Below are 244,974 nucleotides of genomic sequence, written 5' to 3'. Positions count from 1 at the left end.
ATTTGTAATCAAGGGGCGTCTGCCCTGAGCGGCAGCCTGTAGAGTCCAGACACTAGTGGTGGTGGTGGCTGATAGAATGATGAGTTGATGACGCAGATGAATCTGCAAAGATGGGGAGGTGGAGGGGTGCGTAACAGCAGCACGAACGTACTGAAGGAAGAGAGACATTATATTTGAAAAGAGACGGCAGCAAGATGATAGGCGAACAAGGTTTTTTTGTTTGTTTTGTTGTGCTGTACGATAGAGGAGACCTGCTGAGCTAAACAGCTGATATCATGATTGACAGCCCTGAGCAATGACAGCAATGAAATTATGAGTGAGTGAGCATGTGTGAGGAGTGATTGGCAGATGAGAAATAAACTACGGGCTTAGGCATGCAAGAGTGTAGTCTTCCTGACTGAACCTATGCTAGAGCCTCATTTAGCGAAGTGTTTTGCTTCAGATGTAAAATGATTACTATTGACAGATTGTCAATATGGATTTCAAAGATTAACTTGTTTGGCTTTTAACATCTAACAATTCTCTGTCTGAAAATATATTTTGTGTGTACGATTGGAGGTTGGTTAACCTCAGATGTGAATATTTTTTCCATTTATATATTGTCAGACAGGGCATTAACCTATCACTCTCTCTAGCCACAACAATTTGACCGTGTTCTCAATCACCAGGTTCAATCTCTTGTAAATCTGAGTCCAATCTGTTTCTCCCTGTTCGTGTCCTATAGGTCAAATACGGTGCTTGGGATGGCAGGAAATTTACCGAATCAGCTCAATGAAGATGACTCAAATGCTTTAACGGGATTAGGACGAGGCCACTCCCTCGGCCAATGGTTTCCCTGAAATCACCTTATTGCTCTAATCTACTGCCCACAAGCTGGCGAGCTAATTGACCTCTTCTACGATCATCTGCTCTGGTATTGGTCTGGACACTGAACTGTGCTCAACTCGACTGTGCCTTACCTGTAATGACTTACTCTGTAAATTAGGCCTACATCACAAAAACATGACACGCTCTGTTCAGATGACAATTCATGGATTTCCTATCTCGAGTAAGCGCTAAGTCTATTTTCACAGTGCAATCAATGGAAAGGAAAAAGAAAACCAGTGGGAGCATGTAAGACGGAAAAACATATTTCTCTACTCAAACTCAACGCCAACGGAGCAAAATGTCAAAATAAATTGAAAGAACATAACATAATAAGACCTGTAAGACTGGCAAGGTCCTTTGAAGAAATCGTGTGATGTATTCTGCAAAAACTATTTCAGGTTGGGCTGTTTTATTTTGATGGGTAACAATTATTTCCACAGTTTGATTCTAAAAAGCACAAAAAGGGTTCGCACAGTTGCACACTTCCCTCGCAGTGAGGGAAGGTTTTCAGTGAGGCAGATCTGCGGATGCCTCTGACTGCAGGTAAGCACTTGGTGCACATGTTGGTAATAAGTTGATAATAGTCAAAGGACTATTTTACACTAGAAGGCAACCGAAAGAAGCTGAAGGGGATACATTTTGACTGACGAACTGAACACTTTTGTTCTTTAACTTTGGTTACCCACGTCTCATTTGCTTGTTTGTCCTTCTACACAGTTTGAGTCTACACGCTAGATCTTGAGGGATGAAACAACATTCCTCCACAAGGTATTTGTTCATTTGGTGTTTTGTTGATGGTGGTTGAGAACATGTTGGTCCAAAACCTCCGACAGGTGATCAACTGGGTTGAGATCTGGTGACTGTTATTCACATCAGATGTTACATCTGTAAGCAAGCAACTCCATGTGTTATGTTTCTCCAGTGATTTATTGAGAATTTGTGTTATTCCATTTGTTGGAATGAAGCAATCTGTTTTATTTGTCATACCATTATCTAAAAATGTCACATGAACCACAATAACACCATATAAAGTTGGCATTGATGTTCCAAAGGAAAAAAAAAACATTGCCGCAAATCACATACTAAACGGGGTTCCTGAACAGAAGAACATAAAGTAAAACATGTTTTACACAGAAACACCACAGACTAGAAACACAATAAACAACAACAAACAACACACAAACGTTTTTCTTAATGACCAGGTACTGTCCAGAAGGTATCTGGACTAATAAAGTGTTATCAGCGCAACAGGTCCTCTTCCTGGGATTCATAGGAAAAAAATACTGTCACAATAATGAAAATGATTATGTAAAGAAATCTCTTAAGCTGTTTTTTAAAAAGTAATCTCCTTCAGAAATTTTGTTGATGATTAATGTTAATGATTAGTTTAAAAGATAATTTGTTCATTGCCACTTGTATGAAACAAATGAAACAAAGCCTTCCTGCAGTAAGTGTGCCAGGTGCTCCAGGATGAATTTCAGGAGTCAAACAACTCTTTTAACCTCTAGACAAGCATGCAATCCTTTGAGCTTGAGCATGTAAGTCCCCATTATTCATCTCAGCTTCACCGGCAACAAGATTTCACTCTTTATCTGGTGGTTTCGGTGGTTGGTCTGAGCTATTTAATGTCATTATCGGAGTTTGTGAGAGCACAACACGGATGTGATCGGCCATTTGATTGAGGTCAAATCTCTTTGGTGCGTCTCCGTGCCAATTGCACCCCCATCCTCCTGACGTCTCCACGGGCTGACTGGTGTCAGAAAAATCAGGAGAGCGGTGTCAGGTCAGCGTAGCACAGACCAGAGAACAGAGAGATATAGAGACGAGGAGGAGATGAGAGGGGATATGGAGTGGTTGTGGCAGGTGAGCTAATGGCTTTGAGAAAGAGAGGGTAAGGGGATGAAGCCGCAGGCTGTGATCTCTTAATACAGCTTACAGAGGGACAACTTATTCAAATGAGGAACGGATGCAAAGAGTAAATGAGTTGACCTAAAACCCCTAGGTCACTGCCCCTCCCTTCTTGTGGTGTGTGCGCGTGTGTGTGTGTGTGTGTGTGTGTGTATGAGATTGCGTCCACCCCCCACACTGATTGACAGCCTCTGTCGTTGTCTAATAATGGTTTGAGTATTTTTCCCAGGCACTGAAAAACTCCCCTATCTACAGGCTTGAATGCTGGCTGTTACATGTGGGGTTTTAAAATGTGTCCAGAGATGTAGAGCTTTAAAGTTGCCAGATGAGAGCGTCACAGCCTCTATACCGTCCGAAAATAAATGACGATTTAAATACCTAATCAGTCCGTTCTCATGCGCTTTGTTTGCCTTTCTTATCTCACTTGTTCTTTGGTGCACTTTAACAAAACTGTATTTCAATGCATATTTCATCACACGCATACAACTACAATCATTTTATCAGGCAGGATTACAGGAGACCTTTCATGCTTTCATGGTGTGTCAATGTCAAAACAAGGTTTTAGTTATTCAACATAGAAATGTTAAGGTATGTTTGAATGACATTTATTTAAAACCTCCAGCAGTTCAATGAGTTCCAGTGGGAGAATGTCACATACACTCAAATTCAAATACTGTATTGAAGTACAACGTTTTACATAGTTTACCTTCAGTATTTCATTTTGATTCATATACTCCACTACATGTCTGAGAGAAATACACTAGTAGGCCACTGGCAGCCATATATATATTTCAATTGAACTGTATTTTTTTTTTTTTTTAAATCAAGAGAATGAGAAGTATTCATACATGACAACAGTCCTGAGGCTGTAATACTGAGATAGATGCTCAAGTACAATTGCTAGTACTTTAAAATGTTGAGGTACTTATTCATTGCTGGACTATTTTTAAGCTATGCTACTTTGTACTTCTACTCTGCTACATTTCAGAGGCAAATATTGTACATTTCACTCCATTTATTTGACATATATTAACCAGTAAAGTTACTGGTTACTTTGCATATTGTGATTTTACATTTAGGAAACCATACGATGAACTTATAAAACACAATACACTGGTATAAATTAACTACTACAACAATATATAAAGTGGTCAAGTTGAGCTCCAGCATGATTTACCAAATTTATATTCTAGTATAGCGTATGAATCAGTCGCCAGAGACATTTTATTGCAGAACGAGTACTTTTACTTTGATAATTTAAGTACATTCTCTGGCAATATCTGTTCTTTTACTTACCGTAAGTAAGATTCTGAATGCAGGACTTGTAATGCGGTACTTCGACATTGTTCGACTGTTTGGCATAATGTGGCCTCTTTGATACAAGAGTCACCCAAAGGTTACAACAATCATGTCTTCTAAAAAACCTTTGATGAACTCAGAAGCTTAACATAGATCTTAGAGAGACGGAACACAAAATGGAACGATAATTGTATCATCTGCTCTAATGGCAGCTATTACAACAATAAAGATGGTGTCCTGGAGGTATGGGGGGATGCAGCAAGGACCTCTGCTCGGGAAAGGGCAAGCTCAGTCAAGAGTCAGGGCGTCAGGGGCTCGCCACCTCGTCTGGCACTCTGAACCCTCCATTCACGGTCTAACGCAACAGCGCTGCATCGCTGTGACCCTGTGGGCGTGACACTCAACCTTTGCCTTAACCTCCTGACCGCCGGTCACAGCTGCAGCTGACTGGCTTGGGTAGGTCCGGGTAGGGGGGGGGGGGTCGGCTGGAGGGGGGGGGGGAGAGAGGATGGAGATGATTGAGAGATGAGTGAGGAAAGAAGACGGAGGGAGAGGAAATGGAGGTATGAGTGAGGTAAAGAGGGAAGGGTTGGTATAACAAGATGGCCACAGTTAGCTGGGTTTTTGAAGAGGTGGTTCACCCAAATTTAATTTTGTTTCTCAATTATTGTCAGTTGTGTCTGTTAGTTTATTTGTACAGATTTTGAAATATCGGTCTTTTGCATTGGCAACTACGGTAATAGGCTACAATGAAATAACCAAAACCAAAAATGTGTTAATGGAGTGAACGACTCATTTAGCTCTCAAAAAAACCAACTAATTTAAGCAATTGCTCTATTCCAAGAGGATCAGTTTTACACCAATGTCTCGTCATAGCCTCTTTTTTTTTCAAGCTACGAGCAAACCATTGAGGAGAAGGGGTAATAGTGAAAGGCAGAGAGAACTATGAAAGTGCTAAGAAGACAAATGGGCTGGCCGTACATTTTGTGTGCAACATCAGCCATTGTCCTGGCCCCCATCCCCCTTCTCTGAGCTCTGTGACGACAGCATGGCCGGGTGGGATGGGAAAAAGAACATGTGCACTCTCGAGGTCAGTCTCGAGCTCCTCAGATGGCTCAGTCCTTGAATCAGCCTAAAACATTCATGACTGCATGACAGCTGTTTCTCTGAAATAGGGAATGTGTCTTGTGATGTGTGAGTCCTGTTAGAGAAGTTAAGCTCTGGATTCCTTTTTCTGTTCATTGGTGACTCTCACAAGGAGTGAAAAGGTGGAACTTAAACTGCTTTCCATGTTCTGCTGCCCTACTTACGCTATATTTACCTCTCTCAGCCAATGAATGCATGAACAAACTGCTGTAGATGTCCTTGATGGGTTGACAGATACACAGATAAAAAGGTACATATATCTTATACAAGCAAACTAAGTAACAATATAACATCCTAATAAGAACAAGAAGAGTCTACATCATGCTAGCAGCTCTGTGAGGCTGTAGGCACAGCTTTGAGTGAAATGCTAACGTGCTCACAATGTCAATAACTCCACAAATTATAAATCAAATACATATAAGCGACTTAAATTAACGATGCATTTGACTACTGCAGTACAGCTGATTCCCTGACTGGAGAATCATAGGATCACAGAACCGTCTCTTCCTTCCTCCACTCCAAGGCGTCCGCTGCAGCTTTCGGTGCTCCACTCTGGAGATGGTGACTCTCCATCACGGCCGCCACTTTCTGCTCCAGCCTCCACACCTGCTCCCGATATTTCCGGCGAATCTGCCGGTACGAACTCAAGGCTTTACTGGAACGGAAGAAACCCACCAAGCGAGATACAATTTCATACACTCACATAAACAATGACACTACAAAACAGTTTTTTTAGCTTAAGTTGTACAAGCAGAAAGATGATGATGAACGAGGACAAAAACATGCAGTCTAAATACCTGTCTTGAGACGCTTACCTGTGAGCTTGTGTAAGTCGGGCAATCTGCTCTCCATTGTCCCTCCTGTGCGAGGTGGTGTCTGACAGAGCTGTGTTTAGTGAGTCTTGAACTAAAGCCAGTCTCTTCTTCAGGGCTTGTTCCCTGAGAACAGGAATAAGATGAAACACAAGGGAGAACATCATGTAAGTCTGTTCATTTGACTTAAGGCACTAAAGATGCTAACACAAACCATTTATAAACCCGATGTGAACTATCATAAATGTCTTTGTGACGAGTCTTAGGGAATGTGATGTACAGTGCTAGCAGCTGAGCTTTGTTGAGAAGTATTCACTACTCGAGCTCAGAAGAAGAATGGGAAGCTCTCTGAAGCATCTGATGCAGAGAACAAGAAGCCCTTTATGTCCAAAGTCTGCATTTCTGCGGACAGTGTTCCTAAGCAACAGATAAAACCAGGCAACAGATGTCTGAATGATTCATTTTCTACACTGACGACATTCATCGGGTACCGTTTTCATTAACAATGAATACCCAGATTTTTCCAGGAGACATTACACTCAATTATGTAGTAGGTTTCCTTGTCAACACACTCTAATCGGGTAACATTTAAATATATTATAATATGTGCCTTTACCAATCGTATGTTGTAGTAAAGTATTTAATTCGAGCTCTAAATATTAGACTGCAGTGCACAGAGAAATGACCACGTCTCACCTTTGCAGGACGGCCTGCAGCTCTTTCAGAATGGGTCTGGTTCGAGGATCAGTGATGTCCCCATCACTACCCAGTTTAGCTGCATCTTCACAGAGCCTCTGAAACATAACATTCAATTGCGATTATCTTTCAAGCTCAAAAGCCATTCCCCATTCAATTCTGCATACTAATGAACACGGCATACAGTTATCTGAAATAGTGTTAGTGTTGTGAGCATTTAACCAAAGAAGGATTTCTGCTTTATTTGAATGGGCTTTAGAGGCCTGAAGCAGTAAACGTGTCCAGTATGTTTGAATAAAAACGATTCGAGAAAAGTTAGAAAAAATATACTTTATTAGAGCAGAAATATTTGTTTATTCTTGTTTTTCCTCCTCAGACTTTTAAAGGGACCGAATCCTAGGCTGGGAACCACTGCTCTAAAGACAGGACAGAGTAACATTCATTATCCTGCAACCAGAAGCCATTTTGGTCAAAATAGTGAAATAGCTAACTGCATAAAGTCTGTAAGATCAGTTATTGAGGCTGACCATGTGCATCCAGATAAAACCGTTGTTCTTCTAAACCACTAAACATATTGGGGAAGAAAATAAACCAGTTTTAGAGGGACATTTTAACCCTTGAGGCACAAAGTCTGCGCAGCCCTTGTTTCTGAGGCCCTGTGTCTGCAGTGATAGGCCGAATGCTGTGTTAACTTAAAGTAGCTGTTCAGCGCTTTCTCGTTTGACAATGACAGAGGTGTGTGATGAATCTGTGCTGCCGCGACAGGACAGCCCAGCAGAAGACCGTGTGGAACTAAAATATCCCTCTCGGCCTGGAGGGATTCTGCTTTGGTAGATGTGTGATTTCCCATGTGGGACACCCAGATTTGAATCGGGTCTGCCACAGTAGACCAACGTCCTGCTCCCTCTTGCTCATTTCACCTTGACTTTGTATTATTTGATTAATTGAAAAAAAGGTCTCTGTTGCTGCTGTAAGCGTCTGACCTACCTGTTGTTCGGTCTTACAATCCTCCCTCTCCTCTCGCAGGCTTTCTGGTTCGAAGGCTCCAGCTGCTTCCTGGGCCTTCTGGGCCATTAAACCCCACTCCAGACACCTCAACTCTTTGTCCTTGAGGCGGATTAGAGCTCGCAGATCTGACATCTCCTCCTGAAAAAGTTAAACCATAAACCACAGTAGAGTTGAACATAGATACAAAGTACGGAGAGCTGTGTATGTGTATGTAGTAGTGGCAGAAGCACAAGATGTAGATATTTTATCACAATCAGCAGGTTTTACCTCCACTTCTTCTGAGCCCCAATATGTAGAATTTGTATATGATTTTTGTATTGGTCCTTTGTTGGTATTGGCCCAATATAGTTTTTAAAATTCATGGTTATTCTTATCCCAGGTCCCCAGCTGAAATACAACTGTGGAAGGTGGGATTATATGTGCCTTAACAATTTGACTACCAAAATGCAAACACCTCAAATTTTGAACAATTTGAACAAATGAGATGCAACTTCTTAATTTGTGTGTTTTAGAGGTGCTGGTAGGTAGATTATGTTACCTTTTAACACAGCCAGTCTAGTTGTTTTCCTGTTTCTGCTCTTTGTGTTCAAAATGTCAACCTTTCCACCAGTTTCAGGCCTCTCAATGCTCCCTGATCTCACTGAGATCAGATGGACAACTGCCAGCAGTGTCTTGTACTGTGTGTACACTCCAAACACTGTGTTCTGGATTCGTAAGTGTGTTAAGTAATACAATATAGACAAAACAACTATGACATTAGGACAAAGGCCACTTTTATGTGCATGGATGGTTTTGACTGCTTTTTAACAGTTTTATATCTTGATTTCGAAATCATATAACAGGACACACCGCTCCTACCCTGACAGAGATGAGTTCACAGAAGAGGGAGGCCTTCTCTTTCTTGGAATCAGGAGGTTTGGCGTTATCTTTAGTCACATGTCCCCCTCTTGATCCAGTTTCGGGGCTCATTTTGCCCTCAACTCCTGCGCTCGGCTTAGGTCGACAAATGGCTGCCCGGTCTCTCTTCAGGCGCTCAATTTGCTGACGGAGAACCGCCTCTCGCTCAGCTGTCCTGTGGGGTTACAGGTAGTGAGTGACCTGGCAAAAACGTGGTCCAAGAAATGGCCATTTTTTTCAATTCAAAAGTTCTTTATTATTGTTACACGTCATTGAGTCATGATGCTTTTAAAACATTTAGTTCATAGCATGTAGATCTTTGGTGCTGGGACAGAATGATATATGGATACATGCAATATTCGTAAAAGGTTTATATCCTTCTATTTGCAATTTCAGGCTAGCAATAATGAGAGACAGACATTTTCCTTTCTACTCATTGCTGTGCTTGAATGTACAAGGAGCACTTTAAAACGTCACCTCTGCCCTGTGTGACTCTGTGTTTCCGTCTCCTCTGTGACTCCTGCTGTTGAGAAAGAGGTGGACAGCTCTTCAGGTCCCATGAGCTGAGCTGATGGACTGTCGGGCTGCAGCCTGTCACCAACTGCCTCTGATGAGAGGAGAAACTGTGAGCCTTACTGTGTGTGTAGGTGTGGGGGGGGGTTGACATGCATACATAGTCGTTTGTAGTATTCAAACACCTGCTGAGTCTGTCTGCAGAGGAATGCTTCGCTGCTTCTTGGCGTCATAGAGTGACAGCAGCTCACTGTAGGCCTCTTCACACTCCTCACTGTCAATCACGACCACAAAGACAAAATACGACGTCACTACATGAGAAGAACCTACATTGATCCTGTTAGATTGCAGACATGTGCACACTCATTATATTGAACATCCTTGAACGCCCTCTGTATTTGTGTGTCAGATGTTTGTACCAGTATCTGAGAGCCATCTGCAGGGCAGAGCAGTTAGCCTCAAGTCTGTTTAGCGCAAGACTGATCTGTTCTGATTCTCCCTTCCTTCGCTCCAGAGCTGCAGTCAGACGTTCATTTCTGGCCCTCAGTCTCTCAATGCACCTGAAATAATGAGGGAGAGGATGAGAGAGTTGAGAGCAAAAGCGGGAGGGAACACCGATGTGTCATAAAGAGTTTTAATTACAGAAATAATGAAGCTTCTATGTAGGAAGAAACAGTTTAACCATATTTAACACAAACAACTCATTCATTAAGGCCTATGCTCAGCCAGAAGACCTGTTGGCAAAAACGCTGTATCTATTGTAGCTATTCATGAAGTGTAATGTCACCAGTGTGCTCAGGCAGATTTTTGTTACTGTGACACATCCGGAGCAGATCCTCCTAAGGACTCACCTGTTCAGTCGTTCTGTCTCAGACTCCAGGCTGATGGGACTGGGGCAGGGACTGCATGAGGTAACAGAGCCCACTGGAGAACCATCGCCACCCACAGACAGAGGTGTTACAGCTCTGGCTGTTCTTCTGTAGAGTAAAGGTGAACCCGGGAAGGGAGGAGAGGCCCAGTCAGGACTGAGAGCCCCTGCAGAGGGCCAGTAGGAAGGAGAGTGACCGCCTGGCCTCCAGGACTTATGAAGACCAACCAGCTGACAGACAAAAGAAGGGGCGCTCCATTCATTTTTTTAACTCATGAATTGTGCTGAATTATTGAATTCGTATAGTATTTATTTTCTCACAATTGTTATATTTTGCCTTACCCCTGTTACAAACAAAAGCCTCTCATCTACCTTGTTCTTGTCCTCTTCCATCTGGCTGAAGGTGCTTTGTGCTCTCTCCAGCTCCTCCTGGTGACTTTGCAAGGTGCTTCTGGGAGCAGAGTCTTGCTTCTCCGGATCCAGGATGTCCTCCTGATATCGGTCCTTTGGCAGCCCTGATGGGCATGAAATCCCAAACTCTATTTCCATCTCCTCTAATATCTGAAACCAGTGAGTCAAAATGACTAAAGGGGCTGGTGGGATTCTAAAGATAGCCTGCACAATGACATATTTTATTCCTAAATTGATCCATTAACATTCAATAGCAATGATTAGTTATGAGTAGTGATGAGTAGTTTTCATTGTGTAAATCAAGTCGGTTAAGCAAAATTTGTCAGTAAATTTTATCCAACATCATTTTTTTATCTGCAGCTTTAATAATAGAAATTCAAAAATGTCAAGGAAGAGTTTTGATACCTGAGTGGCCTTAACCCAGCTCTCCTGGGCTGCCTGCAGATGCTCTCTGTGCTTGTCTTGGTCAGAAGCTGTGATGGGGGCGGCCCAGGACCTTTTACAGCTGATGGAGTCCTCCACTGACGATAAAACCTCCTGTAGTTTAGTCCACACTACACCACCGCCACCTTGTGGATGTAAAGTAGAGGTGCAGTTAATCATGTTAAAATAATTGAGTGGCAGTTTTACATCTGAACTAGGTACACAATAGTTTCTTTTAAACTTTTAAAGCAAACTTTGTTTGTGTTGTCTGCTTTCCTCCAACATAACTTGCTATTTTTTACGGACTACAGAGTACATGTTTAAAACAATGCATTCGTTTTCCGGCCTGGTTGGAGGAAAGATCTTATAAAGTGCAGGTGGAAAGCATCCAAAAGATGCATTCTACTGATTAAAAACAGAGTCATGTTGTTTCAGTGCCAACCTCGGTCAGTCAGTGGAGGTATAGATGTGGCAGCAGAGGCAGCGCTCCTCTCTGGGCTGCTTCTGGCCAGCCTATGGGACAGGAGGTCTGGAACCAGAGGTCTGGATGGTCTTTGTGGTCTCAGGTCCCGTGGTTCACTGCAGAAGACCAGCAGCATTAACATTTATGATTGTAAATACCACTTTGTTTATTTTGAGACAAGCTAAGCAGACCAATTTATTGATGGGAAATATGTAACAACAAACCACCAAAATATGTATTTGGAGTAAACCCAAATGCGTTCATTCAGATTAATTGTATGGCTCGTATCAGTGCCACAGTTTCATTCATCCACACCCGATTACTCTCTTCACTAATGTTACCTTGGTGCCTTTAATGACCCCATCTTCTTGTTCAGTTCAGCAATGATGCTGAGCAGCGTCCCCACTTCAGCCTCACACTGAGCCAGTTCTGCTGGCGAAGGCTCCAGGTTTGCTGTGGGGTCAGAGCCCTCAGGGTCAAGGGTCATATGGTCAATTGGGGTCATCACATCCCTGTCACACCCTGAACCAGCATCCAGGCTGTCACATCGGACCAGGCAGGAATCCTGCAGATGCATAAAGTGGTATTTGGATTGTAAGAAAAATAATTTGCCGTAATTATTTTACTGTATATTAAAGCAAATGTCTTTTTTTACCTTCAGTTGTACTCCTATGTTTGCATATAATGTGTATGTTCTTGCTGCCTTTTAATAATCTTCCGCCATTGAATAGCTGCTCATAATAATCAACCAAATGATACGTAATGATCCGTGTTAACCAGACATTGTTGCTGCACTAATTAGCAGCTTTTGTTTTGAACAGCGGAAAAGGAGGAAACGAAAACATCCTGAGATCCAACTTCCTGTTGAGCAAATATTTGTGGACCAAATCTTCTTTTGTTGTGCACAAAGAATGTTTAATAAAATAAAATTTGAATAAATTGTTTCTATTTTACTCCATTCTCTATCATAAGAAATATATGTGATGCCATGTGAGCAAAAAAGAAGAAACATTGTGGATAGGTCGCAAGCTAAACACTCACATTCCTAATTTTACATTTACTGTATATGTATAAAACATGGCACTCAGTCATCAATATTACTAAACATTGCGCTCCCATCTGGTCTGATCTGGTTTCAGGACAAAGTGGATCATCTTTCAGTAGCAGGCAGATGACAGTTTTGAAGTAGTCTGCTGTCTTGTATCAGATTTACCCAGTAAACATGTAATATTTCTAGTCATGCAACCCCAGCTATGATAAGTGACATATTTCAAAGACAAACACTGAAACACTACATCATAACTTACCTCCATACTTCTTGATCCTGATGTGTGCGGCAGTGATCTACTTCCTGTTGTTTATGTTCACTGACAATTAAACATTTTATAAAATGAGAGGATGTTTCCCTCAGTCTTGCTGTTTCTGTGTTATTATATTTTCCAATAGTTAGTCAGTCACTGCTGCAGTCTGCTCTCTGCACGCCTGCCCAACAGTGTTCAGTGTGATGAGTGAAGTAAGTGGAAAACACTCACTCATCCCCACCCATTCCCTGTGACTGTGTGTCCTTTCCTGTTTTGTCCACATTAGCTCCCATGCCTTTTTCTTGTCCACGAGCCTTAACTCTGGATATACACTGTAGACAGAAATACATAAATACATACTACGATGTTGTGTTCAATGTAGGGATGTGTTTTGAATCTACTGATACACCACACCATATTTTTTCAGCCGGGTGTCTTTTTGCATCTCGTAATGCAGACTGCATTTTGCAGTGGAAGATGTTACAGAAAGCAAAACATATTTTGGCCACAGCATAACTATGTGACGATATAAATAAACTATATAAATAGATATGCATTCATGGAGGACTTTGTTTTGTTTGTTTCCCAATCTCCACAAGGGAACGAAAAAGAGAAATCGGGTAGAAAATGTAACTTTTCTTTAAACTACATTACCCACAATTCTATGACATTGATGCTCTTCCGGCTTCGATCATTTCCGGTAAGGAAGTAGTCCGATCAAAACAAATGCTAGCTCGTCGTTGAAATATTTGTGCAACTTTCAATGAGTTTACCGTTTGTTGAATCCTAGACGTTTCGCGGTTGCTTATCACGTGAGTCTACCTGCAGGTTTTAACATTAAACATTTTAAAACGTACATAACGGCTCACATTGCTCGTGCGCGCTCATCAACATCACCTGTGTTAGCTTCATGGACTCACTGTCGGGCTCTCTGGACGCATTGATTGATGCATTTCTGACAAAACTATATATTCTGTGAAGTTTAAACATCTCCGTGTTTGTTTTTCCACCGCACATCGCAGCTGTACTGTGTTATTGTTCCTGGCATGACTTTGAAAGTAGAAATATGATTCTACAGTAAGTAGAGACGGTGGTGGTGATCCTGAGATCCATGCAGCTGTCTTGTGTCCAGTGTACGATCTGTGGTGAAAGTAGCTCTTTTCTTTTCTTTTGTACTTGCAATTGTTGCTGGTAGAGTGGCAGGTACAAATACATGGTGTATTTGTGTTGTACTTGTATTTTAATATCAGTAGATGCAAACCACAGGAATGTGTATTCAGGTAAATTCTGGTTACAAATAATGATTATAGATTCTCTTCATGGCCACAGAGCCAAACTCATCATCTCCACTTCCTCAGCAACTTGTGAGTCCATGGAGACACCAGAGCCGGGCCCAGCGGATGGAGAGGAGCATCTGGTGGAGCTGCGACCTCGCACACGCTCCAACCCTGAAGGTGCTGAGGACCGTCGCAGCAGCACGGGCAGCCTCGGAGGAAACAGCAACCCTAACATAGCTCAGCCCGCTGTGGGGAGTCGTGTTGAGGGTGAGGGTGAGGCTTCCACCAGCGACAGTCCTCCCAGTTCCACTACCACAACCCTTTCAGTAGCTGCAGCTCAGAATGTAGCCCCTGTTGCAGCAGCAGTAGTAGTAGTAGCGGCGGTTGCGGCTGCAGCAGCCAGTGCCACGGTGCCACTATCCACTGCTGCCCCTGCGGCCAAAGAGAGGCCGAAGCCCACACAGCAGCAGCAGCAGCAGCCCACATTGACAACCCCCATCCCCCCACCAGCAGAGTACCAGCTCAGAGTTCCCCGTGTCAACTGTCCAGAGAAAGTGGTAGGCCCACATAGCAGTTCTGATTTAGGTTTCACATGAAAATGAAGCCTTATTCTCACCTTGAGGCTTATTCTATCTGGTTTACTTCATTTCAGATCATCTGCTTAGACCTTTCCGAAGAGATGTCTTTGCCGAAGTTGGAGTCTTTTAACGGGTAAGCTACAGCAAAGTTAACCTTCATTCCTCAGTGCTCGTATTTTATCCGTCATCACTGCCTAATTTGACCGTCTTTCCAAATAGGTCAACAACAAATGCCCTGAACATATCCCAGAAGATGATCGAGATGTTTGTCAGAACTAAACACAAGATTGACAAACGGCATGAGTTTGCCCTGGTAGTAGTCAATGATGACGCTCTGTGGGTGAGTAAAGCAATGTCTTCATCTGAACGTTTATGCAATGTAACATGTTTTTCTTTATTATTGCCATCTTCTTCCTCCTCTTGTGTACGATCCTCAGTTGTCAGGCTTCACCTCTGACCCCAGGGAGCTGTGCAGCTGTCTCTACGACCTCGATACCAATGTGTGCGAGTCCTTCAGTATCCTTGTATTCAAAACGAACTCCTGAACAATGATGAAAACGTATTCCAATGAAGCGGTACATAGAGTTGGACATTTTCAAGAGATTTTAGCCTTAACTGTCCCTGTGTAGACCTTGAAGATCTTCTTAATGTAATGTAAGTACTGTCTGATTATAAACCTTTTTTTGTTCTGTTAAAATACATGAAACCGGACATAGAAGTGTTTACTGAAGGTCCTCATTTATTTTTTCATCTTCAAAGTCGTCAGAAGATTGAGCTGCCGTCGATGGACAATGTTCAGACCGTCCCTCCTCCATATGTGGTGCGGACTGTGCTCGTCTACAGCCGTCATGCAGGACGGCTTCAGTTTAGCCCTTCAGAGGCTGTTAGTGTAAGGATGACGACTGTCTTCCACTCTGTTTCAGTTGTTTCTTTTTAATGTGAATGTGATTTTTCTCTCTCTCTCTCTTAGTATGTTGTTGGCTGCTTTGAACAGTGCATTCACTTTGCATTGAAGTCAAAGTCTCGCTTGTTGTGTCTTGCCACAGAAAATGCTGCAGTCTCCGTATTTCTTCTTCGATGTGGTCTACCTGCACAACGGGGTGGAGGAGCAGGGGGATGAGGCCAGCTGGAGGGTGAGTGAATCCGCTGATGATCGATTTGATTGTGTGCCGGGATGTCTGCTGTAGTTTGCCTCAAGTTTGTTTGGTGTGGTGTATCATTTGTGTATTTTAGTAGCAAAGAAAAACGTAACAGTTGCACATCTGGTGCCGGTAATAATTTGAGAGACCTTCCTACGGAGCTTCTGAGAGGTCACAGCAGGATTTCTTTATGGCTTAATGATGCTTTCTTGGCTCATGTTGATATAGTGTAATAAAGAGTAGTCACATGACAGCTGCCGTAGCCATAGCATTGCAGATACAGAAACAAATGCAGCTATAGTCCAAGCAACAACTATATCCAGAGCCACAGCTTCAACCAAAACACAGTCAGCAGTCGTTGTTAACCAGTGACTGTAAACTGCTGGAGCGTGGTCTGAAGAGAGGAGGAATGATGATGCATGAAGTAGAGCAGGGCTGGGCGACATGGCTAAACTGTCACCATGTAGGTCATTTCATATCTTGATAACGATATATATCACGATGCAGCATGTTTTCTTGCAGTTCAATAAATAAACAGTCTGTATGAAATAACCACATGGTAGCAGCTATTTGTTTATATTCAGAATGTTAAACTTTGTATCATTGCCCAGACCGTCTGAACGTTTCTCTATGCTGTCAGTGTGCTATAACTGGACTGGACCACCACACTGACTTCTCATGGATCCGGGGGTTAGTTTTTGTGAGGGAATGCAAACGTAGTTCAGAAAGTACAAAAAATTCCCACCCTGACATTTTGGGGTCTCTACGCCTTCCTGTATTTGCAGCAAATTCATTTCAGTATTTCTGTCCATCTCAGAAAGTCTGAAACGAGGAAAGTGATGAAAAAACACTGATGTTCTCTAGATATTGCCCTGGTGCTGCATTTCATCCAGGTTTTTATGTTTTCTTCCTCCAGGAGAACTACACCTCTTTCTGCAACCTGGACTCAAAGGGCATGTGCTATCGCTTCGAGGTTTCCCTGAGTGGACCCGCCATCGAGCTGCACAACTGCATGGCCAAACTTCTGGCTCACCCTTTACAAAGACCTTTCCAGAGCCACGCGTCTTACAGCCTGCTGGAGGGGGAAGACGTCCAGGACATTGAGGCAACAGTGTAGAACATGGCACACTCGTGAAGCCCCGTTTCTCTGTGAAATGCACACACTGTGGTTTACTAGAATAGGAGCTGGGGGTTTTCTAAGTGCACCTTATTACTGACGAGAAATCATTTGTAAGAATATTTGTGACAACAAGCTGTAGTTCTAATGAAATGTTTTAGCAGGTTACTTAACTCTTTTTTGTTGTGTTTACATGAAATAGAGAGTCATGATTGTTCTGCGCCACGGAAGTAATAAATGATCTGTCTTTTTTTGGCTGTAAAACTGCTGGAGGTTTTTGAAGAATGAGGTGATAAAGTGGATGTCAGAGTCCAGGAACCGGACACAAGGAGAAGATAAAGGAAGATGGTGAAAGCATCAGGCTTTGTTAAACTTACTCCCTTACCATTACATCTTTATTTCAAATCATCACCACACTGATGTGTCCGAGAGTCTTAAAGGGTGCAAGCATTTGTCTCAAACGGGCCAGCTATCAGAAACTCTCAAACTGTAATATGAACTTCTGTGATATTGCCTTCCCATTTAGTTCGTCATTTTCACCTTTTGTTGCCTGTTTTAATGTGTTTTCTGTTTTATAATGGGTTGTTTTTTAATTTTAAGTTCATATGTCAGCCTTGTGTGTTACTCAGATAATGAAAGACTGTAGCAGCGGCCCCTCTTTCGACAATGATCTCTGTGACATTGTGAAAAAGGCCCCACGTACTGCCAGTCTAGCAGCACATGAAACGCATTGTACGGATGGGCTTGTTGAAGCCGTTTCTGGATATAAAAAAAAGGCACGTCGATTCAGATTTTTCATTTTGACATGTGCTTACTATGTTTTTGTCAGGAGATGGCAGCAGAGTCTCTAGAGGGCTGCACTGAATCCAAAGGCCTGAAAGGTTCTGTGGTCCATGAGGATAGAGTGTTCTGATTTTCTATGTGTCCGTTTTCATTTGTTTTGCTTTGATCAGTGTTCATCTGTCTTTTAGGTTTTACTAAACCTTTCTGCCTTAAATCTCTTACATCTTCACTGTCAAGCTTCATCGGTGTCACTTTATATATTACAGCATGATTAAGCAGTTGTCGCAGCTTTTGTTTATCCGTTATCCACCAATAACATCAGTATTACTTCAATGGTCACGATATATTTTCCTCTGACCCTAAATGTGTCTGCTCAGTTATCTTAAGAGGTGTTTTTATCTCAGCCTTCAACCGTTTGGTTTCCTGTTGATCCGATGTCTGTCCCGACTCCTGTTAGTCGCTCATTTTCTGTCACTCTTAACATACCTTCATAAATTAGTTTTTCTTCCGGTGAGACAGGTTCTCAGGGAGACAATGGCGAGCAGGAAAACCCCCGCCTCAGAGGACCTTTCCCCTTCTACACACTTCCCCAGAAGAGCTGGCTGTTCCTCACGTCATCGCTGCAGATAACGGCGCGGGGGGATCCAGTGTGTCTGTCCTGCAGGGAGAATTTGTTATTCCCTCATCCCTGAAGAATGACAGGTCTCTATTGTTTTCATTCTTTCACTCCTCCACTGCCATGACTCCTTTCTGTGCTCGCTGGAACAGGATATGGTTGATTTTTTTGTTTGGTATTTTCTGCTTTGACTCCTCACATGGCTTACATTGTATGATCAGGAATTCAGTAGCCGCTGTATTTAAATGTAGCACCGATGGGTGATCTTTTCTGGTTTCTTCATATATCACATGCAGTGATATACAGTAGTGGAAAATAACTGCGTGTATTCAAGGTACTTGAGTATTTGCATTTGATGCTACTTTATACTTATATTTCAGACCGTAATATTGTACATTTTACTCCACTACAATTATCTGTCACTTATACTAGTTACTTTGGAGGTCAAATATTTTAAATACAAAACATATAATTGTCAAAATATATATATATATATATATATATATATATATATATATATATATATATATATATATATATATATATATATATATATATATATATATATATATATATATATATATATATATATATATATTTTAGGCTAAAATACCCAACAGTTTGCCTGGATTAACCTGTAAAGGTTCCTGTATTGATTTTTTTTTAACATGTGGAGCACATTAAAAGATTTGTTCACATTTGTTCAAGTCTATCTTAAAACAGTCACATGTCCACTTTTGGATTGAAAGTTTTTGGTCGCTGTAATCTTTATTCCTGTTTATATTGGTTGTAAAGAGTATTCTTCTGATTTCAATGTAAATTAAGGGACAAAAGCTTCACCCTGTGTAAAAATGACCTCTGAAGTTTAGCTGAAGACAGTAACTATTTTCCAAAGTTACTGTCTTGTTAGTGTGAAATTCACTCCCATTGTTGCTATCTCTCCAAAACAGTCCAGCAGAAACACAAAGAGGAGATTTCAGGCTAAAAGGACAGTGACTTGATTTTTTTTTCTTTTTGTTTTAAATGAAGGAGAGAGTAGATGTAAGATTAAGTTTATCAGACTTATGGTGGAAAGATCATATCGGACCCAAATTAGTAGTTGAAGCAGAATATTTCTACATGTCTGAAGGGGATCCTTAGTTTATCTTCCTGCCCCAATAATCTCCTTTTGTCTCACCCACCAGAAAAATGTGTGATAATTTGGGAGGTGTTGCAGCTGTAACTGTGACGGAGGTCAATGGGGGAGGAGAGGAGAGGGGGGGGCTGGGCCAGGATGGACTCCTGCCTCCAGCAGCATGTATAAACATGGCCCCTTCACACACCTACGGGTCACTGTTTACATCCATCATACATGCCATTTCTGCATGTGTCCCCCTGACAGCTAGGCCGAGCTGTAGAAGACAGAGACACATGTCTCACCACAGTTTTTTTTGATTCTATTCCTGCTCGACTGTGTTCACCTTGAAGCAGCTGCTCTGCAGAGAAGATCACATCTGAACGGGAAGCCTTGTGGATTTTAGCAAAAATAATTCCTGTTTAGTTCTTGCGAAACCAGCTGCCATCATTTCGCCTCCACCAGTCATGTATAGCTCCAGCTACTCCCGGGCCAAGTTTGGCCTGGAGACAAGGGAGCCCCTGCACAAGCCCAAAGGGAAGAGCTGCGGCTACTACATGAGGATCGTCTTCTTTTTTTCCTCTCTGATCCAGTCTCTGATCATCGTCAGCCTGGTGCTCTTCCTCATCTATGGACAGCCAGAGAAGTCTGCAGAGGAGAAGAGGGTCCAGGTCAGTGACTTCTTCTCGTATAATCTTCATTTAATAGTTTGTTTTGTCAGATATTAAAGGTCACTCTCAAAACCTTTTTTTAAGATGTTATACGGGGGTTAAATGGTCATTTGTGTCTGATATGGTGTATATCAGACACCCATCGGACACTGCCCAAGTGTATCAATCAGCAGAACATTTTTTTAGTGAAAGCGGGACTTTAAGAAACTTAATGAGGCTTTGTTAAGAATCAGATGGAATAATTTCTGCCACATGCTTTTGATCGAACTTAGTGTTTGTGCAGCATCAATCATCACTCGCCTGTTGTGTTTCTGTCACACAGTATAATATGTATAATATCTATGTATGTATACAATATGTTCAGTGCTGTAAAATACAGTGATGATGATGCTGAGATCTCTGATTCTTATCCTGAAGGAGCTCGAGCTGAACTTCAACAGGCTGAGTGAGAACAACATCCAGCTGAGAAAGGAGAAAGGCGAGGTGGGAGCTCAGCTGGCAGCTCGCACAGCTGAGAGAGCTGCTCTGGAGACAGAGCTGGCGAAGCTGAAGACTGATGCTAACAAATCAGACCTTGTGCAAAAGGAGAAGTTAGTAAGTAGATGACTTGATGAATATAAAGCTAAGAGAAGCAGGTCATTTTGTGCAAGTAGTTTTAACACGTCTTGATATTCTTTCAGAAATTCTCTACAAGTACAAATTAAGGTTAAAGTAATTCTACAACATGAATATTTCTTTAGGCGTTGTTCTAGTTTTCCTATTGGTGACCAGTGGTGGAACAAGAATCTAGATCCTTTACTGAAGGTATATACCACTCTGTAAAAATACTCCATTACAAGTAAAAGCCATGCATTGAAAATGTCACGTAAATAAAATGATTTATCTTTAATTTGGAAAATATAGCTAAAGTCTTAAAAGTACTCAATGCAAAAAAATGGCCCATGTGACTATATATTATATCAGTATTTATGGGTTAATGTAAAAGCAGGATTTTCACTTGTTGGTTGAGGTGCGACCAATGATTTTGTATCATTGATTCATCTTCAGAATATTTTCCCAATTAATCGATTGATTGATTGTTTGGTTTGTAAAACTTGAAATGAAAATCAAAATGACCCAGAACCCACAGTGACACCTCCACACTGATCGTTTTGACCAACTAGAAAATTACTCGAATTTATTAAAATAATCACAAAGAAAAAGCAGCAAATACTCACATTAGTGATGCTGGAACCATGAAACGTTTTTCATTTTTCCAAGAAAAATTACTTAAATGATTATCAGAGTAATTTCTTGATTGATTTTCCGTCAATCAACTCATCGAAATATCAAACATTTTCAGCTCTTATTGTATAAACTGCTGGATAGTTTAATTTGTAACAAACATACGCTCTTCATATTTTTTGTATGTCATTTTGTTAATTTGTAAATCAACTAAAGCTGTCAGATAATTGTAATAGAGTAAAAATGTTATTATTTTACCCTAAAATATATTAAGAAGCATAAAACTCAAGTAAAGTACAAGTACCTCCGATTTGTTCTTAAGTACATTAGTTGAGTAAATGTATTGAGTTAAGTTCCACCACTATTAGTCGCTATCTTAATAAAATAAAAACAAAAAATTAATCATCCTGTACATAAATAAATAAAAATATAATACATTTTAGTTTTACATTTTCTTTATTTCGATGTACAGGCCAGCTGTGAGAGAATGAGTGCACACTTCAGCATGATGGTGCGTCGTCCCACCCCTCCCATCCACCTTCCTCCTAGCGGTATGCACTCCAATTCTATACTGTTGGGAGATTTCATTGAATGCTATGATACCGTTTAAATATTTTTAAAAATGACTCTGTTGATGTACAGTAAAATTAAAGTCCATGTGGTTCAGAAAAGACAAGATGTTGGCAAGTAAAGCAACTTGTTTTTGGATGCATTTAAGTAAAAATAATATTGGTACTATTTCCTAATAAGGCACCATTTATACAGGGTGTCTACGTTTTAATTAATGGCTTTATTTATGGTTAATAAATAGTTTACTTATGATTTATAGCTCAGTTACAAGACAGTTATAAGAGCAACGTTTGGGTGAACATCCTGGGAATCCAAAAGTTATCCTGACTAATGTCTAATAACTTTGTAAAGGGTGACTTATTAGAAAAAGGAACCAGAATATTATGTCAGAAAAATGTCGGTGTTACTAAAAGTAAGTGTCTATTTCAAAGTTCCTGTGATAATACTGCTTTCCACTGAACTCTCCAGGTGAAATGAAGACTTTGCAGACCTTCAACGCTCAGCAGAAAGCGATGATAAACCTCATTGAGGCAAACTTCACCCAGACGGTTCAGTACCTAAGCCAGCAGAGAGACAACGCCCTCAAAGACAGAGACACACACCACCAGGATGCCATCACCCTGCGCAGGGAGAACACCATGCTGAAGGAGCAGCTCACCACCTACACCAGGTACTGTTTCTCCACATGCTCTGTGTTTGTATCTGAAAATATTAAGATTAAACACATTCAAGTTTTTTGTTTAATGTTGTTATTCAACCAGGAAGTGCAAAGAGGACTTTGCTCACTCTTTGGACGGGATCAAAATCGTGACTAGCGATTTCCTGACCAAGATCAACAACCTGTTTCCCCACCAGCTGACCTTTCACCTCACCTGTGACAGCCAGAAGGAGCAGATGGAGAAGATCAGAAACAGCTGCACAAACCTGTCCAGAGACGTAGAGAACAAGTTCCAGCTGTATTTAGACAATGTGGGCAACACGGTATGTGCAAGATATTAAGTGATTCTACATATGTGTTGATTTGATGTTATATTTAAAATTAGAGGGAGTAGGCAGTGACATAACTTAGTTTTTACATTAATAGGAACTAGAATTTACCCATACATCAACTTATATGCAGTGGTGGACGACATACTCAGATCCTCAAGTAAAAATCCTACATTCAAAATCCTGTTTTGATAAAAGTACAAAACTAGTAGAGAGAGATTTATATGTATTATCCCAGAGGGAAAAATGATTCCACAGCTACTACAACACATAAAGATACACACACATATATATATATATATATATATACCATCACATTATCAGCAAAAGTTACTTCAATTATCAAAAGTAAAACTACTTGTTCTGCAGAACAATGGCAACTACGGGTCTGGTCCATCATAATGATCATGAGATGATTAATGAGGTAGAACAAACAAAAAGAAGTTCTGCTTCACACAATTGTATTTTCAGACTTTTATCTAATCGTTGCTTTTAGTGGGAAAATCTCGTGTAAAAAGATTATATAATCCAAAATACGTTGCATTTTATTAACCCATCCTTTCTTTCTTATGTAAAGTCTTGATTGGAAAAGTAAATAGTGACTTATGTCAATTAAATGTAATGCAGTAAAAAGTACCGTAAAAACAATTCTCTCAATGTTGTGGAGTAGAAGTATAAAGTTGCATAAAATGGAATTACTCAATTCAATTATCTAAAAATCATAGTTTTCCGAATTTGTACTCTTTTACACTCCGTAACTCTGATGGAATATTCCAAGTAAAAAATTGAACGGGAAACCAGTTTCTCAAGGGAGGAAGTGAATCATTCACATTAAAACTACAGCTGAAGAGACAGACGTCCTCTATATGAGGCGACCTCGGAGTCAAAGTAAAAAAGTGAAAGCGTTTGTCTCTGCTGATACAGCAGCACAGTGCAGCAAAACTACATACCGTAAGCTTATCCTTTTGTAGGGATACGTTTATAACACACCAGAGCATCTATCCTACACCAGCTTGCAGAGCTCATCCCTACATTGGCCTTCATACACAAAACTCAAGAAGAAACACAAACAATGACACAGTAAAATTACTATACAATTTAATGACAATGGCAACAACAAATTCATAGCTACATGACCAATTTGTCTTTAAAAAATGTGTCAACTCTAAATATTATTTTCATTACCAATGAATCTGCCAAATTTGTTCTTGATTTCTTGATGGTTGGTCTTTAGAAGGTCAGAAGATGACATAAAAGATGCCCATCACATTTACCAAGAGTTCTTGTGACAGTCTTTTAATGTCTTGTTTTGTCTGACCAACAGCCAAAAACCCAAATATACTCAGTATACACGCATTACAGGCATTTATGGTTGAGTTTAATATTATCAAATTTTATGAAAGGATCAAAACTTGCTTCCTAGGGTGGTGGGAAAAACATTCTGAACACCTCTCAGTATAATGTAGTCCAGTTTAACATCACTGGAAAAAAGTTACTAGTATGAAGGAAAAATGGAATATAAAAAGCCATGTTTTGGTATATCAAAAGTTATTGTTATAGTATGCCAATTGAACTAGAATGAATTCAGAAGAACCTTCCTATTCAAATGAACATAGGATGATCAGAGTGGATGTCATTTGCATACGTAATGTACTACTGCCATTGCATAGAACTGTGACCGTTCTCGTGGGCTAACTCGTTCCTGTTTATGGTCAATGCACGGTGCTAATTGCCATATTCTTCTGAACTCGTCAAATGACCACAGCAAACAGTTCAATGTTCATTCTACTCATTCTATTTCTATGGATGGAACATCATTTGCATTCACGGGCATCTAAATAGCAAAGTCCCTCAGGGAGACATTCTGTGTAAATTTCATGAATGTACTGTGACGTTGAGGAAAATGTACATTAAGAAACACTCAGTGATAGATAGAAATAGACACATGGACAAAAACAATTGCAATTATGTAAAGGCACCATCTGGAAACATTTGGTGGCGTCAAGTATGACACATTTTTCAACCACAGCCCATTATGAGAGTGACTTTCAGCCTATCAAAGTATTACATTTATAAGGAAAAAACATGGCAGCAGAAGATTATATCACATTCATTTAGAAAAAAAATGATTTTCTTCTTTCAGGTGGCCGAGATCCAAGTAAAGTCCAGTCGTCTGGAGGTGCAAAACTCACATTTGACTTCTGAACAGCAGCAGTGTGAACGCAAACGCAGCGAGACGGTCGCGGAGGCAGCCAAGCAGCTGCAGCTCATGCAAAAGACTCATGACGACCAGGTAGATAGTGTGTGTGTGTGTGTGTGTGTGTGTGTGTGAGCAAGAGAGCGTGAAATGGAAACCCAGCGGGATCCATGGAACAAGCTGATCCCCTCAGTTCTTGGTTATAAAAATGTGACTGCCATTGTAAAATTTATACTCTTCCCGTTTTAACAGGAACTTGAAAGACATAATGGTATATATGTTTTATTTTATTTTTTTACATTGTTTCCATTTGAAATAAAACATGCATATTTTGTGAAGGTGGAGAAATTACTGATTGAGCAGAATCGTCTGAGAGCACAGAAGCGGCAGGAAGACAGTTTGGCCCTGAGAGACAGCGAGCTTCAGACCCTCCAGCGAATGCTCTCTGCTCAGCCCAATGTCAAGGTAAAATAAAAACAATGACCAGCTATTTACTCCGTCCAGACATATGAAAGGAAAAGAGGGAAGGCAGCGCCCACAAGTGATTTCAAACCTCCATTCATTTATTTACGATAGTCATTTTTCGGTTTATGTGAAGCATAATCTAAGCTGCTCTCAAAAGACAATCTGGCTAAATAACTTGTATTTGGAGTGTATGCACCCCCCGTGCGTTTTGATAAGATGTACTTCACTGATCACATGGACAGCAGTGCAGAGGTAAGGTGTGGACTCAGCAGAAAAGAGGAATCTGAGGGCAGAAGCAGGAAGGATGGACAGGCAAGATAACGGAAAACATTTTTAAGCAGTCATAAGTTCACAAAATGCCCCATTTCAAACCCCACAGCAATGAGTGTGCAGCGAAGGTGTCCTTGCACCCTCAGAAAAAGTAAAATATATGTTGTATGTGTGTTTGTTAAACACTGAAATAATCTCATTTATCTTCCAGTCCGGTGTTCCTAAAGCTGCCAGCCTACAGGCCTCTATTGGAGCACCTGGCATCAGTAAAACTCCAACGGTAAATCTTACATGTGAATAAAACACAATTAATAGATCATATAATATTCATATGAAGTGTAAACACTGTACAGTAAGTGCAGTATTTTGGCGACTGTACAACGCATGTGATTACATTTAGGCCTAAAACGAAGATGAATCAAAGTTTGATCTTTCATCATTCTGGTTCTTTGGTGGTCTTCATGTGAAACTGTGCTGAAACAAGACCTCATTGCTGTCATTGATATTTGATTATACTTATCAATGTTTGGTCTTTTCAGGTGAGATGAAATGAACCGGAAGGCACACAACAGGCGCCACAGTGATCAACATATTGCCTTGTATATGTATATATTCCTGATTCAACACAACTTGTAAATACTTTAAGTTTATATTAATTACATATTACTGTTGGTCTGTGCATGCTTTTTCTTAGCTCTGTGTGGAATAGCTGATTCATTTGTATTTTACATTTACTGTTTGATAGTTACAATTGCTGTGAATAGCCTTGGTAGCTCCCAAGGTAAATGTACAAATCTCCATGACGCTGGTGTAAATATTTTCTATTGTGTGTCACTCTTTGTGCTTTCTGCTGTTAGGACATTCAAAACCAAATTAAACGGACTCACTCCTGAACTGTATTGTCCTCAGTCTTGTTCCTCTCAGTCATTAAAAGTACAACAACTCAGACAGGACTTTCGGCAGCAGCTGCTCACTGGTCTGCTATAAACAGAATACTCTTAAAATATCAACATTTGTTTCCTGGTGGTTCACAAATTGAATTTCTCCTGCAGCCGTATTGACAATACATAGACGACCAAGTCATGAACACATCTCCAGTCGTTAGAAGTCCTAAAAATTGTTCAGTAGGAAAACATTTGGCACGGATTAGACTGGAAGTACTAGATCCTTTACGAGTTCAGTGCAGTAGCTGTTAAATGAACTGTTCTCAGGCTTCACTATTTCCTTTTCATAAGCACAAGTCGATGAGCGTATGCAGGGCTGCAGCTGGAAACAGCTGTTTTCTTTTAACTGTTTTATTATATTATTAAAAAGTACACACACACACACACACACTTCTTACAGACTGTTCTGTTCCCTATCAATTCATTTCAATGTTAACTTAACTGGAGTAGTAAATTAAACAGTTCATTAAACTGCATAAATCAGCGTTCATGAATCAGAATCTAAATTTTCAAGCTTGCATCGCACATGGAAATATTAGCATTTAGACAGAACAAATAAATAGTCCTGCATGTTGTATAATACGTCCCATGAGGATAAACTCCCAGGCTGACCGCACTGATGGATGTGAGTGTTACAGGTAAGACAGTCTGCCTCCTGTCCTCAGGAAATCCTTTGTTTAACATGAAGTGTTTTCAACCCCATGTATAGACCGAAACACACCCCGACTTCTAATCAAATGGCTACAGGGTGGTACTGGACCTGCCTACGTCAAACTTGCATCTCAGGACGGCCATGAATCACAACTACAGGAAACTGACGGACAGAAAGCTGAAAGTATAAATATATATAGACTGAGATGTATCCATAGCACCAAGTAACAAGAACTGTCACTGGGAAAAGCTTTGCATCCGGCATAGAATATCTGGTTGAGTTTGTAATCAGCATTCAGTTTTGAACGCATTTCACACATCACAGTTGAGATAAACATATCACACACAGACACTACTTCAAAGATGAACCAAGCTCCAGAATCTTTTGCCACTAATTTGTACGACAGCAAGTCCCGCTTTCAGCTTAAACTCCGCCTGTGTGGTAATTAATCAGGGTGAACATGAACGAGGACAAAAAAAGGCTGACGGGGCAGTGCGGAAAGAGGAAAGGTCAGGTAGCAGAGACAAAGTGGAGAGAGAGACAACAAGGCAGTGAGACGGGGAGTTATGATGCGTACAGCAGGGCAACTGTCGTCAGAGACTGGGCGAGAAGAAACCAACTGGGGAAGAAGGGTGAGGAGTTCAACAAGGAAACATAAATATTTGAGCAAGGCAAGATTGACAAGGGAACAAAGGGCACTGCCTCCAAAAACTGTCCCTTTCCCACAGAGCAGGAGCTGGGAAACTCTGGTTCTCTCTTCATACTATACTGTATGTATGTTACCTGCTTTATGGCCAGAGATGGGTTTTCATTGCTATAAATCAGAGCATATTCATACTTGTACTCAATGTGACAACAGCTACAGTGTAGCAGGAAATTAGACCTCATCAATTCAATCTTTGTAAGTAGAGTACACTTCTTTCACGTGATGAAGGTGTTAGGAACACATGAAGCGCATAATGTGGTATGGTACATCATGAAAGTGCATGCAATGATGAAATAATACAATTTCTCACACACACACACACACACACACACACACACACACACACACACACACACACACACACACACACACACACACACACACACACACACACACACACACACACACACACACACACACACACAAAAAGAATCGTCATTGTCCTGCAGTTCAAGTAGACATCCGAGACCATGCAGAGGTCTGTAGCTGGCTGTTATGTTGCGACCCAAGAGCCCAATGTTCAGCTATCAAAAAGGCTTTCCGAAGCTGTATTTAAATTATGACTCAAGACTTGCAAAACTCTTGTCCAGCACATGGGGCCTCCGAAGCACCTGTCCTCTTGTGAAAACAATTTCAGTCTTCTGAAGAGCATCAACAGAACACAAATAGTTATGAGTCTTGGGAGTAGAGTGACCCTGCAGCAAAGAACACACATTTTTATTCTCTTCACTCTTGTGGGGCCTCGAAACCAGGCATAATGACGGGCGGTGCCCTTTCTTTACCGATACAAGAATGCAGCCTTTCCTTTCTGAGCAGGCGAGCATACCAATATTATTATTTCATGTTTTTCTGATACTCAACTGACTATTTTCCAATGCAAAAGTCTTTGAAGATGATATCCAGGATCTCCTCTGCCCCAACACGTCCAGTGATCCGGCCTAGACTCGTGAGAGCCAACCGGACACCCTCAGCTGCCAGAGCGAGGTCAATGTCACGATAGCGCTGGTACTGAGCCAGGGCCGCAAAACACTGCTGCAGCTGGGCCCTGTGGCGGGCCTGGGTCAGGGTGGGGGCACAACACAGAGGGTCGCCACACCTAGAGAGGAAGTTAAATAACAAAATGATTGAAATAGAGTTGTTATTTTGTCCTTTGTCTTTTAAAGTTAGTTCTATCCTTTCCACTGTGGAACTATGACATTGTATTATGACATTTTTGATTACATTTTATGACATACTATACGTTCCCTTTTTATGACATACTACACAATTACCTTTTCATGTCTTTTTTGAGATATGCAGTCTTTGTTTTGGAACAAGAAAACATTAGTAACTGTAGAAACTCACAGAATCTTGACACTGCTGTGCAGCACTGCAAGGAAGTCCTGCAGTCCCTCATTAGTGTAGCAAGAAATCTGACAAACAGGAGGGAGTCCAGAGACCCGTCTCAGCTCCCCGTCCAGCTTCAGCCTCTGCTCCTCGGGCAACAGGTCAGTTTTATTTAGCACCAAAAGAAACCTGTCTGCAGGAAATACTGTGGTAATAAAGGAATGAAGAAAAAGTTGATCAATTACCAATGATTCAACGATTACTCTTTCAGGCACTGAAATTTCTACTTCAATGGTCTCAATGACTATAAACTCTCTTTCAAGCCAGTACACTCTCTAGAATCCTGCTTCATTTCCACCTGCAGTCATCCAAAGTAAGTAGACGTCGAATTACTCTCTGGCACCATTTAATAATGCATGATAAGCTGAAGCTATACGTGAACAACTGGTGTCACAATAAATGTAATACTTGTGCTTAAAAGCAAAGAACGGAGGTTGTTTGATGGAGAAAAATGTAACTTTGCCAGAGTCTGTAACTATACCATGCATATCTACTTCACTGTGCTTGAAGTGACAGTCCAGGTGAAGCAGGTGAGGCCAAGATATCATACCTGGCTCAGGCTGCCCCTGAGTGGGCAGGACACTGCCGAGGTGCCCCTGAAGGAAGGTTACAGCTTGCTTTGCATCAGAAGGTAGATGAGCACAATCCACAACCACCAGGGTCAGATCTGCCTGTTCCACTCTGGAATAAAGGAAATAGCCTCAACTTTTGATCTGGAATTATTCATATGACCACAACAGCATTTTGTCATATAGTTTTTGTTTTTTGTACTCTTAAATTCACATGGTTAGCAAACCGTGAGCTTCTATGTTGTTTTGTTTCAGAAACAATACGTTGTGGCCCACAAATACTGTGAATAATGGCAGCAATATTTATAATGAATCCATCCAAATGGGATTCACTTTAAGTACTCCTGCATCTTAGTCCCACTGTGCCGTTAGCAACACCAGCGGATGCTTGTACTGACCACATCCTTCCTATAGTGACCCAGGTCACAAGCCTCTGACCTGCTCCCTGCACAAAAAGTTCCCCGTAGAATACAAACCGCCCACCCTTCCTACAGGGCGCCCAAATAACTTAAACAAACAGCAAAGGAATTACAGAACGTTTGTTTTGAAAATAGTATTTTTGCAGTCACATCTTCATCTGTATTTTCACTGAAGTGCTTTGGTGACACATTTCCTGCGGCATAAGTCAGCTTTAGATTGTCATTTTGTGAATACATTTACTTCATGAAATACACTTTCAACAGAACTCTCTCAGAGTGAAAAGGTGTCCCCTTAAAGTCCCCTTAAATGTCTAACAAATTAAATTGATATTAGTCCCATGTAGTGGCCATCTAATAGATGTGTCAGATGCTTTATCCCCCTGCCAAGAACACAAGTACTTGTGGAAACATTGGTCCCATGTATTTATAACTATGGCTGAGCAATAATATAAACTCTGGAGGCTACAGCCACACTACAAAAATATAGCACGATGTACAGGGGGAAAGCAATGACTTATTTCTTCCTTTCTTTGTTTTCAAGGACATATTCCATTGGTCCCATGGCTAATTTGTTTTGTGTTATATTAGACACAAGTGACACATTTTCGTAAAATGTAGTGGTACATGTGTAAAATGATTTTACACATGTACCACTACACATGATGTTCTCTATGTGCGTCACTATACTGTGGTTAAAACATTCTTAATACTATAATAATATACTTTGGTCTGCCTCATCACAATTTTAAACTCAGGAAAACTGAGCAAAATTCCTTATTTTTTTAAATATTAATATTAAAAGGGTTTCCTCCCCCTACCTTTCCCGAGCACGGCGGACCCCCTCTCTCTCCACCGGGTCCGGGCTCTCTCTGAGGCCGGCTGTGTCACTCAACAGGACAGGGAATCCACCGATGTCCAGTGCCGTCTCTACTATGTCCCTGGTGGTGCCAGCAATGGGAGACACAATGGCTGCAGGTCTCTGGCCTGGAGATAAAAAGGTTAAGGGATAAGGTTGGTATTATTGTTTATTTTCTTTTTGTCTACAAATCCCATTAAAAGACCAAAACGAACAATATTAGGCTGACTTTCAACACCTTCTGACTTCCTTACTCTGTCTGTGTCAGCCCCAAGCCTAATGTCATACTTGATAAAATGATAGGACAGGCTTACTACAGTCCTGCAACAATTACCAGGTTTTTTTTCAGAGCATTTGATTTATTAATTGCTGTCCTGCTGGGATATAATACGAATTTGCACAAATATAATTAGAATTGTTGAAGAACATTTCCAACCCTTTAAGATTGTAATACCCGACAGTGTAGCTGTGGCGTCTGCAATCCAGGACGAACTATTTAAACATTTCATTATTTGTAAATGTTTTTTCTACATCACACTGGATTTTCAGTAATCAAATACAAATATGTATCAACAGTCGCATTATTTATCGGCTTCAATCCAAGTTCTGCATTACGCAAAGAAAACCGAAGATATTTTGTCATAGTTTCTGTATTATCTTTTCAAGTACTTGGCAGACATGTATCCCATGTGAAATAACACTGCCAACTCATGAAGAGTTGTCTATGCTGACTGGGTGTGTGTGTGTGTGTGTGTGTGTGTGTGTGTGGGGGGGGGGGGGGGGGGGGCACAGGGGAGACTAATCACAAGAGGAAATGATAACAGGATTTTATCTGAAGTTTGATGAACATGTCTATTCTTCTGATAGGAAGCTGTGAGGAGACCCTGCCAAGCCCCCTCTTTAGATAGTTTATACAGAGTGATTGTAAATGATTAAGGATACCATATCCTAAACAAACATAATCTTAGACCATAAACAAGGGATTCATTCGGTTGCCACCAAGTGTGGGAAAACAAGGGAAGAACTAATTTAGAGGGAAAAACTTGAAAAGCAACACATTTACTGTTTACCTTTATAGATATTTCTTTATTAATCGTCTGGAAGCAATTAAATCTGTATCTGGAAAAGTCGGACTGTTGTAATTCATGTGTGCCAGGAGCAGGAGCTATTGTTCACAGATTGTGTATTGTGCTGATTATGAGATTACATTCCTGCACTAAGAAGAGACTGTTGTTCAAACTTTTGCGAGATCGTGGAAAAACAAGCATGACGTGACGAAAATAATTTATGAACGTTTGTTATTTGAAACTCAACCCTGGTTGTTGGAGTTAATGGCTTTTTTATAACGCCAACCCCAAAATCTACTTTCATGCTGCTTTATTTCAGTCAGAATGCACAAAATCCCATCTTGTCAGGGAAAATGATTCTTCTCACTTTCTGTGCATGGAACACAGAATATGCGTTTATATGAATGAAACACATTTCTCAAAACGTTGCGCGTCCATGCTGCTTATAGGATGACAGATGTTGCCTTCTTTCCCTCCCAAACCATGGCTGACAGCGGTATGATCGAACAGTAAGGTCTGTATGTAGATGATAGTTAGTCATACTTTGTGTTAATCCCTTCACGCTGTGTGTATGTGCTGGTTTTCTTACAGAGTTTGTTCAGGAGGCTACTTTTCCCTGCATTGGTGGCTCCTGCGATGACCACCTGGACTCCGCTGCGTAGCCGCTCACCCCTCCTCTCATCCTGTAGGTGGCGCTCCATCTCTGCTTGCAGGTCACACACCCATTCATCCACTGTGGGAGTTGAGAAGATAAAGACAGAGTAAGGAACGGGACCTCACGAAGGTTTCGTAAACAACTTCACTTTCATGGCCTTGTGAAGGGAATTTCTGTCCGTTGAAGGACAAAGGCCTGTCTGGTGTCTGACACCATTCGCCTGGACGAGAAATGGGTCATGGACATGTCTCTTTCCGCATGTGTCTTAAGTGGAGAAATGGTTTTGACAATCCAAAGCAATACCTACAGTACCTACATATAATTCAAACAATTTTGATTGACTCAAGCACATTAAATCATCCAACTTGGGATGACTTGAGAAAAAACAGAAAAGAACTTCAGATATAAAGCATTTAATTTGCTGTATGTCTTCAGATGGTAAAGTACTTATGTCAGGTTTTCTATTGTTGGTAATTAGTCTATTATTATTTGCCACTCTGAGGCGCAAGTCCACATTCCGTGCCACCAAAACAAACAACGGTTCCCAGGCCTTATTGTGTCAGAACTTCTCAACATCCGAGGCTTTGCCAGTGCCAGATAGCAGGAGACACACTAAGGGGGGGGCATCCCTTGAACACACACACACACACACACGGACTGTAAATTGCTGCTGACAGCACTATTCCTGTGAGATTGGCTTGTCAGGTTGGCTTTGAAGGTAAGACAAATGCCTCTACTGTCCCTCTGGACTTATCTCCACACTTCCTAAAAGGAAATTGTCTTTTAAGCAGTTTGAGGTCTATGCTTCTCCCTACAGTGCAGAAACACACCTGATGGCCAGTTGGCGATCCAAACAGGAAATCCAGCCGGACCTCTCTCTCTTCAGACAGAAACAGACCCCTCTGAAAGCCCAAGGGGTGACTGTTCTGTCATTTTTCTCCTGTAAAGCGCAGGACAAAGTGTAGACATACCTTGGTTTAAGACCCCATCCTCAATGAGCTCATCCTCACTGAAGTCTATGAAGGCCTCGACATGAGCCAGACACTGCGACGCACAAAGCAGAGAGGAGAGAAGGGAAGAGGCTGAAATCACTGTGTGAAATGAACACGTTGATACCCTGAAAACATCAAAATCAGCAGTTGGGGGGGGGCCTCAAAAGTTGAGCTAATTTTTTTCCATTCATAATGTAATGATTATTTGCATGTTGAAGTTTTAAAAGTTGGGCAGGGAACACAGAGAACGTGAGTGACGGTAAACGGGGAGCTGCAGCTGCTTACATGAATATATTATATTATTATTGTGCAATATGCTATTTTCATCCAAAGGAGAGAATCTAAACAATTCTTACATACCTAAACAAATACATTAAAACACTCTCCACATATTTAAAACGTTTTCAGTGACATTGGTAATTTCTCTCATGGCATATTTCATTAGTGTGGCGTTGTAGTATAGCTAAGTTGATTTAGGGAAACAATTTTAATTTAACAGTTTAATTATTTTGTGTGAAAATGTGAAAAAGAAAATCACATTTTCCCAGAGCCCAAGGTGACAACAGATGCAACAAATGCAAAGATTTTTGTCACAGTGTTCAACCATACATTGATACATCAAACATTAGACACCGACATTAACAATGTAAATGGCCTCCTCTCTCTTTTTCCAGGACTAGTCTTACATCAGGTGCAGTAAGTCATGTTGCTACTTCACATCATCGCCACAAATTTGAAATGTATTTGAAACTACGTAGAATACAGAGGGGGGGGGGGGGGGGGGGAGCTTCAGCGTTTCCACAACAGCGCCGCTCTGTATCTTGACTGACAGGCGGAACATTAACACAATAGTAGTACAGCTGCAGAAAAACAGGAAGCGTCAGATTCCCATACTTTAATGCAATCACAAAAGTGGGAAGAAAAACTGCATTGTTTTAGTGTCAAATAAGGGTTGGACCCCTTGCATCATACAGATGGTATACGTCTGATTAACAGGATTCCCAGAAATCTGACTCCAAACTGGAGGCTCGTTTGAAATGATTCTAAGAACTGTCGACAAGCAGCTGAACAGAGTTACTCAAGGGAGATCACCTGGTTGGTCAGATCTGGTGCCAAAGTATTGGAAGATCCCTCGTCTATATTCTTCGAAACAATTCACAGTAGAGGAGGGTTTGGCCTGCATCCATTAAGCTGAAGTGTTCATCTGCAATCAATGACCTGCTGCTCTCACCCGTATCATCATTCAGTCAGGAACACTGTCGTCATATATTTAACCATTTATTGCAACAAATGGAAATGCAGTAATGCTGGGCGCTGATGGCTCTGCTCTGAAGATACTCCCTGGATTAGCAAGGCAGCTTGCTAAGCCAAAACAGGGAGCCCAATGCAGAACCAAAGACTCATTTATATGTGTACTGGTACATGTGTCCTGGTGAAATATGACACAAGCTATACGCAGCATTCAACATCAGCAAGGTCACTATCCCCTGTTTTTACAGTTGCATTCACTCTTCCTCCGCTACTCTACCCTTATCTGTATGATTTGGTGCACAGTTCAGAATAATGTTTAGATAAGAAAAACAATACTGCTGCCCAGAATAAATCCATGTCTCCATTGTGTGCCTGTCTTAATACATACAGCAGCTGTGCGTGGGATAATTCATCTTTAATCCATCCAAAACAATACAAAGCCAGATGTGCCGGGATGGGAAAACATTAAAAAAAGCACTGCTTTTCAAAAACTTCTTGTTCTTAGAAAGTCAATAATCAAAAATAGAGATGGGCCTTTGAACGCCACTCGTGGTGTAGTACGAATTAACAGCTCTACGAGGTCGCTCAGCGGTACCGACTCAGTTCTGGTGGCAAACAGTGATGGATTAGATCTGTAGTTCTGAGAATCAAATTGTATGGTTGTTGAAAAACTCTCTCTTATCTGCTGGGAAATATACTATTACTAAGGTTTCCTGGAAGGATTATATAATATTATTCATTATATGATCAATTACATTCCCAACTAATTTAAATTATTAGGTTAAGTGAATAGAGTATTGTACTTCACACCGGATCATATTTTGATATTGTGATGTTTCTGCATTGGGGGCGGTCGTATTACGACTGTAATAAAAAAAATGTTTTTTTTAATTTTCGGTTTATCAGATTTTTATACACAAATATCATCAGTTATCCCTGTGAAACTATTAATTTATTTACCTGCATCAATAATTTAGCAATGTGGGTTTACCTTCCATGAAGTCAAAGGAAACACAATCTACTCAACTAATTATTTTGCAAGTTCTGTTTTTTTTCTATTCCTGTTTACAATAAAAAATACATTTATACATGTACCATACAGATAGTATTTTGATTCTCGGTATTGTGCCACAGCGACATGAAAACAGGAAGTCTCAGATTCCCATTAATCCATCAATGGTGTGTTGAAAAAGCAGCTGTGGTGATACAAATAAAGAAAGCTTTGTTCGGGTGTGAAACTATTGAGGCCTGACCTGCAGCACAGTACAGACAGATTTTTTCCAAAACACTGTTTTCAGAGAAATGTCAGGCATGAACATGCACAATGTCTCTCCAGGGAAGACCTCCAGGAGCTCGGCTTGTTTTTGCTGCCATGCTTACTCAGAATTAGACGGAACAAGAGACTTCCTAAATGCCCCCTGTTCACCTGTCACTTTAAATACTAGGTCTGGTTGGGTTGGTCGAGGTCCACAGGTGGTTGAGATCAAGTCAAGTTGAAAAGCCCAGCAAATAAAAAGTCTGATTGCACTATTCCAACATCCAAACTGATCTTTGTGTATGAACGAGAGGGTCATTACACAAACAGGTTTTTATAGTACAGAATAATTCAGTTCATTTTTAATCTATTATTAGGAGAAAGGAGGAGGAGCAGGAAAAACTCAACTTCACACCTCGTAGCATCGGACACTAAGATGAATCCAATAAGTAAGAAAAGTGTTCAAGACTGATTTGAGACCAGACTACACTTTCTGTTTCTGCCCCACATACTAAACAGACACATTTAAGCCCTGGGCTCTAGTCCTGATGGAAACATCCGTTTGTCATCCTGCTTATTTTGGAAAGCATACCAGTGAGTGACCTACCCGTTTCAGTTTGTGGCTCCAGTCCTGATAAAGGCGTCCCAGCTCTCCTGACATCTGCCTGAGAGCCTGTCTCCTCTGAGCCTCCGTCTCAGCATGGATCAGATCCCCGAGCCCCTCCACCTGCAGGGAGCATTATAAAGTTATGATTGCCGCACACGTTTTATTTACCCATTTCTTGCACCAATGTTTTCATTCTGTTAACACTATGTATCAGACATGTTTCCCCATGATGCGATGCTGTGTGTAAGATGCACAGTATACTGCCACAGTACCCTGCTACTGTTAAAGACAGCGTTCGCATTATGTTGTGGCGCTGCAGCTGTGACGTCCAAATTCTTCTCAGGGACATCTTATCTCGTTATCACACTACGATGAGATTGTTTTGACCAAAGGAAGTCTGTTTTTTCCTTGATGGGACTTTAAGAGGCATTTTCATAATTTCCAAGATAAATATTACCAAATTGTGAAAAAAAACATTTGCATTGCCAATTATTCAATAAATATTTTTACTTTTACTGTATGCTGATGAAATTTACTCAATCATAATCGACTAAACAGAATATCCAGAAGAGCCCCTTTCAATATTGGAAGGCTGCATATTTGGCAGCTTTTTGAAGAAAATCACCATCTACAGAAGCCCAGTAGCTTCACCCGTACACAAGAAAGATGTGTTTAAAGGGCAATATATGCAAAGACTTTCTTCACTGTTGACATTTCATGAACTTGTAATCCCTGTTCATTTCTGACCCCGTTTATTCCACATTTACCCTGTAAATTGCTCTGAAATGCTCTTTGTATGTAAATCTGCACATATCTGTCTCAGTGTTTTTACATTCTCGTCTTGACCTACCTCCGTTAAACCCAGCTTCCCTGCTTGAAAGGCCCTCCGTGTGAACTCTCCAGCTTCAGCAGGCCTCATGCCAGGCACGCTGCCTGAGAAACGCAAACACACACACACACACACAGCATACAAACATGAAGAAATTAATGAGGCACGAGTTGGGCATGAATCATGCACACAACTCACACACACACAAAGAGAGGGGGATCAAACGCAAGGTCAATGTGTCACTCAGGGTTCACTTGGAATGACAACAGGCACAAGAGGGAAGGTTAAAGAGGTGACATTTTCAATCTCATCATCAGGAGACATTGATTATAAATAATTTTGCAAATGTAGGTCATGATCTGGAAAATATTGTTTTAAATTCTTTTTTCTTTACACTGTTACTATCTTTCCTGTTCTTTAAATAGGCAACATCATGTACAACACTAATACTTTCCTCTTACTATTCCTGATCAATGATAATCTTACATAATTGGTGACGAGCTTTCATCAACATCTTTAATGTATACAATACTGCCCCCTAGTAGAACAGTAAGAGAACTGCAAGTACTATTGTAATATTACGTGTCAGTCCCAGAGGGAATGTGCCTTGCCACGCTTGCCAAGGCACATTTTATAAGTATCTTAGAAATAAGAATATTTTCCCTTTTAAGTCACAGTGATGGGCAGTCACATGACTCAACTAGTTACTGTGTTGCAGGCTTACAGCTTTGAAAGTCAAAGCCGTGGAGACACACATACCAAACATCCTGCAAAGTGACGGTGCACCACATGCCACTGTATGTGTGGGTGTGTGTATACTGCATTATATGAAGTTGTATGATATTGATACTCAGAAGGATATCTGTATTTTACCTAGAGCGTGTAAGACAGCAGTAATGACAGCAGGACCGCCGTGGATGTGGAACTCCACACTGTCCTCTCCTGTGAAACTGTGTGGAGCTAAGGACATGAACACAAGAGACAACAGCTCAACATCAGTTAGTCAATTAATATGCACCGGACCAATATGTCAAGGAACACTTCACTAAACGTGGGCTAGTACAAGTGGCTGATTCTGATAGAACTTCAGATATTCATAAGACTAAATACTGTGATGAGCTGCTCTGCTCTAGCTTGTCGGTAAATGACTCCAAATGCAAGCAAGAGAAAATAGTTTAAAGTTTTGGCGCTCACACATCGGCCCTTGAGCACCATGTGTGAACTGCCCAAAGATGCGAGCCGAGTCTCGTTGGTGCCTCGCAGAAGTACTCCAGATACCTGGCATGCTAAATATCTGGACCTGTTGGGGAGTCTTTCAGGGAGCAACAGCCAATGAGAGTGCAAGACACGGGTTAGGGGGGAAACCTTGGAAGGGGTCGCCTCGCCTGTAACCTACCTGGGTGTGCTTTGTGTTACATTTGCAGTTGTTGTTGCTTCTCCTAGTGTGTTGGATGTTTGTATGAATAAACATAACACAGTGACTGAAATACATAGGGGAAAGAGTAAGGACGTGTGGAGAGAGGCTATTGTGTTAAAACGTCATCAACAAGCATGACTACACCCATGTCACTTCTCACATGTGTTTTTGTGATAAAACCTAGTTTGGTGACCTCATTGGATCATCCAGATGAAGAATGTTGGAGTGTGCGACCCCTCGTCTCTGGTCAGTCGTGTAGTGGGAAACGACAACCTGATTACAAGACAGCAAGTTGTGTAGTATGAACAGTAAAGCAATCTGACAAGTTTGAATGTCTTGGAGTGAACGTTTTTGGTCCCCCCTCCTCCAGCCGGCTCACTGACAGCACGTCGGCGGACCACGGTTGCCTTAACACAGCCCAGTGTACGACCTGCAGCATCACACAAGGCAGCAAAAGTGAGAGCCAACCCCAGATTAACTTTTGTTACTTGTTTGTCCTCTCGGCGTTTGCTTCAATAAATTTCTTTCAGCGCCGCGTCCCCCATTTTTCCGTAGCGTCTTCTTGGATGCGTGCTTGTCCATGCGTGTGGGCTACACACCCAGTCCCCAAAGGGTGACACCCAGAAATATCCCAAACACAGCAAAATGAAAAGAAAAGAGAAGACACAGGCAGAGGGCAGTGTCTCTGTAGATAAAAGACACCGTCACACACTTCTAGGGAAGTCCCTTTTGCAGTCGCTTATCTCTGTTGGGGAATCCATCCACCCTGAAAGACACAATTCCCTCCATCCATTCTGAATGGGTCCAGACCTCTAGTATGTTGGCAAGGAGACTGCTTGACCAACAATCGAAGTCAGCTCATGCACTATCAATCACCGACTGGCATAATCTGCTTGCCAGGGTGGCTCAATATGAACAGGTATCTTTCTCTCCGATGGGCAGTATAGAAAGGTATTGTTTGTAATGGCTCTCTTCACTACATTAATGGCCCTTAAAGACAAACCCGTGGCTTAGGTCCCTTCCATGTAGACAACTACAAGACAGCCGCAATTAATGTCTTAGTCCTCTATTTTAAGTTATGTATATAATGTCCTTTAATCCTTGCTTTATTTGTGTATATTCCTAGGTCTTTCAAAAATTCAATAAAATGTCAATGAAAAAATAAATAAAAATCTAGCAACCAAGCCGGTTTGTCATCACTTTACATCAAAAGATACAAAATTGAAGACATGACAGAAAAAAGACTGCAGAGATTTGACTGAAACAGGCGCCCATCAGTGCTGTTAGTGGGATTGGGTTTGTATTTTGCACTTTCTGGGGGAATTCATTCCCTCTCTTGCAGACAGAATTTTTCAAGTTTTAGCCCATTTACTAATAATCAAAGATGCTTTATATTACTGTTACATTAAGAGTGGTATACAACTTGCAGACACTTTAACATTAATGTTTCCCTTAACACATAAATATCTGATGCAAGACTAATTCTAATATTTGACATGTATTTTTGCCCTCTGTATTAGCATTTTCTTTCCTTCTACTATATCATATTGTCATTTGTTGATACAACCTTTGACAGCTCAGTGTGTAAAAAAGACTACATCCACATTACAAATCACAGAAACTCAAAGATGTGTGTGTGTGCATGCGTTCAAAGGGAACAGACCTGGGAACCAGAGGACAAGTCCGTGGTCCAGCACTTCTTTGGATTGGGGGTCTGTGATGCTGCGTAACAGGGCCTTGCGTGGAGGGGGCCGGCTGTGTGTGAGCCCGGTCATACACCTCAGAGCTGTGGCCGAGGCTGGACCACTGGCTCGTACCACAGCCACTCCACACCTGCCGTGGCCCGATGATAATGCAAAGATGGTCTCAGCATCAGCCAGTCCAACTGGGACGCCATCACAGGTGGACACTAATCTGCAAGCTGGAGTTCCTCTGCAGGAGATAAGTGAATTGTAAGACACCCGTATCATCTGACTTTAGTAGACTAATGAAGTCTAATAATCTAATAAACTATTTAATTTTCTCCGAACAGACATGCTGTATATTCTTTTACATCAAGACAAACTTATAGCCTACATTCTGGAGCACCAAAACTGACAAAAAGGTAATACAAGGTCATTACACAAGTGCAGTAAACTGAAATTGTCAGTAAATAACACTTAATTAAAGGAAAAGAGAATACTTTATACTTGCATGGGGAAAGGGAAGAAATACATTTGTAAACGTGTGCCATGGCAAAGAAAAATTAAAGTCCAGGGAGTCAAAATTAGCTAATAAAATATAGACGGGAGAAAAATGAATTAGGTTTTCATGTATTTAATTAAGTGGTAAAGGAAAAATACAAATAGTTTCGCTTTTTTTAACCAACTGATTGAAGGTTAAAGGAAAGGTATAACGCTTTATATTCATTAGAATATATGCATGTGTTCAGTTACATTTTAGCCTCATCTGAAAATCTTTTATTGTCTTTTTTGTCTTTTGTTAGTTTCACAACATGTATTGTAACATACAATAAATAAATAAATCCCTTTTTCAATAATTTACATAGCAAGATTCAAGGAAAAGACGCAGGTTACAGAGTGGCAGATTCTGCCTAAATGAGCGGCCAAAATACAGAAAACGAGGTTGAACTTTGTTAACAAACCTTATCCTAAGATTGAGGACAGCAGCTCTTGTCCCACGAATCATTGATGGCAGCATGGTCACATTATCCTGACAACAAACATTTCATGTGCTGTTTCTGGTGTGGCTGATTTTAGAGACTGACTTGCAAAACATGCTCTATCTTTGACGAACTCATCGTGTTTACCTTATTCCACTGTTAGCTAATGTCGGAGAGACCTGTGAATGTAACGTTAACTGGCAAATGCACACATTTCATGGACAGTAACTGCTTTCAACTAAAGCTACATTAACAGGATTCTACTGCTACTACGTTTACATTTACCACGATGTATGTCGCTCCCTTTGTAGATTGTGATTGGACGACGTTTTCCACAGCGTCGACAGTTCTAAAATCTCATTTGTTCAAGACCTGTCAATCTGCAGTAAGACCCGCCTACTGTGCGCCATTTAATTCGGTCCGTGTAGCTACCATTGCCCTCTACGGGTGCTCTTCACCGCTGACTATCTATCTATCTATCTATCTATCTGTCTATCTGTCTGTCTGTCTGTCTGTCTGTCTGTCTGTCTGTCTGTCTATCTATCTATCTATCTATCTATCTATCTATCTATCTATCTATCTATCTATCTATCTGAATATACATAAACATAAAGCAACTTCCCTTCATATCTTTACTGATGCAAACATGTATTTAAATTACAAACAAGAAATAGTTCCTTAACATAGTTGGAGATCTGTTCAGTTTGTTGTTAAATCATTAACAAATGAAAAATGGGAAAAATCATGTGACAGATCATAACTCTCAACTGATTCTCCGGGGAAACAGTGATGATAGTTGTGGCGCTTTCTGAAACTGACAAATAACAGGCAAATCCATTTGGATTAAGGATTAGTATTTTAGGTGGAAAAAGGCACAAGCATGGGAAAAAATATGTTTCTTCAAATACAAAATTGATCATCTCTACACAGCAACATGTTTGTTTCATAAAATGGTTACTTTGTAGTTTGATTTATTTCTGTTATTGAAGCCCATCTTCAGTAAATACAACTGGTAAGTGTTTCTGACTGCATAACATAAAGAAAGGTAGGTTATTTTAAGGTTTACTATATCATAATATGCGTTATCCGTGAGCAGATACACAACACAGCGCAGTCAATGCCTGGCCAATCGGCTGTCTTCAGTTACCAAAACATAGACCACGGCCAATCAGATTCTTTACCGGCTTCTGTAATCCCGCCCCTGAAACATACTTTAGCCAATCAGCGTCATATGTAGGCGGGACTTCGTTCTGCTCACGCCTGCCGGTGCAAACAGTGGGGAAATGAAGAGTCAATGACAAGCTACCGGCCGTATGGTGTTTCCCAAACACTGAAAAGAGCTTTTATCACCCGTTTTACAGAAAGGTAATGATGACCAACAATTTAACGAGTCTTCAGAGCACATTAGGTTTTGTGTATTTTTATCGAAAATGTCATTTTCAACCATCACTGTGTAACATGATAGAAGCTATAACCGAATGTAACGTTAGCTAACCTTAGTGTTTTCCTCTTTAATCTTTGCTGACGTTAGATTAATTATGTTATTTAGCTACTAGGTATAGACGAGCCAAATGGTAAATTACATTTAAAAATTACATTTCAATTTTACATTTAGTTTGAATCAGTATGGTCTCAATTGAAATACGGAAATGCCTAGTGTCGTGTTTGTAGAAGTAGTTGGTGTACTAGTGCCGTTAACGTTAGTTAAATTCATTTTAACCCATATTACGTGCGAGTTTTAACATGTTACGTTTACTTTACATCAGCTTGTTGTGTCAGCTGAGTGACAAATATATTACATAACAATAATAACCAATGTTTCTATAAAGCTTTGAAAAGGGAAATGGAGTAAGAAAAATGTCAATACAATACAGTACCTGTATCCTGTACTGACATTGTAAACAGATTAATTAAAAGAGAAAAAAATGACTAAAAGGTTACACAATGTCTTTTGTAGATGCAAAAGAAATGAGCCTAGTCATATCTTTCTAACCTGGCACAAATCATGATCCAAAGCTTCAGATTATTCACTAACTGCAGCACAAACACGAGGAAGAGACCACATTCTGGAGGCGCTCACAGAGCAAAAGTAAATGTGAAAGTCTCTGAGTGAAACAGGTAAGCTGTTCGGATCAGGAGGCTTTTGAGATAAAGCAGAGGATTGTCCATCTTTAGCAGATCACAGCCGGCACACAAAACAACCTTCACTTAACAAATATAAAGAACAACCTGATGGATCCATCGCACACAGAACGTTCCACCTTTCTTCACCACATATGTCTAAAACATGAAATATAAACATTAAAAGTGGTTTCATGTTGAGGAATGAACTGAAGGGGGAAAGGTCGGCTACAGTTTGTTTCCATAATCCTCACTAATGACGAGCTTATCCGCCGTAAACATCAGAAGTCAAACTAACACATTTTAAAGAACAGCTGCAAAAGCCAATAGGTCTTTTATTAACACTTTAATCGTTCACTTTAAATGTAAAGAGAAATAGTGCCTAAAACAATAGCTGTTAACAACCTGCAGAGATATTTATGTTGGTCTGTGAATAAATACACAAACAATTTGGGAGTAAAGAAAAAAAAGATTTCAGAGAACTAACTCAAGAAAATGTCACAAAAGTCGAATTTGTTGTATCTCGTCAGTTACTGTCTGTATAATGGCACTGACGGAGATGAGATAGCATTTGTTTCAGTCGCGGCTGAATGACAAAGCTGTTCATGTGTTACGGGACTTTCCTCTTGTTGCAATGGGAGCCGCCCATGAGCAAAGTTGCCATTTGGTGGACATGTTTGTCCAAAGGGACGTGCAGAGACTATATATATTCAGTATATATCTGAGTACTAGACCCTGATCCAAACCTTTCTTCTATGATTTGTTTTTGATGTTCATTAGAGAGAGACCAGACAGGAAACAGTGAGACTGAGAAGACAATGATATGCGATAACTGTCCCCAGCTGTAGATGAAGTGGGGACACAGCAGACACATTTACGTGTCCGCCAACAACTTAAAAACTAGGACGACCTGCTGAACTTGTCTTTTTCCCAACACAGTTTGTGTTTTCCAGCTGGCCAGGTCGCCGGTCAGAGCCATGGAATTTTTCCGTCAGCTTTGCCTCCTGCTGTGGAAGAACATCACATACCGCAGGAGGAACAAGGTGGCCACATTTTCATTGAACACAAAGTAGTTTGTTGATTGTGAAATGTCTGTCGATTGTGAAGTTTAACTGTCTCTCTGTGTCGGCCACACAAAAGGGCTGGGAGGTAGTCCTGATAGTCTCTCACAGAGATTTCTATAAAGGTCATTGATTATTTATAACTGCTCCTATGTTTTCCTCGAATGCAGATCCAGCTGATCATCGAGCTGCTATGGCCGCTCTTCTTCTTCGTCATCCTCATCTCTGTTCGTCATTCACACCCTCCCTACAAACAGAGCCAATGTGAGTGATCTTATATAAAGTGTCTTTTCAGACACACACACACACACACACACACACACACACACACACACACACACACACACACACACACATGCTTACAGTTCAGAAAATGGCCTCATACCAACCAGCTCAGGAGGATTAACTAACTCAGAGGGATTCTTGTTTTCTTAACCGGTTGTGTTCTTGACCTTCTTTGAGAAGTCTGCAATTAGCATAACATGACATGGTAACATAATTAAACGTGACACTACATGACACAATACAGGCCAGCCAGTTACATTTTGTATAACTCCTAAAAGCTACGTCATCTCTTAATTTTTCAACTTTCCAACAATAAATAAACAAAACAAAGCCTTGCAGATGACTAACTTTAATGATTCAGTGTTGATACGAGGGGTTTGAATTTCCTGCACATGTTTTAACTTAATACTTTAATGTTTTCCAAGTAAATAAGTGGGCGCTCAGCATTGAGAACAGTACTTTCTTGTGAAACATACACTTCATTTTGCTTGTGAGCAGCAATTTGCAACCTGTGCATGTTTTCTGTTCATTTGTACTTTCCGAGACATTTACATAAAGGAGATGTTAGAAAATGCTTTTTCATTTAAGATGTGTCACATCAGGCTGAAGATGATAACATTATCATTTTTTTGTACAACCGATACAAAATGATAATGTTATCATCAGCCTGATGTGACACATCTTGAAAGAAAAAGCATTTTCTAACATCGCCTTTATGTAAATGTCTCGGAAAGTACAAATGAACAGAAAACATGCACAGGTTGCAAATTGCTGCTCACAAGCAAAATGAAGATTTGGTCACAGGGTTATACTAGGATTATTGTTGGGTCGGTTGCCTGTAGATTGGGTTTCAGGTCACTACCACAGTATTTTCATTGTTTCGTATTTTGGGCTCATCTCCCGGTACTGAACTGCTTGTCTTTCTTTTTCCTTTTCTTCGCTTGTAGGTCACTTTCCAAACAAAGCCTTGCCATCGGCGGGCACCTTGCCCTGGATTCAGGGAATTATCTGCAACATCAACAACCCATGCTTCCACGGCCCGACACCAGGGGAGTCGCTGGGCCAAGTAGGCAACTTTGACAACTCCATGTAGGTAAACTGGAGGTAAAAGATGGACACCTGTCTGCAGTGCTGGAGTTTACCAGGCGACCATTGCAGAATAAAACAGCCCAAAAGATAAACGGAGAAACTGCAGTCAGTCAAAATGTATGTTAGGATAAAAAATCACCGTTATTTACCGTCGTTGGTTCTAACTCACCACCAACAATTGATTTACTTTGCATGACCTGGCATTAGCATACCTCAAATTAACAGTTTGACAATACACATACTGGTATTCGTGCTCTTAGAGCAGATCAGAAGAGCGATACCACTCCCATGTCTGTACGCTAAATATGAAGCTGCAGCTTAGCATGAAGACTGGACACGGGAAACTAAATCTGCCCACCAGCACCTCTAAAGTTCACTTATAACATGGTATATCTCTGTTTCATCCTCACAAAAACTAAAGTGTAAAAATACTAAATTGTGGTTTTGTGGGGGGGTTATGTGTCGGACTATTTGTTGTTTCTACTTTCCAGGCAGCAGTTTGTTTCATTTAATGCCACTGGTGTGTAAATCACCTTGTTTTTCAGGGAATCCATCACATTCAACATTTAGTCGACTTTTTGTTTAATCCATTCATTTTTTGTTTTTCGTTTGTGTAAATGCTAAATATCTGCATTCATGTGGCGCTTTGAACAGCTTTACAAGTTGCTACTCGCACACTGATGGCAGTGAGCTATGCAAGGCTGCGGGCCTGACCATCAACATCAATTTGGGGTTCAGTGTCTTAATAAGACGTCCGAGGAGGCGTTTTGCACACTTTGGTGACATCACATCAGATTTTTCATACAAAAAACAACCAAATTTACAATTCTTCAATTCACCCAGAAGTTAAATTCTGGGTCCGCCGGACACTTCATTGAACACAGTTGGTATTGTTTACAGATGTGAAGTTGGTGTTTACTGGTAAACTAAAAAGTTATCTCCCCTAGACTGTCCCGTCTCTTCGTGGACGCCCAGACTGTTCTGTCCTACAGTGGAAACCGGAGATTCTCCGGCTTTCAGGACCTGATGGAGAGTGTCCGAAGGCTGGGAGAGAGACCTGGAGCCTGGCCAGGTACACCACAGCTAGTTTGAGTCTCCTTTAGCACCGAGTTGAAGGGATTTCTTGACATTGTGACAGTTAAACACATTGGTTGTTTACAAACCCTGGGCGGGCACTACTTGCCATGATGTCAAATAGATATAATTATATAAACCAGTAATGACTGAGTTAAAAAATGTTGGCAGGCAAAACACACAAAAGGTGGATACGCGTATAAAATGTCAAATTATATCTTCACGGTTGCTCTCCAAGAATCATGAATGAATTATGTATATGGAGAAACCTAATAGAGCCTTGGCTTTTGTCAGTGAAGTTGTAGTGTGGTTTAAAGTTTAAACAAGGTCAGTGTGTGGTAAAGTCCAAGAAGACAACATTGAATCAGTGAACCAACCAAATTAACTCTTCAAGTCAAATGTCAGTACGAATGAAAAAGCTGTCTAGTTTTTGAATAACTTAACAAACGTCTTTCTTTATTAAACAGAAAACTAACAGGCATTCAAAGAAATAAATGTAATTGATAGCAGGATGAAGTCCCTGCAAGCCATCGAAACAATAAAAGCATTGAATTACTTTAGAATTATTTGTTTCGAGGCAGCTCTGTTCCCAGAGTGAGAGCTGCCAGTAGCTGATCTGAATGAATGGCTTTAAACAGGCGTCGAGTTACCGGATGAATGTGTCCATTTGCTGCTGTTGTGAAGCAGCACAGAGTGGCCGTTTTGCCTCTCTGCTGTGGGCAGATCAAGTTACATGACTACCCCAGACAAAGAACTGGATGAATGAATGAAAGCAGGTTCTTCAGTGGGTTAGTCCCACACTACCACCTACTAGACGCCCACAATCCTCACCCACTGATACTGTAAAGAACGTGTTATAAAGCAAATCTTTTTTTTTATCCTCTGAATTGATTTCTCAGGGTTACATCTTTTCAGGAGACAGAAACAATTAAAATGGTAAAGTTAAACCTGGTTGACCTTCCAAGTCCAATACAACTGTAGAATATTTCTGTCTCCAGAGCTGAGGGCCATTTCCTCTGATGAATTATTACATTAGTGGCACAGGAACATTTTTAATAATGATGGTTTGGTACCTGCCTGATAAAACAGACTAAAGCCAGCCAACCACAGGCAAACATTGTATTTTAGGTTTCAGGCAGAGATTTTAAATATGAAATGAGCAGAATAAGTACGAATTTAATTATTGGATGCCACTCGTGAACTGCAAAACAACAAATGAGTCATAATCCCACAAAGCATGAACTAACCGGCAAACTGTTTTGTTTTAATGATCTATTCACATAGATCTGGTTATTTTGGAGTGACCTTTTATTTGTAATACAGTGTGTTTTATTTGTTTTACTGGAAAGCACCTAATGTTTGTGTTTCTGCGCCGTAGATATCCCAGTAGGAGAATACCTGAGAGCCAATGAGACGTTCTCCAGCTTCCTCCTGACCAATGGCAACCTGTCGTCTGTGACTGTGGACCAGCTGCTGAAGGCTCGTCTCAATTTTCAGGTGAGGTATCTGCCGAATATCCTCGGGTAACAGACAGTTCGTGAAAAGAAGAAGGACCCTCTTTAGCCCTCAGCATTTGGATTTTGTTAAATTGGTTAATCTGTTCTGCCCGGCTGGACCGAATAGTTCGAAGCGTCATTCATACATTCAATACTTGCATGGTAGCCCCTGCCATCGGTGTATGAATGGGTGTGAAAAGAAACGAAAATAGGTGGAATCTATTATAATAAAAGGGACAACAAATAAGACTTTTACAGTCCAAGTTCATAATTAAAATAGCAATTATAAATTGTTGAACTGATTGGCCGAGTTAAATATACGTAAATAAAGAATTGAATAACTTTAAACTTGAGACCTTACATGTGAAAGGTAAATTGTACTGAATACGTATCACAGAAAAGTTGCTTTCAGCACTGATGATAATTACAGGTAAAGACGTTTTATGTATTATATGTTTGAGCCTATCTATCAATTTTATCCACCCAGGTTTCCGTGGCTGGTGATCAGATGCAGCTGAAGGACTTGGTGTGTAATGCGAGCATGTTGGGACAGTTTCTGAAGGTGGACGACGGAGAAGCCGCCATGAATGATCTTCACACTCAGCTGTGTAACCTGCCAGCTGACGTTCTGCAGGAAGCCGAACGCCTTTTTCTCTCTCAGCTCGACTTTAGCAAGTTCTTCACGGTAGGAATCGGCTACCTTTTTGCAAAATACTGTGCTCACCAGTGCAAAAATCAATGAATCCAAATACAGTCTCCTGGCTGTTTGCTGTGATACTGATCTTCTTCTATATCTGCTGAACGCTCTGCTGTAAGTAGCATCAGTGAACCTGTCTGTCTGTCCTTCCTGTCAGAGAGACCGTCTGATGGCTAACGCTGGAGACCTCAGGGTCATCAGTCAGGCCGTCACCGCAGTCTCCCAAGAGCTGGCTGTCTTCATCGATGATGTAAGAACACACAACGTTTGATTTACTATGAATGAAGTCAAAGTAAACAAATCAGACCATCATTAAATGGATTTTTCTTTTGTAGTTATTTTGTGACTTTCATATTATGGGGTGACATTTTTGATTTAGATTTTTTTTTTAAATACTTTTTTATCACTTATTTTTCATTTAGCGTAGTCTGTTTTCATATAATATTTTCCTCATTTTCTGACTGAATGAAATGCACAAAAATGTCTTCCAGCAATACAAAAAATCTCATCTTTTCATATCTATGTTCTCCTCTATTTTATCTTGCGTCCTTACGTCTCTGTCTTCCTTCAGTGCTCCTCTCTGTCCAGCTTTGCGGACATGAGCACGGCTCTTCGTCTTCTGTCTCCAGAAAATCGCTCAGCGTTGCCCAGGGAAAGTTTTCGTGCTTTTTCGAGGATCATGTGCGGTCACTCTGAGGTTGGTGGTGAGCGCATCCCATCACTGAACTGGTATGAGGACAATGACATCAAGTCCTTCTTAGGAAATAATGGCACTGAAGACACAGACCCGGACCGTGACAACAACACCAGTAAGAGGCTTCGATATGATTAGAAACGTGTTCTGACGTGTTCTGCTTCCTTTAGTTTATTGTTTTCTTTTTACCCTAGCAAGTGCTCCTCTTTTCAGTTGATTTGCATATTGCAATGTATCATAAATATATAGAAAACCAGGTTTCTCATGGTCTGATCCATTTGTGATCTTTAAGATCCTTAGCGACACCAAAAATGAACAGCACAAAAGTGTTCTGAGTTCAACAAGTTGTTTTGGTCTGACGTCTTATTTGTGCTTTCCCCCATGCAGCTCCTTTCTGTAAAAGTTTGATCCGCGGTCTTGAGTCCAACCCTCTGTCTCGCATTGTGTGGAGAGGAATAAAACCTCTGTTTATTGGAAAACTGCTGTACACACCAGACACTCCTGCAGTACAACAAGTCATGAAAGAGGTACAGCGAGTCAAACATCAGAGAGTCCACCCAAGGATTGTAAAACATATAACTGATGGCTGTTTGTCTGCTAAACTGGTTGATATCACCAACAAGTCCTTTAGGTGTTTGCTGAAAAGTGTTATATTTTTACCATTGACAGAATCAACTTAAGTGGAAGACATGTTTTTGTTCTGTCACTTTATGTAACGAAAATATGCCTTATTGGCATTTAAAGCATTTCTTGCTAAAAGCAATGAATATCTCGAGTTATGCGCACGCGCATTAGGCTACTGAGCCTTACAACATTTAAAATGCCCTTGTTCTGAGATATCCAGGTGGCTCAGCCAGACGCGTAACTGTTGTAAGCTACCTATAGGTGAAGCAAATCTAACCATCAAAGCTAACTGCTATTTGTGTCTGCTGAAGGTGAACAAGACTTTCGAGGACATGCAGATCCTCCAGGAGCTGAATGCAGCCTGGATGGAGGTGGGACCACGAATCAAGAATTACATGGAGAGCAGTGTGGAGATTCAGCTGCTGCAGGTCTGATTTACCAACCGCTATCTCTCTTCAGAGTGTGTTATGATGCTAAAAATATATTTTTCATATAATGTGTGTGTGTGTGCGTGTGTGACAGGATTTGCTGAAGCGGCCAGAGGTGGCAGTACTGGTCAACCTGCGCCTGGAGAACACATCGTTGACGGCCTCGCGAATCGCACGTTTTCTGTCCACACCCTCGCCAGATGCCCCAAGGAATGCCATAGCAGCGGCTACCTGGCTGGACATCTACAACGACCTCGGCCACACCATCACCACGCTCGCACAAGTCACTGAGGTTCTCATCCTTTGGCATTCTTGTTTTCTCTTCCAGCCTCAATCTGAGAATATAGACGGAAGAGATAAATCGTGTTTGATGGAATATGGAGCAGGAAATAGAACTTTATGATACACTCATTTAACTACACTTATACCTTCTAATAAACTATAGTATGCTGATTAGAGAGCTAACGCGGCCAAATATTGTCCGTACATTTCATCGTGACCAGGATCTCACACCTCTTCAGACAGGGACAACACTTTTGGGCTTTTTTATATTCTTAAAAAAATGGTTAGATGGGAAAATAGTAAAGTAGTAAATTCTGAATCCTGTAAATAGTGCAAGGTTTAAGTAAAGTTTAACTTCAGCTTCTCTTTCGTGTTGTTTATCATTCATATATTTTGTGTTTCCTATTATTCTCTGCAGTGTTTCTCTCTAAACAAGCTGGAGGGGGTGGAGACCGAGGGTCAGATGATTGACCGGGCTTTGGAGCTGCTGGAGGACAGGCAGTTTTGGGCGGGTGTGGTTTTCCTGCTTCCTAACGCCTCGTCCCCTGACCTGCCGCCCCACGTCACCTACAAAATCCGAATGGACATTGATGATGTGACCCGGACCAACAAAATCAAGGACAGGTACTGAGGAAGAACCAAAACATCATTCGTTTATCGTGCTGTTCTTTAACATTACTTCTATAGAACTTTTTCATTGGAAGTAATGTGACTATACCTTTTCCATAACATGCTAGTCCATTGCTTAAATCATATATATTTGACTCTAAATTGCACCCATGTCAACAGGTTAGGTTTGAAAAAAAACTGCATCTTTTGGTTGTTTTTCTCTTCAGATTTTGGGATCCTGGTCCAGTAGCCAACCCCTTTAATGATATGCGCTACATCTGGGGCGGCTTTGTGTACGTTCAGGACCTGGTTGAGAGAGCTGTGAGCCGCATGCTGACCGGAGTTCAACAAACAACCGGCATCTACATCCAGCAGATGCCCTACCCCTGCTTTGTGGATGATGTGTGAGTCGCATGCTGTTGTAAACTAATGTTTTAAGAAACTGTGCTTCACGCTGGGAACAGACCAGCACAGCCGTAATCTGAGCAGCTTGTCTGGAGCAGCAGACGGTTTCAGTGCCTTGCTTACCTTGATGGTAGCTGTTAAAGGGAGAGAGTCACTATTTGAAAGCCCCCATTCCCCAATTTTCTCCATTTGTGGAATCATAACAGGAATCAAGGAGTCCCTATGAGTGTTGTGAGTTCACTAAACCTTTAAAAGAACAGGAAAACATGTCAGAAGTATTTTAACTGTTAACATTTGAACAGTTTCCTCCGAGTGCTGAACCGCTCTCTGCCGCTCTTCATGACACTGGCCTGGATCTACTCGGTGGCTATGATCATCAAAGGCGTGGTGTATGAGAAGGAGGCGAGGCTGAAGGAAACCATGAGGATTATGGGTCTGGGAACGGGAACGCTGTGGCTCAGCTGGTTCATCAGCAGCATCGTTCCTTTCCTGTTCTCTGCAGGACTCCTTCTTGCTCTGCTCAAGGCAAGATGAGCCACTCACTAACTTATATATATATATATATTATATATAAATACAAAATAGCTGGTTATACATGATCAGGAAATAACTTTTAAAGCTGTAAATATACATTATTGATATTCTAGATGTAATGAGAGGACTGATGGTAAAGTGGAAAATAATCAGGTGTCCAGTAGTTTTATTGCATATTGTGATGTTCAATGTCAGGCTTTCCTTTATTTGAAACCTTTGTTTCCATAATCACTGTTTCACACGTATGTCGAATAGGATAAAAGGATTGGTGGTCGGTTGGTGGAGGCATACAACATTCTAGTTTGTCTTGTTTCCAGTGGGGGGACATCCTGCCGTACAGCGACCCGACTGTCGTGTTTTTCTTCCTGACGGCGTTTGCCACCGCCACCATCATGCAGTGTTTTCTCATCAGTACATTCTTCTCTAAAGCCAACCTGGCTGCTGCATGTGGAGGGCTGATCTACTTCGGGCTTTACCTGCCATACGTACTGTGTGTAGCTTGGAGAGACCGCCTCACCACCACCTACAGAGTCCTCGCTGTGAGTGAAATAGTAATTGGTCCAATCAGAAAGTTTCTCTCCACAATTCTAGAAAAATGAGTTCTAGGTGTGCAAGAATGTATGATTACATATAATAGTTTTTTTTAAGCAGAAGTAGCAAGACTTAATGTACGGATTGAATTGGAATATTAACCATTACATTCAATGTATCAAATTCATTAAATGTACCGGTAACTGAGCTTCAACACCCAAACGTATCGCAGCATTTGGTCAAGTGTCCTTGTTCCTCTTTTCTTCAGAGTTTCCTGTCTCCTGTGGCCTTTGGCTTTGGCTGTGAGTATTTCTCTCAGTACGAAGAGCAAGGCGTGGGCATCCAGTGGAACAACGCCCACTCCAGTCCTGTGGAAGGAGACGCATACAGCTTCACTACCTCTATCGTCATGCTTTATGTGGACGCCTTCATCTATGCTACCGCAGCCTGGTACATCGAAGCAGTGTTTCCTGGTACGATGATTGGGACTATATCTGCATAGAAACAATTTGGCATTATAGCGTGTAATTAGTTTTGTGTTGAGTAAATGGGTTAGGATTAATAGCTGTTGTGAATGTAGGCTGACCACATCCTTCCGTCTCTGACAAAAGAGCAAATTACAAACTTTTAAAATTGTGTTAGACTTGTGTTTTAGTTTTCGACAGGACTAGAGATCCTAGTTTGAAGACATAATTTAATTTAGAGAAAAAGCTTAAAAGCTACTTAAGTGACTCTGGTTTAACTGATTCTTTCATCAAAACTCAGTTATGAAGTTGTAATCCTGAATTTGTTAATATGTATGTGTTTTACACCAGGGGAATATGGGATCCCCAGGCCCTGGTACTTCATCTTCCAGATCAACTACTGGGGTGGAGTTCCTCTGGAGGCAGGCATGCCGATCCCCCCCGCACCTACTGAACAGAATGATGGTACAAAGCTCTCGAAGCTGCTGCACATCAGCAGCTGTTTCTGTTTTTCTGTCACAGTCATCTAAAAGTAAAATGATGGCTACGTTTGGCTTTCTTTGTCTGAACCACATTGGAATAGTATTTTTACAAGCCATCAGTGTGTAAATAGAAGTCATATCACTAAGCGGTATGTTGCTTATTGGACAGAGTTCTAGTAGTCTGTCATTTTGAAAGTTGTCTGCAGTCGTCTCCTCTGGTCTTAATACAAGTTCAAAGTCTATGCTGGTTGTTTTGTGTTATGTTTAAGCCAATACACTCAAAGTCAAGTTAATGACAATAAGCCCATGAACTACAAGGGATAAGAGACTGAAGCTGAGGATGATCATCAGTCCAGACTTCAAATTGTTTCTGTTATCTGTGTAGCTGCATCTGGCCTGTGTTGTCTGTAGTGAAGTGAGAGGAGTTATGTTCTCGGCTTGTAAAAATATATTGTGACCCTTTGGCTGATGACTTCTGCTCACACACTACACTTTTATTATCAATTATAAATCACTGTAAGAGTAGAATTAACGCTAGATAATTAGCCATTGTAACTCCCCCACATTTATATGTATTTAATGGTGCACTGTCCCTTATAAATACATACAATTCTTTTCTGTCATTAGATCTCATTGAACCAGAACCCACTGACCTGATCCTGGGTGTGAATATCAGAAACCTGGTGAAAATATACAAGACGGGAGCCAAACTGGCCGTGAATCACCTCAACCTGAAGTTCTACGAGGGGCAGATCACCTCTTTCCTCGGCCACAACGGAGCCGGCAAAACCACCACCATGTAAGAAACAGGCCTGATGGATAACGGTCGATCACAGTCAGCACTAATGCGTTCTATCATTATGTGTCTGAGGGCTGTTTAGAATTACATTTTTACAAGGATTTGATGCAGAATTAATCACTTTGGTTGAGTAAAATTTCTGGGGATGTGATGTCTTGATGTTTGCCTTTTGTAATTTATTGTAATGTTTTTGGCTCGTAAAGGATAATAACAGTGAAAAGATCGAGTTACTACGCCAGCATCAGCACACATATGGTCACAGGAAAAGTCTGTAAAAGATAAGAGATTTGTATCTGATTTAAAGTGGAAGATGTGCTTCAACAAAGTATTTATTCTAATGTGTCTGATGTTTGTCAGATCTGTCCTGACTGGCCTGTTTCCACCGACCTCGGGCACTGTGTACATTAAGGGGCTGGACATCCGTCATGACATGGACATCATCCGGAGGACACTGGGAGTTTGTCCACAACACAACGTCCTGTTTGACATGTAAGGCTTGTCTTTCTAACGTCACTAAAAACTAGTAACAAGCTGTCGTTGTTTTTGACTTAATATGGTTAGGTTTGATAGATTACAGAAATCCCACCGAAATATTTCATACACCAAGCCTCTTTTGAGTGTCTTCATGATTGATTTTATTATTAGTGATTACCAATTTTATGAAATCAGTTTCTAGCAAATAAATGATTGTTCTGAAAACGTTCGATTATCTGTTAGGCCTAGAATTCACCAGAAATGACAGTTCATATTTCCTCTCTGTGTCTATCTCTCTCACAGACTAACAGTGGAGGAGCATGTGTGGTTCTATGGGTGTCTGAAGGGTTTGTCTGAAGCAGAGGTGAAAGCTGAGCTTGACACTCTGCTGGAAGATGTCGGCCTGCTGGACAAACGACATGAACAGACCAAAAACCTCTCTGGTAAACTTGCTTGTTTGATTTCCGTATTAAAACATGACTTGTGTATGTTTTGTAGAAGGGGATGTCAACTTTGTCTTTTCCCTCTGTTTCTCTGTCAGGTGGCATGCAGAGAAAGCTGTCTGTGGCAATAGCGTTTGTTGGAGGCTCTAAGGTGGTTGTTCTGGATGAACCCACAGCCGGGGTTGATCCATACTCGCGCAGAGGGATCTGGGATCTACTGCTCAAATATCGCAAAGGTGAAAATTAAACCCCACCTAAACCTGAAAAAAAGACCAACATGAGAGACCTGTAAAAGATAAAGATGACAAGTGAAAGAAATAGTCAATATGTGTCTGTTTTGTCTTTCTCCATCAGACCGGACCATCATCCTGTCCACCCACTACATGGACGAGGCAGAGCTGCTAGGTGACCGGATCGCCATCATCTCCCAGGGGAAGCTGTGCTGCTATGGCTCTCCGCTCTTCCTGAAGTCCCGCCTTGGATCTGGCTACTACCTCACTGTGGTAAAGAGGGAGGGACTGGACACCAGCACTCCCAGCAGCACCAGTATCTGCACGAGCACCAGCATCAGCACCAACAAGCTGCCTGCTCTCAAGGTCTATTGTTTTTTTTCAACTTTAATTATCCTGGAAAATGTATGTATGCATGCTTTACACGTCCTCCAAATGTCCATTCTTAAAATCAAAAATGATGATGAAAAAAATATTAGTTTATTGTTGATCTCTGTCTTGGAAATATGAAGTTCAGTAACTTAGATGGGGTTATAACAACAGGGCAGGAGTGAAACAAAGATGAAAGTAAACTCATCTTTGTGTTTCAGGACAGTGAGTCATCCATGAGTGAAGACACCGGCCTGGGAAGTGATGAGAGTAGCTCACGTGAGTGTTTCACTGCTGTATGGCCTCTACAGTCCACTGAGGTGGTTCAATGTTAGTTGAGTGCAGTGCTACGGTCTTACTAATTGCATGATCTTTTTTCTCTCATCATTGTTTTCACTGCAGACATTGCGGCGTTGCTCTTCCTGGCACAGCACCACATCCCGGGTGCGAGGCTGGTGGAGGAGTCGGGGCACGAGGCGGTGTTCAACTTGCCGCAGACTGCAGCCAAGGACAACAGCCTGGGCGTCTTCCTGTCCGAACTGGATCAGAGGCTGACCGAGCTGGGCATCAGCAGCTACGGCCTATCTGACAGCACACTGGAAGAGGTGAGACATTTACATTGTTTTTGATGGATAAATAAATAAGCTACTTGATCCACTTCTACTAACCTCGCTATGCATGTAGCTCCACAGATATGGAGCCAGCTAAACACACAAATAAAGGTTGAAGACAGCAGTTGGCTGTGAAAGTTTCCCTGGAAGCATTTGTGAAACTGTGAAAAGGATGCGAATCAAGCTAGTCACTAAGTGCTGTCTGAGGCGAAGGTGTTGCTAACACAGCAGTTGAATTAAGTTTAGTATCTGTTGGTCTAATTGCTGTGCATCTTATTTACTCAGTTTACTTTTACTCAAAGGGAAAATGTAATTAAATTACCATTTAGTCTAGATTTTTGTGAATCAATTTTTCTTGTTAGTCTATCAATACCCTTTGACTATAGATAGCTATAGTTTATCATGTTTTTCTGATTTATAATCACTATTATTGAATTAGTTATGTGTTATCCAGCAGTAAACCGATCACATACAAACTACATTAACATGTCAGATCAGTTGGAAGGTCTTGAGTCAAAGTTAAACATCAAACACACAACAATCAGCCTGCATTGCCCAGACACACTTGACTACTAACCTACTACTTTTATGTGTGTAAGTGTGTGTGCGTGTGCATGCAGAAGATTAACCATGCTTTATCTGAAGGGTGGGATATTTGTGGAGCAGCCATGGTCTTAATGGGTTTACTGTTAGCATGAGATTAGCAGATTAGCACTGATAGCGGAGTCTGATAGGTTTACTCGGTCTCAGGCACTCACCCTCTGCACCGCTGACCTGTGTTACTTTCACTTGATGCTTTTTTACTGACACCTACTGCATTACTGCAGCTTCAGCTGTAAGGGCCCGACGATCATTTTCAAAGCAGTTCTTCATTGAAAAAGTGAACATCTTTTGTTTTCATACCTAAGAAAACTACTAGCAGCTTAATCAAGTTCAAATGAATGTCTCAGTTATCTTAAAGCTGCATCAGGTGAGAGTTGTCACAGCCATCTTGGCCTGCAACAGATAGAATGTGTCCATCAAGACCTTTTAGATTTACCCTGTGGTCACAACTAAAGTTATCCACCCACTAGAAGAGCACCTTGTTGCGTTTGTGAGCAGGAGTTTCATTTTTTTTCATGGTCATTCTGTTCACTTTCAGATCTTTTTGCGAGTGGCAGAGGAAACTGGTGTGGATGCTGAACCAGAGCTGCAGGCCGGATCTCCCAGCAGGCAGCAGCCATCAGCTGGGCAGAGGGTTGAGAGACAAGATGTTGAAGAACCAGAGACAGGTAAGCACGAACACTTGCCGACACATGGCTTTGTGTACATACCACGCAGTGTTTCCATGTACAGTCAGTCTGCTGTTTCATCTCCAACTGTGATTGTTTGTTGCCATAATGCTGCCAGGAAGGAAAAGGCTTCGAAAGCAAGGTACCTTTAGATCATCCTGTACTGAAATATAGAGATATATAGACAAATATTTTTCCCCAATATCGAATACCGGTACACTGAATTTTTCTCACTCTCTACCTTTAACTGGGCTGACAAATAAGAGAGATTTAACTGTTTGTGGGTTCATGAAAGCTGACATGCTCGCCAACATTTTTGCACTGAATTTGCTTGTTTCCAATAACTTTAAATTCGAATGAAAAATTTGTTGTTGTCATGTTTCTACTGTAGTTTTCTGTGGCTCTGATCTGACAAGAGTCTCAAAGGTCAACAGCACTGACAGAAGTCTATGTATTTATCAGCCCAATATATTGGTGTGCTCTCACACTGTGCTTTTCCTGCTTGCAGAACCTCAGGAGACAGACCTGCTGAGTGGAGATGGCCGAGGCGGGGTACCCCTGACTGGCTGGTGGCTGACCTGGCAGCAGCTGAGGGCTCTCTTCATCAAACGCTGGCTTTATGCTCGAAGGAGCCGCAGGGGCTTCGTCGCTCAGGTGATGAAAACTTTTGACAGCAGCTGTTTGAGAGCACACAAAACAAACGCTGCCCCCTCTCTGGGAGTTAGTTGATTGATTAGTTGTTCGAGGCTTTGTAAAAAATATAGTCAACGGTTTATTTCATGGTGTTAATGGCTGTAAGTCATTTTTTTGAATCAGACAATCAGTAAGTTGATCTTAAGAAGTTGTTCAACTGAAGGTTGATTTGTGCTTCAGATTGTCCTGCCTGCTATGTTTGTGCTGGTCGCTCTGCTCTTCAGCCTCATCGTACCTCCGTTTGGGAAGTATCCCGCCCTGCAGCTGCAGCCCTGGATGTACGGAGAACAGTACACGTTCTTCAGGTAGGCCTCCACCCAAACATTCACCATTACCTAAGTCAAGTACACGTTCTTCAGGTAGGCCTCCACCCAAACATTCACCATTATCTAAGTCAAGTACACGTTCTTCAGGTAGGCCTCCACCCAAACATTCACCATTACCTAAGTCACCGCAAAAAAGATTTTTAATCGGTTTCTTCAGCCGTGAATTGGTCAATTGGTTTGGTCTTCTCCTGGTCATAAACTGGTCTTGCTTTTCACATGATGACTTGTTGTTGTTAGTTTTGACAAGCTGTTTATTTTATTTACAGCAATGACGCACCTGGGAACCCGGCCATGGAGAACCTGCTGAAAGCTCTGCTGGACCAGCCAGGTTTTGGTACCAAGTGCATGGAGAAAGAGGAGGAAGACAACAGCACGTAAGACAAGCCCTGTGAATACAACAATGTGTCTCAGCAGTATCAGAAGAAACTTAATGAAACAGTAATGAAGGTAGTGGGAGAAATGGTCCTGAGACATCAAGATCTTACACATTGTACGAAGAAAACGTGATAAACTGCAAAAAAAATCAGTTTTCTACAAATGGGAGATAAAATAGACATCACATACCTTCCTTACATAAAGATTACTGTGTAGGGTTAAAGTAAAAGTGATGCACCTGGAAGTTTGGTGTTTTGATTGGGTGTATTCAGCAATCTATGGCGTCTACTGGCACTCAATACAAATTGCAACATCAGTTGTAAGCTCTATCTCTGGAAACACAAATTACTGGCTTTGGGGAAATCTGTTTACCCTTTTAATTTGTTGTGATTGTTTGATGTACTTTATTTTGAACACTATTCATTCAGGCAACATTTCAATGCTTAAACCACAAACCTCGACTCCATGTTCATTCCCTGTTCTCCCTGCAGGAGTCCTCAGTGTGAAGGCGTGTGGGGTGGCCGGTTCATGCGACCACAGGTCTCCGCCTCCACCTGGCAATTGTTCAGCAGAGGCAACTGGAGCAGAGACGCACCGTCTCCTGACTGTCAGTGTAGCACAGAGGACGTACGCCGGATGCTCCCCAACTGCCCGAATGGTGCCGGTGGACTGCCGCCTCCACAGGTCAGTGTGGTGTCAGGGCAAGACCGACTTATTAGCATAATCCAGTCTTGATTGATTCGACTTTGATCTCTGTTCATTTAAAATGTTCTTTAATTATCTTTTAGATTAAGAGGGTGACTGGAGACGTCCTCCAAAATCTGTCAAGTTATAACATCTCTGATTACCTGGTGAAAACCTACTCTCAGATTCTCAAGAAAAGGTACTTCATGAAACACAATAACACATTACTATTTGGTATTTCATTTCATTTTGTTACACCATTGCTTTTCCTTCTCGGTGGTGTTTGGAACTTTAGGTTTGAAAAAACTGTAGCATCCATATTTGATGTCAGTGATTTGGTCAATTGTATTTATTAGTTCTACCCTAATAACTAAAGGCCTCAGAATAATCAAAAATACCTTTATCCCTCTATCTGTTCCTTTTATTGTTTATTTATTTGTAGCCTACATACCCTATGACTCTGAACCTTATTGTTGTATATTGAAGCTGTCAATAGCTGATTTCTTTTTTAGGAGACAACATGCAATATAAAGAGGATTCAGACCATCATGTGATACACATATTGTCCCCAAAACTAGCCTGATGATTGAGAATGAGATATAAGAACAGATATACCGTACATGAATGCTTCTAAAAACAAAAGTGTCATTTTAGAGTGAATGGCAACATATTTTGGATATGGAAAGACTCTGTTGTTCGAACACTGATTTCCCTGTTTGTGTTTCCTTTGAAGAATATCCTTCACACACTAACTCTTTTCCCTCTGTGTTATAAACAGCCTAAAAACCAAGAAGTGGGTGAATGAATTCAGGTAACTGGTTTGAAACTTCATTTTGAAGGCACAATATCTGCAGTACCTATAGCCATAGAATGGTTATAGACTTGCTTAGACATAATTCATCTGAAGGACTGACAAAAAACAAACTCTTATACTAACAGATACGGAGGTTTCTCTCTCGGGGGCAGCGCCACTCAGACGTTGTCTCAGGTCCACCGTGTGCAAGACTCCATCGTGGCCATCAGGACTCATTATCGAGTTCAGCAGGTATAAACGAGGTTCCAAGCATGTTTAACTGAAACTGCTGTTTTCCTGAATGTTCTTCATGTTTTCTGATGTTCTTTGATTCATCACAGAACAGTTCGCTGGATCATCTGCTAAACAGACTGCCGGATTTTCTAGGAGGACTGAACAGTCAAAACAATGTCAAGGTAAATGTGTGTCGGTTTATCCGTCTTCTCTCCTCTTCTGTGGCCTGTCTTCCAAGGAATAATCAAGCACTCAAAAGCATTTCTCTCGTTGCTGTACTCAGGTGTGGTACAACAACAAAGGCTGGCATGCCATGGTGTCATTTGTCAACGTGATGAACAACGGCCTGCTGAGAGCGAGTCTGCCACCAGGTCCAGAGAGGAAAAGACACGGCATCACTGCCTACAACCACCCGCTCAACCTCACCAAGGAGCAACTCACAGAAATGGCCATGTTAGTTCACTGCTGTAGAGTTGTAAGGGTTGATGTTGGTGGAGTTGGTTTCTTGTGCTTGTTATATTACCACAATTTGTCTCAAGAGTTCAATTCAGCTCAGTCGGTAGTAAGACAGGAAGTGTGAGTTGTACAACATCAATGTGTGTGTTGATATGTGTTTTTCTGGTTCCTCTGTCAGGATGACCACATCAGTAGATGTTCTGGTTTCCATCTGCGTGATCTTTGCCATGTCCTTTGTGCCGGCCAGCTTCGTCCTTTTTCTGATTGAGGAGCGAGTCAGCAAAGCCAAACACCTTCAGTTTGTCAGCGGCGTAAAACCGATCCTTTACTGGCTGGCCAACTTCACCTGGGACATGGTCAGTGCTCAAGAGGAAGGAGACATTTCACTAGCACCAGAGGAGAGGGCAACACTTAGTGGAATAGATGAATTGTGTCAGTGATGTTGTCATTTCTACAGTTTGCAAGTTGAGGTTGACAAGAGCTAAAGAGTTGCTTCTTCAACAGAAATAAATCTTTCCACTACATAATATTGTATTCAGGTTAGATCATTTTACTCTCAAAATAAAAGCAATAAAAATCTCGAAAAGTAATGTAATATAACCTATATACTTACATGAGATCATTTAATTCAAAAATTCTGCTTTGTACCTTATCAACCTTGTACAAAAGCTAAAGCTGTGTTCAGATACACAACAGCACTGCATGAACAAATGCAGCCACCTCATTCATTTCAATGATGGCACTGTATTTCTACAGCACAAATGCCAATGCAGAAGGCTCAACTTTAGTTGCAGTGAAATTCAACATCTTGCCCCATTGCATCTTCCCCTGCATTTTTGGAGCTTAAAATCTGAACCTAGACTCTGTAAGGACTGTCATGCACCAATGGTGGAATTCTCGTTACTTCTCCAGTCAATAAGCTGCATTAGATGATTCTCAATAGAAATATATTATTCACTGGATAAAAGAAAGACTTCCTCTTCTTCTAAAATGTCATTTTGTCGTCTTGTCAGTTGAACTACACCGTCCCAGCCACCGTGGTGGTGCTGATCTTCATCAGCTTCCAGCAGCAGTCGTACGTCTCAGAGACCAACCTGCCTGCTCTCGTCCTGCTCCTCCTCCTCTACGGGTACGTTCAGACTCCACTGACTTCTGTCCTCGTTGCTACACTACTAAAATCCTGCATCATCAAATCTGACTGGACTGACTGATCAGAGTGACTCGTGTCTGTTTCCGTGCTTTCTTACCAGCATGTTGAACTTTATTGGTATCGAGAACATCCTGCATACTTCAGACAACATGAGCCTGAATCTTAACTGTGACTCTTTTCCTTTATTCAACTTTTTACTCCATACGTAACTACAAAGGTAAACACGTTTAGAGCAGTGATCTTTAAATTGTATCATTACTCACAGTATGATTTCTAATATGGAATTAAATAGACCCCGATGCCAAAGTCTCTATTTCCCTAGTTGGATCATAGTCTGTAACAAAAGTAATGACTCATCATTCTTTTTAGGTGGTCCATCACCCCTCTGATGTACCCAGCATCCTTTCTGTTCACCGTCCCAAGCACAGCCTATGTAGTCCTGACCTCCATCAACCTCTTCATCGGAATCAACGGCAGCATCGCCACCTTTGTCCTGGAGCTGTTTGTTGACGAGGTACAAAGCGCAGCAGTCTGCAAGGGCAATGTGACAAATAAAACAATTTAGTGCTCTTTTAACCACGATTTATGGGATTTTTTCAGCATCTGAACGAGGTGAACAGGATCCTGAAGAAGGTGTTTCTCATCTTCCCTCATTTCTGCTTGGGACGAGGACTCATCGACATGGCCAAAAACCAGGCCATGGCAGACGCTTTCCAGAGACTGGGTACCGATATGTCCACCTTTAAATATCTAAACGTCTATTCAGTATCTCAAAGCTGAAAATGACTTTAACCCAAGACACTTTAGACTCTTCTGCTTTTGATGCTTTTTGGTCATTGTTGTTGATTGTGCACTGTAGTTTGAATATACAGTAAATTGTGTATTATTGTTTTGCTAGACCCTTTTATGTATACGTGGAAGACTTTTGTTTCCATCCTATGGGGCATTATTCCCTGCATACTTTTAACTTGGACTGCAGCAAACACACAGGATGTATGATCTATAAAGATAAATGTATGTAAAGATTGTCTTTGCCAATACAATTTGTTCTCCTCCTCCAGGCACAAAGCAGACACTGAACCCTCTTCAGTGGGACTCTGTAGGGAAGAACCTGTTTGCGATGGCAGCTGAAGGTGTTATCTTCTTCATCTTCACCATACTGCTACAGTACAAGTTCTTCATTCGCCTCAGGTACGTTTAAAACAACCCTTCAATATTTTAGTAAAATGCAGACAGATCTTTTGTTTGGAAACCGATCTGCAGCATCTGTACCAAAATGATACAGGGTGATCTTGTTCCTCCCCGTTCAGGTCGTGGTGGGCCGAGCCCGAGATGCCTCCGCTTGGTCCAGAGGATGAGGACGTCAGCAGGGAGAGAGAGAGGGTCAAAAGTGGCAAAGCCCAATCAGACATCCTCTCCATGATAGACCTGAGCAAGGTACAGCCAGCATTCAGCCTAACAAGTAAAACTTAAACTGTTTACATTGTTAACACTCCTGTGGCTGAATCACAGCAAATGTCTGCACTCAGCTGTCATCAAGCATAACAACAAAAAAAAAGCAAAACATTCAAACTACTGTTTCAAGTTGTTATTAGAATTGCAGTCTGCCATCATGCAGCATTTGTTCATCCTACACTGGCAAGTGCTGAGACGGAATTGTTGTGGATTTCTAGTTGATAGTAAAACAAAGGACTTTTTGTTTTGCAGGTTTATAAATCAGGCAAGAAGCCGGCGGTGGATCGTCTCTGCCTTGGGATTCCTCGTGGAGAGGTGAGAGATATGCACACCAAAAGAAGCACTAATTACATCATAGTACAATGAAAACACACACACACGTTGTCTGACTTTAAGTCTAATCAGCTCATTGTTTAATAAGTTCACATAGTCTCAAGGGAATGGTCCCAGCTGCATACAGATATATTTGTAACTTGTGTTTGTGTCTTCAAGTGTTTTGGACTGCTGGGGGTGAACGGAGCAGGGAAGACCTCCACCTTTCGCATGTTGACCGGAGACACGGCCATCACCTGCGGAGATGCTTTCCTTAATGACCATAGGTACAAACCCTCTGCACCAACTTTTACCAAAGCTTTGTCCTGCTAAGTGAATGTGTCCTGGATATAAGACAGGAATATGTATGTGAGGCTGAATTAACCCGTATGAAACGTTGTGGAAACACTTTGCAAGAGTGCCAGTTGTAGAGGTACTATTAGCAGCACTAGTAGAAGTACTAGTAATTGTAGTAGTTATTGTTGCATATATAGTAGTGGCAGAAGCAGTAGTAAAAGTAACACTGGTATTATAGTATATACTAGTATGTTGCTGCAGTAGAAGATGCAGCAGTAATTGTAGTAGTAGTAGTAGTAATGGTGGTGGTGGTCATAGTAGAATAACCAGAAATCCTCGGAGTGACCGTAGATAAAGTACTAGTAATAGGCCGTCATTGCAGGTGTACCATTTACATAGTCATATTAGTACTTCATTCATACTACCAAGTAACATTATCAGTAGAAGTATGGTTAGCTATAGTAGTAGTCCCAGCACAATAAATATAGTAGCAGCAGTAGTCCTAGGAGTAATAGCAGCAGTTGTGGCAGGAGTACTACTAATCGCAGCAGCATTAGTATCGGTAGTACAGTGAAAGTGTCTGTGGTTCTCAGTGTGCTGACAGAGATGGAGCAAGTCCACCAGCTGATGGGTTACTGTCCACAATTTGACGCCATCAGCGACCTGCTGACGGGTCGGGAACATCTGGAGCTGTATGCCCGCCTGCGGGGAGTGCCAGAGGAGTCTGTCACCAAGGTACCGTAAAGGAAACTGAAATTAAGACATTGAGTCATGCGATTTCTGAAGTTGTGAGACACAGTGACGGACTTGATGTGGAGTGACAAGGTATGTTTAGCTGCACTGTGCAGGATCATACTCTGATGTACCTTCTCTGATGTCCTGTAGGTGGCGCAGTGGGGTGTGAAGAAGCTGGGACTGACCCAGTACTCTGAGCGGGAGGCTGGAGGCTACAGCGGAGGCAACAAAAGGAAACTCTCCACTGCCATCTCCCTCATCGGGTTCCCTCCTGTTATATTCCTGGTGAGAAACAAACTTGTTCACCAACCGCTAAGATCAACACAGAGTATGAAACTTAATATCACCTGTTAAAACACGGGAAACATGTTTGAATGAATACCATCCTAAACATTAAAAACACATATTCTACATATTGCAACCCTTACATCACAAACATACATGCATGTTTTGTCCTAGATGATGTGGTTCAGTAACTTAATTGTTGGTGCCACAACCAATCTTTTTTTAAATGTGTTGCTAAAATGTATCAGTATTCTGCCTGTTGTTTCCATGATGCATTGATTTATTTAACTCTTGTTAGGATGAGCCCACCACTGGCATGGACCCGAAAGCCAAAAGGTTTCTGTGGAACTGCATCCTCAGCGTCACCAAAGAAGGAAGAGCTGTAGTTCTCACCTCCCACAGGTAAATAGTCAAGACACATTGCCAGGATGGCCCACAACTTCCTGTTCCTTCAATGAAGCACTCAGTAAACACAAAACCCTGTTCTGCTACTGTTCCATCAATTCTGTATTTATATCTAAGAGTTTCCTCATGATGTGCATTATTGTATAGTGTATAATATGTGCTGATGGATTTTATCATGTGTCTGTTCGGTCAGTATGGAGGAATGTGAGGCGCTCTGCACCAGAATGGCCATCATGGTGAACGGCAGATTCCAGTGTCTCGGATCTGTACAACACCTGAAGAACAGGTAAGCACACTATATTCTGTCTGATACAAGTCAAACTCCAAACTCAATGTATCAATCAGTGAATGAATATCTGTAAATATCTCTGCAGGAAATCTTTTAGTTATAATCTTGTAGACCCTTGTGAGATTAACTTTTGTGTTTCCATATTCTTGTTTTTAAAGCGGCTCCAAATCAAATTCCATTAAACTGTAACGGTACATACAAAGTCTTGACTTTTGTTTCGTCCTTCATCTTCCAGGTTTGGTGACGGCTACACGATCATCCTCCGCCTGATGGACACTAAATCCAACCTGGACCCATGCCCCATCAGCACTCGCATGAAGAGCTCATTTCCCAGCATCGAGCTGAAGGAGCGCCACCAGAGCGTGCTGCAGTTCCAGCTGCCCTCACACGACTGCTGCCTGGCTCGTGTCTTCGATGTGCTGGCCAACAACTACGAAGAGCTGGGCGTCATCGACTTCTCTGTTTCACAGACCACCCTGGACCAGGTGAGGATGAATAAAGGATGCAACTGGCATGAGAGCCATTCAAACTTCTCATATCTTTACCAGAGGGTGGTGTAGAGGTCCTGATCTGGGAACTTCTGTAAATTGAATTAAATAGAGCATTGTATCAAATACCCTTAATTGGGGCAACATATGCTGTTTCCCATCAGGCTTTGCTCTCTAGCTGTTGTTAGAGGGAAGGAGGAAAATGCATGAATTTTAATGTTTAACAAGCATTTGTAAAGTTAACAACGAATCAAAAAGGAGAAAAGGGCCATGCATAGTTTTCAAGTTGCAAGTTTAGGATCTGAAATTAGCACCCAATGCCAGTTAAATGCAGATACATTTTTAGCAGTGGCGGATAAAATTGTCAGGCCATTCGCCACTTTGGTGGACAGGAAAAACACACAATAGAGAGACACCTTTAGAAAGGGTGTTGACAGCTGTTGATGACAGTGGCAGAGGGGGAAATCACAAGATGTCATTTGGTATTAGTTATTAGTTTGTCCATGAATGAACTCACTATATTAATCAAAATGTATTCTGTAATTAGAACACTGGTATTTTTCATGCACGTAGCCGAATGTTTTTTGTGTAAATACATTAAACATTGAAAGACATTCTTTACATTAAATGGTCTGTAAATGATCTAAATGTTATTCTTTATTTAGTGCACAGATAACATTTCTGAGGGGCAGAAACAATAAAACGTACCTAATTTCAGACCCGGTGCATGGTACTTAATTAATGAGGATTTGCCAAATTCTATCCACTTGAAAAAGATAAGTAAGATGTTAATGAAGTGATCCAGACACGTTTTAATGGATGTGGCAGCAATTTCTCAGCAGCAGTAGTCTCAACTCTTGCAGAAGATACATTGGTTAGCATGCATGCTCATAGGCATTAACAAAAATAATGTGATGGATAGCTGACCGTCATTAGCTTGATAGCTAACCAAGCACATTTAAATCAATTAAAGAATGATTTAATGTGACACTAAAGCGGATTTATTTTTGAAGGTATTTGTCAACTTTGCCAAAGAGCAGACGGACGACGACGTCTTCACAGATGTGGTCGTCGGCAACAGAACAGTACAGACCAACCTCACTACACTGCACTCCAGGATTAACTCTCCCAAAATCCAAACACAGCCGCCAATCACACCCCCTCAGCCAAGCAAGACTTCCCAGCAACATGACAAATCATGTGACAGTAAACCAAAAGAGGGTAAATCAAAAAAGCCAAAAGCTGGCACAGTCAAATCGAAAGAAGGCAAAGCTAACGGAGAGCAAAGCAACAGCACGGCAATGACCAGAATGCCTCAGCGAGAGGAGACGGTTCAGAGAGGCAGCAGTGGATCAGACAGCAGTAACGCTGGGGTTCAGGGAGACTCCAGTGGCTCCAAACACAGAGCTCCAGTAGAAATCCTTCTGCACTCTTTATAGTCGACAGCAACACACAGGACAGTGCACTATGAAGTGGACTGGTGCAGATGATGCGGGTTCAAAGGACCCACTACAATCAAGAGCTTTTTATTACTTGCTGTATGTTCATGTTCGTGTTTTACAATGCTGGCAGCGACCTCAATATGCAACATGGAGCGGCAAAGCTTGATGCAGTTAGAAGTGGAAAAGATGGACTTTGAGAGGTACATTTATCCCCTTGGCCTCCTCTGAAGAATGAAAGGTGAGTACTTTCTAAAATGGCTTTGGTGCCTTGTTCACCCGTTAACATATCTGCAGCTCTATACCCTTTATTTGGGTTCATCAATCTTACACTGTGTCTTCTCTCGCTGTATCAATCTCATCAGTCCAAAGATGTGTTAGTTATAAACATGTTATGCAAGGCTCAATGTAAAAACTAGGGGTGGCGTTCCTCAGGGCTCAATCATTGGACCTCTTACAATCTTGTCTTTATTTTGCTGAAAGCACTTTAAAAAACAGAAAATGTTGCAAACAGTAACTGAAGTACATCTGTTACATGTAAAAAATCTGATGATCTTATGTTTCAGAAAGCATTGTTTCTCTGATGTGGACAGAGTTCTTACTGTAAGTTCATTGTGTTTTTAAACTATTTCTTTTTTTTTTTATCAAAGAAATGACACAGCTGACTGAATGTTCGAAGCAGGTTGTTACTGCACTGTAATGCACTGTTACATATTTAATATATACTTACTATAATAAAACTGTCTATACGTATTATTTATATCACATGCAGACAGTAGTGGTAAATAACTGTGTGTATTCAAGGTACTTGAGTATTTGCATTTGATGCTACTTTATACTTCGAATCCACTATATTTCAGACCGTAATATTGTACATTTTACTCCACTAAAATTATCTGTCACTTATACTCGTTACTTTGGAGGTCAATATTTTAAACACAAAACATATAATTGTCTAAAAAAAAAAAAATTTGATAGATAGATAGATCTATATAGCTATATAGATCTATATAGCTATATATATAGCTATATATAGATATATATATAGCTATATACATATATATAGCTATATACATATATATAGCTATATATATATATATATAGCTATATACATATATATAGCTATATACATATATATAGCTATATATATATATATATATAGCTATATATATATATATATATATAGCTATATATAGCTACACTGAATAAATAAATCCCTTTTTCAATAATTGACATAGCAAGATTCAAGGTAAAGACGCAGGTTACAGAGTGGCAGTTTCTGCCTAAATGAGCGGCCAAAATACAGAAAACGAGGTTGAACTTTGTTAACAAACCTTATCCTAAGATTGAGGACAGCAGCTCTCCATGTCCCACGAATCATTGATGGCAGCATGGTCACATTATCCTGACAACAAACATTTCATGTGCTGTTTCTGGTGTGGCTGATTTTAGAGACTGACGTTGCAAAACATGCTCTATCTTTGACGAACTCATCGTGTTTACCTTATTCCACTGTTAGCTAATGTCGGAGAGACCTGTGAATGTAACGTTAACTGGCAAATGCACACATTTCATGGACAGTAACTGCTTTCAACTAAAGCTACATTAACAGGATTCTACTGCTACTACGTTTACATTTACCACGATGTATGTCGCTCCCTTTGTAGATTGTGATTGGACGACGTTTTCCACAGCGTCGACAGTTCTAAAATCTCATTTGTTCAAGACCTGTCAATCTGCAGTAAGTCCCGCCTACTGTGCGCCATTTAATTCGGTCCGTGTAGCTACCATTGCCCTCTACGGGTGCTCTTCACCGCTGACTATCTATCTATCTGAATAGACATAAACATAAAGCAACTTCCCTTCATATCTTTACTGATGCAAACATGTATTTAAATTACAAACAAGAAATAGTTCCTTAACATAGTTGGAGATCTGTTCAGTTTGTTGTCAAATCATTAACAAATGAAAAATGGGAAAAATCCTGTGACAGATCATAACTCTCAACTGACTCTCCGGGGAAACAGTGATGATAGTTGTGGCGCTTTCTGAAACTGACAAATAACAGGCAAATCCATTTGGATTAAGGATTAGTATTTTAGGTGGAAAAAGGCACAAGCATGGGAAAAAATATGTTTCTTCAAATACAAAATGTATCATCTCTACACAGCAACATGTTTGTTTCATAAAATGGTTACTTTGTAGTTTGATTTATTTCTGTTATTGAAGCCCATCTTCAGTAACTACAACTGGTAGGTGTTTCTGACTGCATAACATAAAGAAAGGTAGGTTATTTTAAGGTTCACGACATAGAGAATATTAGAAAACACCTCTGAACAATTCAACAGCACCACAGTCTCTGAAATGACCTAGAGTTGAACCAGCACCTCTCTTAAACCTAAACTAAAACTGAGCATTAATTGTAACCTCAAAGCAGATAGGAATAGGAGTTATTGCAGGGCTGTTGTAAAAGGTTGCATTAGTTCTGGCTGGATGTAACTAATAAACTGTACAGTGTAACTCATATTCTCTGTCATCGTGATCATTTTCACATGGTTGAATTACCACATTTTTCTGTATTTGGTAAGAAGGATTTTTTGTGTCTTATATAAAAAAAATATTAGTCGTGTGGTCTAGTCCTTCATCGTCCATATCAAAAAATATAAACACAGAGTAAAGGCTGTGTGTGTGTGTGTGTGTTCCACTGCAGCTCCTTGCAGCTGTCAGCCCAGAGGGTGGTGAGTAAGCAGAATTTATGCTCGAAGACGAGGTACTTCTGAGCTGTGAGCCGTACAAGGGGGAAGGCTGCCTGCCTGCCGTCTGCACAGTGAAACATGGTATCCAGGAGGGCTGGCCAAGGAAGTAGATTGTGTACATGCTGAAGAGACATGGCCTGAGGCCCCGTCTTTCATCTTTCACCTGAGAACGCAATCATTTATACGCTGCTCTGTGTGCACAAGGCGTGACAACTGCCTTACAGCTGTTGTGCACCATCAATGGACAAACATCTTTGTCTCTTCTGAACAAAAGGAGAACTTTTCTGGGGAACATATTTCCTCTCCTGACACGCGGTTTAATAACTCTTCCACTGGTTGTAAAACTGCACATGACCGTTTATGATAGAAACATACTGTATATTTTACCAGTACAGAGGATCCACCAACTGAGTCTGCGCCATCAGTTTGTTTTGAAGGATGTGTTTGGGCGTAGGCTCGCTTTGACAAAGGGTGCAACACATGAGGCAAATGTGAGCACACATGACAACACTATTTGCTTTGTAAAGTAAACTTACAGTTTGTTTATGTGAATGGTGTAGAGATTAAATGATGACTTTTACAGCTGCTGATAGAGAATATCCAGTGGATTAAAGTGAAGAGACATACTTGTCCCAACCTGAGTGTCACTAAAAATTTAATCTATGAAGATATTTTTTGCATTCATGAATAAATCATCGTCTATCAAATCTTCCAGGACAGGGTATAGTGCATTCTCACAAGACAGCAACCTGCTGGACAGCAGGAACCACCTGCTGATAGACCTGCTGCTGAGAGGATTGTTGTATTGAAATGAAAGGTGGCAGGTACAATTTCTTAAAGAGCATGACAACTCAACAGCATTTTGGATTTCACATAAACGTTATCAATATAAGCCATGCATTTTGTTTGTCTGGGTTTTGCCTTAATGGACCAAGCAGATTATATTTCTCGCCCCAATTTCAGGCCGCTGGAAGACAGAGGTCACTGTAGGCCAATAACTATACATTTATCCTGGAGAACGGCGAGACTGCAAGGACATATGAAATAAAACATTATGTTATAATAAGTTATGTTCTTAAAATATTTCTGTGGGATTTTAAAGTCTTAAAGTGAGCTGTGCATGAAGTGAATTTGTAATAATATCCAGATAGCTTAACCCTGACTTTATATTGGAATTTCTCATGACGAAATTTCTTTAAATTTGCCTGCTGAGACAATCTGGGACATTACTCATATAATCATCAGGGTGCGATGGTGAATTGTTGTAAATTGTGTGTGCATGTGTCTGTGTCGCCCAGGCCCCCCTCCCCTCCCCTCCGCCCTCCCTCTCTTTGTCCCTCCTCCATAGTCGTCGGAGGAGAGCTCTCCATCTAGCCGCGCATCCTGCTCCAGAGTACCCCCGCCGCTGCACCGACAACCTTCACTTCACTTTCGCACTCATTTAACCCCTTCACTCGGACACCCGCCGGTCGCTGCGCTACACCCATGCGTTGCCCTCCTCCTGAGATGCGATACTATTGTACAATTTCCCGGAGAATATCTTCATCTTCCGTTGCTCCTCGCTGATAGAGAGCATGCCCGGCACGGGGTCGGCAGCGACAGGCGCTGCAGCCGCGGCGGCCGTCGGTGGTGCGACCGCCGCCGGCGACGGCACCGAGAGCTCCCGACACCGACACCGAGCACAGCAGGGAGAAGCGGAGAGGCCGGAGCCGGGCGCTGCCCCGTCACAAGGCTCCTCTGGTGTGCTGGGTGAGTCGAGTATTGCTTATTTCGCTTTTGGACGATGCGGTTTAGGAAAGCGCATAAAGGAAGAGAGGACAGGTGGACGTGATGGGGAACGAGACGAGTACCGCACCATCATACCTCGCGGAACCGTTCTTTTGTCTCCACGAGGGCGTCCCAAAAGTACCACTTTATTAGACTACAGGCCTGTAAATAATGGTTTTGACTTGTATTGCATGTCTGTATGGAAGTGGCTTTTTTAAATTAGCCAATGATATTATATCCTCTCTCCAGGAAAATGGCTACATTTTGTCACATCCTCGTGTCTGGTTTTGACCTTATTCTCGGTTACCTCCTGTCGTGACGTGCCTATTCCCACAGGATATCGGTAGCCTAGGCTACTTGTAGTTATTTCTGCTATATTTCTTTCCCACTGCACCTTTATTGGCTGCTTGCAGGCTACCATTGGCTGCTAGTTTTCATTTATGTGGTGTATGCGTCTGCCGTTTAGTTCTGTATTATGAGATCTGCCAGGTAACCAAATGTTGTTGAACTTCATGATGTCATCCAGTGATTTCTAAACTACTGTAGCCTGACTAGACGGTCGCTGTCTAGTTCCCCGTTATTGCCTCACTGTCAGTTGCCATGCTATTGGATGGGGCAGGTGCATGTTTTGTCATTTGGGGGTTGAGCCATGAAGGCTCTCACAATGATATTGTCATAACTTGGTGCCGTTGTATGTGTGGTTTATACCCCAGTGTCATTCCTGTATTTTTCTTTAGGGAGTTCTAAAATTGTAGTATTATCTACCTTTTAACAGTGTAAGCATAACAAACATGCTTTCTGTGTACTCTGACCCTGATAGTGTGTCAGAATAGAACAAATCATAGTTGTCTAGTTGCGAGAATTGCAAGTGAGGCTATATTTGTAACATAACACAGTATTAGCCGGTGTAGAGAGAGCCTCAGCTGCCGAGCCAGTGTTGTTTCGTGTGTGGGGTGCAGACTACCTCAGCTCCCTGCGTGTAGCCTACTGCTGCAGAGTGATGCAGTGGAGCAGTGGGCTGTCAGCCGATGAGCGCCCCTTTCCACACTTGGTCAAGGTAACTTGAGCTGCCGACTGGAAGAGCAGCCTGATGCGCCCAGCGGTGCCTCCTCGGGTCCCGAATGGGTTTCAGGAGGGTCAGCAAAGTGAAAACGTGTTCAATTTTACAGCTATTTCATCAGCTCGTGGCAATACTGGAGGTAAAGAGGAGGACTGGGAGTCTAAACCTGTAAGGGTAGAGGCAGATAGCAAACATCTACTCTCACGTAAGGTTCCAAACCCTTAATAAATGGGGGACAGTGGTCTACAATGTGTAGGGCTTCGTATCAAAATTTGATACGTTATTGATAGTGACCAAAATGTATCTGTAGCATCAAAACTGTCAAGTACTGAAAGCTGCATCGAACGCTAATCTTGTTTCCTTAATCTTTGATCAGATAGTTTCTGATCCGAAATCAAAACTTTGTCAATTGTACTGAGACAATGGTCCGCGCGTGTTTAGACATTTGAATACACCTATTCTGTTTAAGGAGGCAAAGGGTGAATAAAAAAGAGACTTATTTAAATGTCTAAGTAGAGTATCAGTCAGATATTGTTTGGGTATCAGTTCCGAAAAGTCAGGGATTGTTTCATTGTAGAATTTCAAATGATAGCTTAGTCAGCCCTACATGCACGTTTCTTCTTGGGTTTATTTGACCCAAGTCACCCATGTGAGAATTTATTATCATAATCATTCAATGAATGAATGAATGAACACTGTCACCAAGATGACAGTAAAGAACGCATTTAGGTATCCTTAAAAGGGTACTTAATTAATACAAGTAAGAGAACCCCAACCAAAAAGCACAATTTGTATAAAAATGGGTACATAATAAAGAAAACAAAAACAAGTCTTGCAGCCACTATATTTCCTTTTTTTGTGGACATAATTTGCCTCCCCATGCACCAGGACCACCTGCTTTGTGTTAAATTGCTGTCAAAGCCTGCCTGTTTTTGCTTTTGTTTGGTGAGAATATTATGTCTGACAGTGAATGCATGAACAACAGCCTTAGGGAAAAAAGTCTCAGACAAAATGCATCTCAGACAATAAAAAAAATACCTTACAGTCATGAAAAGTATCAACGGTTGGACTGGAGGGTTTTGCCCTCTTGGAACCTCCTGCCCCCACTTGCATGTATATTTCCTCGCATTGGTCATGAGGCAGAAGGATTGGGTTTGGGGACTTCAGTGGGATTACCGTGATATCACATCACCGCCCTCACACGTGTCAGTGTCAGTCAGCACTCAGCGAGCACAGCCGCAAGTCAGGATGATTTCTCCAGTTGAGATTTTGGTTCCAGCCTGAAGGGATTTTCCTCGCTGGAGGCTTGGATGCTCGATTGTCTCCATGCCTCCACCACATTTTCCTAATCCCCCCCCCCCCTCCCTCAGTAGACTGGAATGACTTTGATCCTCCCAGCCATCTTCCTTTGTAACTCCCAACACTCACCAGCCAGCGTTTCAAAGATTAATCAAGCGCCCATCATTGGAAAACGCGACGTAAAAGTCGCACCAATTAGTTTGTGTTCCCTTTGAGGCCAGTGTTGATAAGATGCTGTGTTATGGAAATCAGGTCATGTAATTTGCGCTTGCCAAATCAGCCAGCGCAGTGCTTTAGGATTTAGGACATTTGTTAGGATATAAGGTGAGATTCTCGATATGGAAATATTCAGTGTCTCTGCATATGTTCCCAAAAAAAGCTTTGTGATTTTAACTCTCTCTATTGTACTATAAATTACATTTTTACTTGAATTCTGTTTTTAATCGGGTTTAAGTTTTTTGCTGTGGGCTGCTGAAACTTGGGGCTTAATGAGATGGTGTGGAGATGACAACTAAGTAGTTTCTCTCATCAGGACGGTGTCTAAAATACTTCAGTAATTAATGTATTGTAGCCACATGCATGGACATTCACATTTTGGTCTCATTATTGCAGTCTGCATCATGTTCTAATTGTATATCTAAGCTATGCCACGACTTCTAAACTATATATCCGATAGTGAAGGTCTTTTCTGAGGCAGTCGGGGGATCTGACGGGCTGAATGTTGGCTCGTTTAACTCCATCCTTGATGCTTGGCACGATTTATGTGCACTTTACAGTCTGCAAGATGCTTGAGAAGAATGTATTAAGCAGGGATCTGCCCTCGCGTATAGACCTTTAGCCAGGGCTCTGCTCTCTCGCCCTCACTGCCTCGTACGTCGGTAGAATACCTCAGCTTTGCTTCAGACAGATTAGGCAGGTTCGGGGTCACACAGCAGTTAAATACAGCAGTGTTGGGGAGGAAAACGCGTCACACTGAACTCCTCGAAAGAAGAGCTGTTATTCACAGCAGCAGACAGACTGAGCCATCGGTTTTGTGCCCTCCCACAGCTTCATTAGTGATGAATGTAATGCAGCATGATATAATGACAGCAGTGTGGTGTGCCTAATGACCCTAAACGTAATGCCTATATCGCTGCATCTCTTTGCCCGTCTCACTCGTGCTCATTGCATGCTCCACAGAAATATCTTCTCCTCTCCCACGATAGAATAAGTACTGAGCTGCACATTAGCTGCATCAGCGAGAGGAAAATCGCCTCTATGTGGGGTGACCTTGCTGCTTGCAATGCTGGAGCTTTATTAACCTTACCTGATCGGTCAAACACACCACTGACAGATTACTCTGGTGAAGCAGCTCTTTTGGGGAAGACATTTTATGATCGAACGAAGCAGACCATCAGGCTAACTATAAAACTAAGTGGCTGGCTCCTAACTGCGATAACACTTCATATTGACTATGGGCTTGCCTTAGAAAGATCATTGCAGTGAAGTAGCTGCTGGTCAGATGAAGGTAAACATCTGTCATTTAGATAATAGATGTTAGTTTGTGTGACTGGTAAATTCGTTTCATGGTCTATTTCAAAGCATAGTGGCTGCTTCTGCTCAAGCAAACGACCCAAACTCATCTTTCTGCTGCAGTGAAAGTCCATCACTTCTTGTTTCTGTGAAGATTAAGGATGCATCAATCCAATACTGACCTTATTAAGCAGGTCATGAATGTGACCGATCCATATTAAATACAGTTTCTTCATCAATGTCAAAATTCTGTGATTCCGCCATCAGTTGCAGTAATTCAGTCATGGTGGGCAGTTGACTCCGTTTTTTTGTTGTCACAGGAATCCCTGCCTTCATATTACAAATTAGTTCCCCACTTTGTGATATTCAGATAAAATTTTTTGGAAAAGACGGCATAGTGTTCTCTGCTGGTACCCTGAGTCGAGGCATCGAAATCGGTATCTGGAGAAAAACAATTTGTATTTTTTTTCCAGAAAGGCCGTCTTGAAAAGCCAGTTGGTTGATCTTTTTGTGTCCGTCTGTTTTTTCACTGAGGAGGGTATGTTTGTTGCACAGGGCCATGTGCTTATTAGCCAGTTTTGGAGATGATCAATATGCTTCAGAGATGCCATTATGCGTTTAAAGAGTGTTTCTTGCATCAAATAAATTCTTAAACAAACTGAGAGCAGCACGATCCGGTGATTTCCATCCGTTGAGTGACAGATCAATGTGGCCAGAGCCATAGGTATGTTTCAGGAAGTCCCTGTCCCAGAGTTGTGATAAAGACTCAGTATTGCCAGTGGTGATTCACTTGCCCTAGATTCCCAGGTTTTCAATGGCTTAATCATATCAGCCATAATGCATCTCTGCCTCTAGCCAACCAACTTCTAAATCCCCATCCATGCTCTCTGAAAATTTACACTTTTTCCATTTATAGCCGTGAAGATTATCAAACTGTAAGCAGAAAATGATAATGCACACTCCAGAGCTTAATGCACTCCAAGCTCAGAGAGAGAGAGAGAGAGAGAGAGAGAGAGAGGGGAAGGGAGAGAGTGGTGCTGGTGTCTCCTGTCTCCTGCCTATGTGGCTGCAGTGACATGTCTCAGAGACCTTATCGGGGAGTTTAGGCTCCATTCTCTGGGATCAAAGCAGAGTCAATAACCAGCCTCCTCCTGAGAGTAACTGATATTGCATTCCTGAAGGGAAAAATAGTGCCTTTGGTCACCCTGTCCTTTATCCTCTCTGACTATACTGACAAGGACTGGATTTGATTTTTTTTTCTTCGAAGCAAAGTTATGAGAAATACAATGACCATGGTGAAGAATGCTGATTTTAGCCTCAGTCGTAGTAATTGCTCCACATTAGCCACTTTGCAGCCTCTAGAGAATGCTAAAGGGCCATGAAAGTGCAACATACAACACACGGGGGAGAAAAGCTCTTTCTCCTGCATTCCACGTTCAGGTCAGAGCCAGTCAATGAGAAGCAAGGGAATCTTTAAGCACGCTCAGTCTGTATTGCAGCTCTTCATCATCTCTATCGTTCTTGTTTATCTCTTAACTCTCTCCTGGGACTTGTTTTATTTACCAGCTATATTTCTACATTGGTTTACCTTTTTTCCTGTGGCTCTGTATGTTTACCTTGTTCAGTAAAGGGTGAGGGGCAGGAAGGGAGCTGAGGACCAAAATCAGTGCTCATCAGCCTCTACCGTTAATCTGCGACTGAAGTGTTCAGAGAGAGTAACTCATGCGCTGCTCTGCAATGGCGGAAACAACACATTCAGCTCATACATTAGCATAGAGCCCACAGCTGTAGATGACAGATAAGAGCTTAGCAGAGGGTTCTCACCTCAATATTGTCCTTTTTCTGTCCTTCCTTTTAATCAGTGTTCCTTGTTGATGTGGAAGATATATTTAAGATAATCATTTCATTTGTATTCTTGCCAGAGGCAACATCTGTCACAGAGGCACTGCATTGAGCCAGGGACCAAGCATCCTATAGTTTGAACAATTACATCAAGTAACAATGTCAAATAAAGCCCATGTATATCTTCTGTATATCATTCGGTTTCTTCTCTTTTAGCTCTGTTTTGGTCTCTACCAACTATTCAGATGCTAAATGTTTCAAGAGCCGTTAGAGTACAGTGAGCTTTTTCAGCAATGACAGTGAACCAAAACCACAGATTTAGGTGACAGTTCTCTGTAAGTTCATCACTATGAGCGACCCCTGGCACATTGTCAAGTTGTTTTCACAATGTCATTTGATTGTTGAATGAAAATATCTGTTGTTTAAAACACACATTTTAAACCTACATTAATAAGTGATGTTGCTAAATGATGAAATGAGTCAGTTAGATTTAGGATTATCCCTAAACTACAGCTTTTACTTGAATAATAACAATACACTAATACATTTTATTTATATAGCGCTTTTCAAAATTCTCAAAGACACTTTACAAACATTAAAATCATCATAAAAAAGCTAAACATTAACTTTCAGGTTTCAACAGTATGACATATATATTCTGTATCAGCTCTTCATACAAGCCATTTAAACACAAGACTCCATGTTTTAATGACGCGGAGATTGGAAATATTCTCCAAGTCTTGTGCATCATTTTATGTTTCACATTATTCACCCTGACATCTTTGGGAGCTTTGAGGTTGTCACTAGAATTTAATGAATAAAGTTCTGTCGGTTCAAACAAAGCTTTCCTGCTCAGATTGAGTTTGCACTGACTGGTCCAATGACGTGTCAGTGGGGTAGAAGAAGTTGGAGTGTGTGATTATTAGTACGGAGGTAGTTTTCACTCTTCTTCTTTTTGTTTCGTATAAATTTGCATCTTTTGTTCCTCATCTGAAAAGTCCAGTCAGATTTTGGCCCCTGCCTTTAATAAGAATTTGAATGTGGTGAAAGTCTTTTCACAACCAACATGCTGTTCCTGCTCAGATGTTTGCACACTGTCAATGTTGACCGATGAAAGCCTTCAACAGTAAAGTACAGACTTTCATTTAGCTTCCCTCTGCCTTTACCACTCCTTTCCTCCTTCCTCCTTATCTTTTTGTTTCCTGCTCAGTCCACACCGTATAAAGTAACATATACTTTATGTGGCGGCTGCAGCAACACGGCTGTTTTGTTGGCTACATACCTCGTGTGCTTGCTGCAGCTTTTACTCCTGTCATTTCACTGAGAGAATTGCTATGAGAAGGCTGAGATTGTGCAGTGTTGATGAAGAAATTGGTTGTCAAGGAACATAGACAGCATTGCCACATCCTTATTTGCATTTGAGAGCGTAATATCTCTAGTTTTTCACTTTTCTCCAGTATATTTATGGAAGCATACGAGTCAACAGCTCGTCGTTTGTTTGTTGTTTGTATGAAGGTTTCTGAGTATAACTGTCTCCATTCACATAGAGAAGAGTAATTCATTTGCCTCTCTTTAAAGAAAAGCTGGGCCGGCTTAAAGATGTAGCGAATTTGAAAAACTGTAAAATGAGTTGAATGTGCTCAATCCCGCACCAGTTTTTGATGAACCAGTTATTGTAGATTTTAATAAAACAACCATGTTACACTTCCTATGCTGCTCCTTCAACAGCACTACTCGTATTACATTCCTCCAGCGCTAAATAAATTAGAATGAAATGCTGCCTCAATCTTTCTCAAGCTCTTTTTTTGAAAGGCACAAGAAGTCAAAGCATCATTCAAGATGTCTTCCTCTGCTTGTCATTGAGTGGGAAAGGAAATGGGAGGAATGGTTTAATGTACAATAATCACTCGTTCCTCTAGGTATTGATTGGACTCGGAGCCTCCCTCCCATCTTTCCTGTCCAGGAATAGAATATCGCACCATCATAAAGATCAGTTAATCCACAGCCATCCGACTGACTGACTCACTCCGACAGTATCTTTTCTCTAAATTCACTCGTCATTAGCATCATTCCTGGCATGAATAGAAAGACTTAGTTTGCCTGAAGCTTATTGGATTGTGTCACCACACTAGAGTGGCTGATTATCTAATTTGTTTGTAATTATGAATGACCTCCTGAAAACTAGATCCCCTCAATTTTAAAGAAAGCAATCTAATTTATTTATTTATTTCCCATAATTCAATTAACTTTCACAAGATAGACGTACTACAACTTTCCTAGACAACAGGTTGCTAGGTTTGAGTCCGCTACAGTCAGTCAGATGCACAGTAACAGGGCTACATCAGACGCTAATACCCATTGTTAAAGCTCCTGAAAAATGTATGAGTCTGTTTTCTCTAAACGCCTCAGTTGTTGGGTCCTCCACATGACTGTGTGTGCTCTGAATAAAAAAAATGTTGCACCATAGTGATTCAATTTGCTATTGTCTATTATGTATTTGCTTTCTTGCTCAGAGTTACATGAAAATATCCATACTACTCTCATGTCTATTCCAAATGAAGCCGCAGCCGGTTAGCTTAGCATAGCATAACGCCTGGTAAAGGGGAAACAGCTAGCATAGTCTCGCATAGCCAGACCTTTGTGCACAGAGCTGTGTCAGCACTAAAGAAAGGGCTCCGCACGTTATCATTCTGGTATGGGGTGAAAAACACTTTGGCTTGTTTGTATTTCTTTAAACCAATCACAATCGTCTCGGGTGGCGCTAAGCACAGGATGCAGCAACGTAGAAAACAGAAACCAGAAGTCAAACTACTGCTGTCGGATGGTAACAAAGCCGCCTTCCAACCCCTCTACAGCTAAATTATTATCCCGTTATTTGTTGTTTGTTAAATATGCAAACACACACACACACACACACACACATAAACACAAAGCTCGCTGCTTCACCCTGTTTCCCATCTTTATCTTAAGCTAAGCTAACCAGCTGATGGCTCCAGCTCGATATTGAACCCACAGATATGAGAGCAGTATTGATCTTCACATCTGACTCTGCAAGAAAACAACAATTTATTAAGGACTACAATATCAATTCCATCTTAATTGTATTTTTTTCCAGGTATTTGGCCATGTTGTTGTGCTGCAGGATCCTTAACCCGCTCCACACAACACAGAAATGACCACTAGGACATGTTTGCATTGCTGCTGTGTGTAATCCTCGTCCCTTCGTTCTGTGTGTTAATCAGAAAACCCTTCCTTCACTTTGGCAGTTGTCCACCACTCAACAAGGAGGTATTTTTGCCCCATAAAGGCTGCTATTCACCCCAACTATATTCATCATCACCACTCGCTTCTTCATAATTTGTAATCCCCCCCTTGACAATGCTCAATTCAGCCAGTTAGATAACCAGCCTGTGGTTGTCTGAGGGAGAAGTCTGCATCAACTGGGCAGTGTTGAATCCCTATTCAACACTGGCTTCTGTTCATGATTGTTACCTGACTGAATAGTAGACTTCATCAATTTGCTCATTTAACACTATCTTCACAGCAGATATGACAGCTCGTTCCCTGCTTCTTCACTGAGGTGCTGTAACTCACCCAAATTAACCAGCTAACCCAGAAAGACCCACCACAGAGAGTAGGAAATGAAGGCCGCAAATTAAGAGAAAGAGAGAAAGAAGATGGGATGGGGGAAAAGTGATACTTCAACTATTCTGCTGTGTGAGCACTGTGGCTCTTCTCTTGTCCTTCTCTTGGCCTGCAGCCACGGGCGGCTCCAGTATCACATGTAATCATTGTTATTTTGAGGCCAAGGACGAGTCCCTATTATCCTCCATGCGCCTGTTAATGAGGAAACCAGAGTTCTGACATCCACCAGCATTGACATCTTCAACCCATTTGTCACAAAGGTGGAACAGACGCCTCCTATCGCCCTCTGAAGAAAGACGGCCCTAATCTCAATTACATCACATACAAGTTATTTTGTCTACGAGCAGGTTTCTCTGGTGATGGTAGCAGCGTGGTTCTGGGAATGACTGAAATGATCTTACCATTGAATGGATTGCCATTCATGAGGCCTACTGATCCCCTAACCTTTTGTCTTTTCGTAAACCACGAGGTTAACATTTTAGTTTTTTAGTGAAATGTCTCGACAACTATTATTTGACAAAGACATTTAAGTTCTCAGGATGAATTGTAATAATTTGATGATCCCTTTGACTTTTCATCTAATGCCAAAATGACTTTTAATTTCTCCAATACTTTGGTTTATTACCAAATACCTGCAAAACTATGGACATTCCCATCAACCTCAGCTGTAATTTGTGTTTATGCATCTGAGCATCCGAGTGGTAAAAAATCATGACACCATCCTCCGTCTTGTCTTTCTGAGTCGGAACTACAGAATCATTAATAAATCACTGGCAACATGGCTACAAAGCCCCCATAGTCATTATATCTAATAAGATCATTCAGCTAATAAGAGCTAAACACCGTTTTGTATTTGGTTTCACAAAATACCACAAATTTATAACAAATCTCAAAGCTAATAAATTTGGTATGACTACAAGTGCTAACATGCTAAACTAAGAGGACAAACATAGTAAATCATAACACCTGCTAAACATCAGCATGTTAGTATTGTCATTTTGAGGATGTTAGTCTTCTTTTGTTTACTATTCTAAATTTTAAAATAATGTTCAGTTTCCTTTGGAATACTACAGTAAAGCTGTCCTGTCTCTGATTAATTGGAATAAATGAGTTGCTAAGACTATGCCAGCAGTGGTTATAAATGGCTGGAGAAAGAAGTATGTTAATTAGAGTTGACCTGATTTGATATATATTGAAGGAAAGCAGTTTTGATTTAATGCTTTTTCAAAAATGCATACTACAGCTGATATTGTGACTAGCTGACTGTCATTTGTCTTTGACAGGAAGCATTATCTTTTTCTGTACCTCCAGTCCTTTGATTGTCAGTATTTACTGAGTGGTGAGAGATGCTCTTTTATAATGCTTATGGAAGAAATGAAGCTTTTGTTGAAAACACTGTTGTGTTAGTGCATCTGCACTTCGTTAACTCAGGTTTATTTCTATCACCATCAAGCATTTCCCCTCTTCTTTCCCTCTGCCCAGTTTGAAGGCATCATCCATAGAAGCTACATGTCCACAATGATGACAAATACCTCTTGAGACAGCCTGGGTGAGAGGAAAGGCAGGAGAGCTGAGAGAGCGATAAAAAGAAAGCATGGAGAGAAGGAGGGACTGAGAGATTCTGCCCAGTGGGGCTAAGCAAGAGGATTTGGATGAGAGAAAGAGGCAGGGATGATAGCAACAAAAAGATATAGAGAGTAGGGAGAGAGAGTGAGAGGTCCACGGTGTGGAAGAGGGGAGCAGACTTAGGTGAAAGAAAGCAAGAAAAGACATGTGGAGTGCTCTGCTGCAAAGGGAAGAGGGGGCTTTCATATATTCTAAGACACATCTGTGTGTGCAGCTGCCACTGAAAATGAGAGATGCAATGTGGAATTGGGAGTGTTTGTCTATTTGGTGCCAGAATGTATGCAGACTGTGTACCTTGCATTGGGAGGGTGCAGGTGGCCGTTGCGACAAGCTAGAGAGCGATTCAGTGTTTGGAAGTTGGAGAAAGCAGGAGGGAGGGAAAAGTGGGAGAAGGAGACAGGGACAGATACAAGGAAAGGTGGGTTATGGTTTGCTTTTTTTCTCTCAAGACTGCAGAATCCACAGCTTGATTCACATAATATTCACAGGTGGAACGGTCTGATTTGATATTTATTTCACACATTTTAGCTGCATGATTTGATGACTCAGTATGCACGTCGTCGTTGAACCTTTATATGTACAGTGATGTAATATTTTCTGTTTGTTTTTCATGTGTGTGTGTGTGTGTTTTACCGTCTGTATTTTCCTCTTTGTGTGCTGTGTGTGTGTGTTTTGGGAGTTAGGAACCGGTTTAAAAGGGCACTGTCTGTCGTCTGTCGGTGGCTGTATGACTGGGTGTGGACTCTGTACAGGATGGCGATATACAAAGTCAAGGCTGGAAATGATTCTAATTAGGGAAATTGTTGGGTGATTGAACTTGATTAGGCTCTCTGTCCCACTTACTGATGTAATCGTTCTAATAGGGTCATTTGTTGCATTCACACACTCAGTAGTTGTGATAATGGAAATGTTTTCTTACCGACTTGTTTTTTTACAGCTACACTCCCTCCTTGTCTCTGCGGAGTTCAGTCAGTATGTCTGGCTTTTATTACATTACGTCTGTTTGCGTCTCTCTATCTGCCTCTCTGTTAGACAGGCTCGATAAGAGTCCAAATGACTCGCTGCTGAAAAGATAGAAATCCTGTTATAGTCTTCCAGGAAAGACACACTGTTGCCAGGCATATTTAGAAAAGGCATTTATTTCTAGAGGTGCATTTGAAAGTACAAATCCTCAGCATCACGTCAGTGCGGTACATTTACACTGCAGGCCTCAGAAACTGAGAAAGGGGGAACATTTTGTCTCTTAAATGATTCCAGCTGTTTGTATGCATTAAGATGCCACTGTTAACAGCTGGTCCATGATAGGCAGCAAAGGAAAAGTATGTTAGTTCATTTTTACATGTCAACCCAAATTAAAGTACAAATCTATTCCACATACTGCTTTTGTGTTCTCTTTTTTTGTTTCACGTTAATGCTATGTGTACAATTACTAAGAAAGGGTTTTCTCAGGTAAAGTCATCACCTGATTACTCCTGTAATTATACACCATCGGTGGTGACTCAGCAAATATCTTGCATACTTGGTTAAACAAACAAGCGACCTTTATGCCCACTCTAAATCCAGACAGTGATAATAGGGTGCATGGCTCTCAAGTATAATATTTCATGAAGAACTAGATGCATATAATACATTCCAATATCTTACTGTTATTATCCTATTACTGCTAATACCATGTGTGGTTCCCGGAGGAAAGAAAATCCTCTAATCTGTTGAAAGTCATGTGTTTTACATCTACAACAGCAGCGTGTTAGGAACAAATGTACAGTATGAAGAAGCTGCACTAAGTGTCAATGAGTGGCCCCTATGCAAAACACTAAAGCAATTACTGCTGATCGCTGAAGTGATTTTCAGAAAAAACAAGAAGCTTGCAGGTCCATATGTCTGCTGCCCCTCCCAGAGCATCACTGCTTTTTCTATATGAAGTGGGAAGTTTTATATAGAATATTTATATGATCATGTTTACAAATAAATGCATCATCTACTTCAGACCTTTATCAAAAAGTCAAATGAAATGATCTTTTGATGGAACAGTTGTTATTTTTTTCAAATTTATTTTGATATTCAAGTTATTGCTCAAACACCTGATGCTTTATATATATCCCCACAGTCAAGGCCACATACAGTTCACCATTTTATTTAAGCTAATACAGGGGGACAAAGCATGTTGACTGAAATTATCTCATAAATAATCTATCTCATAAACTATAACATTCTTTTGACCCCTGCTTAAAGATTGAGCCCCTAACTTAACCCCCACTGAGTGAGTAAAATCTTCTATGTTAACCTCATTGCACAAAACACCTTAAATTAAGATTTTCCTTAAAGTCTGAGTTTCCTTGATTTTAAATCGTTGAACAAAACACCCTTAAGGTTTCGCCTTAAGATTCCCTTAAAATGTTTAATTGAGGTAATTAATGTCTTATACTTAAGGTTAGTTAAATTGTTGCACAAAAAACCTTAGAAACCAAAATAAGACAAACAAATCTTAAGGTAGGCCTATATCTGAATATCTAAACGAAATATGGTTCATGGTGATACATGAAAAAACATGAACGCATCCCAAGAAGAGTGTTTCACGGCCGGTACAACCCAAACGATACGCTTAACAATGTTGACTTCACACCACAGATTTGACTGACAGTTAATTCAGGGTTTTTTCGTCCGTCTTGGATCACTCAGCTATTCCACAGCTGTGCTCTTCCTGCCAGTTTGCAATTACTGATTGCTCTACTATGGTTCTATGCTAGGGCGTCTTTCCAGTCAGTAGGCTGGTATTTCATGTCAACGGTGTGCCGCGTCATTCACCTTGTTGCAAACGCCCGCAACCGTCTGCTGAACAACAGCTTCCATCAAAACAAGAGGAGGATGTGATATCGGCCCCACATTTGATGTTTTCTGTTTATTTGTGGATCAAACTAACTCTTTGATATATGCTTTCATTTATTGTATTCTTCCAGAAGGATCATATTTCCCTAATCTGCCCAATTTGGTTTTCTTGTTTTCTTTTCTCATGCCATTTTTTTAAAACTATCTATAGTAAAACGGTCTCCATGGAAACTGTTGACTATTATCGCTATAAAATCTCAATGCAGTGAATTCATTAACTAAGGAAATCTTTTAAGGGGTTCTGTGCAACACCCTTAAGTAAGAACTTAAGCCTTTAGCGTCATATTTATGGATAAAACATAAGGTGTTTTGTGCTACCAGCTGCTGAGAGTTATCAGAAAAGTCACAAAAGCAGCGAGGACAGAGTATGCATCATAAACTCTCTCCTTTAGTGTCTGTGACCATCACTTCTTAGTGCTTCACCTGGGTTTCTAATAATCTAGCACTTTATATCTCCGGCTCACACACATGCAAATAGACAAATACCCGTGTGCACACACTGACAGATAAACACCCCACAGCAATGCTTCAGAGAGCAACGCAGACCACAGAAAGATACCCTGCTTGTTATTACTGCCTGGCTGCTGTCTGATAAGTGCCAGCCCCGAAACAGTCGTCGCGCTGTGAAGGTTGTGAGTAATACAAGCTTTATATGTATCACTGCTCGTTCTGGGCTCAACTGGGTAACAGCCATCAATGCCAATTGATTACCTGCGTTAAATCAATGGTATAAGGGGGCGATGGGGATAATGAGAAGCAAATGAGTTGCAAAAAAACCGATTGTTAATAATGGGATGTGACTTAAAATCAAGACGGTGAGGATCTTTTGTGTCTTCAGTGAACTGCATGTAGTTAAATCAATATTTTATTGTCAACAATGTATCACATCACTATATTTATGTGAAAGGGGTCTCTCGCAGTTACTAACTACATATTATCACCTGACTGCAGTTTCCCTCAGCTCTACTAAGCTACCGCTATATAGCTTCTTTCAGCTCATTTTTTGGTTTCCGGGCCCACAGTTGACATTACTGTTTTGGTTCAGTCCTTCTATTCTCATCAGCATCATTTTCAGCTTCCTGCTCAGAACCAAACTGACCAAAAACAGCTAAAAAGCAGAGTGAATATCTCACTTTTATTAATCAGGTGGCCACAAACACCACAATCATTGATTGCCAATATTTTACTTAACAGTGACCCTGAAAACCCTTTCTGATCTTGCTAACAAACAGCCTAATGCTCTGCTCAACTGGCCATCGTTTTATGTGTGACAACAACCTTTTCCATGGCAGCTGAGGGGTGGTTTGTTTGCGTGGTGCAAAAACACACTTTTACACAGACTGGCCTGGACTGAGCAGTGAAGCCTTGGTGGCTGTGTAAGAATACATGTCTATCTTCAACCAAATACAAACACACAAATGCATGCAAACGATCTGAACACATGCTCAGTATTGGGGCTTGTAAACTGAAGCATTGTTGAAGTGGTGAAAACCACTCTGGTGGTTTTTCTGGTGTGTGTGTGTGTGTGTGTGTGTGTCTGCTGTGTGCGTTGCCCTCAGCGATGAATACAGGACTCGATTAGAATTGCTGTCATGTCGCACCACTGCCTGCAGCATTTCATCTGAAGCACAGCGGAGCGGGCAGTCAGATTTCAGTATCTAGGAGTACCACTCGAGATTAAATAGTCAGAAATACCTTGCGCCGTTTCCTTTTCAGCCCGTTGCGATGTTTGAAAATGTTCTTCAGAGGGGAAGAGCGTTGTGGAACCAGATTAAGTTGTCACAACCTCTTTGTAAGTACTGAAGAAGGATCCTTTAAATAGTAATGCTGTCTCTAAGTCGAGGTCTAACGTGTTTTGATTTATCTAGACAGAAAATATCATTTTCTGCCAAATGTGTTTTTCATGGCATCCTCTCTGTACCTCTAATGACCTTAATTTCTTTTTTACTTTATTTTATGGCAAATAAAACATTTTCAGTGCCAACCAAGGTGCTTTATGAGAAGACATGGCGAAGAAAAAGAGCGTCAAGATGAGGCGATAGGACAGTTAGAAGAGTATTATAGCTAAGCCATGATACTGGGCTAATAAATCAAATCTGAGTTAAAGCTACAATTGTCAAAATTCATTCCCATTAAGTATGGAGGAACGTAACATCTACATATTATCACATAATACAATAGTTTTTGTGAATGTGTTAGCAAACAGTTGACTATCAGCATTTCTCTCCTTTTACTGTAGTTCTGGTTTGGTCTCCACAAACCCCTGAGGGAAATGTATTACTCCTAAGCTGCTAAATCCTTCATTTTATTCACCAGCTAGTTGCTAAATGTGTGTGTCTGTGGTTTGTAATAGATAGGTATCTTACAGTGGGTTTATTCCAGCTTTTTACCTGATAACAGCTGCGTGCATTGGCTGGAAATGAGGTGGAGATTACGGGCCAGAACACCGAATCATTGATCTGAAATGGATTAAAGGCTCTGCTGGAATGAAGGCTACTGCAGAGTTGCGTGATAATTGGTTTTTCGATACTAGTAGTGACCCCTTTCAATTAATTATACTTAGTAAGTTGCAAAAAGAATTGATAGGGACGATGCAATTAGACCGCATGTTGGTGCAGTGCTTATGTGCATCCAGTACAGCAAACAGGGAGAGAGTATATTCCCTGGATAAGGCTGGTTTCTGGGAAGCTCCATGTGTCCCTCTCTGATCCAGGAAGCAGAGGGACACACTGAGCCACAGCGCAATGATGTTTTTATGTGACAGGTGTTTATGTGTGTGTGATTTACGGCATCATGCTAGCAGCGGCGATATCATGTATTTACAGCCTGCCATGACCCCGACCTTTGTGAGGGTGCATGTCTTTGCATTCACTTTTGTAACCATGTAAGCATAACGTGAAGCAGTTCTAGGATGTACATTGACTTCGTGGTAAAGTAAGATGATGTGTGGATTTTCTATTTTGGTCTCTTTTTACTGCTTTCAAATACATAAGAATAAACAAACAGTATATTATTGGATGAATTATGTGATACTTAATATGTTTGTGTGTGATCTCTGGAAAGCTCTTCTGTTGCTCCATGCCTCAGTGATCACAGTGCTGTTGTGGGACCGGCATTCTCTCCAGGCTGCTGTCGTTATTATTCAGGACCCGGGAAATGGTTTCCACAAACTGTCCTCTGCCAGCTGAGCAGGGTCTGGTGTTAAACTGGTTACAGAATCTCTTGGCGCTATTTTCATTGAGACTGCTGCATATAATAATGTGACACTGCTGGGTGGCGACAGTGGAGCAGTTTTTGGTGTACTGTTGACCACAGGAATAGAGACAAGGTAATTCCACACAGGAGGCTCCATATTCATCGTCAACCCTTCTACGTATTGTGTTCTTTTACTATTCAGGGCTTATATCTGGGCATCCCTGAGACTCACAACATATGACAACACTGAGAATTAGCTTCACTTGCATGTGTTGAGTTGAGTGTCTGTGTGCGGATGTGACAATTCAGAGAGTGTGGACAATGTGTGGCCTCTGGTCTTGGCAGGGCAGAATTAGCTCGGTCAGTCTCATGTTGTGAGGCGAAGGGGCGTGACATCTAAATCTGTCCCGTCGATTTTGTGTGCGTCTGTGTGTTTCTTTCTGTGTGTGTGTCTTTCTGTGTGTCTCGGGGCAGCATGGGTAAGAGTTTTGGAGGAGGGGTTGCAGAAAACGTAAGAAATGTTATTGCTCCTTACACTAAAAAGGTGACTCTCTCTCTCTCTTTCTCTCCCCCTCTGTCTTTCTCTCTGTCTGTCTCTCTGTCTCCCTCTTCCTCAGATAAGTTGTTTGGAAAGCGGCTGCTGCAGGCCGGGAGACACATCATGTCTCATAAGTCTTGGATGAAGACGGTGCCCACGGAGAACTGTGATCTCCTCATGACATTTGCAGGTCAAGCACTTACACACACTCGCATGTTTGTATTTCTATACTTGTGAGGACTCTCGTTGACATCATGCAACCCTTACCTAAACCTTAACTACCACAAAAGATGTCTACGGTCAACCCTTACCCTCACCTAAACCTATGTGCTATTAACGTATATATTTTCATTGTTTCCCTGAGCCCAAAGTACAATATTCAACACAGAGTCTTAAACCTAAAACGGCCCTTTGAAAAAGTGAGGACCGGCCTTAATGTCCTAACTTTCCAGTGGCTTCGCTCTTTCGGCTAAATATTGGTCAGCACAAATACAGAAGTAAAACACAAGCAGACACATTTGCATTATGCATACAGTTATACACTGTTAATAACGACATTGATCACTTGACTTCACTAAGCCATAGCCTGAAGGTCAGAGAAGCCATTGTATGACTGGTTTGAATCTCTGAACCAGCTAAGAAAGCAGAGAAGAAGAGTCATTCTCCAGTGTTTGTCAGTACGACTCTTAACCTCCAGCTGCTGCTCAGGAATAAATAGCACAAGACTGTGGGAGTACTCCCGGCAGCTCCCGTGTACAGTAATGCGTGGGTATAGTTGAAAATTTATTTTTGTTTTTCATTTCCTGTCACAGACACTACAGATGACCACACGTTGCTATGGCTACTGAACCACATCCGGCTGGGAATCCCAGAGCTCATCATCCAAATACGACACCACAAGTACACGCGGGTCTACGCTTTCTTCGTCACCGCTACATATGAAAAGTAAGGCCTCGCTCCAAAGGTTGCAAACACATTGTGTATTTAGTCATTCATTTATATATTTGCTTGTTATTGAATGTACGGCTTCAACTGAGTCGTAATTTCATTGTTGATGAATCTGTCAAGTATAGTTTTTTTGATTTGTCAAGTATTTGTTTTTGTCAATTGAATGTCAGAACAATAGAGAAAGTGTTCATAACAGTGACATCTTTAGATATCTGGTTTTGTCTGATCAACAGTTCAAAACCCAAAGATGTTCAATTAACAATTACATAAAACAGAGAAAAGCAACAAATCCTCACATTGGGAAAGTTAGAACGAGTAAATGTTTTATCGATAAATGACTCCAAACAATGATGAATAAATCAAAACATTTCCCAGTTAATTTTCTGTCGACTGATTAATCAATAAATGATTTGACTTCAGGGTAGGTAGACATGTACTTACAGTTATTTATTGTTTAGTTATATATGGTTTTATCATTAGATAGATAAAGTAGATGTAGTTGTTCTCAATGATTTAACATCCTCAAAGGAACAGTTTGACATTTTGGAAGTGTGATTAATCTCTTTCTTGCAGAGAGTTAGGTAAGAAAATTGATACCACGCTAATGTTTGTAATCTGAAGATACAGTCAGTAGACAGTTCGCGTAGCTTAGCTTAGCATAAAGGCTGGAAACAGAGGGATGCAGCTAGCCTGACTCTGTCTGCAGGTAACATACTCAGCCTACCAGAACCTTCAAAGTTAAGTCGCTTTTTGTATTCTACACAAAAACTTCGAGTTTAGCTTCCAGTTTATGCTTTATGCCAAACTATCTGTCTCCTGGCTCTACCTTCATATCTAGCTTACAGATTTAAAGTGGTACGTTAGTCCTCTCATCTAACTCTTGGCAAGAAAGTAAATAAATGTCAAAGTATTCCTTCAAACTGATTGCAATATTTCCAGATTTGTAAACACTTTCTTTTGATAGCCCAACACTGTTAGCATTAGCTGAACAATGTTTCATCCTTGCTTACACAACCTGCTACATGTGCACACAGTAGTGTTACTACTGTTTGAACTGTAGCTATGCCAATTAATCACCTTGTCACCCTAGAGACAATACAGGGGAAAAAAGCTAAAGCAGCAACTTTTATGAACAGAGACAGAAATGGCAAATGAATAATATGGTGTACATCACTGCTTCCTGGAGTAGTTTGAGGTTTAGTTATTTTTAAATGTTCTGTCTGTTCTTTGCTGGTGTAAAATTGTACCTTTGTTTATTGTGGTATTATATTTAACTGCAGCTATAGGAGGCACAGTAGCTCGTACACAGTGAATCGGTAGTGAGGCTGCCGTGATGCCTGGTTTACTGTATCAGCACCGCGGCTCTGGCTCTGGCTGCAGGTTATTTAAAGTTTTGCAAAAGGTTCGAGTCGGGCCAAACAGTATGGATTGCGTTTGCTCTGATTACACTGCCCAGACACGGTCTCTTGTTTTGAAAACATCTCCAGGGAAATCGGAGATGAGCCCAGGGTCATTTTAATCTAAGCATTGACTTTGATGTATAAATACTGAGATGTACAATCCAGGGGATCCGGGTGGCACGTGCTGTTCCATACTGCATTTCACCTCTTGACAAATGTAGAGTCAATCTGTTGACTGTGCATGTAATAACGGGCCTCTTGAAAAACCCTGAGCGTCTCAACCAAACCTTTTACCAATGAATGGAATCGAAATAGACAGATGGCTCGAAGGAACGAGGAAAGAGAGCCAGATAGAAACAGATGCAAAGAGAGAAAGAGAAGGAGGGAAGCAGAAAGACAAAGAGAAGACAACAGGGAGGGTAACGTGGTAGGAGGATGGAGAGAGTGCTTTCTGAAAGTGTGCCAGTGGGTCTTAGATGAAATGCTCAAGTAAAATGATTGCTGTGTGACTAGAAGACCCCTCTCCTCTCTCTCTCTACGCACACAAACCTGCTGTCAGATAGGTTGACCTACATTTCATGTGATAGAAGAGATAACCCAGAAAGTATTTCATCCTCCCAAACTCACCTTGAATAGCCATACCCTTTGCATACTGAAGCGGTGAGAATTCTCTATTCAAGCCTTCCTGCGTGAGAATACCAGCGGAGGACTCTAGGCTTGTTTTTAATCTTATCAACTGACATGACTTTGCTTTTTCTCCCAGTGTTTATTTTGAAAGAGAGATCAGTGTAGATGATCTTGGTATGAGATCAAAACAGCTGGGGTCACAGATTCAGTGCTGTTATGTGTGTTAGTTTCCAGTTATTGCTTTGAAAACAACTATTAGCAGACAGTCCAATTGTAGCAATTAACATACTCAAGTGTGTTATAGAGTTAATGTCCTTCTCTTTTCATAGCTCACATACCATCCGCTACTCATTTCTCAGCTCTGACTAGGCAATTGACAGCATGCCGTCCTGTTCTGCTGAATTTCCATATTACATCTGTTGCTAAATTAGCATAAACCTTACGTGCAGTGCTTTCCCTCGGCACTGCTCTTTGACAAGGTTAGCTTTGTCCACACATTCCCTTTGACTGTGTCTCCAAAATAAGACTCCTTTTATTTGGGGCCAGAAAGTGTAAAAGGCGACAAAGTTTTAGATTAAATAAGAAAGGGGAAATGTTATCCAAATTCATGGCAGCAGCAGAAGCTGCGCACCTCTCAAAGCCCTCGCAGTTATTGGCTTAGATTACTAAGCAGTTTGGGTGAAATAGATAGTTTTTTTTCTCAGACAAGGACCTTTGTTGTGATGGTGCTGCGCACTAAGCAGTATTCAGTGGCGATACAGAAGCTTACACCTCACATTTCTGTTGTAATCCATCATGGTGCTGATCGTACTTCACTCTGCTGCTCCTCCAAGTGCCCGGAGCTGCATGATGGATGGATGTTACAGGCCCACCTTGGCTGCAATCCTGCATGTGTGTGCATAAACTTTATATCGATTATGTATATGTACATGTATGTACATACAGAGAGAGGTGAGCTGACCGCCTGGAGGGTACAGCGGGTGTGGTGTTGCATTATTACTGCGATTTCAGCACAAAGCCGCTGGGAAGGACAGAAGGGGAGGAGGGGACGATGGGATAAAGGAGGAGGAGGAGGAGGAGGAGGAGGGGGAGGGGGAGAAGGAGACAAAGGAGAGGGCCGTGCATGGGAGATAGAAAAGGATGAAGAGAGGAAGGTGGATTGAAAGAGGTGGGGAGAGTAGACAGGGTTGCTGTAGAAAGGAGGAGGGAGGATGAGAGGAGACATGGAGGAGGGGCTGATGGGAAATGAGATGATGAGAGAGACTGATGAGGTGAAAGCATTAGAGGAGAGATCGGGTGACTTTAACACTATGACAATCCTTCTCTGCTAATGTCATTGTTTGCTGCATTGATTTTCATAGACGTTTGTCCAGCTATCCACTGGATTGCAACTGTTCTCCTTGTTATTAATAAGCTGATGTTTTGTTTTTAAACAAATTTATTAGTCGTTAATGTGGAAAAAATATCAATTGTCAACAATTTTCAAGAGCAGAAAGTGAAATTTTCAAACTGTATCATCCAACCAACAGTCCAAAGGCCAAAATGATAACATTTACAATGATATAAAACAGAGAAAAGCAGATCCTCATATTTGCGTAGTTGTAATGAGAAAACGTTTGATATTTCTGCTTAATAAATTACTTAATAAATTATCAAAATTCTTATGCCAACATTAAACAGGAAATGAGTCAGAGTCAAAGACCATTTTTCACAAGTGTTCAACAATCGCACTGGGAGAAGACATCTGACGCTCGATAACACGATCACTCTCGCTTTGTTGTCAACCAGTTTGTTGCGAGGTGCTGAGGAGATGGGATTGAGGAAAGCGGTGAAGCACGAGTTTGGCGGAGGAACGCGAAACTTCTCCTGTGAGGAGGATTACATCTACGAGAACATCGAGAGCGAGCTGTGTTTCTTTACTTCACAGGTCAGTGTCAAAACACGCAAACTCACACACGCATATGCAAGTAAATATGCTGTCAAGGCATTGCCTGAATTTACTCTCCCGTCCTCTCGCTCGCTGCAGGAGAGGCAGATCATCATTAAATACTGGCTTGACAATCTACGGGCCAAACATGGGGAGGTGCTTCATAATATCAACTTCCTGGAGGGCCAGCCAATTAGTAAGTTGCATCCTTTTACAGTACACTATGTGATAGTTGTCTTAAACTGATGGAACTTCTTTGGCAGCTTTTGGTAATAATCCCTCAGTTGGTTTGGTATTAAAACTATTAGAAGCATAATTATCATGGATTTGATGGTTTACCGTATCCGATAGTTTTATCTTTAGATATCTAATCTTCTTCTGTAAATGGCAAATAGACTGTATTTATATACCGCTTTTGTAGACTTAGAGACAACTCAAAGCTTTACAGCATAAGCCAGCATTCACCCATTCATGCACTGGTGGCAGAGGCTAACCATACAAGGTGTCCCCCTGCTCATCAGGAGTGATAAACATTCACACGCACACTTAGAAGCATTTTCGGGTTTAGTGTCTTTTTAACTGACTTGATGCTGTGCTTTATTCTTCTCTGCAGTCCCGGAGCTGAGTGCACGAGGTGTGATCCAGCAGGTATTTCCTCTCCATGAGCAGAGGATCCTCAGTCAGCTGATGAAGTCCTGGGTCCAGGCTGTTTGTGAGAAACAGCCTTTAGGTCAGCAGAACAAAATACTCACGAACACGAACATACTGTACAGTATACATAACACTCTAGTAAAACCACAAGACAGAAGAAAGTACTTTTGGCGAACTGTGAATTACCTTTGCCGCTCATGGTTCCTTACTCTATCCTTTAACTATTATAATAACTGTCATATCATCCTTTTGATTGGTCATACTGGTGTTTACAGATGATATCTGTGACTACTTTGGTGTGAAGATTGCCATGTATTTTGCCTGGCTGGGATTTTACACCACTTCTATGTTATATCCTGCTGTGATCGGCTTCGTGCTGTGGATGCTCACTGAGTCAGATCAGGTGAGGAGAGACGCTATCGTAGCATAAAGCAACTGAAATCCCCTACTGAAAAATGATCACCATCCTAGTCCAAGTCTGCGTGTTTGTGTTGTTTCAGACGAGCCGTGACATCTGCTGTGTGGTGTTTGCACTGTTCAACGTGGTGTGGGCCACTCTGTTTCTGGAGCGGTGGAAGAGGAGGGGGGCTGAGCTGGCATTCAAGTGGGGAACACTGGATACGCCATCCGAATCCCTGGAGGAACCACGGCCTCAGTTCCGGGTGAGAGAAACTACAACTCTGACTCCTATCTCCACATCTTCTCTTCTCTTTCAGGCCCTTTCATACTTTCTCTCTCTCTCTCGGTAGGGAGTGAAGCGCTGCAGTCCCATAACAGGTTGTGAGGAATTCCACTATCCTCCGTGGCGGCGGCGTGTATTCAGGTGGCTGGTCAGCCTGCCCATCTGCATCCTCTGTCTCTGCTTTGTCTTCCTGGTCATGCTCATCTGCTTTGAGCTGCAGGTCAGTCAGCTGTCAACATCGGTTTTCTACGTGCCCTGCTTGTATAACTGCAGCAATAATAGATTCAATGGTAAAAAAATCTTCTAACCCTGCATCTGGCCTTCTTTAGTTTCATCAAATTTATTTTAAGGGTGGATGTACTGATACAGCAAGGCTGTTAAACATCAACGTTTTACATGCGATGGGTAGAGCTTGATATGAATAAAGCAGGAAAAAACACACAAGTGCTTTAAATGCCCTTTGGTGTTTTTTTTCTCTGAGGTGACAAGTACAAACCTGTGATTGTCTCTGCAGGAGTTTGTGATGGGGATCAAGGAAATGCCTCGGCTGGCTCGCTTCATCCCAAAAATCATGCTAGCTATCACTGTGACTGCATGTGACGAGGTGTACAGGAAAATCGCCTGCTGGCTCAACGACATGGGTGAGAGTCAAGCTTCCAGATTCAGATCCACATAAATAAGATAATAAAAATAATCTTAATAAGATTGGTTTCATCAGAGATCTTCAGTAATCTCTTGTAAACACTAATCGGTGATTAGTTCACCGTGTATTACATTTATGAGTGGTAAGGGATGATTTATTTTGTTTTTCCACAGAAAACTATAGACTCCAGAGTGCCTATGAGAAAAATCTCATCATCAAAATGGTTCTTGTGAGTAGCTTTCCTGCATAATATCTTAAGTACCCATGTGATTTGGAAACGTTTTAAAACAGTCCCTTTCAGACACCTTTCTTCTTAATGACACCTGCCGTTTCTTTCTTTCACAGTTTCAGTTTGTAAATTCTTATCTCAGCCTTTTTTACATTGGATTCTACCTCAAAGACATGGAGCGTCTGAAAGAGGTAAGAAACATTCCAGTTTTAATGTTCCTCTGTCACACATTAGCTTCAGTAATTCATTTGGCCTCCAACATCTGTCGTTGTCCCATCCTTAAATGCTTTGCTCTCTCTGCTTTCATGCACTGATTTCCATAACCATCTATCCGCACATCTCATCCATTTGTCCATCCGTGGAAGATGCTGCTGGTGTTGTCTCTGTTAAGAAGTCTGCAGCGGCAGGTCCGGGTCAATGTGCTGCCTTACCTCTTCCTCAAGATCCAGATGCATGTGGTCTCTGTTCCCTGGTTCTTCAGGGCTTTACTCAGGTCCAAAGTATGCTCCCCGTGCATGACCCGTGCATGACCGGCTGGGCGAGAGGTCTAAGGTTAATTTCTGACCACCTCATTCTTAACCTCATGACATGAACTTGAACTACCAACCTACCTTGTTTAAAATGATTGTGTGTGTTTTGATCGTATTTGTCTAGTGAAAACCTTACAACCTGAAAATGATTCAAAACCAAATTGATCATTTCAAAATGTCATCAGGACAAATATATTTAGTTTTTTCTTGCTTTGAAAATAAATTTGAATAGCTCAACAGCAATCTATTTCCAGAAATCATGACCCGGTTACTGAAGATAATCCACGGACCTTGTTGCCAAGCAGGTGGCAGTTTCATGTCGGAACTATAGTTCAACTATAGAACTATAGTTCTGACATGAAACTGCCACCAAAACAATCTAGATTGAATAATGGTACTGCAAGTAAGAGGATGAATATGTATTTTTGATTTTGGGGTGGACTGCCCCTTTAAAATGCCATATTTTAGAGACGTGTGGCTTTCACCAGACAGATGATAGAGGAGTGGTTTACGGCGGTAGAGAATTTAAAATGTAGCTGTCCAAAGATGATGTCTGATTGTTTAAATGATTGCGTTTTATTTCTGACTGATCGAGTCACAAATTGCCTCCTCACGCAAATTTATGAGCAACATTACTCGATTTTGTCATTTTTTTTCCTCTGACATGGAGATGTGGTGTCAATGTGGAATTTTTTTATTGGCATTTTCCTTCCGTGCAGTTTGTGTGAATTGTTTTCCTGTTACAACTCTCACCACTCATACCTCAATTCTCACTCTGTCTGTCAGTTTCTGTTACACCCTCAGCCAGAGTGCCGCCTCATCGAGCTTGTCATATTCTGTTAACATCGCCTGACTTCCATGTCTGATTCCCAACCAGTACAGCCCAGCTTCACCAAATATTTGTCCCAGTGTATTTACTTTTCTGCTTAACAATCATTCCACTTAAGACTGCATTACAACACAAGAGTGAAATAACATTTCTAATATAAGCAGACAGAATTTTTCTTACTTGATTTTCATTCTGAAGTTAAATGAATAGAAACCAATAGCTGCCTCAAAGGTAAGGAAAACCTGGCAAACCATGCTCGGAACATAAACACTGGTGTAGTCCTTTAAGTGTCTGAAATGAAAACCATCTGGTGTTGTCAGCTTGAGTGTGCCAATGTCCGACTCTGTGCCGACTGTTCCAGTAGGTAACAGTGGGGTCTCCTTTTCTCTGAGGTCTCCCATCATTGACTGAAAGTAACTTTCTGTCTGTTTGGGTTACAATAATTATACCAATTTGTTTCTAAATAAAGTAAGTTTTGCCATCCTGGGGGTTTGTTTAAGACCTGTATGAAGGGCTGACTGCTTAGGTTACTTCTCTTGTCAGACTTCTCTTTTGTGATGTCGCTTTGATCTCATATCTCTGCAATTAACTTGTTGAATACACTGTTAGTATACTGTACATTGTAATGAAATATACTCAAGTTGTAAAGAACCTGAATTATCCTTGAGGTTAACCTTATTTGTACTTCCTGTTGTGTGTGATTTGGATTTGTTCAGCAAGCGATGAGTATTACTGAAAGGCCCTGAGTGTCCATGTTCATCAGTGATATGGCTCAACACATCATCAGCCATTGAAATGTTGTTTCAGTGGTGTGAAACGGCACCTCCACAGTGAATCACATTGTCCAGAAAACTGCGGCTGCACTGCTCCCTTTTGGTTCTTTCAAACATATGACACTTCTGGGCCCCAATTAGTGACAGATGACATTTCTAATTTAAAGGGAACCGTCTAGCAGCAGTTTTCTGCCTTATATGATTTTTTTGTGGATTGAGTCTGCATACAAAATTGTGTTTAGATTGATTTGTCGAATTTGTTCCATGTTTATCCTCCTGCTTTATCAGCCGGTTATCATGTCCTCTCTTCTGTCCTCATGTTCTCTAACCACCCATGTCCTAACCCCTGCATCCTACGCGTCTCTTTTAAAATGCTCTGATTAGTTCGACAGTATGTTCACTTTGTGTAGCAGCTACTTGTGTCAGAATGTTTCTCTCTCTGTCCATGTCAGATGCTGGCCACTCTACTCATTATACGCCAGTTCCTTCAAAATGTGAAGGAGGTGCTGCAGCCTTACCTGTATGAGCGTCACAAGCTGGGCGAGCTCACACTGAGAGCTGTGTGGGAACTCCTGGTCTCAGTGCTGCTGAAATACGGCCGGCTGGCTGCTGGAAAAGCCCAGGCCTCTCCCACCGATCAGGCCATGCCAGGACCTGGACTGAGGGGGACCAGGCCTGGACTGGGGCAGCTAGATAGAAGGTCAAAAGCTCATTATTTTAACTCTCATTCAATTGTTATATGCAGTAAACATACACTTCAATACAATGTACAATGTAGGGTTTTCACATTTTGGGAACAGATGTGAAAAAGGCAACATTCAAATATAGAGCCACTTTATCTGCACTTGACGTTGTCTGCACGCTGTGTGCAGTTATGATTAATGCCAGTCGCTGTGAGCGGTTAACACACATGCACACGTTGTCTGATGTCTATCTGTTCTTTCAACTCCTCTCAGGGAAAAGAAGTGCTTGAACGGAGGATGCGGGGTGCCTGATGAGGAGGAGGGAGGTGAGAAGGACGAGGCTGACAGCGGGAGGTTCAGTGAAGGAGAGACGGAGGAGGAAAGCCTGATTGACTGCGGTTTGAAGCTGAGGAAAGTCAGCTTCATAGAGAAGGTATAAGCTGTGTGGTAACATACATTTATGAAGTGTTACTATGCTTGTGCTGTGGCACTTTCACGTTTAATGCAAATATAGTAACAACAGTTTGTATTTGCATTCATAGTGTTGTTTGGTGTTGCTAATCTGTTGTTGTTGTTCAGGTGGACAGAAGACCAGTCTGCAGTGGGCCCCACATGGACACCACTTTCCTGGAGGAAGGGAGCCCCACTATGGTGGAAAAAGGAATGGACCCTGCCTCTGTATTTGAGATGTGTGATGACGACGACGATAATGGCATCCATGATGTGAAGGAGTCAGGTGGGGGAGCAACAGGTGTGGCTGAGGGAATTAATGCTGCTGCTGCCAGCGCTGCACCGCTGCCTTCTGGGTCTGAGAACAGCACATCACTGCGCCACAGAAGAAGAGGCAAGAGCACAGAGAGACTTGAGCCGAAGACAAAAAGGGAATCGTGGATTGACCCCCCTGAAGTGAGAGAGAACAACACGCTCGCTCAGGCTGAGATGGAGAGCTGCATGCAGACTTATGCTGTAAGAAGGGCTATATACTGAATATATATACTATATACTATATACTTATTCTATAAACTCTGCACAGAGTTTTAAAGGATGACAATTTGTATCCTTTGAAATATTTAAAGGCACATTTTAGAATGTATCACTCTGGGTGTTATTATTCTCATATTGTGACCAAAAACGTTACAAGTTAAACCAAAATCCTGTTCCTGAATAGTAGCAGTACAGTGGCAGCAGGCAAAGGAACCTGCATGTGGACCATGTCATTTTAATTCAGCAATTCACAAACTACTACCGCTCTTATGTGCACAAAAGCTACACTGAAAGTGAGCAACAACCTTGCACTGCTGTAAGAACAACTGGTGCTTGTGCATGAAGCTCACAGTAACAGCTGGAGGGATTTCCAGGGGACTACTTACTGTGATTGATGATGGTTGGATTCAAAAACGTATTTGAGATGATTTCTGTGATGTGGAAAGCTGCAGGTGACTCATGCTCCTTCCCCCGACTGATACAGTTATTGCAGGAATACTTTATTCCCGAAATCTCTACAATGGTTGAGGAGAAGGTTATCGTTACAATGAGAATAACAAACTTATTTTCATGGTTTTCCATGAAACCATGGAACTAAGATTTCCTCCATGGAATCTGCCGCATAACATAACCTGATAGCGCTCCTACACTATCATCATTTATGACCTTATGACTATATGACAGCGAAACAAAGCAAACAATGTCTTTTTATATTTGGTACCATGGCGCACTGGTTTAGTCTACTGTCGAGGTGTCGAGTTGCATTGAGAGTGTACGTACTTGGTGGAGTTGTGGTCTAATCGTCCACTCTGCCCCTCTCAGGACACCTTCCAGGACTACCAAGAGATGTTTGTCCAGTTTGGCTACGTGGTGCTCTTTTCCTCGGCCTTCCCTCTGGCTGCCATGTGCGCTCTCATCAACAACATCATTGAGATCCGCAGTGACGCCTTTAAGCTCTGCACCGGCCTGCAGAGGCCCTTTGGAATGAGAGTGGAGAGCATCGGCCAGTGGCAGGTCAGAAAGACACTGTGAACGTTGACAAAGGCTCAAGAGAGTTTTCTGCCATTGTTGTAAATTGAGTCAATTCACTTTCACCATTTCATACGTGACAAACACTGGCTCTGTTTTGAAAGCCATGCAAGTGCAACTGTGTAGCATTCACATTAAATTGATTGAATTGTACAGCACAAATGATCTGCCATGTTAAGCTTCCTCCTTTTTCCCCTTCACAGACTGCGATGGAAGCCATGGGCTTGATTGCCATCATAGTGAATTGTTACCTGATTGGTCAGTGTGGTCAGCTACAGCGTCTCTTCCCGTGGCTCAGCCCCGAGATGGCCATCATCTCCATCGTCATCCTCGAGGTACCGCAGCTCCTTCCTGCGAGTCTGCCTGAAAGTGCTTAGAGCAGTGCTTTTTCTAACTTCTTCTCAGGGTGCCAGCATTTTGTGACCCAGAACTAAATGTTTGGTCGTCAGAAAATGTGCCAGGTATTTAGGCTACAAACAAGTTTACAACCGTGTGTGTATTGTTCTACCTGCGGAGACTTGTGACCCAGGGTGGGAAAATAATTTAGAGGAAGATGTGGTGTTGTCATGTGCATATATCATAAATCACATGCTGCGTCATCTCTTTGTTCGACCTTGTATACTCACAAAAAGATGTCTAGCAACAACTATCTCCTATTCTATCCAAGTGACTGACAGAAGCACAACATTAACGCTTTTTACACTGATGAATGATAATGTATGAAATGGGTTTCCAGCGTGCCGATCTTTACGAAAAGCACAAATAGATGAATTGGAGCTCTCGTCATGTTTCCCCTCTTACTTGTAACATATTCAGATACAGGTTTTTGTTAGCGCTGCACTCTGTGCCTGCCTATAATTGGGAAATGGGTAAACAGCCTGCAGCTCTGTTTTGGCCTGATAAAGAAGTTGGCCTATCAGGAGGAGGATTTTACGTCCAAGAATTAGTTCAAGTAACATACGCTGAAAGAGTATTTTGAAGCATTGTGCATCTGATCGGCATTGTTCTTTCAATTAATCCTTTTTTTTTTGTTTCATCCCAAACTTTCCATTTCTACCTGCACGTATATATATCTGCAGCACTTTGCCGTCCTCCTGAAGTACGTCATCCATGTGGCCATCCCTGACATTCCTACATGGGTTCGAGAGGAGATAGCTAAACTGGATTATCAGCGCAGGGAGGCCTTTAAGGTAAATAAAGGACAGCAAGAGAAAAACACATTTATATTTGCCTGGGATACATTTTAAGAGTGGGATGAAGTTCAACAATTATTCAGGTGGTTCGAACAAGCCTTCAAAAGACAACCTCATTGTGTGCAGAGTTCTGCACTGTTAGAAAGATCTATAGTAGTAGCTATCAGAGGTGCCAAACTTTCTGCTGCAAACAAGCTGTACTGCGACACTGCAGCTTTCTGTTTGGAACTAAATTGCTTATTTTAAACTTGTGGTGATATTTTAGTGATGTTGCTTTTGAGAAAGACAATTGGTAGAAGGTAGAAAAAAGACTGGGCTGTTGTAGTGGCCCCTGCAGTGGTAATGCGGGATTCTTGGCGAGGGATTTGTTCGATGGGCAGCACTGCAGTATTATAATGGTTAGCTGGGTTGCTGATTCTAGTAAATACATTGTGGGAATGTTTCTCTTCCTCTGCAGAAGCATGAGCGGCAGGCGCAGCAGCATTACCAGCAGCTGCAGAGGAGGAAGAGGGAGGAGGAGGAGAGGCAGAGGCAGGCGGAGCATATGGCCCGCAGGGAAAGGGAGCGGGACGACAGCAAGGGCGACTCCTCTGGGGATCACCACCATGACAAAAGTCACAGCAGCAAATCACGTGCTGGGGGTGGAGGAGGAGGAGGCAGCGGGTCGGACAAACCCAAGAGGCCCAGCTCTCTGTTGGCCAGCAATAACGTGATGAAGCTGAAACAGATCATCCCGATGCAGAGTAAGTTCTCCTCGAGTGGCGCCCGCTCCCCTCAGTCTCCCACTGGAAATGAGCCCAAGCTGCCCGGGTTCCTGAGCTTCAAATTCCTCAAGTCACCTGAGAATAAGAAGGAGGGTGCTGCGGCTTCTGCGGCTGCCACCACAGCCGCTAACTCCACAGCTACAGCATCATCATCATCAGGTAGCAGCTCGCAGGAGCGTTCTCAGTCACCCAGCAAAGCCTTCAACCCTGGGAAACTATTCAACTTTGGGAAATCTGAGGGCGGGACGTGTGTAAACGGGGCTGCGCTGCCCAGACCCGGGGAAGGATCATCATCACAGACGTCAGACAGACAACCATCCAGGTCTGACTTGAACGGTGTTCCAGACGAGATCCCCTCGCCTGGAGGGGAAGGCTCAGAGAACGGACACGCAACAGACTTGGACCCGGCCGGCTCTAAAGTCTAGTAGCTCCATAAAGAACAAACTTGCCGTTGGTTACATCTCAACAGAGGAAGTGATGTGTTTACTGTGAGGAGAGGCATGACCTACCTTCTGTGCTATCACAGGCTATGTGTAGAAGTACTTGAAGAAGAGAGAGGAGAAGATGAAACTGATGAGAGGTGACTGTTGTTTTGGTTAGCTTTTTGGATGAGAGACAAAAAAAAAACAGGCTCCATAAGAAAGACGTAAGCCCTCTTATCATGACCGAATGAACACACACACGCACACACAAATCCTTCCTTGTCTGCAATACATAAAGAAATGCATGAGCTGCGTTTCGAATATTTTCAAGCCTTTAAAGCAGAGAGCTGTTTCTTGATTTCTTCTAGTCATAAATTGGGTTAAAAAGCTTAAGATTAAAAAGCTTAAACAGTATGAAAGGATCACAGATTGTACATCAAATACCTTCGGAGAATGTTTTTAGCCATCACAACACAAGCGATCAATAGATGTTGTCAAATTTTAACTGTGAGGAATTCTTGGGCCCTCCACTTACATATTGAAGTGGAAAAAAATGGAAAACATGGATTTGTCATCAATCAGTTTGAATTATTCTCATCAATCATCACACAAACCCTCCCTCAATAAGCATCCCTGATGTATCACCGGCTTTATTTTCAAAGCAGAGGTGATGTCTGAGCTTTGATCCCTTCTTGCCATCCTGTGAAAGTAGCAGATTTGCTCGAAAAGGAAGTAAAGAGCTTAGTAAGTTGAGCTTTCATGTACCAGTATTTTTTCCAAGAGTTTGAGGGGAAGACAGACAAAAACAAAAAAGCAAAAAAATAAATAAATAAGCAGAAGTCGATGAAGGTGATTTTGAGCATGGAAGGCTGCTGTCCTCCATCCAAGCCTGTAGAGCGCCTTGTAAACACAGATGGTGCTTCATTTCACAAACTCTCACCAGACTTGGCAAGCGAGCGCAGAGTTAAAGAAGTAACATTTGCACTACACCCTTACGCCCTGCATAGAAACCCATCTCGCTCTGCAGGAGAGAGGACCGACACCAGCCTGCCTCATGCCATTATGCAAACGCTGGGTTGTTTTAGCTTTTCTCCTTTCACACAGTACATGCTATCTCCTCACCTGCCCCTGCTCTCAGCAACTATGGCATTCCCTAAATATTGAGATGGTTTTTTTTGTCATTTTACAATACTTGCTCTTATCTGTGTTGCGCTCCATATCTTTTGTATACGCACCATTTGCTGCACTGCTTTATCACAGTGCTGCTGATGGGGAATTTACTTTTTTAACCAGAGCGGTATTTTTTGGATTATACTGTTCATCCAAGATGTACGTGTACCGGTACTCTATGTTCTGTTGATCATGTACATCAACTCTGTTTATGGTATGCATTACGCAACTCTAGTAAGCAAACCCACCATCGAACATGAACAGGTATTTCATTTCTGCAGGGTCTCCAGAAGGTGGCGCCAGAGTATATTTGCAGAGCAAAATGTGTCGGTGAACAGCTTGTTGGTGAATCGATGTTGACCCATCGCACCAGTGTCCAGTCATCAGTGTGCAGCAGGGACCGCAACAGTAGGGCGTCAGGCTGCAGTGTGAGAACACTTTGAAGGGAAAATGTATTATGGTGACATTAGATGAGGCCGTCACACTGTAGGTTGAGAGTCAGAAACATTAACTATGCATTTCCATCACCTTTGGCAAGGATTTTGGCAATAACACTGAGTTGTTGTAGACTTACATGTATTGCTATATACTGTAAGTACACCACTCGCAGCACACGTCCTACTCCATTATCCCCACGATGCATCTTTTCTTTCTGTCCCTTCAATTTCCGGTGTCAGCTCTCTGAGCTCCCACCTGTCTCATGTTTAATGTGAGGAATCCCCTCCTGACTCACAATTGATATAACAATTATCTCATCCATCTACCGCTTTGTGTTTACAGAATCTGTCTAATCGAGGAGTGACGATGGCATTGAACTTCAAACTGCTTTTTAAATTGTGTTGCTGCTTTCATGCGTCTGTAACAACTTCATAACAAGTAAAGTCCCGTCACATGCCTGAAGAAAACACAAAAATGTACTTCCGCTGACAGGCTAAAAGATCTGAGTGACATTAAATGCAATAAGGAAATAGACAGGACATCAATTTGTATGGTCACAGTATCATTTTACTGTCAATCTAAACTATGTTCTTTTTTTATATTTGGAACACATTGTCCATTACAGAAGTACAAGGCTGAGCGAAATGTAATACCTTCAGTGTCTTTGTGTATCGCAGGCTGGTCGTTGGTAAAGGGACACTTGATAGAGAACAGGATGGTAAGCGTAGCTGAGCATCGTCTCATCAAATCCTTTATTCCTGCAGCAATCGGATTTGAGGGATGAGTAACACCATGATGCAACAGGTATTAATAATTTGAAAGTTTGCGTAAAAAAATCTGAAGGCAGTGTCAAAGTAGAGGGTCAAACCTTCATGTACGTAGTTCCTTCTTATTCAGGGACAACTTACACTTCAACTTTGTAGGATAGAAACGGATAGCATTAGCCAACTTATCCCTTCTTTCATCCTTGCACTCTTGGCACCAACGTCTGCATGTTGTTAATATGAAGGTCTTTAAAGACGTAATGGTTGAAGTAAATGACCAGATCTTGGGCATCACTGAAAGCTTCAAGAGATGAGACAGCACCGGGCCATGCACAGGCGTCCCTCGCTAAAGGACAGCAGCTCAGACAGCCGAGACCCATCAGCCGTCTGTAATTCACTGTCAAAGCAACAGCAGTTCTTTAACAGATTTGGGCTAATCTAGACAGTACTAGAAAGGACGGAATTTAGTCCATTTTCTTCTGGATGTTAACAGTTGAGGTTCCCACCACAGCTACATTCAAACCTGACCCGAACCTCAACAGTTTAAGATAAGACATCTTAATGGAAGCCTCACTGACTGAACATCATATGCTCTTCCAATGTACAGCCGTACAAAATACTGGGAAATGGGATTATTTATTTATTTTAATTTATTTTGTCATATTTTTGTAAGACCTGAAAAATAGTTAATAAAACTATTTCAAATGCATTTCATGTGTTGTGACCAACTTGCTCCCTGACTGCACATTTCTTTCTTGACTCTCAAATGCTGATTTCAATATAAGAATGAAGTACGTAAAATGATCTATTAGAAGTACCACATGACAAAACCCCAGTTTCAATCCAGTTTTATTTCAGCAAAGCTAAAAAGAACACGTCTGATCTAACACACGAGATGGGGCAAGGCTTAGGGTGTTATAGAACAGTCTATCTGAGCAGAAGCATAATGTGGTTTTACACTTCAGACACAGACAGCATTTACACTGTAAGTAGGAAGATGACTGACCACAATGTCAACCGACATTACAGCATCCACTGAAAAAAAGGACAGGAAGAACAGGAGGCTTTGATGCGACTCTGCTGGGCAGTGATATTATTTAAAAAACAAAAAAAACAAGCTTTATTCAGTATTGTACAGTATATGACACCAATACAAACTGAAGCTCAGGAACAAGGCAGGATGGCGACTGCACTTTGCTGTGCATGCTTATTTTGTGCATTCTATGGCTGAAAATATAACACCTCTTTCAACCGCCCTGTGTACATCGAAGCCAGCTCTCAGACAAAAACCATCCGGGGCTGTCACAGGGACAGGACCAACTGCACAGCTATCCCGGGCCCTGAGCTGGGGGAGCGAAAAGGTCCGAACCATGATGACAGGTTGTAAGGCCTCTAGGCTGATACCTTCCACAGTCACACAAGAGAACGCCACAACCTCAACACCCCTCGAGTTGTATTACTGTATTACAGAAGTACAATACCCAGCGGTGAAAACATCAACATGCAAGGGAAGGTAACTTCCACTGGGCACCGGGGCTCTTTTCTTCCTTTCTATTGTATCCATAAGCATGTATTATTTTACAACAACAAAAAAAGGCAGACACAAAGATACTCAATTTGATAAACTAATTCTGGTCCTGGAAATTATTTACACACATCATAATGTATTCTTTCCTTTTCCAGACATTTGAGACATTTTTTTTCTCTCCAGTATCTTTGCTGTTACTGTGTTGCACAACTGAAAATCCAATGTCACAAATCCATATGTGAGCTCTACTTTTTCCTTCAAATCTTTTGATGAAAGAACAGCTAAAACTCACAGAAAATCCCATTCTTACTAGCCTCAATTAGCCAGAAGGTGGTGCTGGGTGTAAAACATTTCTCAGAAACACCAACACGACATTTATCCTACGAGCACAAGTCCCAGACTAGAATGAAGATATGCATATTCACCATAAACACACATCTACGGGGGATTCTGGAAGAGTTGCTTCTACTTTGTGCTGTTCTGTTCACAGTGCAGTCTTGGTTCTGTTGATTCAAACTGTGTGAAGAAATGTCGAATTGCCCCCGTGTGGCCGCAGAGCGGGCAGTGAAACCGAGAGGGTGGGCACTGTGGCTGGCAGGAAGCTCATTGCCATACATAAACAATAATAAAATTAAAACTGTAACAAAAAGTTATCTTTGCACAAATCAGGACAGACTCTCCAGGTGACAGATGGCTACAAGTCATGTGCCAGTAATGAGACTGTTTTTAAGGATAGTGTCTGACTCCTGTCAAGTCCCTCTCTGATCTTAAAATCTACTCTGACATTTGTTTCAACTGTTCATTCACACACATACAGTACAATACACACTCACAGCTCAGCATGCATACAAACATGTGCTACTACACAGAGAATAGCCAGCAAAGATTTAAACAAAAAAAACATCAGTATAAAGTTCCCTCCCTAACAGCGGCACTGTTCTGTCAGTGACTTTCAGATCTTTTCTGGTTCCATTATTTTCACTCACACTCTTTACACTATGAATGGCTGCTTTGTTAATTTAATACCAGAAAAGGCATCCTGCCATAGTGCAGAATGGCCAGAAATATTTACACTGGTGGGATTATCCTTTGTTATCGTTAGTTTGGACTGGCTACACTCTGCATGCATGCATACATACACACACACACACACACACACACACACACACACACACACACTTATGAGTCCTCGTTCATCTCTTGGCTATCTGTCCTGGCGATCTTCCTTGGGGGTGCCGGACTGTCACCCTCACCTTGCTCCTGTTCCCTTTTCTTTGCTGCATTCTGTGAGACACAAATGATTAAATCACACAGTTTATAATTAACAATCCAACTACCAAAGATGAATCAATAAGAGAAGCCAGATTAATAAAACTATCTCCAAAGGAATGCACATGCTCACCTTTTTGTCCCACTGCTGATGGAGGTAACGCAGGAGGATGTTGGTTTTCTCTGTTACAATAACTGTAGAACAAACACAGTCAGCACATTACTGGAAACAATATGTTGAAAATCTATTACAAACAAAACAAAACTATGCTCTTAGTGAAACCAAATCATTGACTAACTACTGTACAAAAAGCTTCTGTTCATACAGCCTTACTTCAAAGAAGTAATAGTTTAAAGTATTTTCCTCCCGTTTTCCTATGAGTTTAGTACTTACTCTGTTCAGAGGGGTAATCTCGTGTTGGAAGGTACACAGAGGGCCTCCGATTCTGAAAAACAGGACAGAAAAAGGTTACAAATGACAGATTATATGCGGTTTTGTGTGTAATTAAGCTTCTTGATTGTTTCTAATTGATTTATCTTGAGAATGAGCAAATATTGTAGACAATAGTCAAGCATTTCATCCACAGCAAATATTCCTTCGGATTAAAAATGACAGTCTGGTGATATAAATATGATCAGAGGCTACTTACAGATGCTTTACAAACAGAGTCTGCATGAAATCTGCTGAAGTTGCTCTTATTGTAGACAGGAAGTCCTTTCAAGAAATCCGCCTGTAGGGAGGGGGGGGGGGGGGATTAATATACAACCCAGCGCTTGTTTCTTTCATTTAGCATTTAATCTGACCCTAAAAACTACAAATCCCATCCCAAATCATCAGTCGATCTGCTCTACACAAATAGTATACTACTTCAGCAAACATGCTAATTCTCCTGTGGTATTTTATAACAGCAGTCCAAATTATCGCTTGGCATCCGGATCAATAGTTTTCTACTACAGCTCATGTTAGATGAAGACACAGTTGAGGACTCCATGCAAATGCCTAACGTTACAGACAATAACATACCAGTCACTGAGTCAGTGCTGGGCGTTCCCTCTTCTAGCAGCCCATGCACGCTACCGGGCCTGCTACTCTCCCTGTAACGTCCCCAGTAACCGCCCAACTGGACATGATATCAGATACAGTGTACACAACGTGGTTTCAGAATCAGGAAGTCAAAGCTGAGCAGCTCAGAGCACAAACCGATGCCCTGGCTTGGCCTCGGTGAGTGAATGCCGACAGGAGAAGCAGGTGTGGCTAGCAGCTATCTGTTACCCACAGTCGGCTAGCTCAGTATTACCATATGCCCTCGGGGTACTGTGGGATTAAGCTAACGGTACACGCCTGGTGTATGTGGACTACTACCTTCTCCATGATGATGGTAGAAATGCCCAACGTCGCAACTCCCCGACTTGGCTTGGTGTCCGATGTGCTGGTCGTGATGGCAGGCAATATGTTACGGTTAGCCGCGCTAGCTTACAAGCTAGTTAACCGAAACAACTGTCCGATCGGACCCTCTTGTCAAAGAAAACAAGGATCTTCACACACGAGTAGCTGTTTCCATTCTATATCCCAGTGTCCATGGAAAAAAATGATGTACACGCAGAGAAATGAACCCAGTATGTCATTGCATGAGTTAGCAAAGCTAGTTGCCCAGGACTTCTTCAGCTAGCATGATGGCTGAAAGGTAGCGGTGCTACAGTGACCACGCCCCGAAAGTGCCCATTGGTCTAGACTTGCTCCCACGTGCTAGTAGCTTCACCCGACAGCCAATCATTAAACACGACATATCATTATATCATCATAAATATTGACTGGAGAATCTTGCTCTCCCACATGATGAGCATCATTATGAAAAAATAAAAACAGCATCACCAGTTACTCACCACACAAAGGTCACCCAATTAAGAGATGTTTTAACTGTGAATTGGTGCTGGACATCTTGTGAGGGAGTTGTGGAAGAATCAAAAGCTTGATATTACTTGAACCCAAATATTTACTGATATTTAAAACGTTTATTATAATCTTTTTTTAGACCCAGGTATAGGTGTATGCTCTTTTCAGCTATCTCACTCTCTATGATACTGAAGCATTGTCAATACCAACTGTCCTGTGTTATGTTCATATCTGTATAAAGAGATACACTTTGAATTAACCTTAATGTGTTACAGCTGGAGGGAGAGATTTAACTATCTCAGTGGGTTTGCTACGTCTTCATTTCTGTGCTCTTCCTCACACCTCACTGGCACCTGCAACTGGACTTTTTACAAATAGTTACTTAGCAACAACTGTCATGGCAACTGCCACATCACAAGCTCCTTATGGTGCTGGAGAATGGGATGCTGATGAGATGGAGCAGCTACTGTGGAATATATATTTCAATGGTATCTTAAGGAAATGTGTGTAACAGATATGACAACATGTACAAAAATAACATTTAAAATAGTGATATATTACTAGGAGAGGAAACTCAAAACAGCAACATTTGTAAATGTACAGTTGAAGGAACTTTGAAGCATTCAAATAATGACATTTGTTATTTAATGAACAAACCAACACATTTTAAAGGGAGATATGACTTACTGTTCGCCACCTCAAGTCCAGTTATGATGGCAAGATGTATGCAAACAATGTGGCTATTTGCATGAAAGTTTCAGGAAAAACAATGTTGCATTAAAATTAAAAAGTACACAATAATATGAATATGAATATTAACGTCACAATAATGCCTCTATAGAGAAAGATGATCTTTTACATGTGGCTTGTTGTTGCTTTCACGTTGTTTACGTATATTTGAAAAATCAATTAATTAAAAATTCAATGAGGCTATTATTTGGTAACAATACTTGTATTTACTTTTGTATACTAAATAGAGACGTTTTTTATATTTCAAAAAAATATGCATTAGTTGTCTCGCGTCAGGTAGCAGCAGGGGGCAGCTCTTCACTCTTTAACTGATCAAGGATGTTTCACTTCGATGGATTAAATAAACGCGAAGCCATCAGACCGGCGGAGCTGCGGCGCGTCTCCAAGCGCATTCACAAGCATTCCAACATGGAAGTGGGCTGGTGCTGGCACACGCATATATTTTGGAACCACCTCTGAACCGCACAGAGAGATCTGCTGTCAGTAGGCTCGTGCTGGAAGCCATGTGGAGGCTACCTGCAGGACAACAGAATCCAGATAAATTAGATTATTGGATTGCCTGCAGCAGATTATAGCTCGTCTACTTCCTCGATGCTTCGTAAGAAAACCACATTAATCTGATCATATTTCACGCGGAGTTGGTGGGAATATACAGGTAAGCTTTTTTTCTGTCATGCCACCTCTTTTTACTTGCCTTGTGTTGTTTTGTTTTGTTATGCTATCCTGTAGATTATTGGCAACAGATAAGAGGTCGCTACATATCAAGTTGCGTTGCAGTTGAAGGAGACAGACGGGTTATTGAGTGACGTAAAAATGTGAAATTCAATTGAATGTATCAACAGAGTAGACTTAAATGGAAAACATTCTAGCACTTGCCTCATTTTCTGCATCAGACGGCAGTGAGTGGCATTTTAACTGGCTTTATTGTTATCAGTGAATATATGTGGCCCACTGGCTTCACCAGATCAACAAGTTGTATTCGACTAAAATCAGCAACAAACTTTAATCTGTATGCAATGAAACCCTCACGTTGTTTACTGTGTAAACAGCTCTTTTTATTTTTGCTCGAATTGGTATCTAATTGTAATATGAATCTGCTTAACGTTTTTGTTTAAGGGCCACAATAACTGTCCAATTTGAAGATACACAAATGACTCAAAATCGGTTTATTTGTGAATAAATTCCTTTTTGCTGAACATTGTAAATGAGTTTCTCAACGGTTGTGTTTGGAGCATTTGTCTAGGTACAAAGCAGCATGCAGATAGTGATGGTATATTTGTCTTAAGGGCATTACACAACACTATAGTGCAGTCTATAACAAAATATCTATTTCAAAGACAAACAGCATTATTTATTTATTTGATTTAAATTGTGGCATACAACAGCAAGCAAGTGCAATACACGATCAGGATTCAATGTTTAGTGACACAGCAAGCCAGTAAACCTACTGTCGTTGTTTGTAATCCCCGTGACAGCGTCTACGGTATCAGTCCCCACTGTGATTGGGTCTGACCTGTGGGAACCGTTATAACAGCCTCTTGCAGTCACTGTCAACAGAAGCTATAACGTTACAGTTGTAACCACAAGAAGAATCAAACTTACTGCAGTGCTTCAGCACAATGTCCCAATGTAAAAACATCAAGCACAAGGAAGCAGACTCACACAATAATGAGACACAGCACTGGCATGTTATTGACGAGAGCAGTGTTTTCGCTACGTAACATTCAGTTCGGGAAGCAGTGTTGCGACCGTGCTGTGGACAGTTCCATCTTTGGACCAGCTTGATAATTGGGGTGTAAAAATTGAAATTGTGGTCCTTGCCTTTACCTCATTACTGTCCGTCATCATTTGCCCTTTATTAAAGCATGCTTCACTACAGTGGTACTGGGCAGGTATTTGCAGGTCTGATTCTGCTTAAAAAAGGAGCAGAGAAGCAGTGCTCTCCTGTCCTCTGGTTTGTAATGGTGAGGGCTAATCATTGCATCACAGATATATTTAAAATAATGAATTAAGATCTGCAATACATGTGAGAGTTGAATCAACATGCACTTGCATCATGCACCATGCAGGATATTCTCACAGCATCAATTAGGAGAAAGATTGGACCCCTGCAATCCCTTCTTATGTTGGTGTCAGTCCTGGGTTTTCCTTGTGACAGAATCTATGCTCTACCCATTGATTAATAAGTGTTGACTAGATTACAGTGACTGCGATGAAAAAGAGTCTCGGGAATACATGGAAGGACAGGATTTTACCACACAACAGCACCTCTATATTGTTTCTACCTCAAAGCAGCAGTCTGTTTTAAAGTTGTGATTCTAATATCTGAGTTGGATGAGTGGAACAGTTTTAAAGGGAGGCATGGAGGATAAATGGGAGTTTGTTATGTCTGTAAGGGTAGAAAAGGACTGTAAAAGATATGTCTATTCTAGTGTCAATGTTGAATGGACACTTAGAAACAGAACAGAGGTTGCAGAACAGAAAAAAAACGTCACACCATGTGTCTGGATAATGGCTGCCTTTTGATATGAGAATAATATTAGAGGTAAACGTGTCACCCACAGTGATATCAAACTGGCCTGCTCAGTCAGTTTGCACACAGCACTGTACAACACTGCTGTTTGGATAAAAAGTATGTGCAAGTGTAAGCAATGCTGTATTACATTGTGTCCATAATCCCCAAATGAAAGTAGCTGATGGGGTTGCAAGTGCAGAACAAGATGCAACAAATCCCGCAGAAAGTAAAACTGTTGTCGCACAGTGTCACTGTTTTCATCGAGAGAGGAGATGGACAGATTGCGGACTTAGACAGAGCGTATAATCCCCTCTAGCAGGGAGGGGAGTGACAGGAAGGTAGGATAATGACACCAGCAGAGAGATTGCAGACCCTGCTCGGCTGCTGTACTGTTGCCATGGTTGATAATCAACTGACAACCTAACAGATACTGTATACTGTACCTGAAGTGTGTATGAGTATGTGTTATACAGAGTCTCATCCATTCTTCAGATACTTACCTCTCTTTACGTTCACGTTTTTTCAAAAGTAGCAGTCTGGAGCTCACCAAGAAGCCAATCTGGTATTGTGTGATTTACTTACTAAGCCATATTAAAGTACCATTAATTACGATTGGTTGTTTGGTGGTTTTGACAGACAGTATGTGCCACGGCAGAGTGATCACATGGCGGACAGCTTTAACTCATGGAGCTATTACTGGTCCCGTCTATTTATACCTTCAAAGTCTGCGCTGAGGGAAGATGCTGCTCAGTTACGTCTGACAGAAAGTCTCAAGGGTGTGAGTTGTAGTTATAACCATTTCTAGCTAAAGAACCATTTGAAAAGGGTTCTTTATGGAACCATTTGGGACCATAAAGAACTTTTTGGTGCTTCAAAGAACCATGTTTTGAAGGTTCTTCGAGGAACCTTTGTGGGTTCTTTAAAGAACCGTTTAAGGAAATGGTTCTTGAAAGAACCCTGTTCGGAAAGGTTCTTTATGGAACCAAAAATGGTTCTTCTATGGCATCACTCCGAAGAACCATTTTCGGTTCCAGATGGCACCTTTATTTTTTTGTGTGTAGATGCTAGATTGTAAAGGCAAAATAACTTGTTTGCTTCGTTGAATGGTACATTTAAGGTTTCCAAATGCTCATTTATTAAAAATGGCACGACAAAACAATGCAAAACAGTCGTAATAGAGCGATATTGGGGCAGATGCTTAGACTGATATTTGGGAGTAAGTAGAGCATATTATTGTAATGATATGATGAATGATGTTTAGTACACATGAATGTGCAATTTTTAGAGCTTAGATAGAAATTATTTATTGCATGTTAATCAACCCGACACATATACACACCCACACACACACACACACACACACACACACACACACACACACACACACACACACACACACACACACATTTTGATTTATTGTCGATGTGTTTTTTTTAAGACCACCTTTGTCTAATTTTTTCAATAATATACAGAGTGTGTTTGTTTTACATTTTACAGTTCTCTTGGTCGTCGTCTCTCTTTTTCAACCTAAATGTGCTTTAACGTTTATTTCTTTTGATATTCTGCATTCAAACATCAAAAGTACATTTGGATATTTTTATGTTCGTGATAAGCCAGTACCGGCCAATAATAACAGACCTTAGATCTTTGATAGTCAGATGATATTCAGATGATTCTTCAAACTTAATAATGAACAGAAATAGAGTTAATTAATGAAGTTAATCTAGATTGTTAGGCATCACGTAAAGATATTTTACCAGTTTTTACTGACCATATAGTTTAAATAGCTTCAAGATAAATGGAGTACTTGCTTGTAAACATGGTTCATGTATTATAATTCATGTGCCTTAGGCTTTCTGTGATATTCCTGTTTCATTTGCGTGTGTTGATTTATGTGTGTTTTTACATGACTGTGTTCCCTACAGACTGGCAGCCATGCTGACCAGCTTTATGAAGGGTCTTCTCTGCTGCCTCACCTCAAAGTCGGCGAACGTTGTGGTTCCTGCAGAAACCTCAGAATCCACGGATGGCTATGAGTTTGTGGAGGTGAAACCAGGCCGCGTCCTGCGGGTCCGACATATCATCCCCGACCGGCCGGTGGTGGAGGAGCCCACTGGGCCCGGTGGGACTGTCAGCTGCAAACGAAAGATCACAGTATATCGTAATGGACAGCTTTTCATTGAGAACTTGGGTGACAGGGCGAGTGCAGAGCTGGAAAACTGCCAGAATGGAGAGACGGAACCAAACAACACTGTAGAGGTTGAACTGACTGACTGCGGTAAGTCCTCGGCACCCGTCAGCATCCCTGAGGCCGGGTCTGAGCCCGTCACAGCTGGAAAAGATGGGACAGCTGAAACAGCAGCAGGAGGAGGAGAGACACCTGCTGCTGGGCAGACTGACCAGTCGCAGCAACCCAGGAAGTGCAGGAGGAAGCCCAAGTGCACTGTGGTGATCGACTGTGAGAGGAAGATATCGGCCTGTAAAGGGACACATGCAGACGTGGCTCTGTTCTTCATCCATGGAGTGGGAGGCTCACTGGACATCTGGAAAAGCCAGGTGGACTTCTTTTCCAGGCTGGGCTATGAGGTGATCTCGCCGGACCTGGCAGGTCATGGAGCCAGCTCAGCACCGCAGATAGCTGCTGCATACACTTTCTATGCCCTAGCTGAGGATATGAGACTTATCTTCAAGAGATATGCACGCAAGAGGAATATTCTCATAGGACATTCTTACGGGTAAATTTAAGATCACAAAATTCATGTAGCACATAGTATTGACAGAGAGGATTTGGAAGACTACAGGATATGCCGAAAAATAGTTAAACATCACAATTAAAGTGAGAAAGCGAAAGACACTTAAATGAACTGCATATTTATTCGTTTTATTGCCATTAATATTAAGCTCAAACAGGCAATGTAAGAATGTTTCTCATTTACATATTGTATAACTACCGTATATCAACATTGACATAGTTTGAGTTTACACTTTTATAATTGCTTAATCATTTCATTAATTTCTGAAAAATGTCACACATTTGCTAGTTCCAGCTTCTCTTTCTTAAAATCAGATCAAGGCTTTGAAGGAGAAATAACTAAATCTCCCTCTTACAAATGAAAATTTGAATTCATAAGCATAAGATGCACCATTGCGCAATTCGTTACGTGCAGCTGCACTTGGTACCTTATGGTGGTTAATATTAGCGTGTGTTAGAACACTTTAGATAGATATTGCAGTGTAACAGACACACTACGCTTTAGCGTCTGTGTTGTAAGTGCCACTTGCAGCCACATTGATTGTAATTTAGCAAAAATGACAGAGTTGCTTTAGGTCACATAAAACAAGGAATTTGGAGAAGTTGCTTTGGGCTCTGGGAGACAGTGTATTTTCCACTATGTTCTGACAAAATTGTGATCAGTAACTGACACTGTCCTTTACTACATTACTCACTGTTTATTTTACTGCTGCAGCTATCCAATATTATAACGTTACAGAGCTTTCATTTCTTATTCAGTATTTGCTTCATATTCTCCAAATACTTACATCCAAACACTTTCCAGATATGCACAATCAAAAAAGGTAGCTACCACAAAAGGAAAAGCATGGTTACCTTGATTCTTCTATCCTGTAACCAGTCTTCTGCTTTGCTCTCCTAGAGTATCGTTCTGTACCTTCCTGGCCCACGAGTATCCGGAGCAGATCCACAAGATGGTGATGATCAACGGAGGTGGTCCCACAGCTCTGGAGCCCAGCCTCTGCTCCATCTTCAACCTGCCCACCTGTGTGCTTCACTGCCTCTCGCCGCTGCTAGCGTGGATCTTTCTCAAGTAAGACACACAGCAACGCAACGGGAACAATTTTACCAGCCAAAACAGTTACCATGCATCAACATATAATCGCTCGCCTACAACTGATTGTTGAAAGGTATTGTGAATAAAATGAGGCTTAAAGCTGCAGCAGGTAGCTCAAATTGATTAACATTTGTTGAGAAGTAATGGAAATTAGTCATCACATTTGGACGACAAAAATAAACAAAAACAATGAGCATCGAAAACATTCTCAATTGTAATCATGTCAAGGTAAAATATGAGAAAGCTCATCTAATGAGCAGAGGTCGAAGTGAACAACAACTGTTCCAACTGAGATACCCAAACATTGATGTTGCTGGCTACGGGCAAGTGCCACATTTATGCAAATTTTACCTTCATGTGGCACTGTGTTGTGTTCATTTCACCCACAGTTTATTGTGGTCAGAATCCAGATTTTTGTCTTTTAAGCCATTTGTAATTCAGGTAAATCTGCCCCGCTCTGCCCCCGACAGGGCTGGCTTTGCTCAGCAGGGTGCCAAGGAGAAGCAGCTGCTGAAAGACAACAATGCCTTTAACGTGTCGTCTTTTGTGCTGCGCGCCATGATGAGTGGGCAGTACTGGCCTGAGGGGGGTGAGGTCTACCACGCTGAACTCACGGTGCCCATCCTGCTGGTTCACGGCATGCATGACAAGTTTGTCCCCATTGAAGAGGACCAGCGCATGGCGGAGGTGAATGCACTTCTTCAACCCCCAAAGCCCGAGATTCAAACTGCAGGGATATCGATGCTACTAGAGACACTGCTGTCATATTGTGAACCAAATGTTTAGTTAGAGTGAACCGAGAGAACTACATTAGTCATGTCTTTCGTCCGGATCACAACAATTAAAAATGTATTTGTTTTGGCATTCTGATAATTACACTGAACTGTCCTTTTCTTTCATTTTGTTATACTATTTTAATGAGTGAAAAACCAGCAGGGATTCAGAGGTCTGGAAGCAGGACAGCGCCACAAAACATCTTGATGATTCTAAAAATCTGACCTGTTCTTTTGCTTGAAACTGTCTGTCAGATCCTCCTAATGGCCTTCCTGAAAGTCCTGGACCACGGCAGTCACATGGTCATGATGGAGTGTCCTGAGGCTGTCAACACACTGCTGCATGAGTTCATCCTGTGGGAGCCGACCACCCCTCCACCGCAGAAGAAAGAGTCCAAAACACGTCCAGAAACTGCCAAAGCACAATCTGACAACATTGCGGCTGACCCTTCCGAGGTCCGACCTGCAACTGCAAGGCAGACCTCATCAAACATCAACACAGAGGAGAAGCCAAACAGCAAGGCCAAGAAATGATAAAAGATTAAAGCTGAATCTTCAAACGGTTGTTACACCATATCATGGCGAGTCATGCTCTTTGCAGGTCCCGATAAATCTGAGCTGGTTTTGGCTGGTGAACCTGATGCTGAGCCAAAAGAGTCAGTTTATCTGAAATGGTCCAGCTGTATGCGACACAATGCAGGGCATTCAAGTTTGGGTCCAGTTATGTCAGCTGCTGAGCTGAAGGAAAGAGGATGCCGGTGGTCCATTCTCCAGCTGACAGCTGTCTGTCCTCGACAGACATCAGGGAAGATGGAGCTGTGCCTTGGAGTGGAGGGTGGTGATGACGCCAGGGTAATTAGAGACAGAAACGGTAGCCTAGCACACTGCCATGAGGCCGAGGGTGGAAATTAACAGTTGTCAAGCGGCAAAAGTGATACAATTTGACTTTTTTTGGACAAATCAAAAAGTGTCCCCTGCCACACTGACAGCTATATTTTAGAAAGGACAACACTTGATGGCGGGTCTGACTAAGTCAAGCAAAATCAAGGATTTGTATGAAACGTGCTCCTGGTTGACTACCTGTGACGCTGCCACTGCAAAGCTGCAGCAAAGCCATAAACCTTATGGAAAAGTTGGACGCTAAACTAGCGTGTATTTGCCTACTTGACGTGTAATATCAAACCGTGACATGTTGAGCTAGCTGTTAAATGTCTTTGAATGTGTGTGTGTGTGTGTGTGTGTGTGTGTGTGTAGCTCAATTATTCCATCACATATAATGATAGATTTTGTAGAGATGAGAGTTTTAAGTGGACACACAGTGTTTTACACAAAATGGCACTGAAAATAAATTGGAAGGCATTTCTCATTTAGAAATGTACATTTAGTATTTTGGGAATTTGTTTTTGTTGTTCGGCATCTAAGAGGTGAACCAGAATAATATGTGTGCACATCACAATAGAAGGTCAAAGATTAGAAGTAGCCTTACGACGTATGGGATTCAGCTGCCTCTGGTTCTATTTTGTGTGACTAAATTGTGACGTGTGAAACAAATGAAGAATGATAAAGACAGAAGTGAAAGTAAATTTGATGCTTCCAATAATTCTGAGAAATGTGTGTTCAGTCAAGTGTTTCCTGCTTAATGTGGCAACAGTTGAGGCTCAGCAATGAATCATAACATTATATGCACAGAATGGGCCAGAAGATTTAGCACAAATCTCCTGTATAAGAAGACTTGGGAGGCATCAGGGGAAGTGAGACAGCAGGGTTTAACAGACAACAGACTGTAGCACACTACACTTTGTTCAAAATATGAAATGATGTAGCCATGTGCTGTTATAGCATCTTTGATCATTAAAATACACTGTCAAAATAAGCGAAACAAAGTTGCTGACGTAATTATCAACTTCCACGTGGTATAAGATGGTTCCTCTATTTCCTGCAAAAACGTAACGGCCCGTCAGTGCTAGAAGATTTGAATGAATTAATTTATTGTTATAAATAAATATTAAGCATTTATTTCTCCCCAAAACTGCTATTCTACAATGTCTTTTTTTTTGTTACTTGGAGAAATAAAGTTAAGCTCTAATAAATTAGATTTTAATTCATGCAAAAACTGTTTTATTGTTGAGTCTGATGTACATTGAACTCCACAGGGCAGACAGCTATTAAATCCTCTGTGACTGCTTCGTGACCACTGCAATAATGTGTGTATGTCTGAACATCAGCCGAAATGTTCTCAGTGCTGCGATAGTTCACAAACTTCTGAGCCTCTAACAGAGAATCAGAAGTTTCAGTTGGAAAAAGTGTGAATGAAGCACAGATGTTCTTTCTGATTCAACAGTGTTGATGGTTTTTATTTAGATTAATATTTTTATACATTGTATTTCTATTCATGTTTGGTATTTAGAGATTTAAAAGACATTGTAGCAGGGATTCCAATGAATCAATTGAAATGTATTTCTTATGTCAGAGAAATGTGACAGATTTGTATTTAGACTCGAGCTAACAAAAGATCATTTCCATGTGGAATATACGGATACTTTGTTTATATGATTGTGCTGAATTTGAGGAAACTGTTGATTTTGTATCTTGTGCGTCTTAAAATTTGTAACTGATTGCCTTTGAAAATGATTACACAAACAGCTGATTTAAAATAGTATCAAGGTAAATTATTGTGAGTTTTCCAGTTTTATCCTCTGTCTTTTACATTATATTTTCCGTCTTTTATATATAATTATATTTTATTTTGTAACTTAACTGAAGAACTGAACACCTGGTTACCAGTCGATCCACAGTCTAAAACACGTCTGCAGTTGGGTGTTAAGTGCCTTGCTCAAAGGCAACCCAGCGGTGAGTTTTTGGGAGCATTATTCACGAATAAACTTTCAGTCAGAAGCCCTCCTTTTTAATCTTTAGGGCACTGTTTCCACCTGTCACGTCTTTTGATGAGCACGAGCGAACAACTCCACAACTGTCATCAGATTTTGATGTAAATATTGCTTCATCATGATTGGTGAACGTAAATATGTGACATTGTCTTTCCAACCGAGCCCGGCCAACGTGAGAAGAGCACTGACATCTCTCATGTTTTAACTTTTGCAGAAAATGTTCATGTAGATCAGGGATTCCCAAAGTGGGGTGCGCGCACCCCTGGGGGTGCGCGAGCTGCCTCTAGGGGGTGCGCGAGAGGAAAAGTGTAATGGCGGTCTGATGGTGTAATAATATTAAATATTAAAAAAAAATGTAATTTTAATTTAAAAACTGTCAGGTGGGACATCTGAAGCTATCAGTCATAAAAGAGGAGAGGGACAGAGAGAGAGAGAGGAATCGGAGGCGAGGGGAACGGAGAGGTGCGTGGGGAGAGACCGGGAGAAGAAATCGAGTCAGAGGAAGATGAGACGGAGGAAGGAGGAAGGGATTGCACAGACAAATCGGGAGCACATCGGCCCATCGCGGAGTCAAGGTGAAAAAAAGAGGAAACGAGAGTGAGCATCAGACTGGGAAAAAAAGAGGAAATATGATGAAAAGTATGTGTGTCTGGGCTTCACTTGGATTGGCAACGCAGATTCCCCAAAGCCACAGTGCGTGGTGTGCAGCGAGGTTCTGGCTAACAGTCTGAAGCTCTTATTTACGTCGCCACCTGAACACCAAGCATGCCAGTGCAAGTCAAAAGCCCCTTACATTGTTTATATCGAAATTGGAGGAGTTACAAACAGCCCAAAACAACTGGAGTCTCATTCATGTGTTGGTCTATAAATGACGCACTACGGGCTTCATATCTGGTTACAGAATAGCGAGAAAGGGGCTACCGCACACAATCGCCGAAGACGTGAGCTTGCCAGCTGCCAGAGAGATGGTGGAATGTATGATTGGGGAGAAAGAAGCAAAAAAGTTGTGCATGATCCCGGTGTCCAACAACACTGTGTCGCGCCGCATCGATGCTTTGTCCGAAGACATCCTGGCTGCATTAGTCGCTCATTAATTGTAAATTAAATGTGATAATCTGCCTCTGAGCCTGTGCGTGTGTGCTCGCATCCTTATTGCTCTTTAAAAGTGACGCCTTGTGTCACTGAAAGTTATTGAAACTTTGTTGCAGTGTTTCAGGGCGTTTTCACACCTTCAGTTCGTTTGCTTTGTTCCGATTCAGGGATTAATATGATACAATGTTGCACTTGCTCCTTTGTTCGGTTTGTGTTCACACTGCAACATTTAACAGCGGACTAAATCTTGTAAACAAATGCCACGCGCGAGCAAACTGTTCTCTCATTGGTCCGATTCTTATGCGGCTATGAAGGCTTAAAAGGCTCTGTTGCGTCTTTTTTTTTTTTTTATTATTAATGGGGGGGGGGGGGGTGCGCGAACCCGGTCGGGATGTAGAAGGGGGTGCGCGGCCTAAAAAGTTTGGGAACCGCTGATGTAGATGATTGATTATTGCATGAAGCTGATTTACTTGGGGAAACCAACAAAATAAAGTTAATCTATGCAGAAAAATTAAACTTTATTGTTAATATGCATATATTCAACATATAAAAACACTTTTTGGTGTCTTTTTTATGAAATGACACAGTGTCAAATGACAAATTTTGAACTCAACGGCTATATGTGTGTGTGTGTGTGTGTGTGTGTGTGTGTGTGTGTGTGTGTGTGTGTGTGTGTGTGTGTTTGTTTGTGTGTGTTTATAACTGTAGATGTTATAATCTGTTTATTCAGGGGGGAAAGAAATACAGAAACTAACTCAAACTCAACATGCACTTATATACTGCAGGTATAATTTAAAATCTCTCACCAAGGCCCCTAGTTTGATGACAGCATTTCTGGTTGCTCACAGAACTTATTATTTGCATCCTTACACTTTTCTGCTAAACATATTTATAACTTAGAAAAATTATGTTTTTGGAAATTGACATAATATTGATCAAATTCTTGAACAAATGTCAACACAACAAGCTTTACAATGTGTATACATTCATACTGTTAAGTAATTAAAAGAAAGCATTCAACTAAAGCGCTTATTCCCAAAAGTAAAAGGCACAACCAGCAGCCAGCCCTCTCAGACCTCCACAGTGACAGTGGCAGCGTTGCTGATGTCCTCTAGTGGTACTGTCTCTGTTTCAGGTTCCTCTCTTTTGTCTTCCTTCCCTCCATCAGCCACAAGAGGAGTGCTCTCTGCTGCCGCCTGCTGGTTGTTGCTGGTAGTGCTGGTTGGCTGCTCAACCTTCTCCTCCGCTGGTGGCTTTGTTGCTTTGGTTTCATTGACAACCTGGACGGAGTCGCCTGTAGAGGCCTGTACTGCTTTCACTTCCCCGTTCTGGACAGGGAAGAGCCCCTCCAGGGCCTCGTACAAGAACTGGTACTGCTCCTGTAAGAGACGCAGACAGAGTTTAGCAGAAGCGCAATCATGCGGTGCTGTGCTGTAGAGTAAACCTTTACAATACACAAATAAGAACACCAGAAAACAGCTTTGTATGACTCATCTTGCGATATTCTATATATTTTTGTTATTATCAAAACAATGCCAGAAAAGACCAAAACCAACAATTCATTTATCCTTCTAACAAGTGTGTCTGATTCCTCTGAGCTATAAATCTCTATTGTTGTCCAAAAACTATTAAAAACACATAATGCTTCCTTATTACGATGAACATGGGCACCATAGTTTATTGTGAGTCAATCACACACCGTCCTGCTGCCGTAAACAATCACTAAAGCTCACATTTTCGATAATTCTTCTTCTTTAAATAAAATGAAAAGCAAAGAAACTGAAGGGGAGAGATTGTTTGGTTTTCTGGTGAAGTTAAATACATAAACAACACATTCAACCTTTGGTAAAACCTACCACAGTATGTAAGAGGTACACAAAAAGTCATCTACCTTGGCAGAACATCATCTGTCAATCATTGACACTATTGAGTCACTGACCAGCCAAGTGCTGTAATACTTTACACCCTCTACACTGTTTGACGTTAAAGCTGTGACACTGTGTGCTGACAGTTATTGGGTTCCTCTTTCTTACCAGGTGGGAGAGCATGCCTTGTCTCTCCTTGCGTAGGGTTTTGACCACCTGGAAAACATCCACCAGCTTCTCAGTCTCAGCGCTGTCCAGCAGGTTCCACAGAGCACAGAAAATCCCTGAACGGGACGAGCCATCACTGACACACACACACACACACACACACACACACACACACACACACACACACACACACACACACACACACACACACACACACACACACACACGCACACACACACACACAGAAGGTTTAGATCACATTTTCGCCTCTATTGTATTATTTGTTCCTATTAATCCCCTTAACTTTACCTTTTCCAGGTTGTAGCGGGCTGCAGCAAATATATAGCATATATAGATTGCTGTTGTTAATTGCTACTGGTTATATTAATTAAGGATTTCAGACAAATAAAATAGACTTGAATAAACAATGTTTTTGTAGAAAAGCACATAACTGATTGACATGTTGATTGGTTATTCCTGTTATGTTTATACATGTGATTAATCATGAGAGCTGTTCATAAATGTTGCTCTTCCATTTTATTGTCCGTAGCTCCATGAAAATATATTTTTCACGCCAGACTGCTAAATTGTCTCTTTAGAGCAGTGGTTCTCAACTGGTCTGGCTGCGGGACCCACCATCATCCCTTAATGACAAGCCGGGACCCACGACCCAAATTATATACATATAATCATTTATATATATATATACCATTTCCATCATTATACATATCTATATTCAAGACGTCTAGTACACACAGCAATTATATTTTAACAAATATTATTCTCATTTTTCAAATTTTACTGGATGGATTATGAGTACATAGAAATACATGAATACATGTTCTTCTCATTTCAAGTAAAATAATGGCTGGATTAAAAAATAAATTATGTAATGAAATTATATTTAGAAAAAATATTTTCACTGAATTGCCCTGCAGCTTTAAATTCAGTTCATTCAGGGTGAAGTGAAAAATCCACAATATTATATTTTTCTCATCTTCCAAAAAGAGAAATTTGAGAAATTAGTGTGAAGAATTCACCTCCATGAGTCTGTCCAGTCAGAGTCTAATGACTCTGGTCTCTCTGGACATTTCTGTCATCTTCCTATGATTTGACTTTCACAAACCACACCACAAGTGCCGTAAATGCTGGAATAATTCCGCTGCATAAAAAAATGCCCTTCAAAATAAAATCACTTTTTTTTTTTTTTTGTCAGGCAAAGGCCCGTGAAAACGGGTCCGCGACCCACTTTTGGGTCGCGACCCACCAGTTGAGAATCACTGCTTTAGAGCATCCTTAATTGTAATTATTAGAAGCTTGAGAAATATGGGCCCAATTATACGATCATGTTCAAAGCTATTGCTGATTTAATTTCTCAAGTCTATTTCAACTGGAGAGAAGAAACTCCACAGAGAAGAGAATTATATACACATCTTCTTTGTAATAAGGTGACACTCCAACTCTGATTAACTGCCTCTCTGATTAAACACATTCTAGTACGATATATACCATTCATTTATCAAGAAAAGTCTTCTTAAATGATTGGTGATTTGTTAAAATGTAACAAGCCTAGTGTCCCCGAAAATGTTCTGACAAAGTTTAGGTGCTAAAATTAGAATCTGCTGATATTTTTCTACAAATACCTACGGTCTGTAACTGTATACTTTAATTTGGTGTCAAATGATCTGTGACCTTTATCAAGCTCTATAAGCTTATAAGCTGACTTCGTAGAAGTCACAACTTGGATCTCCCCAGAAGTTAAAGTCGGTGGGGAGGATGTGTCTTCCAAAAGAGATTAAAGGCCTGAAATTGAGCTTTGAAAGCTCCTTGTAAAAGTTGAGGCTATATACACACACTGCCCCCTTTAAGAGTCCAGGGGACATTTTCTGTGAGGTTGTCTTACTTGCAGTGGACCACAATGGGCATGCTCCTCTGTGATTTGCTGCCCCCACAGCTGTGCTTGATCTCCTTGATCATGTCCGTGAGATCTTGAGCTTTCTCCGGCAGCTCGCCGCTCGCCCACTTCAGCAACTGGAACTGTTTCACTGGCCGACTCTCTTTCCTCTGTTGACAGAAGTGTGGGGTTTAAAAGCAGCTTGTTACATTGAAATGACCGGTCGGATCACAGGCTGATGCTGATACACATGGGAATACGGCCGGGCAGACCTTGTTAGTAGGTTGCTGTTGTGTGTTACCTTGACGTGACGTATCAGCATGTTGCGGCTGATGAAAGCTGGCGAGGTGTCCGTGCTTGCCAGTTCCACCTCAATGTCCCCGAATGTTTTCTTGTCTTTATCCCAGTAGGCACAGTCCGACTTCTGTGAACAACAAGACACACAAGAAAACAATTGTACCTCCAATACAGTATATGCACCAAGAGCATAGAGTATTCCGTATGTGAGGTACATACAAGATTATATATCATGATATGTGCATGACACTATACCTTATCTCCCTCACTGCAGTCTGAGAACATGACAATAGTAGATGCTTTCTTCTGGTAAACCATGGACCAGAAGTCAGCCATGGTGTCTGGCAGGGGAGTCTGCACTGCGAGGAAGGCGCGTGGACCCCAGTATCCCTGTGTGGGCAAGAAAACACATCGCACATCTATTGTTGTACCCACTCATAACAAATAGGATGTGGGAAATTCAATTAGCTTTGTCTTGAAATTCAACTGGCTGCATGTAAGATGGGAATTCATTCAGAGTTAATGAGATAACAGCTGCTACAACAGGAAAGATGGTAACAGGAAAACTGTTTGTCTTGCTGCAATTAAACAAAACGCTGTTATTTCTTTTGTCCTGGCATCCAGGGCCTTGTCGGAGGTAAAGTGTGCCGAAACATGTTAGTAAATAATCTGAAAGTGTCAGTAAAAAGACATACATCTATGTGGGAGGCATTGATGTATATAGTGGACTCCTCATTCTCCTCATCTGAAGAGTCTTCTTCATCTTGCTCACTGGGGTCACTGTCATGACTGCGTCCTTCATCGAGCTTCAGCAGCACTCGGTTGTAGTCATCTGCGTGAAGGTGAAATTGAAGATAATTACTCTGGTATATGATTGCATGTACACGGTAATGCACATTATAAACATAGTGCATATACACAGATATCGTTGAACTTGTCATTTCTCCCTGTGTTGAGCTGATACTTACATGGGATGACAGATGAAGAGCGATTCTTCTTCTTGTTCTCTTCTGTGGTCCCTGTGTTGATTGTCCTCCAGTTTTTATAGACGGGGAGTCTCTGAATTACAAGATAAAGACGTTTCACCATATGAAGGTCTGTAATGTCTTCCATGTTAAATAATAAGAAAGGGCAGGACTACATTTATTGCATAGTTTTTAAAAGGATCAGAAACACTAATGTTGTGGAGTGCCATACCTCAAACTCGTCCTCCATTAAGGTGGGTTCATTTCCTGAGCTGCTTTGTTTTAGCGTGCTCAGTGTGCTGTGGAGCTCAGACACAGTGATCTCAGTCTCGCCAAACTGATTGTGCTCCAGCAGCGCCTGGTGAATCAGGATGTACTGGGCCTGCGTGCGGACAAATGTATTTAAAAAACAAAGGACATACACTTTGGGGTCACAAACGGCTGTTGCGCTACACAATCCCCCATCTGTATAACCACACGGTTACAAATCACTGGCTAACAACGTGTTACCTCTGCCTCCTTCTCTGTGATGTTTCAGATTGAATAAACAGACCCTCCTCCTCATCTACAAGGCTTTGAATAGTCTTGCTCCAGAGGACAATAAACTACTCATGCTGCATACCTCTGCTCGGCCACTCAAGTCCTCTGAACAACACCTGCTGGTTTAAGACCAGCAGGTGATGAAGATCTTTTTTGCTGCAGTTCTTGACTCGTGTACCTTATTTTGAGCTGTGATGCTTCAATTGTTTTGCTGTTATTGTGCTATATTCTACTGTTAACATAAGTTTTGAAAGGTGCAACAAAAAAATAATTTTACGTACTTAATTAATTACTGTGCACAACTATCTTTTAGCTTCTGCCCACTGGTGGGCGCTAGAGAGCACTGTTTCACTCCACATCACCGTCACACTCATTACACCGGGCATGCATAGTGTTACACATTCAAACTGCACATTGACAAAAGATAAAGCCGAGATCCTGAAGTGAGCCACAACAATTATTATAGACTTTCAACAGTGTGCCATTATAAACAAAGAATAAATAAAAGGTATTGGAAATGAATTAATGATATATACCTGCTTTTAAATAATGCATTAATAAACTCAGAATAGTGACTAATCAGACCATAATCTTGTACAGCAGTGTAAAGTAACACTGTATTAACCTCTATGCATACCGTGTATGTTTGTTTGTACATAACGGCTGTATTTATGCTTGCGTATACCCTTTTGCTTAATTTTCTTTGTTTAGCTGTTTGTTCATGTGGCTTTACTTCCTGTACATTTGGTCTTAGATCTGTGAGTACATACACTGAGACCTGAAATAACATTCTTTATATGTGTCAACAAACTCAGCCAATTAACGCAACTCTAATGAGACACACGCTGTGCCTAAAATATGAGCTAAATTGAAATCTCACCTCGACTTGAACCATGAGACATCTCTGTCTGCGGAGTCTGACTACGTAGCCGTAGATGTCCACTCTGCCCTCCGCCTCCAGACCCTCCATCATGGCATCGATGCCAATGTAGGTGCCTGTCCTGCCGACTCCCGCGCTACACATGAATAGCATCGTGTTAATACATGTTGGTACACATATCTATCAGTGGCAAGTAAAGATGAAGTCAAGCATCAGTTTTAAAGCAAATAAACGGGAAACGGCCTGATGAGTCCCCCCGACACCCAATGACAGCTTTTTTATATGCAATGAAGCAAGTTCAGCGGTGTGCCTGAAAAGACTCTTGAAGATATCTACCGTGTGCAAAACACTGCCAAAGGACTGGTCATCAGTACAGAGAAGGTGAATTAGGAGTCCAGTTTGTAATTACTTGGCTATGAACACGGACTTTACTGCCACTCAGTCAGTATAGGCACGACTAAATGCAGTTTAACAGCAGCACACGTTTATAAAGACTTATACTGTAAATAAAGACAAACAATAAATCAATAAGGTGGTGAGTCAGTAATGCACTAAAAACTGGAAAAATGATCACAGAATGTCTTCTCGGGTTTGGCATGCCTAGAAGAAAAATGGAAATAATGGCGGATGGGAAGATGATGGTGTACTCTGTGCCAACCAACTACTAAAAGAAGAAGGAATCACATCCAGCGTAGCAAAAGCACAGCTACGATGAGCAAATAAAAATGTCCATGTCGATATTTGGAACAAACAGAAGTGAATGTTAGCTGAACTAGAATGGGAGCTTGAACGTACCTGCAGTGAACGACGATGGGGCCGCTGAAGAAATTCTTGAAAGCATTGACGCGCCTTCTCAGTTTCAGGAGGAGATGTGGCTCCCCGGGGACGCCGTGGTCCGGCCAGCTCATGAACTGGATGTGGGTCACCTCCCTCTCTGAGTTCTTCTCCCTCCTCTGCAGACACACATGCGGTTATGCAAATATGCACAAAGACATATGATAACACTGAATAATAAATATTCAATCAAGTGTATTAAGATAAAGATGGACAGAAATACTGGCCTTTTCTTCGACACACGCTCACATGCGTACACACACAATTTAAAAAACATTTGATGGAGACTCACATTAGATAGGCTGAGGTGGCGAATGGTGTAATCCGGACAGTGGTCCTCTGAGTTCAGCTTCACGATAAACTCCTCAAAGATCTCTGTCTCCCGGTCTGGAGACGGCCAGTACTGCGCACACTTGACCTGCAACACAACATGTGAGAGGTGAGAAAGAGAGTGAGGAACTCATTTTACACATCAGTAACACATCAGTAACACTGTGGCACTTTAACCCAAACGTCAAATATGCAGTTGATGCATGTTAAAAGCACAAACAGTTTCCAAGAAATGAGAACAATGTGCGCATGAGTGTGAACTTTGGGCTTGTCTATATCTGATACAGTAGCCTACATGTGGCCGAGGAGCTATGGTGTGAGTGTGTTACAAGCAGACTCAAGTCAGTCAGTTATAGGAAAATTATACTTTTTTTAGTGATTGCCTTCACACAAAAAAGTGAATTCTTAAGCATCAAAACATTAACTTTTGTAACCATGCCTTAAACTGAGGCACTACAAACAAAAACACACTTTGCTTTGCACTGTGTTTGCAATTCTGCAACACACGTCTTACAAAACTCTATACACTGTTCCATACAAGATACAAAAATGCAAAACTGGAACTGGCAACACACACACGAACATACTAATTGAACACATCTGTCTGAGCCATACAATATAGGCGAGCTTACCTGAGGTCTTTTAGTGGACCAGTACAAACAGACCTTTGATAAGCTCACCTCTTTTTGGGAACTTTTGAAACATGGAGGAAGTGTGAGCGAGGGCACAAGAGGAGGAGGATGAGAGGAGGAGGCAGGACAATATTTAAAGTCAACTAAAAGTTTAAACTCCTGTTCTTACCCTGTTTCCCTCTTCACAGCGTGTTACCATGACAATGATGGAGGACTGCTGCTCCCAGACCATCCTCCAGAAGTCACTCACAGTCTCATCCTTCGGTCCTGCGGCACATACAGAATATCTTCATAGTCTCATCCAGAAACATAGTGCTGACTGAGTGAATGAAGAATATGAGAACTTTACTTTACCTTGAGCAGCAATGTACTTTTTGGATTCCTTGTACCCCTGCAGGAGGAAAACAAATGATGTTTAATAAGGTGTGTAATATCAGAAAAGTGTCTATTTAGCTCCCTAAAACTGTGCCGTTAGGCCAAAGGGTAGTCCTTTAACATGGCTATTCTGGCTATCATTTTTCTATGTTTAAATGTGTATGTTGTTTGATCATTCTTATGACCGCAGCAGAGGTTGTAAAAGCTGTAGTAGTGAGATGTGGGTGTTTTTCATACATCAATGAAGCTGGCATTGATGTAGTCACATCCTGCTTCTCCATTTCCGGTGGCCAGCTGGACACGGTTATAGTCATCTGGTTCAATACAGGAAATGAATAAATAGATTTATTTTTTGTTAATCACAGAAGACACATTAACAACCCTTAATGAACGAGGAGTGTGTGTGTGTACATTTTCTGGAACTGAAGAAGCTGTTTATGGAGACATAACATGAAATGTAATAGGTATATCTCACATTGATTCAAATATTGGAATAAAACCAACCTGCTCACTTACTTGAAACATTTCCCAAAATAGTTGAATACACTTAAAAATATTCAAGAAATAGCTGCCACAGTATATACAGTAAGCTAAATCTATGAGTGTAGACAAACCCAGCTGCAACCGATGGTGTGATTTACTGTTTTGTTGGTGAACTTTAATGGTAAAAACAGCGAATAATAAAACACATTACACATCTGGCTGGTGCATTCATCTCTTTTCTCGAAAAAGCCTCAGGTGTTGTTGGACAGACTCACATGGCAGGATGTCCACGTAGCGGTTCTTGGAGACATTACAGGGTTTCTTGGCCTCTTTCACGGTGTACCTCGAGAAGATTCTGGGGATGCTCTGAAAGCAGAAACAAGTTATGTCATTTGCCAAACACCAAGCAGCAATCCTAAAGTACCATCCACACTTCTCATCTATGAGTGGGCAAGGCACCTTAGCATGCACAAATTCATTAGCTCAAGTCCAGCCTTGGACCTTTACTAGGCAATTGACCATCTCCCTCTTTGCCACTCTGTTACATCCAATAAAGACCAATAAATACCAAAAGCAATGAAAATAAAATGAACCTGAAACTCTGCCAGGAAAAGTCTGGCCTCATCTGCGAGCTTCCTCTTGTAAGCTTCCAGCAGGACCTCGGCTGCAATTGGCTCGACAGGCATTAGGTTCTCCTCGTCATCTACAACAGCAAACCAGCCAGCAGATAAGATACAGAAACAACGTAGATAAAAAGTTATTTATTACGAGCAATTACTCTAAATTACAGTACAGTAACGATTTGAATATATTTCTGTGTTTTTATGAATGATTTCTCTTGAAACATGCTTCTATACTTTCTAACAAGAACAAAGGAATACTTCTGTAAACTCTGATTTTTACAAACATCATAAATCATCTGAAAACAGTAGCTGTTACACGTGAGTGCCATTTATTGCGTACTTAAAGATTGCTTCAATCATCTGGTTCAAGAGAAAATCCAGGATCCTGAAACAAATCTAAAATCTACTCACTTGCTGTAGAAATAAGATTCAGGTTTTCATCCAGGTCACTGCAAATTACAAAAAAAATAGTGATGATTGGCCCCAAATCATTTGAATTATACAGACATTATATATAGAGAATGGAAGAAGAAGGCATACATAAAGAGCTTTATAACAGTGATGCTGTTTATGTCTGCAATGCAATGATAGTTCTCTTTGTGTACTGTAAAGGAAAACATATGTATTGGATATGTGTATATGTGTAAAACCAAACAATCACAGTCAAACTGAGAGAATAACCCTTACTGGGACTTTCTGCGCTTCAGAATGTAAATCTTGTAGATGACCAAAAGCAGAGCCACAGACGTAAGGATGATGAGGAAGACCAGAAACCCAATGACAGCTTTGTGATTATCTGTAAAATGATGGACAACTAATGTCAAAGTGGTGGCATAAAGGTGCAATGTATAGAAATGGATGTGTGTACCGTCTGTCAAAGCAAAACATGTTTCATGATTCAACTCAACAATGTGAGACAATTTTTGGCATTAATTAGAACAGCGCATACAGGAAGTGGTAGCAGATCCTGTCTTGGACGCGCTGCAAAAGTATCCATTGCAAACCTTCACCTGGAAACACAAAGAAATCCCTCAATCAGGAATTATAGCATTTGAACAAAACGATGAATAAAGATATAATAATCTTGTGAAACCAAAAATTAGGATTATGCAAACCTCCACTGTATATTTCGTTGAGTAACTTAGGTCTTTGAATTCAAAGTCACACTTCTTATCGGTAAGCCAGGCACCCGGAATACCTGCCATGAATTCCTTATCAGGCCCATACCAACGGTTTCCATAAGCACAAGTTGCTCTTATCACGTTATGGTCTAGAACGGTCACCTTCAGTGAAGTAATTTCTTCTGGTACTAAGAGAGTGAAGAAAAACAAGATATTTTCCTTTAGCTACAACACGTACTCACAGTGAGCTTTAACAGCCGTTTTAACACTGATAAGCATCATTATGTGTCGCTGTATTGGTTGTCCTGGTTGACAGTGGTGATATAAAGACAAAACGTGCAAAGAAAGATAATCCAATTTACTTTAAAAACAATAATCATTATAAAATCAAAGTAAAAAAAAAATCAGAAAATGTATTATTATTGAGTTATTATTCTCTTGTATGTCTCTAAATGATGCGCGATGACGGCTTCTAAACTGTTTGTCTCACACAGCTGTTATGTTCAGGAAGTTGTGTGAAGGATCTGGAGGTCTGACTTTACATGCGTCGTATTTTTTAAACAGAGCTGTGCTGAAATGTAAACTGTAGACGTTAAAGCAGGAATCAAATACATTAAGAGATGGTATATGGAGATGGTATATGAGTGGCAGACACACAAGTACATCACATAAAAAAGATGGATTCCACTTCAAAGTTGTAGTTTGTTTCAAATGTATTACTTAAAGACAGGATTTACAGTGAATGCAAATATAATGAAGTAATGTTGATGTTTGTTATATTTGTACTAATTAACTGGAATGTATCTATAATTCTAGTCATTAATTACTCCGGTACCCGACTCCAGACTCTACTCACCACCTGTGATAAATCAACAGGTCAGAACTGACTGAAGCTGGTCGATTTCTAGTCCAGTAACAGAGAATAACACGCAGAGTAACCGCTGCACTTCACTAATGATTGGAGCTGCATTGTAATGTTCATTATAATGGAAGCGTGGTGTTCTTATACTCTAGGGGCCTACATACTGCTATGTGTGTTGGTATCAGGGATTGATTTGCTGTCTGGTTATCATCATTTAATGTCACATGTTTAAAAAGACAGACAGGATAAGGAATCAGATAAATTCCATACATTTATTCATAATAATGGATAGAACAATTTGCTTTCAGAAATATTATTACTAAAACCGTAATAAATAAATTGTCAGTCTTTTTTAAGACACTTACTTCCAGGCTTAGTTGTGTGAGTAACTCGAGTTGGTTCGGTAACGTTCTTGTTGTTGTATTTGGGTTGGACTACACAGTAATACTGGGTGTATGGTTTCAGTCCTGAAATAGTACACGTTCCTCCTGGTGGATTTGCGTTAGGTGGATTTGCGTTAGTTGAACCTGCAACATAGTATCATTAGTTTGGTTGTGTTTGAGTTAACAACAAGGCGACAAAAACAGAATAACAGGAAAATACAACGGCAGATTGTTTTGTTGGTCAAGTTACATTTGAGTATACATTCTGTACTATTAGAAAACAACATTGAGCTAAGTTGTTTTTTTATGTTTCAATGTTATTTCTGTATCAAACTTCATGTCCATCTGTGAATCTTCAACAAACTGTGATTTGTTTTATCATCTCAGGTTATTTCACTGCGGTCACTCAGCCTGCTGAAGTGTCAGCACCAAGCACTGATTCAAATGTCCACAGTATGTTTCACTATTTAGGTTAACTGACAAGTAAAGTGATCTCCAAAGACTTCCAAAAATGCATTCCTGTAAAATGAATCAAATGATAATGTAGTTACTCTAAATACTTTGACTTACTACGGTGTTTCAGATTGACGCAACTGCAGTCATAAGAAAGCTTCTTAAGTTCATGAAGGACACGTCCACACTTCTCACTGGTTGTGACCCAACTCAACTGAATGGAGGTATTGGTGACCTTTTCACTTTTTATGACTATTTTGAGATCTGTTGGAACACATCAGACATCTGTAACACTGAACTGAACATCTGGAGCAGTTCTTTTCTCCAAAGTCATCTTAGAATACAAGTTCTTATCATTGCATGGAGGAGAAGTGATTATTAACATACCACAGTCAACCCTGAACTTGACAATAGTCGTGTTTTTTATGGTAGTATTGTTGACCTTAATCTGACCAGTACAGTTGTAGTCTGTGAAGGGCTCCAGTTTAGACAATTCCTTTATCTCAGTGGGTCCACCTGTGGAGACACAAGGATGACAGCTTTTCTTCAACTGCTGCTATTTGTATCTTGGTGCCAATGAGCACATTCACAGCAAATGAATAAATATTCTATTTACAGAGTGCACAAAGCAATACCTCGACTTTCTCTTACCCCAAAAGACAATTTAGACTCTGTTTTAAGTAAAACTGTTACTACAGTGTGAGCATCTACTGTGGCAAATGGTCTCCATTTATTTCCATATGAATCCATTGATAATGTTGCTGACAGACAAAGTCTCTTCACCGCTAGTCTTTCCACTTACCCTTACAGGTGTACTCAATGGTGAGATTTTTGCAGTTTGGAGGTAATTGTGGTCGTATTTCTCCAGGAAGTTTAGTTGAAACCGTGTGATTTATTTGACTTGGATCTAAGAAATCTGTCGAAAAAAAAGGAAACAGCACACTAAACATGATGACACAAGGTCTACACCACATGCAATTCAAAACACACGAGGACTCTACTGTACATACCAACAGTGATGCTTTTGTTGTATTGAAAGGTCTTCTCACACTTTTCTATAGTGAAGGTTAAATCTGTGCATGTGTCATTGTAACGAGGTTTGAAGCAGGAGGTCTTATTGACCTTTTCCCATTGCTCAAATGAAGTATTATATGATGTTGACAGTGAAGAACCAATGTCCCAATCACTCCGGTAACAAACATATCCAGACTTCCAGTCGACCTCTGTAACGTTATCTTGAGCTGAAATAGACAAGTGAAATGATCTGCACACATCCGTCTGTTCGTCTCATTTCATAGACTAAAAGAAGATACAATTAAATTCAGCCATATGAATTATTTTTACTCACTCATTTCCTTAGTTATATTATCAGTTTTACAATGTGTTTCGTTGCCAGCGCTATCGGTAATCATCACATTTAGCTCATATTCAGTACAGGGCTTCAGGTGTTTGATTTCATGAGGGCTTTGGCTGAAGTACTGAATGATAGCGTTGTCCGATGAGCCATTTTCTTTCAAGTTGATGGTGTAGTTGGCAGTGGTAGAGTTCATGGTAACCAGGAAGCCAGACTCCATGGGTTCAACTGTGTAAGAACCTGAACACAAAAATCAGCAGAGTTATAAAATCTCCTACTGTGGTTAATACAAACCACCTGATGACATCTTTTAATCTCAGACCGCTTCCTCATGTTGATGTTGGAAAAACGATATCATTAGTGGTTTGTTAGGTGTGTTTGTTAAAATGAGTGTAAAGATGAAAAATAATACTGATACTCACATTTGTCTTGTGTGGGGGCGGGAGAACACATTCAAAAGAGATTAGAAAAGGAAAAAAATTTTAATATATGATTATAAAACTTTGAAACCTCCAAAGCAACTTTCAAGTGAAACAAGTTTAAGTATTTCATGAACTTCTAGTAATCCATTCCTTAGCAGTGCTAGTGTTAGTAACTGTTGTCTATACTGTTGTCTATCACAGTCCTCGACAAGACAAATGGAGGGCATGAAAGGAGAAAAATCCAACCTTTGCTTGTAGAAGTGACTGTGGTGTTGGGCATGGTGATTGCAGGTGAAGTCTGGTTCTGAGTGGTGTTTGGCAGAGAGTTTGTTTGCGTGCTTGGTTTGGGTGAGGTGCTTGCAGGAGGAGCAATGGCTGTAAGATGGAGAGCATGCTGGACGTCACCTTCAAGTAGAAATACTAACAGTCCAACAGTCTTACCTGATATAATGCAGATACCAGCAATATCATGCTGAACGCAACACATATTTTCCCAATAACACTGAGGGGGAATACGTTACCGGTCGCGTGGGTTAAATTGAGCGTTGGACTTGGGGAGTATGAGGTGGTGGCTGGTAAGGTGAGTGGAGGTTTGTGGGCAGTAGTTGAGGTGTCTGAAGGCGTGACAGTAGCTGTTGTCACGGTGCGTGGAGTTGAGGTGGTGACAGATAAGCTCCTCGTTGTAGGTAAAGTGGAGATTGTGGTGGTGCGTGGAGGTAAGCGGGTTGAAACATCTGCGTTCCAAGAAAACCAAGATCAGGTCAAACACAGTATCTTAATGCTCGCTCCTACTTCATCAGAAGGTGCTACCATTTTCCCTCCAATGATGATGACCACATGAATCCTGTTGCCTCTTGCTACAAATATGGTATTGCTGTCTATCCTTCACTCACATTTGTTTTAACACGAAGAGAAGAGGTGAAACAAACAAACATAGTAGCACTGGGCAAGAGCAAATTCATATTCAGAGAAGGAAAGGCAGTGTTCAGCTGGATGTGCTCAGTTAGAATTGCAGAAATGGAATCGGCATGGCGTTACCTGAAGCTGTGAGATCAAATACTTCCTGTTTTTGGACTTAATGCTGTCTTTCTTTGATAAAACACTCGCCAGGTTGCCTAAAGGTTGCCAACCTCAACAGGATTGTGTCAACAGAGGTACAGTGATGGCACTGTACGGTACCTCTGTTAACACAATCCTAAACGTACTAGTATTAAACCAGACATGATGAGACTCAGCCTGATTTAAAAGACAAGTTTGACGTCAACTTTTTCTCAGAGAAACAGTAGAATAAACTCTAGCTATATTTACATAAAGACAGGCTCAGTGGATAAGATGGAAGTTTTTTGAATTTTCCAGAAAATGTCATATTCATACAGATTTATTTTCCTATTCCTGTTTCAGACACAGTATAACTTGACATACAACCTAGAAAGTAACCTCAGTATAGCAATCTGGTTTTTTCTTAAATTACAGTAGACTCACTTTGCAGGCACTTTAGACAGGGAAGCAAAAACCATAAATGCATTTAATGGGGTGAGCAAGCATGGGATCATTACTGTGTATAACTTAATCAACATAATAAGCACAAACACCATGTACCCTCACTGGAGTACTTTTCCATAATAAGGGTCTAAATGCATACTCTACTATATATATACGTTGCAGTCAGTAATTGTTAGTTTGCTTCAGCACAGTTAAAAGCAGGCCAGTTAAGGAGAGACACAGCAGGTGAGAAGGCTAAAAAGAATGAACTACTAGACACCACCTTGGGATTTCTCTATTTGATTACTTACATTAAGACAATTATTTTGTAATACAGCTTTTCTGAAATGTTACGTTTGAATATGCAAATGCTGCATTGTGTTATTAAATGATATGATAATTTGCATATATTTCCAGAACGGTGATCTGAACATTGGATCAAGCCAGGCTAAAGATTCTTGTTTCATTCTTTCAACATGTTAGAGTCAAAAGTTTTTGCAAGGGGAATTTTGGATATATCTTTTTATCACCCCATATCAAGTTTTCTAAAAATTATGCAATGGGGCATTATCTAATGATACATTTTGATAAATTTAGAAGACATCTAAAGACAAAAAATAGACAAATTGTAGTCAAATAAACACCTCAATGTGTATTTTGGCTGTTTTCTTTCCACTAGTCTGAAAGAGAACATGAAAGCAAAATAGCCCAGAATGTAAAAATGAAAGAGTGCATGAAATACAATGTGAAGGACACCTTAAGACAAATGAGACCTGAAGAGAGACTTTTCTTTCCAGTGCACCACTCTGTAAGCATTCTGAATGTCACACTACTTCCTGCACTGGGTTTAATCGAAAATCGTCATTGCAGATTAGTTGCACACTATAAGCGTTTCATACTGCTTTGGCAAAGAAAAATGATCTGAGACAAACTGGAACATATTTACATGTTTTGTACATGAATAACTGTCTCTGTAACTGTGGCCTCGCATTCCTCCAATAAGAGGTTGCTCTCTGATACTGATACTTTACTTTTGAACTGTATATTGGTGTCTGCCATTAAAACCTTGGGTGAGTCAGGTCACTTAAACTGAGGCGCATGTCAAGCAAACTACTTAAAAAGAGTGAGAAGATATATTTCGGCCACACATTATGCATAGAGCACATTATTGTGCTGAAGAGACAAGACGGACTAAATAGAGTGTGAGGTGAAGGTATCGCACAAGGTAAAGCACAGCTGTTGGCATAATTAGAATTAAACATTTTTATTAATTATAATAATAATTGAATGTTGTATATTTATGTGTTCCCCTCTCACCTGTTGATGTTGTATTTTGACCTGCAAAGAGAAAGAATGTAAATGATAAGAGCTTTTTTGTCGTGAAAGAGTAGAGTGTAGTGCATAGAATATGCAGAAAATGAAAGAGACAAATAACATCAAAAACTGTGATTTGTTCTTGATGTTGAGTCTTATTAAAGTGTCCACTTTATCAGACGGATAAAACTCTTCCTGCAGGGCCAAAAGCATTGTCAAGTCAAACAGAGGAAAGCAACCATTTTCCTCTGAAGTTCTGTATGAGGTTGCTACAACAATGCTGCAAGGAGCCACACTTGCTATTTCGAAAAAAAAAAAAAAAAGCAAACCACAATTTCCTGCTTTGCACTGAAACCTAGAACCTCTCCATACTTGCACAATTGCTTTCAGTTTGCACAGATCACTAGCTCAAAGCTTAAAGCACAAATGGACTTTCTTGTATCCTCGTTACTAAAAATGGCAGCGTCACCTGATGTTATTTCTAATAATATTTCTGCATTTTTATCAAACTATTCTGATACTACATTCGTGTTGAATAAGTATTATAACCTGGAATAAAAAAGGCTTGTAAATATACTTTGGCTGTTTGCTCACTACGTCCCTGATTTTAAGAGTAGATTTACTGTGAACACTTCTTGGCTGTTTGGTGCATTTGTTCTTTATAATAATCGCAATGAGCGCGAGGTGTCAGTCAAACAATGAGTCTCAGGATGTGGGTTTGTGCGCACTTGTTCCACTATATCGAGCAGAGATGCTTGCTCTCTGCAGTGACATTTCCCACTTCATACTTTGTAGTGACTAATTTGAATTGTTTCGGTGAAAGGTTTGAGAGACGCACTTGTGCTTTATGAATATTTCAAGCTATCCAAACATGCGTTTTATCATAACTGAGTTCTTAAAAATAGTTTTAAGTGAAGCCGACTTGGTCCATTTTTCTCGTTCAGTGTCTTCACGGCCAAGTGTGAAACAAAACTGTGTTACTGTAACTTCAGCCTGTTCAAGGCCCTGAGCGGTTTTGTCCACGTTTGAGAAAGAAGCAGAAGTAGAAAAAGGGAGACAGGGCGACCATGGAGAAGGTATTCAATAATCACAATTTAGGGACAGAAAAAGACCAAATGCCTGATTTGCTTGACATTTAGTAAAGGATGTCTGGATCTGTCTGTCATGCTTCAGTTTTCTCTCTATCAGTTACCACCATCGGGTTTTTTTTTATCTGCCTCCACTTTCTTCTTACATTTTGCATTAACAAGCACGCACATGTTTAATATTTCTGACCTCACTTCTTCATTTTACGCACTGCACTTCCCTTTTTTTCACAAATTCTCAAGTCATTTTCTTGTGCTCTGTCTCAGCCTGCTTGCTGCTCCGCTCTGCTCTGCCAGGAAATGAAGAAAACTCAGAATGGAACACGGAAGTGGTCAACATTTTGACAACTCTGTCCTGCTACAGCTAAATGAAGCTTGCAACTATTTTGCATCTCGACCAGTTTGTGTGAACAGAGAAAGCGCTTCTCATATGTTCTGCTCTTTAACATCATGGTAAAACACTATAATATGCATACTTGTGATACATGTACACATTGCATGACAGAAGTATCTACTGTTTAATCATTATCTTCCTTCACGGGGGAACTTTTCTTCAGAAACAGCATGACCTGATTTTGATACTTTAAGTAGATTTAGCTGATAATACTTCTATACTTTTAATTAAGTAGGATTTAGAATGTAGGACTTGTAATAAAGTAGTTTCACACTGAGGCATGTCCGGTGTTACTTAAGTAAAGCATTGAATAAAAGTAGCATTACCACTTTGTAAAAACACCATTACACTTAAAAGCCTTACATTCAATACTATAGATGTATTTTCTATTTAAGTATCTATATATCTTTAAGAGATATACTGTTATGCAGTATATCACACCGTTGGAGCTGATTCTAGTTTTTTTTATTTACTGGTAATACATGTTGTATTTACTCTATATCGCTGCATTGTTGTTTTTGCATATTCTCATCATAGATTTTTAAAATCTTAATCTGCAAAGAAACCATAGAAAATGTGCAATTTTTCCCTCTGAAATGTAGCGGCATATAGTATAAAATACCACAAAGAAAACTACATCAGAATCGTACTGATGCACAGTATTTGAGTAATACCAAGTTAATATTACCCAATGCTTATACAGTATGATATTCATGTTACGATAACTAAATTGAAACAAAATGAATAAAACACAGTGTCATTGCTGTTATAAAATATTGCTACTTCAATGTACAGTGTTTTAATTATTTAAAAAAAGATGCTCGATCAATGGAAAAGAGAAGACATGTATAAATAAAAATGTCTGTTGATGCGGTGTACCATGATGACTCACCTCGCTAACTATAGCTGGGAAAATACTGTATGTTTGACATAAACGACACATGCTGACCCTGAATGACATTAAAGACAGCAGAGTGAAACAAATAGATTGAAGGGTTCATTCAGCTCATGAATACAGACGTCTCCGCTGAAGATAGCAGAAATTATTAGATGTGTTGAAAAGTAGCAGAACTCTGAGTGACGCAAGAGGCAGCAAGGTGGGTCTGACTTAACACACGCACATATGCACACACACGCACACACACGCACACACACACACACACACACACACACACACACACACACACACACACACACAGATATGTATCATATACAACACCTACAGCCACTAGGGTTGAAGTGAAGAGCTTGCAGGGACACACCCAGAAAAAAAATCCTCTCATCTCTGACAGACACACACACACACACACACACGCACGTACACACACACACGCAAACACATTAACACATACGCACACTCGCACACACACAGACACACACACACACACACACACACACACACACACACACACACACACACACACACACACACACACACACACACACACACACACACACACACTGTCAAAGCAGAACAGAAACATGATTGCAAAAATTCCCATAGCTTTGTTCCAAATGAAAGAACACGTTTTAAAGAGTCTTCTTATTAACAGCTCTCTTTGAATGAACACAACAGTTTATTCTTTTGCCAAAGGGGCTCACAAAGATGTCACTTATCAGCGTCTCACATCACAACTGTGTGCTGTAACGTGAAGTAGCACAAATGGAGGAGCAACTCAAAGAGACGATATACTCTAGCTTGTCATTTCCGCCCTCGGTTTTTACTTAAAATGATTATATTTTGTGCAGGGATGTTTTCCAGTTAAAAAAAAAAGAAAGAGCAAATTGTCAAGCGTTTGCTCTGACTGATTCATCTCTCTATCCGAGGCATGGAAAGTGTTTCACCTTTTCTCATGAACACAATCAACAATATGCTACAATTTCAAAAGCAACTAAATTAGGAGTTTAGAATAAGAGACCTCGTCACCTAAAGCTGGATTTTGTATTCTTCCAGAAGACTTTCAGATGACAGACACAAGGACACAACATATTAGAACACCAATGCTTTTCCTTTCCTTCGTGAAGAAGATGAAGACGGATACTTACAGTTGGCTAAACTGATGATCCCAGCCCAGAGCAGCAGGATCTTGAGACCACAGAGACCTGCCATGTCCAGGACTTAGGGCGTGTACGGCTTGACACCATACAGTACAGTCCTAGAGGGGACCAACAGGCAGATATTCACAAGCCAAACCGAAGCCCTATTTCCACTTCTTAAGTCAATTCTAACAAAAAATAAGCAAAATTACGTTACTTTAAACTACATACGTTTTCTGTGTTATCAGTGGACGCAGCTTCCTGGACTTGTTCCCCAAACCCTAAACCTCGCCTCTGGTTTCCAGTCAAGCAAGACGAAGTGATGTCACACCAAAAGAGCCTGCTCTTACCTTAACGTTTGGTGGCAGGAAGTCTCATTTCAGCTACGCCACCAAGAACAGGAAGTCTTCTCTCATCTAATCTTCACTTGCTTCTGCTCATGTGAAATCCCTCTGACTTGTGAAAAGACAGAGTGAAGTTTAGGTTTATGTTAAAGCCTTTCTTTTTCTCAAATATTGTGTTTTTGACATATTGTGTTTTTAGCTTCATGCTTAATACATGCGGCTGTTATTAAATTCACAGTTTAACTCCCGATCAACAGACAGAGAAATGAAAGGAAATGTTGATGTTGACACACATTGAGGCTTTCAGGTTACAGTTTTCTGTCTGTTTGGCTTCTGTTGACTGTTTGAAATCGGACTTGATGAGAACATTTTACTTCTGAGACACGAGACGTACAAGAGTGAAACTTCTCTGAGCTCCTCTTCTTTCTTGCTGACTCCTCCCTGATCTTAAGCTTACAGGCCTACAGTCGCTCACCCATGTAATCAAAAACCCACGAGGAGCTAGCACTGCAATGTGCAAGGAAAAAGATGGCGTCTTTCCTTTCTTCAACTTTGCGATCCGGTTTTTTTTCGTTTTTTCTCTCTCAGTCCAAACAGAGAAAACATGTGGCCATTGGCTCCAGAAGTGAATTTTCCTCATTTCTGCTGTTCCTTCTGTGTGAACTACATTTATAAGGGATGTTAGAGCTCTTCAAAGTCATTGATCGTGCATGGTGTTTGATCATCATGCTCTGCCTTGGAGCCCAAAATGCTTACTTCTGTTTACATACACAAGAAAATAGGGGATAAAAGAGGAAGGAGAGGAGTAGAGAAACTCTCCGGGGAGCGAGACTCACACACTGGGTGGTGAGCTGATATGAATCTGGATGAAACACAGTCAGCTATTTCATGCAGTACATGAAAATAATACATGCAACCAAGCAGAGCCGTTTTTGAGTTTAGACAGTTAGATGCTGAGCTGGTCGAGGCTTTCACTTGAACTGCAGTTATACAGTGGATGAAGCTCAGCGAGGATGATATGACTCTCTATCGTATATACAGACTACAAAGTAAAGACCAGAACACAATAGATCGCGTCAAACCTCTGAGTAATAGTTGTGTTTGTTCTGAAGAGATTCAAGTGTTTACACAACAGTTGCTTTCTTTTTAAGTCATGGTATATTTCGGTGGAAATAAGTGTGAACCTGAAACCAAATAGGCACGTCTTGAGTTTCCATCAATGAGCTCACATTTTTAGTATGAAGATCTAAATATGGATTTCCTCCTAGACCACTGAAACACATGGTATTTGGTTATTTCCAAGTCTGAGAGTATAGATTCTTGTAATCAGGAAGTGGCTCTTAAGCAAGCAGCATCAAGTGAATGCAATCTAGATGAAACGGTTGTCACTGTGTTTTAGGTTTGATGTGTGCGAGTCCTTCGATGCAGACAAGTCACGACATCATTGTAATCATGTTAGATCAGCATTACAAATATACTTGCTTACTGCAAAAACCTATGGTATATGTTGACATTCGTGACAAGAAATGACAGAGTCTTAATTAACCTCCAGAACCACACAGACATTGAACCAACAGTGGAGCACAGAGCACGCTTTCCTTGGAAGGAGAAGTCAGGTTGCCTGCCAAAACCTGCTGTTGACCAATCAGTGACACGGCTCCTTACTCATAGTCACGTCTTTTCTCTTTCACGACATTTAAGATATATATCAATATGTAGGAGTATGCAGTGTATATATATATATATATATATATGTATATATATATACACACTACTGCAGACTGATTACTGACTACTGTTTGTTTGTTCCCCTTAATATAGCGTTTTAGCTTCATAAATGTTGAAACATTTCATAGTACACAAACAACACTTTTTTTTTCTCTCTTTGGTCTGAATCACACAAAACAAATGACACACTGTTGCCTATTTCAGCCTCTCGCTCTTTCACAAACCAACCACAACTTGCAAACAGAAGTCACATGGCCTGACAAATGACTCAATCACTGGACAGTGTCAGCGAACCACTATCTCTCTCTGCACATTATGTAGTTTGAGGTCAAACTGCAACTATGAACATTTTGCTTTAGAAATAGTTTAATATACGTTTTAATTGTACGTTATTTGGCAAATATACAAAAGAAAAGCCGCTAGAGACAGACTGACACAATCATAGGCCCTGAACTGAACCTGACAGAAACTCATGCATGCTCTTGGTAGTGATGGAGGACACTGTGGTCCCTATATGTTGCATCAGCTTGAGACTCAACATCGCATCGATATCTAATCTCTTTGCATCATGTTAGCACATGTTATTAACACCATTAAGCTGAAAATAAAACTGTATTATTCCTGCATTTGCAGTTTACATTGAAATACTGTGTTCGGAGCCAATTGATGTGTGGTGTTCATACACAGATGTGGCGTTTGGTGTTGTGCATTAGCGTTTGGATTCAACACTTGTGGCTTAGGTTTACATTCAGTCTCATTCTATTCGTCACTTTTGACTTTTTAATGACGACAATTTTCCATGATCACGGAAAGGTTGTTTTCCTAATTTGTACAAAGTGGTTTTCGTTGCCTTTTAGTTCAGTGGCCTTCCTCACGAGTTTGAACACACATTGCCCAGCTATAGGGACCAGCTGTCTCTGTTTGGATTCATCTAAAGTTCCCCTACAGACATCTTCAAAGACATATAAAACACTTTTCTCTGGATCACAATTTCTGCCTGACATTGTTTTTCCACAGAGATGTTGAAAGCCCTAGTTACAAATTCTTAAAATCTTCTACTTCTCCCTCATTGAAAAATCCAGTATCTATGAATATACAAATATATATTTTAAAGGTTTAACTGACACGAGACGTATGTCTGCTGGATGCTTCAAGTTTCAGATTTGACCATGATTGGCTTCCAATTGGCGGCAAATGGTGCGTTGTCAAATAAATGAGTTGTTGGTAAAGAAAGCCAATTACTTTAGGGAGCCTATGGGACCCAGATATTTTATTTTCGGCAGATCAACCTCGAGATAACATGCCGTTAAACCATGGGACAGCAGGGTAGCTTTGTTTGCACATTAACCCTTAAACCTTGATAAGTCTATCGCATATCAGTGCTACTTACTTCTTTGTAGTTGTCATGAACGATTTCAGGAAATAGACACAAATGTAAGGAAATACACTTCAAGCCCCCAGGAAGAGCGTCTGGCTTTGGAGCAAATGTAACACAGTGACCAAGCGGTCAAACAAAGCCTTTTATCCATTGACTTGCATTGGGAAAGATCTGGAACTCAGCGGATACTTAAATCAACTTTTTAGGAGAACAACTTAAATAGCAAGTGCTGAATGTTGTAAAATATCATGAATTCAGTGTTATTAATAGAGTATAGCAGAGCTATGATGAGCTGCCGTTCATTTGTTTGAGCAGAGGCAGAGTGCTTGGGAGGCGTGGTTAAAGGAAACACCAGTGCGCTTGCTCTATGGGCCCATGTGCCATGCTGGAAGATAGAGGAGTGAAATCTTACATCTACATCGTACAATATTTCCATAACAGTCCTAAAACTACAGTATATTTAGGTTTAATGTGGGGGTAGATGAAAACCAATGATTTCAATGTACATCATGATACACAGAGGGAATCACAGCCTCTACATCAGACGAAACAAGCTGTTAAACTAAGACTATTTTCATTTTCTATTTGCCCTTGACTGGACTAGCCTGAGATGAGCTCTTTTTTAGCGGTTCCCTGTTTCACATCCATCAGAGAGAAACCTGCGAGGTGAAGGGAAACTAGACTTTCCTCCCACATCTTGCTTTGGTTGGTAAGATTTCAGTGAGCAATACTGCTTTTACCTCAGATTCGGTGCATTCCTGATGCTAATTGAAAAGTATTAGTCTACAATATGTAAATGTCCTCAGCTAATGTAAACATCACATGTAAGACGCTTTCATTGATTTCCAGCGACTGTGCGATGAGAATTAATAGTTAGTGATAACAGCAAAAGCCTCTCTGGCCTCTATTTTAAGCTCTGGATGTTTATATCGGGGTTGGGGAAGGGGGTGTGGTCTTTGATGAGAAACAGCTTCCCCAATTTCTTTTTTCCTCTCTTCAATTTCTACAATCTCGTTGCTCAAAAGTTCTTCAGCTTCCTCTCCTGCCTCTTTCTCTCGTGTCGTCTCCTCTCCCCTCCTAATTATTGTAAATGTCTGAAGCTCCTCACGAATAACAGCGAGGACAGCGGAGGAGGGAGACTATCTGTTCAGGTTTGTGCTGTTAGTTCCTCTGTGCAGTCACAGCTGTGACCACAGGGAGGTGTGACAAAAATGGATTGCAAAGTGTGTGTAGGCCCGTGTGTGCACTACACCCAAATGCACGCAAGTTTCCCTCCACTTTTTGCACGATGCACCTACACTTGTATGTGGGTTACAGGTTTCGGATATCATCATTCTGCTTTTCACCCTTTTCAACATGTGCCTGTTGATCTCTTAACAGAAGTTTAAACCAACTTAAGTGTTGTTTAAAGGTGTTTTTAAGGGCATTATAAAGGTGTGTGTGCAAAACATTAACAATTTATTGAAGGGCAAGCCTGCTGTGTTTTACTTGTAGACGACATTTTGTAATAAAGTAAACTTGAAAAAGAGAGATACATTTCTTTATCAAAAGTTTCAATCTCAAGTCTTCAGGAAGTACAGACAGGAAAAATGATATTAAAGTTGAGTCAAAGATCATAAAAGTTGCACTTGACTGTTACAAAGTGCTGTGTTTTTGTTAAACATTTAGCCACAGAAATATAAAGAAACATAAATGTGTTAGAAACATAAATGTGTTAGAAACATACATGTGTTAGAAATATAAATGTATTAGAAACATAAATGTGTTAGAAATATAAATGTATTAGAAACATAAATGTGTTAGAAATATAAATGTATTAGAAACATAAATGTGGCTCTGAGTGGCAGCTTAAAGGCTGCACGTGAATAGCTGGTTCCTCTTACTGATTACCAAAGAAACAACAGTAACAACCACCGTTTGAAGTTTAGAAGAACAGTACCATCCCAGTACAGTTATTAAAACACTGCTCATACTTAAATGATAGAAATGTAGAAAGTGATTTTCTCTCACAAATCAAACTTATCCACTTTAACATACATAAACATCAACACACATGCTTTTAATCTCTGCTATACAAGATTCTTCGTTAAACTAAATGGAGACACACAACTTTTTATTATGTATCAGAGGAGTTTTCACAGCAACCTCTTCTACACTTCCTCTTTTTCCTTCCTGTCTGCACTCTTTACTGCACAGTGTCACCATTGCACACTGCTACGGTGTCAAGCTGGATTTATGCATCCTCTCTACTGGATGCACCGTTTACATGTTAGTTATGGTTGTAGAACAATATTTTACATTACACTCCAATTTTCAAATCTCCACAGTGAACTAGCAGTCCTGGTGTTGTGTTACTTAATCAACAGAGTCAGCCTCCGCTACCAGAGTGTCACAACACGTCTGTACTGGTGAAGCAACTGAAAACCACTGGAGGGCAGTGTGGTTTCATGTTGCACCACAACCGTCCCCCCCTTTTTCAGACGTACTTCTCCCCTCACTTGTTTTTTGGAATAGCCAAGTGGCTGAATGCATTTGATACACACACAAACACGTGTACACACACATACACACACGCTCAGTGTTGCGATTTGGACTTCTTTTGGTTCCTCTCTGCCGATGACTGACAGTTTCTTAACGAGAGCAGCCTAGAGCGTTTGCCCTCCAGGCCTGTACATCAACCATCAACATACAACGCACGCACAAACTCATGCGCACACACGCTCACGCCCATATTTATACACACACACACACACACTGCATACATGCTCTCTATCTGCAGACATCCTCTGTCCCATTTGCTAGGCTCAATCAGTTCGGCCATTGTTCAGAGAGTGTTTGACAGTCACTAAGAGACGGTTTGAGTTCAGCAGCATTATTATGTTTCTGTGAGGCAGCCGTACCCAGCACAGAAGGAATGTCAGCTGCACCATTGTTCAATCAGGCTCAACACAAACACGTTACAACACCACCGAGGGCGAGCTGAAGTGCATGTGAGCGGATGTGTGTGCTGGTGTGTAGTCATTGTGAGGGCCACAATGGTGAGACGGCATATCTGGGGAGGTGAGGATGGAAACCCAGAGCAGCATGTTTTCTTCCCCCCCCCCTCCTTCATGATTCATTCCACCTCTCACCTCTGTTCCCTCTCTTTTTTTTTTTCTGCGGAGGAGAGAAATCCCAATTAAAATACTATGTGGATGGATACAATGAAGAAGGACATACCTCCTCCATGACATTCTCTCTACCCCCCGTGTAGTGACAGATCTGGTGCATTCAAACAGAAGGTGAAAAAATGTGGTGGATCCCGCCCTCCTGCTGCCATTAAATGTTGATGTATAATATCATATATATATATATATATATATATATATATATATATATACACACAAACAGCATGAAGATTAATGTACAAATCAAAATCGACCACGGACTTCACATACATGCATATGCTATGTATGTATTTATGTGGCTGAGCGAGAGATTCCCATATGCCAAACAAATACCTGATGCAGCAGGAGTGGGAGGATGCATCCATTTTTTACACACACACACACACACACACACACACACACACACACACACACACACACACACACACACACACACACAGACACACACACACACACACACAGATGCATGTATATCTCCCTCTCCAACCCTTCTTCTCTTCCTCCGCTCTTGTTTTCCTCTCTTCCTGACCCAACATCCGGCCGTCCCAGGAGATCCTGCTTTCTGCTGCCAGACTGGGCCTGTATAATACACACACACACACACACATACACACACACATGCGCAAAGAGACACACACACCCCGACTCTGTCTCTCTGTGGACATATGAACTGCCAGTCAAATCCAGCAGCAGCTCAGTACAGACCTCATTGCCTCTCCGTTGTGGGGGTCAGGAGCTGGGGATAAGTGTGTGTGTGTGTGTGTGTGTGTGTGTGTGTGTGTGTGTGTGTGTGTTCACAGAGAAAGACACAGGGTCAAGGGGCTGGAAGAGTTTGAGGACTCCTCTATTCAGGCCTGCTAAATACTGTATGCCACTGATATTTACCTGCTTCAATATTACAACAAAGCCCCTCAGGAGCGTGTGTGTGCTTTCCCAGCAGAAGGGGAAAAAACTCAGCAGCCCGACTCAGCAACAGCACAGGTATACAAACATCCCCATTAAACATCCCCCAACAAAGACACACGGAGGGGACGTGGGTAACTGCGGTAAACAGTGAGCCTTCAGTGAGGAAGTCCAGAGAGACAGCAGTAACACTGGTCTCTCTCTCTCTCTCTCTCACACACACTCTCACACACTCACACACACACACACACACACAAATCCAGTTCTGGGATTTGAGTGGCCATTTAGAAATCTGGACGGCAGTTCACTGACCCAGCACTAACGAGGCAGCTAGCCCATCCTTGGAGGAGTAGCGCCTCTTATCTAGTGACCACACAGCGCCGGCTATCTCCTGACCGTGTTTGACCACTGGTTAAACTGATTAGCCAATCGTCCAGTCAAGTTACAGTAAGCAAAGATACACTGATGCACACGCAATACACTTTTTTGGCCCCGGATGGGATTTTGTTTTACTAATTGCGGAATGTGAGGTATTTTTTTGTGTATGCTTGCAGCAGCTTAAAAGTGCGTGCTTGCTAGTATGATACAATAGCAGAGAAGAAATGCCACCCTGGCACTCTGAGAGGCAAACAATAGCACAGTCGCTCCACTACTATCTGTCCAGTTGGATCAGACAAATGGTCAGTGGTGGAGAGATGGCAGAGTGGACATGTGATGGCCAAAGTGTCAGGGACTGAGGATTCACTCGTTTAATGAGAATCTATGGCCTGGACTGATAAAGGGCCTGACTGAGAGGCTGTGACAAGTCCTAATGCTCACATGTATAAATGATGTGGGTGGTTGAAGGGGGGTGTCCTGGTACGATGTGTGGCTGCGTGGAATCAATCCTTCAGAGAGCACGAGGGTTTAAGAACAGCCCAGAGACTGAAAAATGGTTGAGGGCAGAAAATCACGGAATCTACTCCGAGAAAAGTGAGAGGAGCAAAAACAATGAACAAAGAATCGTTAAAGAAGCATTGAAAGTGTAAAACAATAATATCATATCATTGCGCAGTAAAATGGGTCAAACATAAAAGGAGAAACGTGTCTGGGAAGTATCGGATCGGATGGGTGCTGAAAGTCTGTGGAAGAGCCTGGTGCTCAAAACATTAAAGGAAACATTTTAGGAACTAGGCTTGTTTGCTATCTAGATCAGAGGACCGATACCACTCTCATATCAAATGTAAGGCTTCCTCTTGTAGCACAAAGAGTGGAAACAGGGGGAAAAGATAGTCTGGGTCTGTCCAACACTAAGAAAACACGCAGGCAAGCAGATCTAAAGCTCACTATTAAACATGCTGTATCTTGTTTCTTTAATTAGCGGCAGAGTACAAATTATGTTCTGTGCTGGACTATTTCTTGGCCAGGGCCAGTTGCCAGGCAGCAAGACTCCAGGAAGTTTCTGCTCCCTCCCAAGAAATAGTCCGACAAACCCCGGCCGGCCGCATTCATTGTTTCTATATTTTGTGCTAAGCTAAGCTAAGCTAACCGGCTGCTGGCTGTAGCCATATATTAGACAATTATGAGGGTGGTATCAATCTTCTGGTAAAAAAAAAAACATTTTGTCAGCAAGCAAATGAGCGTATTTCCCAAATTGTTAAACCATTCCTTTAAGAAAGGAGCGGATCTCAAGGTGTAAAAATTGTGTAGTTTTATTTTGATTTAAATTGACGGAAGTGGCATTTTTGCAATCCCGTGTGGCGGCTATTCAAAGCACTACACATCTCTAATAGCAATCCAAAAAGCGCGCACACACACACACGCACACACACACACACACACACACACACACACGCACACACACACACACACACACACACAGCCTTTGTTATGTTGAGAGCGTTTGTCTCTGTACGGCTCCAGCAGAGAGGGGTTAAAATCCGATTGAGTCGATATCACTGGAGAATAACACATTCAACGTGCCGTGTGTGTGTGTGTGTGTGTTTGCGTGTGAGCAACATGGAGCCTATAGGGACTTCCTCCCTCTCCGTCTGCAGCCCTCAGTTGAAATAGAATTGAATAGTCTGAATCCTCAACAGTAAATGTTCACAAAGTCAATACCAACTGTTAAGTCTTCCCTGCATTGGGGTTAAGGGCATTACCATTTCTGAGACTTCAGGAAAACACACACACACACATACACACACACACAGACAGACAGTGAAGGCAAACTCACCAGATGCCCCATGAGATGCTAGAATATTTTTGAGTCTTTTGCAAAATGCTTACTATACATTCTGCTTAAAAATTCCCTTTTCGTGTAACATATTCATTGAAGGCTTGTTTTCATTTGTGTTCACTAATCTCTGAACAATGAAGCTGGTAGGCGTGTGGCATTTTAAAGTGACATCAGTGCCTGAGGGACAGTGGCTTCACTGATCTGACGAAGCATCAAATTCAGTTCAATCCAAGAATGTTTCAGCACACAAAGGCAAAAAGGAATTGTATCAATATTAACTGCAGAAAATAGGATTCAATACAGAATACTGGAACATGGCTGATAGTGTTTCACTTCCCAAAGAATAAAACAACACATTTTGTACAATTTATAGGTTGTGCTAATAATGTAGTTGAGGGATAGTTTGGGGACTTACAGGCCAACATGAATGTTAAAGGAAAACTGTGATATTCCTTATTTTTCGTATTGCCAATAAAACTAATGAAAAGAACAAATACTACGAATGTGTTTGTCCACCTTTTTACTGGTTCCTCCTGAAAGCGTTGGGTCACAAATAGACCCCTCTTTAAAGGTAATAATGTTTTAAAGCAGCTGGGCACTGCACTTTTTAGCCCCACTCAATCGGAGTACATCGTGCATTTGCTTGGGATTATTTGCAGTCGTGGATAAATACACATTTGGTAATCGAGTAAGAATTTCTGGCAGCAGGGCCTTTGCCCATGTTCACCATAAATAATGACAACGGTGTGTTATTTTTTGGACAACAATGGTGATCTATGGCACAGAGAAATATCAGGCTTTACACAATACTTCAATCATTGTTGGTTCTTTTCATGAGATTTATTCACCATCGGAACAAAATGTAACGTACTCTTTGACTGCAGCGGCGTGTGCGGACTTGGTAAAGAAAATGCACGAAAACACATTCTCAAAACAGCATAAATAGTCTGATAAATGACAACGGCAACATCAATTAAAGGCCCTTATTGCAGGCCTTCAAAATGCATCCAGATGCTCTTTAGCTGAGGTCATGTTCAGGTTAGTAGAGTATGTGGTAGTGTTCACACAGCGCTGCTGTGTCGAACCATGATAAGTTTAGTTTGGTTAAATTTGCTACCCAGTGTGGGAGCTAGCTTTACGAGCGGCGCAGCCTCTAATACGTCCTGCTGGTCATTAACAGCGGGCCAGTGTGGACCTTTTACCACGGCGCAGTGTCTCATTTGAACAGCGAGCCATAAAACCCCAGGCTCTGCCACTCAGTGTCATTTAAACCAGGACTGATTGGAACTATCTCTGGCCTTTGCTTTCCCACCTTCCTCCCCGCTTGCGTTCTTTCCTGGTCGGTTCATGAATAATGAATGAGGATATATGCAGGCTGGAGCTCAGATATTAATGGAGCTGAAAAACATAAGGAGAATCATTCTTTGTGCTGCCAGCCATTGCTTCCCTACTCTGCCCCTTCCCGGTCGGGGGGTTTTTCCGCCCTTTTCCTCCCTTTTTCTTCCTTCTGCTGCCGGTGGGCCCAGATGAGATAGTGCTCAGTCTGTCTTTCTCTCTTGCCGAGAGATATTCGCTCCTCTCCTGGCTGTCACACCGGGGGCAAAGGGTGGACAGTGACTTTGAATTGAGAGGGGCTAACTTTCAAATTATAAAAAAAAAAGGCAGACAAAACTAGGGAACATAAATGAAGAGTTGGCTTGACTGGATATGCAAGGTGGCTGTTGTCTGTCTGTTTGAGCAGCTCTCTGTCATCCAAGGGCATGGCAGTGAGCTCCCTCCTTTGTTTGCCCCTGTCCTGTCTTTCTTCCAGCCCTTCCACGATCTGTCAACTCTGGCCAGAGAAGCCCCCGGCCAAACCGTGCCAGTCAAGGGTGAGAGGTACAGTAGGGTGGAGGGCAGCCTGAACATTGGCCTCAGCAAACCATTGTGCTCAAGTCATAACCCAGTATTTCATACTTTTTAAACAAAATTAATTGATACTAATGATTGCATTTCATTTTTCTATTGGAAAGAAAAGCTTTTTGCACTCTATCCAACCAACAAAGGCTTGCTGACATTGTGCATGCGGCACGAGGGGGCTGGCAGTCGGCGAAGTCTGGCCCCGGGGCTGGCAGAGCCGCTGCCCATCCTTGGATGACTCGCCCAACCAGGCCAGAGGGCACAGATAATGGGCAGAGTCTTCTTACCCTTCATTTGTGCCAGAACGATTACACATTCAACACTGCTACATCCACACCTTATGTGGTCAAACACAGACAGAGAATGCCTATTCTGTGGTCCAGAGAACTGTGAATTGGCTGCTGATGGAGAGGTGTGGTAGGCGGGCGAGGCCGGGCCGCCCTCAACCTCCGACCCAAAACGTCATCGTCTTTCGTGGACCGACTCTCATCCCTCACTCATCTCACGATCCTTTCATCTGAGTTCATTTATTATAAACTAATTTTATTGTTTAGCTGCTGGAAGTTCCAATAAATTCAATAATTTTCAAGTAACATGAGGATTTCTTTTCTTTCAGAAAGTGTTGTTCTGCACACCTAACTGAGCAAAACAATATCCCTCAAGCTTTCATGTGGCCCAAACTCTTCACAAATACAGTACATTTGAACATTTTGTCTCAGTGGAGTCACTGAGCTTCTTTGTCAAACCGACAGCCAGAAGAGCTTCTGTAGAAGTAGCAACATAATGGACAGGGTGGGATTACACAACTTCAAACCGGTGGTCAGCGCATCCAATTATTCTGTCTGTCACTCTGTTAACATTGCATCAATACATTCATGCATTCTCACAGTCATGACTTTTTGTCATGCACACACTTGGCACACTTTTAAGTTTGCACAACTTGTTAATGGGACTTGCAAGTTGGCAGCGCTGTTTTTCTGTCCATGTACTCCAAAGACTCAAATAAAATATATTTCCACCATGAAGCAAGGTTTTGATCTTGGAAGAGAAGCAGAGTGTCAGTGAAATACCGTTAAAAGAGGAGCACAGTTCAAAAAGTTTAAAATTTAACTTTTGTGCTTGCTTGGGTGAGCGTTTCAGCTAATTACGCACAAATCCCTCACGCTCACAGCTCCGATCCACCAGCACCGCTGTCTCGGCAGAGGACAAAGAAAACAAAGGAGACTGACAAACAAACAGAGTGAAAAAAAGATATAAAAGAGAGGAAGCTTTCTTTCCATATAGCAGCTGAGCTGAGGCGACAGTGGCGTTTAATCAGTTGGTTTTTCCAGCGCCGTCAGCGTGAGCAGCCTCGGCAGTGCAGCCCTCTGATCAGCACTGGGAGAAGAGCTCCCCGCCGAGCTGCTGCCGCCCCTGAACCACAGGTCAGTCCTTGGTGAGTAGGTTTCATTCTGCTGTCGCCTTCACAGCGCCATCTCCTTCTCTCATTAAGATAGAGCGTGTGTCTGTGTGTGTGTGTGTGTGTGCACTTGCATGTATTTATAGGCATGTGTTTGTTTCTGTGTGTGCATTTTTGTGTGTGTGCGTGCGTGGAGTAGATGCACCCCAGGACTAGCCTAAAGGGGATGTGGATTCCCGGCCTCTGCTGAGATCCGGCAGCACAACTAGGATTTCTACCAGTGTGGGGGGGGGGGGGGGGGGGGGTTGTGTGGGGGTGTGTGTGTGTGTGTGTGCGTGTGAATGTTTGTTAGAGAGAGATGCAAGACGCATCAAGTGACTCGGTGCCTCGGGGTCAGACACACACACATGCAGAGAAGGAGCTGGTGCTGCGGCGGGGTAAACAAGAGCAGACTGTTAGATCTCATCAGCCTCATCACACGCTTTATTATGCTGATTTGGGAGTATACTGTAAACTAATCAGGAATCCAGGAGTCACGGGGGGGCACTCGGCTTAAAGGTTAGGCGTATAGAGAGAGAGAAAAACTTGCTCTGCCTCTGAGTTCTTAACTTTTCTTATTTCCCATTTTTTGCTCACCAAGGCCCCTCCGCTACCGCAATACAGGAAGAGCTATACCGGCTGAAAGGGGATTTTAAATGGAAGTCGGGACTCGGGCCCGTCTGTCGCTATATGCTAATTTTGGCCTTTAAACTAATTCACAAAACACACTTTCAGCTTCATGTTTGTTCACTTGCATAAATGCATATGATTCTTATTCTGGCCGAACATCTACTCTGACGAACACAACAGCGCAACAAAGGAATGTTATAAAGTTCACGACGTCTATTAATTTTGAGGCATCTGAATAACATCTCAGTGTTCATTAGACCTGGCTTCATAAATAATGTATCAAAACAGTCCCGTCTTGCTTTGTGGACGTGACTTTCGAAACGTTTCTGTTGATTTCTTTGATACGTCATTCGATTCCACCTTCTCTAAACCAGGTTGTGAGAGAAAACCTACACAATTATAATTTGGCTTCCTGTCCATTGGTGCTCTCCGGTCCTCAGCGACAGCACATCTATGAAGCACAGAAGACATAGGAACACACAGGAACGTGGCAGGGGAGCAGGTTCGAGAACAAGCAGCAAACAAGCAGCCAGAGTGGTGAAAGTTACCTCTTCTGGTAATTGTGACGGAGCGAAGAAAAGGGTGTTAATTAAGAGTTTCAGGTAATCTCATGTCACGTGGTTTGCGGTGAAACAGCACAGTAACCGAGACAATAAGCAGTGGTGGAAAGGGACTATGGACATTTACTATAGTTCCCAATTTAAGCCCAATTTTAAGATATTTATACTTTACTTGAGTATTTCCATGTTGCTTTATACCTCTATTCATCTCCACTACATTTCAGACCGCTACATTTATTTTAGTTTTAGTTACCAGTAACATTTCAGAGTAAGATTTTACATCGAAAGCATATATTAGGCCTGTGTTTAACTAATAATAGCTTTTGTGCTTTTACTTAATTAGGATTTAAAATGAGGGACTTTTACAACTTATAAGATGTGTACATCTTCCCCCACTGACAAAAACACACACATATATATATATATATGGACTTCCAACGTATCCTCAGAAAACAGTCAATTGGGTTGAAATAAGTATGTTTGTTACATAACTTACATACGTGACATTAGTGAAATACGTATCTTGTGTAACAAAAATAAGTTTAAAAAAGGTCATTGTTGACTTTTGGTTTCGCATGGGACACAAACAAGGGTCTCCAGGGGGCGAGACATCCACCCACCCAACCGCCTCCACAAGTGGACTCTGTCGGTCTTTGTGTCTGCACGTCCTGGTTCACGATGACGTGGGTTTTATACACATCTTAGTGCATTACTTTACAAAAGTACAAGTACAAACAGTGAATGAGACCAGCCTGGAACTCCTAAATTCCACTGCACCTCACCTCGAGATGAACAAATTGCGCTTGTAATCACTCAGAGTGTCAACGTGTACAGCATGCCTCTACTCTGTAATGCACTCCTGCGGCGAGATGGAGAAGGCATCCCTTTTAATCTGCACCTGTGTGCACTGGTGCACCTTGATACAATAATCTCATTTGGGGTGTGCTCATGTGGGCTGTCATCATACGATTGTGTTTGTGTCCAACCTAAGGAGATCCTCTGCTCCCCTCCTCTGACACAGGAGGCTCCAGCAGGGCTGTCTGTCGTTTAGTCGAAGGGTCCTGCTGTTTCGGTGTCTCCTCTGAGCTGTCAGAGAACACAGAACACAGGAGAGTGGCAGAGAAGAGATGGGGACAAGACAGAAAAAGATGGAGGACAAGACAGAAAGAGTCATATCAGAAGAGGAAGGGACCAGAGAGAGCAGAACAGACGGGGGAATGAAAAGAACATGGAGACAAAGCAGAGGAGGGAACAGGAAAGACAAGGACACACAAGAGAACAGGACAGGAGAGGACAAAAGGACAGGCAACCAATCGGAAGAGGACCGTATCGAACAAGATAAACGTCCAGTCTTAGAGGACGTAAGAGAACAAAAAACAATGGGACACAACCCAAGCAAGGAGACAGAACAGGAGAAAAGGAGGAGCGCTGCATGATTATTATCACTGGAGATGAATAATTCTCAATCAATTAATCCTGAAAATTGTCCATCAGTGTAAGAGGAATACAGAAAAGGACAAAAAAAAGAGAACAGGACAGACAGAAGATAACAACAGAGAAGACGGGGCAGGATGGCAACAAAACCAAAACAACAAGACCAAAGTGGACAGGAGGGTAGGAGACCGATAGAGGACAAACAGAAGAGGACAAGAGAGAACACAACAAAATAGAAGAGGACCCGTCCTATAAGAAGTGCTTTTGCTTTTGTCTGTGTGCGAAAACCATGTTGGTTAGCGCGCGCGCGCGCACGCACACACACACACACGCACACACGCACGCACACACACACACTGCTCACCTGGAGGTGGTGGGTGGGTGTGGGAGGATGGGGTCTGTGTTTAGCTGTGGGCCCTGCAGACAGGGCGATCAAAGGCTCCTCAGTCTTTGTCTGCTAACGTTGAATAGACAATAGTAAAGAGGGCCCACTTTGATTTCAGCTCACTGTTATTGATCACAGAAGAGCAGGGATTGAAATATGAGAGACAAGCCTGAACTGGATTCTTCTTTAGCTATTGATTATATCCAGAACTGACGGCATTTCACCATGATCAAAGTTTTTATTTTATCCTCTTTTTTTTGTTTTATTTGAACCATGAAAAAGTGTGTCTGGCTCCTCCTCGCCTCTCTTTCAGGTGCAGCTAGTAATACACCAACTACGGTTATTTTATCAGACAAAGTCTCGTCTTGAGTCTCATTGTTGAGCTTCTTCTTAAAGTTGACACAAGAAACTTATCTAGGATATGCTGACAGCAACCCCCACTCTCCGTGTTCTCTTTCATCCACCCTCTCCGCGCTTGTCAGCAACCTTGAAACCTTAGTTTCAGGATGACTTTTTGTTTCCATAATTTCAGAGGCGGTACAGTCAGTGTGCTCAGGAGGCTCGGGGATCGGGTACAGGAGGTGGAGGGGTTAAGTGTGCAGCACAGAGAGGACCGTGGGAACAAAGCAACACAGCATGGCCAGGTACAACAACACCCTCTCTCTTCAAACCTCTCCTCCCCTGCGTACAGGGTCTCAGCTTATCTCACGCCAGCTGCGTTTAAATCACTCCTGAGACACCAACTGCATGCCGAAATTTGAGACCAGCAATCAGTTCATAGTCCCGGGCTTTACTGTTATGAGGTGAAACGCAGAACTGCTCAAGAGCTCGGGGTGTGTGCAAGTGTGTGATATGGTTTCAATTTAACTTGGTTGGTAATAAAAGTCATTTCTAATACCAGGATAGAGAAATTGCAGGAGTACATAATGTTGCATATATTGTTGTATAGTTTAGAAAGCACCTTAAATTATTTTTTTATGAACAATTATTTTTCGTTAAAGAAGTAACTTCTATCTAGAATCAGTGTCCCAATCTTGAGCAGCACGCGAATGTTCTCGTGATGTCTATTTTTCTTCATTCCATGCCAGAGATAAGAATTGTCTCGATGCATCTGTGCAGCCGGCGTGGTCCCTTCATCTTTAAAGGTGGCTCTTAAGGGCCTGTTTAAGTTGAGCTGACAGATGTGGTTATTTGGGGACAGCTCATTGGCAAGTTTATGGCCAGAGCGCTTATTTTACTAGAGCCGAGCCCATGTGCCTGTGACAGTGAGGGAAATCCTTTCGGAAGTCTGGCATACGGTTGAAATATAGGAGACTTAAGAGGACATAAAACCCTCTAGATGTTCATCACCCAAAAAAAATAAAAAATCTCAAGAGAATTTTGTCCAAGAACACAAGATGATAAAGTTTGACTGAATCAGCGTTCACCTAAAAATAAAAGCTGGATTTAATTCAGCTGGATTTAAATATTTGATTTGCACTCCTTGGGCACCAGTGTTAATGCCTAAATTAATTGGGTTTTATTGGATTTGGTTGATGTTACTGCGAGTCGATTGCTGTTATCAATGCAGTAGGGAAACAAATTAAAATGTAGTGATATTAAGCCGTATTAAACGTCTTTTATCTTTATGTTGCTGCATGCATGTATGTTTACATACATTATCATTAGAGTAAGCAATTGTATTGGATGTGACATTAATGCACAGGCAGTGTTTTGGACCATTGTATTGCCACTGTCAATATGTTCAAATACACTGACAGACACACACACACACACACACACACACACACACACACACTGTGCAAACACACCAACACCAGCCTGACAGTATCCTCTGTTTACAGGCAGCAGTCTGGTCAACACAGAGGGGAGAAGATGGGGTGACTAAAGTCTCACATAGGAAGCAAAAAACAGCAATGGTGTGTGTGTGTGTGTGTGTGTGTTAGGGAGGGCTGTCTACATGTGACACACCACCTGTAAAGTGTCTATGAGGATCAGGTTTCTTTTGAACACATGTAAGACGACATTTGTTTCCAACAGTTTACAGTTTGTGAAAAGGCCTGTTCCGGAAGGCTGGGCCGATGCGTCAGAGTTTGGTTTTGCAGGGCGGCGTTTTATAAACCTCCCGTAGGGCTGCTGGACGGACGAGGGAGAAGCAGTGCGTGCCTTTTAAGAGCCCCCGACGACTTTAGTGAGCCACTTGGCTTTTTATTTTGGCTCAGCTCACTGCAGGCTGCTTGTACTTTACTGTGCCCCCTCTGTGCTGGCCTGGTGGTTGCAGATTAAGGACATGCAGAGCAAGAGTCCCTGATTACACCAGCGTACACATGCTTATTATGTGTGGTGTTTACTGTGTGTGCGTGTGTGTGTGTGTGTGTGCGCCTGCTTCCACATATGTTAGTGTGTCAGGAACAGTGTTGATGAGTGACGCCAGTTGCGGCCTGCTGGGTGTAGCTTCCAACTGATAAATGACTGCAGGGACCGGCTTTCTTTACCTGAACCTCACAACATCTTCCCCGGAGAGCATGCTGCTGACAAATATTCCAACCTGAACACCGAGCAGGCCTGCAAGACAACCGTTTCATTCGAAATATGAGTTTAACCTGTTTAGAGTTACTCAAGTTCAAACAATAGCAGCTTTCAAATGATGAACAGGACTGTGCTGCTGTTCCCGCTTGTGTTTGGAGACTGTCCCTGGTGATTCCTCTCTCCCAGCAAACTAATATGTTTGAAGCTCGGGCTGCCATTGCCAAGCCTGCGCCACGAGCTATTTCAAATGTGCCAAAAAATATTGATGTTCCAAAAACAAAACAAACAAACGAAAAAGAAAAAAAACAAAATCTAAGTCAATGTCCTCTGGAACGGCCCCATCTTTCTGCCTCAGAACACTCAGAGATCACCTGGGACAAATGATGAGCCGAGAGATTATTCTGCTATTTCTTCCACGCTCTCTCCTTAACATACACATAAACACAGCATGCATGATGCTATTGAGGGAATGCACGCAGGCCTTCTTCTCTGTTTTTGTACTCTTGTTTTTAAGAAGTTAAAGTGCAAGCGCCCTCGAATTCACTCTTTCCGCTGCACTTTGAAGAATATTAGTTGGTCAACGAAATGATCTGTACAAAGCCTTGAGGATGCACTTTCCCATGAGCTAGTCCCATTTTGTTTTAATTGACATGTTTAATTATGTCAACAAAAGGTTGGATAAATCTGAAAAAGCAAAAGTTGTGGACCCTGGAATATTCTTCTTTGTAATATATAGTATGTAATAGCAGATAAAAGTATCCATTGGATAGGATATATTCAGATGTATTAAGATCATTTCTAGGGCTATTAAATAGATTTAAGCTTGAACACTATTGGACAACAGTTTTAAATATACATATTCAAAGCTCCTGTCTGCCACAGAGTATATTTTTACATACATATATATTAAAAGGACTCACAAGTAAAAGCAAATTGCAGTGAAGACGTTTCACCACAAGATGGACTTAGGGATGCATGGATTTGGGACATTTGGCAAACAGCAGGATTAAACTGCATGCTCCCGAACCTTTTCCAGAAATGTGTTATTAACTCCCACAATGCAAAGCCAGTTTTGAGTAATGTATCAATATTTCTCTATACTATAAAAGAAAAGCAGTCCATGAGGGGGGAGCTATCGACGCTGGGAAGCGCCAAACAACTTGTGTATTAATTCCAGATATTTACTTCTGTTTGTTTTGACTGTGTTCAGAGCTCCATGGGAGCAATTTTTGCTGTGATGAAACTGAACAGCAGTCCCTGTGGAGTTCATTACAGGGAAAGAGCTAGTGCACTCCCCCACTGCTCCCTGGCCAAGGGGGATTTGGAAGACCCAGAGGGATGGGTTAGCGTGGGTGGGTGGAGTGGAGGGAACCTACAGAATAGGGTGAGGATGTGGAGGGAAGGGGGGCACTCAAGGGAGGCAAGAAGGAAGGAGACCATAAACACTCAGCTAATGACCTCAAACACACTAACAACACAGCAGAAATTAATGAACATACAGACATTCACTCCAGGAGCAAATGGCAGAATGTTTTCTTTCTTTAGAATGGGAGAAAAAAAGGCGAGAAAAGAGTCAGCGAGAGAGAGAGAGAGAGGGAGGGAGGGAGGGGGAAAGAGAGAGAGAGAGAGAGAGAGAGAGAGAGAGAGAGCATTTGCTCTTTGCTTGTGTTTTATGTTTCATGTCTCATGTCTCAACCCTCGGTGGTCTCGGTGGTCTGGTCTCCCCTAGGAGAAATACAGACAGCTCAACTGACCACATTAAAACATTTTGAAACAAAAATTATGATTTAAGTAACGGCCACCAAAGATGAATTCGTTTTTATTATGGACTTAATTGATAAAGGTACTTCTTCGAGCCGTTACCTCAACATTGTAGGGAGACAGCAACGACAGCAACATCATGCTGAACGCAACACACATTTTCCCAATAACACTGAGGGGGAATACATTACCGGTCGCGTGGGTTGAATTGAGCGTTGGACTTGGGGAGTATGAGGTGGTGGCTGGTAAGGTGAGTGGAGGTTTGTGGGCAGTAGTTGAGGTGTCTGAAGGCGTGACAGTAGCTGTTGTCACGGTGCGTGGAGTTGAGGTGGTGACAGATAAGCTCCTCGTTGTAGGTAAAGTGGAGATTGTGGTGGTGCGTGGAGGCAAGAGACAGGTCTAAATTGTCTTTTGGGGTAAGAGAGAGTCGAGGTATTGCTTTGTGCACTCTGTAAATAGAATATTTATTCATTTGGTGTGAATGTGTTCACATTTGAGTCCAAGCGCTCATTGGCACCAAGATACAAATAGCAGCAGTTGAAGAAAAGCTGTCATCCTTGTGTCTCCACAGAAGCCGGTGAACTCAATAACATCAAGAGACTGTCTGAGCTGGAGCCCTTCACAGACTACAGCTGTACTGGTCACAGTGCAGGGTCCCGGGAAAGTAAAGCCTTTTTGAGGCAAATTCGTGATTTTGGGCTATACTAAATAAATAGATTTGAAACATAAAAAACAACTTAACTCAATGTTATTAAATGTCTGTTTGCCTAATAGTACAAAAAAACATTTGCATTCACTGTAAATCCTGTCATTAAGTAATACATTTTAAACAAACTACAACTTTGAAGTGGAATCCATCTTTTTTATGTGATGTACTTGTGTGTCTGCCACTCATATACCATCTCCATATACCATCTCTTAATGTATTTGATTCCTGCTTTAACGTCTACAGTTTACATTTCAGCACAGCTCTGTTTAAAAAATACGACGCATGTAAAGTCAGACCTCCAGATCCTTCACACAACTTCCTGAACATAACAGCTGTGTGAGACAAACAGTTTAGAAGCCGTCATCGCGCATCATTTAGAGACATACAAGAGAATAATAACTCAATAATAATACATTTTCTGATTTTTTTTTACTTTGCGTTTATGATTAGTTTTTAAAGTAAATTGGATTATCTTTCTTTGCACGTTTTGTCTTTATATCACTACTGTCAACCAGGACAACCAATACAGCGACACATAATGACTTTGATATTCTTCGGTTATTACAATCAATTTCTCCACAGTGTTGTGAATGAAGATGAGATGCTTGAACGAACAGCCAGTGAGTAGACGGATCCCTTTTGGTTTCTTGCTTTTTAAGTCTTTGAGCAAGTATATCAAATGTGCCTGTAAAGTGTGCCGTCATTTGATGAGTACCCAACAATAATTGCACAATTTCCTGTTTTGTTGCTAGTTTATGTTAATGCCCCTCGATCTGAAGACATACGCTGATGAGGAAAGGCCCAATGGAACTGCCAACAGAATCATCATTCTACACTTATTACTTTCTTTCGTATGTAGATCGCTTGTTAATCCGTTTACATTTGGTCTGTTAAAGGAAAGAGAAGATAGACTCCTAATGTCTTGCTTGACAGTGTCCAAAGTGTTTTGTTAAATGGTTATATTTCTTCTCATGTTTTAATGCGCACAAACATGTTTTTCTGATTGAAATTTGAATCGTGATGAGATTATACCACGACACAGTTGAAAAACAATGCACGACTGATAAAATGAAAGGTGTCTTTTGGTCACCTTACAAAAGCCTTTTCTGAAACTATGCTGAAGTCAAAAGCGCAGCACGCATTTAGAGCAATGACATCAAAGCTATGAACAGCTTGTCAAACAGTAGAATCTTAAACTGGCAGTTTATTTAAAGTCACGCTTGTATAGCACGGCTTTATATCATCGTAATCTGTGCTTTATTGTTCTGTTGAGCTCGTGTCATATTGTCCATATTTTGTCCACAGACGGATAGAAATGTTGATTCTTGCGTCACCTGCAGGTAATTCATGTTCGGTACTGTTCCGTCTTTAATCAGCTGCTGTTCTCATGTTTTTACAGTTTTACCTTTCATATTTGTATGACCTTTTATAATACATCATAATTTAAAAATAAATTGAAAATAGTATCAGACGTGCTTTGTATTAAACAGTAAAAGAATCACATTTAATCTTTTCTTTTTTTTGTCGAAAGAAATAATCACTTTTTTGCATGTTCATGTAGATGACAAATGCAGCTTCCTTCAATCCAGACCTGGAGGACACCTAGTTTATTCCATGTAGCCGCTAGTATCGCATAAGAAGCCATTGTGCTGCGAGTGGGTAAATCGTGCATTAAGGCCATCCTCAAGTTCCAACTAGTCAGGAACGATAACACGACATCATATTTATAGGTATCCATGTTCAGGTGGCATTCTATCACTGGAAAATACATTTCACATGAACTTGTACACCAATAGAAAATTGCTTCGAAGGCTCATTCTGGCCTTCGAAGGTTTAGTCCTTCCTTACAAATAGCCCAACTGCTTCAGAACTGCAGGTGTGAAGCTGCCACGGCGCTGCAACTTATTCATACTGGCCGCCGTGGTAACGTTTGGCATAAACGTTACCGGAGTGTACTTTTTTTTTTTACTGCTGCATTTCTTGGAGATCAAGTGTTGAGATGTGAAACTCATTGTAACCCGGTGAGAGCACTCACTGTAAGAGGCGACAGAAGTTTGAAAGCTTTATTGCATTTAGTCAGTATACAAGGAGTTTGTGATGAGGGTCTTTAATTTGACATGATGTTCAGAAAACAACAAAAACAATCAATATTATTTGCAATGTTCTAATTTGTGGAATACCCAGAGGGCCTGTGGACGAGTAAACTGAGCCGAGGTAAACGGCAGAGATCAAGGAGAGCACGGTCACATGTTACACAAAGACAACAACGCTCCCCACCAACAAATGGCCACAATCCTTAAAAGTGACTCTGCACTGTGTGCTATAAACCTGCTAGTGAGGATTTTAAAAATGTAATGAAAACTCGACTATGCACTGCATATTGCATGTTAATAACTAACTCGGCGACGTTCAATGAATATTCTTTTCTGGGGCATTTTCATAACTGATGATGGTGCGTTGGCGTGGGGGAAAGAAAGTTAACATTGTATTTGCAAGTCTCACGACAAATAACTATCAACACACGTCAAAATGTTATGCTGACCAAAACAAAATAACTTACATTTTCTTGCACTTATAAGCTTTGATTTTGAATATAACACATGTAAGTAGAATTGAATGTTAAGTAGAAAAAGAAACATGGGGCATACATGTACAATAATTCCAATGAGCGGTTAACAGGCTATTTGATGACGTTTAAAGACTTTTGGTAAGACGCTAAATTAAAGCGTCATTGATCATTAATTACCGACTACACCTTTCATGTGGTGTCGTTGTTATGTTGTAAACCAGTGGTCGTGAGTGTTGTGTATTCGTGACCCACTGGTGTAAACCGACTCACTGTAAAAAAGAAGAAAAAAGCTGTTCCATCAAATGAATAAAGGGTTCCTAAAACCCGACAGCATTGGATCTATCGGAACGTCTACACTACAATATGTACAGTAAAACAAAAAGGACCGTTGGTGCTTGCTTTTCTCAGTACAACACTTTAACATATTATTTTCATGAAACACGCCTCAACATATATAAACTGCTCTTTCTATGTTTGACTTTCTCTTTGGCATCTCAAAGGTCAGGTACGCTGTGATTTACCTACGACACAGACAGCTTCACAAAGGCGAGGATCTGCTCTCTCAGCATGTTTGTTACTTAACAAGACGACGACACTGCAAACTCACACGACATTAACGATCAAAGAACAGACCAACTGTCTGGGGGGTCAAATGCAGCCACTGGGCCGTGATGGAGAACTTTGCGTTTTGACTTTCGATTCTTCTTTTTTGTCATGTCTTCGTTGTGATTTACAAAAAAAAAGGAAAAATACCTGAAGTTAAACCAAGGAAGAAATCTTTTTGTGTCAGTGACTAAGGTAAACAGCAGCCGTAAAACTGCTTTTCTCAAAGCTTACTGCTCCTTCTAGGCTGTCAAAAAAAAAAAGAAGAGATATTCTGAATTTTTCAAAGACAATACATCGGTGTCAAAATGACTTACATTCAAAGTGTTGTGGAGACATTTGCCCATGTTCTCCCCCCGGCACATCTCTAGTCTACCCTCTAAATCATCCTTCCTTTCCTAACACATTCATTAGACATGATCACCCTGCCAGCCTTCCATTACCAGGGTACAAAGTGCAACACTTCAGCCATCAAAAACACCCTTACGTCACTCAAATCTCTCCACTCCAATTTAACTATTGCCCTCAATTTTCATGGTCTTTTTTTGTATCTTTTGCTGCTGACCACACATCTCATGAGTCCTACCAAACTCTCAAAAGGTAATTTTTATATGTACCTGATCTTTGCCTTGATTAACTGTTTTGAGGATAGGGAGCATGTAACGCCTAACTTTCCCTTTAAAAAAAACAAAGAATTCAATTCTCCAGTTTGTCTGCTTTAAATAGCGTCTGCTCATAGCGGCTGCTGAAGAACGGCTTAACTTCACTACATGGAAATACAGAGGACATGCGTTTTAAAGCCATCGCAAATATCACATCAGTGAGTTACAGAACACTGATGTTCAGTGCTGTAACAATGTTGAAGTCTAAGGAATCAGAGGTCCATCTGATAAAACAGGATAATCTCTAGTCTTTATCCTAGGGCAGAGAAGGTTTTGGATGTCAGTCATGTTGTAAACTGCATCACCTTGAAAATAAATCCGTTACACACACTACTTATCACAAAGAGCTAAATTGTATAAAAGCAGACAGATGTGTCTGAGTCGAGCATGAAAAGCAGAGAGAGAAGTGGGGGAGGAGTTCTGCGAGCTGTGTGTGAAACTCCGGGCTTAGCTGCCCTGTGTCTGGTTCTGCATGTGTTTGGCAATGTCGTACACGTAGGCGATGTCCGGCCTCTTCTCCGGGTCGGGGTTGATGCACATATCTACCACGTTCCTCAGCTGGTGAGAGGGACAGGAGGAGGGTCGTTGGTTGGGAGGAAGAGAGAGAGAAACGAAAGAGTCAGTGAGACGCCAGTGAGACCGAAGTGCAAAAGAGCAGCTCCAGAGATGAACGCACCTCTCTCTCCTCTAGATCAGCTCTTACGCAGTCTTAAGCAATAACGAGGCAACAAGTAATCGAGCTGAGACAACGACGCGAGGCCGCGTTAGCGCACTAATCACTTATTTTTCTCAATCCATTATTATTTGCGCCCCCACCCCCCGCACACGCACACACACACACACACACACACACACACACACACACACACACACACACACATATACACACACACACACACACACCTGCCACTCCATTGCCATCCGGAGACAGCACTTACACTTGAAGCCGAGCGAAGCGGCTGATTGGAGCAGATAGATAGACAGGCTCGCAGGCGGAACAGCCACCGCCATCATTAAAAAAAAAAAAGAGGAGAGCATAAAAGATGGAGAGGAAAGCAAAAGAAAATAAATAAATAAATAAAAACATCTACGCGAGGTCGCTATGGTAACCCTCTGCCGACTTCCTGGCCGCTGTTGCGTGGCTCGGACGAGTTCTCGTCAGCCGCTGTGTTTGTGTGTGAGAGCGAGAAAGATGCAAATTCAGACAGTCTGAGAATTAGTCCCACAGAATGGAGATATGGGGGGGGGGGGGGGGGGGATGCAGATATGTAAAATATTCATGCGCTTCTTTGCATGGCGAGTAGGAGGGGGGGAGTGTCAGGTGGAGGGATGGAAGGGGGGGGGGGTAGGAGCTGGTGAAGGGAGGCATGGGGGGGGGGAGCATAGACGGAGATGGTTAAATGACACAACAAAGATGAGCAGCTGACAGTTTGCTGCCGATCCTTCAGGAGCATTGTTTACATCCAGACAGGCGCTGCAGGCACCCCCCTCATCTCCATCTCTCCATCGCCCTGTCTCTCGCTCTATCATTCCCTCTCTCTTTCGCTTTGTCTCCCTTTCTCCTGGATGGGGGTGACATGTGGGGCAACACAGGAGCTCAGCGTGGTGTGTGTGTGTGTGTGTGTGTGTGTGTGTGTGTGTGTGTGTGCGTGCGTGTGTGGAGAGAGAGCTCCTGCAGCAAAATATACACTTGCACAATTGCTCTTGCACATACAAAAGCACACACACAGACACTACAGAGGCTTGAGACACCACGCAATTAGCCTTTATGGACGTAATGAAGTAAATACCACAGAATAACAAAGCCTCTCATCAGAGACACATGAATAACGACATCCACTTACACTTAGCCACGGTGGACTTGTGATGCAGTTCCTCTGATAGTAGAGCAAAAGGCCAGATAGAGATAAAGGACCATACCAGTGTGTTTCCAGGTTTGAGCCCCATAACTATATGACGTGTATGTAAATACAGGTATGTAATTAATGCAGTTATGTTACACAGTCTTAGATTTGTGTATGTATTTTTGTCTCCATCTGGCAGCCACTTGTTTCCATTCATTTCCCACTGTTAATAAAACCAATACAACAAAAATGTAACTTTGCTGAACAATAATGCACACTTGATGTTCACTGTACTGGATTAAACAACTCAGCAGGTTTCCAAAAGGTTAGTTGTAATGTAGTATATATGTCATTTAGAAATGACAAAATAACTGATTAATTGACTTGAAAGGTAATTGGCAACAATTTTAAGAATTGTTTAAATGTGAATTAATCGTAAAAGTAGAAAAGTCAAACGTTTTCTGGTTTCAGGCTCTCAAATGTGAGGTTGTGCTGTTTGTCTCAGATTTACATAATTGAAAAGTGAATATCTTCCAGTTCTGGACTGTTAATTAGAGAAAAAAATATATTTGAAAACGTATCCTCGGCATTTTGTCACTATTTTCTGATATTTCATTCTTTCATGGACTATACAACTTGCTATAACTCACAAAGCTTAGTCTGCCCATAATAAAGCACATTGACATTGCTTAATGGATGTAATGTCTGCAGTGTGTGTGTGTGTGTGCCTTTGAGTCAGTGCCTGAGTTTTTGCATGTGCGTACACTTGACATAAAGTTTTTAAGAGGAAAAAGACAGAAATGTTGGAGAATAAAATGCCACCCACACAAAAAGGGCATGCAAACACAAAGCCGCACACACACACACACACACACACACACACACACACACACACACACACACACACACACACACACACACACACACACACACACACACACACACACACACACACACACACACACACACACACACACACGTCACCGGCAATCAGCAATAAGGCGATCTTTAACCGCAGCCCGACTACATTACATTTGTGTGCATGTGTACACAGAACTACAGCAGATGATCTAACATTTAGTTTGGGAAACATGACACTCCAGCCCATTTAGTTTCACCCCACTTTGCAGCGTGGCCAGATGCTTTTGATATGTGCATTTCATTTTCAGACGGGTAGAATCATAGCCGCTCTTTTGATCACGGAGCAATATCATACTGTACTGTAGCTCAGACAGCTGCGTGGATTTCACTCACATATTACATTTTTTTTTAAATACGTTTAATCAGTAAAAATCTGCAAAACCGTCCACCGCTGCTTAAAACAGTATAGATCACTTAAAATATGCGAAGACTTCTTTTTAAGTTTCTTTTAGAAGGAGCTCAGGAGTCATTTTAAGACACTGAGCAGCTCCATATCTACTTACCGTCGCAGTAAAAGGCAACTCTTACAGTACGTACCTCCTCTGAGTAGTGGTCTGAGGGAAGAGGGGGGTAGTCACACTGTTCTATCTTCTTACAAAGGGAGTAAAGGTTCATCTTGTCCCCGTAGAACGGACTCTGCAGGGCTGCCATCTGAAATGAAAGATATAAGGGAAAGACAAAAAGACGGGGTGTGAGACAGCAAAGTCAAAACTTGAAAACAGATCGTCAAACTTTCAACAAGTGCTACACAGAAGACACTGTAGAGCATGTTACGAGTAGAACCTGCACAGTTCAGTGCTATCGAGGTATCCGACTTATTGATAAACGCTGGGTGTGAGAGACAAATAAAGACAACGAGTCGATACACTGTATGTCCGAAGTTGTGTGTACATATCAAATCAGCACACACTTATTTATGGGGGTTTCTTTGTTGTGGAATGAGCAGTGGTCCACAATTCAAGTGAACCAAAACAGAAATATCCATGAGCGCTCGCTCAGCTTATGTGTTTTCCCTGAGCCCTTTCTGGTGCACTGCCTCGAAAACTCGGGAGGTATAGAGACGTAGAGACACAGAGTTTGCGAAAAAGAAGAGCAGAAAGTGAGGAGAGGGGTGCAGGCATATGAGAGGAGAGAATTTCTCAGTTTGCTGGAGCAGCGAGAAAACTGTATCCTCTGGAAAACAAATGCAAGCAAGCAAGCAAGCAGAGCAGGTGCAGATGGGAATGGGGAGGAAGAGTGGAAAGGATAAGGAGACTTTTTTGCTGAGTGGAAATAGGTGAAGAATCCCTTCAGCCCGTCTAAGAATAGAAAATATAGCACGCCATTTCTGCCAGGGTTAGTGACTGACTCACTTCTCATTGTTTAAATGTGCATGCGCGAGGCAAAGCCAGCAGCAGCCTTGCATAACAAGCACACATTGTTTTTCTGATTCAGTGCTATCGAAAAAATAAACACTGCGTTAGGCTTATGTGTTGGGCCAAATAGCTTAACTGATGATAAATAAACATGGCTGTCAGTGTTGATGATGATGAGCTGCTCGGAGATGTTGTAGCTTGTTGACTTGCTTTTCATTTATTTACATAGTATTACATAGGAAGAGGTTGCAGTAAGTGTATCACCAACATGATATCAGTTCTTGCCCACGCGTACGTGTGGGAAAACGATTTATTACATTTCATGCCCTGCACCTGTTCTAGGGCAGAAACTCAGAAAAGAATAAAGAGTCTTCTGGACCAAAGTCAAACAGGATCTAGAGCCTTTAGTGGACGGTCGTTGCTCATAGGTTAGCGCTTCAGTATCCCTTCAGTACTCTGGGGGATTTCAAACTGAAAGATGATGTCGATGAATGCTTTTAAACATCGGATGTGGTAATTGATAGCAGACGTATCTTCATGAATTAAAATAAAAAGCAGGCATTGCTATAAAAGAACAAAATGAAGAAAAACACATAAGTTTATTATAGTGCGCAGATTCTTCTTTGCTTTTTTTTTTTTTTACACATTATTATTTTTACCCCCCCCTACATGATTATCTGAGAATGTACAGTACGTGTTTGACAGTCTGTTAATTGGTAGTGTGAAAAAAGAACAATGTGTCCACATATGGATCCAAATGGAACGGTTCCATCCAGAATACAGCAGGTTAGTGTGACTGTGCCAGCTATGAAAATAGGACCATAAAGGAAATAGAGGCAGAATAACAGAAGCTGTCTGTTACAACAGGGACAGGCTACCCTGTGTGCCATGTGAACATTTTAACAGCAACCAAGGACTCATTGAACCACTCAAAGCTACTGCTCGAGGAAGTCAATAAAAAATGTCATTTGTCAACAGGCCTCTTCGTCAGCTTGACCATAAAGTCACGAGAACTATTACTGCTCAAAAATAAAGAATTCGTGCCTGCCTTTGTTGCATGTGGCTACAAATGTAAACCCTTCGTCACCGCCCAAAAAGTGCGAACTTTTAGGCGGCTTCTTCATTCAGTCTTCACTGAAAAATGTGTAAAACATTGATGGTGCAGAGACGGAAGAGATCGTATTCCCTACTGGGCAGATTTTGACAGGATCTCTGTCACAGCTTCCAGTGGGACGTCAAGATGACGGCAGCAGAATCTCAGTGGGCCATCTCTCCTCTGGACGGGATTTACCATCACACATCCATCCGCAGTCTTAATCAAACACTCGCATAAATACAGTATATCCTCAGAAAAGCACATGTGAACACGAAGTAAAAGGGATCTCCCTCTCTCCATCTCCCATCGGACACCCCTCTCCCTCTGCGCCAACAATTACAACGGAGACTGGCACAGCAGGCGGTTGACAGTGATGAGATGTGTGAGGAAATGTGTATTCCTGTGTGTGTCAGCAATGATGCACTTCTAGTACTAACAAAGCCCCATATCTGTAACCTTACACTTCACATTTGATTCTGCAGTGAGCGATGCACATTCAAATTATCAGTCCACTATTTTTCAAAAACAATGAGTTTATATTGTCGAAACCTGCAGCAATTAAAATCACCAGCTAATAAGGCAGCTTAAAAATATGTCACCAGTCCAGTGAGGTCAGGAAACGTTTTAGAAAATAATCACTTTCCAACAAACAAACAGAGCTCTCAAAAAAACAACAACTAGAGGGCAGAGCCAAGCGGACTCTTTCAGAACGGTATGGATGAGTTCAGTGCTCGTGCTTAAACAGAAAATGCTGACTACTTTCAGTGAAAGTTCCCTTCCATGACTCGGAAAGGACCATGTGGGGAAAAACACTCTTAATTGCTTTGTAACAAATATATTTACAACTTTTAGTGGTGTATAACAGGTAGTGTGGGTTTGTGTTTAAGGGATAGATAGCGCTTCCCAAAACAACAAATGTCTCAGTAAGCGAGAAAAACAGAAAGTGAGAAAGAAAAAGGAAGGAAATCAGCCAGCGATAGACACCAGGAGGCAAAGGGTTAAACAAGACCCCATCGTATTTTCATGCATCTTCTGCTTTTGACAGATGAAAAATGTCAACTGTCCTGTTTGTATTTGGGAGTTTTTGCACTATTCATCTGCTTCATTAGTGCCTGCTGCTCCTAGCCCCTGACAGCTGCCGGCCCCCTGCTCTCAGCGTGCACACACACACACACACACACACTCCTTTTTTCAGACACTGTCGTCGCAATGGGTTAGATGATTGACTCACTCTCTGACCTCTGAGGCCCTGGTGAGCATGAGACTGTGTGTGTATGAGTGTGTGTGCACGGTTCATTGATATTCGAGAGACATACAATGCACACGCATGCCTGCTGTCTGTCTAAGGGGTGTGAGCTGCTGGTGGCAGAACACACACAGACCCCCTCCCTCCTTTGTTCCTCGGCTCTTCATCAGCTGGTCAGGTTGAGCTCTCCCCAGCCCAGGCATGTAAGCATCCCTGTCCGTGTAAAAGGTCTGGATGGGGCCTTCCAGTGTAATTAACACTGATCCCTCTCTCTCTCTCTCCAGCCTCCCTCCCTGTATGCCAATTAAGAGAAGCTCCGAGAGGCTCCCCCCCCCCCCCCTATCCCTGGAGCCCTTACAGCCTGGGACCGAAGGCTTTCTCTCAAGTTCTCATTTATAAACACACATATATACAATTATAGGCGCATGCAACAAAAATACCTAAATGTTAACAGACACATGCAAATAGAGGTTAATTTTATCTCTCGCTCTTACACACACACACACACACACACACACACACACACACACACACAGTACAAGTGAGCAGAGCATGACTTTTTTATGTGCTCATTGGTCCTTCATGTGGTTTTATGATGATATATTAATCAAGGCGATACGTCACAGTGTAGGGACAGTCATTAAAAATATACCTACACCCAGTGTAGTCATCACTCGGCTACTTCCACAAACTAAAAAGGGAAGAAAGATAACAAGAAGAGGAATGACTTCAAAGTGCCAGATTGTTCCAGTGGGTTGAATTTTGAGGAAAACTGGATGTGTTCTTATGTCCCGATCTCACTGCAGCTCAACCAAGTGTTTTACTTGAACTGTGGAATTTACAGGAATAGTTCAGTATTTTTGGACATCTGCTGCCTCGCTGAGAGTTCAATGAGAAAGTCAACCCCACACAACATATCCGTCTGGTAAATATGAAGCAACAGCTTGCATCCGGTTAGCTTAGCACAAAAACTGGAAACAGCTAGCCGGGTTCTGTCCGCCGGTAATAAGACCCACCTATACGCCCCTCTAAAGCTCATTAACACATTACATCTTTGTTTAATCATTACAACAACTGAAGTGTAAAAACGACAATGTGTGGTTTTACTTCTCAGCTTCATAATTAATGGACAGATTAATGGACAGTGAGTGTAGTCTCCGTCTTCTCATCAAACACTCAGCAAAAAAGGGAATAAGTGCATTTCCCAATATGTCAAAGTGCTCCATTAAATAGACTAGAGTTTCAAAACGTGGACGTGCAGTGGGCTCATACAGGCACAACTGCCCAATGCTGTTAATAAGCTGAAGGCAGAGAGCAGGAAGGATGGTATGGACAGTAAAAAGATGAACAAATACAAAGAGGAGTAAGGCACATTGGACACAGGTGACGTAGATACATTGGTAGATTTGGCGCTGCTTGATACCGACGCAGGAACACGAACATTAGCGCATCAAAACTACACAGACTGTATGAAATAGATGAAAGGACACCACGGCTTTCCACAGACAGCCGTCTTTGCTTGCAAAAATCCCACTCGCATTTTCAAAAGCATGAAGAGAGCTCGCCACAGGGCCAACTCATCACATGCAAACACCAGCTGCCGAGAACCCAGCATTTTGTGCCTCATAAAACCAACAGCAAAACAAGACGGGAGGGAGAGGAATGAGGCAGGAGGCGTGAGACAGGGGCACAGTGAGAGGTATGGATGGCTGAGCTCCTACAGGAAGGAGACACATTCCAGTAAAGCTTTTCCAAGATATTCTCGTCCCCTGCTAACCTTTATATGAAACACGGCAACCACAAAACATCTAAACACGCTACGGAGACCTACAGTCTGTGTGTAAAATGCATTTCTTTTACACAGAAAACACTGAGCGAGGGGGGCGAATGTGCGTATATGCGGTGGTTATGACCGAGAGCGCTGGGAGACCGCAATCTCAACGACTGGCATGTGAGCGAGCTCCCCCTTTACCTCCCTGCTCACCCTGGGAGACGAGCCCTGCGACTGCAGCGTCCCGGTTTACCACGGTGCAGCAGGTTCGGGTGAGGGGGCACAGGGCAGGGTCAGGTGATGTAATGAGGCGGGACAACAACACAAAAAAGGATCAAACCGAATGGGAGATGACGATACGACGCAGAAACAAAGAGCCGGTATTGTTGGACGGACCCGTCGGACCCCAGCCCAACTCCCAGGAACAAGAATGAAAAATGCAGGCTCCCTCAAAATTGAGCGATTTCATTTCACACATAAGGAACCAAACTCCCTGGGATACACACAAACACTAGCAAAATCCTCAGCCCCTACTGTATGTTCAGAAAGAAATCAATGAGCACCAAAGGGATCAGGCTGGATTTCTATGTGAATTCCTTATGCCTGCAAGTTAAATCAGGAAAAGGGAGCCATATGGAGGGGAACGTATAGAGCAGGAGAATAGAGCAGAGAGGAATGGGGGAGCGTTTGAGTGAGAGTGAGAGTGAGAGAGAGAGAGAGAGAGAGAGAGAGAGAGAGAGAGAGAGAGAGAGAGAGAGAGAGAGAGAGAGAGAGAGAGAGAGAGAGAGAGAGAGAGAGAGAGAGAGAGAGAGAGAGCTCTAAGTTTCCTGATACTGAAGGCACTGTGGTGCCCTCTTACCAAGACGAGTGGAAAGCAAGGGTCTGCTCTTCAAAGAGAATGCGTGGCGTGGTGAACACTGCTCTGGTAACAATAAGGTTGTAAATTCTTTATCTCCACAGGCTCCGCATGGCTCACCTTGACCTGATGACTGGAGTTACGCGTCTTTGCCTCTGAATGAACACCCCCCTTTCTTTTTTTGTATTCTCTCCAGCAATCTATACCCCGGCTCACGCCATTTGTTTTTTCACCTTCCATTTCTCCCCCTGTGCTCTCTTTCTCTCTAACCTTCTATCTCCTCTTTCTTTTCCTTCTCTCCTAAGGCTTCTTCTGCCTTTTCCCCTTCTCTGGCTTCCTATATCGTTCCTATATAGATTCTTAAACTTTTTCACCCTTACATCTTTATTGCCTGCCTCCTGACCTCCCGAGGGAGCAACAAGTCTCCAACTTTTTTTTTTCTTTCCCCCCCACTTTTGCTCTCGCCCCTTCCCTCTCCTCATCCCTGGCCTCCATCTTGCCTTCTCTGTGCTCAGTCCAGACTGTGACCCCTCACAGTTGTCTTCAGGGTGAAAAAGTCATGAAAGATCAATAGACTGTGGCCCATCTGAAACTGTGAAACAATCAATGCTCAGGCTGCACATGCACTACCATCACAATATCAAAATGATCACCACATGTAAGACATCAAGCTGCACCATGGGTCTTCAAATATAACTAAACCAAGCCAAATGTTTTTTAATGTCACAATTAGTTTGAACTAAACCTAAATAAACAAAAACTCCCCCGTTAACAAAATGAGCCACGTTAAAATGAGCTTAATGAAAGCACACCGTGCTGGGCTGGTGGGGTTACGCAACCCTCACACCTGCACACACTATGCAACAGACGTTATATAAACTAGAGCAATCTGCTTTTGAATTCAAAGCAAAAGTAGGACATTCCATGTAAAACGCAAACACAATAAAAGTACCCAACCAGAATGTGACCCACAGCGTCCGCCGCTTTCAGCCAACCACAACCCTTGCATTGCCGCAGTGCATTGTGGGGAACTAATTAGCATGAAGGACTGTGGTCTCTGTGCAGCCATGACCTGCAAGCTGAGCGCAAACTTCTTCCCTGCACGTCCTCCACCTCTCCGTGCCCGAGGCGCTGTAGAGAAGGTGTAGTCACTGGTGCGTTGAATCGCAGCCCAAGTGATCAGCAACTCAGGGGAGTTGGGAGAGAGGAGGGCAGGGAAATGTGGGCGTTTCCTTGACCAACAGTGTGTCTTTGAAATTGTGTGCGTGTCAAGGTGAAACATCAGATTGACTGTCACCATGCATGTCTATCATTGCTCTGCTCCTCACTCTTTCCTCTTTGTTCCCTCCGCTGCGTGCTCCTCCCGGCCTTGTTTCCACTCAGTGTGGTCCACAGCAGAGCCCCGTGGTGTTTGGCTCCCGACTAATCAAACTAGTCAGTGTCACTACGCGGCCTCATCTAAAACACATGGCCATGTCAGTTCCCTTCACTCGACAGCTTCTCAACGTTTAGCAGGTTCCCAGGCTCAGGAACTTTAACTCAAAGAGTCTTAAGAGAAAGAAGTAAGGAACGGGAGGGATGCCCGGTAAAGAAATGCAACATACCCTGTAAATACATTATTGCTATAAAGTGTGTATTTTTTATTTTGCACATGATGACTTGTAGTGGAGGCCGATGCAATACAGTACAACCGTGTGGGAGAGTGCAGGCGTATTTGTATGTGTTTTCTTACAGTACTCCGTTATATTGAGGATGGTTTGTTTGTTTGTGTGTGTGTGTGTCTGAGCCAACGTGTTCTCACGTCACTCCTACAGTCGACTGCAGGGTGACAGTGTGTGCACACATTCCCATAGTTTACCTCGTAGAGCAGGCATCCTAGCGACCAGATGTCAGATTTGAAGTTGTATCCGTTTTCATGTATCCTCTCCGGTGACATGTAGTAAGGAGTACCCACTGGAACACAGAGGAAGAGGGAGAGGGGGAGGGCGAGAGAGGAGGGAGCCAGAGAGATGGACAGAAAAGAGATAGATAGAGGTAGAAAAGGGAGAACGGGACAAAGAGAGAGTGAGCGTTAACGTTTTGCAATGCAAACCCATGCTTCCCCCCCCCAGTTCATCAACGTCACTGCCACACCTCACACGGAACAGAGAAGCAGGTGAGGAACGGAGGTGGAGTCTCACACCGTGACACATCCAGAGGTCGGAATACTCACCATATTATAGCAAGAGTTTAAAAAAAGACGACTAGAGGGAGGCTTTCAAGTGCATTGCCTCTGAAGTCTAAGTAAGCTGACGTAAGATCATATTTTATAAGGCTAGATGTCACCGTGCACAGTTGTACCACAAAGTTGCATGCACGTGAACAGCAGACGTACTCGCACACGCAAAATATACATAAATCAGTTTTGATTACTGGGGCTTGGTAATGATCTGAAACAGTAGTCAGAGAGTGCGCCCAGGGAGCAGCGTGGAGTCGGAAAAGTTTCTGGTTCTGGTTTGGAAACTCAAGAATCCCAAACTGCCGTGGGGACTGGCAGAGCTCCAGAGAATCAGACCTTCACCCAACTGGACACAAAGACGAACCACAGCTCAACATCACATCCATAATGCTTCAGAGATTTTCTTTTTTTTGTTTTCCATTTGCTTTCTGTTTTGCTGTGATTCCCCATGTAAAAGTCGATCAAGCAAATCCAGCGCAGCTTTTATATTAATCACACATGGTTATGGGATGGAAATTTTACCAGCCCTCTAACCAGTGCTGAGCGGCTCTCAGACTCCGCACATTCCACATCCTCTCGAGCAAACACGAGAGCGGAGCCTCGCTGAAATACGAAGAATGTCCAACCTCCATCAGCGGCACCGCTGCACATGACGATGCGTGTCGGCTGCACCGTGGAGCTTGTGCTTCACATGTCACATGTTTACAATCATCAGCATCGTCTCGCATTCTCCTTGGGATCCAGACCGTTTATTAACCTGAAAACTGATTTGTAACGCTTAGATTACTAATTAAGCTCCTCATGTATCAACTGTTTAACGACATGACTGAATACCAAGTCTGATTACATTATGAGATTGATGACCTAGCATGGCATCGTTTTATTTAAATACCATTTCTGACTTTGTTTTTAGCTGTTTGAGACTTAGTGAGCCCGATGTTCACTCTAAGCCAACGTGACACCAGCTCATTTTGTTTCCTTCCCCTAGAGTTGAAGGTGTACTTATCAAATTAGCTTGTGGAGTAATTGGTACAATGAAATAGTATTTGACAACACAGGCGGAAAAAGGAGAAACTAGGGGGATCTTTTCATAGCTCTGCTGCGTGAGGGTCAGGGCAGGGATTTTACGGGCGGCCCGTCGGGCCTTGATGACCTTCTGCAAATCCCATCCCGATCGGCCGCAGTGGCACCGATGCCCCGGCCGCACTGCCCCAGCTGAAATTCTGTATTATTCTAGGGCAACATCACGTGAAACGTCACCAGAGGTGTGTTTGTTTCTGAGCCTGGTACAAACCGCTGGACCGCTGTGCGTCTGTGTGTGCTGTGAGGTCTCATGGTGCGGTCTGAACAAGCTCCCCTAAGATTCATTATTCGTTGATTAAAAAGAATCAGCCTCTCTTATGCCAATAGTGGCGTAAAAGAAGGCGGCAGCGCTGGGCCAGGACTCCTTCAGCATGCTAAATCAAGGGCACATTACTTATTCATGCAAATAAATTGAAAGTCATGTTGGGATTGATTTCCATTATTGTGAATGGCTGTGACAACACTGTATTCTGTGCGAAACAGGGTAATGGTTGTTGTATAGGAGGCGAGATGCCATCCGGTATAAAGAAGCCCACGCTTCCAACCCCCTGCTGAATGCTCTTGGTGATCATTAAAATACATTTATTGATTCAGGCTTGCTGCAACTTCCTTACAAACAATTCAAACCTAAAGCTTTTGCACAACCATTTACACACTGAAGCATTTCCCAGGGAGTTTCCATTCATGGCACGAGCCTTCTCTCATCTAATCTGTGCTCTATTACCAGATACTGTATTTTAAACAGCAAGCGGGGTTCTGCTGCAATCTCAGACTGTGATTTAGTTTCTCTTTCAGACCCAAGGCGGGAGTTTGCAAACCGTTGCTCGAACGTGTTCTAACAAATAAGCCTTTAAGTTGTAGGCAGCAGCGCAGCCAGAAGGACTTAATCTCATCGTCAGGAGGCATTCTCTGTATTCCCTTATATTCCCATTATGTTTCCTAAAACGTCCTGCTGAGCACTCACCCCCCATTTGGCTCTCCACATACCCCTCTGTTTCACGACTTGCTTGCCTTTATAGATAACCAAGACTTTATAAAGGCCTACATGTTGAAATAGTCATAATTATTTTCAACATAAGCCTCCCTGCGGTCTTTCTGCTTCCATCTTGTTCGCCCTCCTTTCCTTTTCCTCCCTTTCCCCTGGTACTCATCGTTAACACCTCTCTCATTACAAGTGTTAATTGCAGGTACCGTATATTATACAACTTATAACTGCCAATTGGCTAGTCTCTCATTCCTCTAACGATTGCATCCGCTTTGCTGTTACTACCGTTCTTTTATTCTTTTTCTCCTTAACCCAACTCTTGCCATTACCCTATACGTAACCATCTTCAGCCAGAAAGGCAGAGTGTGTCTTTTGCAGGCTTGTGTGTATTTCTGTCAGCCGTGTGTCTCAGAGTCGGGGATGTGTCACTGAGTGTTTGTCGGTTTGAATGCTGCAAATCTGCGCGAATGTGCATGATTATCTTACTCTGCATGTGTGTGTGTGTGCGCGTGAATTCAAGCGCATATGGATATGCACATGCGTCTCTGTTAATACATACATCTGTATAAGAGACAAAGAGTCTGTGTGTCTCCCAGTGTGTGCAAGAGTGAGTAAGAGACAAAAAAACTGTGTGTGTGTGTGTGTGTGTCTGCAGGCTGCTGAGCGGCTGAGTTGAAAGCCTGCGAGCTGACAGGCTGAATGCCTGGACCTCCATCTCATCTCCACCAGCCTGCTCCACTGTTCAGCTGGGTGGCTGGGCTCATTACAGACCCACGCACGCACTTGCACGCACGCACACACACACACAGACACGCACGCACGCACACACACACACCTCTTCCTCACATTCTTTCTTTCTATCCTCTCTCTCACTCTTGCTTTCCTTTTTCCCATCCATTTTTTTGTCACATTGTCATATTAACCGCTCTCTTTCTTCACCGCCTTCTTACTCTTTTTCTCTACTTTCCTTTTTTTCCCCCCTCTTTTTTTTCTGTGTCACATTCTCTTCTCTCACACCCGGCACATTCTACATTTCTGTCTCTCGTTCTCTCTAAAAGTCAAAGTACCAGAGGGAGGGTCAGAGGGAAGGAGAAGTGAGGACAAGTAAGACTGAGAAACAGCAGCAGGAGAGAAGGCTATGTGACAAAGACAAAGACTAAAGACTAAAGAAATGGCAAGGGTAAAGCCAGAGACGGAGGGTGGAAGGATGAAGCACTCCCTTGTGTCAACAGGCCATGACTACCTATAGGGACATCTTCTGCTTCTACAGCACTAGATCATCAGCTGAACACATCCTTATGAAGTTAAAATATTCTTAAAAGGATATGAAGTGTATATAAAATGTATCATCACAAAATCTCATCTGCATACTTCCCATGCTTATTCGAGGAGAGTTCATTTCATGATCTCAGGACCAATGTGACTGCTCTAGATCAAATGCATCTGTTCCGATCATCGACTCTGCACTGTAGGCAATACGACACTATGATTTGTGTAGTTTATCTGGAGATTATCGAAGCAGTTTTGATTGCTTCAGATGAATGATGACAGTTTTCCAGTCGACCCTTGTGCTTGTGGGGCTGCCTATCCCCCGTCAGCCTAAAGAGGGTGCTGTGGATTTAACATTTAATGAGCTATCACAGGCGCTTTTACCCGACTCTGCTGCCACTGCAAGCTGCTCAGTTGATGGGGCCGACGTTGAGCTGATCATGTGATTCACACCTTCTCAAAACAGCTGGGCCGCTGCTGTACAGGGGCTGAGAATACCGTGCTTTTTGTGGTAACAACAGTTTGACATAGGGAAGTGCCACTGTGTGAATGACGGGCTCTATACGTGTCTATGAGGCAGGTGAAGCTACTGAAGGGATGTTTAATGGCACAGTGCAACCATCTCCACTATAATGATCTGTGCCACATTCATACTATTAACACAAAACACTAAGACAAAGGAAAGGAGGCCAGTTAAAAAGATCAGAAAATGTTAAATATGTTTTTTTTATTGTGTTGTATAGACCAGGCATCAGATACTAATTGACTCTTCGCTAAGCCTCACCCCCCCACGGCTACTCCGTCAAGCTTTCAGAGCTACCATGAAGCTCATATTGTCTCTAACTGCACTCCCTGAATAAATATGAACTAATTCAGCAGCAAAATCAGCTAAAAAGGCGAAGATATAAGTTACAGCCTACAGATAACGATGTAAAAGTGAACTCCCACATCACCTGGCGATCAAGACAGAAGACAATGACGTTAAGTAACAACACTGTTCCTGTGAGGCCGGCTAGGTCTTTACTCACTGTCTTTACTCACACAATCATTAAAAAGCAGCATACCCTCAGTAGCTTGCATAGCAAAGACGTGCTAACGCTAGTTGATGACGTGCATTCGAGGGGTGGCACCAAGCAAAAACCAACCACTGCTCACTCCTGTGTTGGGAGTGTTTAACTGAGTTTAACCAAAACAGAAATGAAGGGATTGACTGGTTAGATGTATGGAACTGTTGTGATTTGACTTGAACCAATGACCAGTAAACGATTCTTACAGACATTCTGTATATCTTCGGAAGAATTTCTCGACAATTCTACTGGCCAGAAACGTGTTTTTGTCAGTGATTGACACATTAATATGAAAACCTGCTGCTATTTTTAAGAGGCATTTTTTATTAATGCTGCTATTAGGAAGTTCCACTCCAACATTTGATCAAATCCTTTCTACACAAACGCATAATTATCTGGTACCACAGATTTGATTATTTCTGGAATTAAGTGTGATTATGGATTCATGTTAAACACCAGTTTCTGCACCATTACAATATGCACTGTAATGTTTAACAACAAAAAAGGTGTAGGAGTAGCGAGACTAAAAAAAAATAGGGCAACGTGATGAAGGCTGGTAGGAACAGGCTGTTGACTAATTGTTTATAGGTACTTATAGGTGATTTAAACACTCTGACACCCTTAAACTAAGGTAGATGTGTGAATGCGAGTCTCTGTTAAACCCTATGTCTCCTATAAAGAGAGGCAAGCTAAAGGTTTGGTTAGTAAGTGCTACAAGTGTCTATTCCTTTGGAAATCAATTAATGACTTAAATATTGTTTCACTGTCTTGTTGAGGTTGCGGGCTTGACTCCTGAAGATTTACAGTAAAAGGCACACAGTCATTAAACTCCATAAGCGTTAAATGATGCATTTAAACACGCGGTACCATTCGGTTTGTCAATTCTGTCCAGCCTCCGGTTTCGCACACTTGTATTTCTTAAAATAAGCCAAATGTACTAGTCTTAATTAGTGTGGGGTAAAACTCTCACTTCTTTGAACAAAAAAATAAAATAATGTTCCATGATGTATTTTCTGCAAGTGACAAACACACCCATCAATGCCGGCAGTAACAGCGATTGTAAAGTTTGCTGGCTTGTTTTATGGTAGGCAGTCACAATCAGAGCTGTGCCGAAGGCCTCGGCCCAGTCTTCCACTGTGTCAGGTTTAAAGGTCAAGGCAACAGGAAGTGGCTAAGTGGCCTATGAAGTGACTGGGCACAGACGTGGCCAGGCAGCATGACTACATGACACATGGCTCGGGGCTCACAGTGCCTAATGAAACACATCAAACATTGGGTGATTACTGGGTACCGCTGAGTCTAAGTGTCTGTGTGTGCGTTTGTAGGCTCATAAGGGAAGAGTGTGTGTGTGTGTGTGTGTGTGTGTGTGTGTGTGTGTGTGTGTGTGTGTGTGTGTGTGTGTGTGTGTGTGTGTGTGTGTGTGTGTGTATTTCCACACACAGTAAGTATGGACTGTAATAACTTACCTAGTGAGTGAGCAGCGGTCGTTTTGGAGCTGAAAAACCGACCCAGTCCCAAGTCCCCTAGTTTCACTACTCCTGTAGCTGTGATGAATACATTGGCTGGCTTGATATCTGGAGAGAAGAGAGCGATTGGTTGCATACAAAAATCTAAACAACTGTTTAGATTGCTAAAGTTACATTAATGACAGTATGGAGATATGACGATAAACACATTGTGTGTGTCCACTGTGATAAACTTGGGAAAGCGTCAGAAAACATGACACGCGTGTACATTAATGTATTCATTTCAGTTTATGTGGGAGTTAGCAAACCGTTGCTTTTTGTAACGTAATGTTAATGTGACCCGCGTCAGCGTTTGAAATTTACTGCTAATATAATTGTAAGCGTCTTTTGAATAGGCGGTCTCTGTTAAGTGGCCATTAAAGCGCAGAGCTCAGGGTTCATTAGTGTCCCTGTGCCCTAATCAGTCAGCCGAACGGAAGTACACCACCTGTGTGTTTGCACGTGTGTGTGTGTGTGTGTGTGTGTGTGTGTGTGTGTGTGTGTGTGTGTGTGTGTGTGAGAGCGCGCGCGCAGCAGCGTATGCTATGGATCCAGGACTTGATTCGACTTGGCCCAACTAAAAGCATGTGGTCCCATAAACACTGTGTTCTCTGGGCTATGTGTTGTTTAACACCTACACTTAAGCCTTCTGTCGTATGCAGCAAGGTCGATCACTCTGAAGAAAATTCACTGATTTGACGTTCTATTATTATCCACTTCTATTTTCAAGACTTAAGAGGATCATACTAGAAGTACTGTATGATTTATTCTGTTAACTATAAAAATGTAAAAGAAAGCCGTTGTGTACAACGATTTCTGAAGATGTTTCATCTTGTTTGTTGATGTTTCTGTTTTCTCCCCTTCCAGACATCCATCACATCCAACAACACCTTCATTTCTGGTCAAAGCTTTGCTCGTGTTGTGGGGTAATGCAGTTGCAAGCAAAGACTCAGGACCACATCTCATTTTATTTGAGGTTTAAGAGTATTTTTTAAGGCGAAGCTTCCACTCGACAATGGGACCAGTCACAGATGAGTTGCGGGAAAGTTCTCATCCCTCCCCGTCGAGAGAGGGTCAATGCTCACCGTGTCCGGGTTGTGTCAAACACCATTAAACATGCAGACTGTTTGTTGGTGTGATAGGACAGTGTGCAACTCCGTATCAAGGAGGCCTCTACTCTTACATCTGTACGCTACTCTGACATCGCAACAGAAATGATTGTCAGTTAACATAAAATATCTTCGATAGAGTTCAGAGCTCAATAGAGTTCAGCCTTTTTTTTAAAAGCAAACTAGATAATATGAACGTTGTTAAATGGGGAGAGTTGGACATTGGTCATATGCTTTGCGATAGTATTCCCATGATGAATCCCGTCTCTCTGTGGTTTGCTGAAACCTAATATTCTAGAAATATTGTATTTACGATCAACAAATAAGACAATTTCTTCTTTGTATTAATATATGTGTGTGTGTGTGTGTGTGTGCGCGCGCATAAACACTACCTCTGTGCATGACTCTCCGGGAGTGCATGTGTTCGAGCGCACTGCAGAGCTGGACAAAGTATTTCCACACGGTTCTCTCTGGGATAAGCCTCCTCTGCTTCTTAAAGTGCTGTAAAGTAAACGCAAACACACAAAATCAGAAAATCAAAGCAACATTAGCATACCTGAAAGAAGTCACAAATAAAATATTTTAATAGGAGTGGGGAAAAGGTCTTGTGCGGCAAGGAATACAATTTTAAGATGGTAGCAAAGTGTCTGTGTATGTTTGTACAGCATCCAGCCCCAGTCCCCAGCTCTGACTCTGCCGCTAATGCAACCCAGACCACTCTCTTCTCGGTCCGTCCTTTGCCTCACCGAGCTCCGTCTCATTTTCTCCATGGCCGCCAATGGAAAGCACATGCATTCTTAGGAACAGAGAGAATACATTTGTGGTACCTTCCAAAAGTCTCCCATCTGGCATATAGCTCTTTTGTTAGGTACAGCTTTCAGTGGCACCAGTTGATTTTGGTTCATTTTTTTCATTTTGGAGGGCTGAGTGAGTCGTTCTGGATCATCAAGAGTGGGGTCCAATCCAGAGAAGTCACAGTGATGACAGAGCTTCAACTTAGACCCAATGGCTTAATGATCAACAGTGACAATAATCAACAAGGGAGGATAGGAACTCCTCCTCAAGCAGCAGGAGTTAAGACTAAGCCTGGCGACCAACAGGATGTTATGCCGTGTTCTCAGTGCTCCATTTTCAAGAAAGGGAACCCCGGGTATGAAATTGTCATAATTAGCATACGAGTTCTTGCGTTATAGCCAAAAACTTGTTTTGTGAGGTCAGAGTGACCGTTGACCACCAACCAATCACTAAATCCTTGAGTGCAAGTGCATCAACAGAGAAGTGACAAGAGAAGTCAGACCATAAAACATTAATCAAGGAACGAAGGAACATTCGATAATTCAATTAAATGTTGTATTCTTGTCCCGACCCACTAACCATTTGTTTGTTTCGTATACGAGTACATTTTGGATGCTACTTATACATCACAAGCAAACACTTATTTGTATCGTGAAGTATTTCCTTATATTTTTTTCCATTGTCCATCCATTTGGTATATCTTTGTGTCTGTATGCATTTATTTTCAAGAATCCTGGAGAGACAACTACTGCTGAACTACTGGTAAGTGTGTGTGTGTGTGTGTGTGTGTGTGTGTGTGTGTGTGTGTGTGTGTGTGTGTGTGTGTGTGTGTGTGTGTGTGTGTGTGTGTGTGTTAGAGAAAACGAAGGAAGGTATGAGAGAAAGAGGGGGATAGAGAAAGATAGATGGAGAGAGGGAGGGATAGACCTTGGCCTACATGCAAACAAAGCCTTGTTGAGAAGCCATTCTTCCCTTGCCCTCTCATTTCCATATCAGAGGACTGTTTGATGTCAATGGGGGAGCACATAGGCAGGCGCCCACCAACACCTCCTCCTCCTCCTCTCCATGCCTTTAACAGCAAACACTGCACATGCAATATTCTGTAAGTGCATGCTAATCAAGGACCATTTGATTTCATTTGAATTCTGAGATGGTCAGAGAGCGAGAGAGAGAGAGAGAGAGAGAGAGAAATAGAGAATGAGGGAGGGAGAGGAAAAGGAGAAGAGAGCAGTGTAGAGCAGTGTGGAGGATGAGAAATCAAAAAGAATAAAAAATGTTAAATTCATGCATGGGGGGGTTCTGTTTTACATATGGCACACTGTTCAAATGTGTTTACTTCACACTACGGGGGGGGGGGGGGGCATGCACCTCTGGACCGCCACTGTTACATTAGAAACACAAATCATTTAGAACTGTGAAGGAAGGAGTGTGTGTGTGACTGTATGTTGTCAGTAGCCATAAGGAGATGACACAGTCTGAATGCTCCCAGCATCCTGGGTATCTTAGCTGAAATAAGATCAGTGGTTTGTTATCTTACCTCTTCAGGCCACCTTGATACATCTTTGTAAAGTGCATCTCTGAACATCTGCAAGAGTGTGTGTTTCTGTGGTTGTGTCTGCACATTCTTTGCTTACACACAGTATGCCATATGTATGAATTCAGGGTGTGTGTGTGTGTGTACCAGATATATATCACTGGTGCAAGTGTGTGTGCTGAGCCTGCCATGTTCACTCTCTTGTTCGGCTAATCCTCGCCTCTCCTAATTTGCTGTGTTGAACTGTGCGGATGTGGAGCTGCTGAGCATGACTGCAAACAGGTTGTCGAGCTGTGCCGATACAACGCATCATTTATGCATGGGAGAAGAAGACCAGGCTTTTTACATGCACACCACTAATTTATTACACTGGCAGCTTTTTATAATAACTGGGGGTTTGGTCGCACACAAAGACGAATAACACGGTGAGCCACTGTTTGAACAAGCATGTTCCTTCTGCTCCAATTACAAGAACATCCCTCCACAAAAAAACCAGAAAAAAAAAAACCTTGTTGATTTAGGTGTAAGACATGGACAACTCGACACATTCATGTGGCTCAAAGTCACTCGTTAAGTATGACATGAAAAGTACCTCTAGTTTAATTAAAGCCAGATAAATTATGGTCAGTATTTGTTCATATACCCCCTACAGACAAAACGTGCTGGAACTTTATGACCATCAATCATCGCCTGATTCTTAACAACTTCCCTCCTACAGTCCACAGACTGCTGGGATTAAAGGGCTTGCAGGATGCATGTTATTAGCTGGTTTTTAGACTCAGGAAGGAATGGATGATTCAGATTGACTCAGTGTCCAGGTAGTGAAAAGCCGTTAACAACCACAAACCCCAGACTTCCTGCCACCATTCCCTCAGTTATTAAAGTCCACGTCAGCAGTTTGTTGCTTCCATGCAAGCATTCCTTTTGACACCAAATCTGGGGAGATGGTGTTGAACTGCTTATTCGGTCAGATATTAGATATACCAGAATTTCCCTTCATACAACACACTGTATTTTTGGTGATAAAGTGTATTGCTCTTGTGGTGGAGTGTTGCTTGTAGTATATTATGAGCACCCAGCAGGCCAAGAGTGCTAGCTCAGGGGTTTGCTGTTGTGGAGAGTTCCTTACCTTGATCATACGCGAGAGGTCCCCTGCATCGGCTAGCTCCAGGACTATATTCAGCTCATTGTCCTCAATAAAAGACGCATGGTACTTTATCACGTTGGGGTGGTTCAGTTGCTGTGGGAGAAAAAGAACGGCATGTCATGGAGAAGGAAAGAAAGCGCGAACAGAAGACATGTTGGTGACACTTGTCTCTTTAAGGGCTTCCATGGTCACACTTCCTAATCCAAGAGTGAAAACCATTCATTGTTGAGGCTACAGTCTCTTGAAGACTTGTGATACAATTTATTTCAAACAATCCCATCAGCTAACAAAAAAAAAAACAGAGGTTCATGTCATGAGTTGTGTAATCCGCTGTTCTTTCACAACCAATTAAAACAAAAACGTTGAATCCATATTTGGAAGCCGTATTTTGTAAGGGTGGACCTAATGAGACGATTTTGTCCTCCAGTGTGACAAAGATGGGTGACATGTCAAAACAACCCCTCAGTCTGTGATGACAACAACCTATGTGTGTGAGCCACACACACTCACACACACACACGCCTGACAGGCTGACATGGCTGGCAGTCAGAAAAACAAGCATCCCAGGCTCATCTCTGGCTGAGATTCCTTCCTGTTGGTTGGTCAATAAGGCAGGAACAGCATTCCCTGTAGTAAACAAAAAGTCTCTATCCATCCAGAGCAAGAAGGGAAAAGAGAGAGAGAGAGAGAGAGAGAGAGAGAGCGAGAGAGAGAGCGAGAGAGCGAGAGAGCGAGAGAGCGAGAGAGCGAGAGAGCGAGAGAGAGAGAGAGAGAGAGAGAGAGGCAATGAAGGGAAAGAAACAAATGACACAGTGACACAGACAAGCAAAAGAATGATGGAGACAGTGCGGGTTGAAGAGGTAGGGAAGGAGAAAAAATAGCATGAGAGTCATAAGGTGAGCACTTCTTATATCCAGTCTATGGGTGAGCGGAGTTGGAGAAAGGGCGGAGGGGAAAAGGGAGAGCTGGAGACACGGAGCTGTGTGGCATGGCAATGTCGAGGGGGGTGTGTGGGGGGGTGATGTGAGCAGACAGAGCAGTGTGACACACGTCCTCCACTCGGCTCCGCTTTCTCTGCTGTGATTAAAGAAATGTTCATGCTCCGGATGATGCCAAGAACAGGGGAAAGGAGAGCACAGTACAGTACACTCGGCAACACTACACTCTCCGTCTCTGCAACCTTCCCCGGTCCCCTCTTTCCCTTCCTCGTGTCTCCATCTCTCCTTGTCCCTCCCTTGTCCTCTCTTGCCAGATGTATTTTTGGCTCAGAGTGGCAGGTCTGCACGGCTCCAGACTGTAACACAGCCAGGGAGTGATGATAAGTCCACCCCACCCCACCACACGCCCGCCCACACACACACACACACACACACACTCCGCCCGTCACAACCCACTCCTCTTCCACAACTTGAACCTCAAGCGGAGGATACGGAGAGATAAAGAGAGAAGTTCACATGCAGATGTTTATGTAAATGATGGATGCAATACAACAATCACTCATTGGGAAATATCACACACAGCCTTGCATGATTATGTAATTACACATGCTCGCTGAGATCCACAAGCGTGTGTAATTACTTAATCATGCAAGACTCAATGTGATATATTTGGTGAGCTGGTGATGTGTTTCAAAGAAGAACAAGATACTGACTAATTCAATCTGATGGTACAAAATTAACCGTGATAATAAATTATGTTAGAGTGTATTTATAGATGGATGCTCGGAGGAAAGCAGCTGGTAGGAATATGAGTAACAATATTAATACTTTTCTGTTAGATTATAGTGTCCTTCAGCTGGGAAAGAATTAAGAATGAATTAAAAACGGCTTCTAATGTCCGTCACCAGAAGAAAAGAATGCCATCTTGATATTTGTCAATAAATTGAACAAGAAAATGAGTACGGTAGATGTGCAATGTTGGGTTCTTTGTCCATTTGAAGAAAAACTAAATATGTACGAAACTTGCAAAAGAAATGTGTTGCTCATAGAGAGACCTAAAGATGAAAGTGAATTCATAGTGTGTGTATCAGGTTAAATGAAGCTGGCCAGTTCTCCTTCTTGTGAGTAAACCGCTGGTACAATCTAATCACACGCAGAACCCAGACATATGCGCGGAACAGCAGAGGGGGGGGGGAGGATCCAGGGAAAGGCTGTGGAGGAAGAGGATCCACGTAATGAGAAGGAGATGAGAAACGCCGTCACCTGGCAGAGTGTGACATTCAAACCTACCGTGACCCCTCTTAGGAGGTCAGAGATACAGATTCAGGCCAACCCTGCTGTCTCAATGATCTGCTACTCAGATTACAGCTCTCTACAGGGCCTCGCCTGCATCTGAGTATTGTTGTCTTTGATTGGCCCAACGAGCCCCCGGAGCATCAGTGATGTGTTTGAGTGGTACAAAGTAATTGGGTTTTGTTTTCTTCCCGAATGTGTATGCGTGAGCGTGTGTATGTGCACAAACTGCCTGTGGTGCACAAGAATGTGCAGAAAAGGCTTCATGTATGGAGGGAGACACGACTAGGAACACACACACACACACACACACACACACCATGAAACCACAAACAACTTTGACACAGATCTAGGATCTTGCAGACAGGGGGAAATATTGAAGCTGTCATTAGTTTGTTCATTAGAATTTGAGAGAAACCCGGCTGACACATGTTAAAGGTAGATAAATGAAACCACTTCATTGGAATTAAAATAAATAAATAAATGAAGCAAGATGAGGAAAAGGAGGAGGTAAAACATCAAGAGACTCATGAGGGAGACTGTTACATTTCCATGCTGATGCACTGTTGCCCAGCTCAAAACATTACAAAAAGATAGAAAAAAAAGCATTAAAAAAAGAGTCAATGTGAGCCTGAAGGAATGTTACACTGGTGCACTCCTGCACACACACGCACGCACGCACGCACGCACGCACGCACGCACGCACGCACGCGCGCACACACACACACACACACACGCGCGCGCGCGCACACACACACACACACACACACACACACACTTTTACAGAGACATAAAACACAGAGCAGCTTTTCACTGCTGATTAGGGCAGATCAGTCATCTTTAGAATATAATCCAGGCTCGATAGTAACCCAACAGCGAGAGGAATTTGCAGCTGTGGGATTTCAAGAATGGTGGAAATAGCAGATTGGCAGGAAGCGCGGAGCTATTTCTGCGAGCAACATTCCCATCAGCGAGGATTTAGACAAAAACGGGCAGAGTGAGAAATCACATTCTCAAGTTGAAATCATCGTGCCAGAACAAGAAAATATAGATGAACGAGCAGACATAAACACAGACAGACAAACAAACAAATAGGTAGACTGTTGAAATGCCATGACTGAGGGTGTATGCATATATATGTGTGTGTGTGTGTGTGTGTGTGTGTGTGTGTGTGTGTGTGTGTGTGTGTGTGTGTGTGTGTGTGTGTGTGTGATCACGTGCCAGTATGTGTGTCATTCCAGTCGGTCCATGCCAGTGTGCCTCTCATTATTCTGATTTGGCTGTGTCTCTTGTTGGCCTGTCTAGTGGGGGGGTAAGGCAGGAGGACTGTCTCTCTCTCACACTCAGCCCTTTATTATCAGGCTGGCTGGGCAGCACAGGGTCGGGCATAACTTCCATGGTCACTAGCAATCAGCTTACAGGATGAAAAGAAGGGAACAAAAAGCTCTGAGGAGGAAAGACGGGCAAAGGAGAGAGAAAGGAAGAGGGATGGATGGAACGACATAGCAGCTGGGTAGGAACAAGCAGAGGGGGGGGGGAGGATCCAGAGAAAGGCTGTGGAGGAAGAGGATCCACGTAATGAGAAGGAGATGAGAAACGCCGTCACCTGGCAGAGTGTGACATTCAAACCTACCGTGACCCCTCTTAGGAGGTCAGAGATACAGATTCAGGCCAACCCTGCTGTCTCAATGATCTGCTACTCAGATTACAGCTCTCTACAGGGCCTCGCCTGCATCTGAGTATTGTTGTCTTTGATTGGCCCAACGAGCCCCCGGAGCATCAGTGATGTGTTTGAGTGGTACAAAGTAATTGGGTTTTGTTTTCTTCCCGAATGTGTATGCGTGAGCGTGTGTATGTGCACAAACTGCCTGTGGTGCACAAGAATGTGCAGAAAAGGCTTCATGTATGGAGGGAGACACGACTAGGAACACACGCACACACACACACACACCATGAAACCACAAACAACTTTGACACAGATCTAGGATCTTGCAGACAGGGGGAAATATTGAAGCTGTCATTAGTTTGTTCATTAGAATTTGAGAGAAACCCGGCTGACACATGTTAAAGGTAGATAAATGAAACCACTTCATTGGAATTAAAATAAATAAATAAATGACGCAAGATGAGGAAAAGGAGGAGGTAAAACATCAAGAGACTCATGAGGGAGACTGTTACATTTCCATGCTGATGCACTGTTGCCCAGCTCAAAACATTACAAAAAGATAGAAAAAAAAGCATTAAAAAAAGAGTCAATGTGAGCCTGAAGGAATGTTACACTGGTGCACTCCTGCACACACACACACACACACACACACACACACACACACACACACACACACACACACACACACACACACACACACACACACACACACACACACACACACACACACACACACACACACACACACACACACACACACACACGCTTGGAGACATGTGTAGACAGTAATACACGTGTACTGTACAGTCACACACAAACTCATTCACAAACACCCCTCTGCAGTCATATCCATGCAAGGAAGCACACGTGCATGTGCCCACACATCAACACACAAAAGCAAGCCGTCTGGTGCAGATCAATTGTTTTCCTGTGGTGGAAGGTCTCAGCTGAGGCACCTTAAGAGAACAGAGCACAGCGCATGACGCCGTCGCCCTCCTCTCTGGTTCTTTACCTTAAGGAGATCTATTTCTTTGATGCAATCTTGCCGAGCTTTGGCATCCATCAAGTCGAATATCTATCAAGAGATCAAAAGGGGAGAGGGGGAGAGAGGGAGAGAGAGGTGTTATGGCATATTCAAGAAATGGAAGATGGAGAGATGGATAGAAAACAGGGTTGCTGTTATCTAGAGGGTGGCGTTGGAGTGACTACAGGTGTTTCACACCTGAGTAACACGCACCAATCCCTGTGTACGGTGTGTGTGAGGTGTGTATATTTGTATACATGCTCAACAAGCACCGCACATATTGTGTGTGTGTGTGTGCACATTCACCAAGAGAACTGCGTCATATTGTGAAGGTACAGAAGCCGACAGTCATGTTGCAGTTCAAAAAATAGAAATAGCTGACGTCTATTTTTAAGTGTGTGAATGCAGCAGTGGTTCCCCGCTGTCTGAGTGGTCAATGGCATCAATCAATTGTTTCATGGAAAAAAGAACAGGCAGAAAAATAGAATCTGTTGCTATTTTCTTGCACTGACATGCAATATATTTTGGAGTTACCATGCTTTCTTGAGATGATCAAGTTGTGTTTGCGTATCAGGAACACCAGTGTGTGTGGATTCAGGACCTTTGTTACAGTAGAATGCAGGTGAGATGCGGTGAGGTGTGAAACTCCCAGTAAGTGTAATATTTGTGTTGGCCTAGTGACATGGCTCCTGTCGTGATTTAACCATTCGTGAGGACAATAAAATAAAGAAAGGAAAGCGGTAAGAATAGTTCCAAATCTGGCTGGAATACATTGGCTGCACTTGGCATCCAAAGTGATGTGCATTACTGTGTCTTACCTGGACCTTCTTCAGGGCCACTGGCGTGTTGTCTAACAGGTACCTCGCCCGGTACACCTCACTGAACTGGCCGCGTCCGATCTTCTTCTCAATCTGGAAGTTCGCCAGCGAGTTGTGGCCCATGTCTGGTTGCAGCGGTTTCTGAGAATAATAAACAAATCTATTAGCATTTGTGCACACACGTGTGCTTTTTCACACACCATATGCACACGCACACACACTACAAGGGGAAAACTAATGAAACGACGAATGATATACAGACATTTTGCGGATGTATTTGCCACTGAAGTGCAACTATCTCCACATTATTTTAAGAGGAAAGGATGAGGCCCCAGCCTCGGTAGTTTGTTTTGCTGAGAGGCTTCTTTAGGCTTGACTGGTACGAGGCTGACATGTCAAGCTGTGAAAGGTCTTGTGGAACATGCACACACTTAACTCCAGAACTGTATCACCGAACTAAAGCACGTAGCCGGAGGAACGTCCTTATTCTCTGTTATTCACAAAGAGCACCAAGCGGTTTGAAACTGTGAACGGGCTGCAGATACCTTCTGGTTACAACAGTTAACATGGTGATTGATAATGTTCCTATGTAATCAATTCAACTTTGTTGTTGTACCTTACATCTGCTAAGCAGGCAAGTGAATCACCCTTCATCTGTACCGTTTTGTGGCTAAAACTACAGTCCGATCTCCCTGAAGTACAGGTATCAAAAATATTTAAATAAATAAAATATCCTATTTCATAAATGCAGACATCAGATTTCATTTAACTTGTTTTCAAGTTCACAGGAATCCTCTTCCTTCCTTTGTCTGCCAAGTTATATCAGTGACAGTCTGGCACTGGGCCACACACAACATGACTCCTTGCCACACGATTGGCTGTGCAGGCTGAAACACTCACCTTCAACAATTAAAAAAACACTCTAAAATAAACCGGAACGAGCCCCTCGGACATGATGTGTGAAGAAGAAAAAAAAACAGGCTGCGTGACCTTTCCAGCGTTTTGGTAAACTTGTACACGGCGTCGGCGGGAGCAAACAGAAGGTGACGGATATCAGAATGCCACATGTCACCAGCACTTGTGCCAACGCGGCCGTGGGAGCAGCTCAGGGCCGAGCCGCTCGGGACGGAGGGGAGGAAGACAAAGAGGGGGAGAAGGTCTTTAAGACTCCCAAGCACTAAAACACAATAGAAGAGAGCGTCATCACGCTCGTGGTAACTCTGTCAAATTGCAAAACGTAAGTGAAGCAGTTTGACAGAGTTACATTCAGACCAGAGGCGAGACAGGATTCCCTCAGCGGCCTCGTGTCTACAGAGGAAGACGACGAGATTCAAGCAAAAATTAACAATGAAAACGAACCGAAGTACTGGAACAGTTCGAGGGGAAGCAACTGAAAAATCTGACAATTCTTTTTTTAATTAATCAACTTAAAGTTTGGTCTGTAAAATGTCAGAAAAATTGTGAAAGTGGCCACTACAATTTCAAATGTTAACATCTTCAGATTGCTTGTCTTATCCAGTCAATAGTCATTAACCCCAAGATATTAAATTTACAACGCTTACGTTGGAACCATTAACAAATACAAAGACACACACACACACACACACACACACACACACATTGAGAGTGAAGGGAAGCACAATGAAAGCTATAAGGCTGGGGCTTTTAAAGTTTAAAGACGACAGCCAAAGGAAGAGGCGTGAGCCAATTAGATGCCCCGTTCAATTAACACTTAACACCGCCGAGGTGTGTGCATTTTTCAGCATTACACCACCACCGTCATCCAAAGCTGTGCGAGTCACTGTGACAGAGAGCATGACACGCTGCTCCGCTACCCACAGGTCTAAAAAAAAAACTAAAACAATGAATGTTTTAACAATCGTTACATATTGTTCCAGTGTGGACTTTACATACAAAATAAACTTACATAGAAGAGAGGCACAATGAAAAACCTACACAAAGATTTGCCGTATTGCGCAATGATATGTCATAATGGTGACAGATGGATTTGTGCGAGGTAGGACAGTTTGAATGGTATAGATTTAGAGCGAGAGCGAGAGGAGAGAGAGCGAGAGATGGGGGCAGAGAGGACAAGAGGGCATTGCTTTAATTCGCTGCGTGGTAGCTTGACAAATGTTAGCATGAGCCTCTAAAGCTCTGTGACAACCGCCTGCTGAGAGCACAGTCTTGCTAATGTGTCCTGGCATGCCAGCCCCCTAATCACACATTTACATATGCAATGACCTACATTTGCATGTCAGATCGCACACTGTCCGGCGTGATTAACAGTGGGCACCTCCCTGTGTGGAGTCGCCCTGGGTGGCAGCAGAGGCCGTGCGAGGGCGGAAGACAGGGCTGGAGGGAGGGCGGCTTTTTTGGCAGCCAAGGGGCCGGGCTCCCAGGCAGGATTATGTCAGCCGGCAGCCCCGGCATTAGACACTTCATTAGAGCTAATCTGTTTAGCAGTGGGCAGTGTATGTAAACTTCACAGGCCATTTGCGGCACCTCTTCGCCCCCTGGCCTGGCCTTCAAAGGGCAGCCAGGCCATGGCTGAGTGACAGGCCGTCTCATCTGCCGCACACGGGTGTCACACAATCAGGAGCTCCCAGCTGAAACACAAGGGCCCGACGAACACACACACACACACACACACACACACACACACACACATAAGGGGAAGTCACAGAGGAATGACCCTGAGTGACGCAGGAGTCAGTGTCTGAACAATCCAGCTTGTAAGAATCGATTGTTCGTGTTTAGGTGAACTATGATGGTCGAGATAACCCAAAGATGAAGGGTTGCCCAGTGGACCTGTCAGGGTATGTACTTGATTCAGTCTTTGGCATATTTACCTTCAATCAATTAATTGCTTCTTTTTTTTTTATATATCTGTCACAAAACTCATCTCATATCAATGCTCTAGGCACAACCCCAAAAAAGGAACACAAGTCCTCTACTACTGGACAATATACTATTTCGTCATTTACAATACCAGGTCACATGTCAGAAATGATCACTACCTACAGGACTACACATATCGGCCTCGGCAAAGTTAGTGTTAATATCAAATGACCTATCAAATGACCTAACAGTCTCTTACTAAATACAGACTTTCTTCATGTTTTCTTGACTTGCATTTCTGTGGTGTGCTTACTCTTTTCATTCACATCATTCTGGTTGGTGATGGGGGACAAGCTGCAGGGGATGGAGATAAGTGGCAGCCATGCAGTGCATTATGGGTAATGTCTGTGAGGGACAGTGTGTCTAGGGTATAAAAGTGACACACAACCGCCATGGGCTACTCACTAGCAGGGGGATTGAGAGAGAGAGCGCGAGAGCGAGAGAGAGAAGAGGAGCAGACAGACAGCTCATCGAAGGAAGTGTGATACGGGCTGCCCAATAATGACACCATTGCCAAACACAACTGACAAGACACATGGAGAGTGGAAGAAGGAATGCGGAAGAGAGGGTGAGGGAGAGAGAGAGAGAGTGAGAGGGGGTGAGAGACAAGCAGCAGAGGGGCGAGGGTGTGATGTGACAGCCCAGCAGCGCCAACGGCTGCCACAGGAAGGCCAGCGGCGGCAGAGAGGTGCTGTCTCCCATGGAGAGACTGGGAGGGATGCAGTAACCGAGAGAGAGAGAGAAACTCAGGGCGCGTCCACACTACGCCGGCTAAATTCACAAATGGATCTCTCCATGTTGGCACACTGAGCCAGCATTTTACATACAAACTGAGCTTTACAAAACAAATGATTCCAGAATGAGGCCGTGGCTCTGCATTTTGGTGTGGACGGGGAAACTTAGATTAGCCAACAGTAGGAAAACGTTTAGAAGCATTCCGCCTCTTCCTCCAAAATTGGAAAGGGCGAAGCCAATCACGAAGTAGATTCACACTTAGTCATTCAGAATCACAGCTTTCGTGATTTGTTGCACACTTTGGAACCGAGATACAACGTTGATCTCGGCGTTTTTACGGACACAGCGATACTCTACAACCAAACCAAAGCTAAAGTTATGGACTCCCTGAGGAAAGCGGTTGTGATGGTAGTAACACGTTGCACGTGGACGTCCTTTCACACAGAATCATGTGTCACCGCGCACTTTATCACCGTATGTATAGTTTAACCACATGTTCCAGAAAGCGTTATTTCTGTACGAGAGCTAAATGCTCATTGCCTATGACCGGGGGATTTGTTTGACGAGAAGTCTATATTATATATTAGTGAATAAGAGCAGCGTGTCACATGACTCAGAACATGCTGAATTATGTGTTTGTACTACGAGGATGCTGCTACAGGCCCAATTTTATTCATTCTTTCCAGTGTTTGAAAATGTAACCCTCCAATTGACGCATCTCTTCTATTTGTTACCAATATTTAATTAACAAAAGATAAAAGTAAATGTATTTGTTTCTTAATTATGGATCATTACAAATATGCAGATAGTCACAGTGAGAAAAAAAAACAACCTTGTATGTAAAAATGTTGATGCATCAAGAAGAATCGATCATCGTTCTATAATCGCATCGTAGCCCTCTGAATCGAATCATGGGGAGCCGACAGAAAATCTGCGGGACTGCTGTAGACGTAGTCTACAAGAGAGACAAGGAGGAATACAAGGAGAGACAGGCAGGGGGGCCCACTCCCAAACCAACCAGTCATCTGCCTCGCCCCCCCCCCCCCTTGAGCACGGCACCATGCAATATTCATCTTCAGTCGACCAGCAGGATTCACCCCAAAGGTGATGTTCGTTCTTCTCCTCCCAATCTGCTCTCCACAACCGCACCGCCTTGTCTCGGCGCTCACTGACGGATCCGTCTCTCTCAGGCTCTGCAGGGACGATCAAAATGTGATCTGAGGGGGGCCTCCTCACCAACCCTCCCACTCACTCAAAGAGCAAATGCACCATTAAAAATGCACATCTTACCAGCTCATCTCGTTTACCTAATGCATATGCATCATACCTCCGGGACCAAGAGAAATGATATTGCAAGCGATACAGAATATCCTTCATCACATATACAATTCAGATTTCTTCAGGAGGCTGGTGGGTTTTTTTCCCCCCCTCTGTGCTGCCGAGCAGACTGAAGCTTGGGAAAGTGTGAAACAGATATGGGACTTGTTGAAAGATACCCATCTGGATGCTGCTGATACAGTCATCTGCATATTCTCACTGACTCTCCCTCTCTCCACCTCCCACTAAATGTGAAATCAGTTCAGACATCTTCTGTGAGAGTGAGAAAACATGACGCAACACAGAAAGTTCACTGTGTTAGCAGTAACCTAAGCACAAAAAGTGGGCGTGGAATTAACACTGATGTAAACTGCTGGAAATAGACTGAAAGAAAAAAAGAGAGCGAAAGCATTAAGCCTGAACAATAACACACATTCAACTGTTGCGAGATCAGTGGAAGATCTAGTGTCTGTGTGTGTGTGTGTGTGTGTGTGTGTGTGTGTGTGTGTGTGTGTGTGTGTGTGTGTGTGTGTGTGTGTGTATGCGTGGGGGGGTGTTGCCTAAGTGAAATTAATCATTAGAGCTTTTATCTGACTTTCTTCTGTGTGCAACCCAATTATCCTTAATTTTGCAATTACAAATCTTCGAATAAATTAACCCCCTTGGCAATTCCAGTGTTAATGTTGCAGTGGCCTTGCATATGCAGGAAAAACAACAACTGAGAGTACAGACCTATTTTTAGTGTTGTTTCTTTCTCCCAAAAAAAAAAAAAAAAAAGAAAGGGTACTCTAGGGCATATGGATGATCCTCTTTGTTTAAAGCATATTCAATAGATATGGAGGCAGACACATCCTTCTGGAAAGAAATCAATGGATCTGATGTTGGAGGGCGGTATTAAAATCCAACAGTGACCAGATCTGCACAGAGCAAACTTGTATCGAACCAAGAGAGGCATGCAGGGAGGCCGGGCTCTGCCAGCCTCCAGATCTCTGATCAATAGGAACAACTCAACATTCATCCACTGCTGTCGATCTCTCACACACACACACAGCGGTCTGGAGGATGCTCGGACTGTAACGCACAGCTTGATTGACGCAGGGAAATAAATAAAAAAAGGGTAATACAGAATATTTACAGTTGAAAATGTGAAGGAGGTGGGATACTATGCTTGCAATGAATGGATGAGTGGATCGTATCATTTTTAATCGTCAGAGATTTTCACCTGGTTAATCAATTTAGAGGGAAACTATTTCACTAAATGATACAATGACCCATGAAATAGACATCCTTAGTGACAGGGAATAAAAGCTGATATCATGGTGTTTGCAATTTCATATCATCGTCATAATCCACTGCATTTTTTAAAAAAATTTAGAAACTGTGTAAATAAGTTGACCTGATTGTGAATACAATATGCAGATACTTCCTCACATCAATGCAACAACCCAGTGAATCGAATACTGCCGTACAGGAGACACGCTCATCGATTTGCAGCGTTGCTCACAGTGGCCCAAAACAACCCGAGGTTGACTGTTTAAGACTGAACATAAAAAGGAATGCCGAAATACATTGTACGCAGCCAACAATACGTCAGCCTACTTCACGACCCCCAGTTAGCGGTCTGTGTGTGGAGTCTACCTGGGGTTGAAAGACTGGAACGGCTGCTTGCTGTCCTTGTGGCTGAGTGTCCATATCCATGGTGTTAGGAGCTTTATCCTTCACACCTCTGAGAAGAAGAACACACAAAATACAACTTCTGAACGGTGAACAGACAAAACACTCGGCAGTCGTTTCCTTTAAAAACAAAAACGCCGTTAATTCTACAGTAACATTTCACGACAGAAGAAGAATGACCTCAATCAACTGGACAACTGCTCTCTGTTGTTCAGCACTAAACTACCGAGTGCTGGTCGGCGCGAGGGTGTCCGGTTTCGGCAGAACTGGATCCCACGTCATGCCTGTGGACTTGACACTCTTTGTCTCGGTCGCTCTCAAGTTGCCGCACGGCAGAGCATCAGCGGGCTGCGATATTAATCCGAACAAAGCGGAGATGATGCCACTCTGTAGTTCCTTGGCATTCCTCCAAGGAACCTTTCATGTGAATTACTGATTATACCGGCATTTATGCAGTTCCACTGTTTTCTGAGAAAATATAGGTCACGCCGAGGTGAGTGTGTTGGGTTGGGCGCTGTGTAATTGCATGTTCTGGCACGTAGCCTAGAAGGAAGATAATTGCATAAGATACTCCACAACCGGTTGCGTTGCTTTTTTTTCCACCACACTTGCAACAGACAATGTGAAATGTTACCTGATTTAATAGTTTACACAAATCTTGAGAAGTATGGTTCCGAACGTATATTCACACACGCCTTCAGCTTATGATTCCAGAGCGTCCACTCAACTCATGCATGCGGGAAGAACAGATTTTGACAGACGCTCTACGGTAGGATCACTTCCCGCGCACACTCCAATGCACACATCATGGCTGCAGAGTCGGAAAATTAACACCAATTTACGCATGACACAATGCATGCATAACAGCAGCCATATGTCATCCACAAGTAAATGCATATGTTGGGCGAGGTGTTTGCAACATACTAAATTTAAGCTAAGGCTATGTGTGCACAAATACTTGCTGTGCTGCACATGCATTTGCACACACGCTAGGTGAAAGCATTAACGAGCAGAAGCAACGGACAGAGGCAGATAAATCATTTATCTACCGATACAGATTCGGGGTTTCGGGTTTAATGAGAGTGCCACTGACTGTTGTCTCTTTGCAACGTCGTATTCACATGGATACCGTACACGCATGCAAACACAAATGGACCAAAAACACATTAGAATTTCACACAAAGCTAAAAAGGGACACAACACACTTCACAGTGGGACATTTGCATGTTTTCCACTAGAGTGAAGGCCGTCTGTCTGCAGATCTGTCAGTCTGTCATTTGTGTATTACTAACCGTCTCTCGTCTCTGTCGCCTCAAACCTTCCCAGCCAATTAAAAATCCCCCGGCACAATGGAGAGGAGAACAGCACCGAGGAGCTGTCTCTCCCCTGATGTTGTCAGTCCCATTCACTAAAGGTTAATAATGATAATTAGACATCTGCAATATGCAGTGCATATATATATATATATACACACGGCACAGCATGCAAGTATTTTGCAAACACTGTGGTCGGGGTTCTTTTCTATTTTCTTTTTTAAATTGGTTGAGCTTTTCTTTCCGGGGGCTCACTGGTCTTCATGTGAGCTTTGAAGCTCATGGAAATAACTGTTTGCACAACACCATTACTCCTGGGATTGCATTGACTATATTGGGAATATTGTTTTTTCTGAAATTTACATTAAAAACTTGTTTCAAACCAGTTCAAATCAAATCAAATGTAAAAAAAAAGAAAAAAGGATTTAAAAGCACCCACCGCTGGAGGAAAAAGGCAAACTAGAAAAACACTGTTAAATGGCTGATAAAGAAAAGTATTTTTTGAAAGCCAACTGTTGCCATGACTTGTGCAAAGGCCCGACTCTGGTTAGGTTCACTAAATGCAGACTACCAATGACACCACACCCATGTACGTTAATTTGTTACTATTTCCATTGAAACAGCAATAAAATGATATCGTCAGCCTCCTAAAATGTCCCAAACCCAGCACCATACAATCACCTCAACATTTGAAACACAATGAGTCCATTAGCTACGGTAACAAGCGGTATTACCTGTGAAATATGTTGCTCTATTTCAGTATAGTTATCTTGTTGTGTAAACTGTTTCAATTTGTTGTTATATTTTCAAAATAGATTTGAGATTTTTCATCCAATCAGCACTCGCGCAAGAATTATGTGAACCCTTGAAATGAAAAGGAGTAAAACAGAAAACAGCAGCCTCAAAAATGAGTGCGTACTTTGTAGGGGTGTAACGGTTCACAAAACTCACGGTTGGGTTCGGTTCGATACGGTGGAGCCACGGTTCGGTACGTTTCGGTACAGTAGAAAACTATAAATGCCAGAGAAATGTACTTGATTTTAAAATATATTCATTCATTAAAACTAACATCATAAAGTTATTCTTTGACTTTGAACAATGATGGAACTATACCTGAGTGACTCATCTTCTGGGGTGTCTTCTTAGCGACACATAAGCATAAAAAACAAAAACTGCTCCTTAATGTTATGTAGTATTGTTACTTACATCTTGCTTACATCTTGTATTGTTACTTACATCTTGCAAAAGAGATTTTTAATCTCAATGAGACTACCTGGTTAAATAAAGCTTCTTTTTTTTCATTCAAACGTATTCGGTTCGTCATGAGTACTGTTGGGCTCTGGCCTATGGCTTAAACATGTGCTGTGGACAAAGAGAATCTGGCCTTCACTGTTTCAAGCACAGGTCTCATCCTGACTTGTAGTTTGATGAGAACAAGCCTCCTCTGGGTGAAATTTCACACTCAGGTGTGAATTCTCCCCCCCCCCCCCAAAAAACCATGGTAACCGCTGCAGTCTCATTGGCCGAAGGCCAGGCGAACCCAGGACCCCTGTGGTTCGACCTCTGTTCTATAAAACTATCTGCTTCCCCCACCTCCTGGCTTTCCCCCTTCGACCTCGGTTGAGTTAGGGAGCACGCAAACGCTCTCTTCGCTCGGACACCCCCCCCTGTCCAGGCCACAGAGAATCCAGCTTTTTCCCGTCGACCTCGGTTGAGACAGGGAGCACACAACTCTCTCTCTTCGCCCGGACCTTCGTCCTGGACGCATGAAGACACATCGGCCTCTCCTCCCCCCCCTCCAGCACGACGGAGGCCACGAGGAAGCAACGGCCCTTCAACCCTACTCAAACCCCGACAAGCCGTTTCGCTGGATGAAACAGCCCGCGATAACGAATCTGCTTCAGCGATCAGTTCAGCGCTTTTTGCTCCTTTTTCTTTTGGTGCACACATTCCGGCGAAGGAAAGACGACAACGCCTCCCTCCTTCACCGACGATTCCCGGTAAGACGCACGGACCACGCCGTCAGCCGAAGTTAGATCACCCTCCCTGCCGCGAGGACAGATCACGTCTGCGTTTGCTCCAGAGCGAGCTGCGCCACGACAGACCGAAACAGCGCCAGCTCAACGCCGCGCTGAGAAGCACCCCCCCCCCTTCCTCTCGAAGAAAAAGGACAACTTTGCTCACGAACCCTTCAACGTTGCAACGAAGCATCTACAAGTAAGATTCTTGGCATTTGGGCATAGCTTAGCTTAAATTAACTTAAGTTTAATTCAGGCCATTCATTTATATGTTGATATTCCCGTGTTTTTGTGTGTTTAAGACTGTCGCGTGATATTGAGGTATTACGCAATCATTACGGAGCAGAGAAGCTCCACTGTATTTGTGTATCAACTATGACTGTTTCTTTTGGGATTATTTTCATTCATTGTCTTCCACTCCGTGTGGAAGTTCTCTTTTCATTAACTCGACTCGGTGAGTGAGCTGAGGTGCGTGGTTTATCACGGCATAAGTTACCGGCAGTTCAAAGACGACAGCGGTATATTTATGCATGATAGAACCAGCAATCAGGCTCCCTACCACATCGCACGCCGAAGCGTGATTCACTTCGAGTTCTCGCTCCTTTTTTCTCTTTCCTCCTTTCACGAAACACACACACACACAGCTCCTAGTTCTACCCCTGGGGAACCTCGTTCAAACGAGCCTCACATCACGTGCTGCCCAGGCACACGTGAATTACATACAGCAGCCTAACTGCCATTTTGGTCCGCGTCACTCGACTCCGCCATCTTTGTAGTTTTTAGCTGTAGTTCTTAAGGCCCCTCCCCTTTGGCCAGCGTCACTCGACGCCGCCATCTTTGTAGTCTTTAGCGTAGCTGTAAGACTCCTTCCTGTTCACCCACAGACCCATACACACACACACACACAGACATACACTCTCATCCATTTGACTCATTCTTTAGTTTAGGCATATAAAATTGTATGATAACGTTTGTTGGTTGCAATATTAATTGATTTGATCATTTATTATTTTGATTCAATAAACTCTGTTATACTTTCAGGAGCAGTCGTCTGTGATTACTGGTGCATATGTATTTGATAAGACTGTATGTAGTAGCCTGTGCTCGAACTTAAAAACCTTCACTGTCACTGAATGTATAGTCATACGCAGACTATTGACATTATGAGTGACTACTAATTATGAGACTTAGTTTTATCGTTTGGTTATTGGTCCCTGTTCGCAGGGTGGTGCCCCGTTTTTATTAATAATCATTAATAATTGTTACATACATCAATAATTCTATTGATGTCAAGAATTCAGTTTCTTAAATGCTGATAACCCAAACACGCTCCTTTAGATCCCAACAGTACCGAACCGTGAGCCTCGTACTGAACGGTTCAATACGAATACGCGTACCGTTACACCCAGAGTACTTTGTCTTCAGCCTTTAATATTTGTAGCTGTGTTTTCATTTGGCTTCAAGTCCTATTAGGACAATCTGGACACATCCTGGACATGCATGGGGACTAGGTGAAGACAGGGCCTAGTAAACAGAGGCTGACCGGATGGCTGACTAGCTGCTGGGTGTCGTGACATTTTGATTTCGGTGTCACCTCCCTGCCTATTGTAGTGATGCTTTGCACTTCAGCCTTGTGTTTTGTTAGATTTTGACTGGCTCCCTGACTCCTCTCCCTAACCCCTCTTGTGTTTCTGACCGTCTATGTGTCAAAATAACCAGGGGGCATCCGAGCTCCCCGACGATCTTTCGCCTCCCACGTCCCACGTTAACGAGATCAATTAAGACTGCCTTGTTAGATTAACACACACCAGGAAACAGCACAATTAACAATGCTAACTCAATCAAATGAGGCCAGGTCACGCTCTCACGGCTCCCGTTCTCTCCCTCTCTCTCACACACACACACACACACACACACACACAGTTCAAGCAATGTGCAACCCATCGAAAGCAAGGCCTCGTTCCCGTGTCCAAATCTAACACACAGATTGATTTCAACTTTCATCATGTGAATCCTAAAGCTACTAAATCTCTCAGTCTCCATAAACCCGCTACGCCATTTCTCTCATCGTCTCTGATCCACTAAAGGTCCTGCTCTCATCACAGGAAGGACTTTTTGACTTCCAAAAAACATTTGGTGCGGCACAAACAGCAATGGAAACTCAAGGTGGCGGTCTGCTGGCTAGGATTTTGGCAGCAGTGGGGCACCAGCAGCTAAAAGCTAAATCCCCCCCCCCCCCCCACCCAACTATTCATAGACGCATGTGTGAGTCTCGTTCAGAGCTTTGGTCTGAGACAGCTGCAAATATTCAACAGGATAGACCCATGTTTAGACTGGAGGAGAGAGAATCAATACAGGCCAGATATGTGGACGCACAATGTACTCGTACCTAAAAATCATAACATATATCTTTTAAGTCTCGAGTTGTATCTAGACTCATGTTCTAGAGCTTGTGGTGTCATCTGGCAGCTGAGAAGTCACAATCGTACCGAGGGTCACACAATTAATGATACTTTCAAACAAATAATCCACAACCATTCTCACCATTTCCATGCCGGTTTGGGCTGAAAGGTGTGAAAGTATAGTTTCTTTGCAGATGAAAATTTGGAGCAAGTGGGTTGAAAGAACACCATTCATCTCTCTGACAAACTGATGGTTGTTTTTCTGTTGAGCAGCGGGAAAAAAGAAATGTTCCCATCCAGACCACCAACCAGTCAGTGTAAACAAACACAGTTTCCTGACTGTGTTCCATCTAATGTGAGACGTTGTCACAGCGGGCCCAATCACACGGAGGTAATTAAATGCTCGAGGAGGGAAGGGAGAAACAGTGAGTCAGAACAAGAGGAAAGGAAAGGGTATTAACAAGACTATTCAGCAGTTTTCTGTGAACATTCTTCTTTGTTCTCACACATCTGATTTGTTAATTCGCTCCCCCCCTTTACTGCGACACGTCTCCATCTTGCATCTGTGATTTTTGTATTTTCATTTTCCTGTGACATATGCTCCATCGCACACTGTACTGTGCTAAACTCTCCGCCCTCTGCTCAACTAGAAATAGACTTTAAGTAAAGAGTAACTTCAAGCTGCAGTTCCCCCTGACGGCCATAAAACGCTGGCTCCATTCCTAAATCCAGCCGTAATTGAAAGGGGCACTCCGGCGATTTATGTATTGCACTTTCATAAAGTTGGAGGGGGACTCATCTGATGACATCATCATTTTTTTTTCACTTTAAAGCGATCCCTCCAGAACGACGAATGACATTATACAACCAGTTCTCACGCCGAGAGCGTCGTCCTCATGGCGAGTAAACTGAACTTCGTGAACTAAATCAGTGGAGCTTCCTTTGAGGTCGATGGAAAAATCCTTCTATTCATCTCCAGACTCATTTACACACAAAGATGAATCTCTTTTAATCTTTGCTGGAGCATTCTTGCTTGACTAACAGGTGACCGTCTCCACTTGTTACAGTCAGGCTATAAAAGTGCCACCTAAGTGCTACTCAGGGTTTTTCTTCAGATTCTGTTTGTGTACATCCAACACTGGTCAACACAAAAATAATGCACAAGTTGGCTTTTTGCAACTCAGTGGACAACAAGTCATCCACGCTGGATATGAAAGAGCACGTCTTCAGTCCACGGGTTCAAAACTGAGCGAGAAAGGGAGAGAGGGACAGAGCAGAGCCGAGTGGGACAGATGCAGAACTGAGGAAAATGGCAGGAGGGAGAAGCAAAGAAAAAAAGAAGCTCGATGTGTTCACGGTCCTGTGAGAGACGGTGTGGAGATGTGCACCACAAACATTGGCACTGGCTTTAGCTCCTCTTTAATCCCCATTTCCTCCCTTCTGCATTTTTCAGTTAAAACAGGAGAAGAGGAAAAACAAAGACTGGGAGCCGATTATAAAAAGGTAGATCAAGGCAAACTGTGAGGGACGGGTGAACGAGGAAGTGAAGGGTGCTGGAATTAAGCGGTCCCGAAAGAGAAGGGTGCTGGAATTAAGCGGTCCCGAAAGAGAAGGGTGCTAAATCAGCTCTCGATCCCAGGACAATACATATGAAAACAGACTGATGAGCAAGGGTCTAAGGAGGAGAGGAAAGATATGAACAAGAAAGAAGGTGAAGAGCGAGGGGTTTTGAGGGAGGGGGGGATAAAAAAAAAAGAAGGAAAAATATAATGTGACACTATTCGGCCTGGGTGTAGGATGTGAGGGAATCAAAGGCACCTTTGAGGAGTCGGAAGACGACAGTGAAAGTGCTAGAAGAGTGGTGTCCATGATTACAAGAAGTGGAGAAATCTTTGAGTCTGTGCTCATGAAAGCCCACCCCGGGCCTCGTCTGAAAGCCCCGCTTGACTAACACTGAGGAAGAGAACCGCTAATGATGGAGGGGTCCGGATACTACAGAAGCGGCGCACTCTCCAATTCATTTTAATCACTATTCCAAATCATTAGCTCAAATGTGCGAGCACTTGTATTCGTTGGACCACGAGCCGAGAGAGGGAGAGGACCAATTACACCTCAGCATGTGAGCCGATCTTTGAGGTCTTTGAGTTAGACGGTCAAAGACTTGATGGAATACAAAATGAAGAGGGGAAACTTTATTGTCTCCGAGTCTAAAAGAAAAAACACAAAAGATGAAAAAGGGACAAACCTTTGAAAATAGGCTTTGCGGAGCCAACCAAACACACTGCGGAGTCAAACCATTTAGACTTTTCCCTTCCCCCAAAATCTGGCTACAAAAGCATAAAGTTAATCAGGGCGCAACTCAGCATGAGAATATTAAAGAATCTCAAACAGCCAGACAGAAGACCCAAACAACAACACTGACATCAAACAGGATTCATTATTCAACAGGAGAAACATGGCTGTATTAATGGCTCGCTCTCTCTCAGAGATCAAACCTCCGTACCTCCACAGCCGGACCAAAACTGGATGTTTGAGGAAATAGAGAAATCAATGTTTGAGAGTCGATACAAAATCTGATAACAATATCAGTTATTGCGGTATCCTATGTTTTATATGGATTCTAACATGCTATTCGTTCTGTCGCGACATCGTGAGGCGTCCCAGAAATGGAGTCAGCTGTCGTCCAACACGATTGTTGTGCCCGATGCAGACGCCCTTCGTCTGCCCGGCCCGGCTGTACTCGAGCTGATATTGTGGAGTCTGAACCCAGCAGTACTTATTGGCATACATACATCCCTGTCCTCAAATTAGCTTAAAATGGTTGATATTTCCACCTCTTTGTTCGTGTGTCTGGAGTTAAGTTTGACATGAAGAGGCATGCAGTATAAGAAACAAGTTTTACTGTGATGTTTGTGCTCTGTGAGTGTAATAATATCTCTGTTCAACTCAGACCTTCACCCTCTCCCTAGTGGAGGGAGCGTAGCAATATGATGGGAAAAAAGGGGGAATTAAGACATGAAAACTGCTGCGGCCCATAGGGACACTACAAGGCCAGTGATCCATGATGCTGCTTGCTTACTATTTATAGCCCTCCTTTACATTTTTCACTTTCATATTTTTATAGGCTAATGATTATTTCACTGCAGAAGTAAATAGCACAGCACAAAATCGCCTGGGCTTCATGTGAGGCCTAAATTGATTTATTCCCCAACAAATCAGATAAACTAGCGCAGCGCTCCGCTCCAGAGTGTGTACATTTCACCTACCGAGGTATTTATAAAACACATTTGCACTCTCGCCTGACCCTCCATGAGCCAGTAACACTGGACTCCCCTCTTACCTTCGTGTGTGTGTGTGTGTGTGTGTGTGTGTGTGTGTGTGTGTGTGTGTGTGTGTGTGTGTGTCCGCCTGCACATGCACACCTGCACATTTGTATCCCCTCCTATCGCACTGTTTCTTTTGCATTTTCAGCCAGAAAGATGTCCACCATTGAGAGGAGATCTCAAGGAGATGCAGGTGTCGGCCCCTCTAGTCCGCTTCTTCCTCCTCCTCCTCCTCCTCCTCCTCCTCCTCTCCTGTGCGTTGTCGACCCGAGCTGGCACGTGGCTAAAAGTCCCGGCCACCTCTCTGCTCTATTGTCCTGCCCACTCCACGGCGGCACTGACGGCTCTCTTGTGGCGAGGGGCCCCTTTGTTGCCAGCCTGTCACTTCAGCAGGTGCCTTACAGCAAAAAGCCAGCAAGCCAGCGAGCCAGCCCGCCCGCCACCCAGCGTGGCTTCGTTAGCGCGGCGCTCCGTTTGATGTGCTCATTTCATCAGCCCGGAGACGGCAGCCAAGGAGGATGCTAATAATCACTTGAAAAACAAAAACATTCCACTCAGGCTTGTAAAATATAAACTCCAATTTCAATGATAAAAGAAGAGTGACAGACAGCCATGGTATCAGTCAAAAAAAAGACCGCCAGCCGCACTACCCCTCTCTTTTTAGTTTTTTCCCTCACCACCCCCCCCCCCCCCTTCTCCTAGGTGAAACAAATTAATTCTGTCAATCACTGCGAACAAACAAAATATAACGACAAATTGCTGACTGTGTAAGGAAGGACTAAATCGTGTGGGCAAAGTATGCAAAAACGGAGCTGCATTTAAGACAGCTGTGTGATCCCTCAGAAAGCAGCTTAGTGTGCGAAGGAGCGAGCTGTGTGAAGCAGAGAACCCCCCCAGGCGTTCAGGAGAGGGGACCCTGGGGGTTTGGACTGTGCTTGCACACCCTCACTACATTCACAGCCCTTCAAAACGCCACATCGCCATCACACCTCAGTTCAAATAGAAACCCCATGCTAAATATGTAAAGAAAACACAAGAACACAGAGTTTAAACTGGCTGATCTAGTTGCAAGTGAAGTTTTTAAGAGGTTTGAGGGACCAATCATGGATGTGGTTCCAACTCCGGCCTGCAATAGTCTGAGAGCAGAATTACAACGTTTAGGGTGCCACAGTAACTTAAGTGCACCAGTGTAGAGGAAAAGATTGAGAGTGTTAACATATGGGTCCTTGTATACACGGACACAATTAGGTACGCTAGCTGATTTAGGGCTGCAATTGTCCGATTTTTTTGCAAAGCCCAAAAATATTAATCTATTTACAAAACAAGCAGTGCAGTCAGTGTTGAGGCACTTCACATGTGGCACTTTAATGTGCAAACCCTGACATCTCATCACAGGAAGGCATCGTAAGGTGCAGGCCCCTCTAGATTTCAACTCCTCTACATTGAAATACCTTGAGTGGAGGAACAAATGCCCATATCGAGGATTATTTAGTTTTGTAGCTATTTAGGTTATTTCTAAGAGCACACCTCTCCGCTCATCTGAACATTTGAACATAATATCCACACCCAGATTTGTACACCGCAGCATGACGAAGATCCCGAGGCTTTAGGTTACATTAGTGCTCTGTGGCAACAGCTCACGGTCTTTCACAATGTAAAACAGAGCGCTGCACAGCAGAGCAGAGCTTCCAGTGCTCCAGGACCAATAAGGGCTTTGTTTGTTAGCCATGTCACCGACTGACCACCAAATTAGCTTCATCACCTCTGGCACCAGGAGATCGCATGTGACATTCTATACCACGGTGCGGTGAGACTGGAAGCTTACAGTAATACAAAATAAAAACTAAAGACATAAAACAGGGACATATGAGGGAATCTGATGAAGAATAATGAAAGAAGGGAATGCTAAATAAAGGATTGTTTTACACAGAGTCTGGTGTTCATCAGTACAGCTGATTTCTGAACCTCGTGATCATACTAACAGGAGTCAACAGATGAGCTTTATCATCTACACAGTGTTCAGGTTCTGAAATGGCATTACCCTCCTTTGTCCGCTATTAATATCTATAAAGGAGGAGAGGAAGCTGCAAACAAGGAGGCAGCTTGACATGGCCCATGTGAACTCAAGATTGCATAAAAACAACAGACACAGAAATTAGCATGTGATGTGGTACAAGACTGTGACAAAGAAGACTCAATGCGGCATTTGTTTACACGAAAAATTAAAGAGCAATAGCAGTACATAGATTACAAAGCTACAACACACAACAACAGTTCGGTTCGTTTCGATTCCAAAGCAGCCTTCTACCCATAATGCAGTTCTGTCTGTGACTGGGTCCTAGCACAGAGACAAAGTGCTGACCTATTTCTTTGTTGTTAGGAAACGATGAGGCCTGTCATTTGAGTTTCTCATCTATGAAACGACCATAAAAAAACAAACATCTGGTGAATGTACTCCATTTTCCCTTCACAAAACCAGCAGTCTCTCAAACTCCCCCCCGTTTCTCCCTGGATAGTTTGAAGCAGTTATCCTGCGTCAGCATCGGAGTTTGTCTAAGAGGAAATGACAAGAGCAAGATGTCCAAGTCGTTAGTAATGTGAGAGGAGCAGTTCCCAGGCATGTCTCGTTACATAGCTGAGTGCTAACGTGAGGGCTGAGGGCTTTTCTGGGCCCAAACTGCTCACTCTGTGGGGGGACAGGGGGAAGAGGACCCCAGCCCTTTAGCATCTCCAGGGCCACTAAAGGAAACCTCAAGACCCTGAATCCATAAAAAACCTTAGCTCAACCAATGAGGGAGTGACCAAAACATAAAGTGTGAGTCCACACATTAATGTGATGCACATAACCTCACACACATACACACACACACACACACAGAGAAGTGAACGTAAACCTGGATGCATATACTGAACATACACTAATAGCGGTCACATGGGAATGTGGCTCCACAAAAATCAAGCTTGGCTCTGGCTCTGGTTTGGTGTCAGCCTGCTGTGGCTTCTGTGGTGAGGCCCCGCTGGCTGCCGCGCACACACAGATGCACACACACACACACACACAATGTTCTAACCAGATCCAGAGCACCGCTACTCAATCAGAGGTCAGATATAGTACTGTTGCTGCATACGACTGTGTGTACACACCCCATGATGTTGTCACACTGCCAAAGAGAATCATTCCTCACGATGAAACCGACAACAACGCAACTACTTCACTTGACTCCAGTAGCGCTATTTATCCTGGCTCAGGATCACATCGCATCATAGACGATTCGGTTTGACCATATCTGTAAATCTTCGAAGCGAAGCCAAATTAACAGCTCACGGTAGATTTTTTTTTCTTCAAGGTTTTGAATTTGGGATTTAAAAAAAAGAAAAATAAGAAGCTGTGTGATGATTAATAACCGGGGCGGGCGCACATTGTTCATTTCCAGACATATGGCTCGTTCTTGAAGAGGAGGTGTACCGTTGAGAGAAAATAAATCAGGAGTAACGTCATGTATAAAAAGACAAGTCGACATTTTTGGAATGGGTACTTGAAGAAATGAAATCTGCTGGCTTGTATTTCTTCGCTCACCACTTCTCTATGACACGTCAATATAAATGTCTGTTTTCTGTGTCAGGCAATGAAGTGAGAAATGAGGCTTATTCTACCGTTTCACTCACTTCAAAAATGAGCATTATTATACATCATCATAGAAGGAGTTGTTAACTTGTGAGTAAATGTATTGGCAGACACACAAATGCACACAGAAAAAGTTTTAGTCTTTTTTTTTTTTTTTTACTCCTCGGGCACTCATCCTTCTTTGCATGAGCGCATCACCCGGCACACCGACGGAGCATCCCGGTGTGTGTGCCAGTGTATGTGTGAGGAACTGAAGACGGGAGGGTAACGTTACCCCTAAGGGGTCGCACCTCTCTCCATTCTCGCCCTCCTCCCGTTTCCCTCCTCCTCTCCACTCTGGGCCTGCAGGGATTTCCCTTTTCAGTTCAGGAGAGATGTCAGACCTGTTTCACCATCCCTCAAACAGAGGCTGGACTCTGCCCTGCAATCACCCAACATCTGTAAAAACTCCTGAAATCAGCCTCATTTCTGAACATCAGGGCAGAGAGGAACTGAGCCAAAGCTGAATCCAAATGCATCCAACTCGTCTTCAAACGCAGCTTTTGTTTATTTTGAACACAAGTTCCAATGGAACGTTAAACTCTGCTGGACACAATATTAATTCAGAGACATGGAGAAAAATAATGGCAATCCCTTGCCAACAAATAGGCCCCAAAAATAAGCAAACTACCGCATAAACATGTGTTCATAACAACATGTTACGCAGAGATGGGAACAGAGCCCAGAAAAGCAGGACATATCTAAATGTCAACAGCTGCTTTCATCCAGCTCATAATAGCAAATAGAGTCTTAACCCCCATTTCCAATGTTGAGTTCAGGATCCAGTTGAGATTCAGCAGGACCAGAACCAAGATCCTACATGGTTTTTACTAGATATTTAACCCAAAGCACTATATAGGAATCTGAGTGTCAATGTATGTATATCAGTGGAGAAATATGTCAGTTGAACTGAAACTGCAGAGAAAGACAGAAGTCTTTCAAGAAGAAAGAGAGCGAGAGAAGAACAGAGACAGAGAAAAAAAGAGATGGAGAAAAAAGCTCCACAACAGGGGTCGATAGCAGATAAACCAGAGAGGTCTTCTCCGCCTCCTTCACATATCAGAATATTAATATTAATGAAACTTCCTGTACCCCACCCACCCCTCCCTCTGTTTTTCCCCCTCAGACGATTTGAACATGAAAAACTTAAAAAGCGCAAATTCCAGGAGTTGCGTATCACAGTTTGACCCGGAGCCACACAGCAGACACCAACCATGACAGACTTGCTGTTCAAAGCGAGCGGGAGCTGCTTTCATCAGGCTATCCTCGTTTTCTTTTCTTTTTTTTCTTTTTACAGTGTGACACCACCAGCCCATGCCATCTGCCTTTTTCTAAAATCAGAACTTCAAGATGTGCTTCCTGCCTGTGCGTTGTTTTTAGGTGGGCTTCACAAACCGAGGCCCAGCGTCACGCAGGCTTTTTTGCTGCTATGCTGCTTGCAGACTGCTGTTTACAGCCAAACCCCGCAGAGAGGCGCAATGTTAAATATTCACTGTTAAACAGTCAGGCCAGAACTGGTTGGGAACCAAGCCAGGCACTCACAGTGTGGTTGCATTGTATGCCCCCCCCCTTTAAACACAACCCAACAAAATCAATCATGTTTCCTCCAGCCAATCCAGAGTGAGACCCGCCTACTTCCCTCCTACTGCCACACACCCACTTCCTGAAATGCCCAGACTACCAACGACCACTTTATTAAGCTCCTTCTCCTCCATGCATCCTTACAGTTAATTTTCTTTGTCGTAAATCCAACACAAAAAAGCGCATGCATGCACATCGTTTGCACTTAAGACACCTCTGCTCTAGGCCTGAGTAAGCCGCTGCCGACTCCCGATGCCTGACTTCAGACATCTGTAAAATGTTTTTCATTCTGTGCCCCAATACCGCACTGGCAAAAGGTCTCTCATCCTTGGCTTGGCAGGACTTCTGACGGAGCCAGCCGGCAGCACCATACAGGCCTAACCCCTGCTGCTGCAGCTTCCTGCTGCTCTGAGGGAGTCGGGCTGCCTGCCTCCCATTGACTGTGGGCCAGGCTGGGCAGGGAGGGGGAGGCTGAGGTGGAGAGATGACCCCCAGGGAGGAGGAGCAGAGCAGAGGCAAGAATGGGGGACAGATTGAGAGTCACAGAGGTTGAGGGATGGGAAGAAGTAGTGAAGAAACTAAATAGGGAAGAAGGGGGTGCTGGTAATCAAGGGGAAGTAGAGGAGAGGAAATAGGTGGCATGGTAGTGGAAGGGTAGCGAGACAAAAAGGAGCTCAAGGGTAGGTTAGGCACCAGGAGTCGAGCGGAGCCTCCTCATTACGACTCCTCCTCGTGCCCCCAGGCCTTGACCACGACCTAAAAGCCCCGGGCCAAACCCAGAGAGCAGGGGGACCGCGGAGGACAGCTGTGAGTCAGGGTACAAACACAGGCCGGAGACGGGGGAGAAAGATGGCCCCCGCACCCAAACGAGGCACTGTGAAATAAAAGAGGAAACGAAAAGAATGTGGATTGCACTTGATCCAAATCATTTAAGCGGTATTCATCTAAACCAAGACCGATATCTAGATGTTTCTACATGATGCACGGTGGATTCATGATGATACATGTAATGGTAATTAGCTGTCAAATGCATGTCTGCATTGCATTTAGAGAATATCACAATCTCTCATTTGAAAGTCTCCTATGGTATTATGTATCGTGCAACATATTATTTGGTATATCATCAATGGAGAGAGGAACTGTGTGTGGAACTCTGGAAAATAGGTAGGATTTGGACAGACAAGGTTTCCCCAACATTAGCAAAACATGATGCTCTAATGCACTTATGAAAAAAACTTTTTTTTTTTACATCCTAATGGCTCGGCTCTCTTCTCCAGTGGACGCACAATGACGACGTGAATATCATTAAATGAAACTGTTCAGAAGCAGTTCAGTAGCTTCAAACACTGTGCGGTACTTTGTTTTTTCTCAGAGGCGATGTTAACAGCTGGTATACCCCGAGTGCAATGGGTAAAAATAAAAGATAAAGAATCTGTCTTTACAAAACAGACACTGATCAATTAAGAAACGCATCAGCTGGTCTTAGTCCTAGATCAACACGCAACGTCAAGAAGAACAAAGATAAGTGAAAGAAGAAGAAAAAAGAAACAGAGAAATAGGGTAAAACAGACAAGATGCAGACAAACGTGCAGCAAATCCCCGTGTGAAACATTAAGACTCATTTGTGATGAGGTTGGAACAAACGCCCATAGCACAGTCAGCAAGCAGCACGAAAACCTTCCTCCCTCATTCTGCTCATAACTGCAAATTCATTCTGCTTTTGTCTCATCTCTTGACAAATGCATCCTGTCACTGTCACTGATGTGCTGTTTACAGTGGCATATAGCATCTTGTAATTATTCTGTGAAAGGGAATTTGTATTTTTGTGCGTGTGGATAATCAAAAGAGAAAGAGAGGGGATGTTAGGAGAGCGATCTCCAATAACAAAAAAATTTAAAAAAAGCATGCTGCTCGAGAGCCACGTTTCCAGCACAGTTCACTATATGCCAACATTTATTTAGTGGCACCAAACAGAAGCTTATTCCTCAACATGCAGTAACCTACAGACACGGTTCATAATATATTTATATATATATATATAATAAGTATTGGATATCTATAGTATAGTCCGTCCACAAATAGTCTGACTAAAAGGTGTAAAATGAGAAAAAGAGTCAGTGTACCAAATAACGATAACAGCAGCATTACACCGCTATTTCAGTCAAGTCAGTACCTCGAAATAATTCAAAACCTCATTTGAAACCTCTCCTGTATGCATTTTGAAGAGGCAGCCGTATTGAAGCTATTTAATCTTGTTGTTCTTCTGTATGTGGGGAAAATGCCTTTTATTGTATTGCTTTTATTTGTGTATTAATTTAATAATTGCATTACATATAAATAGAGTCGCTTAATTTCGAGAAAAGATTTCGGACCAAAATTGTAAAAAGATGAATAAATAAAGCATGAATAAAACCTTTTGTTTTTTTTTCGACACCCTTTGCAGTTTAAAAAAAAAGCTGATATTGTGTGGTCTTGGCAAAAAGCTGACCAAGGGGCACTGTAAGCATTTCAGAAACTTTAAACAGGGTCGGAGGTCAGTCATTTTTGAGTTTGCATCTTTGTAGTCTGTTTCCCCCTGAGCACGACGCAGCCTATTGAGAAAAGGCATCAATGCCACAGAGAAATTGAGCAGCCGCGAGGCATCCTCCAAGGATACGCGAGTGCTCGAAACATCAGTGACCCTTCGTCAGATAGAAGGGAGATGGATATGAAAAATATTGACTGGCTGTTTGAGGGGAGAATAAGGAGCTGCTTAGACAGCCCACTATCACTGCCAAAGACCTGACTCTAAACTCTCACCAAACTGAGCCTGGTATGGAGAGACTCAAATCTAAATTCTTCTGGGAAGGTATCGAATTTTCCTGCTTTTTATTATTTCATAACACAACAACTAATCACAAAGGAAGTACAGCAAACGAGCCGATATCCGAAGCAGTGATCTGCTACCTTTGCCAGCATCATCTCAGTACAGATGCTTGGCCACGGTCTTTGACATCATGCAGAAGACAGTGTTTAATGTAGCTCAAAAACTGGCCTTAAAAAGAGAAAAAAAACCACATAGATAACATTTTTTTTGTTCTTTATGAAACCCAAAGGCAAGATGACTGTTAAAGTGGTCAGATGATAAATGTCTCATCTGATCTTTAATCCAGCAGAGGGGCCAGCTCCAGGGCTCAAGCAGGAAACTCTCACTGGAGAGAGCGATTCAGTAAATTCCACTGTGCTAAATCACTGCTGTGGGAGCAGCAGATTTCTCCACACCAATGAATGGCATTTCAGGTCTCACTCTGAATGTCCTAGTAGTAGAAAACTACTAAAAGTGTGGCCTATAGACAGCCAATATGTATGCAGGTGAACCCAGGCTAAATCAGGGAGCGCTTGGTAAACACACAGTACATCTGGAACCCGAAAAGAACGCAAACTTCTTTCTCACGTGACAATAGCCAATCATCGTGCCTCTTCGAATAATCCAGTAAAAGAGCACGTGAAGGAGTCTTTTTGATGAATGAGTTCCCTTTCAATGTGCTTCTCTTTCAGATTCAATCATGCAAAACATTACTGATCACCTCTGACATCACCCATTTCCAGTCTTATAACCATTATTAAATCCAACACAACACGGCAAATAATAATTAAGTTTTGCCAGAGGCTGTCAAGAGCAATCCACCTCCCGTCAGCTGAAATTCAAAGCAGGATGTACTGGCAGAAGTCCCTCACCGCAGATTCGGATGCAAACATTTGGCAGCCATTTGCTGATCATCCGGTTCATGACACGATCCTTGATAGTCAACTTCACAGAGCCAGCCGGTGTTCATCTCTCCATCACCTGATGACGCTGGCAGACTCCAGCCTGTTGTCTTTGACGGTGATCGAATGTGGCAACAGTGAAGTGAGTAATAATTGGGTCAACAAGGTATGTCAGTTCCCACTAACTCGTGTGAATCATCTCTCTGCAGCGCAGCCAAATGTAATAGTATGACGCCTGAAATATTTGGCTGTGATCGGCAGCGACAATAACATGCCATGACATCCTGTTTTCACCCCGTGTGTGGCCCCCAAAACGGCTCAGGGTTAGGAGAGGTGAGGCTTATTTTACTTGTTTGTTTGCTGTGCCACTTGGTTGCATTTCCTTCTTCTTATTATTAGTATTATTATTATTATTAACTTTTAAAGGGCTCATTATTACATCTATACTATCATTATAGATGAGCCATTTGGGTCCAAAGGTTTTGCAATAACCATTCTGACTCGGAAAAAAAGCGGTGAGTCACGTTCTTCCCAAAACATACTTCTAGATTTATTTTTCATTCAAATAAACCATCTCTTTACGACTACCAGTAGTTCTCTTCCAAATAAACACCGTCTTCCCGGCTATGACTCTCATGGTGTTTATCAGTGTGAAGCAGACAGCTGGAAGCAGCACTTGGGGGTTTTCCCATGCAGCGATGGGTAAGAAGAATACAATACACTAAAACTGTAATCATCAGCCACATATTTCCGCTGAAAATGGGTGTGCTCTCACACCTTACCCGTTTGGTTCGGTTAAAGCGTACTCGGGTTTATTTACCCAGTTAGCACAGTTCGTTTGAGCTGATGTGAAAGCAGGCAATCGAGTCCTGGAGCCGATCCGCATGAAACTGTGTGCGTCTTGGTCCGCTCTGGTGCAAAGGAAACAAACCAACCACAGGATTTCGTGATAACTTATACGTTGATTGTAGCATGATTTCAAAAGCTAAACTACTACTAAATCCATCCATGAAGCCATCCTATAATTGATCGGTATATGGCCAATGCATCAAACAGAGGACTCGCCCCTAATCCCTCATCAATATGCCAGCCTCTCAACGTCCAGCAGGGTCGCCCTAACTGAAAACCACCACACTGAAAATTCTAGTCGACCGACAAGCAACAAAATCAGAGTCACCTACTTCCCTCTCATCCTCACGTGATACTGGCATGCAGCAGTTTCACCGACAACCAAGTCAACAGTTTATGGCCAATAGTGGCCATCAAATCGTCCCATTGAAATAGTAAATCAAGGTTCATTCATCCAGGTCAACAAAAACCCTGACTAGTTGGACTACTCCTAAATAAGTGGCATGCTTGTAGTCTGTAAGTTACGTTTGTAGGATGCATATGTCAGGCTCACTTTACAATGCAGAGAAACACAAAATAGTAATAATAAGTTAATAAGTCATTTTCTCTAAAAGACCAAGTAGATGAGCAGCAACTAACTTATGGGCCTGTGTGTTTATAATGGCACAGCCTGGATCATGGTAGTATGTTACTCTGTTTGTCTTTTGTTTCAATAAATGACTCTTCGGTAGTCCATCGTAAAGTAAGCTTGTAGCAGTGCGTGGATATTTGCCGTTGCAGATTTATCACTGTCGAGTACAGAAGAGACCGATAAACAACACATAAACAAACATAACCCAGCAGCAGTGGACCAACACAGAGTAAATGCAGACATGTTCTGCAGTGTCACAGACATGTCTCATCTTTAAGAATAAAACATGTAATTGCATAAGAAAGGCCATATAAGGAAGCAATGATGCCGTGTACTATAACAACACTCTAGCATGGCATCAATACGTGGCTACTTCGTTATGCTACCGTCATGTTTAAATACATGGCTTCAAAGCTAAATCAAGAGAAACTTGTTCTCGCGCAAACTCTAATACCGACGTTACAATGTCGTTAACTTTAAATGGCAGCGGCGACGGTGTCATTTCAAGGTAATGAAAGTTAGCCATGCGGCATGCTAGTCGGCTAACAGGCTAAGCTAGCTTCGTAGAAACTTTTTCAAGTGAGTGTCAATATCGCGTGGACACTAGAAAAGGTGGCAATGTGTGAACTTTACGACACCGTCACTCACGAACAAAGCAAAAATAAACGTATGTAGCGTTAATAGTTTACAGGTGGTTCGTTATCCGTCCAGTTAGTACACATTCATGAGTTCACTTGTCAGCTAACGGTGTCTCCGTTCTTACCAGGAAGTGGGACTCTGTTGCTAAGCTATTCCTCCTTCACGTTGGAAGTTTCTCCTAATGGTTATGGCGGTTGTCTTTGTTTTCACTCTCCCTTTTCTCTCCCAGGTCGCTCCTACAAGTGGACTCGGCGGGCCTCTCTTCTTGCGTGGCACCGCTGCGTGACCGCTGAAAAGTTTTTGGGTGTTTTTTTTCCGGAGAGACAGCCTGTGCTGCAGAGCCAGTCAGAATGTGTACGTGTTTTCAGACAGTGTTTTCTGCACTAGGCCCCTCTCACCAGCACACTCCTGACCCGTGTGCCAGTCATGTAAACAACCCAGCATTCCCGGAGCGCAGGGGAGGAGCAAATGTCAAAGAGTGGAGGGAAGCTGTCAAATACCGCGAGATCCAACAGAGAAACTCATCTCTAACCACCTCAGCACCGCTCCTTTCTTCTCATTAAACGTGTATGGAAAGTTGTGATATTTATTGAGAGATATGATACTGAGCGAGAAAGTTCATTCTTAACTTAAGATCAAAACTAGCTTTTTGCAGAGCTTTCAGCTGAACCTCATATTTAGACACAGGGGCCCTTGACAGTAGCTACAGGGCCACAAGATAATGTCATCATGCGGGAACAATCTTATGAGATTGTTCCCGCATTATGACATTGTCTTTGCAAAGTTCGCGATGGGCAGTTGTTGGTAATAATTAATTTGCAAGCAACAATTTAATTGTGACAGAGATTAAGCCACCATAAACTACTTCATATACTAGTCAATGCTTGATCTTGGAAATAGCAATTTGGCAAAGACAAATAGGAAATCAATGTCCACTTTCTATGTTTTTCCTGAGCTTTGAACCGCATCTCAAGAGCGTCATCAGTTTGCTCCAATGTCACTGAAATAACAACTGAACAAATTCAAACTACTTTCTGTAATATTAGGTAGTTTAATCTATTGAACAGCATCATATTCTATAAACTGACCACATGTTTTGTGTGTAAAATCTTGATCTTCAGCTGTCAGATAAATGTAGTGGAGTAAAAAGTACAACATTTCCCTCTTAAATATAGTTGAGAGGTGCATGTAATGGAAATGAGTACTGTATCTCCTGTTACATATAGGCCTACTTAATTACGTTCAAATATTTAGGGTGACACATTCTTAAATTGATAGAAAACTAAGAGATTGGTTACTCTGGCTTCGTTTAGAAAGCACATGATGAATTGTTGAGGGTGTGTAAGTATGTGTGTGACTGTGCATGAATGCAAGAGAGAGACAGAGGCAGCCAATGCTTAATACCGTAGATTCTCCTGAAAACACACTGTGATAAGCACAGACTTTGCCACACAGTCTTTGGTTGCTATCATTATACATGTGCATACCCACACATCCCATGACACAAACGCAGTCCGCCCTTGGGAATATCATGAGAATTTATTGACAAAAATGGTATCGCAGATTGACTCGCATGGACAGCGAGAGCATCTGGAATTGATCAGCTTACTTTGCTTTGATTAAAGTTTCATCGCTGATTTCAGCCTGACAATTCAAACACTGCTGATACACAGGAACCACATCTGTCTTCTTCCCATCCCCATTGTTAATAATCAACAAGTTAGGTGGGGTTGTGTTTTTTCTGCTATACTTCAACAGCCTTTTTTGTTAACCTCACTGCAAATATGGAAAAGGGAGAGATATGCCTGGAGTGTAGGATTTTTCCCCCTTTTTCTTCAACAACAGTTGAAGATTAAAAGAAACGTCCCACAGAAATCTGTCAATTCTGTATGTGAATAATGCTGTGTGGAATTTAATGGCATGAGTTATATTGGGTTTCCTCTACACCCACATTTTCTTTCAATAAGATCAATGGCGCTCAGTGACAGATAGGGACGGTCTTTTGTATCTTCAAATTTCAGGTTTCTGAGGGAATAATTAGATGGATGGAAGAAAAGTAATGCATCACTCTGCGAGGGGAGCTGCACCCAGAGATCCTCTAGTTCAACACGCATGCCTCCACGTCTGTTTGGTAGAAAACTGTTTAATAATCGTGTTGAGTTTCCATTGTTCTAAAAGTGGCTCTCTGCACTGATCTGGTGCTTTAAACCAATAGAAAACTTTTTGTGTTCTTTTTGCTGATATTGTTTATTTAACAGAGAGGATTTCCTTTTGATTCAGGGATATCTTTTTTTGGCATGAAGCGAGTATTGTCATCCATTTCACTCTCTTCCCCTTCAAACTTTCTGGTGTCGCTTGCAGGTAACCAGGATGGAAAAGGTTCTCCCTCCAGGGGAAACGGAGAAGGTTGAATCGCTGGATTTATAGAAACGTTTCATCGACATGCTACTGTAAACATGACATTTAACTCTGATGTATTCGAACAAATTCATACTCATATTTTGGGCATTTCTTTCGGAAACAAAACTGCCTAATGTAATCTGATGACAATTGAGTTGAGTTCACGAGAATTCGGCCACTAATGTGTTTTGCTTATGAATATGAAAGCCGTGAGATAACATCTAGAGGCACTTTAGGCCATTTTTGTTAATGCAGAGAAAAAAAGATGAATATCAGATCATTTGAAAATGATTTAGCTGTATTGTGAATAAGACCTGTCGTATTTAAAACATGTGCACAAGTACTGTTTTTGTTTTCTTCAACATACACATTTGAGTGCAACTCTACCTGGGTTTTAATATGCAGACATTTTGCACCCACGGGCTGGAAGCACATTTTAGACATTTAAAAAGAAAAAAATGTTGACGTTTTCACTCGTGTCTTTTTTATTTCCCCCCTGTGTTGTTGATCTGGCTCAGGGGTTAGGTACGACTGCAATGTGGTAGAGACAGAAGCTGCAGTCAAAGCTCCTGTGATCCGGTGCAGACTTCACAGAGACCAGCAGATGGAGGGGAGAGAAGCTGTGTGCATCCTGAAGGTTTAGCAAGAACTGAGAGGTTACACTCTACCAGTACAAAGATGACCTGTCACACACTGAAGCATGCGGTATCAACGAAGGTGAGCTTCCTGTTTATGTACCTCACAGAGCACAGCTATCAGAGGAAAGGAGAAAGGGACCACAGATGGAAATATGTATGAAATGTTGTCTCTCACTTCATATTCTCAGGCGAACGTGGAGGCAGCCTGCATGTGACGCCTGCATTTCCATTTTAAACGCTAATTGATGTTGTTTTGTCTTCAAAGTGCAATTGCAACTGGTAGTTATCAGCCTTGATCGCAGCATTTTCAAGGTTGTCTAGATGTGAGCCGTCACATAACAAATACCTGTAAATATAGAATAACAGCACAACAAAGAAATACAGGATTTATGGCGTGTGGAGAGCACTGCTCAAATGAGGCACTGGAGAGATCGTCTGATAATGTGAAGGACAAAACTGGCATTTTACTTCTGCCTAAAATCTGTTTTTCAATTGCTGTTTTTGCGTGTCGGTGTTGCGTTTTGGCATGTGTGTTGTGTGCATATGTTGGTGTATTCCTACTCTTGGCAAATACCCAGCACTGAGGATTTCTCCACCTGCTCTGCTTCAACCAGCGGAGCAGGCCTCAGTCTCTCACACACACACACACACACACACACACACATACACAGCAAACACACACCCACATCGCAGTTTAGCTGTGTCTCATTCACATCGTCACCCCTCTGACATCTGCCCATGTGCGACGGTGTTTGTGTGTGCCCCAGTGCCGGAGTGTGTTTGTGTTAGCAGGGTGGTTGGTGTGTGAGGTGGGGTTAAATAGGCGCCTAGCAATGAGAGCAGGTAACTGAGGTGGAACGGGCAGAATATCACACACACAAGCAGTGACAATAGAAACAACACTATCAGAGCAACATGTAAACTGCAGGTGCGGCCTATGCCTCAGTGATCATCCCATACTTTGTTATGACCCTGTCGCCTGTCACTGTGTGTGTATAATGTGTGGTAGTGTGACCGTGTGTGTGTGTGTGTGTGTGTGCAGAGACACTCAGTAGGGAACTCATTCTCCATATCGCTGCAAAAACAAATATCAGTTCACAGTCCACAAACTCTCGCATGCTGAGAATAGCTTGAATATCTACGAAATGCTGGACACCAGATCTGATGTCAATCTAATTAATTGACATGGAGATTTCCTTCTAGTTGGTTTCGTATTTGACCTTTGTATGTGACACGTACAGGCAGACCAAACAGGCAGGCCTCTGTTGCAAATGTCACAAGTTTGAGCAGCTTTGTAAAACCCGACCTCGATAAACTGTGATGTGTCTGGGTCATGTTGAGCACCATTTGAACCCCTTTGTAAGTTGAATTGACTTTGTCCTTGTTGATGTGTTCAAATTGCTGAAAAGTCTGTGTTTTTTAAACCAGCTGTCTGAGAATTAAAGTTGAAAAACTGCTGAAATGCGATGGTGTACATTTTTAGTTTCTGCTCAGGTTTTACACTGGTGCTTGAGCTTGACTGATGGAGCATTTTAGATCCTTTTCTTTATTTTTGAAGTGTCACCTATACATAAGTCACACGCATGTTATAAACAAACTGCTGGCATGACAGAAAACATATAGCACTGTCAGCATTGTTTTTGTACAGTCATAGTACACAGAAGGTGTCATTTATTCAGGGGGAGGGGACAAGAGAGGTAGAGGAGGAGGATGTCAGTTGGCAGCAGCCCTCCTTTCTTATCCCTGATGAGGTCTCTGCACAGACAGACAACATTGTGTTTATCTTTTAACATTGAGATCAATACGCATAAAGGGTCGAAGGTTGGAATTAGATTTGTCTCACTATGATATCCTCTGGATTTTCTGTAAATTAATAAACCAAAGATACATGTAGCGTGCCAATGCTTCAATAAAATATAGTCACAAGGGAACATTTTGTATTTTATTCTTTACAATATTGTTAGGAATAAAAAAAACATACCTGGAATAGGGTGAAGCAATCCTATTGGGAGGATGATGGCGGATCAGGCATTGCTTATACACACACACACTCTCTCACACAAATGTTACCAATAAGATGCATTCCAGTCACCAACAGCCCTGCAGCAAACCCCTGAAATGCTTGTCAACACGGGGCCATGACGCTGTCCAGAATATATATTTTTTTATCTCGCTGCTCCAGAACTGAGCAGGGCTGGCTGTGTTTGTTTGTGTTTCTGCTCCAGCCCCTGCTTCCTGTAGCTCTGTGGTGTCAACCCGCCCACCGTCCTCCCATCAGACCTGGGGAACACAGCCCTGCTGCCACAGCGCACAGGCACCCCGGCGACTGAGGTTTCCTCTTGGACTGACTGAAGTGTTTGCTGTTTCCCACATTGTTGGAATTCAACACCAGCCTGTTTACTGGTCCCCATGTGGCGTCGGTCTTTCTCCCTCCTTTCTCTTTTTGTTTTCTCTTTTTCCACTACACACCTTCTTTACATTACATACCCAGCATTCATACCAATGAGACTGCCAAACAACTAACTGAAGCAGTCATGTTTTGCCAATTTCAGTTTGCATATTATATTGTCCATCTTTCACATTTATCAATCAAACCGGCCCATTGCAATGATGCTTGATCGTTTTTAGTCTTCATTACAAAAACATTTATGTGTGCAAATGTGTGACTATGCTCTTAAATCTTTTTAGTTTGAGAGGAAAAGAACTTAAGTGATTGTTTTATATGATATATATATATATATATAGTAAAAAAAAAAACAATTGTATTATAATATATAGGAGCGGCATCAGGGACATCATTTTCATATGCTTTATTTTGCAGCTGACAATGAATCATACAATGAATCAAAGGAAATAATATACATCTCAAGAAAAATGTTATCAAGATGATGAGGCGCATGCAAAATGAGAATCTCTTCTTTATCTGCTTTGTTTTTTCACTTCCTTCCCTCGGTACAGCCAGATGGCAAAGCTCCAGCTCTGCAGTCCTCTTCATACACTCATCATATTTGATGGGCATCCTGCTGCCGAGTTTCAAGGAGGCCATGTGTTTACGAAATGACACTTGTGACAAAAGAAAACTTCTATTTAGCAAGCTGATTCTTGGATGGGGTGTATGGGGGCAGCAGCGTGTGTGCATTTGCGTATGCGTGTGTGAATTTAACAGTTGGAGAACAGAGATTGTGGGTATATATATATGTGTATATATTGTGCTTATATAGGAGCAAGGCAGTGGGAGAAAGGTTGTGTGTAGTGCGTGTGTGTGTGTTCGTACCAATAACATCCATACCGTCTGTTTCACACGCTTGTCATGGTGGATTCCTGCTGTCTTTTAATCACATCCTGTGCCTTTCTGTGAGTTTTGTTTGTTACTATGTTACAATACAGTTTATCATCAGTTTTGTTCATTTACCATTCCAATACAGAAAGTGTTGTTTTTTTTTATGTCACATTGATATCATGAATATCGTACATTGTGAGGTCTCCTCCGGTGATGGATTCAAACATTCAAGACAAACCTTTGTTTAAAAAATCATCTGTTGTACATTTGCAACTCAAACAGGTTTTATGTTGGTTGTTTATTTGTTCTCAGTATGCTATCATCTTATCCTAATATTGTCTTTGTCTTCAATGGTGAGGAATTCCCATCAAAGTTTTCCCCTTCTGTTAATACTTTAGGGAATTTTCAAACGTCGGGATGTATGGCTGTAATGCCCCAAGATTTGTTCTCCCTGAAAGAAACGATAGAGTAAGAATATATTAACTACAGAGCAACCTGGCTTTACGGGGTCTGCATTTACTCTTACTTCATTTTAGGCTTACCAATATGTTATGCATAAATATATACTATATATAGATATATATATGTGTCAATATGTGCTTTGCAGCATTCCTTTGATTTCAAATTGAAAGCCATGTTCATGCATTAAAAAGCAATTTCATATTTTTGATTGCAGGGTTTAGATGCAAATCCATGGGGCATTACGTTAAAAACCATAAACATCATAAAAAAGGAAATAGAAATTAAAAATGGAAGCAAAAATGAGGACGTTTAACTGGTCATTAATAACTGAATGCTTTCTTGTTTGTTGATGTGAGAAACAAAAATCGTATTCAAGATAGAACACAAAAATGGCAAGTGTAATGAAAAATAAAACCCATTTAAAGCAAAGTATTTTTATTCACACAAATTTAATCAGATATATAACAACCGTTTGGTCCATAAATATTTAAGGGGAAATAGTTTCTATACACCATCTTTATCAAGAAACAGGGAAACATGGACAATCTTGATAGAACACTTACTGTACTCAACTATTAACACGAAGATCAATATATAAGGTTCTTGGATTACCCAACTATATCTGAAAGAGTGCACAAATGCTTTCTATGACATCGCTGCCCCCTTTTTAACAGGATACACCATAAAAAGATCTTCGGAAATAAGATGCAAAACAGTACAAAACTAGTGAGGCGTCAAAAGGATGTGAATCAGTTAACAAAGAACACATATATCCTGAATTTCACAAACTTTCTCCCAAGTTATAGCATAAGGCACATAGTAGAACTGAGTTAGGCATCTACTTCATGAAGTAGATCAAGAGTACCACTTTGTTCTACGATAGAACAAATTGTGACGCTCACAATGAAATGTGTTAACTCCATTGAAGATTTGCTCTGTCTTTCTTTTCTCTCTATCTTTCAGCCAGAAGAAACATGTTTTTGGTCTGTTCAGTGGCAAGTGTCATTGAAGAAAGTATAAATATGGCCAAAAAGGGAGTACACATGGACAATGATTTCCCACTGGCTGCCTCTTGCGACTCCACCTATCTGAGGTCATTTGAATGTTCATGTCCGCTCTACAAATCTAGTCCGCAACGTCGCAAACCACTTCATTTCTCACCCCTCCTCCATTTCCCTTTTAAAATCACATCGTTACCCTGAGCAACATGGTAAAAACAATAATGCACTTTTCACTGGGCAGTATATTGTCACTGTGCAATTGAGTTTAGCTGTGGATCTGTATACGTTTACTAGGATTTATCCATTCGACTACGGTTAATCTATGAGGCCAACAAATCTGACAAAGTGCTGTCATGAAAACAATCGATTGCAACAGCGTGCATGAACTGTTCTCCGATCCAAATTTCTCCAGCTGATTTGTAATTGTCAAACCATTTCTATCAATGCCACTGCATTACATGTTGAACAGTTACCACTGTACAGATTGTGGGATTGGCGTCTCTCTCTCTTTATCACAGTAGATCAAGACAATAAATGTGTTGTGGTTTCAGCGTCTACCTGCCTTTTAAGCTGCGATGGTCAGGCGCTTATAATGCAATTTAGACGTTATACATGTAGCTCTGCCAGATATCTCAATGTCTGATTCCATCCAACTCAGTCTTAAAGAGTGAAACATTCGGAAATAATTTAAGCCTGTTTTCTGGAGTTACCCATACACAGAACATTCTACAAGTCTATTTCCCAAATTATTCCCAAACAGAAATAACATCTTTGAATTGGATAGTGCGAACACAGTGCATACAAATACAGGTTTCCGAGGGCAAAATATTCATGTTCTTTTTAAAATGTATCAATTAACCATAAATTAGGAAGGGCTTGTTTTATCATAATCCAATACAAAATGTACAAATAAAGTCAAATCAAGTAAAAAACTAAATCTAGTTTTCCAGACAAGCTCATGTTTAGTTATTTTTTTCCGATGAACTGCGGGATCCATGAACATTTTCTTTAACTTCCACTTCAAAAAATGTCCAAAAGTCAATCCCTGCATACTTTAAGTCAACTACAGACACGGCTGCCATGTGGTTTCAAATGCTACACATTAAAATGATTTCCTTGTGTTTTAATGTGGTCACTGCTGTTCTTGCTCTTGTTCTTCTTGTTTTGTGTACACAGTACAGCACTTTCTGTTCCAAGGAGCTGTCTCTGGTAGATTTAAAGGTGGCACTTAAAAAAATAAAATGTAAATTGAGGAAAGAAAATAAAGGAACATAAAAAAAAAAATGATAATAAAATAAAATCAGATTAAAAAAAATCTGTCCGCTAAAGATAGCTTGTTAGAAAAGGTTTGTCAAGGTAGTTTGTGAAGGGCTCCCCGAATCATGGCTGTCCAAACTAGAGGTGACGGAGGTCACTACAGTGATAGAGGGGTTTGTCAGGTCTGTTAGTGTGGCCGTGCTGGAGGGGGGGGTCATGGCCCCACTGTCAGATGAGGGTGCAGCGAGTGAGGTGCCATCAGCCTTATCAACACCTCCATTCTCCTGTCGCAAAACGTTCCTTCTGAATTTGGCTCTTGCGTTTTGGAACCAAACCTGCAAACCAATCCCAGTGTGGCTTTTACTTTTTGTGTTTAAGATAAAATTTTAAAAAGAAAGTATCATATCATTTGTACAGTGGTTTACATATCAAGTAATCACAGCTATTACCGTATCAACTTGCCCTCGCCTTATGTATATAAATCTTTATATGGAAATTTTCAAACATTATTTTGAGCTTCAGGGGCAGATAACAATGAACCATTTAGCTCCTGAACACTGAATACAAGAATGTGGATTTTGATAGCAAAAATCAAAACAATAATCCTGTCTTTTTAAATTTATATCTGTGAGAGTTGAATTACACCCTTTTTCTGTTCCACAGATAAAAAAAAGAACATGTGCACTCTCATTATTAATAATATCAGCTGCAGTTTTACATTTACTTTTCTACGCTTATGAACGACCTTTCTCATTTCTTTCCCCAAAAAAACATTTAAGAATCTACAAGATTTCTGTTCAAAAACCCCTGGATATACATCTAATGACTACATGGGCCAACCAAACAAACAAAATCAAAAAGATGACTTCAATGATAATATTGGTGTGAAATGACAGGGGCATGGAGGAGGAGTGAGATGCACACAGATATGGGCTGATCAGATCAGTAAGAAAAATGGCGTTCTGCTTACCTGTAGAACTCTCTTAGTGAGGCCTGTTTTCTGGGCCAGCTGCTTTAAGTCCTTGGCATCTGGGTTGTGGTTGATGGCAAAGTAGGATTTCATTGTCCGCAGCTGATGGTGCTTGAAGGAGGTCCGCATGCGTTTGGTCTTCTGTGTTGGGGCGTAGGACTGCTGGTCCCGGTCCATGTGATCGGTGTCGTTCTCGTTACAGCCTGAGAGGGCAGAGAGCAGAGCACAGGGGTTCCATCAGAGTCCGGATGGAACGACTGCATTCAAATGTTCATTCACTTTCATGAAAAACTTTGCGTCTGAATTTATTCTCACTGTGCTCAACAATTGACTATGATATGACAACTAACTGGCAATAAATAAAATCCCTCCTCTACGATAAAGGTAACGTTACTCAAATCACTGCTTTAAATGTGGTTATTTGCAACGGGTACTAATTAAATGTTACACTCCTTTTAAGGCTCAATATTAAATTAAATATCTTGTTACATGGTCCGGTTTTGCAGCGAAAGACAAGACACAGTCAAGCGTACATTGGCGTAGATTAAGGCGGTCACATATGGGCTTGATTGTGCAAAGTTCATGCATTTCCATTGACTTGCTATGTGAACAGATCTGTCTTATGCCATCATGATCAATAATGAAAATTTGATATATTCATAACAAACAATGAGAATATGTGAATAAGGGACAGTCAAGGAACTCCCTGAACTGACTAGACTGAAATGTATTGTAACGCCTTGGAAGTTGTTATTATTGTGTTTTTTTTGTTTAATTTGTTATTCGATTTTTTAACAGCAAAACTATGTATTTTACCCATTCAATGGGGCCGGGCTAAATTATTTCTGCTTGTGTTTGCAAAGACTAATCGGCCTAATGGATCTCATTTGTCAATAGCTTAGCACTGTATGTGTAAAATACTTAAAGACGGTAAAAGGCAAAAATGCATCCACCAAATGAAATGCATTTGTGAATAAACAGTGTATCACTGCATTGAAAACAAAACATCTGAACACTTTATTTCACGATTGTTTTACAAACACAATTTTTGCATAATTCTATTGTGACAGAAAATTCCAATGCCGAATAAATACTTGCAAATTAGCACGTGACTGACTGTTGAACATTTATATGACTGCAACCAAAATATACAACAAATACAATTAATGCTGATAGATTGATTATTGATTATGATATTTCTATAGAAACGATTATTTACGTTAGAATTGGTCTTTCAAGATCTTTGCTCTTAGTTAAGTGCAAAAGTAGCATTTTTAGGATTTCCAAATTATGGAGTAGATTGTATTGCTTTTCTTGTCTCCATGTAACCGAAATGCTGACCAGTCGTTTTCCTCAGTGGATGATAAAACAACAAAAGTCTTACATCAACATTTCATCATAAAGTTGCAGCGCAAACACTTTTTCAAAAAGGGATTCATTTAATCAAATTACAAATCAGTTTTTAATGAGGCAGATACCAATTCATCAAACTATGTATGTTGTGGTATATGCAATATGCCGTGAATTATGTTTTTTGTTATATGAGACTTTGTCTTAAACGCACCATCAATAAGACGATCATTGACATCTGTGTTCTTCTCTTCCAGCCTTCACTGGATTGCGTTTCACTAGATATTACCCACTAGGGGTCTCTGTATCCAAACAAGACCAAACTTTACAGAGCGCAGTGGAATACTCAGTAGACACACACCTTTCCCTGGTGACAACAAGCATGAATGTGCTCGCTAAAGCAGAAACAAAACCTCATACAAAACCTCTTCCTATTTTTCATGAAAGTCAGCCTCCTGGTCTGCAGAACAACATGGGGAAAAGAGCACTTTGGACAATAGTTATTCAGTTGTTCCCTAATTTAATTTATCTTTTTATAATTTTTATTTTCTTCATTTATGGACTGGTTTGAATGCTGTAAGGTCATAGATGTATCACATAATTAGAACATTTAACAAAAAGAAACCAAAAAGGCATGCCCCTTGAGTTTAAATAAGACAATAAGCCGATTTATAAATTAGAAAATATTCTATTCTACAACCAAAATATACAACAAATACAATTAATGCTGATAGATTGATTATTCTATTGTCAATTGATTAGTCTATTTTATTCTATTTTAATATCCCAAATGAGAAATATAATATTCCCACTGGGACCTTTACTTTGTCTGTGGCGCCTAATAATGAGCTCACAGGGATATTTTACGCTATTTTATGTCTTTCTCTGTGGGATTTTCTTTTCCTGGGATTTTTTTTACCTGTTGTGGGTGCACTATATTTTATATCTTATTTTATTTCAACGCTTTGCTTTAGTAGGCATATCTTGCTATTAAATAGAAGGGCGAAAAGGCACAGTGCTAGAATGGTTATTTTCCTATTAAAGCATCCATGAGAACTTTAGCATTTGCATAATCTCTTGGAATTGTGTTTGTGAATAACAAACCGGAGCGGTGACTGCACACTGTTGTGCTGCAGAGCCCCTGGCCTCCCTGAGAACTGTGCTGACCGCCGCACAGGAGGCCGGGGATTCCAACGTCACCTTCAATTAACGAAGAACAATTAACGCGCAGATTACCCTTATTCCTCCCCATTCACCGGGAACAGAGGAAACTTGGCGCACAATGTCAAACTTTGTCAACCGCGCACTAATTTGCAGAAAGCGACAACAAAATGGGGACGCTGCAGGGGGGGGGGGGGGGGGTCGCGTTACATTCAGCGATTCAATGCAAGATTTTTAAATGAAACCTACATTTAACAGTAGCTTAATGTTGACTGTGACTCCAGCTTTTTTGTTTTTTTTTCAGTCCTCCAGCAAAAGTCAAAAAACGTGCAAAACAATGGTTGAGTCTACAATTCTTTTACGCAACAGTCCCAAACTACATTGACCCCCTTCACACCCATTCTGCACATTTATTTTGACCGAAATTAGTCTTAATTATAAAAGTCGATATGCAGGTTGACGGTGAGGTCAAATTTCGATCATTCCCCGCGCAACACACGCCACAGTCTGAAGCACAAAAAAACGGTGCGTTAGAGACGCGTGGACCGAAAGCTGCAGATCAATTAGCCCCACGGCTGCGGGCGCCGTTACACACAGGCACAGTTCACCTCCATTAGCATAGCCTGCAGGAGAGATGCATTCATCTCAGACATGCAAGGTAGACCCACGGCTGTTACAGATGAGGCATTCAGGAACCGTCTGGACTAAAAAACCAAGGTCTTTTGCGTCAAAAAAATAAAGAAATCCAAGATTTGTTTTTATTTGTATTACGTAGTCACTGTATTTCGTCATGTTCATTTGTGAGTGATTTTATTTTATTAAAAATATATATTTTGGCGTATTTTTAAAACATTAAAATGTAATTGATACGACGAATCTTCAGGTCAGCAATGTCCGAGGACAATCTAGACTGCCAGGTCCTTTCAGTGGGCCCCAGATGGATTTAACCTACATGAGGAGAATCTTAGAGTTCAGTTTGGTAAAACGCTCGGTGTGTTTTTGCTGTGAGTTCCACTGTCCCTATAGGCTTACAACAAGGTCTGGAGGCTACAGCTACATTTGCATCAAAACTAACAATGAAAAACGTCGGTGGTATGTGCGTGTTTGTGTGCTCCTGACTTGCTGCGAGGCCCCTGAGCAGCACGCCGTTGGCCTCACCTGTGTTGTAGCTGGGTATATCTATCCCCATGGCCGGGCTCTTCCTCTTGCGGGGCCTTCCCTTCTGCGCCGAACCGGTGCCGTTGAAGTAGGGCAGGGTGAGGCCGCCGCCCTTGGCCGCCAGCTCAGCGAAGTTGAGCTGCTGGTGGTAGTCCGGTCCCTGCACCAGCGTCTCGAAGTGGAGCCGGCAGTACACCAGGCTGTCCTTCATGCCGAAGTGGTCGCCCGTGGTCAGCGTCTTGTTGCAAGTGGTGCACGTGAAGCAGCTCAGGTGGTACACGGAGTCGCGCGCCCGCATCACCATCTCCGAGGCCGATATCCCGAGGTGGCAGCGCGCGCACCTCTGCACGGAGAACCTTCTGGAACAGACACATCGTCAAGACTCCTCATAGATAGAGACCCAAATGGACAAACGCAGGGACGGAGATATAACCTGCACCGTTACAGGCTCAAATAAGCTAACTAGGTTTCTGTCGTGCATTTCAGTGTGTGTGTGTGTGTGTCTGATAAAGCTCTAGTGTGTAACAATAATATAACAGGCCTAAAGACATTCTGGGCTAAAATAGCCACATCTGGCCTATCACTGAGGGAAGGCTGGTCGATATCGGCCACATTTACTTTGGTGTAAAAATATTCTCTTAGCACGAATATTTCCTCTCTTGAATAAGTAAAAAGCCAGTCTACCGTCTCAGTGATGAAGCCTACTATTGCTGACCTCTTGACAGCATATAGCTTACATTAGGAACAACGCTCTACAGTTAGACAAAAGCCGGAACCATAGTACGAAAGCGAACACATTTTGCCTTGGCATTTATCAGCATATGCTTTCTTTCTTGGGTATTTTACGACTAAAGTGCATTGTAAATAACATTTAGGCCTGTGTATGGCTCAACATATGAAATATGAAATGACATATCTGACCCATAACTGCATTTTTAACTGGTTATTTTCCATAATTAAGCCTTTTGCACTCGGCTGCATGCTGACAAAAGCCAGGTTACATTTGAACAATCACAGTATACTTGTACTGTACTCCTTTGTTCCTGGTAGGCTGACTCATACAAGCTATGCAGTTTACATTACATTCAGAGCCATAGCAACTATTACATCTGAAGCACAAAGGAATTAAAGTAAAATGTCATATCATCACTTCCTCCCCATGAATAGCATGCAGGGCCCCTGAGCGTGTTATGATTCTATTCAGACAAGAATGAGGCCTAATTGGACAAAAAGACTTCAACATAATTCCAGATGAACAGCCGCAGCATGTTGAATCAATGTAGATATTGTGGCTTTACAACATACTTTTTCCAAAATATTTGTTCGTTCATTTAACATGATAAAATATTGTTTTCTATAAAGACAGCAACTTTGGGTGGGTCCACGCGCGTGCGTGACAGAGAGACGGAGACACAAATATTTTTCCTGAGCTGTTCTGTTGATTTTCCACATATGTGTAACCTTAATTTGTCTTACCTGTAGTAATCGTCCTTGCAATAGATACTCCCATCCTTGGCAAAACACGTTAGCTCCGACTCCAGCGCTAGTTTACATTCACAGCATTTGAGACACCGCAGGTGCCACTGTTTGTCCACGGCCAGGAGGTAGTATCTATCCGAAATCTTGCCGCCACAGCCGGCACACAGAGCAGGCTTCTCCGGGCTCAGAGAAGGCATGGTCTGAGTCAGAGAGAGAGAACAGAGCTCATGGCAACTACTTCCCTCGAGAGACTGGTGGAACATAAATCATGTAAAACACAAACAACAGGATGTTAGTATAGTTTTCTGGACATCAAATTGAACTCATTTTTTATTTATCTGTTAAAGGCCTTTTGGCTTATTTCGTGGACACAAGGCTTCGTCTGTTCAGGAAATAATTGATACCATCAATGAAACAACTTGTGTTTCAGAAACTGACTGAATAGCGAGGAGATTTAATCTTGTATTTGTTTAATCTCTTCCTCGTGTACGTCGACATTAAAATCAAAGCAAACAACAAACTCACTGCAACAATTTTGGTGAGAAACATATATTTAAAGTGTTGAATAAAGGCCTACTTAAAATGGTATAATTGTAGTATTTTTTCCAGTTAAAGGTTACATTAATAATTATATCATTCAAGAATGTTTTTTGTCAGCTACATAATTGCAAGAACTAAAATGTATAGATTTGTCCACAAAACTAAATATTACCATTCTGATGTACAGCGTATTATTTGAGTAATGTGTGTTTCAAATATATTTAGAGACAGCTGCATGTTAAGCTGCAGACAGTTTATGTTTTTAGTAATTATTTTGTGCAGAAGAATTGAGCAGCAATTTGAATAATAGATTTCAACAGAGACAATTCATTTTGGATGAAGAATTAGACCAAAACTATTTAACCACAATTAAACACAACGAAGTAATTGACAAGTCCTCTTCTACTCACCCCAAAACAAATGTACATTTCCTGGCACGTTAACGGTGCCACGGTCGTCGTTTGTGCAGGTTAAAACATGAATTCAAACACGGGTCGATCAATGCTCTTACCGACTCTCTCCCGTTGAGCTGCATGCCCTTCGCCAGGCGCGACTCCGTTTTCGACCTTCTCTCCATCTCCTCCATGATCCCTTGGATGTGATCCCCGGAGATCCCGTGGAAAAGCATGGCTCCCGGTCCTGGACGCAACTTGCAACTGCTTGCCTCAGTCTTGCAGCCCACAACTTCCATATACTGTACCGCAGCGCTGCGCCCGGCTCTCTCCGCGCATCCAAATGGGCTCAGAGGCTCTGAGAGAGGCACCCAAAACAACAACACAGCCCCAGAGATTCGGATCACCTCCTCGGCGGAGCGCAAAAGGAAACTGGAAGAAAAGAAGAACGAAGAAACGACTACATGGGTGGGACGGGAGGAGGTAGGTGGTGCACCAGCTTTTTCCTTCTTCCCGTGAATGTCTCTGCTCCAGCAAAAAAAAAAAAAAGATATAGTCCAAATGAAGCGACAAACCGGTGTGGTGATGGTGGTGGTGGCGGTGGGGAGGGAGGAGGGGAGGGGGGCTACAGGGTGAACACTCGCCAAAAATAATGACACAAAGTTTTTGTTGTTGCTTTTTGGTGATTTCTCTCTCCCGATTTCCCAGTCAGGGGTTCCTTAGTGCTTCGAGGTCAGGTTGGGACTGCCTAGATTTGAGCACCGTGTCCTATTTGTGAAGAGAGCAAAGCCTGCCCAGTCTGAATAATTTGGTAGGAGGAGTCCCCCCCCCCCTCTCTCCTCTCACTCTAGGTCTCTCCCTCTCTCTCTCCCCTCTCCCTCTCTCTCTATTTCTCCCTCACCATCGCCACCGATATCTGTTCACCAACAAAGAGCTGTCACTCTTCCCTCAAAAACTCCCGATTCTGTCTGCGCGAAGGACCACCACTTCATGGCATTGACATTTTCATTACTTTTATTCCCCCATTTACAGGAGAGGATGCTGGATTGTAGTCAGAAGTTGCATAAACTGAAATGGGTTTAGGGTAATTATGTAAATATTTTATTTATTTAACATGCCTTAATCAAATAATATGCATCTAAAGCAGAATGAACTCCTTTGGAGTTTTGTTATAAGGGTCAGAAATAGGGATAACTGATTCTCACATGACTTCTGCTGCAAAGACAATTCAATTGGTTTCATTTAGAGTTCGATGTTTTACATTTTCAAAACTTTTAAAACACAATCGGTTTCAGTTTTTAGCTTTATCAGGTGTCTGGTTGTCCCGAAATAACTGTGTGTGCGTGTTGTGTGTGGTATAAATGTGTTGTTTGGGGCGGGGCAGTGATCAGTGATAGGCTAGAGGGCGGGGACAGATTGCATTGAACAATCTGAGAGACAAGGATTTTGTTTCCATAAATGAATGGGATTTTGTTCAAAAAATAAAAGCCGTCTCAACCGCTTCGCTTTAGCTTGTTTTTATCTTTATCTTTTTGTCTTAATGCTCTATAAATAATTTGATGAGGCGACGAAGCACACTGTTTGTCTGCGTTTTATATGTAGATATAGGTAAGTCTTTTCAGTGCATGATCTTTTTTTCTTCTTCTTTCCATTAAACTCTCATTTGAAAAAAGGTCTTATTCTCTGCCGAGCATTCATTAACACGATCCTTGTCTTTTCTCTGTCTCTTGAATTAGGTCAAAATGTTGTTTACCTGCAGGAGAGTTGATTTGATGAGAACAGAAACAGGATCGAAACTTAAGACACATTTCATTTGTATTACAGGCTATGCAACAAGCAGTGATATGGAGGTAGACGAGCTTGAAAGGGGGGTAAATCACCACTATATTTTAAGAAATCCACGTTCCACATATATGACTTGATATAATCTATGGAGTCGACCGAACTGCTACAATAAAGATCCGTGTCAGGTTTAAAGGGTGTGAAAACACTGTTACGCAAATAAAACTGAATGGCTTTACTGCCCAACATGCAGGCCAAATATGGTGACAACGATCCAAAATGAGGCAGCTCAATGTCTGCATTTTGACTAACGCACGCGGGCCTTTACAGCTGAGGCCCGGATAACGAGCATAAAAACAATAGACACCGGCTGAATCTGTGACTCGGCTTTGGTCCCATTAATAGATTTACTGAGGCTCAGGGGGGGGGGGGGGGGGGTGCAGGTGTGGATGCTTCTTCTCAAGACGTGTTACATTATCATGTGCACCCCCCACCCCCCACCCCCCCTCCCCCCCACACACACCCACCATGAAGTTGTGTTGGCTTTAATTGGAGGCCCCTTGATAGCAGTGCTATATAAGACAAGGCTTGGACCCTCCTGGTCGGGCTGGACCTGCAGCTGTTCTCAAAAGCATTACGTTTAATTTGCGCTCTGTCAGCGTCCACCAGCCACAGAGCGGTGAAAAGAGACCCAAAAAGGACACACGGATTTCATTTCACCTGGACAAAGACACCCTGAGAGGAGCGATCAACTCAGCTCTGTGTGATATTTAATCTGTCTGCTGTTCTCTCTCTCTCTCTCTCGCTCTCTCTCTCTCTCTCTCGCTCTCTCTCTCTCTCTCTCTCTCTCTCTCTCTCTCTCTCTCTCTCTCTCTCTCTTCATAAACTGGACTTAATCACACAGTAAAATGTAAATACAGTATTTGTACGTATTTGTTATCAAGACATCATTATTGTCGATAAAGAATCCTGTTTTGACCCGTTGCCTCCAGCAGTGACATTTCATTTGACTGAAGAGGGTTTAACAATGTGTCAGTGCACACCAAGGGGCTGAGGGAATCATGTTATTGTATTGTCGTTTTGTGTCGTTTCCTTTTCTTTGTATCCAATTAGCATATTACCTGCAACTAAATATACACGCATGAAACGTTTTTGTTGTGTTGCTTCAGTTGTGCCATTTGGAGGAAGTTTGAAAATACAAAAGAAATTTCACGAAATCACGTTTACAAAAAGAAAAGTGACAATATTTGTTTGATTTGGAAATAACAGTTCTCGTTTGAAACGTTTTCTTAATATGTCCAATTAAGCAACGTGGTTATGTATGTTACCCATCATATTTCATAACTGGAATCCAATTAATTGAAGAATATTCATCTGGGCGGTCCTGTGCCATTCTTCGTTTAATTGCTGAGAATGGTTTGCCCTAATTTAAGATTAGTGATCTTATTTGACACAATGAAGTCTTTTTTTATGAACACAATAATTGCTGTGTATTCATGCACTGCATTGAGCTCCATTTCAAACCTTTAGTGGTTTTAAAAATGAAATAAAAACAGTGTTAATTAACAACCATGTTTAAAATGGCGTTTAAACCAAGCGTGGCTCAGTGGGCCTGACTTTTCTCATATAAATAAAGAAAATTAAATATCTTAAATCTCAGCCTCCAAACTAAATAACGTATATTCCTACCGATATATTTTTAAAAAGGGCGTCATTTCATATTTTCTCTGCCGTTCAACTTGCAGGATTTCCATACGACTCACATACTCCTGTTATATATTTTCATAATTCAGATTGTTGTCAAGATACAAAATATTTGCTTACCACATAATAAAATGTCGTACTATAGGTTTCGATGAGTTTACCTTCCACAGCCTCCTTGTTTATCCCGGAGAATAATACCAAAGCCACCGTATTCACCATGCATTAGATCAGTCGCGCATTGCCTCACGGGCTTTTTGTTAAAAAGCCTACCTTGTATTATTGTTATTTTCCCAAGCAGACGTATAGAAAGGTCTTACCTGAGGCTGTGCTGTGCGTGAGATCCCTGTGCAGGCGGAGGCGCTCCGGACTGCGCGCAGTGTGCAGAGGAGACAGAGGAGACGCTGCCGGTAGATGGGGGCTGTTCCTCGTTTCTGAGCTTACACTTCTAGCTCGAGCGTCAATTAAAACACAAGACATTTAAATAGTCTTCTCCCGCATGCAGTCAGCCCTCAACACAGAACAGCACAGCACACAGAGAATAAGAAGCCACGAGCCAACGGCCTACTCAGCATCTAGGTTGGAATATGTGAAGTAGGCTATCGTCGTAAATG

General features: G+C 42.0%; 12 protein-coding genes across 19 annotated transcripts; 5 read left to right on the top strand and 7 right to left on the bottom strand.

Annotated features, from left to right (window-relative positions):
• Positions 1 to 3,931: 3,931 nt before the first annotated feature.
• On the bottom strand, positions 3,932 to 12,744 carry ushbp1 (Usher syndrome 1C binding protein 1). The gene is made up of 14 exons (XM_079266633.1): positions 12,619 to 12,744; positions 11,653 to 11,876; positions 11,291 to 11,427; positions 10,831 to 10,994; positions 10,387 to 10,575; positions 9,998 to 10,245; positions 9,566 to 9,706; positions 9,332 to 9,420; positions 9,111 to 9,240; positions 8,595 to 8,808; positions 7,716 to 7,874; positions 6,729 to 6,826; positions 6,036 to 6,158; positions 3,932 to 5,875 (listed from the first exon to the last, which is right to left on the bottom strand). Exons 1-14 carry the CDS (start codon positions 12,622 to 12,624, stop codon positions 5,710 to 5,712), a joined length of 2,088 nt encoding a protein of 695 aa, XP_079122759.1. The 5' UTR covers positions 12,625 to 12,744; the 3' UTR covers positions 3,932 to 5,709.
• Positions 12,745 to 13,314: 570 nt separating this feature from the next.
• babam1 (BRISC and BRCA1 A complex member 1) lies at positions 13,315 to 19,908 on the top strand. Of its 3 annotated transcripts, XR_013771904.1 has the most exons (12): positions 13,315 to 13,424; positions 13,971 to 14,446; positions 14,542 to 14,600; positions 14,687 to 14,807; positions 14,905 to 14,983; positions 15,097 to 15,121; positions 15,227 to 15,356; positions 15,514 to 15,600; positions 16,523 to 17,071; positions 17,553 to 17,604; positions 18,026 to 18,208; positions 19,830 to 19,908. XR_013771904.1 is itself a non-coding variant. In XM_079266763.1 (9 exons), the coding sequence occupies exons 2-9, from the start codon at positions 13,985 to 13,987 to the stop codon at positions 16,721 to 16,723; spliced, it is 1,164 nt and encodes a 387-aa protein (XP_079122889.1). In that variant the 5' UTR covers positions 13,315 to 13,424; positions 13,971 to 13,984; the 3' UTR covers positions 16,724 to 17,508. The 3 variants fall into 3 exon arrangements, 2 of the variants coding, with proteins under 2 accessions (XP_079122889.1, XP_079122890.1); XM_079266763.1 differs by lacking the exons at positions 17,553 to 17,604; positions 18,026 to 18,208; positions 19,830 to 19,908 and having other exon boundaries at positions 16,523 to 17,508; XM_079266764.1 differs by lacking the exons at positions 17,553 to 17,604; positions 18,026 to 18,208; positions 19,830 to 19,908 and having other exon boundaries at positions 13,317 to 13,424; positions 13,942 to 14,446; positions 16,523 to 17,508.
• plvapb (plasmalemma vesicle associated protein b) lies at positions 19,450 to 28,104 on the top strand. Its single transcript, XM_079266762.1, has 9 exons — positions 19,450 to 19,907; positions 20,325 to 20,501; positions 21,604 to 21,682; positions 22,170 to 22,371; positions 22,463 to 22,682; positions 24,832 to 24,981; positions 25,225 to 25,350; positions 25,832 to 25,900; positions 26,160 to 28,104. Exons 1-9 carry the CDS (start codon positions 19,704 to 19,706, stop codon positions 26,166 to 26,168), a joined length of 1,236 nt encoding a protein of 411 aa, XP_079122888.1. The 5' UTR covers positions 19,450 to 19,703; the 3' UTR covers positions 26,169 to 28,104.
• A 682-nt stretch (positions 28,105 to 28,786) lies between these two features.
• Positions 28,787 to 70,769, bottom strand: gtpbp3 (GTP binding protein 3, mitochondrial; the record flags this gene model as incomplete). Its single annotated transcript, XM_079267194.1, has 11 exons — positions 28,787 to 29,018; positions 29,267 to 29,453; positions 29,859 to 29,989; positions 31,115 to 31,280; positions 32,809 to 32,952; positions 33,846 to 33,918; positions 36,980 to 37,099; positions 37,830 to 37,912; positions 38,682 to 38,768; positions 40,889 to 41,157; positions 70,711 to 70,769. The coding sequence occupies 11 exons, from the start codon at positions 70,767 to 70,769 to the stop codon at positions 28,787 to 28,789; spliced, it is 1,551 nt and encodes a 516-aa protein (XP_079123320.1).
• Positions 44,986 to 69,972, top strand: abca7 (ATP-binding cassette, sub-family A (ABC1), member 7; the record flags this gene model as incomplete). Its single annotated transcript, XM_079267940.1, has 49 exons — positions 44,986 to 45,051; positions 45,240 to 45,333; positions 46,302 to 46,443; positions 47,391 to 47,515; positions 48,896 to 49,014; positions 49,501 to 49,698; positions 49,868 to 49,960; positions 50,282 to 50,519; positions 50,792 to 50,931; positions 51,340 to 51,456; positions 51,551 to 51,748; positions 52,157 to 52,362; positions 52,575 to 52,751; positions 53,055 to 53,277; positions 53,604 to 53,825; positions 54,086 to 54,290; positions 54,633 to 54,746; positions 55,391 to 55,562; positions 55,920 to 56,051; positions 56,340 to 56,479; positions 56,578 to 56,715; positions 56,834 to 57,075; positions 57,300 to 57,357; positions 57,481 to 57,683; positions 58,831 to 58,960; positions 59,079 to 59,102; positions 59,469 to 59,614; positions 59,834 to 59,958; positions 60,246 to 60,353; positions 60,846 to 61,038; positions 61,143 to 61,237; positions 61,817 to 61,849; positions 61,978 to 62,083; positions 62,173 to 62,247; positions 62,349 to 62,518; positions 62,700 to 62,877; positions 63,535 to 63,650; positions 64,041 to 64,185; positions 64,272 to 64,395; positions 64,733 to 64,862; positions 64,982 to 65,108; positions 65,379 to 65,441; positions 65,619 to 65,725; positions 66,329 to 66,470; positions 66,621 to 66,755; positions 67,054 to 67,157; positions 67,354 to 67,446; positions 67,685 to 67,934; positions 68,951 to 69,972. The coding sequence occupies 49 exons, from the start codon at positions 44,986 to 44,988 to the stop codon at positions 69,374 to 69,376; spliced, it is 7,107 nt and encodes a 2,368-aa protein (XP_079124066.1). The 3' UTR covers positions 69,377 to 69,972.
• A 2,937-nt stretch (positions 70,770 to 73,706) lies between the features above and the next one.
• Positions 73,707 to 108,853, top strand: ano8b (anoctamin 8b; the record flags this gene model as incomplete). Its single annotated transcript, XM_079266632.1, has 21 exons — positions 73,707 to 73,881; positions 74,859 to 74,956; positions 91,509 to 91,692; positions 92,315 to 92,447; positions 96,266 to 96,404; positions 96,504 to 96,600; positions 97,018 to 97,134; positions 97,331 to 97,458; positions 97,556 to 97,717; positions 97,805 to 97,957; positions 98,252 to 98,378; positions 98,554 to 98,609; positions 98,726 to 98,800; positions 98,975 to 99,109; positions 101,194 to 101,441; positions 101,698 to 101,857; positions 102,004 to 102,390; positions 103,231 to 103,422; positions 103,641 to 103,772; positions 104,517 to 104,627; positions 105,088 to 108,853. 21 exons carry the CDS (start codon positions 73,707 to 73,709, stop codon positions 105,817 to 105,819), a joined length of 3,741 nt encoding a protein of 1,246 aa, XP_079122758.1. The 3' UTR covers positions 105,820 to 108,853.
• Positions 108,854 to 109,041: 188 nt separating this feature from the next.
• dda1 (DET1 and DDB1 associated 1) lies at positions 109,042 to 112,670 on the bottom strand. Its single transcript, XM_079267545.1, has 5 exons — positions 112,349 to 112,670; positions 111,636 to 111,716; positions 111,380 to 111,431; positions 111,119 to 111,180; positions 109,042 to 111,000 (listed from the first exon to the last, which is right to left on the bottom strand). The coding sequence occupies exons 1-5, from the start codon at positions 112,355 to 112,357 to the stop codon at positions 110,896 to 110,898; spliced, it is 309 nt and encodes a 102-aa protein (XP_079123671.1). The 5' UTR covers positions 112,358 to 112,670; the 3' UTR covers positions 109,042 to 110,895.
• Positions 112,671 to 118,073: 5,403 nt separating this feature from the next.
• On the top strand, positions 118,074 to 121,299 carry abhd8b (abhydrolase domain containing 8b; the record flags this gene model as incomplete). The annotated part of the gene is made up of 4 exons (XM_079266631.1): positions 118,074 to 118,879; positions 119,798 to 119,968; positions 120,463 to 120,679; positions 121,021 to 121,299. Exons 1-4 carry the CDS (start codon positions 118,080 to 118,082, stop codon positions 121,297 to 121,299), a joined length of 1,467 nt encoding a protein of 488 aa, XP_079122757.1. The 5' UTR covers positions 118,074 to 118,079.
• A 3,943-nt stretch (positions 121,300 to 125,242) lies between these two features.
• ptprc (protein tyrosine phosphatase receptor type C) lies at positions 125,243 to 139,326 on the bottom strand. The gene is made up of 27 exons (XM_079266994.1): positions 139,227 to 139,326; positions 138,799 to 139,044; positions 138,461 to 138,691; positions 138,253 to 138,366; positions 137,838 to 137,966; positions 137,568 to 137,714; positions 136,980 to 137,141; positions 135,747 to 135,940; positions 135,581 to 135,641; positions 135,319 to 135,427; positions 135,043 to 135,080; positions 134,602 to 134,711; positions 134,284 to 134,374; positions 133,763 to 133,839; positions 133,505 to 133,541; positions 133,320 to 133,417; positions 132,481 to 132,606; positions 132,150 to 132,307; positions 131,355 to 131,490; positions 130,167 to 130,316; positions 129,938 to 130,028; positions 129,665 to 129,801; positions 129,225 to 129,359; positions 128,974 to 129,096; positions 128,682 to 128,842; positions 126,779 to 126,914; positions 125,243 to 126,124 (listed from the first exon to the last, which is right to left on the bottom strand). The coding sequence occupies exons 1-27, from the start codon at positions 139,255 to 139,257 to the stop codon at positions 125,816 to 125,818; spliced, it is 3,537 nt and encodes a 1,178-aa protein (XP_079123120.1). The 5' UTR covers positions 139,258 to 139,326; the 3' UTR covers positions 125,243 to 125,815.
• LOC306776339 (uncharacterized protein) lies at positions 139,278 to 145,978 on the bottom strand. 2 transcript variants are annotated; one of them, XM_079266996.1, is made up of 5 exons: positions 145,889 to 145,978; positions 145,548 to 145,657; positions 142,026 to 142,046; positions 139,748 to 139,960; positions 139,278 to 139,601 (listed from the first exon to the last, which is right to left on the bottom strand). In XM_079266996.1, the coding sequence occupies exons 2-5, from the start codon at positions 145,609 to 145,611 to the stop codon at positions 139,393 to 139,395; spliced, it is 507 nt and encodes a 168-aa protein (XP_079123122.1). In that variant the 5' UTR covers positions 145,612 to 145,657; positions 145,889 to 145,978; the 3' UTR covers positions 139,278 to 139,392. The 2 variants fall into 2 exon arrangements, with proteins under 2 accessions (XP_079123122.1, XP_079123121.1); XM_079266995.1 differs by lacking the exon at positions 145,889 to 145,978 and adding an exon at positions 145,770 to 145,882.
• A 22,698-nt stretch (positions 145,979 to 168,676) lies between these two features.
• nek7 (NIMA-related kinase 7) lies at positions 168,677 to 225,233 on the bottom strand. Of its 2 annotated transcripts, XM_079267051.1 has the most exons (10): positions 224,914 to 225,233; positions 204,587 to 204,674; positions 197,996 to 198,136; positions 197,166 to 197,228; positions 192,239 to 192,349; positions 189,173 to 189,281; positions 187,633 to 187,740; positions 181,403 to 181,497; positions 173,758 to 173,871; positions 168,677 to 171,013 (listed from the first exon to the last, which is right to left on the bottom strand). In XM_079267051.1, the coding sequence occupies exons 2-10, from the start codon at positions 204,644 to 204,646 to the stop codon at positions 170,903 to 170,905; spliced, it is 912 nt and encodes a 303-aa protein (XP_079123177.1). In that variant the 5' UTR covers positions 204,647 to 204,674; positions 224,914 to 225,233; the 3' UTR covers positions 168,677 to 170,902. The 2 variants fall into 2 exon arrangements, with proteins under 2 accessions (XP_079123177.1, XP_079123178.1); XM_079267052.1 differs by lacking the exon at positions 204,587 to 204,674.
• Positions 225,234 to 230,873: 5,640 nt separating this feature from the next.
• lhx9 (LIM homeobox 9) lies at positions 230,874 to 241,606 on the bottom strand. 4 transcript variants are annotated; one of them, XM_079266967.1, is made up of 5 exons: positions 240,997 to 241,606; positions 239,943 to 240,196; positions 238,467 to 238,825; positions 234,798 to 235,000; positions 230,874 to 231,558 (listed from the first exon to the last, which is right to left on the bottom strand). In XM_079266967.1, the coding sequence occupies exons 1-5, from the start codon at positions 241,174 to 241,176 to the stop codon at positions 231,502 to 231,504; spliced, it is 1,053 nt and encodes a 350-aa protein (XP_079123093.1). In that variant the 5' UTR covers positions 241,177 to 241,606; the 3' UTR covers positions 230,874 to 231,501. The 4 variants fall into 4 exon arrangements, with proteins under 4 accessions (XP_079123093.1, XP_079123094.1, XP_079123091.1 ...); XM_079266968.1 differs by having other exon boundaries at positions 239,943 to 240,145; XM_079266965.1 differs by lacking the exon at positions 230,874 to 231,558 and adding an exon at positions 232,000 to 234,162.
• Positions 241,607 to 244,974: the final 3,368 nt, after the last annotated feature.

This window comes from Melanostigma gelatinosum, assembly GCF_949748355.1.
Source record: "Melanostigma gelatinosum genome assembly, chromosome: 4".
Classification (NCBI taxonomy): Eukaryota; Metazoa; Chordata; class Actinopteri; order Perciformes; family Zoarcidae; genus Melanostigma; species Melanostigma gelatinosum.
Note: the sequence above shows the minus strand (reverse complement) of the source record. Positions and strands in the feature narration are given on the sequence as shown.

What these genes read in the sequence shown, in the direction of transcription:
- dda1 (XM_079267545.1), bottom strand. An exon ending in ACTCTGTTTGTAAAGCATCT is followed by an intron (nt 111,432 to 111,635) that starts GTAAGTAGCCTC and finishes CCTGTTTTTCAG; the next exon opens with AATCGGAGGCCCTCTGTGTA. An exon ending in AGATTACCCCTCTGAACAGA is followed by an intron (nt 111,181 to 111,379) that starts GTAAGTACTAAA and finishes TTTGTTCTACAG; the next exon opens with TTATTGTAACAGAGAAAACC.
- plvapb (XM_079266762.1), top strand. Translation starts at nt 19,704, where the DNA reads ATGTATAGCTCCAGCTACTCCCGGGCCAAGTTTGGCCTGGAGACAAGG. An exon ending in CAGCTCACCACCTACACCAG is followed by an intron (nt 22,372 to 22,462) that starts GTACTGTTTCTC and finishes TTATTCAACCAG; the next exon opens with GAAGTGCAAAGAGGACTTTG. An exon ending in CTGCTCAGCCCAATGTCAAG is followed by an intron (nt 25,351 to 25,831) that starts GTAAAATAAAAA and finishes TTTATCTTCCAG; the next exon opens with TCCGGTGTTCCTAAAGCTGC.
- LOC306776339 (XM_079266996.1), bottom strand. Translation starts at nt 145,611, where the DNA reads ATGGCAGGTCTCTGTGGTCTCAAGATCCTGCTGCTCTGGGCTGGGATC. An exon ending in GATCATCAGTTTAGCCAACT is followed by an intron (nt 142,047 to 145,547) that starts GTAAGTATCCGT and finishes TTCTCTTTGCAG; the next exon opens with GTCAAAATACAACATCAACA. An exon ending in TCAAAATACAACATCAACAG is followed by an intron (nt 139,961 to 142,025) that starts GTGAGAGGGGAA and finishes CTTGGAACGCAG; the next exon opens with ATGTTTCAACCCGCTTACCT.
- babam1 (XM_079266763.1), top strand. Translation starts at nt 13,985, where the DNA reads ATGGAGACACCAGAGCCGGGCCCAGCGGATGGAGAGGAGCATCTGGTG. An exon ending in GAAGATCTTCTTAATGTAAT is followed by an intron (nt 15,122 to 15,226) that starts GTAAGTACTGTC and finishes TCATCTTCAAAG; the next exon opens with TCGTCAGAAGATTGAGCTGC. An exon ending in GCCCTTCAGAGGCTGTTAGT is followed by an intron (nt 15,357 to 15,513) that starts GTAAGGATGACG and finishes GTCTTGCCACAG; the next exon opens with AAAATGCTGCAGTCTCCGTA.
- nek7 (XM_079267051.1), bottom strand. Translation starts at nt 204,646, where the DNA reads ATGGATATGGACACTCAGCCACAAGGACAGCAAGCAGCCGTTCCAGTC. An exon ending in AAGAAATAGATCTCCTTAAG is followed by an intron (nt 192,350 to 197,165) that starts GTAAAGAACCAG and finishes TTTCTCCCACAG; the next exon opens with CAACTGAACCACCCCAACGT. An exon ending in GACCGCTGCTCACTCACTAG is followed by an intron (nt 181,498 to 187,632) that starts GTAAGTTATTAC and finishes TCTGTGTTCCAG; the next exon opens with TGGGTACTCCTTACTACATG.
- lhx9 (XM_079266965.1), bottom strand. Translation starts at nt 241,176, where the DNA reads ATGGAAGTTGTGGGCTGCAAGACTGAGGCAAGCAGTTGCAAGTTGCGT. An exon ending in TGCAAGGACGATTACTACAG is followed by an intron (nt 238,826 to 239,942) that starts GTAAGACAAATT and finishes TGTCTGTTCCAG; the next exon opens with AAGGTTCTCCGTGCAGAGGT. An exon ending in TATACCCAGCTACAACACAG is followed by an intron (nt 235,001 to 238,466) that starts GTGAGGCCAACG and finishes CTGCCCTCTCAG; the next exon opens with GCTGTAACGAGAACGACACC.
- ushbp1 (XM_079266633.1), bottom strand. An exon ending in ACCTCCACTGACTGACCGAG is followed by an intron (nt 10,995 to 11,290) that starts GTTGGCACTGAA and finishes TACATCCACAAG; the next exon opens with GTGGCGGTGGTGTAGTGTGG. An exon ending in ATTGTAAGACCGAACAACAG is followed by an intron (nt 6,827 to 7,715) that starts GTAGGTCAGACG and finishes GTTATGTTTCAG; the next exon opens with AGGCTCTGTGAAGATGCAGC.
- ptprc (XM_079266994.1), bottom strand. Translation starts at nt 139,257, where the DNA reads ATGTGTTCTCCCGCCCCCACACAAGACAAAT. An exon ending in CAACGAAATATACAGTGGAG is followed by an intron (nt 135,642 to 135,746) that starts GTTTGCATAATC and finishes TTGTGTTTCCAG; the next exon opens with GTGAAGGTTTGCAATGGATA. An exon ending in GTCTCATGGTTCAAGTCGAG is followed by an intron (nt 130,317 to 131,354) that starts GTGAGATTTCAA and finishes GTCCGCACGCAG; the next exon opens with GCCCAGTACATCCTGATTCA.